The sequence below is a fragment of the Drosophila guanche genome, unplaced genomic scaffold, assembly GCF_900245975.1.
Source record: "Drosophila guanche unplaced genomic scaffold, DGUA_6, whole genome shotgun sequence".
Classification (NCBI taxonomy): Eukaryota; Metazoa; Arthropoda; class Insecta; order Diptera; family Drosophilidae; genus Drosophila; species Drosophila guanche.
The window spans coordinates 1,523,651-1,730,040 of record NW_022995744.1 but is presented as its reverse complement, the minus strand read 5'-3'; the positions used below and the strand labels follow the sequence as shown (position 1 = coordinate 1,730,040).

The 206,390-nt window shown below is 43.2% G+C and overlaps 17 protein-coding genes across 27 annotated transcripts; 9 read left to right on the top strand and 8 right to left on the bottom strand.

The window, feature by feature from the left end:
* Positions 1-5,245: 5,245 nt before the first annotated feature.
* On the bottom strand, positions 5,246-8,059 carry LOC117579850 (phospholipase B1, membrane-associated). The gene is made up of 4 exons (XM_034265948.1): positions 7,830-8,059; positions 6,675-6,875; positions 5,803-6,600; positions 5,246-5,735 (listed from the first exon to the last, which is right to left on the bottom strand). Exons 2-4 carry the CDS (start codon positions 6,861-6,863, stop codon positions 5,460-5,462), a joined length of 1,263 nt encoding a protein of 420 aa, XP_034121839.1. The 5' UTR covers positions 6,864-6,875; positions 7,830-8,059; the 3' UTR covers positions 5,246-5,459.
* Positions 8,060-12,514: 4,455 nt separating this feature from the next.
* On the top strand, positions 12,515-14,953 carry LOC117579572 (ADP-dependent glucokinase). Its single transcript, XM_034265499.1, has 4 exons — positions 12,515-13,117; positions 13,175-13,339; positions 13,394-14,120; positions 14,189-14,953. Exons 1-4 carry the CDS (start codon positions 12,762-12,764, stop codon positions 14,438-14,440), a joined length of 1,500 nt encoding a protein of 499 aa, XP_034121390.1. The 5' UTR covers positions 12,515-12,761; the 3' UTR covers positions 14,441-14,953.
* A 128-nt stretch (positions 14,954-15,081) lies between these two features.
* LOC117579571 (delta-1-pyrroline-5-carboxylate dehydrogenase, mitochondrial) lies at positions 15,082-16,872 on the top strand. The gene is given in 2 exon segments (XM_034265498.1): positions 15,082-15,435; positions 15,437-16,872. Coding segments are annotated over 2 exon segments (1,578 nt in total). The 5' UTR covers positions 15,082-15,223; the 3' UTR covers positions 16,803-16,872.
* A 10,715-nt stretch (positions 16,873-27,587) lies between these two features.
* LOC117579229 (heat shock 70 kDa protein 4) lies at positions 27,588-34,593 on the top strand. Of its 2 annotated transcripts, XM_034265008.1 has the most exons (6): positions 27,588-27,846; positions 28,951-29,902; positions 29,971-30,507; positions 32,650-32,745; positions 33,490-33,690; positions 33,757-34,593. In XM_034265008.1, the coding sequence occupies exons 1-6, from the start codon at positions 27,740-27,742 to the stop codon at positions 34,375-34,377; spliced, it is 2,514 nt and encodes an 837-aa protein (XP_034120899.1). In that variant the 5' UTR covers positions 27,588-27,739; the 3' UTR covers positions 34,378-34,593. The 2 variants fall into 2 exon arrangements, with proteins under 2 accessions (XP_034120899.1, XP_034120900.1); XM_034265009.1 differs by lacking the exon at positions 32,650-32,745.
* A 2,228-nt stretch (positions 34,594-36,821) lies between these two features.
* On the bottom strand, positions 36,822-43,234 carry LOC117579224 (neuralized-like protein 4). Of its 2 annotated transcripts, XM_034264998.1 has the most exons (9): positions 43,031-43,234; positions 42,800-42,974; positions 42,376-42,735; positions 41,348-42,318; positions 41,105-41,281; positions 39,113-41,025; positions 38,727-39,039; positions 38,559-38,669; positions 36,822-38,491 (listed from the first exon to the last, which is right to left on the bottom strand). In XM_034264998.1, exons 2-9 carry the CDS (start codon positions 42,959-42,961, stop codon positions 37,093-37,095), a joined length of 5,406 nt encoding a protein of 1,801 aa, XP_034120889.1. In that variant the 5' UTR covers positions 42,962-42,974; positions 43,031-43,234; the 3' UTR covers positions 36,822-37,092. The 2 variants fall into 2 exon arrangements, with proteins under 2 accessions (XP_034120889.1, XP_034120888.1); XM_034264997.1 differs by having other exon boundaries at positions 42,800-43,234.
* Positions 43,235-45,472: 2,238 nt separating this feature from the next.
* On the top strand, positions 45,473-46,092 carry LOC117579825 (M-phase-specific PLK1-interacting protein). Its single transcript, XM_034265919.1, has one exon. The coding sequence runs from the start codon at positions 45,570-45,572 to the stop codon at positions 46,035-46,037; it is 468 nt and encodes a 155-aa protein (XP_034121810.1). The 5' UTR covers positions 45,473-45,569; the 3' UTR covers positions 46,038-46,092.
* On the bottom strand, positions 46,024-47,078 carry LOC117579824 (RNA exonuclease 4). 2 transcript variants are annotated; one of them, XM_034265917.1, is made up of 2 exons: positions 47,059-47,078; positions 46,024-46,993 (listed from the first exon to the last, which is right to left on the bottom strand). In XM_034265917.1, exon 2 carries the CDS (start codon positions 46,982-46,984, stop codon positions 46,142-46,144), a length of 843 nt encoding a protein of 280 aa, XP_034121808.1. In that variant the 5' UTR covers positions 46,985-46,993; positions 47,059-47,078; the 3' UTR covers positions 46,024-46,141. The 2 variants fall into 2 exon arrangements, with proteins under 2 accessions (XP_034121808.1, XP_034121809.1); XM_034265918.1 differs by having other exon boundaries at positions 46,024-46,849; positions 46,901-47,075.
* Positions 47,079-53,706: 6,628 nt separating this feature from the next.
* On the top strand, positions 53,707-55,116 carry LOC117579975 (guanylate kinase-associated protein mars-like). Of its 2 annotated transcripts, none has more exons than XM_034266154.1 (2): positions 53,707-54,753; positions 54,803-55,116. In XM_034266154.1, exons 1-2 carry the CDS (start codon positions 53,802-53,804, stop codon positions 54,805-54,807), a joined length of 957 nt encoding a protein of 318 aa, XP_034122045.1. In that variant the 5' UTR covers positions 53,707-53,801; the 3' UTR covers positions 54,808-55,116. The 2 variants fall into 2 exon arrangements, with proteins under 2 accessions (XP_034122045.1, XP_034122044.1); XM_034266153.1 differs by having other exon boundaries at positions 53,709-54,753; positions 54,808-55,116.
* Positions 55,117-58,217: 3,101 nt separating this feature from the next.
* On the top strand, positions 58,218-80,193 carry LOC117579970 (formin-like protein). Of its 6 annotated transcripts, none has more exons than XR_004573533.1 (10): positions 58,380-58,771; positions 68,407-68,490; positions 73,365-73,451; positions 73,901-75,556; positions 75,633-75,849; positions 75,914-76,206; positions 76,277-76,831; positions 76,896-77,018; positions 77,139-77,444; positions 79,043-79,176. XR_004573533.1 is itself a non-coding variant. In XM_034266147.1 (9 exons), the coding sequence occupies exons 1-9, from the start codon at positions 58,493-58,495 to the stop codon at positions 79,283-79,285; spliced, it is 3,537 nt and encodes a 1,178-aa protein (XP_034122038.1). In that variant the 5' UTR covers positions 58,218-58,492; the 3' UTR covers positions 79,286-80,193. The 6 variants fall into 6 exon arrangements, 4 of the variants coding, with proteins under 4 accessions (XP_034122038.1, XP_034122037.1, XP_034122035.1 ...); XR_004573532.1 differs by having other exon boundaries at positions 73,874-75,556; XM_034266147.1 differs by lacking the exon at positions 77,139-77,444 and having other exon boundaries at positions 58,218-58,771; positions 79,043-80,193.
* Positions 80,194-81,002: 809 nt separating this feature from the next.
* LOC117579973 (peroxisome biogenesis factor 1) lies at positions 81,003-92,351 on the top strand. The gene is made up of 9 exons (XM_034266151.1): positions 81,003-81,202; positions 81,309-81,435; positions 81,599-81,702; positions 81,966-82,080; positions 82,134-83,726; positions 83,798-83,994; positions 84,054-84,677; positions 91,965-92,068; positions 92,142-92,351. Exons 1-9 carry the CDS (start codon positions 81,110-81,112, stop codon positions 92,209-92,211), a joined length of 3,027 nt encoding a protein of 1,008 aa, XP_034122042.1. The 5' UTR covers positions 81,003-81,109; the 3' UTR covers positions 92,212-92,351.
* LOC117579971 (fibroblast growth factor receptor homolog 2) lies at positions 85,753-92,060 on the top strand. Of its 2 annotated transcripts, XM_034266148.1 has the most exons (3): positions 85,753-85,963; positions 88,511-91,175; positions 91,242-92,060. In XM_034266148.1, exons 2-3 carry the CDS (start codon positions 88,548-88,550, stop codon positions 91,821-91,823), a joined length of 3,210 nt encoding a protein of 1,069 aa, XP_034122039.1. In that variant the 5' UTR covers positions 85,753-85,963; positions 88,511-88,547; the 3' UTR covers positions 91,824-92,060. The 2 variants fall into 2 exon arrangements, with proteins under 2 accessions (XP_034122039.1, XP_034122040.1); XM_034266149.1 differs by lacking the exon at positions 85,753-85,963 and having other exon boundaries at positions 88,439-91,175.
* Positions 92,352-92,555: 204 nt separating the features above from the next.
* Positions 92,556-94,602, top strand: LOC117579974 (fat-body protein 1). Its single transcript, XM_034266152.1, has 2 exons — positions 92,556-92,767; positions 92,826-94,602. The coding sequence occupies exons 1-2, from the start codon at positions 92,717-92,719 to the stop codon at positions 94,518-94,520; spliced, it is 1,746 nt and encodes a 581-aa protein (XP_034122043.1). The 5' UTR covers positions 92,556-92,716; the 3' UTR covers positions 94,521-94,602.
* An 8,445-nt stretch (positions 94,603-103,047) lies between these two features.
* On the bottom strand, positions 103,048-106,455 carry LOC117579972 (fat-body protein 1). Its single transcript, XM_034266150.1, has 2 exons — positions 106,270-106,455; positions 103,048-106,193 (listed from the first exon to the last, which is right to left on the bottom strand). The coding sequence occupies exons 1-2, from the start codon at positions 106,358-106,360 to the stop codon at positions 103,237-103,239; spliced, it is 3,048 nt and encodes a 1,015-aa protein (XP_034122041.1). The 5' UTR covers positions 106,361-106,455; the 3' UTR covers positions 103,048-103,236.
* Positions 106,456-112,068: 5,613 nt separating this feature from the next.
* Positions 112,069-115,942, bottom strand: LOC117579927 (transcription factor SOX-1). The gene is made up of 4 exons (XM_034266072.1): positions 115,777-115,942; positions 115,597-115,707; positions 114,402-114,955; positions 112,069-112,992 (listed from the first exon to the last, which is right to left on the bottom strand). The coding sequence occupies exons 3-4, from the start codon at positions 114,902-114,904 to the stop codon at positions 112,323-112,325; spliced, it is 1,173 nt and encodes a 390-aa protein (XP_034121963.1). The 5' UTR covers positions 114,905-114,955; positions 115,597-115,707; positions 115,777-115,942; the 3' UTR covers positions 112,069-112,322.
* Positions 115,943-126,172: 10,230 nt separating this feature from the next.
* On the bottom strand, positions 126,173-144,952 carry LOC117579565 (transcription factor sem-2). Its single transcript, XM_034265487.1, has 7 exons — positions 144,305-144,952; positions 138,643-139,403; positions 138,392-138,555; positions 131,998-132,064; positions 131,811-131,938; positions 129,658-129,752; positions 126,173-127,165 (listed from the first exon to the last, which is right to left on the bottom strand). Exons 2-7 carry the CDS (start codon positions 139,344-139,346, stop codon positions 126,533-126,535), a joined length of 1,791 nt encoding a protein of 596 aa, XP_034121378.1. The 5' UTR covers positions 139,347-139,403; positions 144,305-144,952; the 3' UTR covers positions 126,173-126,532.
* Positions 144,953-188,686: 43,734 nt separating this feature from the next.
* LOC117579815 (SOX domain-containing protein dichaete) lies at positions 188,687-190,726 on the bottom strand. The gene has a single exon (XM_034265905.1). The coding sequence runs from the start codon at positions 190,490-190,492 to the stop codon at positions 189,305-189,307; it is 1,188 nt and encodes a 395-aa protein (XP_034121796.1). The 5' UTR covers positions 190,493-190,726; the 3' UTR covers positions 188,687-189,304.
* A 9,276-nt stretch (positions 190,727-200,002) lies between these two features.
* Positions 200,003-203,062, bottom strand: LOC117579298 (transient receptor potential cation channel subfamily V member 6). Its single transcript, XM_034265105.1, has 7 exons — positions 202,620-203,062; positions 202,312-202,538; positions 201,452-202,239; positions 201,156-201,382; positions 200,942-201,093; positions 200,335-200,866; positions 200,003-200,275 (listed from the first exon to the last, which is right to left on the bottom strand). Exons 1-7 carry the CDS (start codon positions 203,016-203,018, stop codon positions 200,102-200,104), a joined length of 2,499 nt encoding a protein of 832 aa, XP_034120996.1. The 5' UTR covers positions 203,019-203,062; the 3' UTR covers positions 200,003-200,101.
* Positions 203,063-206,390: the final 3,328 nt, after the last annotated feature.

Here is a 206,390-nt window from a genome sequence, read left to right as displayed (position 1 = left end):
TAACTTGACTAATAATGGGATTAGTTTTTTAACTATTTATAGATAATTAACACAATCCCGGGGCGTTCTATATAGTTATGTATAATAATATTTATATTATTTATGCCTCTAACTGGAACGTACCTTGAGCATATATGCTGTGACCCGAAAGATGGTGAACTATACTTGATCAGGTTGAAGTCAGGGGAAACCCTGATGGAAGACCGAAACAGTTCTGACGTGCAAATCGATTGTCAGAATTGAGTATAGGGGCGAAAGACCAATCGAACCATCTAGTAGCTGGTTCCTTCCGAAGTTTCCCTCAGGATAGCTGGTGCATTTTAATGTTATATAAAATAATCTTATCTGGTAAAGCGAATGATTAGAGGCCTTAGGGTCGAAACGATCTTAACCTATTCTCAAACTTTAAATGGGTAAGAACCTTAACTTTCTTGATATGAAGTTTAAGGTTATGATATAATGTGCCCAGTGGGCCACTTTTGGTAAGCAGAACTGGCGCTGTGGGATGAACCAAACGTAATGTTACGGTGCCCAAATTAACAACTCATGCAGAAACCATGAAAGGCGTTGGTTGCTTAAAACAGCAGGACGGTGATCATGGAAGTCGAAATCCGCTAAGGAGNTAAAATGGATGGCGCTTAAGTTGTATACCTATACATTACCGCTAAAGTAGATGATTTATATTACTTGTGATATAAATTTTGAAACTTTAGTGAGTAGGAAGGTACAATGGTAAGCGTAGAAGTGTTTGGCGTAAGCCTGCATGGAGCTGCCATTGGCACAGATCTTGGTGGTAGTAGCAAATAATCGAATGAGACCTTGAAGGACTGAAGTGGAGAAGGGTTTCGTGTGAACAGTGGTTGATCACGAGTTAGTCGGTCCTAAGTTCAAGGCGAAAGCCGAAAATTTTCAAGTAAAAAATCAATAAGCATATATTGTCAAATCTTTAATGATTTTTTTGAAACACTTGAATAATTTTGAACGAAAGGGAATACGGTTCTAATTCCGTAACCTGTTGAGTATCCGTTTGTTATTAAATATGGGCCTCGTGCTCATCCTGGCAACAGGAACGACCATAAAGAAGCCGTCGAGAGATATCGGAAGAGTTTTCTTTTCTGTTTTATAGCCGTACTACCATGGAAGTCTTTCGCAGAGAGATATGGTAGATGGGCTAGAAGAGCATGACATATACTGTTGTGTNCTAAAGTAGATGATTTATATTACTTGTGATATAAATTTTGAAACTTTAGTGAGTAGGAAGGTACAATGGTAAGCGTAGAAGTGTTTGGCGTAAGCCTGCATGGAGCTGCCATTGGCACAGATCTTGGTGGTAGTAGCAAATAATCGAATGAGACCTTGGAGGACTGAAGTGGAGAAGGGTTTCGTGTGAACAGTGGTTGATCACGAGTTAGTCGGTCCTAAGTTCAAGGCGAAAGCCGAAAATTTTCAAGTAAAAAATCAATAAGCATATATTGTCAAATCTTTAATGATTTTTTTGAAACACTTGAATAATTTTGAACGAAAGGGAATACGGTTCCAATTCCGTAACCTGTTGAGTATCCGTTTGTTATTAAATATGGGCCTCGTGCTCATCCTGGCAACAGGAACGACCATAAAGAATATAATAATATAATCTATATTGAAGCCTAATTGAAGACTGGTTCCTTCGATGGAAAATTAGAATAAACTCCCTGAAATCCGTCCAAATAACGTTTTCATTAAGACCAGGTAACTGCCCAAATGTTACACTTAACGGCTCACCAATTCCACAAAGTACCTGTGTGAAGTATCTCGGCTTGCATCTCGACCGCAGATTAACATGGAAAAACCACATTAAAGCAAAATGTCAACAACTTAGACTTAAAACACTAAAAATGTCCTGGCTGATAAGTCGAAAATCAGAAACCACTTTGGAAAACAAAATTCGCCTCTACAAATCCATACTGAAGCCTGTTTGGACCTACGCTATACAGCTTTGGGGAACTGCTAGCAACTCAAATATTGAAATACTTCAGCGTTACCAATCAAAAACTTTGCGACAAATTGTCAATGCTCCGTTTTACGTATCTAATGCAAACATCCACAAAGATCTGAATATTCCAACCATTAAAGAAGAAATAAAGAAAACTAGTAAGAAATACATCGACAGACTCCACAACCACGAAAATAATTTAGCCTTAAGTCTATTAGACAATAGCCTAACAGTAAGAAGACTGAAAAGATACCACATTCTCGATATCCCTGATAGATAAATTTAACAAACTAAAAAGATGTTATATATAATAGCAGGGCTCATTGGAAAACTGCTATTTCTGTTAATTGAATATTAATTATACAATTTACTTATTGTTTAAAAACAGATTGTAAATATAAAGAGAGAGAAAAAAAAAAAAAAAAAAAAAANCCAGTTACAAACAACTGCACTGTTGCAACATATGCTGATGATACAGCCGTTTTAGCCACAAGCACATCTATAAATGAAGCTTCTGAACTCCTGCAGAGTGAGCTAAGCCTAATTGAAGACTGGTTCCTTCGATGGAAAATTAGAATAAACTCCCTGAAATCCGTCCAAATAACGTTTTCATTAAGACCAGGTAACTGCCCAAATGTTACACTTAACGGCTCACCAATTCCACAAAGTACCTGTGTGAAGTATCTCGGCTTGCATCTCGACCGCAGATTAACATGGAAAAACCACATTAAAGCAAAATGTCAACAACTTAGACTTAAAACACTAAAAATGTCCTGGCTGATAAGTCGAAAATCAGAAACCACTTTGGAAAACAAAATTCGCCTCTACAAATCCATACTGAAGCCTGTTTGGACCTACGCTATACAGCTTTGGGGAACTGCTAGCAACTCAAATATTGAAATACTTCAGCGTTACCAATCAAAAACTTTGCGACAAATTGTCAATGCTCCGTTTTACGTATCTAATGCAAACATCCACAAAGATCTGAATATTCCAACCATTAAAGAAGAAATAAAGAAAACTAGTAAGAAATACATCGACAGACTCCACAACCACGAAAATAATTTAGCCTTAAGTCTATTAGACAATAGCCTAACAGTAAGAAGACTGAAAAGATACCACATTCTCGATATCCCTGATAGATAAATTTAACAAACTAAAAAGATGTTATATATAATAGCAGGGCTCATTGGAAAACTGCTATTTCTGTTAATTGAATATTAATTATACAATTTACTTATTGTTTAAAAACAGATTGTAAATATAAAGAAAGAGAAAAAAAAAAAAAAAAAAAAAATTTTGATATTTTTTCCAAGCAAAATATATCACCGATATGATCTTTTTTATATATTTGTGACTTCGGAACTATTGATAAAATATTTCAACAGACCCTCGGAAATATACAACCCGTTTATTTTCAAAATATACTGTAAATATACCGTAATCTTAAATAATTTTCCTAGACTTTCATCTTCTGTTCAATATTACAAGCTGGTTAAAGCTTTCAGCATAATACTGTAATTTTACCCCTAATTACAATTCAATTTTCCACAAGATTGACCGATTTTCCTGACTTATCTTTATATGATTGATTGCAAAATAACGTTGAAACTAAAAAGATCTTCGTTAAAAATTAGCATTACAAGTTACGCGGGTGGGAACGTTCCTCAAGGAACGAACCCACTTTTTATGAAAGATATGGATGGGGCTTTCGAATGGAACCCATAACCTTGGCTATGAAGTTTTATTACAATTATAGAAGAAGTGCAACATTTAAGAACCACAAGAATAATTGAGAAGCATGAATTGATCTGTAGCGTTACAGATAATCAGGATAGCAGAGTGTCCATGAGTCCATGGATTTCCATTAACGATTTCGGTTAAAGGTTATAGGTTATAGATTAAAAAGCAAAACGTTAAAATTCATTTTCTTAACAATTTCTTTATGTTCATTTTATGTGTATATAATATAGAGATAAATGTTCTTATGATCTTGAACTTGGCGCCTTTTTGGGTTTGGTTTTTTTGTCGAATACCAAATAAAAACGTCATATACCGATATACCGTAGCTATACATTAAACCTTTAACCAAATAGTATATACTATGATTAAACTCATTTTCGCAGTTAAAACATCCCCAAATGTATACAATATACCGTTACTGATCACCCTGCTGATGAAAACTTATAGAGTTTACTCTTCTCCGAAAACTAACGTGTTTCTCGCAGTGAATGACAATATTGTTATCGATACTTACGCATATTGGTTCGGCTCGAGCCCTACAGGTGGAGACACCGTACATTTGGCGCGAAAGAAAATTATTTTGAATAAATTCTCCTTTTCTCTTGGACTCCATCAAATGAAAATACAATTGAATGGATTCGTGCTGCAAATAGATACAATGTCCGGATTCCAACTGAATCATGGCTTGACGGTCGCATTTATTAAACAATTTCACCAGACCTCGCAATTTGAATTAAATCTCATCGAGAACAGCTCCATTTAAATATATGGTGTCAACCGCAGCTATACTGTTTAGTGATTTTATCTAGTACACATACTATACATTGAGATAAATCAAGTAGAATTTAAAAAACTTACCGGCCTCGATGCATCCATTGGCAACAAAGTGCTAAATCTCACGTAGAGCCAAAAATGTGCAATCAGAATGCCATCCAAAACCACAGCACATGCACACACGCCACGCCCACCCCCTGCTCAAGTTCAAGTTCAAAGTCAATGGCAATGCAACAGCCTGACCTTTGCCTCTTCGTCGGCCCTACACTGTCTCTCATTTTCTCTTTCACGCTCCCGCCCTTTTGACAGTGTTAATTGTTATTGCTTTTTTGCACTGCCCAGCGAAACCGTTGAACGGTCCGGTTGGGTTAATAGGGGGCGCTGGGCGATTAGCATGCAAAAACACGTACAGAATTGAGAAATTTCAATGTTTCATAAACAGCAGTCAGCACCGACACCGGCTCACACAAACGAAGCAGCAATTATGAGCGAGCTTTATTGATGTTCCATACGAAATAAATTGTAACAGGTTTCGTGTCGCGCCCCACACTGCGGGGTGGAATGCGCGTGTGTGGTGCGTGTGTGGTGCGTTTGTGGTGAGTGTGTGTCATCCACGTTTGGGGCTGTGACCGCTCGTCACAAGGGGGGTTCGTAATTTCAGACTCACCACCAGAAGGAAGGCTCTCATAATTTCGCTGTCCGCCGCTACTCTTCTACTTTTCTGTATATTCCCATCGCCATTCCGATCATAGATTATTAATATCATTTTGTTTAGTTTATTGATTCTCGAAGAGGTGCAATTTCTCATCGGGTACACGTAGTTACATTTATCAAGGCGCTAATTTGAGCTACAAATAAAAGTATTATACAAGTTTAAGGTATATATGTATGTACATAGAATATACGAATATGGAAAAAAGACTTAGGCAAGATATCACAGGAAATTCACAGAGCTCAAACACACATTAAGTTAGATCACAAAGTCCGGAGAACTGTTCTCCCGGGTTATGAGAAATGGACGCTGCTCGGTGGGACAGTGGAAGGTCTCAAAGAGTTGGGTGGCAAAGCCGCTCTTCTCGCCCGGCAGCTCGAGCATATTGTTCCAAATTGAGTTGGCCGCAGCGGCGTGGCCCCGTTGGCTAAGGTGGAAGCAGTCCTCGGAGAAGAAGCGCGTATCCGTCATGCCGGAGCGAGTGCGGGGAAAGTCCCGAAACTGTGAGAACGGCTGCACGTTGATTGTGAAAGTCTGAAAGGGCAGTGGAACCATTAAAACTAAATGGTGGAGGAAGATGCTCTTTTTCATGCTTTCTCACCTCCGTACTGAACTCCTCTCTGCTGGCAATCTCCGAGTCCTTTGCAATCCAACGCTTCATGATACCCTCCAGGTAGTCCAAGCGTCCCTTGCCCTTTCCCATCAGGCAGGGGCACTCGAAGCGCAGAGTGGTGTAGCAGGCGGATGGGAGGCCCGACAGGTTTGTGAGAAAACGGAGGTTCGGTGCAGGGACCACATTCAGCATGAGGCGGGGCACATTGTCCCGGAGATAACGATAGGTCTTGAGCATGTTCTGTTCATGCCACTTAATCGTCATCTCCGGCTCCGGATAGTAGCAGATGTCGGTGCAGAAGTCGTTGTTCCCAATGAAGAGGGTGACCAGCTTCCAGTCCCTGGTCATGTTCACGTTAGGATCCCGCTGCATTCGTTTCACCAGAACCGTAGCCATATAAGGCATGTCCCTGGACATGGCTGCCAGCTCGGCCACATCGAAGCGAGATGACCGATCGGTGGATATGCCATCCTTGATCGCGTACCCATACAGATTCGGATTGAACTCCTTGAGAATGTTGGGCAACGTCAGATACTTTCGCCAGTTGTGTTGTCCCCCAATCGACCACACCACGCCGCGATTCTCCACGGTCACGTGCAGCAGATTGGTGGCAAATACGCCGTTGCCTGCTGTAAGCGAATCGCCCATGGCGCCGATTACATCGATATCCCCAGGACGCAAACGATGCACACTCGTCGGTCGCTCTTCGCTGCGTTTTCCAGGCCCATGCTCGGCATCACAGAACTGCAGCAAGGCCCGAGTCCGCGGATTCGATTTTTGGGTTTTCTAACATAAAAAGGGAAAAGGAATTTACCTACTTGTAAAGAGTGTGTTGATTCACTCCGGATCTTTGAAGTTACCCCTGCATTTCGCACGCGCTGCACGTTTTGTATATCGTCGCCAGATCTCCCTGTGAAGGCAAGGCCAAGTAGACGCAACGGACGGTAGACATTCCTCAGAGCCACATCCAATGACGTGCGCTGTGACGTCACACAGCCAAGAGAGATCAGGAAGATCAGAGCAAACACTGGCGGCACATGCGATGACATCTTACACGACAGCTACACAAAGAGGGAAGCGAAAGAGTGAGATTTAGATCAGAGTATGTGTAAGTAAATATATGTATGTATGTACATGGTGGCTAATGAGGTCTGTGGGGCTCGTATTATCTCGGTTGAACTCTCGATTTCTTTGGTGACGTCCTCGAGTGTGAACCAGTTCCCCAGCCTAGCCCCGGCATTACACAGAAGTCAGGCATCTTCAGTTTATTCACCTTTCTGATTTGTTTTTTGTTTTGTCTTCTTTAGAATGAATTTGCGTCTCTATAGACAGCTGGACCGACAAATTTGAACATTTTGGACTTAAATATTATTCACTAAATTATGCTAATTTATTGCGTTGGTAAAAACTATCTGAAAACTATATTTGCATAAATAATAATATGAGTAATCCGTTTGGCTGCGAGTCGAATATGTGCGATGTTGTTTTATTCTAAAATAGTTTAGCGATGACAATTAAGATGGGTTAATTTCGCGAATTTGTGCACATCTTCTTCTCCCAGCTAGCTACTCGTATTATCTGGGTTCCTTGTTCACTTTTATCATCTAATTGATATTGATCTTGCGCGCAGAACTATTAAGTCAAAGACTTACCAACAAATTATATAAATTATGTTGGACTGCACGCGGAAGTGTCGATGAATAGGGAAACCGAAACAGAGCTTGCTGTACATATGACAGACGCTTGAAAGCGTGCCAAATCCAGTTGTGATAAAGATTAATTTAAATTTTGATTTCATTTAACTAAGCGAACTGCTTCCTTTCAGCACAAAGCGAGCAGAAAGTCGAAACAAAAGACTTAGGAAACAAACGCAGACAAATAGAACACCACGCAGACACATACTCGTATATTTGTACATTTCTATATCTCAAGTACATATATGTATATGTACAAATGTATATACATATATGTATATATATGTACAAACTATAGTTATCACCACGAGAGAGATTTACCTTATAGATAAAATCGTTGTCTACGATCACTTTTAGTTCACGGATCCCTATACCGATCCGATACCGCGTTTCTGTTTCGGTGTAAATCTTGCAACTGTCACAAGAACACCAATTGCACAATTACACAAGAGAGTTAAAGAGAGAGCGAAAAAGAACAAAATTATCAATATTCCAGGGCAGGCGGAGTGAGCGTCCGGCTCCGTCAATTGCTTAGAATCAACTGCTTGGTAGAATTTCCGATTATGTTGATTTTATATGGATAGTCCCCAGCGGACTGCTGACGGCGGACGGCGGACTACGCATAGAATAAAATAAAATACAACTAAAACAAAACAGCAAAAACAATCGCACACGAAACACGCGAAAAAGAACAAAAGCAAGGTAAGACAAGCAAGAACGCCGTTGAGTATGAGCATTCCGACTGCCGAATACCGCCGATACTGCGAATAAAAACTTTAAAATTCTTTGAGAAGGAATAATGATGAAATTAGGGGCTACCTCGAATAATAGGACATCCCGAATAAACAAGCAGATATAAATATGTACATATGTACATACATAAAAATGTATATTTTAACACAGGTTATTGATGGCGAAAACATTACCATCTAGGTTTTTTTTGCGTTAAATCTGTTACATGGATGCACACGAACAGAAAATACCCTAGTCCCATACAAGCACCAGGTATGTCCGGACAGCAACAACATGTATTGCCGCTGTCTGCGCCACAACACACTCGTACAGAGTGACAGACATACAGACAGACAGACAGACAAGCACACAGGCAGACAGGTAGACGAAAGGACAGAGGGCCAGACAGACAAACCGACCGCCCCAGACCAGCCGGTTAATGCTGAGATGGACTGAGAAGCGTTAAATTTGTGATATTCACTTTCGTTCAGGTGATAAAAATAGTGTCCAGACCAGACAGAGATAGAGCCAGGCAATACACTTATCATGCGTGATGGCCTCTGACCGGTCCCCGTCCCCACCAAGTGATTCCGATTCTAAACTACAAACGACAAGTCATCGTGTGTCTCGTGTCTTCTTCTTCTCCGTGTTACGGGATAAAATCGGACATTCAAGACTTGGAGCTTGAAGCGAAACTGTTATAAATAGAAGCAGGCCGACTTTGGTCCAGGTATCAGAAGTATTTTATAGACACTAATTGGCTCATGCGAATGGGGATGGGATGGGATGTTGATTTTTTTATAAGCTGCAGGGCCATAAAACAGGAATGAATAAATTTTCATTTGCATTAGCGACAAGAGAGTGTAAATCAAAAAGTAATGGGCAATGGAACTAGATAGGATGAAGTCTATTCAAAACTATCTATACAATGTAATTAATTTGCACTTGAAATGTACTTACTATCGATCTAGTACTTAATATCCATTTATCCCCAAACACGCGCAGATAACACTTCCTATACAAGTCACACACCCTCCGGAGTCCGGACACATCTATGCCTGGTGCAATATTGATTAACCTTGTGTCAATCCAACAATAACGGCTAGCAACATTTATAGAGAAACAACGAAAAAGAAGAAGCAGCAGCAACGAGCAACAACTAGTTATGTATAAAAATCGACAGGCCCAAGCAACAAGAAGGAACCGTAAAAATCAGAAGAGAAAGGCCAAACCCTCGAGTGTCGAATCTTTAAATACCCTTTTAATCACAGATAATCGTTCATATATTATTTAGTGGTCCCACCACTTACAAAATTAGATACGATTTGGCTGCAACCGACTCTTTCTATGTCTGACGAATGATTTGAAAGTGTACTCTCGTGGTGGTTCCTTTTTACTTAATTTATTATAAACATCTTCGTTACCCGCTGCCAGGGTATGAAATAGAAATTACTGAAAAGATGCTGCTGTGACGCAGGAAGACTGTTTTTTGATACGTAGTCTCTTCAAAAGGCTTGTTGATACGTAGTCTCTTCAAAAGGTAATGAGATGTTATGGAAGCTCTTCGAGTACCTTAGCGGATTTAAGTCTCATGGCGCATCTTCATTCAGCATGATACTCGGACGTTGCATTTCAATTATGTACAATATATTTATAATATAAATCGGATATACATACATATGTATGTACATATTTGAAGTTGATGAACTTCTGTTTTACACAAATAGTCCCACAGCTCTTCGACTAATAGCACCTTTGAGCTGGGTAGAAGCACTAAGCTGAAACACCAATACCAATACCGTCTATTAGAGCAACACGGGAGAGATTGCCAGCCTGCACTCAATGGAGAATCTCCAAGACCAGTATATCAGTGTTATTCCACGCCTACTTAAGAGTATGGCTGAATACCGCAGGAAAATAAGAAGGAGACAACAGGCCCTTCGTTGGCCGGTAGCAATGATCGGACTCCAAAAGAGTCCTGCTATGTGCAGCACCATCTGAAATAGGATGGGGGTCTGGTATGGATCGCGAGTGGTGTAGGAACATTTTAGTGAACATTTTGCTCATGTACCTCAGTTTAATTTGACCCTATAAAGAATATATATACTTAATGGGGTCGCAAATGTTTCCTTCTGTGTGTTACATGCATCCACTTTTGTGCACAAATATGATATACCCTATTTACTCTTCGAGTACCGGCTATAAAGATAAGGCCTATCCTATCTATCCAAATATTTATAGTTTGTTGTCAAAATATAATTTAGTATTAGCTGGAGAACCTCAAGATGGTACAGGTTAGCAAAATTTGAATTCAATGCAGGACACAATTTTTTTTTCACGGGCAAAATCATTTTGAATAAAGTCTTCATTATACATTCTGGCCAAATCTTCCGAAGCTTTTTTAAGCTCATTATCTGTTGTGGCTGCTATTTTTGAGCCTGATAGAAACTCTAAATCTTCAGAAATTTTATGCAGAGCTTCAAATCTCCATTGTAGGTTCTGAATGATTAGATTGTCTCTTCTTATTTTTCGTTTTCAACTCTCCGACGTACTTTCAATACCCAAAGAATTTGCTATGTTTGTCCTTTCTACAATATGTATAGGGTTACTCTGAAAAAAATAACCTTTTTTGTTTACTTTGTTAGGGAAGCTACGTATCTACATAATTTTTGTATTAAAGCCAATTGGTTCCATTCGTTGTGGTGATCTACAAACTCCGGGCATTGAAGAAGACTTGATTGATCCTAAAGTGATTCGGAACTTATTCGATTGCTTGTTTTTTAACACTGCGAATATGGTCAAATAAGGTCATTCAAATGCTAACTGACTAAAATGAAAGGAAAAGGATGCGGTGAAACCGAGACATTATCATTATTATCCAGAACCATGTTCTGGTTATGTGGGTTCTATATTATAAAAGGTTTAGATATCCTTTCTGATCATAATACAGAACCCACACAGCCAGAACATCGTTGTGAATTCTGGACAAATATGACCATTATGGACAAACATCAAAACTAAAATAGTTGAAAAAAATAAAGCAAGAAATGAATAATGGTATTTTAATATTTTGTCATCACATTAAATCATATTATCAACTGATACTAGTTTAAGCCAACATAGTCAAGAGATTTTACGTAAACTCCACAAAAGAATGCTTAAAACTGTAAAAAAAATAATATTTAAATGTTTGTTATACATATCTATGTTCGGAAAAAACTTAATAATCTTACAAACAACAACTTATATTTTACCGTACGTATTTTTAAGTTTAGCAAATTTACTTAAAACATTTCTGTACATTTGTTCACTTCTCTGACGAGGTCGACACATGCCAAAATTAAATGCCAAAACAAACTCATTTCCAAGTAATTATGCAGCGATATTTCTGTCTAATTAATTGAAAAGTAACTAATCTACATTATATGCATAACATTTCACTTTTACGTTTTTTATACTCGATTATCGTTTTTTCAATTTATAAGGAGATAAAATACATAATTATTGCATTTCTGTCCGCTTCATATCCACTCTGAAATAACACACTCCTCATGATTGTATACAAGATTTTAGGTTTTAACGGGTTTTCTTTTGTAAACAATCACAAAATAGTGTACCCAGAAAGCATGCACTTTGTCCACTTTGGTCATTCTGGGCAGCGCAGGGCGAAATCTGAAAGCATCTGAATACTGGGCCTTATGAAAAGTTGTTCCACAAAATCTTTCTAGAATACTAAACCATATACAAAAAATTCGAAATAAATTATTCAATCTCCGCGAACGTACTTTTATACATTTTGTCCCCGCGATACAGAAATTTTTGGACCAGACTTATCAGAAATTCTCTTATTATATTGCATCTAGTTTCGCTGAAATCTGAGTTTAGGTTTGGTAGCGGCAAAAACCACTGGCTTGGTTTGTCCCTTGCGATTCACATGCTTATTTTTAAAATAGTTATAGAGATGGTCCATGGGTGTATTATAATGTTAAAATATTTTTGAAAATCTGCTTGCAATGCGTACGAACGCCCTGTTCTGCGTCAGTGAATTGCCCATTAACTACTTTCACGTCTTTAAAAACTACGAACACTAACTTGGCGCTTTGAATCCTTCATCCTTGCGTCTTTTAGCAGCAAACTTAGACCACTATTTGGTCTCTGGTGTCATACGACCATAATTTTAAATTTTTTTCACGTATGTATTTCTACGGTATATTTAAAAATGAAAATCTATATTTCGGTATACGTCTGAAGGTCAGGCGGTATTTTTTATTAATAGTTCCGGTCACACACGTTCAACAGACACAAAATAAGATTTTTAAATATTTAATTTAAGCCATTATAGAACAAATAAACATCAGCTAACGGTGTGGAAAACTGCCTCAGCATCCACATACCCTGAATGCACTTGAAGGTCAAAGGGTATACGGAATCTATCAGATCCAAAGAAACGCCACAGGGCGGAAGGGCACAAGCCGGCAAACATTTTCGGTCAAACTTTTAAGAAGTTTTTGTGGCCGAAATATGACTGCGTTGCGGTACATGGGCTGGGTGACGGGCTTCTCGTTGTTTACGGCTCTTGTATCGATTATCTGGCAGGCGTTCCTGACGCTGAAGACTCTAAATAGGACCACAGTGCTGCTTACCGGTCTCCTGGCCATCGAGAGCAGCCTGAAGAGACCAACATACGAGCCTGCCCCAAAGGTAGCCATAGGGTACGGAGCCTGCACAGATTTGCAGATCAACGCCACGGAGTTCCTGAACAGGTTCTACAAGGGGCGGATCCCCAAAGTGACAACATCCGCCAGGGACGTCGTCAAAAACGAAGACGAGCTGCTTCAGTCTTTTGCCTATTACTTTCAAAACGGAGCGGCTGCGGAGTAAGTAGGAAATTTATTCGGATAGGGAGCACTTTACCTAAATCAACTTTCCTGTAGGCGAGTTATGGCCAATGGAACATTGTTTAAACAATTGATTGGATATGCCAAGGTGATGGACAAGGAGCGTATCCACTGGTACATGGGCGGCAATGCTCCGCTGATGGCTGTGCGATTTTTCATGGAGGGAGCCGAAGTCCTACTGGGCGCTCACATGTCCAAGAAGTATTTTTTTTCTCATCTGAAATAATCCTGTAGCTAATGTTTATTATCTCTCAGACTGCGCCCCCTGCTGCCCAAGGAGATTCGGCTGGCGGGCGAGGAGATCCCCGACGATGACATACATATAATACTGGAGTACATGGCGGGCGATACCTGGGGTCTATTGGTGGCACCACGTGCTAACCGCTATATACTGCACAGCGACAAGAACAATCCGCATATCAGGGCGGTGGAACAGATGACGAATGCCTTGAAGCTTTACCAACCCCAGTTGCTAGTGGTTAGTGGCCTGCAGATGATGGACATGTTCAGTTTTAACCCGGGCGAGCGAGAGAAGCGCCTGCAACAAGTGAAAATGCAGCTGACCAGCCAGCCCAGTGACACAAGGAATCATTTTGAGATGGCCTCCTATGTCGAGCTGAAGCTGCTGCAGGAGCTGCGTCACTTTGTCCTTCCGTATGTAGACTCTCTCGGTATGAATGAGCAGGAGCTTTCCAACCTGCAGCAGGTTCTCACCCATGACCGCACCACCCTGGCAACCGACTCCAATCCACGCATTGCCCACACACTCGATCAAATGCGACAAGTTTTCATCAACTTACTGGAGGATTTCAGCGTAGAGAGCCGTAGCGACCCCAAGCGACGCAAGATCTCGCGACTTCATGTGCACACACTAGCCTACCAGGCAATCCTGACCACCGCCGACTCTCAATGGAAAAACACGCGTGCTGCGGCGGCCAAGGCGGCTCTGACCGCTCATCGCTACGTCTGCAAATCACAGTTTGTAAGTTTGTGCCCATTCTGTTTCCCTCTAGATTCTCCTTTGAACTAAAACCTAATTTTCATCTTCAGATAAATCCGGAGTCCGTGCTCCAGGTGCTGGACGACAGTTTCGCCACATCCATGCAGGATAATGCGCCACGTATGCGAATCGGCGCTGCCAGTCCGGTTCCCTGCTGGAAGGAGTACATACAATATGGTCGCGATCTGCAGCGCATCAAGGTTGAGATCTGTGTGGCCCCCGTGCTGGTCTGTCGCGTGGCCAGGAAAACGGCCGGCGCAGGGGATAACATATCTGCCTCGGGCCTGGCAGCGCAGCTGTAATGTATAACCTTAAGCATATAAAAACGAAGACAGTGAAAACGATGGGACCGCAAGACTGCTTAGTATTTACCCAAACACTTAACCCCCAGACCCACGATGCATTCCCCCGTTGGATGGACTTAGATATAGTACTCGGCATATTTAGCACCTTAGTGACCTTAGAAACGCGTTACCTTCAAATCAATTTGACGAAATGCCCAAGAGAAAGGCACGGCACGAAAACAACGACAACCAATTTCGATAACATATCTAAAGTGAGTTCTGCAAAGGAAGGGAATACTTAAGGAGATATCTGTTTAGACTAGACTCGGTAGAGTCGTAAAGTACTTCTACTAATCCTTCTCCAACCCAAACCAACTCCACTCATCATCACCCACGTTAGTGGCATTCCTTATGTATAATGCTCCAATTCGGAGACAAACCCAACCTAGTCCTAAATTTGTGATTCTAAACTATTTGATATTGTGATCCATTCCTTCTTACAATTTGTTTCGCGCACTTGGTTTGAAGCCCTAAAACATGCACGCCATACCCACCCCAGTGCCTGAGCAACGCGCTTTCAGACCATAAGACACTTGTGAAAGGCTTTACTCGTGTTTGAAAATTTAACAGTCAATAGACTGGAGCACACAGTCTCAGTCAGTCTGAACTGCCTTTCCCACAACTGTCTTAAAATTGTGAAACGTACTGTGCACACACTATACACACACACATACGGATCTGGCGAATTTGTATTAAAAATTCCTGTTGAAAGGCATCAAGTTGAAATTGTAAGAGTTTAAAATGCTAAGGTTTGGTTTTTTTAGAGTCAACAGAGCTCCACTACGCCGTCGATTGGGCGCAGACGGGCTAAGTAGCGAAGTGATTAAGACTCTGGAGGAGGATAAAGTGAACGGTAGTCCAGACGCGGTGAACTCAAAGGACGGGGAGGCCAGGATGAACAGGAACCAGCAGTTGTTGATCAACCATGCCGCATTCCAGATAGACCGAAAACCCCTACACTATGGACAACCAGAGGCTATCCTGTCCCCACGAACTGAAGCGGACGGTGGCCCAGATATATTATGCGAACCGGTGCCAAATTGAGAGTGCGATCAGGGCGGCACTAAGGGCTCAGGGAACCTGGAGTCTTGTAACCGCGGCGGACCGTCTAACCATCTGGAGGCATGCTGCAGACATAATCGAGGCGGATGAATTCCGTATGCGGATGTATTTGATGCTGGCTCAGGGAAAGACAAGCGTCGACGCCGGCAAGGATATTTGGCGCCTTGTCACGTCGCTTAGAGCCAATGCCGACTACCTGAAGCGTTTGACGCAGCTGCGCTTAGACATCCAGGGCGAAGAGCGCGTGTTTCCCATGGATGGCTTTGTGGCTGCCATTGCGCCGTTCGAGTCGGTCGCCCTGTCCGCCAGTCTGGCTCTGTGTCCCATGCTCATGGGCAACACAGTTTTGTGGAACCCTACCCTTGAAGTGGCCCCCATAAGCTACCTCGTCTACCTGGCCTTCAAGAAGGCTGGTCTGCCAAAGGGCGTGCTGAACTTTGTGCCATCCAATAGAAGACTTTTCCTAGATACCATCACGGATGCCGAGCACTTTGCCGGAGTCAATTGCCACGGCAGCGCCCAAGACCATCGTTATATCCACAAGCTGGTGAACGATAAGATGCAGCGGTACATCTGCTTCCCTCGCCTGGTGGTCAAATGTGCCAGCCAGAACTTTCACTTTGTTCATAGCAGTGCCAAGATAGAGGACGTCTGCTCGGCCACCGTGGAAGCAGCATTCAACTATGCCGGACAGTACTCCAATTCATTGGCCCGCATGTATGTGCCATCCTCCATGTGGACCGAGCTGCGGGAACAGCTAATCGAAGCAGTGAAACGACTTACAGTCGGTGATCCCACCCAGGAGGAGACCAAGATGGGGCCCGTCATTAACCGGGCAGCCTACGAGCGCTTGAGGAAACTAATGGAGTCCAACAAGGAAGCGGAGTTTTTGTGCGGTGGCACCTGCAACGATAACTTTGGCTATTTTGTCGAGCCGACGATTTTGCGGACCATGAACCCGCTGGATCCCCTACTGAGCGAACCCCTTTCGGGGCCGTTGCTTCCAATATTTGTCTATGCCGATGACTCGTTGGCGGATGCACTCAACCTGGCCACCCACCAGTCCAAGTACGCTCTGTCCGGCTCAGTGTTTGCCGCTCGGGGTGAGGTGATCTCGCTTTGTTTGAACCAACTCCGAATGGCGGCCAGTAATTTGTATGTAAGTGAGAGTTGCACTGGCAGCTCGGTTGGCATAACGCCTCTTGGCGGCAACCGCCTGTCGGGATCGATTGCTAAGTCTGGCTCTGCCAACTTCTAGAGGAGACGGTGGACCATCCCGAGGCGTCATCTACAGGATGGGAAGTTGCATGCATATATAAGCTTTTGATGAAGTTAATCAATTCTCATAAAGCAGCTCTTTTCGTTTTCATATTTCCTTTAAGGAGTTGATTCTTTTTAGAATCTTCAAAACTTCCGAAGAGGGAATATTATTGGCAATTCAAGATAATGTATTTCATTTCATGTACAAAGTGTTTGAAATTTCTATGTAAATTAAATCAATCTATTAAATTAGTTTTTTTATCTCGAACAGTTTTTAATTTGACCGTTTTTCCCTGCCTGGTTTGGCTATCGTTTCATTCTGTTCATTTATATCTATCCTTTTATCGCAGGGCTCGGCACCCATACAATAACCGAGCCGTTTTTGCGTTTGTATGTAAAGACGCACGCAAAACGGAACCCCGAAATATATTGGTATTGGTACGAATCACTTTAACTAGCGTGTACGTGAGCGGCAGCGCCGCGTCAGAGCCGTGTCCTATGCACATTGATAATAGATAAGGCCATGTCGCCCAAAAGCGATTGTGTAAAGAGGTCCACTAGTTTTACTCTATTTACTATGAACAGTGGCTCCATCGCATAATCGGACAGCAGTTTCCTGTGTACGAATGTGCTCAAAATGTATATGGAAATGCGTTAAACAAACCGTTTTTTCACTTTTTATTCAACTTTATAGTATTACCTATCCAAATCCAAATAAACAAAAAGTCATACTTTTTAGTGAGAACAGTTAGTTTTAATCGAAAAACCAAAAACCAAACAGTCATGTCTTAAGACTCAACGCATAATCGGACGGGATAAAAATGCCAAGAAAAATCGCGTTTTTTTTTCTAAAAATCCAAGTGTATTTAAAAAATGAGCCAAAAGGGCATTCGATAATAAAAAAGATTTCTCAAAACAAACAAAACAGTGGTTAGTGATAAGCAATAACAAAGTGTTGTTATCATGAACGACGACGAAGACGACACAACGGTTTAGAACTGGCAGAGAGTAAAACCGAAGCCAAAGGCTTCTCCGATTCTACTAAAGTAAAAATCGCTCTGGACTTAGCACCCAGCACCAGCTCCAATCAATATGCCCTCCTAAGCGACAGCACGCCAAATAACGGAAATGAAGATGAAAACGAAGCACTGGGCATGATAACTGAAGATAACTTAACTGAATCTGCCAAGCCGCCACCTATATTCTTATCTGAAGTCAGTGATATAAAAGGAATGCTAGTTTACCTCGAGACTACAATTAAAAAAGAGCTTTTCTTTTATAAAGTACAACGCGATGATCATGTGAGAGGTATGGTAAAGTCTATTGAAGAATACAGGAAACTTGTTAAAACTCTTACTAAAGATTCTGTCAAATTTTACACATACCAACTTAAACATGAGAGGGCATTCAGAGTTGTTATTAAGAATTTGCACTTCTCAACGGATATCGACTTAATCAAACAAGATGTGGAGTCCAAAGGTCACGCTGTTAGAAACATTAGTAATATTAAAAGTCGTGTAACCAAAGAGCCATTGAATTTGTTCTACTTAGACATTGAGCCCAACAATAAGAACTTAGATATATACAAAGTTAAACTCATTGGTAACGCAGTTGTTAATATAGAACCACCCCGTAAAACTAAAGAAATCGTTCAGTGTTATCGTTGCCAGGAATTTGGACACACAAAGTCATATTGTGCCAAAACTCACAGATGTGTGAAATGCTCTCTTAACCATCCCAGCAACGTTTGCCCAAAAGATAAAGAGCAACCAGCAAAATGTGCCAACTGCAACGAAGATCATGCTGATCATCATCATTTACAAAGGGTGTAAAGTCTATCAGGATCTTATATCAAAAAAAATAGTAAGCGGACGCAACCACCAGAGAAACACCAAAGATGACAATACATACATATCAATCATTTGCTCCGTTTAATAATTCGACCCAACAACCCAAAGATTACCAATCATACGCTCAAGTTGCTGCAGGAAATAGTAACTCGAACAAGTCTCTAGAAAGAATAGAACAGCTTCTAGAAAAACAATCTCAACTTACCAATAATTTACTTAACATGATAATGTTACTTGTAAATAAGCTATGCAAATAAATCTAAACTTAGGAATATGGAATGCCAATGGGCTTTCCAACCATGTAAATGAAATAGCTTTATTTTTAAAAACGAATGCCATTGACGTCATGCTTATTTCAGAAACACACTTCACTAGCAAATCTTTTTTTAAAGTTACTGGATACGACACAGTAAGAGCTGACCATCCATCAGATAGAGCTCATGGAGGTGCTGCAATTCTTGTCAAGCAGGGCCTTAAATTTCAAATCATGGACAGTACTAGGGAAAACGCTATGCAAGCTGCCACAATTCAGATAAAATGTATGCACGCAGATGTATCAATAACAGCGATTTATCTCCCACCAAGATTCACAATAAAAGAACTCGATTTTAAAAACTTTTTCCAAGGACTGGGAACAAAGTTTATCGTGGGAGGCGACTTCAATGCCAAACATCCATGGTGGGGATCCAGATTAACTAACCCGAAGGGATCGGAGTTATACAAATGCATACGAAACAATAACATAACGACTTTGTCAACTGGTGTGCCCACATACTGGCCAACTGATAGTCGAAAAATTCCAGATTTGATTGATTTCATAGTATTCTCTGGAATCCCACAATCACACATGCGAGTAATGGAGAGCTTTGACCTTAACTCAGATCATTCTCCAATAATAGCAACTTACAGCACAATAGCCCATATGTTGGAAAAGCCCTATAAAGTAATAACAGCCTCTACAGACATTAACGCATTTAAAAGCCATTTAGATTCAGCTATAAGCCTGGACATTCCGTTAAAAACAGGAGAGGAGATAGACTATGCTGTGGAGCTTTTCACAAATACAATTCATAATGCGAGCTACAGAAACACGAATCATGCTCTTAATCATCAACAACCAAACCAATTGAACCTTTCAACCGATCTTCGACAAAAAATACAAAATAAAAGGAATCTGCGAAAACGCTGGCAAGAAACTCACTACCCTGCTGACAAAAGATTATACAACAAGGCTGCATCTGAGCTTAGACAACTGCTGTCGAACTTACGNAGAGCTTTGACCTTAACACAGATCATTCTCCAATAATAGCAACTTACAGCACAATAGCCCATATGTTGGAAAAGCCCTATAAAGTAATAACAGCCTCTACAGACATTAACGCATTTAAAAGCCATTTAGATTCAGCTATAAGCCTGGACATTCCGTTAAAAACAGGAGAGGAGATAGACTATGCTGTGGAGCTTTTCACAAATACAATTCATAATGCGAGCTACAGAAACACGAATCATGCTCTTAATCATCAACAACCAAACCAATTGAACCTTTCAACCGATCTTCGACAAAAAATACAAAATAAAAGGAATCTGCGAAAACGCTGGCAAGAAACTCACTACCCTGCTGACAAAAGATTATACAACAAGGCTGCATCTGAGCTTAGACAACTGCTGTCGAACTTACGCAATGAATCTCTAGCTGCGTATCTGAGAAACTTAGACCCTAATTCAAGCAACAATGAATACAACCTATGGAGGGCGACTAAATACCTAAAGAAACCAGCTAAAAGAAACATAAATATTCGCAAAAACAACGGAACTTGGTGTAGGTCTAATAATGAACAAGCGGAAGCATTTGCACAACATCTGCACTCTGTGTTTCAGCCAAACGATATAAATAATTATACAACAGAGACTGAAGTAGAAAAATTCCTTGAGTCACCCTGCCAAATGAGCTTGCCTATTAAAAGCATTAAGTATGAAGAAGTTGTGACAGAAATCAAATGCTTGAACAATAAAAAATCACCAGGCCCTGATAAAATAGACGGTATCACCCTAAAAAGTTTACCACCAAAATGCATTCGGTTTTGTCACTCTTATATATAACGCGATTCTCAGACTAGACCACTTTCCAAGTCAATGGAAATGTGCAGAGATCGTTATGATCCTAAAACCAAACAAAATAGAAACGGAATTGACATCATACCGTCCCATTAGTCTGTTGACAATTTTCTCGAAAGTGTTTGAAAAAATACTATTGAAGAGAATGTTGCCAATTTTGGACGAACTTTCCATCATTCCTGAATACCAATTCGGATTCAGGAGGGGTCATGGGACCCCCGAGCAATGTCACAGGGTTATTAATGATATAGTTTCGGCATTTGAAAACCAAAAATACTGCACTGCTGCATTTCTTGATATTCAACAAGCGTTCGATCGAGTCTGGCACAAAGGTTTGTTGTACAAGATAAAGAAATGGCTACCTGCTCCGTACTATTTATTAATCAAATCATATCTGGCTAGAAGATGCTTTTACGTGCAGCAGAAAACCGATAGTTCATCACTACTTCTCATCAACTCAGGCGTCCCACAAAGAAGCGTATTGGGACCAATTCTCTACACCCTATATGCGGCCGACATGCCAGTTACAAACAACTGCACTGTTGCAACATATGCTGATGATACGGCCGTTTTAGCCACAAGCACATCAATAAATGAAGCTTCCGAACTCCTGAAGAGTGAGCTAAGCCTAATTGAAGACTGGTTCCTTCGATGGAAAATTAGAATAAACTCCCTGAAATCCGTCCAAATAACGTTTTCATTAAGACCAGGTAACTGCCCAAATGTTACACTTAACGGCTCACCAATTGCACAAAGTACCTGTGTGAAGTATCTCGGCTTGCATCTCGACCGCAGATTAACATGGAAAAACCACATTAAAGCAAAATGTCAACAACTTAGACTTAAAACACTAAAAATGTCCTGGCTGATAAGTCGAAAATCAGAAACCACTTTGGAAAACAAAATTCGCCTCTACAAATCCATACTGAAGCCTGTTTGGACCTACGCTATACAGCTTTGGGGAACTGCTAGCAACTCAAATATTGAGATACTTCAGCGTTACCAATCAAAAACTTTGCGACACATTGCAAATGCAAATATTCACAAAGATTTTAATATTCTAACCATTAAAGAAAAAAATAAAAAAACTAGTAAGAAATACATCGACAGACTCCACAACCACGAAAATAATTTAGCCTTAAGTCTATTAGACAATAGCTTAACAGTAAAAAGACTGAAAAGATTCCACATTTTAGATCTCCCCGATAGATAAATCCAACAAACAGAAAAGATGTTATATATAATAGCAGGGATCATTTGGAAAACTGATATTTCTGTTAATTTAATATTAATTATACAATTTACTTATTGTTTAAACAAACAGATTGTAAACATAAAGAGAGAGAGAGAGAGAAAAAAAAATGTATTTAGTAGTATCCTCTGCGTTTAACGCTGGCAAACTCGGCATACTCTCTCTCCCATTCTTCTGTCAGTATTCGGTGTATCTCACGTATTGCATCTTTAAGATTCCATTTAACGACTGTATATTTTCCCAGTCGGTGGGCTTCTTTGGCTGCTGAGTCAGTCTACTGCCGTGTTCTGAAGGATTTTGGCGTGGCCGGGTTTGAAACGGATTTCTACCTTCTTTAGGTATTGGGCTTGACGGATCGTCTCCCTGATTTTATAAGCGTTAAATTATCCTGAATACTCCTTGCCAGTATTATAGCCCCGTTTCTGCTGTCCGTTAGGATGGCGATACGAGAAAACCCGCGCGAAATAGCATGGTCCAAGGCTTTTTCAATTGCAAGCAACTCGGCGGACAGAGATGACAAGGTTTTGTGCGTGTAAAAGCTATCTATGAAACCTGAGCTGTCGTGTAGGAAAGCTGCGCTAGAGTGTCTGTTAGCTACTGATCCATCAGTGTAGGAGGTCTCGAAGCCTTGTCAGGAGTGCCCTTTTTCCTTATGGAGAACTAATATTCCCTTGGCTAACTCATTTGCCGCTAGGAATCTCATTCTGTATTCCGGGGGAAGTTTTCCTGCCATGTCGTAAATAATCGGGATTGGGGTGCAAATGATTAAGCCTAGTGACTTTCTGAGGTGGTGGTTACAATGAGATTTGATTTTGGCTAGAGCGGATTTGGACAAGTTGCTGAAAGACAAGCAAGCGTATTCTAGTCTACTTCTGACAAAGGCCTTGTAAACTATGAGCCCTCTCTTTGGGCTGATACCGTAATGGCACCCACTGAATAGTCTTAGAAACGCACAGGTTCTGTTTGACTCCAAAATGGGCTGCTGGATGTGCACTGCGGCTGAGTTGTTCGCTGAAATTGTTCTGCCTAGATATTTGATCTTGATCTTGATTGATATCTGATCTACTTGCCTAATCTCGACTCCTTGGTGCACAATGTTCAGCTCGGTTCTTCGGATGCTGAAGTGAATCACTTTGGATTTGGCTGGGTTGAAAGCAAGGTTAAGCCTGTTGCATTTTGCCTCAAAGCTGTCTATTTTGCCTACCAGCATACGGTTGTGGAAGCAAAGAATAAAAAATAATAAAGAACTGAAACAGTAAGCAATTGCCATCGTTTATCTCGTGCAGTTCTGCGGTGTACAAATTGAACAGAGTTGGACTGAGACAGCTGCTCTGACTAACTCCCCTGTTCACCTCAACCTCACTCTTGCACTTGATGAGCAGACGCCTGCTCAGGAATCTGTCAATCCAGGCAGTGTGATTCGGGTCGCACTGCATGACATTCATCTTCTGCTCTAGCGTGTCCACTCTTACGCAATCAAAGGCCCTTTGTAGGTCAAGACAGGCCGCCACGACCTGATTCCCTGATCAACGATTAGGTCGTTGATGCAGAGCGTTGGTGTTGCTGTTGCTAATTTTGGATTTAAGGGCTCGCAAGTCAATTCTACCGTTCCTGTGATTGGAAAAGGTGAGGTCAAGAACTGAGAACTGGGAAGGGTTCCTGGATAAAGTTGGAGAGCCGTCGTCAAGACAGATAAAACCCGACTTACGGGTAGCATTCCCTTGCGGTCACTGGAAGAGTTTTCCCCAGATAGAAGACTTGGCGTTGAAATCTCCTCCCACGACTGAAGAGTAGTCTAGGGACTCCGCAAGCTCGAACATCTTTTTAATGCCCGATTTGAATTGGGAAAGTGTCATTGAAGGCGCAGCGTAGGCGCTAAGAATGTTGAGGTTGTGTTTGAGGTTCAAGGTCTTAATACCTACGATCTCTAAATCACTGTCTATTTTCAGAAAGCTAAATTTAATTTTCTTTCTAATATAGATTCGTACTCCGCCGTAGCCATCTTCTCTGGGCTTGCCGATGAAGTTATAATCTAAGATACTGCAGTCCGCATTATTTACAACCCAGATCTCCGAAATAATTGCAATGTCTATTTCTCTGTTCATTAGAAACATATTGAGGAGCTCTTTGTTGTTGCTGTAAGTCAGACTTTGAATGTTTATGTTGTTTCGATATCCCGCTTCCATCCCTTGCACAATTTGCAAACGGTTGAGTTCAGAATTGGAGGTGTTAACAGGAGGTGTTCCATCAGGAACGCTGTAAGCATGGATCCCAGTGCGTTAAGCTTTCCCTGGGCCACAGATGAAACCACGGGCGATGTTCTCACAAATTTCTCACTCAATTGAGGGCTATCTGCGTTGATCGCGTTCCTCCATTCTGCCATGTTGGCAGCTGCCTTAGCCGACTCCAAATTGCGGGCTGCCACTCTTTTGGCTTTGGCCACCTCCGCGCACGAATCAACCGAGTGAATTTCCCTAGCCGCCTCTGTGCTGTTGTTCTGGAGTTCGGGATGGGTGACATTTTTCCAAGTGGGTCGGGGAAGTTCCCCTGGGTCACCAAGGTTGGGAGAAGATCTACCAAAGAGTGTCGGATACCTAGCCTTGACCTCCGCCCGTGATATGTTTTCCAGAGTCATGCTTTTTATACTCGGTACTCGAAGAGTAAATGTATGTAACACACAGAAGGAAACGTTTCCGACCCCATAAAGTACATACATATATTCTTGATCAGCATCAATAGACGAGTCGATAGAGCCATGTCTGTCTGTCCGTCCTGATGAGCGCCTAGTACTCTGAGACTTTAAGAGCTAGAGCCACCAAATTTTGCATCCAGACATCTGTATGTTCACACTGTTACAAGTGTATTTAAAAAATTAGCCACGCCCCTTCCGCCCCCGCAAAAGGGCGAAAACCTCCCAAATCTACAATTTTGAAGATAAAAGAAAACTAGGAACCATTCTCTAGGGAATGACCATATCTATCAGATCACCAAATTGGGATCCGATTGGATCATTATTATAGCCACAATGAAGAAATTAATTAGCAGTGGCTAAACCCACCCTGTCCGGCAGATATTGTTGTTCTTTTCGCATTCTCTCATTCACACTCTGCTTCTGCTTCACTCGGCCCCTGCCCATAAAGAATCTATATAAGGAGGTGTCGTCGGAAAAAATTATGGAAACGTGCGAGTGAAAAGTGCGAGTGAAAGGGCTCTCGCTGTAAGTGTGAGGGCAACGACAATGGAGTGTGCTGATTAATCATTTCAAGGCAATGTGACATAATAATTGTTTCATAATTTAATTTGTAATAGTTTGCTACATAATAGTAGTCTGTGTTTTGTGATATAAACATTTTGAAAAAATTTGAAAACAAATTTTGTCCGCAACCAACCTTTCGCGTTGACAAGCAAACGAGCACTGAGAATTGGAAAAGCAGCGAGTAACTCTGCAACCGACGAGGCCTCCTTATATAGTTGCTTTATGCCCCTGCCTCTGCCGACTTTTAACCCACCCCGTCCCGCAGCTTATATTTGTTTTTTTTGTGTGCGGGCGCTGCCTCTGCCGCGAGTCTTCAGTGTGTGGGTCCAGGGAGGGCTGCGAGCTAACGGAGCGTGTTGGTGTGAGTAGTGTTGTAGATGTATATGACAGATGAAGAAAAAATGTTAAATTTGACAAGACACCGCTAAGGTGCAAAAGTAGTACTGAATGCCTGGTATAAAAGTTGTGACGCATAAGAAGCGTCTCACACGTTCCTTCTCGTTTGAATTGCATTCGCTTTATCTCTAACCTCACATTGCGAAATCGTAGCCGCTTGGTTACCCTTGCAATTAACACAGCTTAACCCCGAGCATAGCGTGTCGCTACTGTGGTCCTGACCACATTTGAAACATCTCGCCCCCCTCTTGCAGTGCTGCGCCATATGGCCGAATCTAAAGCCCCTGAAGCATTGGCTAAACTGAACGAACGGTTTCACTACAACCTTGGAATACAGGAACTTGATTTCCTTGGGCAGCTGCTCCCCTCTAAACCAGAGTTTGACCCTGCCGGTGGGTACCCTTTCCCCCGAGGTTCTGTCTCGCCTAGAAGTATGTATTATTCCCTCTTTGGGGACGTCCGAAATGATCAGCTCCGCGAGCTGCTCCTCCGTGTGGTGGCCAGGGATCCCAAAGATTAGGCCCGCCTTTTGCACAAAGGGCCGCAAAATTCGAGGAGAGTACCCGTGAGCGGCGAAGGCACTGTTTTCAACAACCTTGTTAGCACTGTCAGCCGACCCACAGACAATCTTGCACCTCCCATATCCTATCCTCGCGACCTCCACTATACCGCCACATCCCAATTTGATCAATAGTTCGGATAGCTTGAACTGGTTAATAGCCTTTCTGGAATTATTATCGCTTAAATAGTCTATGTACACGACATAAGGGCCTTTGTGGCCTTCGTAGTATTTGTTTCCATTAGTATTTGCTTTTAATTCGATTGTCGTACTCACTGACGTCTGACAAACCTACCCATGAGACTTCTCTTCCTCACTCGTAGTCGTTTTCGTAGTTTTATTTTTTGATTCTTTCTCCTATGTGACCGTTTTCGTCGTCGTCACTGTAGTTTTTCCCGCCATTTTTACGCATGCCGCAAAAACAGGTCTGGCGTCTCCTTCTCTCTTTTTTGCGGGCTTCCACTAGGATGCTTGATCCTGTGGGGTAACCACAAGTGATCGGATTATTGCTTATTATAAGCTAATTTGGGCTCAATTTCATGAAATAAGCTAATTTTTTACTTCCGCTGTAAAAACTTTTACTAGGCTTTAAGGAGCTCATACCGTTTCCGTTGCTTTTTGAAATAAATATGACCAACTTAAGATATCAAAAATATCACAAAAATATCAATATATTGATATTTTGGCAAACAAAAAATAACGACATATTTTGTTTTGTTTTGTTATTATCGCTACAGCGAAATTGGTTGGTCGCAGACGATGAGTCCGCATTGACTAGGTACTTTATGTTGAATATCAGAAAATATTATAAATTATTATTATTATATTAGAAAAAAAATGTAACTAAAAATTTTTAAGTCAAAAAAGATTCAAACGAACACCAGAAATAGAATGCTCACGATATAAATATATTTTTCTTTTGAAAAAATATCGATATATTGATATATTTTTGACCACCATACCACGGTCACACTAATTCGAAACCCATTTCAGAAAAACGTGTGTTTGTAAAATTTTGGTAAAAGTGTTGACATATAATTAGCAAAAGCGTGCGTACCCCCATAGCCACCAAACACAGTCGATCAGTGTGAAAAAGTATTTGAAAAAAGATAAAACGGGAAACTTTCAATCGCTTAAATATATCTTTTTTAAGAGGTAGAGCAAGGGAGTACCGAAGGCCGGATACTAGAAATTTCGATTAACGAAGGAAAACCAAATCCATAATTGATGTGAAAAGTGTGCATCGAGTCGAACGTTCTGGATTTATTTGTCAACGAAAAAATATAAACTAAAACGACACGTGCTTGTTATATATTTTATCTAATACCTAGTTTTTCTGCGTATCTACTTTGCAGTATTGGCGTTTGCCCGAGCTGGAAAACAAAGAAAAATTAAGAGAGCGATCTGACCCGTACCGTTCAGCAGGAGAAAATCAAAATAAGTGAAAGAAATACGAGTAATATAAATAAATCAATTTAATCAAAAAGGGCCAGACGAAGGATACAAAATGTCTGTGATTGGCATCGATTTTGGCAACGAGAGCTGCTATGTTGCGGCGGCCAGGTCTGGCGGCATTGAAACACTGGCCAACGACTACAGTCTACGCGCAACGCCGTGAGTACCATAAACCAAATCATAATTATTAATGAGTTTACATTAAGTGCCACAATAGCCCAATTTATTGATAAGCTTTCCGTGCATAATCGTTCGACTTTCAGCCTTTGAGGTTAGGTAGCATTTGTAAGTCATGCCTCTCTATCCGAGTGAGTGTGTATGAGTGTTCGTGTGTATGAGCGCGCCTAGAAATTTCCATGGTTGTTATTGGTAACGCTAATACAGAAAACATACTCTTGTATAGGCATATGTACATGTGACACATATATGTGCAAGCACACACATATGTATGTATTTATTTGTGCAATTGTGACAGATTGTGCAGGCCTAAATTTGGCTGGCTGCACTTCCATAAAAAGTTTTGCAAATTGCAATTTTAATGAGGAGCAAGCGCTGTCACAACGGAGAGGCACTCTAATTTATTGCCCTGCCTAAACATGTTTGTATGTCCATATGTAAATGCATGTAGATGCTCTTAGATATGTGTTTTTAATTTAAATGTGATTGCGTGGGCCCAATTTCCACTCTTCTGTACTTATTTGAGTTTGCTTTTTTGGCACACACACAACGCAATGCATGCGTCATGCGGTCAAGAAAGGCAGCATCAAAGGTGTGATTCGCAGAGAACGAGCCCCGCCAGCCAGCAGCAGCTGTTGTGAGAGCTGTGGTACAATAAGAAAAAGAAAAAGAGAGAGAGAGCGAGAGAAAAAACGTGTACAAAGATGTCAAAAATAAACTCAAAGCCGGCAAACACGGACAGCACACTAACGAATTTATACAGTGGAGCCCAAACGTGTATGCACAAGGAACATGTATGTGGTTGGTTGTTTAGGGGAGGGATATAGTTTCTAGAACTTTCACCAGGCTTTTTCCACCGTACAAAAAGGGTGACCATGGCTAACAATTCTCAAGAGAAATGAATACAATATTGATTAATTGAACTTAGAACTTATTAACTTGTTCCGACTGTACTTGTAGTCGCATCTTGGCAAACACACGCACACACAGACTTAAATAAATCGAAAGTTCGTTTTGCTTTGATTTTAACCATATATGACTTGTTGACTTGAACTAATCAGAACCGTTTTACCTCCCATCCGACAGCTCCGTTGTGGCCTTCGATGGAAAGAAGCGAATCATTGGCGTAGCCGCCAAAAATCAACAGGTGACAAATATGAAAAACACAGTCAGCGGCTTCAAGCGTCTACTCGGGCGCAAATTCAACGATCCACATGTACAACACGAACTCACGAGCATTCCAGCGCGCGTGGAGGCGCGCGGCGATGGCAGCATCGGCTTCAAGGTCAACTACTTGGAGGAGGATCAGCACTTCAGTCCCGAGCAGCTGACGGCCATGCTCTTCACCAAGCTGAAGGAGACCTCGGCGGCCGCGATGCAGACACAGGTGAACGACTGTGTCATCGCCTGCCCAATCTTCTTTACTAACGCCGAGCGGCGGGCCTTGCTGGATGCTGCTCAGATTGCTGGACTGAACGTGTTGCGTCTGTTGAATGAGACGACGGCCACCGCTCTAGCCTACGGGTTCTACAAGAACGATCTGTTCGAGGAAAAGCCAAAGAACGTCATATTCATTGACTTTGGGCACTCGGCACTGCAGGTCAGTGCCTGTTCGTTCACCAAGGGCAAGCTAAAGATGCTGGCCAGCACCTGGGACCAGATCGGTGGACGAGACTTCGACCTGGCCGTGGCCGAGTTCTTTGCTAAGGAGTTCCAGGAGCGCTATAAGATTAATGCCAAGACCAATGCCCGAGCGAATCTCCGCCTGCTGACGGAGATCGAGAAGCTGAAGAAGCAGATGTCCGCAAATAGCACTAAATTGCCCTTGAACATTGAATGCTTCTTGGAGGACATCGACGTTTCCTCGTCCATGCAGCGCTCCCAAATGGAGGAGCTCTGCGCTCCCGTTTTGCAGCGTGTCGAACAGACCTTCAAGCGTCTGCTGGCAGAATCGAAGCTGCAGCTCGATGATATTCACTCTGTGGAGATTGTTGGCGGCAGCTCTCGCATTCCATCCGTCAAGCAGCTTATCGAGCAGGTGATTTATTCCTGACCCCCTCCTGAATCTGTATCAGTCTGACCATTGTTTTTGCTTCTTCGTTGCAGGTGTTCAACAAGCCGGCCAGCACCACCTTGAACCAGGACGAGGCCGTGTCGCGTGGAGCCGCTCTCCAGTGCGCCATCATGTCGCCAGCTGTGCGTGTCCGTGAGTTTGGTGTGACCGACATACAGAACTATGCCGTGAAGGTCCTGTGGGACAGCGAGGGCTCGGCCGGACCGGGAGAGATTGAGATCTTTCCACAGTTCCATGCGTCGCCATTCAGCCGCCTGCTGACCATCAACCGCAAGGGACCCTTCAATGTGTCGATTGTTTATGGGCAGCAGGTCCCCTATCCCGATCAGACAATAGGTGTATGGAAGGTCAAAGATGTGAAGCCTAACGAGCGCGGCGAGGGTCAGGAGGTCAAGCTCAAGGTGCGCATCAACAACAACGGCATTGTGCTGATCTCTTCGGCCACTCTGGTGGAGAAGAAAGAAGCGGAAGAGGCTGCCGCCGCAGAGCAGGCTGCCAGCGAAGAGAAATCCAGCGAACAGGCCGGAGGAGCCAGCAACTCGGGCGAGTCCGCAGACGGCCAGCAGGAGGTAAGTCTGCCATCTAACTCCTGAGTTCGCCTGCTCATAGTCATCATTTACTTCTGTTGTGGCTAGGAGTTGTTTTGCGTTTCCGTTTTAGTTTTTCTCCAACCTTCTCTGCATCTTGTCACTCGCCACTCAAACCGCTTCCTTTTGTATTTTTATATTTGTGCCAATAACGGTTGTATGTAATGCACAGAAGGAAACGTTTCCGACCCCATAAAGTACATACATATATTCTCGTTCAGCATCAATAGCCGAGTCGATAGAGCCATGTCTGTCTGTCCGTCCTGATGAGCGCCTAGTACTCTGAGACTTTAAGAGCTAGAGCCACTAAATTTTGCATCCAGACATCTGTATGTTCACACTGTTACAAGTGTATTTAAAAAATTAGCCACGCCCCTTCCGCCCCCGCAAAAGGGCGAAAACCTCCCAAATCTACAATTTTGAAGATAAAAGAAAACTAGGAACCATTCTCTAGGGAATGACCATATATATCAGATCACCAAATTGGGATCCGATTGGATCATTATTATAGCCACAATGAAGAAATGAATTTGCAGTGGCTAAATCCACCCAGTCCCGCAGCTTACATTTATTGTTTGCACATTCTCTCATTCACACTCTGCTTATGCATTATGCGGCGTCTGCCGTCCCTCTGCCTCTGCTGATTTTTAACCCACCCCGTCCCGCAGCTTATATTTGTTTTTTGTGTGTCTACGGAAGGGGGGAGAGCTAACGGAGCGTGTTGGCGTGAGCAGTGTTGTAGATGTAGATGACAGATAAAGAAAAAATTGAAAATTTGACAAAACACCGCTAAGGTGCAGATGTATTACTGAGTGCCGGGTATAAAAGTTGTGACGCGTAAGAAGCGTCTCACACGTCCCTACTCGTTTTGGATCATTTTGTTTGCTGCAAGTTGTAGTTTTAGGGTTCAGTTTCAAAATGATGCAACTCATTTCATCAAATCGACATTTTAATTTTAAAGTTTCCACTCGAATTTTGCCAGCGTCTGCTCCGATTTATTTTTTCAGGCGTTCTTTTCTTTACTTTCTTTCAATTTTCATTTAGGTTTCTTTCATTTGCTCGGTCCTGTAAACCATCTCTATGTAGTTTTTCTTATTTTTATACCCGGTACTCAAAGAGTAAATAGGGCATAGAAAAGTGGATTTATGTAACGCACGGAAGGAAACGTTTGCGACAACATAAGGTATATACATATGTACATATGTATATTCTTGATCAGCATCATTATGAGTCGATATATGAGTCTGTCCGCTAAATCCACCAAATTGTTTGTGAAGACTCATGTGAAATCAAACTGTTACAAGTGTATTTCAAAATTTGGCCCCGCATCCTCCTGTCCCCGTAGCCATAAGGATCAGATTGGATCATTACTAAGTACTAAGCGTCTCACAAATGTCCCGACGTGTTTTTTTTGTTCCTCTCGAGAGCTGCAATAATATCGACGACAACATTGATTTATTTTATGCCGTTTTGAGAATCTTAATTTGATTTCTACATAAATCTTAACAGCAGACGGCTTTCAATTTTATTGCCAAGAATGTTTTAAAAGACTGACTTTGCGTTATTTATGCGTTCCAGCATGCTCCACTGTGTCCGTGCGAATATGAAGAAGGCTTAAAATGTTTATTGAGAACTCGTAGGGGTGGCTAAGCATCGGTCTTTTTTAGCTTTGAAAAAATAAGCGGATAATAGATTTTGCTTGAGCTCTTTAAAAGCTCCATCCCATGAATGCAAATAATGGATGGCTTGATAATGAAATATTTTTGTAGTTATTTTCTTAATCCTATTGATGTTGTTATCAGTGTTAATTGATTATTATTATTATTGTCGGTTTTTCATGGTTCCGTTAAACATATTCGACATTTATGGAATAAACTGAATATTACTTTACAACTGGACATTGAGAAGTCGAACCAATTGGTCTCTCGTTTCGTTAATTTTTTAAAGTTTGTAGACATACAAATTGGAATGAGTATGAGTATCTGATGTATATCAATCACCCATATTATATATACTATATACTATATAGAAGTATCTATCAATCACTCCAATATTTGATTTTGTTTGTTTGTTTTGGATATGTTTGGGAACGCGACCGCGCACGCGTTTTTTGCTCTCTCGTAGGCATATTATGAGAATGAGGATGATAATAATGCATCAACAGCCTCATCACCTGGCGGACAAGGGTGGGCACAGCGGGTCAAGGGCTGGTTTAGTTCGGTACGTTTTCCTAAAATTTACACAAATTTCAATTTAAAAACCCAAAAATAAATATAAAAAAACCACACACAAAACAATGTTACCAAAATAAGAATGTTATTTTCCCATATTTTGTGTGTCAAGAAATTGGAAACAACGAAAGTTACCGAAAACAACAATAGAAAAGAAATCTAAAGACGGCTTAGAGCTAAAGCACAAAAACATTTGAAATATTGATTGACTTGAAATTTTTTGTGTCCTTTATCCTCTGCCGCCGATAATGAAACGAATGAAAAAGACCGCTCATAAGCCGCCTACCCCGTGTGCTCCCAACTGAAAAATAAAAATAAAACTCTTAAATAGCTCTAAACATGCTTACACAATTTATCTGTTGCTTTAACATGCACCGAAGCGATTTACATACATACTCGTACCACTGATTGATTTTATTATTTGTTAATTCACCCAGAAATTCAGTCCAATCGATCCCCGAACCGAGTGTCATTTAAAACAAATATGCCATATAATACACCCCTCCCCATAAATACCCAAAGATTGCTTTGCTGCTCATATTGTAGGCCGTTGCTTGGAGCTGTTTTTTTCCTCTTCGCTTTATTGTTGATGTTTTCTTGTTGCTGCCGCGATTCGATTTCCTCTTTCTATTTGAACTTAAATTGAAAACTTGAACTTTCAACTTTCCGATTATATACAATCTATTGCAACGAATACAATTAGGATTCAATTTTATTTTCCCTTTGGTGTTAGGGGTCCGATAAGAAGAAGAAAGCCGGCAAGGCCACTGAGCTGCCTCTGGAGGTGTCCACACACGGCTTCAGCCCCGTGGATCTGAGCAACTACACACAGCAGGAGGCCAAAATGATTGGCAGCGACCAAAAAGAGACGGAGCGCATCGATGCCAGAAATGCATTGGAGGAGTTTGTCTACGACATGCGCAACAAGCTACAGGTATTTATTTGACTAGACATAGATATCATTATCAGCTCTGGACTAACATTTCGGTTTTGTATTCAGGGTGGATCCTTGGAGCGGTTTGTGCTGGAGTCGGAGCGCGAAGCAATTGTGTCGCAACTGAATGATCTCGAAAACTGGCTCTACGAGGATGGCGAGAACTGCGAACGTGAGACTTACGCCAACCGTTTGGAAGCACTGCATAAGAAAACGGATCCCATTAAGCAGCGGGCCAACGACTACGATCAATGTCCGGCCGTGTTTGAGGAGCTGAAGGGCAGCATTGCCATTGCACGCCTGGCTGTGGCAGAGTTTCGCAAGGGGCTGCCCAAATACGATCACCTGACGGAGACCGAGTTCATCAATGTTTCGGAGGCAGCGGAAAAGGCCCAAAAATGGCTGGATGTTAACCTGGCCAAGTTCACGCAGTCGCCACGCACCACAGACAGTCCAGTTCAGCTGTCGGCCGTTCGCTTTGAGGTGCAGTCTCTGAATGCCTGCGTCAGTTCGGTGGTCAACCGTGCGAAACCGAAGCCTGCTCCAGCCAAGACGGCGACACCGCCCAAGGATGCCGAAGCGAATGCCGAGCAGAACGGAGGCGAGCCCACTGGCAAGGCCGGAGAAAAGATGGACGTGGACAACAATGCACAGAGTGCGGCCGATCCCAACATGGATGTGGAGTGATGCGGGGGCCGCATCCGCCTGTGGTTGTCCGCCAATCAATAACGGTATTGGCTAACAATAATAAGTATAATAATAATACAAAAAAAAATAACTTAACGGTCAACATACGAAACATATATGAAAGAAAATTGTATATGCACGCGCTTCAGGACTAGCATACAAATCGGTAAAATACAAGCCACGAAAAATATACACAATCGAGAAAGCAAACAGAAACGGATAAAACAACCAAACCAACCAATGCAAATATTTAAGAACAATCTGATTGAATGCAGCTGCAGTTGTCATTAGAAGACCTAGAAGGAGCAGAAAGCAAACGGAACTGGACATGCTGCATTCTGTGTGGATATTGCAACACTAAAATTAACATAAAACAATTTCTAATCGACCATTTTTCATATATTTGAATAACAAAATCAACCAAGCGACATTAAATCAATGGAATTTAAATAATCAAATAAAACAATGATGATTCCAAATAAGAAAAATTATTATTCTTCACTTCCAAAGATATTAGTACCTCCTCTGCGGGATTTTGTATGTACGTAAGTATGCTTCCAAGGTGTGCGATAAATAGTCGGCATAGCAATAAGTTAAGTAGGTTATATTGTATTTGTGCTCGCAAGTGGATGTATGTAACTCACAGAAGGAAACGTTTCCGACTCCATAAAGTAGACATATATATTCTTGATCAGCATCAATAGCCGAGTCTATGTCTCAGTTACTATTAGAGCTAGAGCCACTTAATTTAGCCTCGACCCCTTCGGGGGGGCCGAAGAGTCAATAGAATATTTGTGCGAGTAACGGTTGTATGTAATGCACAGAAGGAAACGTTTCCGACCCCATAAAGTACATACATATATTCTTGTTCAGCATCAATAGCCGAGTCGATTGAGACACGTCTGTCTGCCCGTCCGGCTTGTTGAGCGCCTGGATCTCAGAGACTATAAATGCTAGAGCCACCAAATCTTGCATACTGACTTCTGAATTGGGCTCCGATTATTATAACTCATTATTATAGACAGAATGAAGAAATTAATTTGCAGTGGGTAAACCCCGTCCCGCAGCTTATATTTGTTTTTTGCACATGCTTTTATTCACACTAATTCGGGCTGTGGCTGCCTCTGCCGCGTCTCTGTCTCTACCGGGACTCTGCAGTGTGCGGCTCAAGCGAAGGGGGCGCGCAAAGCAGCGTGTTGGCGTGAGAAGTGACAGACGAAGAAAAAATGTAAAATTTGACAAAAATCCGCTAAGGTACAGATGTAGTACTGAGTACCGGGTATAAAAGTTATGACGCGTAAGAAGCGTCTCACACGTCCCTTCTCTTTTTTTTCTATGGCAGCTTTTTTTTTAAGTTTTTTAAAAGCTGAAAAAGTCGGTTAGGTTCGAAGCAGAATTAAAAGTTGGATTTGGTCGAGTAGTGTAATTATCCAATCTGTTCCTAATTGGTGACTCTAGCTCTTATAGTCTCTGTGACAAACAAGACGGACAGGCATATAGTCATGCCTATATCGACTCTGCTATTAATGCGGATCAAGTTTACTAAACTTTTTTTTGAAACCCACATTCAGAACTACATTGAGAACCCACTGTATTTACTCAGTTTTTCTATGGTCAGTTGTGGGTTATTCACGCGGATGTCGTCTTGCATCTCGCGGAAAGCTTTTTCATACCTAAACTATGGCTTAGAGAATATCTTGCCATTTCAATCACCGATCGTAATTTGTTAAATGTCGTCTGGTATAGGACAACAACTGGGCATCCAGAATTTAATCGTTTGTGCTTTTACGGAACGAAATATAGTAAACTCCATTTTCCATTGAGTTTGATAGTGTAGAATTATCATAGTATTTATAAAGTTTGTCCCTGTTTCCAAACATGGAAACCAAAAAACCAAATTCTCTTCAGAATTCATTCAGAATTACCAGTCTTAACGTAACCATCTGAAGCTTTCTCAGAAATCAGATGATAGAAATGTTTTATATTGGTAAGGTTAACACTTTAGCGTTGATTTTATATCCGAGCTTTTGTATTCGATTGTATTGTATTGTATACACACATTCTACATATGTAAATTTTGATCCATTCTACAGATATGAAGATATGTACATTTTTGTTAGCTCAAGATATCCTCGTGAGTAGGGGGGACCTATCGTATGGTGTCAAATTTTGACAACAATCATTCAAACAAAGAATTACCTTGTAAACAAGTAGAAAGGTGCGTATTTTAGGTACTGGTTATCATAGCTATTAAGCCGCGCATACAATAGCCTATTCATTTTCTAAAAGCCCCGACAAAAATTGCACTGCATGTGCGGCATGTTGAACGCCTGAGATAAATCAACATGTCTTTTTTGTATCAGCTGAAAGTGTCAGATATTGTGATTTTCAAGAGTCAACCTTCATAGTCAAGCGTTCTTCTTTCCTTTTTAAACAAAATTAGATTTAGCTAAATTTTGCGATTAACTTTATTGGCGCTTACAAGACCATAAAAACTCGTTTACAAAGAGGAATGCGAATGCGGTTGGGGGTGTGAAGCTAGGCGTTAATACAATGGATAGTATTTAATGAGATTCAGGCAGGTACATATGTATGTACATCAGGGCTCGGCGACACGGCAGATAGATTCTTCTATGCACAATAGATAGGACCGTGCCGAGCCCATACATATGTAAGCCGACCGTGAGCAGTGTATATCGATCGCGTTATCAGTTCTCACTGCTCCTGCTCTTCGATACGGTCCAATTTAATTATCAAGGCGTTTATTATGCAGGCGCCAGCCTCTTTGGTGAACCAGCACAGATCGTTTAGCAAATGCACCGAAGATTCGCTGGGAGCAGGCGGCGAGGCACCGCTGTCGTGTGCTTGGGCCGAACCCGACCCCGAGTCAGAGCCCATGCTGCGCCGCTTGGCTTCGGCGGCCGCCCTCCCGGTGGTTACCCCGGAAATGGACTGGCGACGGACATAGACCTCGAACGAGGTGGAAATTCGATGCAGTCCCTGCTCGGATACATAGTGGTGCTGTGGAAGCACGGGTTCAATAACCGTGGCGTTGGGCGAGTAGTATAGTTCCAGGCGGGTGCCCGGCTCATCTTTGTGCGTGGCCGCAGCTGCGGCTGCGGCCGTCTCATCGTCGGCGTCCGATTCCAACGGAAGCGGTTGACCGCGATCCAATATGGCCCGAATCTTGTCCACCCGCGTCATGTGATAGAACGGCAGCCAGTCCCCGTTGAGATCAAAATGAACCTGGGCAGCCGTCGACGAAGAGCCGCCGCCAGGCGAAGCTGCTGTCACGGAGGTGCTCTGTACATTCACCGTCTGCTGGTTAAGCTTGAAGTAGACCCAGCCCTCCAGTTTGTCGCCGATCCCATTGCTGGGTCCGCTACACTTCAGACAAAAGCAAATCGGGTCCAGGCGGCTGTCGAAGAAGGCCTGCGGCAGAACCAGCGAGGCACAGAAACGCCTCACCTGGCGCAGATACTCGCAATCGTTCTGGTCCATACTGGCTGCGTTTGCGGAGCGCAAGGACTCGGCGCGCAGGTGGACGGAAGAGTTCGTATCCGACTCCAGCGAATTAAGAGACGGCAGATTCAGGTCCAAGTTTAACAGCGATGTCGGATCCGGCATCAGATGGTGGCGCGTGTACTCGTTTTGCTGTAATTGCTGTAGCAACAGCAAATGGTTCATGTAGTCGATCTCATCGTCTTCCAGAACATTATCGATCGAGCCCGCCATCTCCCCTGACAGCTCTCTCAGTTCCCTTTCTTGGGCACCGATCAGCTCCGAAGCCGCGGCATTGTTCTCACTCTGCTCTGTGGCCGACGTCGCTGATGTGTTCACCACCGCCGTGGCCGTCCCCTCGCCAACTGAGCCGGAATTCGTCAAGGCTGGATTCGGCATATCGTCGTACTCCTTGTTGGTGTCGTACACACTCGAGTTGCTCATGTGCTGAGCATTGCCCGCGGAACCACTAGGCCCACCGGCACCACCTCCACTACCTGAAGTTGCTGCTGTCGTGGAGATATTCAGCGAGTTTTGAAAGCGTTGAGTGCTCTGACTGCGTTGTATATTTAAGTTGGTGTTGTGCTGCAGCTGCAAAGACTCGCGCAGGCAGCTGTTGAGAGGAGATGTAACGAATGAGTCATATAATGCCACATCAAAGTACTCCACAGTTATCTCACCAAGTTGATGAGGATCCACCCATTTCGTTTCTCTGCTGCTCCAAAGTTCGATTCTTAATGGAGATGTTCAGCAGTAGATTCTCAGAGACGCTCTCCATCACCGAGCGTGTCCTTCAGGGAAAACAAGTCAAGTCAATATAGAATCTACGTAGATCGCTTAACACTCACATGGCATTCGAAGGAGCAGCCGATGTGGACGGACCATCTCTGGCAGATTCGCTCATCTGCTCCGTATCCTTCTCCTTTTCGTGCATTTCCAAGTGCGCCTTCTCGCACTGCTGCGGCATGCCAGCATTGTCCAGTTCCAGTGCCTCAGGTGCCTCCATTATGGGGGTACCATTGGCGTTGCCATTACGCGCGGCATCGCTGCCAGTGATCAAGGTGATCTTTTCGCATTTTCCATACACATCAAAAACGGGATACACATGATTGGGCAGTCCGCTGGCCAAATCCTCCAGATTCGTTGACCCAACCATAACGACTTAAAGAGACAGATACAGACAAAGATAATCAGATAATCATATTCCAAAATCGATACTAAAGACTTGACTCACTCAGCATTCCCGCATGGGTAAGCGTCAATGTGATGACTGTTCCCACTTGGATTTGGTCCAGAGCCTCGCCGTACTTAGAGGCCAGCACCTGGCCATTGATGTTCACATAGTCGTGGGTGGCCAGCCAGCAGCTGCGCTTGAAGTCCAGCAGGGAGATGGGCAAAATGGGGGGGCAGGCCGAGAGCACGCCCAATCCCAGGGTTCCCTTCCACTTGTTGTTCAGAGCATCCACCTTAATGCTGATGCTCTCGCCCTTGCATAGCGGCTTGTTTAGGCAGACCATCGCCTGATTGTACGACTTTGATCTCGCCGCACTGCGTCGATCCTCGCTGAGACGCGCATTCTTTTGCGTTATGTCCACAAACTCATAGTTCTGGGCCTCGGAGTCGATCGACTCCAACATGGAGCTGTCCTGTTTATTGAGAGGATCGATGCCAAAGTCCATTGAGTCCTGCAGCCGCAGACTGCAGGGCCGCAGAGGTGAGGCCGGCCCCTGGGCGGAGATCACCTGGACACCCATTGTCGATCCGCGCAGCTCGGCAACCACGTAAACATCGTTGGGTATATTCTGGAACTGGATGTTCACGTTCTCCGAGTTGAGAAGCATGTTCATGGCGGAATTCTCCACGCGCTCCAGCGTGATGCGATCGTCCACGCGCAGCCACTCCAGCGAGGCCAACGAACGCTGCAGACAGCTCGAGTTGAAGCTTACTTCGTTCCCAGTTACATACCAAACGTTGGCAGGGATGCGCTTCAAACTAGTGGGCAGCTTCTTGCGTACGCTCTCATCGCTGAGGTTCAGATCCGTGACGCCAATGCTGAGGCAGCCCGCAAATATGGGATTAATGGACGTCAGCTTTATCTCAAAGGGCGAGCCCACGCTCAGCGGGTGCTCGGAGAAGACTAGGCAGTGGGAGAGGGCGGCGGTGGAGCCAGTAAAGCGGGAGGCCTCGGTCCAGTCCTTGGTGAGGCTCACGTTGCCGGAGACACAGGTCCAGCGGTGCTTCGTCTCCATGGCGGGATGCTGTATGACTGAGGTGGCCTGGCAGCTCTGCGAGTTCTCGCTGGTAGCATACGGAGCACGTATGTCCAGCTGGTTCTGCGTCAGACTGACCTGCGCACACTGCCCGTACAGGTCGATGATGGCCCAGATGTTGGGGGCATGACACTCGCAGGCCGGGCCCTGGTCCATGCCATCCACAAAGAAGTGGATAAAGTCTCCGTTGCGCATCACGCCCACCCGAGTGCTGGGGCCCAGGGTATCCAGATCTAGCAGAATATTCGTGCGAATGGTCTTGCGATTGTGAAAGATCATGGGCCCGCACAAGATGATCGTATCATTGGCCTCCAAATCGGTGGCATTTGGCGCCAGCTGGATGTCCTCCGGGCGCGTGCCAGTCACGCCAATCTCTATGTTGCCCGACCAATGCCGCACCATCGTCTCCAGCTCCACCTCGAAGAGCTCCCGTTGCCGCAGCGGACGGTTGCTGAACACAATCGCATCATTGAACTCGGCCAGGGAATTGGGGCGCGAGGCAGTCAGGCCGCTGTTCGATATGCCCGCATTTGCACCATGAATACTGTGGAAGCGCAGAGGCACCTCGCTGTACAGCGTCGTGTTCGAGATGGTCGAGTTGCCCGTGTCCGGGCTTCCGCACTCCGAGGTATCCACAATGCTCGCCTGGGCTGCCTGGCCGTACAGATCGATCACTCCGTAGACACGCTCCGGCACATTGCTGGCGGCTGGCCCCTGATCCACGCCGTTCACCCAAAAGTGCAGGGTGCCGTCGTCCTTGCGCACCACGCCCACGCGGTCGCCCACCTGCAGCCGGTCCAGATTCTGACCATATTGCTCGATTACAGTGACTCCATTCTGCATGACCCCATTGCCCGTCATCATCCAAGTCCCAGATCTACATATTAAAGTTGGATTACATTGGATTGCAATTTTCTACGAGCCCAGACTCTAAAAGAATGAATGAGAAGACTCACCTAACATTGGTCATGGTAAAGGGAAAGTCCAGCTCGTCGGCCGTGTGCGTGGTCACGCCCATTTCCACTGAGCCAGCCCACTTGGTGACCACACGCTCGAGTCGCACCTGAAAGAGTTCGTTCGGCCGCAGTGGACGTCGCGTGAGGACTACGCCATTGTTGAAGTCATCGGCGGCACTGGCACAGTAAAGGTAAAGGAAAAGTTGAGGCGATAGTCAAACTCAATGAAAGTCCTTCACTCACTTAGGGCGCAAAGCTGTGCGGCCGCTCTGCGTGACTGTGGCATGAGTGCCGCATATGTGATGGAATGTCAGGCGGTCATCGTTCCGCGCAATGGCACGTGTGCTCGATATGGTCTCGCTCAGCTCACGAGAGGCTCTAGCCACATTCATTTCACTCTCCGGACTGAGCAGGCTTAGAGTGGGAGTGCCCGACTGCTGCTGGAGTTGTTGCTGCTGAAGAGTGCTGTTGCCAGAGCATGAGCTCATGCCGGCTACGATGTTGTTGCGCCTGGTGACGAGGTTCTGCTGCTCGCGCTCATCGCGGTCCACAATGGTAACTTTGATGGTCATGCCGTACAGATCGATGACGCCCCACAAAGTGGAGGCCACTCGCGTGGCAGCCACGCCCTGATCCTGGCCATTGATGTAGTAGTGCAGATTTCCGTTTGCTTTCCGCATCATCCCCACGCGATCGCCCTCGCGCAGCTCGTCCAGATTGAACTCCCCGTACTGGCGGCGGGTGCCTTTGCCGTTGGTAAGTATGCCGCAGCCGGACATCATGATGGTGCCCGACCGCATGTTCGTCATGGTCGCCGGGAAGTGCAGAACGGTTGGATTGTGGGTGGTCACACCCACCTCAATGGACCCAGACCACTTGTCCACAAGTTTGTCGATGCGTATCTCAAAGAGTTCGTTGTCCCGCAGCGGACGGTGTGTCATCACCACGCCATTGTTGAACTCGTCTAGGGGACGACGTCGCTCAGCGGAGCGAAAGTTAGGCGACAGCTTGACAAGCGATCCACACCGGGTGTGGAAGCGCAGGCGATCGTTGACATCATAGTAATCGGAGCCCGCAGTGGCACCTCCTCCATTCAGATTGAGCATACCCAAGGCCGTTAGATTGGTGCCGTCCACGCTGACGTCTACGTTCATGGCCACGTCCAGATTCTGGACAACCTGCTGCAGCGGCTGCTGCAGTGGCGAGTCCAGTAGCTATGCAATATGTCAACTAATATTAGCGATCAAAAAAATGGCCTGAAACATTCGTACCTCTCCTGCGCCGTGCACGTCGCGGGGACACAATGAAACCTGCACACAGCGACCATAGAGATCGACGAGGGCCCAGAGAGGCTTTGGCATGTTCTTGGCGGCCACCCCCTGAGATTCACCATTTACATAGAAGACGAGATCGTTGCTGGAGGTGCGCATGACACCGACACGGTCGCCCTCGTTGAGCGTTTCCAGGTCCGTGCCATAGAATTCGAACAGGCGACGACCATCCTTGCGGACATCGATTCCCGACATGACCCAGGTGCCGTTCCTCATAGCAGTGGCGCATGCCACCAGTTCTAAATCGTCTGGAGATTCGGCCGTAACTCCAATCTCGATGCTGCCGCCCCAAGATGTGTTCTTCAAGAAATAATATCGAGCTAAAAAAACCTATCCTGATCTGCTAGGTCGCCTTGCCACTCACTTTTTTCTCAATTATCACTTCGAAGAGGACATCGTCTTCCAGCGGCTCGGCACTGAACACCAGGGCATGGCTGAAATCTCGCATCGAGCGCTGCGCCGAACGGTTGCCATTATACAATCTGATGAAGCGGCCGCAGCGCGTGTGAAAGGATTGCATCTGCATTTGGTGGCCGGCCATTGTCATTCAGCTCTGCACTTCTGCTCTTCTGTACATCCGTTCGCAAACCATCAGCCAGTACAAATCAATGTTCAATCGGAATGGGCACTCGCTTGAAAAATGGGCCATGGGCTTCAGATGTTGCACTAGGTCAGGTTGTGGGGTTGTTGAACCACCGCAGAATTTTTGTGTTGCAATGACTTCTTTTCATATTTATCAGTACATATTCTAAAACTGGTACAATAAACAAATAAAGAGTTTCTGTGACCGCCGTCTATCGAATTCAGTAAAAACAAGATAAATCGATATATATCGATATACCCTTTTGGTCATCATATTTGTCATTTTTATATTCTTTTTTGCTTAAAACCTAGTACTCATATTTTTAGTGTTCGTTTGGCTAACTTTTTGAGTTCAACATTTTTAAGTAACATTTGTACCTGTTCAATTCGGACTCATTGCGACCAACTGCGACCAATCAATTTCGCTGTAGCAATTTAATTAAAAAAATATGCCTAGTACTCAGATCGAAAAATAGGGGTCGCGAAAATATAAGGGATTATATTCGTATGGAACCGATAAGAAATTTTTGTGCGCACAAGTTACTTTCTAGCGGCTTTACGCCAGGCAGTACTAATCTAGAAAGTCAGACGATAGTATTTTCTGGAATCGATAGTATTTGTGTGGTACTCATAGTATTTATGTGGTATTCGTTGGTATGTTGCTAGCAGCTCGAAAAATAAAGATGTTTTCATTTCCGAGAGCGTACCTAGCAAACAGAGAGTGTAGTCTCAATCAAATGGAGGCAACAATGCCACTGAAGTTGAAAGATTGGTCATGCTCCTAAACGAGCCTAAGGCCATCAAACGGCAAAAAGGAAACAATTATTTCAGATGAATGAGATTATATTGAATTTATTTGCATTTCTAATATGTTTAACTTATTTGAACGCCAGTAGATTCATTTTGCCAAGACACAGACCCGGCTGGGCTGTTAACAAAATGTGTTAAGTTGTTTTCCTTTTGGGACCAAGTGCTGCTCTACAGGGTCGTGCCAAGGGGCGATGGCGGCGATGGCGGCGATTTGGAATCAAAACTATCCAATTTTGAATAGGTGCTTGGAGGCGCCGTTTTACAACTTTGCAACGTCCGCAAATATTCCTTGGAACGGCCTTGCTGCTCCACCAATCAAAGAAGTCTGCAGATGTTATTCCCAGCCATATGCAAATTCTCTGTCATATTTTCAAACTGCGGAATATGCAAAGGGTATCGTTTCAATGGTTTCCATAAATGTACACATATCTATATGTGTATTTATATGAGTTATAATTTGTCCTCCTCCTCCGTTCATGCAAAAGCCGCCAATCCCANTTCTAGCGGCTTTACGCCAGGCAGTACTAATCTAGAAAGTCAGACGATAGTATTTTCTGGAATCGATAGTATTTGTGTGTTACTCATAGTATTTGTGTGGTATTCGTTGGTATGTTGCTAGCAGCTCGAAAAATAAAGATGTTTTCATTTCCGAGAGCGTACCTAGCAAACAGAGAGTGTAGTCTCAATCAAATGGAGGCAACAATGCCACTGAAGTTGAAAGATTGGTCATGCTCCTAAACGAGCCTAAGGCCATCAAACGGCAAAAAGGAAACAATTATTTCAGATGAATGAGATTATATTGAATTTATTTGCATTTCTAATATGTTTAACTTATTTGAACGCCAGTAGATTCATTTTGCCAAGACACAGACCCGGCTGGGCTGTTAACAAAATGTGTTAAGTTGTTTTCCTTTTGGGACCAAGTGCTGCTCTACAGGGTCGTGCCAAGGGGCGATGGCGGCGATGGCGGCGATTTGGAATCAAAACTATCCAATTTTGAATAGGTGCTTGGAGGCGCCGTTTTACAACTTTGCAACGTCCGCAAATATTCCTTGGAACGGCCTTGCTGCTCCACCAATCAAAGAAGTCTGCAGATGTTATTCCCAGCCATATGCAAATTCTCTGTCATATTTTCAAACTGCGGAATATGCAAAGGGTATCGTTTCAATGGTTTCCATAAATGTACACATATCTATATGTGTATTTATATGAGTTATAATTTGTCCTCCTCCTCCGATCATGCAAAAGCCGCCAATCCCACTAAAAGCAATCTCCTGCATGGATCCATTTTGCATTCATTTTTTTATTAACTTTTTATTCAATTTTCACAAATTCTCAAAAGAGTAAACAAAACAACACAGCTGCCTAAGAAGTGTAACCGTACGGGAAGCGGTTTTCACCTCTGGTCACACTCTGCTGCTAGAAAAATATATTGCATATTTTGCTAGCAAATTTTGTTTCGATCTGATTACTAGGCTTTAAGTGATTATGATTTGTTTTTGATAATTTGAGAAAAAAAAGTTTCTCGACATAAGTATATTTTTATTTTCAAAAAATATCGATATATTAATATATTTTTGACAACCCCAGGCCACTAGCCATGTAGTATAGTATATATAGTATATACTATTTGGTTAGTGGCCAAAGGTTCACTTGAAATACCAAAACAATTCAATATCGATAAAGTGCTGTAGCTAAGAAACATATAATTGCACATTGGTAAACTAGTAAACACTAGCAGAATGGGTACACCTCGCAGGGGATTCAACCATTTCCAGCCATACTCCCAGGAATCCCGACAGTATCCATCCCAGGGCTCTGAATATATGTCGCAGAATGTTGGCGGACAATATACCCAGCAACAAGCGCCAGAGCAACCCAATTTTGGCTTCTACGAGGACAAACAGAGTACCTCTCAGCAAAAGCCAAGCACACCACATTTCTATCAGAATAAGGCGCCCCATGAGCAGATGCACCGATCCCGGCCGCAACAGCAACAGCCATATGGCCAGGGCCGAGCTCGTAACTTTGTCAGAGGAAGAAAGGGCTTCAATCGAGGGTCCAACCACCCCTTTACGGACCAAGGCTCTCAATACTTTCACCCCTCCATGCTGGAGGATCCTTGGCGCGACCTAATGAACCGCCACAATGCAATACACTCAACCAGCGCGGGTGAGACTCAAGCCGGGGTTAATGTAACTAGTTTGTAACATATTATATATTAGGCAACTATTTCCAATAAAAAGAAACTCGTTTGTACAGTAAGTTTTTAAATAATAAAGTCCACATGGGAGGTGTCCCGAGAGCAGTGGCATCAGAAGCGTTGTTGCTGTAGCTGCTTCTTCTCTAGATATTTCTCCCAGTCAGCAGCAATGCGGTTGTAAATGCCCATTGCAGACCGGGCATCCTCTACGGAGTTATGCTCGCCTGTTTGGATTTCCTGGCCGAGCACGGCCATGGTGAGCCGCTTTAGACTTGGAGTATGGCCGTTTGAGACGAGTTTGCAGAGTGGCTTGTAGCGCGAAGTATCGCGAATCTGTTCGAAAGGATGCTTTATGTTCAGGACGGCGAGATCGTTGCGCAGGGCGTGACCGACGAGAATTTTGCCGTGTATCATCTTAACGACCTCGTTCTGGACGGTGGCAAAGTCTTCTGCATTCTCAATATCATGCGGGCGTATGCCCGAGACGCTGGTGCGATAGTCGGTAACCGGATGGCGAGGCTTTACGTGCTTGTCCAGCAGAACATGGCCCGCACTATTCACAATCGACACTCGGGCCAGCATGTCCTCCTGCCCATTGTGGCCCACTCCCACCATTTCGCAGTCCATGGCCAAATAACGATTGCGTTGGGCCATCTTCCTCTGGCGTGTACGTGCAGATTTGGTGCTCGGATGCTCGGAGTCCGGTGCAGTTCCGCCCTCAGCCGCTTTAGCCACCTGCACCTTGTTATCGCTGCCCGAGACAGTGGCAGCCAGCCAATTGGATCCGGCAGCGCGTCTGTACACATTTGGTTGCTGCATCTGCAAGTGTTCCATTGAGATATAAAGCCTACAACTTTTTGGTGAACCCACAGTTTTTTCGCAGCTGTTGCTGCTGGTCCTGCTAGTTTTAGGCTTGCTGCCGAACTGCATCTGATCCTGCTCTGTCGACGACATCGCAATGTGCTGATGCACAAACAAAATATACAGATATATCAATAGACTCTGGATTTATTTTTGCCGAAACACACTTTTTGAGGTCCAGTGTGACCGCGGAGTTATCGAAGAAAATATACCACCAGACCCTCTGAAATGTACCGAAATATACCTTCTCAATATCAAAAACCGTAAAACTTAAATCATTTTCCTCGATGTTGATATTCTGTGTATTCTAGAATTATTCGATGCATCAATAACTTGTCCACAAGATTGGCTATTTTCCATGACTTCCTTTAAGCATTTAAGCCTTGTACTCAGATCGGACAAAAACTTGCTAGCAGCAGAGTGTGACCAGAGGTGAAAACCGCTTCCCGTACGGTTACACTTCTTAGGCAGCTGTGTTGTTTTGTTTACTTTTTTGAAAATTTGTGAAAATTGAATAAAAAGTTAATAAAACAATGAATGCAAAATGGATCCATGCAGGAGATTGCTTTTAGTGGGATTGGCGGCTTTTGCATGAACGGAGGAGGAGGACAAATTATAACTCATATAAATACACATATAGATATGTGTACATTTATGGAAACCATTGAAACGATACCCTTTGCATATTCCGCAGTTTGAAAATATGACAGAGAATTTGCATATGGCTGGGAATAACATCTGCAGACTTCTTTGATTGGTGGAGCAGCAAGGCCGTTCCAAGGAATATTTGCGGACGTTGCAAAGTTGTAAAACGGCGCCTCCAAGCACCTATTCAAAATTGGATAGTTTTGATTCCAAATCGCCGCCATCGCCGCCATCGCCCCTTGGCACGACCCTGTAGAGCAGCACTTGGTCCCAAAAGGAAAACAACTTAACACATTTTGTTAACAGCCCAGCCGGGTCTGTGTCTTGGCAAAATGAATCTACTGGCGTTCAAATAAGTTAAATATATTAGAAATGCAAATAAATTCAATATAATCTCATTCATCTGAAATAATTGTTTCCTTTTTGCCGTTTGATGGCCTTAGGCTCGTTTAGGAGCATGACCAATCTTTCAACTTCAGTGGCATTGTTGCCTCCATTTGATTGAGACTACACTCTCTGTTTGCTAGGTACGCTCTCGGAAATGAAAACATCTTTATTTTTCGAGCTGCTAGCAACATACCAACGAATACCACATAAATACTATGAGTACCACACAAATACTATCGATTCCAGAAAATACTATCGTCTGACTTTCTAGATTNATAAAAAGTTAATAAAACAATGAATGCAAAATGGATCCATGCAGGAGATTGCTTTTAGTGGGATTGGCGGCTTTTGCATGAACGGAGGAGGAGGACAAATTATAACTCATATAAATACACATATAGATATGTGTACATTTATGGAAACCATTGAAACGATACCCTTTGCATATTCCGCAGTTTGAAAATATGACAGAGAATTTGCATATGGCTGGGAATAACATCTGCAGACTTCTTTGATTGGTGGAGCAGCAAGGCCGTTCCAAGGAATATTTGCGGACGTTGCAAAGTTGTAAAACGGCGCCTCCAAGCACCTATTCAAAATTGGATAGTTTTGATTCCAAATCGCCGCCATCGCCGCCATCGCCCCTTGGCACGACCCTGTAGAGCAGCACTTGGTCCCAAAAGGAAAACAACTTAACACATTTTGTTAACAGCCCAGCCGGGTCTGTGTCTTGGCAAAATGAATCTACTGGCGTTCAAATAAGTTAAATATATTAGAAATGCAAATAAATTCAATATAATCTCATTCATCTGAAATAATTGTTTCCTTTTTGCCGTTTGATGGCCTTAGGCTCGTTTAGGAGCATGACCAATCTTTCAACTTCAGTGGCATTGTTGCCTCCATTTGATTGAGACTACACTCTCTGTTTGCTAGGTACGCTCTCGGAAATGAAAACATCTTTATTTTTCGAGCTGCTAGCAACATACCAACGAATACCACACAAATACTATGAGTAACACACAAATACTATCGATTCCAGAAAATACTATCGTCTGACTTTCTAGATTAGTACTGCCTGGCGTAAAGCCGCTAGAAATTAACTTGTGCGCACAAAAATTTCTTTCTTAAGAAGCGTGTGTCTGGGCACACTGCAAGCACGTGGGGAACATAACCTCTACGCCAGGTAAGTATTGGAGCAAACCTGTAACAAGTTACATATTACGACGTGGCGATTTCCCCCTTGAAAGGCGGGTGGCCAAATAATTCCCCTCTACCTAAGGGTAGAGCGGTAACTTAAAACCTCAAAAAAAAAAAAAAAAAAAATTTCTTATCGGTTCCATACATATATGATCCCGGACTTTATTAGCGGCCCCTTTGTTCGATCTGAGTACTAGGCTTTACTTAATACTTATATAGAGCTAAGAACATTTAGAGTATACAGAAAAATAAGAATTAAAGATTTTGTAAACATACAGTTGCGAAAAAATTAAGAGAACCACTACAAAATATTTTATTCTAGGCCAAAAGTAAAAAACGCCTTAAACTATGAAGAAAAGTGTAAAACACGTGGATGAAAACGGTCTATGACCCCTTTTAGTGTCAAAAGGCTGATTTGTGAGAGCAAGAAGGTCCCCTTCAAGCCTGCTATCGAGCTTAAAAAAAAGCTTAAAATGAAAGCGACGGGCTAGAAAGTTTGGATATATCTTAGACAACATAGCCTAAAGGCCTGCTGCCAAAAAAAACTGTAACTTTTAAACGCCAGACATATTACTAAGCACATGATGTTTGCAAGGGAGCATGCCAGTTGGACATCCCTATAATGGAGGAAAATTTTAATTTCAGATGAGTGATCTCGATCATACATATCCGATGAGTAAAAAGTGTTTTATTTACTGAAAAGGGATCTCGATCATACTTAAGACGTCCAAGGAACGCCAGTACACCAAAGAAAACCATTAAAAATAAAACGTTTAATTTAATGCTATGGGCCTGCTTCTCTTACTATGGAGTAGGTTCAATATATTGAATAAAAATCATCAAGGATCAGCACGTGTGCGTGGATATCATGGAGACTGTAATGCTACCGTTTGCAGAATATGAAATGCCTCTAGAATGGGTCTTTCAACCGGTAAATAACCCAAGCATGAAAGCAAAGCAAAGGTTCGGGGCCAACACTGAACGTGTTAGAGTGGCCAGCACAGTCCCCTGACATGAAACCAATGGAAAATTTGTGGTCCGCCATCCAAAAGGCAGTTGCTGCTTCCAAACCAACCAATGTAGGATCACTTTGAGAACAAATTTAAGAGTCCTGGAGCCATTTAGACCCCTTACTTTTGACACTCTTTATTAATGACCTGCCTTCTGTATTAACAAATTCTCGGGTACTTATGTATGCGGATGATGTTAAACTCTGTGTCCAGTATAAGGACATTTCATTTCACTCTCGCTTGTAATCTGATCTCAATAGCTTTCAGTCATGGTGCTGTGCAAATATGTTACAACTTAATGCCCCGAAGTGCAATGTAATGCCTTTTTATCGCTCCAGCCCCTTCCTGGCTCCTTACACCCTCTGCGGTAGTTCTCTTGAGAGAATTACATTGGTTGATGATCTAGGTGTTAAACTAGACCCAAAGTTAAAGTTTTCTGAACACATTTCTACCATGGTAAATAAAGCCATGGGTGTGCTTGGGTTTATAAAGAGGTGGTCAAAGGAATTTGATGACCCCTATATAACGAAGATTCTCTATATCTCGCTTGTTCGTCCGATTTTAGAATACGGCTCATGTGTATGGTGCCCTCAGTACAACATACATCAGGACCGTATTGAATCAGTACAGAAACACTTTTTATTATTTGCCCTACGGGGCCTCAACTGGGATGCAAATGTGAGACTGCCATCCTACCGTAGTAGACTTCTTTTAATAAATCTTCCATCCTTAGTTAGTCGTAGAAAAATGCTTGGTGTAATTTTTATGCACAACTTGATCGAGGGGGATGTAGACAGCCCTTACTTGCTGAGTCGCATAAACTTTACGATTCCCATTAGACCCACTAGAAACTTTATTCCTTTGTTCCTTCCACTATGTAGATCGAATTATGCCTTGCACGAACCCGCTAGGGTCTTATGCTCGGATTATAATTCCCTCTACCACATTATATCCTCGACTAACTCCCTTCCTCTTCTTAAATCTCTTATACTAGCGTACCTCTCCTGTAGCTAGTTTCATTTTAGCTCTGTCTTGTTTCTGACGTTGATAGTTTTGCTTGCTTAGCTACACTTGCCCTAGTTTAGTTGTGTTTAGTTCTAATTTTCCTCGAATATTAGCCTAACATCTATCTTTCCTGGATGCTCGCGACCGGTTCGGTTAACCGCGCGTCAAGCGGCAGCGCCCCTCGGTCGGTTGGGCGTGAGGAGGGCTGCGTTCTGCTGGGTTCCGCGCGTAACAGGATTTGGCTTGGTGTCGCATGGGCCACTTGATGGTGCAGTCATTGCATATCAACGTCCAGACAAAATTATAAATATAGATTAAGAATTAATAGTTCAAAAGTGTTAACTAAGAAATTCGTTACTTGTTGGTAATTTTTTAAATTTTAAATCCTATCAAAATGCTCGCGGCTTACATAGTAAGCTGAGCACTCTTTTTATGGATAGTTTCACATTTTCATCCCATGTTATTGTGTTTACCGAAACCTGGTTAAAGCCGGACATTCTTAGTTCCGAAGTTTTGGCAGATCGGTACACAATTTATAGGAATGATCGTTCGTCTCGACGTGGAGGAGGGGCTCTGATTGCAGTAAATTCTTACTTTACGTCGGAACTTTTTATAGTCCTCTGTGTTAGACTGATTCTTCCCGGCCAGTCTATTTATGTCAGTTGCTCGTATATTCCACCGACTTCGGATGTACTAATATACGAGCAGCATTTGTCTGCTTTAAAAACTGTTTCTTCCTCGCTATCTGATAAAGACCATTTAATGGTTCTTGGGGATTTCAACCTGACAGGTACTGTCTGGTCTTCGGTTAACGAGTCAAACAACCTTGTGCCCATGTCAGGACATGAGTTTATTGATGGCTTATTAGACCTGTCCCTGTCTCAAGTCAACCATGTAAAAAACTCCTTGGGTCGATTGCTTGATCTGTGCTTTGTCTCGGATCCGACCGTAGCGTTGTTAACACAAGCACTCCCGCTCACTACACCTGAAGACTGCTATCATCCTACTTTCCAAGTGTCGATAGATATTGGACTTACTGTATCGGATCGTGCGGGTAGGCTATCTGAACGCGTCCGCTGCTTTCGTAAAGCCGAGTTTACGAAGCTCAATAACTTAATTAGAAATTTTGATTGGTCCGCTCTGTACTCGTGCACTGACGTCATTGAAGGCACAAACATTTTTTACAATGTACTTGACACAATTTTTGACACGTGTGTCCCACTTTCATGTCCGACTAGATCTGCGAAACCTCCTTGGTTCTCCAAAGAGTTATCCAGTCTAAAGAATCTAAAATCAAGACTATTTAAAAAATCTCAATAAGTTGGTTCTAATTCTCTTCTCTTCCTAATTACTTAATAGCTCGGTCAAATTTTACTGTTCTTAATGCTCATTGCTATAGGAACTACCTCCTGGATACATTTTTCACAGGACCCTAAACAGTTTTACAGCTTTGTAAACAGTAAGCGTAGAACGTCCGCACATCCATCCTCGCTATCATTTTTGAATATGTCGGCAAACAATGATCAGGCAATCGCCGATCTTTTTGCACAATTTTTTCAAACCTCCTATTCTCAGGAAAGCTACCCAGGTCATATGTATCCATATAGTTTACCAAGGTCGAATGGCATTTTCTGCCCTTTGTTTAAGCCGGTATTTTCACCGGGCCCTGACGGAGTTCCCGGCTCTGTATTCAGGCACTGTGCCGAGTCTCTGTGCGGACCTTTGCTTAAACTATTCACTCTATCTATCCATTCTTCTAGCTTTCCCCCCATCTGGAAGGAATCCTTTATAATTCCTCTCCATAAGAAAGGTAGCAAGTCTGACGCCAAAAACTATAGAGGTATATCTAAGTTATCCGCTATTCCTAAAATGTTCGAGAAACTTTTAACTCCGCACTTGCAGCATCTCTGCAAATCACTTATATCTCCAGCGACCGGTTCGGTTAATCGCGCCGAGCGTCATGCGGCGCGGTCGGTTGGGTGGGAGGAGGGCTGCGTTCTGCTGGTTCTGCCGCGCGTAACAGGCTTTGGCTTGGTATCAACGTCCAGAAATCCAATTTTCCAAAGTGGTGCTATTATTTTTTTCGGCTAATTTTACCAGTTTCGCTAAAGTTTCTTAAATAACTTAAAATCCTTAGAAAAACAGATGATTTTTTTCTGTTCCCAGATTCGTAAGAGTCTATCCTTTCCAAAAATGTGCTTAAAGTTAAAAATGTGAGTTGGGCCACTATTTGAAAATTGCTTGTGGTGGTGGTGCTCTTATTTTTTTCACAGCTGTATGTAAAGTTTCTGTTTTCTTATTGGGAACTATTTTCATATATCCGCTGCGAGCGAAATTTAATTTCAGGAAATACACACAAAACAAAAACACAAAACATATCAAATATTTCAATATTTTTGCATTGATATATTTTATATTATTTTGATATTCAACAAAAATATATAAATCACAGATATGATATTTTTTAAATATATGCTTATGTCACTAACCAAATAGTATATATACTATATATTGTAATAGTATATTTGGTTAGTGCTTTCGTTCACATTACCATCGATAGTTCTATCGTTTCTTGTTCAGCTCTAGTACAAAGCGGCGCCATCTGTCCAAAACTTTTTTATTATTTTTTATTTTTATAAAAACTAATTTCTGGATTAACTGGAACAATGGAACGCTATTACAAAGAATTACATAAAAAGCAACCTTTTCGAAGTTTCAGGGGTAAAAATATAGATAAGCAGAAGGTGGCGCGTACCATGCAACGCCAAGACAACTTTCAGAGCAACCGCATAAATGGTGTTTGTCCCACTCTCTTCGAGAACGAGACCACTAAACCGAACGTCGTTACTCCGCAGGCGAATAAATCGACACCCAAGGAGCTCTTCTTAAAGCGCTTTTTAAAATTTAGGGCATCCAAAAAGGATCAAACAATAGAAAAACAAACTTCTCGTCGTGGTCATCAGGTGCACTCGGTGCCTTCACAGGTTTCTAAATTTGCTTATAGCAGCGAAATATTCACACCGCCACCGAACATCCAGAAAGAGAATGCTCCGGTCTTCGGGCCTCCAAAAAATCAATCATTCGGGCTTGTCAATAAACCCCAGCCTCAGTCTCAGCCGCAAGCTGTGAAATGTGGAGGAACAACAGGGAAGACTTTCATAAGTAAAGTAACCGAAATATCAAAAACTAAGTTGCAGGCTGCCGCTGTTGAACCCCACGTCACAAGTTCTCAAAAGAGGGCACTAGCCAAACCCATTAGAGGAAATGGAGGAGCTGCGGGCAAGTTAAAGAAAACCCAAGAGCAGACGAAAGGGACTGCTATCAAACACAGGCCTGACACTCCGATTTCAATTAGAATGAAGGCTAAGAACATCATCACCAGGGGAAACCTGCAGAGACACGTGCGCAATCTGCCCAAACTCAGAGTTGAGTTGATTCAGGTGGTGTGCATGGAGCTGTCACCCAATACGCCGTTCAGTGGAACCAGGACAAGGGCCAGGCAGCTAGCTCTGACCACGTCCACTCAAAGGAGATCCAACAAGCCGTCCGAAAATGGTTGGGAAGGCTTTGGAAACATTTCCATCATAAGTCCGGTGCAGCAGACGTCGCACGATAAGAGTAAGTGAAAAAGTAAAAAATATTAGGATCCGTAAAAATATTATTCAAGAATAGATGATAGTGAAGACCTGGAGACCCCGAATAAGGCACTGCAGTCGACTTTGACGCCGGGAACCACTAAACGCCAAAACCGCGGAGTTGGCTTCAGAACCAAGAGCAATATTCGTTGTTTCAAATTCGCATACGAAGAAGGTTATATAAGTGATGATGAGGATGATGAGGATGATGATTGAGGTTTGCAAAGTGATTTGATTCCCAATATATAATTATAGTTAATGTAATGTAATGAAATATTTAAACAATGTCAAACCAAATCTTGAGATAATTTTACAGTTGCAAAGAGTAAACATTAGTATTGCAGTATGTTGTATGTTTATGGGACTACTATCTAGCTACCGGCGGCTTCGCTCGCTGTTTTGTTGGAAAGGAGATTTGTAAGAGTGTGCTGTACTTATCTTTGTAACTCTTTTCCACACCACCATGTATGCAAAGTTAAAGGTTCACTTTTCTTGAACGCCCTATAGTGCTCTATAATGCCCTTATCCGGTAGTCGACTGCAATCTTTTCTAATATCACATCCTTTATTTTACTATACAATTTCTTGCTTTTCTAGTATAACCAATAGAATACAAATTACTTGAAGAGCTCACTATGAAGCACGCGACATAAAACAATGAAAACGAGGAAGAACGTGTGAGACGCTTCCTACGCGTCACAACTTTTATGCCCGGTAGTGAAAGGGCAACTGCAAATTAATTTCTTAATTCTCGCTATAATAATGATCCAATCTGATCCCAATTCGGTGATCTGATAGAAATGGTCATTCCCTACAGAATGGCGTTTTTAGATTTTCAAAATTCAAAATTCATTGCATATATATGCAATATGTATATATTTATGTATTTATAATATAGACCCAAACAATTTGTGGTTTTAGCTTACCGTCTGGAAAATGTTGGGCTTTCAAATGCAAAAATTATGATTTGTAAAAGCTGTGAGGCCTACGAAGCGTCTCACAAACATTCTTACTCGTTACGTTACTTTTCTTTAAACTTAATAATTGTGGATATGGGAGATTTTCCAACTTTGTGGGGGCGGGTCGAAACTTCCAAATACACTTGTCATCAGACACTGCTTTAGGCTTCCGGACCACGGTAGCGTGTTCCAAGCAGGCGTCCTGGTAACACAAGAGGCCATCTCCATGGTCTATTTCCCTAGACAGACACTCAGTGTGTACCTTCTCAGACAGCCAGGCAGCGATCAAAGCACTAGGCTCAACTTCGTCCAATTCAGAGACTGTGTGTAACCGCCGACGAACTAGCCAGGCAAGGCACTTTCCTATCTATCTATATATCACTATCCTATCTCTCCGGGGGGAACAAGTAGCGATACCCTTGGCAGCGTGCAGGCTCCAAGCGCACGAAAAGCAGAGCGTAAAGCAGAGAGGCGTTGGCAGCAAACTTTCGCCTGCAGGATCGCACGATCTATGTATATTGCCATGCCGATCGAAAAAACGCTCGGAAGGGCCGTATAGGCTCAGCAGAGCCATCACGGGACACTGGCAGATCGGTACACCCGCCTCGAGACTGCCAACACCCCATAAAGACTTCTGCAGAAGTTGTCGAGACGAGGAAGAGGAGGAGTCGGTCCACCACTTTGTCCGAGACCAACCGGGGATTTTGTCCAAGTACATCCAAGCCACAGGATAGGACAGCCCTAAATAAACACTTTCTCAGAGTTTTTTCTCTTCCCCAGCTACCGCCTTAACATAAACTAACCTAAACTGTGTTAGTGTGATATCCCAGCTATCTGGATGCTAAATTTGTTGGCTTCAGCTCTTATAGTCTCTGAGTAGAACAGAAAGAGACTCGGCTTTTAATGCTGATCATGAATATATATTCTTTGTGGTGTCGGAAATGTTGCCTGTGCGTTACATATGTAAATATGTATGCATGTATGTACATACATATGTACATCCATTTTCCATTTCAAATACAATTTACCGAATTTACTCTACGATTATCAGGTATAACAAAAGTTTGCACTCTCTTACTTGATTCCATCCCTGCAGACAAACTGCCACAATGGGCTTACGATAAAGATTTCTTTAGTGAGCGTAAAAAAATATATTATTGAAAAGAGAAAAAGCAAAACAAATTCCGCGGACCCCGGAGTCTGAACTCTCGGCTATCCCTTTAGGCGCTGCATATTGTAGGGCCTGGGCCAGTAGGAAAAAAACGTGAATATCATAATTTGACCTAGGTCGCCAGGAGATTCATACATACATACAACGACATGTGTCGTTGCCCCCTTTAGATTTCTGAAAATTGAAAAGCTTTCTCAGCCAAATGCAGACTGTCGTATCGAGAATATGAATATAGAATTATAATTCAATTTATGAATAGGTAAGAAAAATGTCAGTCTGAAAATGTATTAATGCTTAAGTTTCAACGAGTTATAACATAAATTAAAGAAAATATGAAATAAAAAATGTCCATACTTCTCAAATAAGTCGTTGATATGTAGCAAATGTGTAGTTACCGTGTAGTAACCATGTACATCAACTATCATTTTTGATTCGCTTTTTTACTTAAACCATCATTTATAAACTAGGACTGCCAAAATAAACCTTAAATTTAACCAATCTTTTCGAATATTCATTCATAGATCCTTACCAGCTTGCAAATTTAAATCAGATATCAAACTTTGGAAGTATACTTTTCATCGGTATATTTTGGAAGTGAAAAGGTATATTCGGTGTCTTTCTGCGGCTCAGGCGGTATATTTGATCGCCTAGTCCGCGGTCACACTGTATGTCTTGAATTCGAACAACGAACAACAAATTTTTATATTGTCGAACCACACGTATTGCATATTTGTAGTATTATTGGTTAAACAAATTGAAAAGAGTCAAAGTTTAGAGCGAGTGAAAAATTAGTATCACGAATCAAAATAACAGCAGTTGGGAGCCGTGTTGGTTTTTCGTGAGTGTGTGCGTGTTGGTGTCAAATGCAGACGGTCGCGCGTTCAGTCAAAAGTGCTTAAAATTGCAGTGGCATTTAGTTAACACTTTTCGAGAAATTGGAATGCAAGTAATAAGGTTTTTAAGGTTTATAACTCGCGTAGAGACATTCACTTAAAACGAAAGCGAAGCGTGTCGCGAACAAAGCACAAAAGGCGTCGCCGCCTGCTGAAGGAGTCTTCATAAAAATCTGGCTTTGTCTGTATTGTGTGTGTGTGTGGATTTGTCAGCAGCAGCAGCCGCCGACGCCGCTGCAGCAGCAATAAATTGTGGTTTTGCTTAGATTGTCAAAAATAAATTAAATGTAAATATCAAAGCAAGTTTATTATATTAGAAAAATTAAATTAAACTAGTCAACAGTTTTTAAATTTCAATCGTTCGGTTCCCACAAAAAAATAAGTCGCAGGCCCAAACAGCAGCAGCAGCCAGTAGCAACAGGAGGAGGAGGAGCAATCACAAGAACAAAAGGCAGCCACTTTGGATATCTTCAACGAAATCAAAGAGCAACTTTCAAGTTGCCCCGAACGCACCCGCGCACTCTGTCGCACTGTATGGGGGACCCTTTCCCTATCCCTTAGCACAGCGCTCACGGCAGCGAGCATCGAAGCCGGCGACGACGGTGGCGCAGGAGCAGGACCAGGCAGAGGGGCCGGACCAGGCGGAGGTGGCGGCGCAGCGTCAGCAACAGCAGGCGGCAGCAGTCGCTTTGCCACAATAATGGGTGCAGTCAAGTCCCGCAACATCACCACTGCCGATGTGGAAGCAGATGATCAGCAGCACCATCCACAGCACAGCTCCCACTCGATGCTGCGCAATGGACACCACAATCACAACGGTCCTGCATCCGGGGGAGGCACGCTGCAGAAGCAAGACCTGCGCTACGACATCGGCTCCAGCGCCGAGTACCATCACATCCGGCAGCCGAGCGTGCGGAGTCGTAGCCAGCAGCCGATGCCCACCACAGATGAGTTGGATCGGCGGTTCGCCAAAGTTCTGGTGAGTCCGGAGCCCCATTTGTCGCGAAACGGGAGATTTTTAAAGAATTGAATGGACTGAATAGGGCGTATGTTCTTCTCATCAGAGGATTGGCTTACTCAAGCTCCTCTCTCCACACATTCGCTCCTCTGCCCTCCCTCGCAGTTGTTGCATGTGATTGATGACCTCATCGACTGTTCGCTTGAATTTTGTCATACACACTGTTCACGTGCATGTGTGCGTTTGTGTTTTTGTGTGTTCAGTGGCGTACGCTTGAGGAGGGTTTATGTTAATCAGATTCTCCCATCTCTCGAAAAACAAGAACATTTCGTGTTTTTATACCCGGTACTCGAAGAGTAAATAGGGTATATTGTATTTGTGGGGAATAACGGTTGTATGTAACGCACAGAAGGAAACGTTTCCGACCCCATAAAGTATATATATTATTGATCAGCATCAATAGACGAGTCGATAGAGCCTTGCCTGTCTGTCCGTCTGTCCGTCTTGTTTGTCGGCTAGTTCTCAGAGAATATAAGAGCTAGAGCCACCAAATTTTGGCTCTAGACTGCTGTATGCTCACACTGAAACCAGTGTATTTCCAAAATGAGCCACGCCCCCTTCCTCCCCCGAAAAAGGGCGAAAAACTCCCAAATCTACAATTTTGAAGATAAAAGAAAACTAAAAACGCCATTCCGTAGGGAATGGTCATATCTATCAGATCACCAAATTGGGATCCAATCGGATCATTATTATAGCCAGAATGAAGAAATTCATTTGCAGTGGCTAAACCCACCCTGTCCCGCAGCTTTTGTTGTTCTTTCACATTCTCTCATTCACACTCTGCTTCTGCTTCACTCGGCTTCTGCCCCTGCCCCTGCTTGTGCGACTTTTAACCCACCCCGTCCCGCAGCTTATATTTGTTTTTTTTTTTTTTGTGTGCGATCGCTGCCTCTGCCTCTGCCGCGAGTCTGCAGTATGTGGGTCTAGGGAAGGGGGGCGAGCGTGTTGGTGTGAGAAGTGCTGTAGATGTAGATGAAGAAAAAATTTAAAATTTGACAAAACACCGCTGAGGTGCAGATGCACTATTGTCCCAATGACCAGTTTTGGTGGCTGTTTACGCCAAATTAGCGCAAAGGGCTTATGGCCGGGGGCAATTAGTATTTTGTATAAGTATAATTAATTTGTAGCATTAAGATATTGAATTATTGCATTTACGACATACTCACAGAAGTTTGTTGCTTTAGAACATACATGTAATATGTGAATACGATAGAGAAAGAGGAAGAACATGCATTTAATAGGTGAATATCGAAATTAAAAAGAAGAAGAGATTAAATTGATTTGAATTCCGACTCGGTCGAACCAGGAGCACTTGGCTTTTTATTTCGAGATTTTGATTCCGAACTGGTTGCGAGGAGTTGCGGAAACAGTGGCCAAAAGCTAATTTTTAAAAGTTAAAACCAAGACTCGGTTTTTAGCGCTCTGTTTTAGAAAAAGAGTGTCCATCAAAGTTGCGTACCAGAAATTTTCATAGATGGCGCCACTTTCGAAAAATCGAAAAAACAGAATGTGCTGGGAAAAAGTACCAATTTTATTGTTGTTTTAAATATCTCATAAATTGGAAAATATTTTTTATATTATATATATATTAACTGATCCAATTTTTTTGATGCATTTTATTTAGTAGGCTTTTTACTACGTGTTCTGTAATGTGAACGATATCTAGTGGTTGGCGATGTCTTCTACATCTAGATGTAGTCCTGAGTGACGGGTATAAAAGTTGTGACGAGTAAGAAGCGTCTCACACGTCCCTTCTCGTTAGATTTCCAGCGTGTGTGCCCCTTTAGAACCCCCCGAAATTGTGTACCCGCCACTGCGAGAGTGTTCTCCTCTACTTCTGGTGTGTGTTCTGATCTTTCCGAATATCATAATTCTACGATGATTCCTAATATCACTCCATTGTTTCGGAGCCGTGAGCCTAAGCTTGTCATCCTAGCCACTACCAACATTTTGTTGTTGTCTACTTTTCTTGGTCTAGAGAACCAGAGAGAGCGGTTCTCTCTGCGCCTAGGTCTGAACAAGACCACGGAACTAAGATTTTATATTACCAACCAAAATAATTCAACCTCCATAATACGATATCAGTCAGTAAACGAGTAGGAACGTTTCTGAGACGATTCGTACGCGTCACAAATTTTATACACAAATTTCAGTCAGTAAATCTTTTCAAATTTTACTTTTTACATTGTTTATACATATGCATCGCTTTCCCCGCCAAAACGCCATTTTAGCTCGCCACCCTCCCCCAGTGATGCACACGGCATGAGGCAGAGTGTGCTAGCGAGAAAGAAATGTGCAGCAAAAAACGCACAATGGGGTAGCCACTGCAAAGTCATTTCTTCATTCTGGCTATAATTATGATCAAATCTAGTCCAAATTCGGTGATCTAATTGATAAGGTCATTCCCTAGGGAATTTCATTTTTAATTGTCTCTTATCAAAATTGTGAATAAGAGAGATTTTTGTCTTTTGTGGTGGCAGAAGGGGGCAGAGCGACTTTTTGAAACACACTTGTAAATGTGTGTTACCCCAGCCATCTGGATCCAAAATTTGAGGACTCTAGCTTTGATAGTTTTTGTTATCCAGGCAGGCATAGCTATATCGACTCGGCTATTGATGCTGTTCAATAATATATATTCTTTATGTCTTCTTTATAGAAACGTGTCTTTCTGTGAGTTATATTCATTCACTGTCGCCATATATACAATATACCCTATTTATTTACTCTTCGATTACCGGGTATAAAAATGAGAGTGGCCCACAGAAGCAATTTGATTAACTCCCCTCTCTGCGTCTCAGCCGTTCTCTCAGTCCAATTCGGCATGCTAATGGCAATTAAAGCAAATTGATCGATTTTCTCCCTATCTGTCCCTCTTAATGCGGCTGCTATAATATTGATCTGTGCCAATGCTGACTCACTTCTCGCTTTATCCAGCCTTCTCTCCCCCATGTCGCTTTGTGGCCATCGGACCGGCTTGGCTTATCACCCACTGGAATAGAACGGAACAGAAGGGGAGACGAGAAAAGAAAAAAACATCTTTATGTATATTCATATGCATAGCCCTACATCTCGGTTATCGTCAGTCATGTTACTGACTGAGAAATATGCTCCTCAACCGGGTGTTCCGATCGAGATTGTCCTTTATACGTAGTCGACACTATTCCATATTGAGGATCGGATATTCTTTTCTTCATCTCAGGGTTGTAAGTATGGTCCTGAAAATCTTGATTTAGTGATTGATTTGTATGTATGTATATACATAAATAGTAACACTGTACATGCAAATATAAAATGTGGATCAATCTAGTCGATTCATTTGGTGTGTGTTTTATCGTTTCCAATATTCAACTATGCCACTTCAAGGGTACATAACATTGACAGACAATAGATACCACAATTTGTATGCAATCTGCTATTATTTATTCTTCTCTATTGTTTGTCCAAAACTCATATTCGCATTCAAAGTGTGTTTTTCTGTCTTTCGGCTTCTGTTTTGTTTATTCCTTCGTTTCTTGCTCGAAATTTGCCCCCCAACGTATTTGTTTGTTAGTTTGTCATCTCGGTAGCTCCTCCCCCTCCCGCTTCCACTCTTGAATCCAATCCATGTCACTGGAACTGACCTCGCCTATGCTTGCTCAGTCTCCTTGGATCCGTAGATACGGTTTGATACGGGCCGCGGACCCGGACCGGTGCGATCCGGCTCGATTTTTTTTATTGGAATCCATGCAGTCGCCTTCTGACTAAAAGCGATTGTTTGTCTGATTCATTGTTTATAAATAACAACAAATGCGATTTTTTGCCACTTATAATTTGCGCTTTGTGGGATCTAACCGTAGGTAGTCGCTGCAGATGTTTCCGGTTAAATGCCGACTGAATCGCCAGGGTTTACTGAACTTTGCACATGGGAAATTCTCCGACGTCGAATGGGATGTTCGTACGCAAAGAATGCCGTAGAACGGTCCTAAAAGGTCGGATTTTCATTATTATTTTACTATTGTGATACACCTCTGACGACTTTTAAGCTGGAGCTAAAGCTTTTTTTTAAATTCAAATTCAGATTTCAGTGAAAGTTGATGCAATGTATTAATGCTAATTTCTGATAAATGTGGTCCACTGATGTCTCTACAAAGTACTTATAATTTTACCAGCTAATAATTCGTACTATTAAAAAACATTTGATTAGACCCTCTGTCGCACGGGACACGTCACACCGAACCAAAAAATGTCTTGTTTCTTAAGGCCTGTCACCAGCACTGCAAAAAATTACTGTCAGGAATTCGCTATATGTATATTTCGTTTGTGCGTGGAACCGAACCTCAAACATGATTATGAATCCGATATGTTTTGTAAACAGGGCCAGTTGAGAAAGTTCAACTGAAATTAAACATGAAAAAAAGAGCTCTTCGTTGCATCGAGAATGCATTCGGGCATGCCAATAATACATTCTGTGCGCCAAATGTTCTCGTAAGAGAATGGTAGAATCTAATCGGACAAGGGTGAAGTGCAGTATGTCGATGCTGGAAGAAGACAATCCCAGCTGATCAAATAATTGATCAGAGAGAGAGAGAAAGAGCGAAGGATGGACGGAAGTGGAAAATGTATATGGAATATTGATTGCAATGAAATGCATTCCCTTCTATAGTATATTCAGCCAGTCATTGATTCAGCAATTGAAAGTAAAAGCAAATTTATTAAGATCTTTAAAGAGAAATGCATAAAAATTATAATTTCATGGTCAAATCTCTTGTCTCATATTGTGGGTGTCATTAACACAAAACCAAGAAACAATATGCATACACATGAACAAAAATACAGGGACAGAGATTAAACCGCACAAAATCCTCATTCCCAATCCAATTCACTTTCCCAACCCCATTCCCACTTTCACTCGCTTAATTATCATCATCATAATTATGGGGCCTAGAATCTGAAATATATAAGAAATTGCACCGAGGGGCAGCCGCAAATGCCTTCCTAATGGCATTTTCAATACCTCACAAACCACAAAAGCAGCTATTATTGTTAATATTGTTCAATAATCAATTGCTCATTTCGTGGAAAGGTGGTGAAGTTCAGCGCAGATGATACGTATTCAAATGGTGTCTTCCCCGATAGTAGCATTAATAAAGAGCAAAATAAAAATGGGAAACGACTGCACGTTTTGAAAACTCTCCTCGTGGCACTCGCTGGAATAGCTATTCGTTGGAACAAAGTTGATGACTTGATGTGCATCCGCTTGGTCTGTTTGGCTTGCAAATATCTAACGGCTGCTGTAGCGCTGCGAAAAAAGCGATCGCCAGAGTGGCTCCCCTCCGCTGGATCGCTCTTTATCGGAATTGTAGGGCCAAGCATTTGTTTATCTTTGCTGTGCACTTCCTTCGCGGTCTGCAAAAAAGAAAACCACACATAATGATAAAAACATAAAGGCATCTGTTTTTTCCTACAAATGTGCATACATATGTACGTACATACATATAGCAAACATTGACGATAATCGGCAAACGACGTTGGACTTGAAATGGGATGTGTGTTCATATGTATGTATGTAAGATCATACGGTGAATTACAGACAAAATCCCGCAGAAATTTTCACCGCTCCCACAAAGGGCGAAAATACCAATTTCAGTGGTGTGTTAGACGGTTCAGAAGTTACACAACTTTTAAGTTTGAAAAATGTTTTGGTTCATTTAAGGTGGGAGCCACTGTATGCAATTTTGAAGATAAGAGAAAAGAAAAAACGCAATTCCTTAGTGAATGGCCATATCTTTTAGATCACCGAATTGGGATTAGATTGGATTATTATTATATCCAGAATGAAGAAGCGGCTTCCCCCACCTCTTCCAGCAGCTTTGCTTATGCCTTTTTTTGGTTGCTCATTCTTTCTAATGCTCAATTCTCTAAAAATAAAATATAAAGCCCTCAGTCTATCAGAAAAAGTCGGTTTGGTCCGAAGCGGAAATAAAAGTTATGTCGAGTATTGTAATCGAAAACTTCACCAAAAATGAGGTGAAGATGCGAACGTTTACAGTACCCTTTGTCCTTTTGCATTCAATCAATTATTTGTTTGCTTCTAAATTGTAGGTCTTCATAAAAACTGCACCTTCTGTCAAAATTAATTATTCATAAAATATATAAAAAACGTATGGAAATGAAACTACTTTCTTTTGTGTACAAAATCTACCTCTACTTAAGTGCGGCATAGGATTCAGAAGTGACTTAAAGAATGAAAGTGACTTCCAGTCGGTCAATTGTGGAGGATCTATTTTGTTTTTCCGCTATCAGAAGATGACCGTAGACTCTGGGGAAGTGCCACGTCCCAATGCCAATTTAAACGCATATGTATGTACATGTATGTATTTACATATGTAGGTTCCACTCACGTTATTACTTTTCTCGCATGGCCGTAGCCTGGTTCGAGCTGCGTTTGGAGGGGATTGGTTTGGAAAAATTAAAAGGGTGTATCCGGTGTGACGGTCAAATAATTCATTATGTACTAGTGTACACTCACATGGCATGGATTCGGAGTGGACCGATATATTTATGTTCATATGTACATACGTACAGATATATGCATGTGTGTATTATACGATGAAGTCGTGTACAGTTGCGAAAAAAATAATAGCACCACTACAACACATTTTGTTCTTACTATGTTCTTACTTACTTACTATTCTTACTATGGATAAAAACTACCAAGGATCAGCACGTGTGCGTGGATATCATGGAGACTGTAATGCTACCGTTTGCAGTATATGAAATTCCACTAGAATGGGTCTTTCAATTGGTAAATAACCCAAGCATGAAAGCAAAGAAACGGTTCGGGGCCAACCAAAAGGCAGTTTCTGCTTCCAAACCAACCACTGTAGGATCACTTTGAGAACAAATTTAAGAGTCCTGGTCCAAAGCTCCCCAAAAGCTATGTCTGGACTTATTGTCAAAATAGGACACTGAACTAAATACTAAATGATATATATATATATTAAGAATAAATAGTTCAAAAGTGTTAACTAAGAAATTCGTTACTTGTTGGTAATTTTTTAAATTTTAAATCCATTTTTCCAAAGTGGTGCTATTATTTTGTTTGCCTAATTTGACCACTTTTAATAAAGTTCCTTAAATAACTTAAAAGCCTTACTAATGCTTCCCAGATTTGTAGGAGTCTTCCCTTTCTAAAAATGTGCTTTAAGTTTCCTTAAAGTTAAAAATGTGAGTTGGGCAACTTTTTGAAAATTGCTTGTGGTGGTGGTGCTATTATTTTTTTCACAGCTGTATGTGCTGATGTACAGCTGTGTACATCATGTTCAATTTATATACATATGTGTGTGTATAATAAAAGTAACGCGTACTTTTTGCCTGGTCCGACATAAATATAGGGGAGAAGAGAGCTCGTTCCGCCGTCTCTTTGTCACCTTGTTTACTTATTATTCTCTCTCGCTTTTTATTCGCATATTTATTTTTAAACCCGGAACTCGAAGAGTAAATAGGGTATATTGTATTTTTGCGAATAACGGTTGTATGTAACGCACAGAAGGAAACGTTTCCGACCCCATAAAGTATATATATTCTTGATCAGCATCAATAGCCGAGTCGATAGAGCCTTGCCTGTCTGTCTGTCCGTCCGCCCTCGCAAAAGGGCGAAAACCTACAAAAGCTACAATTTTTAAGATAAAAGAAAAACTAAACCATTCCTTAGGGAATGACCATATCTATCAGATCACCAAATTGGGATCCGATTGGATCATTATTATGCCCACAATGAAGAAATTAATTAGCAGTGGCTAAACCCCACCTGTCCCGCAGCTTATATTTGTTTTTTTCACATTCTCTCATTCACACTCTGCTTCGGCCTCTGCCGCGAGTCTGCAGTGTGTGGGTCTAGGGAAGCCCGGCAAGCTAAAGGAGCGTGTTGGTGTGAGAAGTGTTGTAGATGTAGATGACAGATGAAGAAAAAATTTAAAATTTGAAAAAACACCGCTAAGGTGCAGATGTATTACTGAGTGCCGGGTATAAAAGTTGTGACGCGTAAGAAGCGTCTCACACGTCCCTTCTCGTTTTATTTCTATTTTGTTATTACGGGAAGCGCGTTGAGGCAAATCACTCAGCCTCAATGACGATCTCAGAGCGCAACAGGGAGTGGAACAGTGGAGTACGGGAGAGTGGAAAAGGATGGGAATGTTATAGAATAGAGAAAGGGCAGTGGGTTCACCCATAACATCACAATTAATTAAGCAATTTATTTTACAAACATTTTCCCAAAAAGGGTATGGATGGAAATGATTTACACAAAAATGTGTAGTTGTATATGTAAAAATGTACCTAATACATTAACATAAACCTCTATATTTAGAATTCAGCACGCTTTGCAAAAATGTCGAAAAAAGTAAAAAAAACAACCGAACAGAGGAAAGAGATCATTTAATAATTGTTTAGCTTAATTAACACACTGCTAAAGCTGCGAAACTGTAAGTAAATTTCCACTAAATGAATGTGAAAAGAAGGCAATTAGACAAATTATCATATAATTACAAATCTTGAAGAAATACGAAATATTTTACAGAGGAATGTGATGGGAGATGAAGTTAATTGTAAAGCGTCCCTTTTTTAAAAGGGATAGATAAATGGATAGCTTTAACTCTTCGAATAAATTCATCCATCTAAAACTAGATCCCACAGAGCTCTGTAAATTCACTCGTTTGGTGTGTTACACTCCGTGGTAAAAAATTACCCTAACGCCTTGCCAAGCCTTCTCTCTATGCCAAATATTCTGGTCAAAAGGTCAAATATCCTACTCAAATTGATCAACTCCCAAGGAACATGTGCAGGAGTCTCTCAATGTCAAAACCAACACAAATGCAGTCATGGAATAGAAAAATTGCAAGATTGACGGTCCGCAAACAATCTCGCTCTCTCCGAACTGTTATTTCGTATGTTGGTTATTGGTTATTGGCATCATCAGATGTGTCTGTGCCGTTGTATGTGTGTTTGTGCGTATAATTAGAACATGTAACTGCAACTGCAGCTGCACCCAGGAAAACCACAGAAAAATAAAGAGGAACATTAAATTGAAGTCACGTAAGCTTATTTGGCGATTCCATTAGCCTCCAGTTAAATTGTGTATTTAACCATTTTACACAATCGTCCAGGGAAAAATGGGTTATGTTTTGTTTGATTTTCTGCTTGTTGGGGTCCAGTGCGTTCATTAATAGTCAGAGAATGATGCCACCACACAGTGGTCTGACGTGGCTTTCCATGGAGAACATTATCAACGATTCCTGAAAAAAGATGAATCTTAAATTTTTGTTTTGGGAAATGGAGCATATCTTTGTCTCCCTACTCTTTGGATTATTAAACTTAAGTACCTCTTACCAGCAGTTACTGTGATGATTCAATATTTGCATGAACAGGCAAATAGGCCACTTGAAAGATACTCCACTGTTGGATGCCACCACAAAAAGCCTTAACACTTAATTTGTCAAAAAATGTAGCCTTTTGATTACCCCCATATCTGCATACTATATTTATATCTATATATCGCAATATACCATTAATAAATAATAAATAAACCATTAACACTTTTTGTTCTTTCATTTTTCCAGGCCTCCATGGATTTGCCACCGGACAAGGCAAAGCTGCTGCGTAACTACGATGACGAGAAGAAGTGGGACATGATATGCGATCAAGTGAGTGCCAAAACAAAAAGTTTTTTTCATACTATTAAAGCGTGCATAAACCTGATAATATTTCTTTGCTGAAAAAAGGCAACTATCCGCCCCTTGACCCAACCCAGTCAGAACTGGCATTCATACTAATAGCTGTTCTTTTAAACTCTGACCGACTCTCCCTTAGTCGTTTTTCAAAGTGGTTGGAGGTGGGAGTGGCTCTATGGCTCATTGGCTCTTTGGGGGGTTAAGTATTTGGTTGATGTCTCGCCTCCATTTAGGGCGACACCTTGAACGCTGACCTTTAGTCCGCCTAGAAGTGAAGTGGCTGCCGCTCCAATTAAACCCCACAGCAAATGACTGAGCAATATAATTGTTTCACACACACTCACACACACAAGTGTTGCTACGAGGGCCACCAGTTGGAATTTTGAATGCGTTTATACGCTGATGAAATTAACGAAACGAAATTCATTTTCATGTAGCTAATGGACAGGTATGATAGATATGATGGAGAACTTGAAATTAAGCTTAAAAATAAAATTTTTCGCTCATATAAATAAAACTCGAAGTTAAACAATTAAAGATAAGGATTAATTAAGAATTCGCTGGCTGAAATCAAAAATGAAATATTTTGGATATTTGAAATTATTATACGAAGTCTATGCAGCTTTATATACAGATCCATATACTCGCGTCTATGTAAATACATACATATGTTTCCAGATACCTTATAGGGCAAATCTAGATTGCGTGCTTTGGATTATGATCTGGAGGGGGACGGGTACTGGCGGAAGTTATGACGAAACCATTAAAGTCTGCGCCAGAGCGTGCCCCTTTTTCGTTGGATCCGACTCGTATCTATCCATCCATCCGTCTATATGTATATCTCGCTTGTAACTGGGTCACTGAATTTTCAAGAGCTGCACCTAGAAACTGGCAACGGTGGTGCACAACAAAGAGTATATACTGCTGCACGCATAAGTAAATGCGAGCATTTTCGCCATAGGCATATTTTGTAGTGGAGTTGAATACTCGTAGAGCAGGAAGAGGAATGCCCTGCTCGGACTTGGGACTCGCGATACGATAAAATATCATAAACACCCAACATGGGTACACTTTGGTGTTGTTTGTTGTCCACGTCGTCGCCGGTTCTTGATGACCGAACCGCCTGTCTGCCGCCTCCTGCACGCCAGCCACACAGAGACAGAGACCTGTTTTCCATAATTCAGTCGGTACCACTGCACCGTGGGTGAGGCGTCTAAAATGGTGAATTAAAACAATCCATTTGGCAGATACTCGTTTAGTCATGTAATCAATTGCTCTAAGGAATTTTGGAATTGGATCTACTGTTTTATATTATATGTATTTTATAATAATTTTTATTAAAATAGCCCACTGTAAAGCCCGCTCTCTAGCGAAGTCTAGTCATGAAACTGAATGAAAACGCTTCCCACACCACAGACAGACAGCAAGACAGAGAATGGGACATGTCAGCCGACGATGTTGGTGGAGGCGAAACTTGCCACTCGAGGACGACTGAGTCTTAGAGACTGACTCCTCCAAGTGACTCCTCCAGGGAAGCCAATCACACGAAGCTCTATCTCTCTCACTCTCTCTCTCTCTCTCGCTTTCGAGGCTCATAGCGACAAAATGCAAATAATTATTACTGCAATAAATTGCAGTTCTTAATTGTTGGTGCCGCTTCCATACATACATATAAATTTACATATAAATATATATTTTTCCATCTAAAGATACATATGTATGTATTAGTGTGTATTCGTACCTTGTATGCATGTTGATATTTCTTCAGGTCTCTTCGACTAGGAAAAAGAATCAAACTGGTTTTTCTTTGACTGCAGCTCCCCGATTCGAAACACCAACCAAAACCCACACATAGTTTAGGTTGTAGTCATGCGTTTGTTGGATCTCAGGGATCGCATTTGTAGTTTTAGCTGCTGTTGCTATTGCTTTTGCTGTGGTTTGGCTTCGGAGTTTTGGCTGTTTTGTTGGTGCCTTAGTGGTTGGCATAGTTAAATAAAACACAGGCTAACACAGTATACCACGCTTCATGCTTAAAAATGCTTAAAAATGTCCAACGTTAGGCAAGCACACATCGATGCTTATGTGATCACGTTGCCCCAGCCTCAGATCGGCTTGACTGGGAATGGAGATGTAGATGGGGATCGATGTGCGGAGCCGTAGACATAATCGTACTACACAAATATGCGGTTACTGCCGGCTGTAAAAATATAAATAAAAAACGAGAAGGGACGTGTGAGACGCTTTTTACGCGTAACAACTTTTATACCCGGCACTCAGGACTACATCTAGATGTAGAAGACATCGCCAACCACAAGATGTCGTTCACATTACAGAACACGTAGTAAAAGCCTACTAAATAAAATGCATCAAACAAATTGGATCAGTTAATATTTTCCAATTAATGAGATATTTAAAACACCAATAAAATTGGTACATTATTGGACCGATAGGTTTCACAGCAAATTTTTCGAAAGTGGCGCCATCTATGAAAATTTCTTGTACGCAACTTTGATGGTCCAATGGTCTGCACATTCTGTGCAATAATGACCGATAGGTTTCACAGCAAATTTTTCGAAAGTGGCGCCATCTAGCGTTTAAAACCGAGTTTTGGTTAAAAGTCGGAAGAGTCAACGCCAGGTGGAGGACATAGGCAGGGGCCGAGTGAAGCAGAAACAGAGTGTGAATGAGAGAATGTGAAAGGAACAACAAAAGCTGCTGGACAGGGTGGGTTTATCCACTGAAAATTAATTTCTCCATTGTGGCTATAATAATGATCCGATCGGATCCCAATTTGGTGATCTGATAGAAATGGCCATTTCCTACGGAATGGAGTTTTTAGTATCTTTTTCTTGTATCTTCAAAACTGTAGATTTGGGGGGTTTTAGCCCTTTTGCGAGGGCGGAAGGGGGCGTGGCTCATTTTTAAAATAGACTGGTTTCAGTGTGAGCATACAGCAGTCCGGAGCCAAAATTTTGTGGCTCTAGCTCTTATAGTCTCTGAGAACGAGCCGACAAACAAGACGGACAGACAGACATGGCTCTATCGACTCGGCTATTGGTGCTGATCAAGAATATAAATACTTTATGGGGCCGGAAACGCTTCCTTCTGTGCGTTACATACAACCGTTATTCGCACAAATACAATATACCCTATTTACTCTTTGAGTACCGGGTATAACAAAAGTAAAAGCCGCTAAGTCTCCGCCTCGTATTAATGCTTCAGAAGAAATATTTCTCTCTCTCTATCTCTCTCTCTTTCTCTCTTTCTCTCTTTGGTCTCTGGTGCACCATCTCCTATAAAAATGCCAATGCAGAGCCCAGTTCGTTGAACAGAGGGTCTTAGTAACTACACTGCCACTGCCACATCCATTTCCACTAAAGATGATTTCCTAGCATTGCCATTACACGGTTAAATTAAAGCTATTCAGATGAATCTTAATCTTATCTAAATTACTATTTTACTATATATATTCATCAACTTTTTAGAATGGCAAAGTTCACAACCAAATACTTACAAAATACTTAAGTTACGTGAAAAAAAGCGCTACATTTAAAGCGAGAAGGGACGTGTGGGACGCTTCTTACGCGTCACAACTTTTATACCCGGCACTCAGTACTACATCTGCACCTTAGCGGTTATTTGTCAAGTTGTACATTTTTTCTTCATCTGTCATCTACATCAACAACACTACTCACACCAACACGCCTTTTTAGCTCGCCGCCCTTCCCTAGACCCACACACTGTGCGCCCGCACAAAAAAAAAAAATATATATAAGCTGCGGGACGGAGTGGGTTAAAAGTCGGCAGAGGCAGCGGCAGAGGGCCGTTAGAGGCAGAGGCCGTATAATGCAGAAGCAGAGTGTGAATGAGAGAATGTGAAAAAAACAACAAAAGCTGCGGGACAGGGTGGGCCACTGCAAATTAATTTCTTTATTTTATCAATAATAAATAGGATAATAAATCCAATCGGATCCCAATTTGGTGATCTGATAGATAGGCCATTCCCTACGGAATGGCGTTTTAAGTTTTCTTTTATCCTCAAAATTGTAGGTTGCAGTGTAAGCATACAAAAGTATGGATGCAAAATTTGGTGGCTCTAGCTTTTGTGGTCTCTGAGATCCAGGCGCTCAACAAGACGGACGGACGGACGGACGGACGGACTGACGGACGGACGGACGGACGGACGGACAGACAGACATCGCTCAATCGACTCGGCTATTGATGCTGATGAAGAATATATATATACTTTATGGGGTCGGAAACGTTTCCTTCTGTGTGTTATATACTTTGTGCACAAATACAATATGTCCTCCTCTTCGAGTACCGGGTATAAAAAGATTTTAGATTCCCACGTCATCAGGATGGACAGACGGACAGACAGACATGGCTCTATCGACTCGGCTATTAATGCCGAAGAGTTACTCGAAGAGTAACTAGAGAGTCCATAGCCGAGTCAATATAGCCATGTCTGTCTGTGCGTCCGTTTGTCCGTCCGTCTTGTCCAGAGCCTGGATATCAGAGACTATAAAAGCGAGAGCTGCCAATTTTGGGATCCACATGACTGGGATATCCCACTGTTACAAGTGTATGACAATATTTCGTCTCTGAGAACTAGAGGCTCATCGGGACGGACCGAGATACATAGATTTGGATCAATATTCTGATCAAGAATATATGCATACATATGTATGTAGCCTTATGTGTGTGACGCACATCACTTTCGCACCAAAACGAATATAACCCTAACTATTCAAGTACCGGGTATAAAAAACCCTTAAATAGCATTTTAGTATGTGCATATCCTCAACTAATCTCCAAATATCGCATACGTTTAATTTTTTCTGTAGGAAATGGTGCAGGCGAAGGATCCACCCTCACATTACTTGAGCAGATTGCGAACATATTTGGACCCAAAAGCATCGCGCAGTCATCGGGTAAGATATGAGTACAATAGAATACATACCAGTGTAATCCATTCGATTGGTGTTTGATCTCTGTTAGTTTGGTGTCTGGTTTTCTGTTTGTTCCTTAGCCCTTAACCGTTAACCAGCCATTGGGCAAAAGCTCAAATTGTAGACTAAAATTATTACATTTTAAACCGAATTATCTTGTTGTTCCATTAATTAATGTGTAAATTTCTCATTTCTCTACTCACAAAACACTGACAAACACACACACACAAACACACCACTATCCACCACGAAACTCCTATCTCTTTTCGTCCTTTCTTTCTCTATCTATCTATGGTCTCCCGCTGCATCTGCACCACCCGTATCCTGTATCCCTGTATCCTGCTCCCGAATCCTGCATTCTCCTATCCAACCTATACTCTCTCTCTCTCCTTATACACTTACAGCTTTACCTCTTGTACTTTTTTTGCCAGAAACGGAAAATGGTAGGCGAGTCGACGTCCACGCAGGTGCTGCGGGACCTCGAGATCTCGCTGCGAACGAACCACATTGAGTGGGTGAAGGAGTTCCTCGATGACAGCAACCAGGGCCTGGACGCCCTAGTGGACTATCTCAGCTTTCGGCTGCAGATGATGCAGCACGAGCAGCGCCTTCAGGGCGCCCTCTGCGCCTCCGAGGAGCGTCTAAACCTAACCAGCGGCGGGGATGGCGTGGAAATGGTACTCAGCCAAAACAGTTCCCTCAGTCCCCCCCAGAGCCAGCCTCACGCACATACTCACAATGGGGGTCTGGGCAATGGCTCTTTCCTACTGCTGGATAGCTCGAGGCAGCAGCACGTGTCCTATGGCTTCTTGCGTCCTACCATTGCCGATGCCCTGGACAGTCCTAGCCTGAAGCGGCGCTCACGTCACATTGCCAAGCTGAACATGGGAGCGGCCACCGACGACATCCATGTGTCGATCATGTGCCTGCGGGCCATTATGAACAACAAGTACGGCTTCAACATGGTCATCCAGCATCGGGAGGCCATCAACTGTATTGCCCTTAGCCTCATCCACAAGTCGCTGAGGACGAAGGCGCTGGTGCTGGAGCTGCTGGCGGCCATCTGCTTGGTGAAGGGGGGGCACGAGATCATACTGGGCTCCTTCGACAATTTTAAGGACGTGTGCCAGGAGCAGCGTCGATTCCAGACCCTTATGGAGTACTTCATGAACTTCGAGGCCTTCAATATCGACTTCATGGTCGCCTGCATGCAGTTCATGAACATCGTTGTTCACTCCGTGGAGGACATGAACTACCGCGTCCATCTGCAGTACGAGTTCACCGCGCTGGGGCTGGACAAGTACCTCGAACGGATTCGGCTGACCGAGTCCGAGGAGCTAAAGGTTCAGATCTCTGCCTACCTGGACAACGTCTTCGATGTGGCCGCCCTCATGGAAGACTCGGAGACTAAAACCTCGGCTTTAGAGAGGGTCCAGGAGCTGGACGATCAGCTGGAGCGTGAGATCGACCGCAACTCGGAGTTCCTCTATAAATTCGCCGAGCTGGAGACGGAGAACATCAACCTGAAGACGGAGCGCGACCAGCTGACGGTGGCCCGCCAGAATCTGGAGGAGGAGCTTACGGCCCTCCAGCGGATGTTGCAGCAGAACGAACAAGAGCTGCAGAAGCGCGACACGCTGCTGCGCACCAAGAACCAGGAGCTGCAGACCTTGTCCCGCTCCCTTCCCCGTTCCGCCTCCAGCGGCGATGGATGCCTGACGAATGGCGGGCTTCAGGCTGGAGCCACATCAGGCTCTGACTCGCCTCTGCCCCCGCCACTGCCTCTACCGATGACCACTGCAGCAGCAGCTCCGCCACCGCCTCCACCACCAGCACCACCGGCACCACCGCCACCGCCCATGATGCCCGGCATGGGCCTTAGTCCGCTGGGCAGTCCCAACGGCAGCATCGCCTCGACAGCGCCTTCCCCGCCGCTTGCCCAGCCCATGCTAAGCTCGTTCCCGCCACCGCCGCCTCCAGTCGCCGGTTTCATGCCCGCTCCCGACGGCGCCATGACCATCAAGCGAAAGGTGCCCACCAAATACAAGTTGCCTACACTCAACTGGATACCGCTGAAGCCGAATCAGGTGAGTGTCTGTCTGATCCGGGCAGAAAGGCTGTGCCTTGCTCTTCCCATACTCAGTCTCTTTGTTTCTTTTGCAGGTGCGTGGAACCATTTTCAATGAACTGGACGACGAGAAGATCTTTAAGCAGATCGACTTTAACGAGTTCGAGGAGCGCTTCAAGATTGGCAGCATTGGCGGGGCCCTGCTCAACGGCACCACTGGTTCGGAGGTGGATGGATCGCTGCAGTCCAGCAAGCGCTTCAAGAGGCCAGACAATGTCTCGCTGCTGGAGCACACGAGGTTAAGAAACATTGGTAAGTGCGGAAGGGGAGCTTCAATCTAAGCCATTTATTGAATATTGATTGATTATTCTCTTAGCAATCTCCCGTCGTAAGCTGGGCATGCCCATCGACGATGTTGTGGCTGCCATACAGGGTCTGGATCTGAAGAAGCTTTCGCTGGAGAATGTGGAGCTGCTGCAGAAGATGGTGCCCACAGATGTCGAGATCAAGGCCTACAAGGAGTACATAATTGCGCGCAAGGACCCACAGCTGCTTACGGAGGAGGATAGGTTCATGTTGCAGCTGTCGCGTGTCGAGCGAATCTCCTTCAAGCTCTCGATCATGAACTACATGGGCAACTTTATCGATAGCGTCCATCTGATCAGTCCGGTATGGATCAACAGTCTGCGATCTATCAGATCTGATCTTTTAATGTAAATTGTACTATTTCATGTTGTAGCAAGTCCAGTCGATAGCCGGAGCCTCCAACTCTCTGAAGCAGTCGCGCAAGTTCAGGGCGGTTCTGGAGATTGTTCTGGCCTTTGGGAACTATCTGAACAGCAACAAGCGGGGACCGGCATATGGCTTCAAGCTGCAGTCGCTGGACACGCTCATCGACACAAAATCGACAGACAAGCGGTCGTCGCTGCTGCACTACATTGTAGCCACAATACGGGCCAAATTCCCGGAGTTGCTCAACTACGAGACTGAGCTTCAGTGCACGGACAAGGCGGCGTTGGTTGCTCTCGAGAATGTGGTCGCCGATGTCCACGAGCTGGACAAGGGCATGGATCAGGTGCGCAAGGAGGCCGAACTGCGGGTGAAGGGCACGCAGACACACATCCTGCGGGACTTTCTCAACAACACCGAGGACAAGCTGAAGAAGATCAAGAGCGACCTTCGGCACGCCCAAGAGGCGTTCAAGGAGTGTGTCGAGTACTTTGGCGAGTCCTCAAGGACAGCCGATGCGGCGGCCTTCTTTTCGCTGATTGTCCGCTTTACGCGGGCCTTCAAGGTGGGTGCCGGCGGTGCAGTCACTCCGGTTTGAGATTTTCTTACATTGTTTGTCCTTATTGCAGCAACACGACCAGGAGAACGAGCAGCGACGTCGTCTGGAGCAGGCAGCGGCCCTGGCTGCCTCAAAGAAGGAGAACAACGCCCAGGTTCTGATGCGAAACAAGCACAACCAGAAGAAACAGCAGGTGAGTGCTGGCCAGCGGCAGCTCCCCCTCCCCCACTTCAGACTCGGATGTCTTACTCCTGCTCATCTCACCAATGATCTAGTAATCTTATACGCTTTCGTTCTGATCTGACTTACGCAGCAAATACATTGTCTGCTTGACTTTGCCAAGCAGCACATCACTATGGACAATTGCCTCCCATAGCTCCATCCCCAGAAGCAACCAACACCACCTTAACCTTCTCCAACCTCCACCCTAGCACGTCACGTTAGCTACTTGGTCATTTGGTTAAAAGCTCAAAACATTCACACAAAGCTCAGACATTTGGTTTTGGCTGCCTGCTCCTGCTTCCCCTCAAATCCAACCAATATCCAACACCATCCACCAACACCACTAGCATCATCTTCTTGGGGGACGGCATGTGGCGGGATTTGTTTTGTGATTAGTGTAAGTCGCGTGGCTTGTGTCATCTTTTGTCTTACCAAGTAGCTAGTACCAGCCAGTCTCTTGGCCTTCATTCTAATCCCCCACGCTGTGTGGCCTAATACTCGCTTATTCCTTTTCTAATCCACTTTCGACTGTGACCATTGGATACTTGCCAGAAATGTATCACTAAAAACGTTTCTGCTTGGATGATTAATACTTCATTGATGTGTGAAAACTTTCAAACAGTTCCAAACGCTAATACATATTTCATTGCAACACTTAACACCCACTCGCTGAGCAGGAATTCCGTCTAACACGGTTAGGAATTGGAGCCGTAGTGAAGGCATATTGGGAACCGTTTTGGCCTGCGGTTGCAAGGGACCACGGTATATTATTGGCTCAATTGGAATTTGATTTTTATACCCGGTACTCGAAGCGTAAATGGGTATATTCCTATTTGTATTTATATTCCTATTGTATTTGTGGGGCAAGTGGATGCATGTAACGCACAGAAGGAAACGTTTCCGACCCCATAAAGTATATATATTCTTGGTCAGCATCAATAGCCGAGTCGATAAAGCAATGTCTGTCTGTCCGTCTTTCCGTCCGTATTATTGAGCGCCTGGATCTCAGAGAATATGAAAAATAAAAGCCACCAAATTTTGCATCGAGACTTCTTTATGCTCACACTGTTACAAGTCTACTTAAAAAATGAGCCCCGCCCCCGCAAAATGGCGAAAACCTCCCAAAGCTACAATTTTGAAGATAAAAGAAAACTAAAAACGCCATTCCGTAGGGAATCAGGAATATCTATCAGATAACAAAATTCGCAATCCGATCCGATTGGATCAATTTTATAGCCAGAATAAAGAATATAATTTCCAGTGGCTAGGCCCACCCCGTCCCGCAGCTTATATATTTTTTTTGCACATTCTCTCATTCACACTCCACTTCGGGCTGTGTGCGGCCTCTGCTACTGCCGCGTCTCTGCCTTTACAGTGCACTCTGCAGTGTGCGGCTCTAGGGAAGCGGGGCGAGCTAAAGAGGCGTGAGAAGTGTTGTAGATGTAGATGTATAAAAGTTGTGACGCGTAAGAAGCGTCTCACCTTCCCATCTCGTTAAATAATGATCTCGTCATCGAAAAACGTTTGAACAATAAAGAGAGTGGAAAAAATACTTTTACGTTAGGGAATAGTAGATTCCACAAAAAAGGTTTAACGGCCACTCAAAATTTGACTTTTGCTTGCTTCTATTAAAATCTATGAAATTGTATCGCCATATTCAATGCTTCATGGTTATCGGTTAAAAAAGTTTTTCAGGCGGTTGTTAGGCATATACTAAAATTTGGTTTCTTCTTGTTAACGGATTTTTTTTTATTATTATTAGCTGATGGTGTCCTCAGTAAACGTTTAACTAAACATAATATTTATAGATTCTTAAGAGCACCTTAAGTCTCATTAAAAAAAAGCTAACACTAACAGCGACTAATATATAATACCGCTTATAATAAGTGCGTCTCTTTCTGTCGTGGTGGTGATGGTTCTCTATGACTAATGGCTGTCTCTATTCATTTTCTTTAATCCCCTCCAAACTGGCTTGCTCCAAAACACGTTTAACAGCTGGCTACAACCTGCGCGCTCTCCTTGCAGGACGCTGTCATCAACGAGTTAAAGACCAAAGCGCATTCGGTGCGCGAGAAGAAGCTGCTGCAGCAGGACGAGGTCTACAACGGGGCCTTGGAGGACATTCTGCTGGGGCTGAAGAGCGAGCCGTATCGACGGGCAGATGCGGTGAGGCGATCGCAGCGAAGAAGGATCGACAATAATCGCCTGTCGCGCACCCTGGAGGAGATGGATTGCTAGGAGCGACGCCCTAGTACAACATCGAATCGAAAATCAAAATTCAAAAACGAAAGAATATTAAACAATAATGGAGATACTGCAATATGTGATTGGCGATTAAATTGTTTTAGACACATGAAACAGACACACACACACACTCACATTCCCTCCCAGAGGCACGATGTTGCGCCTTAACTCGAATATTTTCAGTATAACCTTAAGATGAATATTGGATCCTCCCCATCTCCCAGACTCCTACTCCTATCCGTGAATCTCGGAACATGTTTTGTGAGAAATGTTTTGTCGCCAAAATGTTTTTACAATTTTATTTGGTTTAATTTTTATTGGCTAGCACTTAAGTTGAATGAATTTATTCAATGGGTGTATTTATCAGATCTTTATTTGTAAAATAATGGGTTTTAAACTGTGTAAATACTATATTTGCGTGTATACATACATCTATCCATGTAATGTATACATGATGTTTAGTGTACCGTTTAGTTGTCGATGCTTAAGTTTTAACCAAATTGGAATTACTACGATTCGCACGAATATGGAAAATCTTCCAACGTACATATAAGAAATAAATTCATGAGAGAGTAAAATGCATTCTACTTTGTATATTTTCCCTATTTAATTTGTTCTTATTTAATGTCTTTCCCCCACTTCACATATAAGCAGCCAGGTCTACAACTTTCATAAGGAGAAGCGCCAAAATATTGCAATTATTGAATTACTTTTTAGTACGTTTTTACAGAACAAGACATTTTATACAATTTTATTGGAATTTTTATACGAACGATATACACACTCGTAGATACTACATATGAATAAGAACTATATTCCATTTATACGCCAATTTACTCTTACAAGCCACAAAAATTGTTGAAGACTGAAAATGGAGCAGTTGACTAAAAAAAAAACGAACACTCGGATATACTTATACACGTAAATAATTACATATTGAAAAGCTTTTGTAACCATTTTTTCGAATAGTGTCTTCTCTCAACCTAGCTATACATACATACATAACATACATTTTTATAAATTGAAATGCAGAAAGCAAAAATGCAGTAACGAATTTAGTTGAACTTTAAGCACAGTTTTACACGTGCCATTGGCAATTTTATGCATATCCTTTGAGTAGAGTAGACCTTTTCTTTATTTTGCCTATGCCAAACAAAATTAGCTAAAGCTGGAAGAAATTTGATCACTCTGCATGCTCGATTAGCACGCGCAGACATGCAGACATACACGTAGATCTTACAAATATTGTGTTATTTAATTTGATAAGAAGCCAGCTAAACACGAATATCGTACAGCTGGATTTTATGTACACTTACACACACTCACACCCACATAAATATATTGAACCCGTAAACTATTTTAAACAAATTATTATTAACCAAATAAACTAGCCAAAAGAAAAATTGTCTGTTTTTGAATTTCAAACACTCTCGCCGCAGGGGTCATCATCTTTGAAAAGTAGGTATGTGCGATAGACTTAGATAGACTTGCATAGTTAATTATTATTCTTCTAATGTAAATATAAGTTCCAACAGGTTTATAAAATTTATCGAAACCTCCAAGCTCTCAAGCAAAAGAAATCAGTGAGCTCTCACTTCAAAATTCTGTTACATCTCTATAAACTATCGATAGTCACGACGCGATAGTCAGCAAATGGAAGAAGAAGAATGACAAATATATCGCCATATTTTGTGGGTCAGGCTACGCGGTCACACTACGCAACGCGCCCAAAGTACCAGCTGATTAGCGAAAACGTTTAAAAATGATTTAAACGATTTAAATTCATGATTTTGCACACGGCGGACTACGGACGCGAGAATGTTCAAACGCACATTTACTGTGGTTTATCGGCCAATTAAGAGCAACTTTGTGCTGCTGCCGGACCAGTACTACGGTGTCGTATCGACCTATGTAAGTGTCCAAAAGTCCAATCGTGCGGGCGGGCGCCCAGATTAGATAAGCCAGTCAATCAGTGTGTGGGATTAGTGAGATTAATCCAATTCGTTCATACTACTAGGACACGGGCTGCCTCAGTTTGCAGTACAATGGACGCGTCCACTACGCCTCTTGGGCACCGCACGCTGGTGGCGGCGGCATCAAAGACAACGAAATTGGGATCAATGCCAGGGCGGCCAAGGAGATCGGTAAGCAGTTACTTAACAGGCGGATGTGATGTGATGTGTGATGTTATACGAGTGCATCGCTTGCCAAAATACCATAAAATTGGATTTCTATTTATCGCTCTCTAATCTTATTTCTATCTATATCTGTGCCTTGCATATTTATGTTGGTCTCTTTTTGTCGTAGGTCTGAATGAGTCAAGTGTGGTCAAGTGTGCGCTCATCGCTGACGTTCTCAATCTGCGCAGTGTCCACGTTACCCCCGTCTCCGCCAAAGACTGGGAGATCATTGTGAGTGATGTGATGTGCTGTGCTGAGGTGCTTCTCTTGTTGGATGCTCTGGGAATGTGTTGGGTCTGCTTAAAAATAGACAGGCAATTTATATCTTAGCATTTGGCGCGGGCGTGTGCTTGCAGTGTACACTTTGCGTGGGCATTGTTTGACAGGCGTTGCCATTGACCCCAGTAGTCTGACCAGAGACGCGTTCTTGGCTCGAGCAATGTAATGTTTCCATGTTTCCGAGTCCTAATCAAGAAATAATTTGCTTGCGACAGGAGCTAAGCAGTGAGAATATCTCAGGAAGCGTCCTTGAGCAGACGCGCATCGTCAACTCGACGCAAATTCTGATTGTTTGGATTAATAAGTCCATGCAGGTGGCGCTGACAGTGGGTAAATATCATCACCGTGGCTCACAACATTTTGCTTAAATATCCACTTTGCAGATCGCCTAAAGCCCCACACTAGCTATGGCAGAATGGACCACAACACTGAGTTGGTGGTGGCCCCCAACCTGTACAAGGGACTGACCAATGGAACCTCCAATGGTGACAGCAAAGATGAGAGCACTAAACTCGCGCGCAGCAAGACGAGTGCCCAGGTCAGGGATGAATCCGTGAATGGCAAGCTGGCGCCCCTCAGCCATTCCGCCACAGCGTACAACGTGAAGAGTACGTTGCAGCGAAACAAGCGGCAGGATCACATGGAGCGTCTTAAGAAGGATCTGCGCAGAGAAAGCTTGCGAAGCTTCGAGTTTCGTGTGATACGAGGTCTGTGGCGCGAGCAGGCCCAGGAGTCGGATGTCTATGTTAATAGCAAGCGCTTGCCCGAGTTCATGGATATGGATCACTTCTATTGCATGCACACGGCTAACGACAAGGACTACTACGTGAGGGTGCGCACGATTGACGAGGAGCTGCACGGAGATCTGCCCGGAACCATTCATCCCTCCATTGAGCTGAACGCTAATTTGATGAAGCTGCTGGGGATCAAGGAGCTGGAGCGGGTTGTGCTGCGGCCGAAGACAATCGTTGTAAACTTTGTGGAGAAGATTGAGCTGTTTGCACACAAGAAGACGCACTACAAGATCATTGAGAATGCATTTAAGCGATTTGTGATCGAGCGCACCCAATCGAAGCCGATGCTCTTCAACCAGGAAGAGGTTGTGCGCCTAGAGGATGATCTGCTAATCACCGTTGGCATACTACCGGAGCATTTCCGCTATTGCGTTGTCGATTCCCAGTTCCTGAAGGAGTCGAAGATCTATGCGGCTGACTTGGTGCGCCCTGTCAACGAGATCATTAAGGAGCAGCCGCCTGTCACCTCGCCGCTAAGTGTCAAGGATCTCATACGCCTACCAGAGTACGACAAGATTGTAAACCAGGTGGTGCGAGAGCTGCGCATGAATTTGTGCCTGAATGCGGAAAATTCCGTGATGCGGCAGTGCAATGTCCTACTGACAGGGGCCGCCGGCACTGGCAAAACGGTTCTAGTCGAGCGGATCTTGGAGCAGTTGTCACGTAAGCCGGACTACTGCTACTTCGACATCTTCTACGGATCGCGCAGCAAGGGCCGCAAGACCGATTCCATACAGAAGGATCTGCGCAACATATTCACCAGTTGTCTGCAGCATGCCCCCGCCATCGTGGTACTCGAGAACCTCGATGTGCTGGCTCATGCCGCGGGCGAGCAGTCCAGCCAGGACGGCGAGTACTACAACCGCATGGCGGACACTGTCCACCAACTGATTGTCCAGTACACCAACAGCAATGCCATTGCCGTCATTGCAACTGTGAGCGAACTCCAGACGCTCAACAAGCGCCTCAGCTCGCCCCGGGGTCGGCATGTGTTCCAAACGGTTGCCCGCTTGCCCAGTCTGGATCGTCCCGATCGCGAGATTATTCTGCGGGAGCTGTGCAGCCACATCGACATATCCCAAGAGCTCGACCTGGCAAAGTTCTCCAATTTGACGGAGGGCTATCGCAAATGTGATTTGGTGCAGTTTGTGGAGCGAGCCATCTTTTACGCCTATCGCATCAGTGAGTGGCTAATCTGTAATCAGTAATATCTAATTGATCCAATTTATGCTCCCTTCCCATCCATCTTTTAGGCAAAGCAAAGCCGCTGCTGACCAACGACCAGCTGATTGAGTCCTTGGAGCACACCAATTCCTACTGCCTGCAGGGCATCCAGAGAAATCAGAAGACTGGAAGCGATGCGGACGCCACTGAGATGCGCATAGAGGAACTGCCGGGCCTGGAGTCGGTTGTGGGGGTACTCGAGGAGGTGCTCATGTGGCCCTCAAGGGTAAAGACTCTGAAAAATGTTATGAACCTGTACAAAATCTTATGATGTACGTATTGCAGTATCCAACCATCTTCAACGCTTCGCCGTTGCGCAATCAGGCCGGTGTCCTGCTGTACGGGCCGCCGGGCACGGGCAAGACCTACCTAGTATCCCAGCTGGCCACCTCTTGGAATCTGCGCATTATATCCGTGAAAGGCCCTGAATTGCTGGCCAAGTATATTGGCCAGAGCGAGGAAAATGTCCGCAATCTGTTCAATCGCGCCCGCAGCGCCCGGCCTTGCGTGCTCTTCTTCGACGAGTTCGACAGCCTGGCCCCCAAGCGTGGTCACGACTCGACGGGGGTGACGGACCGCGTGGTCAACCAGCTGCTAACCGAACTTGACGGCGTGGAGGGTCTCCAGGGGGTCACCGTCATAGCAGCCACCTCCAGACCCGAACTGCTGGACCCGGCCCTGTTGCGGTCGGGTCGCATCGATCGCCTGGTGGAGTGCCCGCTGCCAGATGCCGTGGCCCGGGTGCGCATCTTCGAGGCTCTCAGCTCCACCCTGAGCCTGGATGAGTGCGTGGATTTTGACTGGTTCGCGGGCAGAACTGGTAATTACACTGGCGCCGATATACAGAGCATCCTGACCTCGGCGAACATGGCGGCGGTTAAGGAGGCTCTGGCACAGTTCGGACACGAGGTAAGTGAAGTATTTACACAGAATCCCAGTGGCCGGAAATGGCCCTTCATCCATGGCTAGTTCTTGGTCGACGACTTGTGCTAGGGCTAGGGCTAGGGCTAGGGCTAGAGCTATATCGTGGCCGCCTCCGTGGAGCCCTTCCGTTTCTCGGATTCGTTTAAGTTTGGTTTCGTTTCCCATCGCGCGGCAGCAAGTGCAACGAAATGTGTTCAACTATTTTTGGGTTTCTTACGTGACTGGCATCTGGATCAGAATCTATGCGGGTCCCCCGGCGGGATCGCTAGTCTTCGGATGGGATTTTGGAATATCAGTCACGTAACGGATATTTCCTTATTGATATGCGATTATCGCGCATGCGCACGTACTGCAACAGCAACAGAAACAACAGCAACAGCCACCACAGTGCAGTCCGTAAGACAATGGAAACATTTTTCTTTTGCATAAATTAAGCCGCCAAGCAAACACTCGACCTGCCACCAACCCATACACACACACACACCCACACACACCCACACACACACACACACACACAAAGGAGCCAAAGGCAGAGATAATACAAAATTTAAAAAATACGAATCCACCGCAAACATGCTTAGAATAAGACAACAACAAGAACAAAAAAGAACGACAGAGAGAGAGAGAGAGAGTCCCGAAGGAGCGGGAAACAGCTGTGGTATTACTGGAACAGAATCGGAGTTGCTTTTAATGTTCCTTAGATTTGGTTTCAGTTTTAAACATAGTCTTAGAAGTGAAGTGAATTAATTTTAAAAAGCAGCTTGAATTATCGGAACATTGGTTGCTATTCCTCCAAATGCCAACAACAGTACAAAGGAAAAGGACACATTCTTAAGAATGCAATAAGGCATATACACACAGCACATACATATGTATGTATAAATCTCTTTCAGGAATACCCTTAGCCCAAACCAATATGCGGGAGGAAGGGAGAGCTCGTGCGGTCGCGTCCACCTCGAACAGGTAGCCGAGACCTCTCCCCTCCTGGAAAGGATCCTAGCCGACGTTGCCGTGTTGCGATGCAAGGTGAGGCAGCTATTGCCATTCACGTTCTCTTGCGAGAGCTCGATCGAAAGGCCTCACCTTGCATTAATACACTCTGACTTGGTTCGCCGTCCGGGCAAAAGTTTCTCTTTCTGTGGCGGGCTCCTCCGCTCGATCGTTACTTTCAGTTCTTTGAGCACATTCAAGCAAATCGGTTGACTTCGAGTTTACCTTACTCCCACTCGGGCAACGAAAGACTGACAACGGACAACGAGCCACGGACCACGGTTAGTGCAACGGAAGTGCGGTTTCTCTGTGCCCCTCTGCCTCCCCTCTTGTCCTCTCTGTGCTTAGCGTCCGAGCCGCTCTCGTGGGTTTAGAGGAACATAAAATTGGCAACGAAGCGGAAATACAAGGCGCCTGTTCCTCGCCTCCGCCTCCACCCCCACTCCCTCCAGGCCGGAGATGTTTACCCGCCATTGACAGCCAACTAAAATACAGGAAAATATTGTGACAATATCTTTTCGTCGGGTTAATTTTTTATGTCTCCCCCTCGCTCGCAAATAAAAGACAAAGAACGTGATATTTTGGTGAAAAAAGGAGGAAAAGAATTGTAGGAGCGTATGCCCATTCTTTCTGACATGACAGCACAACCGAAACAGAAATAATAAAATATAAATAACATTTCGAAAGAGATGTTCCTGCAGTGGAATAAACACAATCTTGTCTTGTCAAGTGCACCACAAACAATTAAAGGCAAACATAAGCCAACTCACCCAAAACAAATAAAGCTAAAAACATTAAAGAAAAAAGGGGAACACAAAAAAAGAAAATTGGGTTCTAATACGGAATGAACAATAATAACTTTCCGATCTACATATGTAAAATCAAGTCTATTATCGAAACTCTACGCAGAACTGAGCAATCGAAAATTTGAATTGTGCTAGAATATCATCAACCACAAAGACAAAACACAATTTCTTTCAATTCCAAACTGACACTTTCAAAAATGTGTAAAAAATAAATACTACAACATGCAAAATTTGTCTAGACAATTCAGCCAACCAAGCTAACTAAATATTTTCTTCCCCTGGCCCCAAAGAGAGACCCCATTGAAATGTCAAATCGAGAATGCGAGAGATTCATGCGCTTGATAATATTTCATACGATTAAAAGGTGTTAGCCAAACGTTTTTGGCCATGTGTGTGGCAATCGAACAATACTGAATGATTGACGAATTGAAAAAAAATAACAAAATAAGAGAAATAATCAGATACACTTCAAACACATCGATCGCGTATTTGGCAACAAATGGGAGAAAAAGGAATTGAATAAATTAAAATCTGCGACGCGTGTGCATATCATCATACTCGTACATATGTATGTATGTACGAATATACTCGTACAGCTAAGAAAAGAGCCACATTTACTGGTAGCACTACCAATAATATACAAAAATACATCGACGACAATAGAAATAGCAACAACGCTTGTCGTATGCCTACTAAACAACAGAATACAATTCATTAACAGGACAGTGGTCGAGATTAACTTTGAACATAGTTAATGATAGATCCAAGGGTCGGAAAACATGATCAAATGTGCCAGTCCCACCGACTACCTATAGAGAGCAGATTATATTGGTGGGATATTTGTTTCCTGTCCAGCAGCTCGCCGTTTTTCATTACAATCCATTACAACCCATAGATGGCCATTTTTGATTAAAGATGTTTAATGCGAACATTGTTTCATTATTATCTGGCTAAAAACAATGGACAGTTAATAATTAATTAAATAATATAAGATGCTAAGTGTTGAGGGACACTTCTCCCTTTGCAAACTATTCATTGATTGTCTGACTAAACGAATCGGAATTCCGCCAAAATTCAGCAAACTAAATCTTTAGCAAGTCATTTTGGAATCATTTAGTATGACTTGCATACATATTTGGTTTGTATTTACTTGATTGAAAAATCACTCGATTATTTTTATATTAAATCCCCAGATAAATTTTTGTCAGGAACTGAAATTTTCGAAATGGTACATATTTGCAAGCAAGATCCTTTGATGATATCTGTAATTTGTGGCTTTTAAGATCAAATTCAAATTGCAGTTGAGCAACAGAGCATTCGCCAGTCGCTGCTTCGTTGATTTGATTTAATTCGATGGCATCATTTGGGAATTTCTCAATTAGAGTTTACATATCTTTAGCACCTTTAGTGTTTGATTTGCGAATGCATACACAACAAATAGAAATGGATAGGTATATATATATATATATATATAGAAATAGCTGGAACCACTGTGCTGGGTTCAACAAATTTGTTGGCTTCTTTTCTAACTGTAGGCCTTTTTTGTTGTTGTTGAATGGAAAACAAGAAGCGCACGCCAAAACCATTACATGTACACCACAGCAACGGGGGCCCAGTCGAAGCGCATTTGGCCAATGTCGAATATAGACAAGCAATAATGGGGCTGTCTTTGGGAGTGAGATTGTCAGTGGGACTTGGCAGTGGGAGTGCGAGTGGAGGTGGCAGGGGGAAGGAATGAGCGACTGTGTCCGGCAATTCAGTTGGATACCAAGACCACGTCGTCTTCGAACTCATTACGGAGGCATGGCACATAATCTTCGCTGTTTTTAGCTTCTACTTCTCCCCATTGAATTTTTGCATATTGAGTCTCGAGTGCGCGCCGCGCGGGCTATAACATATTAAACAATAATAATAAATAAATAAAATGACACAGTGAGACAGAGGGGAGAGCGATTTGGCAATAGTCTTCGATTCGATCCACCTAAATATTCCACTTACATACGCTCTCGTACACTCGTTTAGCTGCTGTTGAACTCAAGAGGAGAATCCACTTGAGGCCATGGTAAAAGTGCTGATCACGCTGATGATCATTGGGCTCGGCTGTGCAGCCCCGCCGAATGCCTGCGATCTCAGCCTGCACCGCTGCTTTATCGATGTTACCGCGGAGAAGGGCGGTGCGCGACAACGGCATGTGCCCTCCGATGTGGACATTACACTGCAGTGCTTCCGCCCGCAGGCGAGATGGTTCTTCCAGGACAGGGCCCTTTACAACGGCACCTCTCTGCGACTGGAGCGGGTCCAGTCCAGACAATCGGGGAGCTATGGCTGTGTGGACAGCACGAATCGATGGCTGAATGTCTCTGTGATTGTTGGCGCCCCCAAGGAGCAGGCTGTTAACGACATTGCCAGCTTCGCCAAGGTGGATCCACGTCCCACACCCCAACAAATCCCTAGCGGCAGTTCTGGCACGGATTTCTTTTTCCAACCCCTGAACGTGAGCCAAAAGCTTCCAAAATTGGCTCAGAGATTGCCCGATTCCGTCCAGCGCAAGGCGGGCGGCCTCTTCCAGCTAAGCTGCAGCCCCCTGGAGCCGGACGTCGTGGGACTTAACATATCCTGGCTGCACAACGGCACCCAGGTGCTCGGTGGTCGGGGCCGCATTAAACTCAAGAGATGGTCCCTGACCGTGGGTCTGCTGCAGCCCGAGGATGCCGGCACATATCGCTGCCAGCTGTGCTCTGGCCAGGGCTGTTTCGACAGCAATCCCACACAGCTGGAGGTGACGAGTCGCAGCCACACGGCCCCTGTGCTGCGGCCGGACTATCCTCGGAACGTCAGCACTGCCCTGAATGACTCAGTCAACTTCCAGTGCCCATTGGAGGACTCCCAGCTGCAGCCGCAAATCAAGTGGCTGCACCAGGAGAGCGGTGGCAACATTCAGCTGTTGGTGGAGCGCCTGAGGGAGCAACCGCAGGATCTGCCGGCGGATGTGCAGCAACTGCCCACCATTAAGGATGAACCGGAGGTGCTGCGCCTGGGGCACGTCCAGTTTGAGGATGCCGGCTGGTACATCTGCATCGCCGAGAACCATGTGGGACGCACTGTGGGCGCAGCCTATCTGGAACTGCACACCGCCCTGGAGACCAGCACAGTTCTGGCGGACACTACAGCGAGCACCACCACGACAAAGTCTCTACGCGCCAATGCTCTGGACACAGATGATGAGGCAGACGATGCTGCCGGTGATGCGACAGCCGGGGAGCGTCCGCCGGTGTTCAAGAAGCAGCTGGAGCGCCTGCAGCACTCGGTGGCCGGAAAGACGATCACATTATCCTGTCCAGTGGCCGGAAATGCCAGCATCACCTGGACGCGGGACAGCAAGCCCCTGAAGCGGCGCGAGGGCAGCTATGTTCTGAAGAAGTGGAAGCTGCTAATCGACGATGCCACGTCCGACGATTCGGGGATCTACACTTGCCAGGTTTGCAACGGCCGCGGCTGCATCAAGTTCGATTTCAGTGTGGAGATCAACGATCGCTTCCGCGCCCCACCGATCATCATGGTGCCCCAGAACCAGACGGTGCAGGTGAACGGGAGCGTGACCATGGAGTGCTCGGTGCTTTCCGACCTGAACCCCACCGTTCGCTGGATCCGGGTGGTGCCCAGAAATCGCTCGGAGGCGGAAGCGCATGTTGCAGCTGCAGCGGAAGGTGCGGACGTGGTGCAGATCCCATTGAACACCACACTGGACCAGGAGCACATCCTACAGCTACACAATGTTACCCACGATCAAGAGGGATGGTACACCTGCACCTCCTCCACTACGTTGGGCACCAGCAATTCCAGCGTGTATCTGCGCGTGGTGGACTACTCGCCGCACATGAAGGTGTATGCCCTGCTGCACAGCCATCCCTTGGGCTTTACGGTGGCCGCAGTCACGATCGTGGCCCTCTTCCTGCTGGGCAGCGCCTTCATCGTGTACATGCTGCGGCGCCTTAGACGGGAGAAGCTGCTGAAGCATCGCATCGAGACGGTGCATCAGTGGACCAAGAAGGTTATTATCTACCGCCCAGCCAGCGCGGATGGCAGCTCTTGCTCCGCGGGTGATCTTCAGATGCCGGTGATCAAGATCGAGAAGCAGAGAACAACTTTTTCGACGACTGGTGCGGGCAGTGCCGACTCCTCCCAAGGCTTCAACGAGTACGAGTTCCCGCTAGACTCCAACTGGGAGATTCCAAGGCAACAATTGTCTCTGAGCTCCATACTGGGCGAGGGCGCCTTCGGCCGGGTGGTGATGGCCGAGGCCGAGGGTCTGCCCCGCAGCCCCAACATGGCCGAGACCATTGTGGCCGTCAAGATGGTAAAGGAGGAGCACACGGACGCGGACATGGCCAGCCTGGTGCGCGAAATGGAGGTGATGAAGATGATTGGCAAGCACATCAATATCATTAATCTACTAGGCTGCTGCAGCCAGGGCGGTCCCCTCTGGGTCATCGTCGAGTTCGCGCCCCACGGAAATCTCAAGGACTTCCTCAAGCAGAATCGGCCGGGAGCGCCGCAGCGTCGCAGCGACAGCGATGGATATCTGGACGACAAGCCACTGATGCCACAGCAGCATCTGGGGGAGAAAGAGCTGACCAAGTTCGCCTTTCAAATTGCCCGCGGCATGGAGTATCTGGCCTCTCGACGGGTATGTTGATTGTCTTCGCGCTGCGAGTGTTGAACGTAAATTCCATCTGGAAATCCCTTTTTGTAGTGCATTCATCGCGATCTGGCAGCCCGAAATGTTCTCGTCAGCGATGGCTATGTGATGAAGATAGCCGACTTTGGCCTGGCCAGAGACATTCAGGACACAGACTACTACAGGAAGAATACCAACGGACGACTGCCCATCAAGTGGATGGCACCCGAGTCGCTGCAGGAGAAGAAGTACGACTCGCAGAGCGACGTGTGGAGCTACGGGGTGCTGTTGTGGGAGATCATGACCTACGGAGAGCAGCCATATCCGCAAATAATGTCGGCCGAGGAGCTCTACAGCTATCTGATCACGGGGCAGCGCATGGAGAAGCCTTCCAAGTGCTCGCTTAACATCTACGTGGTGATGCGGCAGTGCTGGCACTTTGAGTCGTGTGCCAGGCCCACGTTCTCGGAGCTGGTGGAGAGCTTCGACGGGATACTGCAGCAGGCAAGCAGCAATCCCAACGATGCCTACCTGGATGTGTCTATGCCCATGCTGGAGACGCCGCCCTCGTCCGGCGACGAGGACGAAAGCTCTGAAACAGAAACATTCCGAGAGACTTTACCGCTTAGATATCAATATACTTATAAGTTTAACTAGTACTAGTCGTAGGCACCCGGCAACCGGCACCCGTCAAAGCCAAGAACTTCCAGCGAGTCAATAAAATCCCATCGAAATTACACACTCCATCGAGTATTTTTGTCCCAGGATTAATCAACTTTCTTTCCCTCCCACCCGTAGAAACTGCCTAAGAAAATATCGCTGAAGCAAAAGCATCTGATCGAGTCCTTCCAAACAACTCGGCCCTCACTAAGCGCCTCCGATGTGGCCAAATATCACAAAACGTGAGTAAAATATTTTCTGATGATTTCGTAAATATAACATTAATTTGTATGTTAATTTCCCCCACGTATGCAGATATGCTCGTTTCACCAATAAAGAGAAAAGCTCGAGGGAGTTTGTGGCTAAGCGCGCTACTTTGGCTTAAAGACAAAGACTAAATTAGCATAGAACTCTGTTTATCCTTAACCGTATTTTGTATATTTGTACATGGAGGAAGGCGAAAGTCTACGTCTTCTTCTCCAACTTCTTCTTGTTGAGGCAATAAACCGAATTTTGTTTAAAGAACGAGTAAGAATCCATCCACGACAGTCTTTATTCCCCAAGTCCGTATAGAGAATTGGAAAATGCCTGCTCGGAAAGGTCAACGAATCTCAATGATAACTTCAGAGCTTTCTTATCTGAGCTTTGCCTATACAGAAAAACATTCTCGTGCATATTGCAAATGATCAGTCGCTGGCAAAATGTTGCGCTTAACACTCGTTTGGCTTTGTTTTCACGACCTCGGGGGTGGTTGGAGCCGGAGCCGGAGCCTGCCATTGTGGAATCGAGAGCCCGAAGATCCCATAGGGAGACCAGCGGAACAGGCAGAGCGTCAACGTTTCCTGCTCGATTTGCTCCTGCAAGTGCACAAGCCTCTGCTGCATCAAGAAATGACAGCCATGGGGAGTCGTCTTAACGAGGAGCCAAGTGATTACCAAGAGGCAAGTGCGAAAGTAAAGAGTAATGTAGGCTAAAGTCGTAATTTAACTTATCTTGCAGGGGGCCATGCGGAGTCTGAGGGAATTTCTGGATAGTGTGCATGAGAATAAAGTTCCCCGGCCCTTTGGAAACTTCAGTCAGCTGGATAAGGCGATGCCCGAGCAGCTGTTGGGCGTGTATCGGTTTCTGGTCCTAGCCAGGGATTGGTACTCGTTCCAGCGAAACGCGTGCTATGCCAGGATACACTTTCACCCCATTCTCTTTGTGAATGCTTTGCAATTGGCGGTGGAAGAGAGAGAGGACACCAAAGACTTGAGACTACCAGCCATGTATGAAGTGCTGCCGCAGCTGTTCTTCGAGGAGGAGGTGATTCTGGCTGCCCAGGAAGTTTCCTGGCAGCAACTAGCTCCCACTAGGGCTGCAAGTCCTAAAAGCAGTTGGCTGGAGGTCCTCCGGGGTTATCTCAGTCCCAGTCGACCGCTGGACAAGGAGGAGCCACTGAATGCGGATGCAGTAGTCATCGATGATGAGAGGAAGGTGGCCCATCTCAGCTTCGATGTGCAGCTGAGTTCCTATTGGAACAATCTGATTAATCGGCTGATTATCTCGATAGAGGCGTGGAAGGAGTCGGAAAGGGATATGCGGATTGTAGACGGGGACCGCCAGATGGCATTTCGGGGACCCACTGATGAACTCAAATTCCAACACCAATCACAGAACAGACTGTATTCCAGGTTTCCTCAGCTATTTTTCGATGGTATCGAACAATTCGTGGCTGCCTTGATGATGGAAGACGTTGCCACAGGCCAAATATCGATGGAGCTGATTAATCCACCGCTGATCACAACCGGGGGTGTTCCCTTTACAGGCACTTCCATGGACACAGAAGCCGTGCGTGGTGTCCTTAGCCAAACGATTGAACATCTGCAAGCACAGATCAACGATGCAGTCAGCAATGTCACCCAGCCTTCTGACATTCCTTTTATTGCACTACATTTAGTGGCCTCGCAGTATCTGAATATCTGCCGGGACCTGAGTCTGGCCATTAATGATCATGGGCCAGGGCGGCCCAGCATGCTGGGCTTGGCCACAGCCAACCTCAGGGATCCAATCTATCGATCATTGCTTTTCCGACTGAACAGGCTGGTGTCCAGCTATGAAGTGGGCGCGCCCCTCGTCAGTCAGTTGCCGAAGGCATCCTTGGAATCGATTTTTGTCAGTCATCTGCGCACGTTTGAACAGATTGTCGACACAGATCTCATCAATGTAATGGACCAACAGCTGCTCCAAACGCACCGTAATAACTTGAGATTGCTACGACGTCGTCTTGTGGCACGTCAACGTCGTCTCAATCATGGCTCCTTTCATATAACCCTTGAACTATCGGCCCCAGCGGAGATCTCAGTGCAGACAGACCTCTATTTGGCTCTTCGGAATCAGTCAAGGCCACGCATGCATTTGGATGGCTTTGTTAGCACTTTGCGAAAAGGCATCAACGTGTTCCAACGACATTTTTCATCATGCACGCTTGGATGCGGCGATGCGACGATGAGCCAGCTCTATGCCACCAATTCCCCAGCGACAGATGGCACCCGCTCGCATGGTCTTCCCCCACACCTTCTGGTGCCACGGGGAGCTGAAGAGGGCCTCAAACTTCAATTGATCATAGAGCTCACAGAACCAGGCCTCGAAAACGAGTGGTCTGGGGCTATCCTGCACAAAGAGACGACGGATGTTTTAATCTTTCATCATTAGCCACTGCCCGATTAAGCTGTAATATATGCTAAGTGCTAAGTGCTAAGTGATTGTTAATTAATTAAACTCCACCTCACACCAACTGCTAGCCTGATAGAACTCAAATTGGGAATGGTACTGCAGCGCATATAGTTTTCAGAGCACGCACACGCTTCGAGTGAAAGTTGGGTGAAGGCAGGATGAACATGAACGAATGTATGTCGCAATAAATAAGTATTCGATACATGAATATTTTACTCGGAGATTTAGGCAATTATGCAGATAAGTTCAGAATGAAAAGCATCCGCTGGTGATTTCCAATTTGTTTGGCTAACAAAACACACACAGAAACAACCGCATTCCTGTTAGTTTGAAAATCAAATAGTATGTCTGTCAAAATGGGGCAAGCAGTGGGGGAAGATGGACTCGGAACTCGAATGAGAACGGTTTATTATACGCGTCGCATGTGAATGCGATGACAACAAAAAGGCATAATAGTAAAATTAAATGTGTCTATTATGCCAGCCAATACAATGCTCACATAAAACCACACTCTGGCAGAGATTCAAACCCACACCCACACCCACACTCCATACCCTCACAGGAGCCACACAATCATTTGGCAGGCAAGAAGCGTTTAAGGAAGGATGTGTTGCTTAGAGGAACCAGGACCGTGTTGGGTTTGGGTCGGGGCTGTTCCTACGGATGGTTTCTCGGTGGCACATAACCGTACCGAACCCGGTACGAATGCGCATAAAAACAAATGCACACAATGCCAGCAACAACAGAGGCAATGATTTCATTCAATTTCCCCAACAAAGAGCAAGGGCAAGCGCAGAGAGACATTCGCATCAACTAGAAGGAAGGCCTTCGGTCTGTGCTTGGTCTGGGTGGTTATGGAAATGCTTGGCCCGGGGAGTCCTGGGCGTGTTTGTTCCTAGATAAGCGCAATAATATGCACGTATTTTACGCCAACTTACACCCCCTCACCCTCACACATGCCATTTCCCTTCCTGTCCAACCCAACAGAGTCCTTGCTTTCATCAACCTCCCCCCTGATTCTAAAAATGCGCAAATTTAAATGCGAATTGTTTTCACTTTGTTGCCTCTGTCGCTTTGCCTAATTGACTTTGTGCCACGTCTTGCCAGCCATTTCCCTCCGAAAATGGTAATAAAGAAAGAATAAACTGAATAGACGACAATCAGCATTTGCTTTTCTTGGGTTATTTTCTCTTCTACTCTAATTTGTTTGCGGTTCATAAAAAAAGGAAGGCTCCTCCCAAATTCCAACAAATGAAAAAAAAGAAAAATGAAAAGTTGGATAACACTGCAGGGCTTATTAATTTTTCAATTGTTACAACCAGAAGTTCGGGGAGTTCGGGGCTTTGGTCTCGGTTTACTTGGAAAACGTTGCCAAATTGCTGACCTGGCAAAGGAGGCAAAGGGACGGAGGAAAGTACTTACTTTACATATTTGAAAAGTCTATAATCTTTGAGTGTATTTTCCATGCTTTGCGTTGCATGCGAGTATCTCCTCCCTTAGATCCTTTTTTCTCTTTCTTCTCTAAAAGCTTTGGAGCCATCGTGAGCATCTCCATGCTCAGCATTCCCCATTCAGAATTCTCTCGTGGCACTCCTCGGGTATTGTTTTTCATTTCCGTTTTCATTATTATTTGTAGCTGTCCAACTTTGACTCCAATTCCGATTCCTGGCCTTGGCTTGTCCTGGTCCTTTCAGCTGCAACACTGCCTCTCTACTTGGTGTCTCCACTGCCCCCTTTCTTTTTATTATCGCTGCTTCTCCGTCTCCGTCTCCGTCCCCGTCTTTTTCCTTGACTTTTTGTGGTGCGAACCGAACGGAGAAGAGAGTCAAGAACAACGTCAACGACGTTGCCAACATCCTGCTATCGTGCTAATTTCCGTTTCTTTATCTTGACACAATGGTGCGCATTAAAACCATGATGGACGGAGGAGGTGGAGTCAGAGCCAGAGTCAGGGGAAACTTCGTAACTAAGGGCTGGTTTTGTGGGTAATAACGGAATGGAGCAGCTGCAGCTGCTGTGACCATTGCGCTTTTATTTCCGCCCCATTCTTGGCCAACCATTCCGCTGTTGGTCCGCTTCCGTGCCTCCTCCAGCCAATATGGCTATTAGACGCCATTTTTGCTTTGTCCACCTAATATTGGAGCCAACGTGAAAGGGACTTTTGGATTGAAGTTCGTATGGCACATAATGGGGTTGCTTTAGGAGTTCCTCCGCTCGGTCCCTGCCTCTCTCACACCTTCACAAAGTCCAAAAGGACCTCCCGCTAGGCTAAAAACCAGATATTTGCATTCAACAACAACATGAAGACAAAATATTGATAAATGCCCGCCATTAAACGCGATTAACAATTTGAATTATGTGGCAAAGCCAAATTTTATTGCCAAAACCCACACACACATATACAGCAGCAGCAGCAGTAGCAGCAGCAACAAAAATTCTATGGCCAAACAAATGGCATCATTATTAAAATATTATATACGAGTGTATTGTGTGTGCATAAACCAGCCATAATTTCCATACATTGTTTGAGCGGGGAGGGGAGGACTAGGAATCGCTAGGAATCACCTCACCTCGTCTCGCCTCGAGTTTAAAGCAACATTTTTGGTTTGGTTTCAATTTTTTTCGGCGGGCACGTTCAGAGATTTTTGAATGCAATTGCGCGAAAGCGAAAATGATTGGCAATTGTTTGTCCCGGCATTCATTCATTCATTCACACTGATCAGATCCAATGCCAATGCCAACGCCAGTTCCAGTTCCAGTTCCATTTCCACTTATCATTCATCCAGCAACAAAAGCATTCAGAGACCTAATGCAATTTTAGTCTAAACAGTTGGTAGCAAAATTTTCAATGAATTGCATCAATTGCCGGTCCATTGTTGGCAGTCCCTCAGTGTCATGCCTCATTTTATTAGACTCCCGTTTTTGTCCACTCGCTCCACTCGTATTTGCAATTGCGTGGGCGTGGCACACTGCACACGACCCAATGGAGGGCAGGCTGCAGTGTACGCCGAGAGGGCAGTGGATTTTGTAATAAAATAATTGCAGCGCACGTGTCAAAAATATTCAAAAAGGCTTAAGAGGGATTGTGCTTGGTTTGCAATGGAAGGGGATGGCAAGGGCTGTGACGAGGGTGCTTCTGTGCTTCAGTGCAGCGTGAAACAGTTACTGGTCTGCGTCCCCTTCTGCGGACACTCTTTTATGTCTACTTTTTTTTTTGTGCTCTAGTTGAGGAATTTTCATATACTCGCAGTTGATGGACCAACGTATGTACCTCTATACGAGTATTAGGGATGTGCTGCCGGGTGTGATGCGGTTATTCTGTGAGACAATTGTTTTACTCGAAATGTACGCAGTGGACATGAGGCTAGATATTTTTCTGATGCTCTACAAATCAGAAACGTCTTCAGTTGTTGCTGCAAGCTAATATATGACGTTAGTATTCTCAGACAAATGGGGCTTAGATCTATAAATGATAATTTTCGTGAAACATCTGAAAATGTATATTATGTATAGTTTCAGGGACAAGGCCAAGAGTATGGAGTCGTCGTGGGAATTTCCTAATCACAGTGCGACACTCTTTTTTGTGTGTCGAGTGTCGACTGCTTGGAATTTGTTTTGATTTGGAACAAATTTGCTAGAGGATTGAGGGGATTGGATTGGATTTCCCTCTTTCGCAGTGTGTGGGTTGAGCGTTTTATTGCTTTTTGCTGTCGCCTGTGGGCTGAGGAAGGAGATGAGGAAGGGGTCCACGCTTTGCCCGGGGTAGGTCTTGGGTCTTGGGCATTGTTTACATTGTTGTGGCGTGAATAGCAAATAAGCCGCAACCAATTCATGGAAAATCACACTTTTATAGCATACTTTGCTGCGTCTCCCAGCTCTGATTCCGATTCCGATTCCAATCCACCAACGCTCCCCCGTCAGCCCATACACACTCGCCCACAAGAGTATTCTAATTGCAATGCATTGAGCGAACGCAGCAGAAATTATACGCATATTCCCACATTTTCACACCTCATTAGTTGACAAAATCGGAGTGCGAGGAAGCTGAAAAAAATAAATAAAAAATTGATGGAAAGCCCCTAATAGAAATGCAGGCTAAAATGCATTTATTGCTGCAATCTGTGGCCACAAAATCAATTTGCGCTTAAAATATATCCCCCCAAAGGGCAGGCTCAGCACCGAGCGGGCTGTTTGTGGGGATATAAATTAAATGGCTTTCGTGTCTGTGGCTGTGGCTGTGGCTCTGGCTGTGGCAAACTGATTGATTTTGCTGTGACAGCAATAGTAATTGAAAATATTCTTCGTAAACTATAAGTTTTCTCGCATATCCTGTCAAGTCGGTGTGGGAGCAGCATCCTCTCCATCTCTCCACCTGTGTCAAGAAATGGTCCTTTCCTGTTTACCGTAATCGCCCACCACGTTTAGAGGAACTGAACCCCTGAAGATGGTAGCAGGATCTGCCAGCTATGACAGGTGCGTGGCATCGACGGTGACCGAGGCTCGACTTTTGGATACCCATAATAACGTGATGGTTTTGGTTATTTCCAATTATTTTGATAAGCATACAAAGTCCTTGATTATTCCATAAAAAAAAAAAACGAAAGAAGTAATCTCTGCCTTTGTGTTAAGAAGTCTCCCCACCTGGAGTTGCACGCTTTATATATATACATAGGTATGAATATTACCTGTTCGCTTTATCAAGTTGTACCCCTGCTCTATGCTCGAGTCTTAGGGTATTTAAATGTATTCCTCTGCTGTATCTGTCGAGATTTTTTAATCCCACTTGAAGCAAAGCCTTCACTAAGTTTTCCTTTCTCTTCTCTGCTTATCAGACGATGCGCCAAGGCGTGTCAGCCGAGCCGTGGGGTGGCGGGGCAGTGAGTCTTCCAATCATACAATAGCTGAAAAAGAGAGGAAAATCCTTTTGACAATGCAACGCATGAATGTATTTTCTTTAGCCAGGTTTTCTTTTTTTCGCCTCCTTTCTAATTCACAACAAATTGAATAGTAGAGAAGGAGAGAGCGACAAGAATACAAGATCTTACCTACATATAAATGGAGATGTTCTGAATACATTTCATAGAAGCAATTGGCAGTACCTCCCTCTCGCTCTCCCCCTACCGTCCCCATTAGCCTTTGTGTGTATTTCGGTTGCCTCGCGTATATCACATTTCCGTTTGTTAGCAATTTTTTGTGTACATCTGCATGAATAGCGAGAAGTTTTCTGCTCAACTTGATAGCCCCATTCCAAAGTTCCTGTCCCAGTCCCAGTCACAGTCCCCGTCCTGTTCATGTACAAATATTTATTGTACAGTTTTGAATGGACGGGTGGGGTAGTAAGCACTCTCCCCGACTTGATTTGGCAAGCAGCTCACGCCTCCTTTCAGCCCAATATTTTCCACACGTCTACCCCTAAGAAAAGGTGGCCAAGGGACAAACCCTTTTGCTTTGATTTGGCCCACATCCACATACACATCCACATGGGGGTTCCGTTCCCGTAGATAGCTTCCTAACTGTTTTGATATGCAACAACGGATTTTGGGCGGCATTTACTTTCATGATTTCATTTTAATTTTCAAAGATTTCTTCGTATTCTTTGACGATTAAACTCTTCAATTCAAACGATGTAGGCAAGGTGTAAATGACCCACAGGCTCGCATAATGTACCCTGTCTTCATCTTCTCCCCCAAAAGTAATTTTGTATGGAACTCCTATGATTTGATAGAATCATTCAATAAACTAATAATTTTGATAAACCTTCTATTAAATTGTACCGTTCTCTAATCATTCTTTCTTATTTCTTTCCAAAAGCATTAAATAACCTTTATTTATTCGTTTTGTTGTTCTCGATTTGTCGCTCTTGTTCGCCTTCGTTGGCGTTACCCAAATTGTCTGCAAATGGCACTAAACACTTTACGCTCCATTCATCCAAACTTTCCGAAAGAGTCCTTCAGTTAATTCCCCTCACCGATCAAGCAAATATTTTCAGTTTCCACTGGAGAGCTCAACTAACTGCGAAATTGTTTGCCAGCCACAAAAAAAGAACTGACAGACAGGGAAAGGAGCATCTGCCACGACAAGAGAGAAAGGAGCCTCGACGAACACCGTAGAGATAAGGCTGCCAACTTGTTTTCTTAATAAATAAACTTTATATTCATAACTGAAAAAGTTTTGCTCCCTGGAATGGATAGAATCCGCCCGACTCCCGACTCCCGACTCCCCACTTACCACAGCGAAACAAACGTGGACGCTAATTTGCGTGCCAAAAACTTTTGCAGCTTCTCCCCGAGATGAATAGTATGCCATGGCGAAATTGTGCCGGAATGGAGAGGGGGTAGAGTACCAGAGTAGGCGCGGCAGAACTACGCGACGGCATTTCCGTTGCCAGAGTGGCAAGGCACAACATAAATTATGGGAGCACTTCCGCCTCAGCTGCTCCTGCTCCTGCTTCTGCTTCTGCTTCTGCTTCAGTTTCAGCTCCTGTTCCTCTGAAGTAGCTATCAGTGCCGTGGCGAGGAGAGCTCGCTAATCACAAAAGTTTTTGGTTTTCAGCTACCTTCAATGCGGTTTCTTTGGAGGTGGGGGAAATCAACTTATGGGTTAAGCACACTTTGGCCCCGCGACCCAGCCTAAGACTGATTAAGAAGACATAATTATTTTCGCATTAAGCGGCTGCCTAATAGCCCGTGCAGTCTCATACTTGTTCTGGCCTCTAATCAGCTCATCAGACACAAAAAAGAGAGGAAATAAAATCAAATTCAAAATTGCAAAAATACAGAGTCCAGAATACCACAAAAAACGAAGCAGCTACAACATAAAGTGAAATAAAACGAACGACGAACCACTCGAAGATAATGAAAGTGCATTGAGGCGACAGGATTGGGGAACAGTGTCAGGTCGAGTGCGAACATTTTTCCATTATGCCTAGTGCCACATTCTGTGCCCTCAAAAGGAACAACAGCAAATGACGGCACGGACTGAACCTGATCGACTGTGGGGTACCTCATTTGCAACGGAATCTACACATCGATGATCCATTGATCCATTGTGCGAGTGCAGAATGGATCAGAGATGCAATGGATCAGAGAAATTTACAGAATTTTCACATTCATTTCTAGACAGGAGTTTACCGAGCTGCGTGTGCAATGTGCCCCAACAGCGCTGGCGCTCACGTTCCATAGGGTATATCCCATCCGTGTCGGACGGGGATGAGTCTGGGAGCTGGAGCGACCACCAGGAAAAATGCAACATTTGACCGCCTCAAGCCAAATGTGTCTGCCGTTCCTTGGTTGGCTAAGCGCTTCGGTCCACATCCGCATCCGCATCCAGAGTCTGCCCTGATGAGAAAAGCGTTTCTATAAGCGTCTGCACTCGTACAAACAGAGGGTTAACCGGCTGTCAGCGCCGTGCAGAGCTCTTGCCAGTCAGTGGCAACGTGAGCTCGACAACGGAAAGTGTGATTATATTTTCATTTTCAATTTTTTACGGCCAATTAATTTGGCAATTGACGCTTCGCTGGGCGTCTGCGCCATGGCAGATATGCACAGGTGGGAGGTGGAAAATGGGATGCAATGGGACAGGATGGGAAGGGATGCGATCTCTGTCGTTGTTGAAAATTGAGTTGTGTGGCAAGAATAAGAAAAGTCTATTATAGTGCCAGGATGGGCTGGCTCTGGCTGCCTTCCAGCCATTTTGTCGTTGCATTGTCTGGCCAGCCCACATCGACACGTTTTGCAGGACGCCATTGTTTGGGGGCGTGGGCTCTGCCTGTAATCCCTACCAGCACCGATGGACAGGCAATTTGCATTGAAATTGTTTTCCAAAATTAGAAAAGCCAGTCAAGTGTACGTTAAAAGAGTACGAGTATGAGGAAGATAAAACGATGAAATAATAACTTTAAGGACCATTAAGGAAACTGACAATTCTAACCAGATACGAAACGAGTCTCTGGTTTCTGGGAGCGATGCAGCTAATACCCTTGCGGACAGAGTCCTGGGCAAGAATATCCAGTGGGGCTTGCATTGTAAAGCTGACTAGTATTAATGGTTGGTGGTGGTTGAGTCTCAAAGTTGAATTTTGGTAATGAGTTGTATTTTTATGCCCGTTACTCGAAGAGTAAAGAGTATGCCCAGGTATTTTTTTGTTTTTGTGGTCGGAGCAATGTTTGTAATGCACAGAAGGAAACGTTTCCAATCTTATAAAGTTTATATATTCTTGATCAGCATTAATAGCAGAGTCGATATGGCCATGTCTGTCCGTCCGTTCGTCAGAGACTTTAAAAGCTACAGCAATCAAATTTTAGATTAGGGATTAGATTGGATCATTATTATAGCCAGAATGACGAGATTCAAGTCCAGTGCCTACCCCCCACCCTATCAGCAGATTTGTTTATTTTAGCTCAGAGAAAAACAGAGAAAGTTCTGGAACCCTACTATAAAAGTTGACTCCTTTGATTCATGGTTTTGCCCCTTTTCCCTTTTTATTGGTTTAATTGGAACACATTAAGTTGTAATGCTTTTTTGCATCGATTGCAAAGATTTTACTCAGAGTTAATATAGTTATGGGATGTACAACGATTACAAGATTATAAAAATGATTAAAGTTCGTTTAAGCTAGGATTCGATTCGTGGGCTTCCGAATGGGGCACGGGGTACAGGGCGGGTGGTCGGTCGATCGGTTGGTAGTCCGTTCAAGCTTAGTTCTCCTGAACAATGACCACATCCTGCAGTTGGACATTAGGCAATTGGAGCAGCTCCTGCTCGTTGGTAATGGGTCGATCCAGGGGGTAGCCGAGCGGACGGATGTCCTGCAGCGAGGCAGAGCCTATGCCCAAGCTTACGCTGGGAATGATACTCCTTTGCTGCTGCTCCAGAACTGGCGAGACAATAACCAGGAGTTGCATGGGCAAGCCCTCAGGACGGCCACGGGGCAAGAGAAGACGCTGCGGGAAACGTCCATTCTCGCCGACCAATTCCTGTGTGTCCAGCTCCTGCTGGCCGTGCAGCTGCATCATCACACGACGATATATCTCGCTGAGGGGCGTCACATCGCGGCTGGTCCATGGAATGTCGATGGAACGCTGCTGGATGCGGTTTATTCCCGACTTCAGCTCCACATTAATGGCGTTCAACAGGAGGAAGTCACGTCGACGCTGGTCCAAGGAGGCATCCCGGCCCTGGGAGTCTAGGCTGGGGCCTAGGAACACACGAATGACGACATCCTGTGCACGCTCCGAGCTGATATCCATATCGATGAGGAAGGGTTTGTTGTTCAGTCGCCGCTGTCGGCCCACAATAGTTCTCTGGATCTCCTGCCGCTGCGTTTGGCGACCCTGCTGTCCAATCAGATTGGTCAGGTCCATGTCGGTCTCCTCAATGCGGGTGCGCAGCTTGTCCACGCGCACATCATTGATGGACACACCCTGCAAGTCCAGTTGCTCCCTCCTGTATCCACCCAAGAGCTGCTCTCGCTGATCATCGACGATGCTGACAATGCGGCGAAGTGTGTACTGGATCAGAGGATCGCTGAGGCGAATACCCAAGCCGGAGCGATCGACTTGCAGGTTGTTCTCTTGGACTAACTCGCGCACGATGCGCAGGATGCCGACTTGACCAAGGCGGCCCAGCAGGACATCAGCAATGAGGGCTTCCACTTGACGCTGCTCCCGGAACTGACCGCGGATCGATTGTATGTTGAGCTGGCCAATGGCCTGCTGCATGCGCTGCTCGATTTGGTTGATCTGATCCAAGAGCTGACGACTACGCAGGGAATCGATGCGGATCTGGTCCAGGCGGAGTGCATAACGTTCGGATTGGGTCTGGCGTGGATTGTTGAGCCACAGGTTCTTCTTCTCGATGGTCTGTCCCTGGGCAATGGTCTCCTGGTTCAGGCGAGCCACCAGCTGGCGCAGATTGTGTAAAAGAATCTCGCTGCGTCGGGAATCCATTTCCGTGTCCAGACCCTGCTGCTGGCGATAGCTGGTGAGGCTTCGGCGGACTCGTTGTCCCTGTCTCTGGTGCTCCAGCTGCTGCTCCTCAGTCCAATCTCCCACCTGCTGTTCATCGGCATCGTCGTCGTTGTTTGTCGGATTTTGTAGACGCTTCTCACGGTTTCGTTTGAGCATGGCCAAGATCTCGTCGTCACTCATGATGGACAGACGGTGATCGCTGCGTATGAGCTTGAGAATATCCTCTTCTCGGATGGGGTGATCCAGCACCTGTCGCACCTCACCAATGGAGGCCACACGACGGGGGAGCATCTTCTGCTGCTGCCCGACGCCAATCTGATTGAGACGACGACGGTTGATGTGCACCAGACGCTCATCGTCGCGGCTGACGCTCTCCAGTTGGTCGGCAAAGCTTTCCACCTGGTTGCCATATCGCTGTTGCACTTGATCCTGTTCGACTACCCGACGTCCTTCGCTGTAGCGGCTACCGCGCATCCATCCCGGAACGCGCTGGCCTCCTCCTGTTTGCTGCAATTGTTCCTGTTCCTGCTGAATGCTGTTCACTCGGCGGCGATTCACGTGCAACAGGCGATCGCTGTCAGCATTCACGGTGGGCAAGTCGATGGCTCCTCCCTGGCGCGATCCCAAGTAAATGTTTCTCTGCCCGATTCCGCGCTGCAGAGGCACGCGAGCCATCCTAATCTCGTCATCATCATCATCATTGTCATCGTCGTTGTTGTTGCTGTTGTCACGACGGAGAACACGCATGAAGCGCTGTCTCTCGTTGCCAGAGATGTTCTCCTGCTGATCCTCCTGCTGCTCCTCCTGCTGCTGCTGTATGCGGCGACGGTTAACATAGAGCAGGCGTCCAGTATTGACGACATCATCTTGATCCTGTTCCATACCCTGAGGAATAGGATGCAGTGGAACCTCTTGCGACTCATCCTCGCCCTCCAAAAGGGCCAATTCCTGAATGAGATTCTGGACAAAGTTGCGCAGGCCAATATCGTCGGTGAGGAGGGAGGTGCCTAAGCCCTGCTCCTGTCCTTGGATGGGGATCACCACGCGGTTCTTTCCAAGCTGCGCCAGACGCGACTTTGGTCCTTGCTGCCTGATCAACGCCATGTGCATGCGCATTTCGCGCCACGGGTTCAAAATGTTCATCATGGGGTTCATGGGTCCCCGATGGCCCAGTCCAACCACATCGATGAGGGAGGGGCGCTGAGTCTGCTCCTCTTGAATGCGCTGAACCTGCTCAACGACCTCATGGTCCAGGTACAGCTCGGGCAGCAGCTCTTGGACAGCGGGAACGATCAGGGACTGGGTGTCCTCGCGATCGCGAATGGCTCGAACCAAAGCGTTTATCAGCAGAACGGGATTGATGTTCCTTCGCAGGTAGACGACGTTGCGCTGCAGAGTCTCGAAGTCCACGGCACGGACCAGCAGGCGGTAGATGCCACGAAGCTGCTGCACGTCCTCCACGCGGACAACCGAGCAGATCTGATGCTCGTCGAGCAGCCGCCGTTGGCGATCCAAGTCAATGACGCGCTGCATTTCTCCATCAATGCCACCGCGGTAGCGCTGAGGCTCCACAATCAAACCCTGATCCAGTCGGATGAGTTCATCATTCTGCAGCGGCTCCTGGATGTTTTGCACAATATCCAGAATAAACCTTTGACGCTGCAGATCCCCAAGGGACATGCGTCCTGCAACGAAAATGAAAATCAAATGAAATTTAAAGGAGAGTCGACTCTGGACCATAGAAGCGGAATCAAATGGTACCTATACCCTGAGCCGTGGCTGGATTCACAGCAATCCGTCCAGCGGCAACCAGAGTGACCGCACAGGCCATCAGTAGCAGGATTTTGTTCATCTTGCAGGCTTCTCAGATTACTCTGGATTATGAGGAGTTCACTTGTGAGGGCTTGGAACGATGCTGAAACACAGACCAGTAGGCTACTGCATATTCCATCGGAATTCGGTGCCTCTTTTATACCCAAGGCTCCTATCTACCGGCAGTGCATTAATAGGCCTATCGCTGGACTTTCGGTTGGGTTGAATGCCTTTCGCGGCGCGAAAATACCTTTATCAGTGCAGTTCAGAAGTGAAGCTGTGAAATCCGCACGTTCATTATGCAATTAAAATGTATTGTTGGTTTTGTAAGGCAAAAGGTCACAACCATCCGCAGATTGTGCTGGAAACTGAGACTCAGACCTACAAAGTCTCGGATTCGATATGGCTGCTGTTTGCGGTGGTGGGCTGTGCTTTGCTGCGGGTCACATGATCGCAGATCTATCTTAATTGGTTTGTTGCCCCGTCCACAAGTCCCCGTATGATCTCTGCCCCCTCTGCACGCTGTCCGTGTTTCTGAAGAACTTGCATTTCAATTTGTATCGACCTCACAACGGGCGAAAAGTAACGCAATAATAAAATAATTTGCCCATAGGTTGATAAGAATTAGTATTTATTTATGTAGAAGGTGATAAGCACAACATGAATCACCCGAACGACCCTCTTGTTCTGGTAATGCCAATCCTAATTAATTTGCTTAATGTTTTTGTTAATTGTATGTTGAGTGAGTTTTGCTTAGAATCACTTGTACAAATACAAGCTGGAAGGAATTATTTGTTTGATCTGGGATTGTGTTAAGTTTCTGCAAAGTTTTACAATTTCTATGTGATCGATGGGGTTAAAGCGCGAGAATGTGGAGAACTTGGTGTGAAATGTTTGTGCATTTTTGTGGAGTAAAGTTTGGTAAGACTCCCTGCTACTGGGTGGCATGTGGCATGTGGCCATTGTTTGTGCAAGTGAGTGATTGGCGATTGTGAAAAGATGCATAAAGGAATGGCAGACCTCTATGGTTGATGGGGCTGCGTCATTGCAATTTTCTATTCACATTTAAATTGGCAATTCGTTTGGCCCCGGCTTTTGTGTGTGGCGAGCATTTTTATGGACAATTTTTTTGTGGGGACTCTGCGCTGCGACAATTTTGCAACGTGCCTGGCATGCAACGGAAGCCGAGCGCACTACGTGGGTGGCCGTGGCTTGTCCTAACTGATGTCATTGTTGCTGCCGCTCATGCTACCGCTCCTGATTCTCCAACTGTTCTGCCTTTTCTAATGTAATTGCAATTGTTTGCCAGCTGTATTCATCTCGGACAGCAAATGGCCGGTAAAAGGCGCCTTCCATTTACCCCAGCTGCACTTTACGCTTTGCACTTTTTTCGAATCGCCACTTTTGTGCATGCCAAGCGCATTTGTGCGGCAGTAATTGCTTCTTTATAACGCGGCCGACTCGGCTGCATGTTCAGCAATTATGCAGCTACAATTTCGCATTAATTGCTCCTTTGTGCTGCCCACTCGTCCGGGGCTCCTGCGTTGCAGCCTCCTATTTTTGTTCGCTTGTGTAAGCTCCGTTAAAAAAACATTCCGTCATTGTTCCGCTCCAGCATTTATGAGACCGGACCGCCCAACTCTCACCGCCCCACGGACACCAGCTGGTGCTCTTTTTAATTGCTCCTGGCCGTGGACACGCTGGTCTGCATGGTAATGCCATTAACTGCGCAACAATTTGCATTATTTCAGTATGCAATTTTATTCTCTTCGGGGATAAAACCCACTATTCTCAATCGCTTTTTGGAGTCTTTTTTGAGTTCCTTCCTGCCGGTCCTTACGGATCAATCGATGGATTATATACATAAACATATGTACATATCCCTACTGCCAGTTCCAATAGAGTATACATATTTAGGTGCACACTTCCACATATTTATGTGTAAGTGAGTTTCAATTTAGCTTGGAAACAAGCGACTTGAGTAATCTTTCAGGTTTCCAAGCTATTCGATTGTGTACAGACTTCTTATCGCATTAGAGTTCACGTTTTAAAACAAAGTGGAACCTGGCTTTGATTCACCACTCTGTTGTGTGCCAGTGAGATAATCTAGAACTTATCAAAAGCTGTTCTTCAAATAACCCAATCCAAAATAACCAAAAAATATCCAATTGGGTGTCTATGTGTATCCACTCCCCATCCGATTGTCTCTTGGATTTAAAGAGAGCTTTCATCAACCCCCAGCCCTGAGCAAGCCCTCCGTGATAAGCTCGACGACATATCCTTGTCTCAAGTGAATTGTGAGCACCCAAGACGTATCAGTTGTCCTTGTACAGCGGCAAAGCAGAACAACGGTAGCCAAAGCCAAAGCCAGAGCCCGATCCGAAGGTGGTGGATTCTGGTTTCTGTCTTCAGTTTCGTTTTCGGATTTTGGCTTTGTCGCTGCTCAGGCGCTTTGACTTAAATGCGATTTAATGCCTTTTTTGTTTGTCTCCCATGAGTCGGATATCCGTGCGACGACGTTCGCACTGTGGGCGTGATAAACCGCAGGCAGGCAGGCAGACTCCTCCTTGGTGAGGGGAGGGCCGCACGCCCATCCCCCATCACTAGGTCGCTAATTTGCCTGACGTGGTTTTTTTTATGTCAACTTGGCCCAGGCGTCTTAATCTTATATCCTTTTTGCTTTTTTCGCTTTTTTTCGACATTAAAAAATATTTTGTCGCCCTTTGTTAGGTTGATAAAACTGCTTACAAATGCTTAAAAAATTAAAATTTATTACACGCGATTATGTTATGGGCCCCTTCCACAGCCTCCAACAGAAGAAAATGCAAATGGAATGTCATCGGTTTGGCGCCTCAACATATTTCCGGGCATATTTATTTTTCTGTGGACATTGCCCAATTGATTCATGGCCCCACAATATCCTTTGCGTAATGGCTCTCGGACACTCAGGGCCACCTTAAACAGCAGTCAGCAGAATGAAGGGAACTAAAACGAAATGAGATGAGATGAGATGTGATGAGAGGAGAGTGGAGTGGAGTGGAGTGGAGAGGGAACATCGCCAAAGAAAGAAAAAGTACAGCAAATAAATATATGTATATATAGTAATAATGAAGAATTGGGGGAAAAAGAAAAGTCGAAAGCCAAAAGAAAATATTTCTTTTTATCAGAGCGGATGTGAGTGTGCCACAAGAGAAATAGCAAAGAGGGCGGAGGGGGGAAGGTTGAAGTGTTCGAGTGCTGGAGTGGGTACGCTGGGCGATAGCCATGGTGGTTGGGCAGGGGCTGCCAGCATCCTTCCAAATAAAACAAAAAATTCCCTGCCTTGTGTAGTGACAGGAAAAGGAAAGGAACGGAATGGTTGGGAAAGGGAAAGGGATGGGGAAGGGGAATACCCGCCTGGCTCATTGCTACTTTTGTTACCGTGCTTCTTTCCATGCTCTTCCCCTTCCCTAATGTCAACACAAAGCAAATCAAACAAACTTTTATTTCACACGTTTCTCGCTCTACTCTCCTTCTCGCCCCCAAATGTTTATATTATACCCTAACATAGGATATTCGCATTTGGTCTTTACATGTGCAGCGTATCCAGCCATGCAATTTATGACTTAATTAGGAGCGAAGCATCTTAAAGGGTGTTTAGAGCTTCGGATACTGAAGCTATCGGCCTGTCTGCAATGTTTGTCTAGAAACAAGTGATTGCTGTGATGGTATGGTACGGCTTGACTGTGGGTGGAATAACGTGGGCGACTGGTGGCACGTGTCTACGCGTGTCTGTTAGTTTTGATAGCTATTGACTTTGCCACGGAGTGCGGTACGCGACAAACCGAGCAGTTGACCCATGAAATTTTGATAATTGCTGCAGAAGACAAAGCTGGGAGAAGGCTTTATAAGAAGAGTCCAAGATAAGTAGTATTGGAGCTAGTTGGAATTGCTCAATTTGATTGAGAAATTAAAAATATTTCAAATATTGAGCTCCAGTTTAAGCTCCCCCTTAAAAAATAAAGTCCCTTAAGACGATGGTAAAGTATAAAGGATACATACAATAAATATAGAACGCTGCCTACTTTTTGGGTTCATCGCTGAAAAAAGTATTTTGTTATTCAATTAGCTTCAATTATCTCAGCATGATCTCGGGGAAACATCTCAATATGCTGGACGTTCCCACAGTTAAACGATTTCATTCATTGCTCTCTTGGGGGTTGCTGCAAGAACTCCCCATATCATTGGGTAAATATTTTATTAGCATTCCATGGTGTTTGCGACAGTGTGGAAGCTGCTCTGCTGCCCGGTTCTTTGTCTGCGGAGGTGAGAGGTCAGAATGCAAACATAAAATGCGTATTCGAATTCTATCAGTGAGTGGGACTAAGGCCAGGACACTATAAAAACGACCTTGCGAGCAACAAAAGGCAGACAGACAGACACAGACAAGGCAGAAAGACAGACACTACCTACCCTCCAGGCTCCCTCTTATTTTCTCGCTCTGTCCCTGCCTTGTGTCTGTGGCAGCAGACAATCATTGCACGACTTTTGCCTGCCAGGGAGAGGTTACGGGATGGGGATGAGGACCTGGCCGAGTTGGGTGTGTGGGTTGGGAGAGGTCGTCTTCTTCTTCTTTGGTCCTCCTTATCAGCAGTTTGGTTGCGTTGCAGCGTGGCATTTCGGTGACTTTTATGTGCGGCTTTTCAGCTGGTTACGATGTTGTCGCAATTCCCTGCCTCCCATCCAGCCCAGCCCATCCCATCCCATCCCATCCAACTAAACTTTCACCCCCGTAGCCACTTCGACCTAGTGGTGGTTGCTTCTTTGTTTTGTTGTGCCACCGAATAAAGTGTCAATTGTTTTTGGGCCTGAGCGCATTTATTGACACGCCTCATCGCCGAGGATTCACAGTTGGTCGCATTAACAAGTGGGCGTACGGGAATCCCATTAACAGACCGTGAACCATCCCGAGCCACTGTCCACACCCACCCGATGTGGCAGACAATCCAATCCATTCCCCGCTGCGAGCTGCGGAAATTTAAACTAATAATCAACGCATCAGCAAACATTTTCGTTATTATTCAGGCGCCTGTGTCTCCCGCGGGCGCTTTTTGCCACTGACTCTTGACAGATTGCATGTTCGTCCTCGCTCAGTTTCGTTCACGCTGAAGAGCTACAGCATACAAGTGTGGAGTCATCAATCAGGGAAGTCCGTGATACAAGTACGAGTATGTATCATGTGTGTAATCCATTCAAAAACCATTTATTTCCTTACAGCTTTGATTTTTAATTAGGGTTTTACTCGTTTTTTTATCACAATAAAATAATGTTGTTGTGTTCTAATACATAAATATGTACGTTTATGTTACACAACATTTGGGCATTCTTTGGGCCTCAACCAAATTAAAGCATTCAAAATTAAAATTCAAACCAAAGCCTTTTCGAAATTTGTAAGAATATTTTGAAAGATCAGAAAGAATTGTAAATGCAAACAAATGCAAACAAATAGGAATATTATGCTAGGGTGGGGTGAGTCACATTTTCATCAGTGGGTAAACTTAGTTTTGCTCTGAATATATTTGTTTTTATGAGCTCCAAATAATGAGTAATTAGATTAATTCGATTTGGACTGGACTGGGTGCATATCTGAGAAGAAATTTAAAATTCTGTAAAAATGAACAGCGCTTAAAATTATTATAAAGTCAACAAAGGAAGTGTTGCATAATTTATGTGGCTACTAAAGAAAGAGTTGAACAAAATAGACCATAATAACAAATAAATTAATTTTATTCAATTTAAAAGATTTAATAGGATTAGTTTCTTGGGGGTCAGTCAAGACGAGGGAAAACTCACAAGGATTCAACTAGCACTAGGATCTAAGAAAACTTTTTCGCTTTGGGTGGTGCAAGGTGACCGACCGTGGGTGAATGTGATGCCAGTATACTCTACCATCAGTGGGATCTCCTCCAGATTTACACCGCGTGCTCAGCGGCAGTGCCGGCGCCAAAGCGCAATGGAGTCGGTCAAATGATGTTCGGCGGTGTGGTCGCCACGCTGGGGGGAACAACTCCTGCGACTGGCGAAGATTTGGCCGACTTTACGCAGCCGTAGGACGAGATGCCAGTGCCACTGCTGCTGGGCGGGGAGGGTGGAGTCTCGGGGCTGATCAATGGCAGGTAGCGCCACGGATGGTAGATGCTGCCGGCGTACATGGCCTGGAGGCGGGCCTGCAGATCGAGAGCCAGGGTCGGGTCCAGTGGGTAGTGGGCGTGTGCGAGGCCAGGGAAGACGTTGGGCAGGCGGGGTAGGGAGAGCTCCAGGGGGGACCCAAAGCCGTACTTGGCGCTCAGGGTGTTGGCTGCTGCGGCGGCCGCCAGCTGGACATGGTGCGGATGGGCGTGCTGGTGGTGCGTGTGGTGCGAGTGCGTGAGGTGGTGGTGATGCAGATGGTGGCCATGTAGATGGGGCAACGTCTGGCCCAGCGGCGAAAGCTGTGGCTGCATGTCCTTGGTCACGGACGATGACGATCCTCCAGAGACGCCTCCAGGAGTTCCGCAGTTGCTGTTATTACCACCAGAACCAACAGAGACCCCCCCACCATTTGCGCCGCCCGGAACTGGGGACTTGTTGAGTGTCTTGGGCTTTCGACGTGGTCGATACTTGTAGTCGGGATGTTCTTTCATGTGCAGGGCGCTGTAAATTGAATAAACGTTGGAGCATTGATCAACAGATCGAACGATTTAAACTTCGATGATATCACTAAGTCAACCAAATGTCTGCCGGAGTTCACTCTCTCATTGGCCATAAACTCCCAAACAAATGGAACCCTTCCATAAAAGTAGAACTACATACGGATGTACACACGTATGTACGACTTTGCTTGTCTGCTTATCTGAATTTAGCGAAGACCCCACGGATTCCCTGTACCTCTACCTTTTCCATTATCATTACCAGTCTCAGTCCCAGCTGCAACAATGCGCAATTGTTGACATTTGTTGGACAATACGATAAAATCCGATAAAAGGTGTGTTCTTTTCATCTTGTTGTACTTTCGATTTCGCTCTCCGTTCCTTTATTTAGTTTTCTTTTCTCGGCCACTTCTCTAATTGGTCAGTTCTCCTTCATTGCGTTATCTTGTTCCCGAAAAAAAAATATTGTTTTCCTTATCAATGAGCATTGGCAAATATTTAAACAACATTATTTGATTCTTTCTTTCAATGTGTTCCCTCGAAAACCCCGAATGGCCATTAGTTTAAGCCCCTTCAAACGAGCTCTCCTCATTTATAACTGTCGCCACAAAATATAAATTTTACATTACCATTTTGGCAGTCTACTCCAATCAATAAAAGGATTATGACAGTACAAACATTGAGGTATGTCAGTGTCACGAACTCAATATCATCGAAAATGCAGAGCATTCGAAAGGTAACTAATGTTTGTTACGAACCAAGAAGCCAACAGTAAAACGAGTAGTTCTATAAAAATTAGATGTTAACAGTCTACATTTTTAATGGATTTTCAGTTTCAACTGAAATATTTTCGGTAATATTTTCTTGGAGAGTAACTCTTTAAGGGCTTTTAGGGAAGATTCTCAGATAACTATCTCATAAACTTACATCGGTCTTACCTTTTTTTCAGTCTGTGAATAAGCCTCTTAAGATTGAATAGTAAACATTTACATTAATATTATTATTTATTTAATATGTGTGCCCCCATAAAGAGTTTACTCTGTGGTGATAGGGTACGCTTTAAGAGAGTGAACAAAAATGTATCAAAAATGCAAAATGATTGAAGCATTTCATGCGCCATGTCTCGCTTTTGTGTGACAATTTCAAATGAAATGTTTGCCCAAGATATGCCCAGTGCCAATGGGATTCTGACTAAGCGGGGCGAGCACAATACGGGGCTCTGGAGCTCCACATTGCAAGGGGTCTCTCACAATAGTGAGGCTTTGTCTTAGCTAATCGATCAAATTTTGTGGCCAGACAGGGAAAAACTGTAACTGAAACCCAGCCAGCAGCTACACTCCACTCCCATTCTCACTCGCACTCCTACTCCCATGCTTACCCCCATGCGACTCTGCCCGAGAGAAATGTACTTACCGCAATCGTTTTGCCTCGTCGATAAATGGACGCTTCTGTCCTTCGGTGAGCAATTTCCATTCGGCACCGAGGCGCTTCGATATTTCGGAATTGTGCATTTTGGGATTGTCCTGGGCCATTTTGCGACGCTGTCCCCGCGACCACACCATGAAAGCGTTCATTGGTCGCTTAATGTGGTCATGACTGCTGTGATGCGATCCAGAATTTGAATGGGAATTCGAGGTGGGGTGGCTATGATGATGTTGCTGATGATGCTGCAGCTTGGCTGTTGGAGAGGGAGCTGGAGTTGCTGGCGGCATGGTGAGGTCAGTTGGCGGTGGTGGTGATGGTGCTGTGGTGGCTCCCATGCCGACTCCCATTCCCATGCCCATGCCCAGGCCCAGGCCCAGGCCCTGGCCGGGCAACTGCGGTGAGAGGCTACTGCTGTGGCTGTGATTGCTGCTCCCGCTGCTCGTGTACCCGTTACTGTGGCTCCTGTGCAGTAGCGTCGAGATGCTCGTCATGATTCGGTGGGGGCGCGTGTGCGTGCAGTTGCTAATTGTCAGGTGGGCGCTCTGCAATGCCAACGGAAATGGTATTCAATAGATATGCCTTGTTAGCTAGGGGGTTGTCTGTTCCTCAACTGTCCTCGCATGAGTAATTTTAACCTCTCAGGGGGGACGCTACTTCTGGGCGTTAATTCTTAAAATACACCAGAATGGAGTTTCTTTCAAAGAAATCAGAAATGTCGGAGGAGGGGTTCGAAGTAATAATTTTCTCAATGAGTAATCCACATAGAACTTTATCACAGTTTTAGTTTATTCAGTATTAGTTTTCGGATTGTTGTTCAAAAACTATAACGGTTATTTAAAGATTTGGTATTGTGTTTGTTCTAATGAGAATCCTTACTTGTAACATTTCAAGGCCAGATCAAGTTTGATCGATTTTAAGTTTGATCGGTTAAATTGATTAAAAACTACATTTAGTCTATCAATTCAAAATGGAATTTACATTCGCTGTAAAATCATTTACGATGAGATGCACTTACATTGAGTGATCTTTAGATCTAGCTATTTCTAGCACAAATAATAATTTTTAGTTAAGTGAGAAAGAAAGAGAGTTTAATATAGCTGGAGGACCTAAAATAGTAAAGCTCAATGTTACTCCATCTGGTATAAAGATTCTGACATTCAAAACATTCTTTAAATCTGCTTACCTCACTGAAATTTAGTTATCTTCTTTATCCCGTTTTGGTGAACGTTAGGTTTTGGATAAGGCTTAGGGTAAGTTCAACGGGTATTCCATTAGATGAATGGTACTCCACTACCTTATTTCAGAGATGATCGTTACCAATAATTATCGTTGTAACATTGCTTTTTGCACAAACACTACTCACAAACAATATAGTACGCAAAAGTAGTATTTTTTGTTGTATGCGAAATTTAAGCCAGATTTAAACCGAGCCGGTGGCCGTGAGAGTGAATAGTTAAGCGTTAGCCGTTAACCGTTAACCGTTTACAGGTTATCGTTTCGAGCGAAGAAGCGCTGCGCGTCCGTGTCGAGTGCGCGACAATTTTGATTTGAAAACACATTCTATGGGCATTCGAAAACTTGCGACAAAAACGGCAAACAAACACAACAAAAAAAGATGGGAAAGAAGAAGCGGAAAAGGCAACGGCGCGGCAGTGGCAGTGGCAGTGCCAGAGGGGTGTGTGTGCTTATGTGTGAGTGTGAGTGCGTTTGTAGTGGTTGCATGTTCGGTTGGCCAAAGACAGGACCGAGTGAGTGGGTGAGAGAAAGAGAACGAACCTGGCTGTGTGGGTGTGTGAGAAAGATGGAGGGAACAAGAGCTAGAAGAGTCGTCGATAGAGAGCTAGACACAGAGAGAGAGAGAGAGAGAGTGCTTTGTAGAGTTTTTACACATTCGTGTGGACGGTCGGACGCCAGCAAAAAGGATGCAGTGTCGACGCGTCAAAGAGGCGGTTAATTGATAAGAATTCCGCTGCTGCCGCGCTTTTTATCGTTGTATCTGCATTTTGTATCTGTGTCTTGGGCTTGCCGCCAATTGTCTTACGATGCCAGGTACTCCGAAAGCTAAGGGGTATACTCGAAATCTACTTCTTAGAGGATTGCTCGCGTAAATTGAGAAAACCATTTCAAACCACTAAATATGGTATCCACCGAGCAATTCGACTTAAACACTTTGAGTGGGAGGTACATATCTTGCAGTCGCCTGTGGTTTAGCACACGATTATCTCTGAGGCTAAAATTGTCTTGGTTCATTATCAATGACGAGCCGTGTTTGCTCCCACAATCGATCGATTGGGTCCCACGTACCCGTATATAGTCGTTTGTGTATTTTTGTTTGCCACAAACCTTCCTGAAGCCGATATTTGAGTAAGGCTGCCCCTCATTGTTGACTGGGGAAGGTTCACGATCACTGCCTTCCCTGTTTGTCACCCAAATTGCACAGGAAATTCTCCATCCAGTTGTTGTTACTGTTCCAATACGCGTTTCTGGATAATTTCAACCTTAAGTTGTAAAATACTATCCAAAAGCCGCAAGAACGGACATGCCGAAGAAACTCCTTATAAATGACCCCCTTTATAATCGGGATTTCGGCAACTCAAATGTTGAATTAAGGGAGCTCCCGTGCCGAGTACTGAGAATTTGTGTGGGCCTACATCTATTTGTGTTGTAATGTTAACTGACTAGAGCGTACTGTGGTACACAAATAGTGATTAATCGGCTTTCAACTGATCGACATTGGCTTTCAGTTTTCAGGCACTTTTCAGAAATAATGCATTTTGAGCCATAACAAAGTTTCCTCTTCATTGAGTTTCTTTGCGCAGGCGTTGCTCTCCAAAAAGTCGTTGCTTTTGGAGAGTTTCGAGTCCTCACACTTTTATCCGAAACCCGCACCCGCACCCGCACCCTCACCCGCCACTCCATTCAACATTCAACAGTACAAATGTTAAATAGGAAACGCATTTGGCGGCTACAACCATTTCTCTTCCCCTCTCGCTCAGCGAAAGTCACACAACAATAAAAATGGCAGCGCTCCAGCGCGGAGTCCCCCACCTGGACCCCGCTCCACCCTTGTGCCTGCGCGCATGTCGATGCCTTTTCTCTGACGCCGCCTTTGGACCAATGGCGGAGACAATGCTTGGTTCCCTTGGACGGGGATGGGTGTGTGTCGTGGACCCCGGGGGGCGGACGGCTGCTTAGAAGCGTTCTCAATGGCGACGCGCTTTTTATCGTTTTGGTTTTGCATGCGAATGGAGTGCATTTTATTGGCCAAAAGCTATCCCAGACAATGCCAAAACAAAGGAGAACAGAAGGAGCATGGAGCTGCAGCGGAGTAGAGTCAGACACAGGAGCAGAGACAAAGAGAGCAACTGGTGTCCGCACGAGAGATACTGCAGTCAACGCTCCTTATCGTCTACTGACAGAAAAGCTCTCACTCGGGTGCGAAGCTGTAGCTGGAGCCGGACATTGTTAATGCACATTATGGCTGGCCCTATTTGGCGCCCATCTCCAGGACAATGAAGAGCTGCAGCAGCAGCAGGCGCCGTACCAAGAGTCTAAGTTGGAAGAGCAGTCACCACCAGGCACTTCCAGCTATCATCCTCTTTCTAACAACATAACTTTGGGTATTTTCGAGGACTCTGGAGCATTGTTTGACTGCGTTTAGTTGCAATAATTTATGGGAGGATTTCAGCGGCAAAGTGGCATAAAATTTTTGCATACTGTGGAGGGTTTGCCGCATTCTCTCTTTCTCCATATGTTGCCTAAATATGGGAAATGAGTCCGTGCTAATCGTGATTTGTGTTTTCAATGAGGCGGCCGAATAAAATTAGATGTATGTGTTAGGTTGTTCGTTAAAGGAAGGGGAAATGTGAAATTTGATGGTCAGAAAAAGGGGAAACTGACCAGAGAATGACAACATAAAAACCACACAAGAAACAAAAATAAAAAAAATTATATATGAATATAATAATAAAATAATATAATAAAAACGAGAAGGGACGTGTCAGACGCTTCTTACGCGTCACAACTTTAATAACCGGCACTCAGGACTACATCTAGATGTAGAGGACATCGCCAACCACTAGATATCGTTCACATTACAGAACACGTAGTAATAAGCCTACTAAATAAAATGCATCAAAAAAATTGGATCAGTTAATCGTATTTTCCAATTTATGAGATATTTAAAACAGAAACAAAATTGGTACTTTTTCACTGCACATTCTGTGCAATAATGACCGCTATGTTTCACATCAGATTTTTCGTCTATGAAAATTTCTTGTACGCAACTTTAATGGTCCAATGGTCTGCACATCAGATTTTTCGAAAGTGGCGCCATCTATCAAAATTTCTTGTACGCAACTTTGATGGTCACTCTTTTTCTAATACAGAGCGTTAAAAACCGAGTCTTGGTTTTACCTTTTAAAAATTAGCTTTTGGTCACCAAAACTGGTCATTGGGACAATAGTGCATCTGCACCTTAGCGGTGTTTAGTCAAATTTTAAATATTTTCTTCATCTGTCATCTACATCTACAACACTTCTCACACCAACACGCTCCGTTAGCTCGCCGCCCTTCCCTAGACCCAAACACTGCAGACTCGAGGCAGAGGCAGCGCCCTCACACAAAAAAAAAAAATATAAGTCGGAAGAGTCCTCGCCAGGGGGAGGGCAGAGGCAGGGGCCGAGTGAAGCAGAAGCAGAGTGTGAATGAGAGAATGAATTTCATTTTTGAAATACACTGGTTTCAGTCCAGTCAGCATACAGCAGTCCGGAGCCAAAATTTGGTGGCTCCAGCTCTTATAGTCTCTGAGAACTAGCCGACAAACAAGACGGACAGACGGACAGACGGACGGACGGACAGACAGACATGGCTGTATCGACTCGGCTATTGATGCTGATCAAGAATATATATACTTTATGGGGTCGGGAACGCTTCCTTCTGTGCGTTACATACAACCGTTATTCGCACAAATACAAATATTTACTCTTTGAGTACCGGGTATAAAAATAAAACAAAAACAGTTTGCCTAGTCATACATTAAATACGTTGATATTTTCAAGCAACTTCAAAGCTTGAACTGAGTCACAATATTTTAGAGGAGGTGAGTTGTTAGTATTAACCGAATTTCAGGTTTCAGATATTTCCGACAGACGACCCACATGAGCGGGACATGCGGTGCTACGTCGAATAGCTTCTCGTCAAAAACTGGGAAGAGAAATAAGTTTAAATGCGAGCCCTTTATAAAAACCAACAGTCAATTTATTTTGAGTATCTCGAGAATCGAATGTTAATACCACAATTACCGAATATTGCAAAATTGAATTTGAAATAGGTGAACCGGGGAGCCTTAGCCGAAAAGAGATTGAAAGAGTCAAATAAATGTGTCCAATAGAGAATCTTACTTTCAAGATAATCGCACTTTTAGCTTTTGGCACCAAAGGTAAAAATATTTTGTTTTTACTTACATACTTAAAAGTTGGAGTAAAAGTTAACTTTGTAACGTTAAATTATATTTTTGATATTGTTTCTTATTTAATTATTAAATACTCAATAAAAAAGAGAAGGGGCGTGTGAGACGCTTCTTAAGCGTCACAACTTTTATACCCGGTACTCAATACTACATACATCTGTACCTTAGCGGTTTTTTGTCAAATTTAACATTTTTTCATTCATTTGAAATCTACATCTACAACACTTCTCACGCCAATTCCCCAATTCTATGGCCATTCCCCTACAGAATGGCGATTTTAGTTTTCTTTTATCTTTATTGTACCTTTGGGAGGTTTTCGCCATTTTGCGGGGGCGGAAGGGCCGTGGCTCATTTTTAAAACACACTTGTATTAGTGTGAGCAAACAGAAGTCTGGATATAAAATTTTGTTGCCCTATCTTTTAAGCTATCTGAGTACTAACCTCATAAGGACGGATAGACGGACAGACAGACATGGCTTAATCGACTCGGCCATTGATGCTGATCAAGAATATATATACTTTATGGGGTCGGAAACGTTTCCTTCTGTGCGTTACGTACAACCGTCCTGCTGAATGCGTCCGATCCATACTTTACCAATTCGTCGTCGTAAATACAAACGGCTCAGAAACACCGTCGCCAGTATAGATTCGCAAACTGCGTTCGAAGTCATATCAAATTGGAACATTTCGTCCATTCTTATGCGTGCTCTTGTCGATAAATCAACTATCGATACGAGCCAAAAGCTATGGATCGGGCACTAGTTCAATGGATCGTCCTTTTTTCACGACCCCTTTCTCAATATCCGCTCCATGAATTCTTGCATCAAAAGCGCTGATCTTGTGCGTTCACCACGACCACGACCACTGCATACATACTGAATTTTTCAGATAGAATAAAAAGTAAACTATGTAACGTATTTATTATGTGTTTGTTGTCTTTTATCTATATTTATTGTTAATAATACTCAATAAACCCTAAGCCGTCGCGCACACAGTTTAAACATAAAACATTTTTTGAAACAGAAGTGTTAAGTTTATAACACCTATGGTAAGTCTTTAGGTGTAGTATACTCCACCCGACACGATTTTTTCCAAGGAACGAAACCCACTTTTTATGAAAGACGTGGGACTTAGAAATAGTCTGAAGACAATTGTTTTTTTCTATAGCAGAACTTTTTTTGAAGAACTTTTAAAATTTGGTATTTTTGTTAAACATTTGTTTGTTTTTTGTTTGCTTTTTCACATAACTTATCTTAGATCTGGTTGTATAGAACTTTATTTATCTGAAAAAAGTGGACCCAAACAAAACCAAAATGTTGATTTTTATGAGGAATTTTTTACGAAATTTTGACTTAATAAACTTGGGAAAAGTAAAAAAAATATATATTTATGGTGTTCTCTATTTTTTTTATTGACAGCAGTATTAGATCCCTACGGCTACAACACGTATGTTGGTCAAGTCAATCCCAGCCGTGGGATCTTGCCAGCCTGCGTTGTTGTGGAGACAGGTCGTTTTACGATCTCCTGGTGGACGAGCTTCGACGGCTTATACGAGCGGCTCTCCGTTTCCGTAGCCACTCTGAATTCCAACGCTGAATGCTTATTGGCTCCCTCTTCCTCAGTGAGAAGGTTTGCCTGATCAACCACGAATCCCTGACATTGCGCAATTTGCACAAGTACATACAAGTGACAGTCTTTTGGAACGCACGCTGCATTATTCAGAACGGCTACCTACAGAATCGAAAATGAGATTAAATGAGAATTTGAAAAAGAAACAACCAAACTTCGACAAGAAACTTATTAAATCACGGGGAGCAAATAATATTTGATGTCTTAAACACTTAAGAAACTATGGAGCAAACTTCCGTATCTACAAAACTTGAATTAAAATCAAACTTAGAATAATAATATTTTAACTCTAATAATAAATTTTAAATGAATAAAATGTGTATAGAATGAAGAAAATTGTCATATCCGTGTTTAAAACTAGATAAGGAAATACTCAATTATAAAATCAATCTTACTTAAATATTAGAGCATTAATTATAAGATGTACAATACAGTACAGTTCGCAGAAATGTATGAACTTGTAAAGAGCAGCATAGACGGTTCATTCTCCACGCATGCTACGGGTCTTGCGGGCTCTGCAGACCGATTTGGGTACAGAATTAGCAGTATTTTGCTGAAATCCATTGTCGTTCGGTCATCGTCCGACGGACAGCCAGTGCCACTGCCACTTTTGCAAAGCCGTGAACCGCAATGTCTGGTCTTCTCCGATCTTTCTTATTGTGACCCGGGTAACATGCCGTCCACGTGGAGACCTCCCGAGGCATCGAAGAGTGAGCGAAGATAGACCTACAGATTTTAAATTCTGCTTTTCGTGATCTGCTCAAGCTCCTGTCCAACAGGCCGACCAGCCGACCGAGCCATATTTGTCTGTGCTCTCTCCTCTCCTGACTTGTAGAAAGATGCGCTCACGTAAGCTACAAATTAATGTCCAATGAACTTTGTAACTGGTTTTTTTTTTGTAATTTTACCCGATGATGCGACTACTTTCGTCGAGCAGTCGAAACACGGCTCATCAATCAAGCCCGCAGAACCCCCTTCCTGCCACCTACAACCACAACTCCAGTGAGGAAAAATGCTGTGCGACAGTGGCAGAAGAACCCGGCATTAACGACCTGTCTGCTCATAGGCAGATATGCCCATGAGAGTATCCTGGACGTACAGACTCGATCAGTTTTCTGCACGGTGGTACGGCAGTTAGTGATGTAATTGAATGTAATCCACACACGATAAGAGTCCGTCCAATTAACATTAAAACAAGAGTGTCAGTTGTTATTTCAGAGACAATAGCCAAAGTTGATGTACATTCTGCCAAAGCTGTGTCTCTAGCTTTCAAAACTGAGCGTTGCATCAAGGATATTGATCGTCGTCGAGTATGAGCACTTAAGAGGCTATTAGTCTTCCGACGCTTCAGACTTTGAAATAAAACACAGTATTTTAAATTTAAATTTTTCTCAGAAAAGATTGATTGCAGCGCATTGAGGTTCACGAGAATCCGCCTCTACACTCGGATGTAACGGATGTAATCGACACAGTAACAGTCCGCCTTCAGAGGCTCTCTGTTAATCGTGGCGAGTATGGGTCGTAGTGTTGCTGGGGCAAAATATCCTGAAAGGGGATTCACGCTGATAACACATCTCGACACGATTTTTCAGCTTTGATCCAAAAAAAATAGTTTGATGATACTTTTTTTTTGTCTATGGCAGAACTTTTTATACCCAGTACTCGAAGAGTAAATAGAAATAAATAGAAAAAGTGGATGTACATATGTTTTTGTATGTATAGCAGAGAGGGAAACGCTTATATTTCTCACACAAGCTTGGAAATGCAAAAATGTTGAATTTTGAAATTGAAGCGGAAGAAATGAAGTTCAATTTGTTCAAGTAGTTTATCTAATGTATGTACAATGTTCCCTCTCAGTCCTCTCCTTGGCCTGCAGTCCACAGGCTACAGATATCCTCCTTTTACTCAAGGTGTTCTAAAAATGCTCCACTCCCATCCAGTCCATAAAAATCCTTCTAGTCCATTAGTATATCTAGAAAACTACAATAAACATGTTTGTTTTGTGTTCTTTATACCCGGTACTCGAAGAGTAAATATGGTATATTGTATTTGTGCACAAAGTGGATGTAAATACATATGTAACGCACAGAAGGTAACATTTCCGACCCCACAAAGTATATAAATATGTATATTCTTGATGACCTGTCCGTCTGCCCGTCTGTCCATCCGTATTGCGGAGCGCTTGGATCTGAGACACTATAAAAGCTAGAGCCACCGAATTTTGCCTACAGACTTCTGTGATACACTGATTCAAGTGTATTTCAAAAATTACCCATGCCCCCTTCTGCCCCCTCAAAGGTCGAAAATCTGCGGTATCCACAATTTTAAAGGTAACTAAAGGTAACTGTTGATAGCGACGAAAGTATACTGGCGGTAAACTCCCTGACCCTTATCGTATGGTGGTTTTGCGTTTTTGTTGCTGTTGCTTGTTTAACTTTAACTTAGCTTTCACTTTAACTTAACGAGGCCTTAACGATGCAATGGTACCTAAAATTAAATTTGTATTAATTTAAATATAAATGTAAATTAGTTTGAAAAGATCGCAGCTCCGTTCCATGGTTGCCAGTGTGAAGACGGATTTATCTATAAAAATATATCGACATACGCTCGGAAAAATACCGAAACATACCCTTTCATTTTCAAAGTATACTGTAAATATACCGTAGTCTTAAATGGTTTTTCTCGATTTTGATGTTCTATTTGATATTACTAGCTATTTAAGAGTCTCCGCACTAAAATTATAATTTTATCAAATTTTTTAAATCAATTCTCCACATATTGGCTAGTTTTCACGACTTCCTATTGTTGGAATGTATACAAATTAAGTTTAAAATTAAACAACGGTACGTGAATGGAAATGGATTGTTACGTATTGACAATTTTTTGCTTGCAAGCCGGACAAATACATAGTATGAGAATTTGTATACCCTAATTCCATAAATTAATATTAAAATATAATTTTCACAATAGCTGTCAAATATTAATAATGACTCTACTTATCTTAGAGTGCCAAGTTTTTAACCTTTCCTAATTTTATCTATGTACAGACATATGTATGTATATCGCTCTATAACTTGAAACATTTCTTTGATATAAATGTGCAACATAAATTGACTTGTTATTGCATTGATTCCAGGATAATCCTTCCCACTAGGGGTACTTAATGTCGCTTATTCGGTGCCAAATGTTGGGGAACAGTGCTGCTCACTTTTCGCAGCATGTATCTAACTTGTTGCATCAAGTGGCCCATACATATTATGTTATTGAATAAAGACTCATTGTTGCGATGAAAATTCCCATGTTGCGAGAGAGAAATATCCCTTCCAAAGAACTCCTCCAGGAACATTTGAGAACATTTGCGTTGGGAGTTTGGAAACCCTATATTATTGAATATACCTAGAAAATGGAATTTGATAGACGGATGAAATTCAGTAACATACCATTATAGTAGTCAAAATATCCTGAAAAATATATAAAATATTTGAAATGGTTTCTCTGCGAAACATCCGCTGGTATTGTTTTGGGATATGTTGGTGTATTTCTATACACATATATCATGACAAAAGCTGACTAGCATGAGTCTCATGTGTGGAGGCTGCCAAAGCGCCACCTATTGCAGAAGAGCAACACTACTTCTCCAGAATCTGTTCTGGCAACGCTATGTCAGCAGCTTAGTTGCCAGACAGACATAAAAATGTCATGAACTGCGCCCTTTTGAACGTTTCCCGCTAACCGTACGCCTTCTCTGGGCATAACTTCCACGGAGTAGGCGTCTCCACTGCGACGACCGCTCACGTAATATGATTTAATTAAATTAATAAAAAAACAAAATATTCGTTCATAAAAGCAATAAATAATGGTTTATTAAATAGAATATAGCATTTAACTAATGCATATATTGTCCAAAAAGTCAAAGTTTTACGTATCCATTCTCCTCTCGCTAATCCCATTGACGATGCCGAGGCGCATAAGAGCGGAAAATTAATTAAGTTCACTTGCATTTTTGCGCACTCATTAATTAGTGGACGGTAATTCCCTTCGTTTTGCCTCTTAAGTCAGCCGCGTTAAGTTGCCGTTAAGTTAATACGGATTCTTGAGCAATCAGAGTACGCATTAGTGGGTTTTGTCAACCTGATTGGCCGGAAGTTGCCCTCGTTAGGAAGCGTTTAGCCCACCCACTCTGCAGCTCCTCACGCCATCCCATCCCCCCTCAAAACACTCTTCAACCAATAACAACCTTTCCGCAATTAACCTGCAGCCGCTCGTCTCCCTGCGAAAGTGGATGGGGCGTGGGGACTGCAATTAATTAAAAATCACATTTCAGGACAAATTAGGATTTTTTTTAATATTACATCGTCTAGTGATGGTTCTAGTGAAGGTTCCAAGAGAAGGATAATTCTTATCAAAACAATACTGAGTAGATGATGCCCACCAATTATAAATTCCATAAGAGAGTACCCCAGAGTAAATGAGTGCATAATTTTGACCATCTTAGATTAAATGCGAACCCCACCCACTAGACCATATAATCATGTAATTTCGCTGCTTATGACAATGCGCCTTTTATTGTTGCATTTTTTGAGAATTTGTTTGTTTTGTTTTGTTTTGCTTTGCTCTTTTTCTGTATTTAATGTAGATTATGTTTTTCTTTGTGTGTGTTGTCGGTTTTTCGCGTGTGTGAGTGTGTGAGTGTGTAGAATTTAAATACATTTATTATTAAGTTTAAATTTATGCTATGCACTTCGATCTGCGTTTAAAACATAAAAAATTGCACCGCTCGTTGTTGGTTTTTGTTTTGTTTTTATTTTCTCCTTCTTGGCTAGCTCCCTCTCTCTTTCTCTCTCTCTCTCTCTCTCTCTTCATCAGCACTTCACTGACTTAACGGTAAATGTTGGCTAGGTTTAACTTTAATCTCTCGTTTTTCGGATCGCAGTTTCCGGGCTTCGAGTTTCGGCACGAATATTTTTCTTCCCTAAGTCATAGACAAGTTCAACTCCTCGCTGCCATTGGAGGATGGTGGTCAGAAGATCACTGTCAGAGGCCGTCGAAAGTCCGCGGCGGCTGCACCTGCACTGCCGCCACCTGCTGCCCCTCCAGACGATGTCGTGACGCCTACTCCACCCACACCGCCAGCTCCCACGGACGCTACGCTGGCCAGCTGCCCGCCGTACTGCTGGGCGTACTGAGCGTAGTCGAGACCCACGTCGCTGGGCGAGTGCAGATGGGGCTTGGCCTCCACTACGATGCTGCCACCGCCACCTTCCAGCTGGGGCGTGGCGTCGCGCTCGTCCAGCCCGCTGCTGCTGTTGTTGTTGTGGGAGCCGGCACTGCCTCCTCCAACTCCACCTCCACCTCCACCGGCACTGCCTGCCATTAGCAGCTGCTGCTGATGCTGCTGTTGCTGCTGCTGCTGCTGCTGGTGATGGGCTGCCGCATGCTGCTGGGCTCCGTAGATCTTGGATATGTCGAAGGCATAATTGGCCGCCCGATCCTGGTACATCTTAGAGTCAAAGTAGGCCTTGGTCAGCACACTGGGGTCCAGGTAGGCGCTGTAGGCGGCAGCACTCGCCTGGCTGCCCGCATTGCTCATTGCGTTGCTCAGATACGAGCTCCTCTCCAGGGCGAACTTGTCCATCTGTCCGGAGAGGGTGGCCTGATAATTTGATAAATGTTAAATACATAAATGACATATTTGGTATTTCTACTGCAAACTAATCACTTATGGTACCCGCCAACTGCCTATATTCAAAGGATCCTATGTCCTTCCCAATAGTAAACTTTTGGGCTGTTTTAATATTGATTCGTTCCAATGAACAACATGAATGCCAGACACCTCCAGACAACATATCTTAATTATTTGTTACATGTTGCGTTCCTATAGTAACCCCATCGAGCATGCTGCAAGTATTCGCCACTTTATCAGAGTAAACCTCAAAGATCTGGATTGGGTTAACCTTCAGATTAGTGCAAATTGCTCAACACTTTTGTGGCTTTATTTGACCAACTAATTGTGGACGACAACAACCCCTGGCTGCCCAGCCCAGCCCTTCTGAACCTCCCCCGCCACACAAACCCCAGGCATACCGAAACCATCTCAATTTAATTTTATTTGATTTGCAATACGTTTTTCATTGCTACACCAGTTGCTAGTTATTCTTCATCGGCTGCTTTTTCCGATGCTGATGCTGATGCTGATGGAAGATTCGGAATGGGAATGTAAACGGCTACTAAGCACATCTGAGGGTTGTTTCGCTTCATTTCCGTTTTGTTTTGAGTGGTTGCTGCCAAGCCATACCATGCCATACCATGCCATACCATGCCATACCATGCCCATGGCGAGGGGTTGTGCTGCGTTGCGCTCCCCTTTCTGCAGAACACTTTGCTCTGGGCTATAATTATGTTGTTAACACATCATCATCACCATCCTCATCGTCCTCGTCGTCCTCAGTGCAGGGTTCCCCAACTCGGTGCTCAAGCTTGTGTGCCGAGAGCGTTTTGGATTACAATTTGATTTGATTTGCACCCAATTGGGAATTAATGCGGATTCGTAAATATTTTGATGCCTTGCTGTTACTGTGGACATTTCGTTTTTCTCGGCTCTGTGGGTTCTGGGTACATATCTGCGCGGCAGGTAATTGATTTAGAGCCCGGTTTTGTCTGAGTGGGTTATGTTGTGTTGTGTTGTGTTGTCGAGCAGGTGTGCCGTGCGATGTCACTCGGTGTTTGGTCAGGGGTTTTGTGTCAGCTGTGTCAATATTGAACTTCAATTGAAGAGTCCTCTTTGCTCTATTTATCTCCCATATAAATATGTATAAGAATATATCTACATATATTTAGTTATCGACAAACGCATAGGAAGTTTTAAGGAATTCCTGCGAAAGTATCTCAGTTAATTGCAGCTAACAACCACACGGGTGAAGTTCCCAAGGTCCACAAAAACCCTCAGGGATAGACCATCCAATGGATATACTATCGTCTCAACAACTATGTCTCTGATGCTTGAGCTTCAGCTTGGAATTCCTGCTGATCGGAAAGCCATGGTCCAAGCTATTTTACTGTCAGAAGCTTACATATTTGTATGCCTCTCTTTTTTGTTGGGCATTTCTTTCATCTCCCACCGCTAGAGCGCCTCTAGTACAGTGAAAGCCTGTGAACAATAGTTGAAGGTATGCTGTCAGCAATTTGCCCTGTCAGGTATTTGGTAACCGCCTACTATAAAGTTTTCCTATACGATATGAGGGCTCCCAGCCATCCTCCCCATCCTCCATCCTCCATCATTCAATCAAGATTTTGTTTGGCTTAAACTTAGTCTATTATTATGGTCGAGGAGCGATGTGCGGTGTGTTATTATTAGTGTTAATGCCAGGCTTTCAACACCCGCATCGAATCGCATCTTCAACGCCACATCAATCACGGAGTCAAATAGGCTTCTGCCTCAGAATTACATACTTGCCCCTGAACAGAGCGGACAATGGCGAGCGAGAGTCATGCATTTTAATGGGTGTTGAGGGGGCTGTATTGCTGACCACCTGGACGTGGAGGGAGCCTCTAAGCTGGAGCCATTCGTAGAGCTATTGGCGAGCCTTAGCAGCTGCCTTAGAGGTCTGACTAAAACAGTTCCACTTTGAGGACATTTCATCTCGATCATAAGTCCTGTCACACCTGTCCTGCTCTGTTTGTTTTTGCTCCTGGTTACTGCCTGCCTGCCCTTGTTTATAACGATAAAGGGGAACCCCGTTTCGCTAAACATGTAATGACAACTGGCTGTGGCCAAATCCTTTGGCATGACATGTCAGAAAACTCAATTGGGCCAGGATGCCTCCGGCTTGCGCTTAGTCACGGCCACCGGACCGCATTTTTTCCACCTTTTAAAGTGGGCGTCAGCCGTAGGAGTTTGTAATTATGTTATTAAGGCGGCCCAGGGCAAACGCTATCACCTCTCCCTCCATCCCATTCATCGATGTACGCTCCACGAGTATTCATACTCATACTCATACTCATACTCATACTCGTATCTTTAATTGGTCTTCGCTACCGTTCAGTATTTTTGATGGACGTGCTGGCACTTGAGAATGTCCCAATGTTCCAGGGACAGGTGTGGCAGGGGGAGGGGGGCGGGTGGCAAAGAGAGAGAGAGAGACTCACCTGTGTCGTGGTCGGCGTCGATGTCTGGCTGAGATGGCTGCCCAGGTGATATGCAGCCGCTGTGGGACCGGGAGCGAAGTAACCGGGCGTAATGCCTGCAAGTGAAGCAAACAACCAGAGATGAGATGAGATGAGATGAGCTCGGCTCGATTCGGATTCGGGTTCGGTTCGGCGAGTGAAAGAAAAAGAGTTTACAACAATTATCACTGTGCGTAGATGCACAGTGGTGCCAAGATCGCAGAAATGTTGGAGAAAATGGGTCTCACTCTAAGAGACTTTAATTCAATGAGAATGTGGTAGAAGGTATAACGTATAAAGTTAATACTAAAATGTAATATCAATTGAAATTTCTATCAAAGTATTTTGTCTCTTGTCCACTGTGCAATGGTTTCTATAGACTCCCCTTGGTGTGTTTAAATTTAAAAATAATTGCCACTCGAAATATTTGCGCCCTTTGTTCGATCAACTCTTTCATTTCTTTTAAAAACAAATTTTTTCTTTAGTGGTCGCCATTTAATTGTACGCTGAATCAGCTATTTTACTGGAAGATGAGAACGGCCACAGAGGGAAAGAGTGAGTGCGTGTATCCACGTATCTGATAGATACTCTCTGAACGGCACTCATTATCAATTGCCCTAAACGGTAGTCGTCCAGCTGCTCTCTTGGCCTTTTATGCACAAGTTGATAATTGCAGGCGCCGCTTATTGAAAAAACAACCAAATTTATTTCATTGATGGCGCTACGGGTTTGATTGAAAGAGTTTTTCGACGGAGTCAAGAAAAGCAATTAAATTCGGTTAGACAACAAAGTTTCACTGTTTCTGAAATAATTATTTTCAACTCATTGAACATTTGAAGTAGCGACGGTTTCGGATGCCACCATCATTGTTATTATTATAATAGCGGATTAGGTAGCTGCTCCATTGTCGTGCATATTTGTTTGTAGCCGAACGGAAGCTCCTATAATATTTTGTGGGATATCTTGGATACTGCTCAAGTCTCCATTTAATTATTGGATATTTTACAAATATGTACGTACATATGTACGTACATTTACGCTAGTCAATGAGAAAACGTGGATTCTATCTGTCTTATAAATATTCATTCAAGGAACAAGGAAAACCCAATTAAATCCAAAACCTCATTCTATTTCAAATTTCCCCTAGTTTTATAGAAATATATATATAACGAAAAACGGATGATATGTATGTACAAATGTTATGTTTGGCTAATTCCATAGTTGGTTGAACTCTCTGGTGTCTAAGTCCATATCCTATTATATCCAATAATGGGGATGGAGTGCATTGATGGGGAAGCGCAAACAGACTAAACGCAAATAGACTAATTCGGTTTATTTATTACGCATTTCCTACCATTTTTATTATCATTTCCGTTGGGCATAAATCATCCTGGCCCAGAAAGGAGCAGAGCAGAAAGGATCAGGCAATGCGCACGCTTAGACCGAGAAACTGGTGCCGAATTGTGAGGCCTAGGACGGTGGCCAGAACAGGGTGAAAGACTAAAAAACGTGACAAATGCTAATTTAAAACCTCCAACCAACAGCATAAACTACAAACACCACCCACTCTCCACACCCACCATTCATGAGGATGGAACCTCATGAATGGAAACTTATGCTCAGCTCTTATGGTTCTTAACTGTTCGGGTCTCCTGCCGCCTCCCAACCCATCACTCGAATGAGTTGTTAAGCCAGGATGATGACTTCACAGTTTGTCAGTCAGGCAGTCAGATGGGTGGTTCCTGGTTCAACGCGGTTCTGGCTGGAGTTGGGGATAGTTTGTCATAGACTGCTGGTTGGTGATGGTTTCTGGTTTCTGGTTGCTCCCCTCGTATCGTGTCACATTTGCATTTGTCTTAAGTCGAGAGCTCATAAAACTCGCTTGCTTATTATTTTCGCTCAGCTTGTGCTTTGCTTGATGAATTTTCAAGGGTCATTGAAGGGGTAATTGTGGGATGGGAATTCTCCCAGCTTTAAAATGAGTTTGTTAAGCATATTGATAGAAAGAATAGGGTTTTTGATTCTAGCTTATCACAGGCAACAGAAATCTGTTTTCGTTTGATCCAGTTTAAGAATTTCTTCAGTTTTGATCAGTTAAATCCGATTCAATTTCAAATTGAATACATTTTACTTACCGGCTCGTAGTGCCTCCACGGGCACCGATGGATATGGCATCGGATATGGATACCCATCGCGTCTTAGGGCCTTGGGCTTGCGTCGCGGTCGGTACTTGTAGTCCGGATGCTCCTTCATGTGCATGGCTCTAAACACCGAATATTCTTTGAAATGACAGATACTCTGTTTCACATGTCCAAAACTTACCTCAAACGTTTGGCCTCATCGATAAACGGACGTTTCTCCTCCTCTGTAAGCAACTTCCACTCTGCCCCTGGAAGGGATTTCGTTCAAAATGGGGCTCGTTAATCCATTAGTAACATTTGGTTTTGGGGGATTGGGGACAGACAACACTCAATTCTCTTGTCAAATGCTGGCAACAATCGAAGTGCACTCACGAGAAGCTGTCGAACATAAACATAGTTCCCTACTTGGGGCTTGGGGCCAAAAACTTGTCTTGTCTGTTGAAGAAGGATAACAACAACCACCAATGTCGTTGTCAGTTCAGTTTTCTCTTGTCTCACCCTTCGCCTATCTCTCTCTAACCCTATCTATCCGTCTCTTTCCCCACCATTCTTGCCCACCCTTGGTTCCATTCGATTCTGACGAGCTTGTGTTGGCCCCAGCAGGTGGTTTTGGGCTGCCTTCATTATTGCGAATATTTCGGATAGGGGTCGGTCGAGCACAGCGCCGATCCTTCTTGAGGGCGTTGGCTGCGACGCTTACACATACAGTGATACACGTGCCACACAATCAAACACACACACACACACACAGATAAGAACATATGTATGTACATATGTATTTATGTATGTAAGTGGCACACAGGGTTAGCTTTTGGAGACCTACGGAGCTTATATCCCAGCTCCGGTTCATGATGTGTGTGTGTGTGTGTGGAAATTGCAAATGTTTTTAAGTTAATGTAAAATATCATAATGACATGTGTCGTACGATGTCTGAAGTGAGGGAGGGAAATATAACGCAATGGGCATGGGGTCATAGTAATAAGAGGCTTTCAGCCAGTTGAGGAGTCTGTTGCTAAGAGATTGGGGCTCGGGATGAGAGCTTTGGCAAAATGATGGTTGATCGTACTAACACATATTCTTATCCCATTTACTGTAGAATATCCCTATCTTTCCGTCTTATTGAGTCGTTATTGGCAAATTGAAAACATATATTTAATGGAAAACTAAGTAAACACACTTATCATCCACTGTAATCTTCTTAAACAATTGTACTTCCCTAATCACAAAGGAAAATCCAAGAAAATTTGGACATATTGTATATAAATTAGTTGATAAATTGCTGGCAAGGGGGACAGGGACAATTCGCTAATTAGTTATAACGTGTAATTTTAGTGGCTTGTCAGGCAGACACAAAGCCAGAATGGTGCCACATATGTATGTATGTACATATGTGAATACAAAGATGCACACATGGGAGATATGTACTCACAACACACATTGTTGTGACAGCACCCCTTACAGCCAAGAAGGAAACGAGTGTCAGACTCAGGCTCTGCCTGTGGCCCACTCAGGCACCCACAGCAAGTCAGATAAGGCAACAAAAACTATAACAAAAGGCCCAATACAAAAGCTCAATTGTACAGCCAGAATCTCCCGACTCCCCCTGGCCAACCACTCATAATGGTAAAATACTAATTTATAGATACATTGATAGCGTCCCAGTCCCCTGTCCCCTGTCCCCTGTCCACTGCCAAGTGCCTTCAGCCCATCAAATGAGCAACTTCTCGGTGCTCTCCTTCTGTGTGCGACACCTTCAAGAGAATGCCAGCCTGGAGAGCGGGTAACAAGAATTGAATGGTGCACTGGACGTTATAATAAACAAGACACAAGCAGAGGGTACGCTACGGCATGGAAAACATCTACAAGTTGAGCAGTTGAATAAACTACGAGTAAGCCCACAAAAGGATGACAATGACAATGTCTATGTTTGTCCAACGTCTATGATGTTGGCGCCCCTTGACCAAATACTGCACAAAGAAAGCTGCGGACGGGGAGGAGTTTCGGTCTCTCCCTATCCCCATCCGTTTGTCTAGTGCGTTGACTGGCGTAATAATTGATAGGAAAAACAAGCCATAAGTAGCAAAATGTTGCAACCTTACTGAGGCTGTTTCTGGTACAATTCTGGTTCAATTAACAAGTTTTTCCGGCCTGGAAAATGCTACACGTTAACATACAGAGCAAATATTTAACCGCCACCGGCTCCAATTGCAATTTACAGTTTATGTTGGGGTCTGCAGCTACACTTTTCACATATGTATATAATTTTGTACGTGTGTTGACCAACTACATGTTCCTGTCCCACATTCACACATTGGGACACAATCGGGCTACTTATGGGACTACTTTGCTTCTGTTCTTTGTTCTGTTCGGGGCCCACTCATAACATGGAGAGAGATTCAATTGTTTGTCCAGCAATTTAATGCTTTGAGAAACTGGGAGTTTTCCTCCTTCTGTTGTTTGACCAGTCGAAATTTGTTTTATTTACTTAGCTTTTGTGTGGCAGAAATGTGAGACGAAAGGTTAAAATCTTGGCTGGACATTTCGATGTGTTGGAAAATGCGTAAACTTATTAGACTAGAAAAAGATGTGAAATATATTCAAATGTATTGAATTGAAAAGAGGATAGAAATGTTTAATAATAACTATTACAATAATTAAAGTGTTCGGCATATTTCTTGTCCTTTGCACATGTATACTAAGCCGATAACATCGACTTACCCTTTTGGACCTCTTGATGCTGGTCGTGACTGGTCCCTTTAAAAAAAATTGCCCCTTATTTGTTCCGCTTGTTTTTGCTCCTGATTGAGCGTACTGTAATTAAGAGGGCACCGTTTGTGTATAGCCCCACAGACACAAATCCACACAACCACACACCTGTCAATTGCAAAGGCAGCAGCGGCGTAACCTTCACGCCCACTCACCCCTCCAGACCTTTTTTCGAAAGCTTTTCCAATTTCAAACTAATCAATTGTTTGCATTTTATTGTGCAACAAAAGGTTCTCGATGGTGTAGTGAAGCAGCGGAGGGGGTTAGGCCGAGAAGCAAAAAGGCTTGAGAGTTCAACCTTTTGTGCTCCAAAGCCAAGTCTCTTCTTCTTCCACGAGTTGGCCATTGTTCCGTTCAGGCAGTCATTTATTCAGTCGTTCAGTCAGTCTAACTGTTCATTCATCTAGCTCTCTTTTTACATTGTTTGGCATTATTTAATATTCCCGCAGGAACAGGCAGAACCGAAAGAAGGATCGGCAGCAGCTTTGATTAAAAATAAAGAACGCTGATTCGACAGGTTTTTCAATTATTGAGGAAATACAAAAAGTCAGTTTGTAAAAGAGGTTTTGTATATGTATGCATGTACATACATATGTACATATGTATGTAGCTAGACTCCCAGGAAGGACCTTTTGATATCTTTGAAAATCGGTCGATTCTATAAAAGGCTTTTAGGGCAATACTTATATCGGTTTTGAGTTCCTGCGTCTTCTACGAGTATATATAATCAAAGGTACATATGTATGTACATTGTACATATCTACATATTAAAGGTACATACATTTTCCGCAAAGATCTGACTGTTGTTATTGCTGTTGTCGCCTTTTGTTTCGGATGCTGCTGTTGTTGTTGGTAATTCAAATTTCCAGACAGTAATTAATGACAGTTACAATTTCAATTAAGCCCGGGCTCAACACAGAATTGTTTTCTATAACATTCACTTCGTTGTTGTTGAAGTTTTTTCCTTCTCGTTCACAATTTTTTTTTTTAATTCTGCCCGTTTTTGTTGCATCTTTTGTTGGGCTTTGTTTTTGTTTCTGTTTTGTATAATAAAATAAATGGCATCGCCGGCGGCAAACGGTGGCGGTGACGGTAACGGCGTCGGAGGCTGCGCCTGAAGAGGCCTCTCCACAGTTGCCAGTCCTTCTCTCTCTGTCTGTCTTTCTCTGTCCCACGCACACCCTCGTCTCACATACACACACATACACATACCATTTCTCTCTGTCCCTTTCTTTCCTGTATGTGTGTTTGGTAAAAAAGTAACTTTCGCGCCGCCATTTTTTGTGGCGCCTTTGTCTAGGGCACCGTTTTTTACTCTTCCTCCTTTTCCGCGCACTTTTGTGCCTTTTTCTGTTTGGCAATTTCTCATAATGAGCACAATTTTTTGTTGCTTTTGTTGCTGCTGAATTATTCATTTAATTGAATGCTGGCCTCAACTCAACTTTTCTCAAGTGCTAAAACTCTGACATTCTGCTCTCCCATTATTCGCTGATTTAATAAATTGTTCTTTCGGTTTTGTGGTGTAATGAAAGTTTTCAAAATTGTCCTCGACATTATTAATGGCTTAGAAGAAGTGCCAAGTTGAGTGAAAGCAAGTGAATGAGGAGAACACAGAAAGGTGGTAAAGGAGCAAGGGCTAGTTTATTCATCGCAATATTTGTGGCCATATTTGTTCTCTTGTTAAAGAAGTAATTCTATGTACATATGTATGTGTTCACGTGTTTTTATAAATGTATCCAACAGTTCCTGTATCTTTTTACCTCTTAGATTTGTTATATTTTATTATTTTATTACGAAACGTAAAATGAATATCACAGTCAATATTGTATGTACATGTGTATGGATGTGTATGTATGTATTTTCATACATTTATGTACCATTTATGTACATTATGTAACGCATAAAAAACAATTTTGGAACACTGTTAGATTTTATTTTTATAAAACCTTGTGGATGCCAATCCAGCTCTCTGTCCCTGATTCACTTTGTCCCACTTCCCACCTTTGCCACAAAAGAATTTTGAGAGCCCTTCTCCCATTCGTTCTCTCTCTCTCTCTAAACAAACTTAACAAAGACTGAAACTGACAGCAAATATTACACAGCAAAGAGGAGGGAGAGAGGGAACTGTCAATTCGCATAATGGATTTGCCAAAAAAGCAGAATAAAAAGAAAAATTTGAAGAGCCAACAAAGCTTTCATCCAAACACAAGGAAAACCGAAAATAATTCGAAATTCAAGTTTGCTTCCTAAATTGTGTTTAAGTTTTCTTCTTCTCGTTGATATGTTTACATAAACCCTAAGATAAGGGAAATTGGAGAGGGTTCCAAGTCTAAAAAGCTATTTCCCTGAAAGGAATAAGGGGAATTCCCACCAGAGCCAACCCCTTTTGTTTGAATGCTTCAAATGCAGCGAACTTCCTGCCGCTGTTGCTCTTTGGTTCGCTCAACTGAATGGCAAGTGAGTCGCATTTAATTTGCCATTGTTTTGGCCCAAACAATGGATAAATAAAAATGCAAGAAAAAATCATTAAACAAGTGCTACAGTGGAAGATTGGAAAAAGGCACCCGCCCTGGAGTTTTTGGATATTTTCTAGAAAAATGATCCAAGATGAAGTCGATGACGCTGAGGATGCGGATGAGTTGGATTCTTTATCCTCTATCGCTGTTATGACAGCATCCACAGAACTGATTAGTGCAGCACAGACCAGGCCAAAACTCAATAGAACAGCTTCGATTCTCATATAATATGCATGAGCTGATCAAAAAGGTAGTCTAGGGCCAGCCATTGTTATGCTAAAGAACTCTCCTGCCTGTCACTTGCCACGTGTCGGATTGAAATTGAATTTACTGCCCGAAAAATGCACGCCCAAAGACCCAAGACACGATAAGGCCTAGACCAGCCCGGGATTAGCTCTCCCCGCTCTCGATCCGAAGAATAAACTACTTAACTTTGCAACTAGTTAAGCGGGGCGAGACAAAGCCCTCAAGAGGCCAGGGCCGTGATTTGGCAAACTTTAGCGGGTGGGTGGCATACTGAACTTGCGGGAATCCCAGTCCCAAACGGAACCCCTTCTTCCAGCCATAATCAACAGCTTCCGCCTCGTGGCTGGTATGCTGCCGCTCTTCCTGCTCCATTGTTTGACAGCCGCTTGTCACTTTTGACAGTTGCGCTGAGTACCGGAGTTGAGGCGGGAGTTTTTGGTTTGTCATTGTCATTGTACAGTACAGTATTACGTTGATTAGTTTAACTTGCATAAGAGGTCGACACATACAGACACACCACACATACACATACAGATGCAGGTACAGATAATGATAAAGAGAAGGAGAAGGAGAGGCAGGAAGATGGAGCGAGAGACACCATACCATGGTGAGTGGGTGCGAGAGATTGGCAGGTCGTGTGCCGCATTTTAATTTCGTTTTGTATTGCCTCATCCTTTGTCTTCAGATTATATCCATTTCGAGGGCAAAATGTTGCCACCAGATAGCCAAGATTCTTGTGGTTTCTGTTACACGCACAACAACAACAGCAACAAAATACAACAATTTAAGTGAGCCGAGCTTAGCATTCTGGAAACAACAGCTTTGAAGGAGGCAATTGAGCCATCGTGGATACACAAAAAACTATCGATTTGCTTGGGGAATGGTACTTGCTCCTCAGGAACGTAAGCGATCAATTTTCAATTATGTCAGATAAAGGACTACAAATACTTCTGACTTGCCCGAGCAACTGGCGATAAAACATAATAAAAAATCGTTTATATTGTCACTGGAACCAATAGAATGAACTCATTTTTGGATCCTACTTACCCAGCCTCTTGGATATCTCTGAGTTATGCATTTTGGGATTATCCTGAGCTATTTTGCGCCGCTGCAGACGCGACCAGACCATAAAAGCATTCATCGGACGTTTGATGTGCTCCTCGTTCTGGCGCTTAGTTGTGTTCTGGATCATCAGGCTGAAGAATACATCGCTGGGGAATTATTAGAATTTAAATTAGTTGTTTGTCTGGCAACCCCGAAAATGTAGTCTGTTTCTCCGTTCCCGGAGTCTTGCTCACCTGGCGCTGCTGCCACTGTTCATGAGTGTGCCCATATTCTGGTGCAAGTTGCTGATAGGGGAGGACTGCGAGTTGTGATGCAAGTGGGCGGCAGCTGCGGCGGCCATCACGCTGCTCGATGCACTGGAAGCGGATCCGTGGTGTGCGGCACTGCTGTGGTGGTTGCTAGCGGATGCAGCCCCACCCGCAGACAAGTGGGAGCTGCCGTTGCTGTGGGGCTGGTGCAACGACTGAGCCTGGCTGTTGCTGTGGCTGTGGCTGTGGTGGGAGGAGGCAGACGACACCGCCGGCTGACCGTGTGAGGACGAAGTTTGCTGCTGTTGTTGCTGCAGCTGTCCTGAATGATGGTGCTGGTGGAGCTGGGAGTGGTGGTGTGCCAGATGCAGGGCCGAGTGGGGATGCAGGCTGCTCAATCCACTCGATCCGTTCGGGGAGCCGTTGCTGCTGTTGCTGCTGCACTGATGGTGCTGCTGCTGCGATTGCTGGTGCTGATGGCCCAGAGCCAACTGCTGACCTGCTGAGTGCAGGTGATGGGCGTGGGTGTGGCTCTGGTCGGACTGCTGGTGGTGCTGCTGAACGGCCGCTGCCAATTGCCCGAGATGATGCGATCCGCTGCTGGAGCTCACCGAGCTCAGGTGACTCTGTAGTGGATGAGCTAGCGATAGGCCGGTGAGCGACAGGTGTGTGGATAGACGTTCCATCATATTGCAGACGGAGCTGTGGCCTCTCTACGGCTGCTATTAGTCTGGTTACTCCCGGCACTGGCAACAGAGAGTCGAGAGATTTATGTGTTGAGCTCAGGTGGTTTGGATTGGTTTGGTTTGGTTAGTATTCCTGCTATGCCGATCTTGTGAATTGTTCCTAGGAAGTATCGGCCCCATGTGGCAACCGTAACAGAGAAAGATAAGCCAGTAAATCCATCCAATCGTAAAATGTAAGAAAATATCGTCCATCGCTCCTAAGACAATGGTTTTTGTGTCCCACAAAATTCATAATCTTTCCCCTTTCTTTTATCCATAATTAGTGTATTCCTGTTTTGTCTGGCAACAATTTTCATTACCAGTTCCCCTGAGATCTTTGTTAATCAATTAACTAATTGATTCGAGCTTTTAAAAGTATGTCGTCTGTGCCCATTCTTTGGAGTCAGCGAAACAATGCGGAATGGCCCGGCAAAGGCAATGGCAATGGACCTGCCCCAGAGCCACTTGCAAGCCGCGCTGGCGGTTACCACCTCAACTCGACTGAAATTGGATGCGAAACCTTTCCACTCGCCCATTGTCCGGGCCAAATGTCAACCCTTAAAGCCGTGTGGGATGCATACGCCAGCAACAACAGCGACGGCGACACCGACAACGGAGACGGAGATGGAGACGACGTCGTCCATCCTTTTCATTATGCGATCGGGCACTTGAAAACCATTTCTTTCCCATTTCCCATTTTACGTTTTGTATTTTATTTTTGCACCCAAGCTGCTTGTTTTGGTGGGTGAGAATTGGGATGGGGAACGTTGATAGGCTTCACTTTTAGGGCTTTTCAATCCCACATGTGCGTGCATTATAAGCGGGTTTTGCGTGGTCCACTTGATGCCCCGCTCCCTCCTTAATGTGTTAAATGTGAGGTGGGAGAGGAAAAGGGTCAAGAAGCCAGCGTCCGGCTAAACGCTTTCAATTTGTTTAATGGTCCCTTTCGGATTCGAATACGGATTCGGAGCATATCTCGAGTACAATCAAGTGCGGGCGTGCCGAGGACAGATGCCATATGCGAGCACTTATTCGATGCCTCTATGCCTCGTATGCCTTGCTCTTTGCATTCTCGCATTATCCTAGGAAAATGTGTCATCTGCAGTGGATATTTGCATAGAAAGGAGAACAGAGAGTGTTCTGAACTGGATCTGGAAGGTTGGCTGTCGATTTTGGCAACGATATTTCCAAACAATTATGTTAGCTAGCAAACCGAGAAAGACTCAAGAGAGTGACAGAGAGTTTGTCTAATAACAAGCAATCTGAAAAAAAAAACGATAAGGGACGTGTGACACGATTTTATGCGTCACAACCTCTATACCCGGTACTCAGTTAGGATCTCTGTATCTTACTGTTATACCAGTTACTCGAAGAGTAACTTTGTATTTGTGGGAAAAAAATGTAACACACAGAAGGAAGCGTTTCCGACCCCAAAACTTATATAAATATGTTCTTGATCAGCATTAATAGCCGAGTCGGTATAGCCATATCTGTCTGTCCGTCTATCTGTCCGTCCTTACGAGCGCCTGGTACTTAGAGACCAGAAGAGATAGGGCAACCAAGTTTTGCATCCAGACTTCTCTATGCTCACACTGTTGCAAGTGTATTTCAAAATTTGGCCCCGCTCCCTTCCGCCCTTCGGTATAAAAACTAAATCTTCTATTATATCTGTATTAAGTAAAAATATTGAGGAATAATTTGATAATACAACTAAATAACCGAGACTTCTCTGATTAATTAGAGCTTACTGATTGTTTTAATTTTCGTTATATTGCGACTTTTATTTTTATTGCTTTTTGGCATTTTTTCGAATGGAACATATTTACACTTCCAAATGTTTGGAAATATTAAATTTTTAAAAATAAATTCAACTGTTTCTGTTGCCATTTTAATTGCCGTTTATTTAGGAAAGACTATCTAAAAACATCTTACATACTTAATTATTAATGAAAATTATTATCTTTTATGTTTCAATATACATACATTCATATCTACGAGTATGTACAGATAAACTTGATCCCCATGTAAATATACTTTATTTTTATTACATAATACGCAGTAAGAAACTAAAAGACCATAACTATATTTGTATGACCTAAAAACAGGAAAAAACGATTAAAAGCATTTACGGATGATTTGCATGGGTTTGCACAGAATAAATCATTGATTCTTGTTTTTAACCAATTCCAGCCATTTGGCATATAAATTTCACCGTCTGCACATTATATGTCTACCACAGAATGTACGACAATTAACTGGTGAGGTGACCATGGACCATTCATCTCTATCTTTTTGGCTCTGTTGTTTTCTCTTGGTGTTCTCCCTCTCCTTCGTTCTTTCTGTCTTTGACTTTTTCTCTGTAGCTCTGTTCATTTGCATTCTTGGCCCATGAACAGGCCCATGGTCAATAACTTCTGTTGCGCTATGCGAGGCGACATCTGTACTGCTTCCGGGCATTACCGCGTGGTGTTAAAGTAAAAATTGCTCAGGCATGCGTATTAAGCATGAAATTTATTTAAAAATGAGAAACAGAAAAAGAGGAGCAGAAGAAGGAGCTGCAGGGGAGGGGAGCGGAGTCTTGGGACACGCATGCTCGTATTTGTAATCCTTATGGAGTGCAAACAAATTTCTGTGTTGTCAAGTTGCCTGCCTTTATTTTCATTTCATTTTGTATCGTTTCTCTTCCCTTTTCACGTCATTTTGTTGCAGTTGCAGTTGCTGTTGGTGGTGCAGTGGTGCACCACAGGCCACCATCTGAGGCGACGGTTGCACCACCAGCTGTGCACAAATTGCACTCCAGATATTTTTATTTGCTGTGAATATGGCAAGCCAAAGAGCTTCTTCTTTTCTTACATACATACATACATATACATAGATATACAAACCTATATAAAGCTGATATTTATTTGTAACGGATGTGTAACCGTTAAGCTGTTATAGCGTGGGCCTGTAGGGCACTGCATACTTTCCTAAGGTGTTAATCTAGCGGCCTTAATAGATAACCCAGCAGATATTTTATGTCTGGCCTTTCAAACGGAGAGCTTCTTTCCTCAGATATTCTTTTTGTATCGCAGTAGGAGTAAAAATTAACCCGATGGCCACTTGGGTTTCGGGGGCTATACCCCATCCCCAATCCCCAATCCAAACCCCTTCCAACAGGCATGCCCTGTTGTAGCTGCTTCTCGTTCATTTGTTCATCCGTTTGTTGGTGTGTCAAACAAGAATTATGATCGGCTTAGCCACATGCTGAGCCGAGCTGGAAGACGAGTTCGCTGCTCTGCCCCAGAGGAGTCGTCGCGGAGTCTCTGCAGTCGGAGAATCTCAATTCAGGTAGAGCTTTAAGTGTCTCCACTTTGTGTTGAAATGTATCGCATCGTAGCCATTCCCATTCGGTACCAATTCCCATTCCCATTCCCAATCCCACAGTCCCTCCATTCAAAAGTGTCTCTTGGCCGCCTGCTGGGCCCCGTCTTCTGCCGGGGCCCTAAGCCGCTGGGCCCCCTAATGTTTGTAATTAAGAACTTTCACACTCGCAACAATCGCCTCGTAAATGTATCACTCCCTACCTCGATTCCTACCATCGTTTCGCTCCTTCTCTTTTGGTTGATTCAGTGCCAAGTTCGTGTCAAGGGCAATGTAGATATTGCTATGGATTCGAGCTTAACCGAATATTTATTAAATTCTGGGCCAGCAGCACCTCTCTCGTCTAATGTATGGTATGTATGTACATTAATGTTATTGAATAAATAGGTTGCCTACACAATTAGGTTCACATAACATCTGTTCCGTTCGCATTTATTTGACGCTATTTGATAAGAGACGCAAAATAATTCCACAAAATTTTATTTACACAATTGTATTTGGCCTTCCCTCGGGTATTACCTAAACTCTCTTTCCCTACCCAGTTTTCTTGTTTGCTCTACAGTTCCAAAGTCGAAGGAAGAGTCAGAAGGGACGTCACACTCAATTCTTCTGGCCAATTATTGTCACAAATTTTGAGCAAATATTAGGACACATATTTTCTTTCTATTATTGGAGCTAATTGCGTCATTCCGTTTCTTTGGTGGTTTTGACGTTTTGACATTCTTCAACATATATTGTTTAGTTTTTGAGTTATACATGGTTGTTTGAAGCTCCTTATCAAAAATTAAGCTAACCAAACAAATTTGAATGATTCAATTCCTTTCAGGGCAGCAACAGAACTTGACTTAATTCAATTGGAAAATCGAAAACAAATGTAAACATCATACGAGAGGGGCCACAAAGAAACCGACCATGATGTGGCACAAAAAGAAGAGAGGAAAATCATGAAATTATCCAAACAAATAAATCTGTTGATCCTGCTTGTATGTATGTTACTCTCTCCATTTTTAATGCTTACCTAATTGATGGTCATATAATGTTTTTAATTTAACAATTAAATCAAACCCTCCCTTTAATTCTACAATCTAAAATTCCACCGGCCAAACTTGTTTGAGCTATGAAAACTGCAACATTTTTCAGATTAGTTAGGCAATGAACAGGCTTCGGGACATAGCTGAATGCTAATTGAGGAAATATTTCGCTTCTCGTGGCTATGAAGAAATCGATCTGGATTTAATTTTTTTAGGTGCGTATAATCGATGTTTAGTATTTAATAAGGAACGGATGGTGTAAAAAATCGGAATATGCACCTAAAATCTATGAAATTTGTTATATCAATAAGTGTATATATGTATATACTGCACTCTGAACTATAAGACCGCCTTTCGGCTTCGATTCTATTCATCATGTGCACCTTAATACGTTAATACGTTAATATGTTCACATTTTAGCATTTTTAATTTAAACTCTGGTTGCTTTATACTCTGGCAGAAATAACGATTAGAATTTGTTAGGTTCGTAGCGTCTCCGGCATTTATATAAATTAAATCGAGTCTTACCTTGGAAAGGTCTGCATTTCCTTTGTATATCCCGAGTTTCCGCCGATTTGAATTAAGCAATCGATAACACAAAGTGCACAGAATATTTGTATGTACACCACCAAATCATCTGATTAATATTTGCTTATGGTTTTTTGTTGTTTTTTTTATAGATTCCACTCTCTCTGAATTGCTATTAAATATTGCAATTTTAGCCTTTTATGATGTTGAGCTGTTTCTGTTGTTTCTTTTTCGTGAACAAATATGTTTGTCAAACACTTTATATTCATATGTATGGGATATCACTAGTTTATGTTGAATTTTATGCTGTTTACCTTTTATTCATTGGATCTTCGTCGTTTGGTTATTGTTATACCGATGGAAACGATTCTTTGAAGAATGAAGTTTGTGTGATTTGAAGTTTAACGAGAGAAATAAGTAGCTTAGGATTTCACGACTTTATGGGTGTTCTGTTTGATTTTTATTTGGGTTTGTTTTGATGAGGAGCACGTTAGTGAGCATAAATATAAAACCTGATATTGTTTGGGATATTTTCTTAAGCATAGACCACTGTTAGGATTTAGTTTAATAACGCACTTTATAAGTTTTGGAAAGTGTGAAAATTTCTTGTACATTCCGAACCTGTTCCCAAAGTTTGCTTTTATTTTTTTGGTACAATAAATATTTTGTTTGTTTGCGAGGGGGCTTTAACCGTCGCTGCTGGCGCTGCTTCTGCTGCTGCTGCCGTTGCTGGTCGATGGCTCTTGGCCAGTTTCTGCATCTAAGCGCGCTTTGGCGGCTATTCAACGGATACGTTCCGACGCGTAACTAAAAACTTGGCGCGCGTTCTCTTAGCCCACACGAGCCAAAAACGAGTCACGTCCCAGACATTGGCCAAGAGGGGATCGGACCGTGGCAGATTGGGGTCGGGCCCTGTTCGGCGACAGCTGCCCCTGCATCGCAGCCTATGTAACATTTTTGCCCCATACATGCACACACAGGCATACACACACACACACACACACACACACACACATCTAGCTCTCTCAGGAAAGAAAAACTAAACTTTGACTCCGCTCAAAGCTTGTGCTCTCTCTCTTTCTCTCTCTCTCTCTCTCTTGCTCCCCTTCGCAGTTCGGAATAACTTTTTTTGCCTGTCAAAGCTTTCTTTCTTATTGGTTTGATACAAACTCTCTATAGAGTAATCTGAATGATAGGAACCACTCTCTAAAGAGAGCAACACTTGCCTGTTGGTATTAGTGAGAGAGCGAGAGAGAGTGTCGGGGAGCCAGGTGACATTTCGGAGAAGAAAAAATAAAAAAATACAAATTTTAAGCGGCTGGAACAGAAGAGGGAAAAAGACCAAACCCAAATGAGAGACAGGGACAAGCAAGCCAGAGAGTCATGGAGAGAGACAGAGAGCGAGCCAGGGCTACGGAGGGAGGGCGATTAGCACGAACAGGTGTTGCGTTGGCGTGCGAGTGGGACCACTCTAGCAGCCCAGCATGGCGACTATTGCCATTGCACTCTGTGAGACAGAAGCAAACTAAATCCGGCCTGGCCTGGGCTGCGGTGGGCGTTTCCATTTCGAATGCTTCTGGTTGGGGAAGGTTTCGGATTACATGGTCTGCACCGAGCGGGCAACAGGCAATGGTTGGTGGGGTGTACGATGGTAAGGTGTTGGGTCTCACCATTGGGAGTGAGCTTTTTGGGTGGTGTTTGTAGTAAATTTACGCTCTCTTAAAAAAAGAAAAGGATGAAAAAAACCAAACTATCGAAATCAAAATCAACTAATCTTAATGGACGTTCATTTCTGAATTGAACAGAACACTGATGCTGACATCTTGCCCCAGCATTAACATTGCCTTTATTCTAACTCTGTTTCATGGCTAATTCGTAGAATTTTAACGCATTTAAACAAGCAGCGCATTGTCGGTATCATAACATGCTGAACGTATGTATGGATGTATTAATGGGATACAATATATGTATGAATGTACATATGTATGTATGTATTACATTTACATTACAGTTTCAGACATAATTGGTATGAAACCTATTTATGAAGTTTTTTTTAGAATATACTTATATTTAAAAATCTATTGAAATAATGTTGTGCCATTAAAAACTCTATACATCAATTAGATTGTCTATAATGTACAGGATCTATGTAAATATTCATGTATGTACATTTCTTCGTACCTCCCACTGTCAGACATTTCATCAGTGCTCGCTTCCATGTTGCATCATGGTATGTACCCAGAATTTACCCCTTATGATGGATCTACTATTGCATTTTCCATGTCTGGAATATTGTTGTGTCAATTTCCTTTGGTGTTGGTGGGTTGCCACGACAACAACCACTCGGGCACTCGACTCCTGCCTGACTCCACCACTGGCATTCGGCCCGCTTTGTTTCACAGCTTTTTGTGTGAGTGACTGGGTCTTGGGAAGGCAGGGGGCAAAGCAGGTGTTGCCATTGTTTTTGGGGCGGTTTTTAGCGCATTTTGATTCCCATTTCTTTTGTCGTCTGGCACTTGGGTTTCATTTTAATTAACAACAAACTAATGACAAACAGGCTAGGTATACGTACCGTATAAAAAGTACCTGCAAACACTCTAATTTAATTTGACTCTAATAACCAAGCTTATCTCATACGAAAATTGGCGATGGACACTCTGCCAGAGAGTGAAACGGAAAGAGAGAATAAGACTTAGTTAGAGAGACTGAGAGAGAGGCTTGCTGCCTTTTCGCCAATTGTCAGTCAACAATTGCGAGTTAAAAACAATGGAACACATTTTTGCAGCCTTCTCCTAACTCGGGACTGACGGATGGACGGATGGATGGATTGATGCAAGGCTGGTTGGGCGGACTGCAACTGTTCTATTTATTTGGACCTGGTTCTTGTCGGTCTCCATCTCCTACTCTATCCTTCTATGATTTTGTACTTGGCTCTGTCCATTGTCTTTGGCAATGTCTCGTTCTCGTTCGCTTTTCTCTGTGTCTGTCTCTCTTTCTCTGGTAGTCACCCATTGTAGTTATACACTGCACTCACCTGAATGCCCAAAATGGCTCTTATGGCCATAGTAAAGGTTTCACCATTTGTTCCACCAAACAAATGTCATGGAACCAAGTGGAACGATATAGGATATCTGCCATTAGGTTTAAAAAGCATTCGGACAAACGAATACATAAAAATATATTTTATATCGTGGACTCATTTGAATTAAAGAGATTGCTAAGAGAATTCCAATTTAATTAATTTTGTCGTTTAATTAGCACATTTCCATGTACCATCATTTCTATACTTGTCACACTAACCTTGGTCCGTAAAGATTTTTATCGCATATTTGCGAATTGGTGACCTCGATAGCTAAGGGAATCTGTTTGTTTGTTTTTTTATCAGAGCATTCAATGTTCTCCATTCCTCTCGCATCTTTCTTTTCTACCAGCCTTCTCTTTTAGCTCCCTTTTCTCTCTGCCCAGTTTTTCGAAATGCATTCTGGCTGTGCCTGTGCCTGTGCCTGTCTCTGTTTTCTGTTTGTCTATCTGGTCATTGTGTGTTTGTCATATTTATCATGGCAGTTGCTTTAGCTTTTGCATTTGCCATTGCATTCTCTGCACTTGCAAATAAATGTTAATGAGTAGTTAGACAAAAAGCGCTGACAATGGCGGACTTTGACTGACAGACTGACTGAGTGACTGAGTGACTGACTGCAACTAAAATACATGATAATGTGATGAACAACCTGATGAGGGATTTACCATCTTGCTGAGCAGCGGCGAAAAAGAAGCAACAATCGCAACGAAAAGAATTTCAATGGAGCTCTAATGCCTAAATCGCTATTGTTGGTTGGGGCTGGAGAGGTTGCCAAGTTGAGCATGGGGGATACATCCATACTCACTCCTGTCACGCTTCTCATTTTGAATAGAACATTTTGTAAAGACTCAAACAACAATTGGGGGCGGGTTGAGGTGAAAAGACTTCGTTGCCATGTAAATTTGTGCACTTTTTGTTGCTCATTAATGTTAATCAAAACGCAGAAAAAGACGAGGAAAATCATTTGAATTTTGGGTCGTGTTTTGCTTGCCGCTTGGGACTGAAGAACTGAAGCCATTCATTCCCATTCCAGTTCTTCATTCCCCTCAGATAGAAATCATATAGAATTTCATAGGCCACAAGACAAACAGTTTCTGCTCAAGCGATCGGAACATCAGCATGAATCCATCGAACAATTGTCGCAAACAAATGAGATTGCCATCATTGGGCTTGAGTGCGTTTAATCCTTGCGAATCCTTCCAGAACACATGACAGGAGATGCAGCTACAGACCCTAACAAAGCCCAGATTTGCTGCAAATAGATAAGCAAAAGGAGAAAAAATGAACCGCATGGAAACTGGCACACCGATTGATACGTCGAAATCAGATAACAATGAAAAAATCATATGATTTTTGCGTTTAATACCACAAAGGAACTTAAACTCTGGTGTATCTATGGAGATAACTTGCAAGAAATGAACAGCTCTCCTGAATGTAGTCAGAGTTTAATGCGTGTCGAAAAAATCGAAATATATAAGGAGAGACATACGACTTATGGCTTTGCAGTTTGCAATGATTGCAGCGGCTCTGGGGTCTGGGGTTCCGATAAAATCTTTCTCTTAATCGTCGGCATTTAAAATTACCGATCGGTTGAGAGACAGCCCAACTGTCTGTCCTCGTCATGGATGTCCCAGACTACTGCCGCTTGTCCATTAGTACAGTCCAGTCCAATTCCCATTTTTATTTTACTTGTCTGGGACACTGACCAACTGTTTTTTAAAGCCTGTGAACAACATGATTAAGCATTTTGATAGGACTGTTTGCGTCTACAATAAACGTCAGGCACAGGGGGAAAGGTAGCTCCTCTAATCAATTGATCAGTGCGACAGGCTGTCTGGGCTACATAGGTCCAGGTTCGTTCAAGTTGTTTATTTAGCGAAAAGTTTAGTAATCAGAGTAGAACCACATACATAAAATCGATTTGACGCCTATTTAAATAAATTTTTTTTTGTATTCAAAGTGCCCTAAGTGTTGGCACTTGACCTTGCCTCAGTTTTTTTAAATTTTGGTTAAGTTTTTTTTGACGTTGCTCTCTTTGTAGACTGCTTCTGGTGCATCTGTTCCTGCTGGTTCCTGGTATGTTCCAATCTTGCTCTCTGTCTATCTTCTTCTTGCTGTCTCTTTACTTCCCTCTTGCGGGGAGGTGAGCATTATCCTGTCGGCCATTCGTAACGCTCCACCCGCTGCGTCTTTGTCCCATAGACATCAACGGGCACCGGGTTAGAGACAATGACGCGCACAAAAACACCTACGTGCCCGGCCTGAATGGCAGGACGCGGGCGGCTGTTGCCAAGACAATGGACATGCAGCAAATTGAAAATTCATTCATGTGAAACGAGGCACGCTGTCGGGGAGTAGACAGCCAGCAAGGTGGAAGTCTGACCACGTCCACGTCCACGTCCAGGGGTCTTGGGCATTAAAACACCTTAAAGCGGATTATGGGAATTTTGACACTTTTTCGGCGTATCCTTAGCCCTGCCGAGAGAGGAGAGCCGAGAGTCGAGTGCCGCAGAGACCATAAGAGAAGACGTTGCGCCATTGAGAGATTCGTTCGGGATGTGATACGACTGCTGTGGTTCCCTTGGTGCTGCCGCCAGGCTGTCTGGGTGCTCAATGAATTGTCGTCCTCCGACTCCGGCTCCTCTCCAGCATGAATGGACTAAAAAAGGAAAAAATTCCCAGCGCAAAAGTCAATTACATGCATTCTCCTGCCATCCTCCATCCCAGCCCCGGTCAGGTAATATATTTTGTTGTATTTCTGTTATTTTGTGTCTTGTTGCGCTTTTCTTTGGATTCTTTGAATTTCTATTCATTCTTTTTTTCTCCTTTGCTTCTATTTTTCTTTCACAAATCTGCCAGTTGAAGGGTTTTCTTATAATATGATTTGTCCGTCACTTTGTTCATTTCTTTTGCCACTGTGGAGGCGTTAACTGATGGGATGAGTTAAATGTTACGTTTGTGTGTGATATTTTATTTTGAATTTGATTGTGTTGAGTTGAGGTGCAACCTGTAAGCAAAGGATATTCGGAATTAGACGGAACTATAATAAAAGGGTTTCAATGCGATCTGAGGCTAACATCTAAGCCGAAAATAGTCCAGAGTCCTGGGCAAAATTATATTTATCCCACTATATTTAATTAGTAGAAAGTTTTTCATTACAACTAGTAATTTAAAGGATAAATATTCTATCTTATTTTGCCAAGAATCTTCACAGCACTATGGGAAACCTCGAATGCGAACATTCCAAAACATTTATCAGTTGAGGGAATGGTAAGCTTTGCATACTGGTAAAATTACATATTTCGCTTTACATTTGTAAGGGTAACCTTTTCTTGGCTCATTTGATTTAGTCCGCTCCAATAAGCTTACACAGTTGCCAATGACTTGTGAGCAATTAGCGAAGTGCATTGTGGCCAGGTCATACTTGGCAGCTGCGACGCCTCACGAAGCACTTGAGGTAATGGCCAGACCACGATCAAGATGGAGGATCTTTTGATCCATTGAAGGATCTTGGGGAGGGGGCAGAGGATGAGGATGAGGCAGAGAAAAAGTAACAGCCAGATCAAGTCAAGTAAATTAGCGCGCCCTCGGCCCTGGTCACGGATCCTTTTGATGATGAATTCCTCTCGAAGAGTTACGCATCGTTTTGTGTCAAGAGTGTGTCGACTTGATTGGATCTGACAGCGCGCGAACCTCTCCGAGAAGGACTCCAGTCGAAGGACAAGATACCGCTAAAGATGAAGCTGACTCACCCTGGCCGAATGTACAGCAGCTGCGAGACGGAAGAATGCGATGATCTCGATTTTGATCTTGATGATGATCTGGCTGATGGTAGTCACAGGTCGCACCGATGATGATGAACTGTTCAAGGCGACATAAGTGTAGCAACTCTTTGTTGATCTCTTTGTTTTGGAGAGGGTCAGCGGATGCATATGCAAATGCAAATCAGAAAGGACTCTCGAAGCTGTTGCTGTAGCTGCTGATGAGCATTTATTGTTCTGCTCCGCATGGCGAAAGTGACCGTGAGGCCCTTGAAGACCCCCTTGATTGAATACAAATTAAAGTTGAATCGGCTTCAGCTTCAGCTTCTCTTTCTGTTTTGTTTCTCTGAAAGCTGGTTCCAAAACCCAGCGAGTTCCATTTCAAGAATAATTTGTGTCCTCTATGATATCTAGATCTGTTCATTGGCTGTAACAAATAAGCTGGCCAACGCAGCGGTTAAGCCTTTGAATCGATTGTAACATGTGATGGTCTATTTATTTTGGACAAGATTTTGCAATTATAATTTAACAAAGAAAAAAACTTTCAAAAGCGACTCTGCGAAGGGAAGGGCGGTCCCGATGCATAGCGAAATTTAATGGCCAAACTTTGTCAAAGAAAGAGCATGCGGTCGAGCAGAAGGAACAACCGAAATGTAACCCTTTACCACCAACCCCGACAACTATAACAATCGAATATCCAACCGTATATACATATGCACATACCTATTCGTATTTATTAATGTGGTACAGCTGAGGAGGCGTTTCCCTGGTGGTCCATTAAAAAATTTGCCAATTTTCAAATTTTACGCAATTTTTTTATCGGCAACGCCTAGCGATTGACAAATGTCAAAAATTGGGAGAAACTATTCTTAATGGCTTCATTAAATGGGCCCAGTGCTCACTCCCCTAACTGTCAGCGTCCCATGTCTCCCCCTTGGTTTTGTGCCAACTTCTGTTCTAACCCCTTCTCATATACGATTTGCATTTAATTTTAACAAACATCGATTAATGGCCGTTACAAATGTTTTCCATTTATCTGCGTGTGTCGCCCTCATTCCCCCTAGTTTGCCAGTTACGAGTTTATACCCTTCTCTGCTGATTTTTTCTCGACTTGTTATTGCAAATTTCTTTATTGCTGGAAAATTTGCGTATCGATTTCGCCAACCCCCGCTATAATTTATGCGAATTTTCGATACGCATCTCCGATAGAACAGAATAGAAAACTTTTCAATGATGGAAAATGAAAGTGAATATAAAATAAATTGAAAAAAGAACATGATGATACGAGAGCAATGTCTTATGGGATATCGCAGGTAAATCGCCATCAAATGTGTTTTTTTAAACTGTAACTAATTGAGAACATATAAACTTGACAGCCTTCCGAAGCTGAAAGAATCTGTTGAATTTATACGAATAGAATTGAAACTGAAAAGTTCAAAAGTTCGAACGATAGAAGACTCTTTTTTTGGTCCTCTCAGTGTTGAGTCGGTTCTTGCCTGATCATACCTGTTCCAGTGCTTATCTGTTGGCAACCCCTGAACGTTACTATGCCATATCTGTTTTCAGATCTGAGGAAAGATGACCAGTTTGTCCCGAACATCCCTCCACACATCCTGCCCGCGGAAGCATCCGTTCGCTTCATTAAGGTTATCTATGAACTTGTTCCAGTTGTCTCTATTTTTTTGTTCAACTTTTGAACCTATGAATTTAATTTAATTTAAATTTTAGCCCCGATTCTGTCAATTGCTTACAAACGGGGGCAACATTTGACCCTTGTAGACTTACCCAAGACTCCCTTTGTCTTATATCTGACCCCGGATTGAGTTTTTGAGCAACCCTTTTGTCACCTAAGCATTTGATGAACTCTTCCGGCAAACCTCTTTTCCTTCCCCCAGCCCCTGCCAGCATCAAGTAATCATAGTAGTAGGCCCAGGTCCATGCCAAGGCGGCATTCACATCACCAGGTTCATCAGAGGGATCATCGGGCTTGATCTCAGGCCCGGTCTGTTGCCTTGTCAGTTTTGATTAGTTGAACCACTTCAAGTCGCCTCCTCTCCCATGTCCTGTCCCGTGTGGGAATGCGCAGAAGCCGAATCCGTACAGACCGAGGCCTCTTACCTGGCTGGGAGTAATTCGAGTGTTGATCGCCCCCCGATAACGCGATCGTTGCAATCTTTTGCAATTTTCGTTGTTCATTGTGCGGAGTCCGAAGTTTGTTTGTTTGGCTGCTTTTTATAATTTTCACATGACCAAAACAGCTTAAGATCAAGTTAGCCATCTAAGCTGACAGCTGGCAGTTCCCTTTTTATGATGGTTTGCAAAGAAATATTCGTAAGTAAGAACGCTAATCCCCATCCTTGGGTAAGCTCTACTGGCTCGAGTGCTATCCATTTCCATTTCAATTTCAATTTCATTTGTTTGTTTCGCCTTTGGCTGGATTGTTGTGTTGGCCCGGAAAGTTTTCCCTAAACATTGGCAAGTTAATCTCGAGAACCTGTTCTCCATGCAAATGAGCGACGATTTGAATTCGAAGACAATTCCAGATCCAGTTCGTCACTCATTCTGTTATTCTACCATTCTAGGCCCTTGGGGTCTCTCCTTCGCGGGACTGATGATCAATAATAATCATAATGACAGTATTAAGTGGGTTAGTATATTTGCATTTCAAATTTCTCCTCCGCCTTTGATGGATAGCTCCGAGTCCTTGCATCATCTTCGTATCCAGGAGCAATCAATCAGCTTAGCTCGGGGCAGATTCAGACTTCAGGCTTCAGCTCCATTACGATTGTGTGTGTGTGCATATTTAAATGGCAATTTTCATGCCAAGATTGTCAAGATGTAATCCCTCCCAAAGTCCCAGACCTCCTTTTGTGCACAATCTCTCTTTTTGTGTGGTCTCTCCCATTCTTATTGTGTGTGGTTCCTTATATTGAATGTCTGCCATTAATTCCTTTATAATTTGCGCCTGACTGACCAACTAAAAGAGCTTCGCCTACTCCCAAACCAACTCGCCCTCTCTCCCTGACTACAAACGAAAAATATGAAAGGAAAAATATCCCACAAAGAAAAACGAAAACTGAAGTGCACATGAGTGTTTGTCCAGCTTTTTTGTGTTTTTTGTCAAAGTAAAAGCCAAGACTTTGCGGGTGTCCAAGTCCAAGTCCGACCATGATGCCTTGGAGTGCTCTTCTCCCCCTGGCCAGGGATGACTCTTTTTTCTTGCCTGCCTCCCACAACGGTCAGCCGCAAATCGGATTATCCTTAAGCTATTTTGGCACTTGTCCTCAATTCAATTAGGTCGCCTGAGAGGGCTTTGGTAGGTGGTTGGGCCTGGCAATTACCTTCTTTTCCTGTCTTTCTCTAGTTTGGGCAAGCGCAATCCCCCTGCCCTGTCATTTGCTGCCACTAATTGGCCACACCTTAAAAGAGGAAAGGCCTGTCCCTTCTTCGTTCTCAGCCTCATAAATTACAAGTTTGCCAATGTTCAAAAAGTCACAGGACATAAAAGAGGAGAGAAAAGAAAATTTAGCGCATCCCATTGCGGTGCCTTCATAAATTTCCTCTTTTTACCCTAATTTAATGATAATGATGATGCCTCCGCTAGCTACCCAAGTCCAAGGCCCATAAAATCTCAACTTACAATCTGAGAAAATGTGTTTCTCCTTCGCCTATCCAGGGGTGTGTTCCCCATACCAGCCCAGATCAGATCAGCCCAGCCCATCCCGGGCAAAGACAATAACCAGACTGACTGACTGACCCAAAGACCCGTTCCGTTGACATCTTCGCTTAAAAAAAGGATAGAAACTGTAGAGGAAATTTGTACAAATTTTATGGATACCCAAATACACGGTGAAGGGAAAGCAGTTCCGCTTGTGGCATATCAAAAAAGATATGTTTCCACTGCTTTTTCCATTCTGTCACGAACAATTTTAGAAATTTGTATCTGCTGCCTTCCTCAAACCCAATTTTAGAAAAACAACTCCTATTTCAACAAAAAAGCACAACAATTAAAAAACAAATGCTAAACCTAACAAATATACAAAAACTACATACATCCATATGTATTTTAAGGTTTTTTTATTTCCATAAGTGTTACTTTGAAATGCAACAGGAATGGAAATGTTTGTAATTAAAAGGAAATTTATTTATACACGATTATTGCATGATATTTGTACTTACCCACTTGGATTATTTATTCTGCAATAAACAACATTTTGCTATTCCAAACTTCTCCCACACTCAATTAAAATAGAAAATACATCTATTACGGATATGAAACTATTTCTGAAAATAACAACCAGTTTTGTCAGATACTAAAGGAGTGGAATGACTATTTCCCCTTATTACCAACTTTTTTAAGTCCGCTATAAGCTGCCGAAATGCACTGTTGACGTATAACAAGGGATTTTGTAGATTATTTTTGTTTCGAGGCTTTCTTCTGTTTCTTTAATATTCTTCCCTTTTTTGTGGACTTAAAGGCGTGAAACACAGCAACAAAAGCGAACATTAACATTTTGTTTGTTTTCTGTTGTATTTCTCATTGTTATGCCTTTTTTCGGTTATATTTTCATATTCTGTTTAAGTAGTGGTGATTGATGCGCCCAAACGTGCTAAAAGATGAGACGCAAAAGTGATTTGTATCTGTAAGATACACTTCCAAGCTCCTGAGTAGGAGATGGGAGCAGCGAAGGGGTGTATGGAGTGCTGCTGTGAATTAGTAATTTCTTTTGAATTTTCTCTCTTAGCAAATCGAGCTGAAGTAGGGTGGAACATTTTAGCGTGGAAGAAAAGTTCACGATATCTAAGCTACATTTAGATTCATAGGACAGTTTCAGTTATTGGGTCTCGAATAGGGAAGTCATAGGAATTATTTGATTTCACTTAATTAGTCTCCGTTTATTCACTTTTTTATTTGATGCAGGCTAAGAAACACTAAATTAAAAACTACGGAGCAACTGAACCCTTATTTCGACATTGTTAATAGGGATTGAACTTAAATCAGAATACCATAACCCATGGATGCCATCAATACTTTTAGATGTTGTGGTCTACTTCCGAACCACTTTTTCTTACATATACATATGTGGTGCTGTCTTAAAAAGATAATTTCCGAAACTATCTGACAAGAGATCTAACTCTCCGCTGAGAACTCTCCGCTGAGAACTTTGCCCATCAGCTGCCTGATATGAGATCGGCCTGATAAGCAAGCTTACAACAATGACAATTGGCTTTTTCATCTAATATAAAGTTTCTTATAATTAAAATTTCGTGGGACAAACAAAGACCAAACAAGTACGACAGCAACAATTGCAGCTGGTGATGGTGGACGGGGGACGGGGGACTGGGGACAAATGGTGAAAGAAACGGACAGAAAGAGTAGCGAAACGAATGTGACAAAGTCCGGGCAGAGAAAGGCAAAAGACAAAACAACGACAGCAAACCAATCGAATGACAAAAGCCCACAAATCGGATTGTGGCTAGGGCAGCCTATTCATGCCGTTCAATATCTAAACAACGTATATTTGTATTTTGGTATTGGTATTGGTATTGGTATTGGTGGCATATTACCAAGAAAAACGAGCGGCCGTCTCTGAGTCCACTATAAACTGGACAAACAAATGAAACGGTTCGATTCGATTCGAATCAGCGGTGTAAAAACTTTTAGTTTCGACTTCTTCCCAAAACGGTTCCGTTCTCTATAGCGGTTCTATGTGAATCTTAGCAATACAGTGCTTCGGTAATTATAATTAGGGTTGAGAGAAAGAGTCTTTCACTTCTGTTCGTCTGTTGTAATTATAGGTGAGATTATTTTGGGGATTTTCTACCGATACTTGCAATTTTTTCAGTGGTATAAAAGAGAGGCACACATCCCCAATCAGTTTAAATATATCTCTTGTATTTTTCATGGATCATCCCCCCGCTATTTCTGAGTTACTGTTCGCATATAAAGTGTATCACAGTAAGCCCTCAACAGCAGTTTCAGTTTTTCTACTATCGCTTTCGTAGCAGTTATTATAAGTATTCGGTTTCCGCTGTTGACTTTATTGAATTGTTTAATTATTAAGCAACATTTGATTGATTGCGAATTTCATTTCATCTGTTGTTATGTTTTCTTAAGCTTTCTCGGGCTGCTGCCCTCCGTTGTTCAGTTTGTTATAAATGCTTTCATGTATCTGTTGAATCTTTTGATCATTTTGTCGCTCACTCTCATTATTGTTATTACTTTTCAATCGTTATTTATATTTTCAGTTACCTATTAATTGTTTCTTTCGCGGCTCACATTATAGAAACAACTTTTTTGACCCAATTTCCTGTCCACTCTTTGCCATTGAATGACAATTTCCAAACACCTCAAATATTGGCCCGAGAAGGAAAGAAATACTCGTACGAGTATGGTGGATGGTGGATGGTGGATGGGAAGAGCAGTAGGCTTCGAGCAAAGGGTCTGTTCTACTTGGACATGGCCCCCACCCACATCAGGTCATAAATATTCAGTCGTGACAATGTTGCTGCGTCCAGGGCCTCAAATGAACTACACTACCGATGGACGCCATATGAACTACAAATTGCCATTAAATGGCATGTGGGGGAAAGCAGAGGCAAACAAGAAGAGAATTTAAAAATCCAAACAAATTTTACACATTTTTCTAGCTTTTTTTCTCATTTTATTTGGTGTTGTATTGGTTTTGCCTTTTTATTTGTCGCAAAGCACTGTGGAGCAAGAGCTGTTAATTGTATGGAAGGAAAGATAATACTCTCTTGTGAAATACACAAAAAAAGAAAACCATTTTAAAAGATGTACTCCATTTTCGTAAGGCTATTTTCAGGTTCTTGATGCAATCGTGCATTAAATGTATTTGAAATGATTCAACTGTTCATGAAGGTACAATTCATATAACAAAATATTCGAATCACTGTGCGACATGTAGCAGTCGTAATTCAGCCATTTCGCTTTCATTAGCTGCTCACTCACAAAGCCCCCCCAGATTTATTTTTGGATTGTTGGTGTTGTTATTGGAGACAGAAATTATCCCTTTGGCGCTGATAGGCGCAACATTTTTGGTTTTTTGCATTGATAAAGTGTGCCATAGCTTGGGGTTAATGTCGTGCCAATGATTTAGCACCTTGTTACAAACCAGGCCCAGCCCAGCCCAACTGAATGCTACAGCCGAACCCGATCCGATCCGATCCGATTCGACTCTTAATTGCACTGATCGTGTGGACAGGACAGGCTTGAGGAGCTGGACTTGGGCCTGAGCCGAACCTGAGCCCACCATGGGCGCGTGTCGAATTGGTTTTGTGTGGGTGTTCGCCCTGATTTGTTGTGATAAATAAGTGGCAGCCCATAGTTCCCCATAGAGAATCAGGAAAGGTGGAAGGATGGCACCTCATCTCCATTCTCTTATGGGTTTTCATTAACATTTTTTAGATTTCTGTGCAGCGGCTCGACCTTTTTAACAAGAACAAACAGGCCGTTAAGTCTGGACAAACGATTGGCGCCCCATGGTGCCCCATATCTGAATTCTTGTGCCTCGCATAATCAACAGAAGAGCCCGCGAAAGACATAAAATTTGATTATTTATGGATGGCATTCGGCCACATATCCTGCGGCCATTCTTTTTCATATTTCTCTCATATATTCATTGGCATTTATGACACGACCGAAATTCCAATTGTTTCTGCCGACCTCCTGTTCGGTCTGGTCTGTCTATCCGTCTGTCTCTCTTTCTCTTTCTCTTTCTGTTTATGTTTCTGTCCTCATGTCCAAGTGTAAGGGATCGCTGGAATGGGCTTTGATTAACCTTAAGCGCATAAATAGTGGATTCAATCAGACACAGCCGGAGCACAGAATACGTTTAGGAGTACAATGGGATACGGTCATAATAATTGCAGTCAGAAATCTGAGAGCAGAATCTGAATAAAAGCAATACATAATTTTAAAAGCTCTCATTCTTGATGGGAAATATGCTGCTGGTTTAGTAATATCTCTATGCACTATAAACCAATCAGCAAGTGGAAGGAGAGAGCTTCAAAAATAGCACTTAAGCCCTTAGACTGCTAAACAAGAGAAAATAAAACATAAAATAAAATTGAATAATAAATAAGTATATTTTCCTGATGTATTAAGGTTTGCTTTTAAGACACTTTTGTTTTCCCTCAGCTGCTTTGAAATGTTCCACAGTGACCCTGCTAACCGGTCCAAGCCGCGGCGAGCCGATCGGTCTCCGACGTTCTGCTCTCCAACTCATTAGGCTCGATTCATCTTCTGGGGCCTTCACAAGAAAAAACTTTTTGCGGCAGCGTCATTGTTATTGTTAGACCCGGGAAGGAGTGACTTTTGTTGTGCCATGCTGTTGTTAGTATTGTTTGCTTGCACCGATACAGTAACAACTGTGGATGTGCTTTTGTCATTTGTGTAGATGCAGATATCGAATGGAAAATGGAAATGTTACTCTATTGATTATTGGATATTGATTGCCGTGTGCTCTGTGCTGTCTTTTAGTGCAAGGCAAGCAGCAACAAGAAACGAGAAAAGAAATCATTTCTCTCCTCCCTAGACATTCCAAGAGTTGGGAGACAAGTGGATGGGATGGGGGAATGGATATAGATGGGCTTGGGTATGGCCGCCACCTGGTCTGGCTAAGGCCAGACAGACTGGAACCACCAGCTGCGAGAGTGTGTGTGAAGACTGTGGAGACCTGCCCTGCCACTCTGCTCCGCTCCGAGTCACTCCACTTAACTCCAATCGAAATGCATTTCATACAAAGTCATCGTGGCCGTTGTGGAAGTGACAGTCGCCACTTTATGTGGGGCTGATCAATGGCTGGATCGCTTTGGCCTGGCTCTTGGCTCTTGGCTCTTGTCTTTGAGAAATGCATTTCCATATTGTTTTGATCTCAAAATTCATTCGAATTTCCGATTCCCAGAATTTTGGCAGTTGCGTATGGAATTTTCATGAAATTCTCCGCAAAGATAAAGTTAATTGAGTTGTTTTAGCCCTGGCAGCTGATTAGTGAGACTGTTACTAATACCATGCCTGGACTGAAAATGCTACGGTACGGTATGGCATGCCTAAGTGGAAAATTGTTGTTAAAGTTGCCCCATTAGCCTGCTCCATGGCATTGTGCCGCAAGAGCCCACGCACCCACACAAAAAGAAGCTCAGCCACAAGAAATTTCATGCAAATTTATTCCACTTCTAAGATACCCTTGGAAATCTTATAACAAACATTATGAGAAACTGGAAAGTGTCTCCAAAAATGTATCTTTATAATTAACTTATACTTATAAGAGGCAATGGACATGATATGTGGCTCAGAGCTACACTGAAAAGTCAATGGTTTTTTATTGGTTTGGATGGTAGTCCCTTAAAACAGCAGAGCAGGTATCGTTAAGAGTATTCAAAGCTTCGGACAGGGTATTAACATTTCCGAATTTTGTTGCAAAGGCGTACGCACAGAGTTTCCCAGCGATCTTTAAGTCAGGATAAAAGATTCAATTACAGAGATCCGTGTGACTTTGCACCGAGGAGGCACAGCGCTGTAAATAAACAACAACAGCCCACATGGAGGGGGGAGATAAGTTACGCAAAATGCAAAAAACCCATCAAAATGATGGATGACACTTTGATGGTGTGCTGCACTTCAGGAAACCGCAATTGGCAAGCCAGCTGCCAGAGTCGCCTCAAGATCTCTAGGCGAAAGAAAATCAAGAAAATAAATTATAAATCAACAAACAGTAGCCAAGGTGATGTCAATGAATTTGAGATGCATGCAAATGCCAGCGGGCTAATTCCAATGCCAAATGTCTTGTGTCTTGGATTGGCAAAAAGGGCATCTTCGCTACGCAACGAGTACAAATGTCACACAATCGATTCACGATTGAAAACGTATGACGGGTGGTAGTTTCTCTTCATTTTCGCCACGGTTGCAATTCTCTATTGTTGTGCAATGAAATTGAATCTTTATGCATACATCTTTTTGATATTTGCATATACGTATGTATGTATATCGCTTTGGCCAGATCGCTGGCACACACACTTCATTGGTTTTGAATGTGCTCTGGAATCAATGCATTTGATTTGCAAATTCCGCCTGAGTGCGGTTCTGGGATGGAGATAAGGATGGGACAGGGGGTAAAGTGATACTTTATTGAATTGTTAGTTAGCTTTGCTCTTTTTTCTTCCGTCTGCCACGTTGTGATCTTTTGGTGAAGATGTGATCTACCCGAGGGGCGGGCCATTGATCATTTCTTGGGGGGAAACCACTAAACGAAATTTTAGTGATCGCAAATACGTTCGCACAGATCTTTATGGTCAATTCATCAAGGGTTATTTGACGGACAAATCCGCAGATATCTTTCAAAAGATTTGGAAGAAGTTGGAATGATCATACAGATCGGGTTTCACATGCAGTATTCAATGTAACGGACATTCATTGAGAATTGAGAAGAGAACCATAGAAGTATAGGGTCGGTCAATGATCGTGCACACTATCTAATATATAATTGTGGATCTACGTAAATGAAAGATGAATAATATTCAAAATTTAAAGAAAATAATTGAAAGGATTCCAGGAAAAGTTCTGCAAGCACAAATTGGCATGCCGACCCTTTTCAGACTTAATATAAATCAATCAATGCGTTGGATTTCATTTATGCAGCAAGAAGCTGACAACTTATTTTCATTCTTTTATTTGCATTAATTTGTATGTAACCTTTACCAGATCCGTCAGCGAAATCCTATCCAATCCAATCATAATTGCAACTCCTTGTAAGTCTACACATGCATCCTTCCCGAATATTCAAACACTTCTTTTGGCGCCCTTTCGGGGACGAAATTTCTCCTTTTTCTGTTTCGCTTTGCATGTTATTGCAATCAGGATCGCATTGTTCGATCGCGAATGCAAAAATAACCTTTGCCAAGTCCCACACTGATCTGCTCTACTTTTCCTGCTCTGATGCCAATAAATACACAACAAAGGAGTTAAGTTCAATTTCAACTCTTCCTTTCCTGGCGCGACCCTTTCCCAAAAAATGGATAGGAGAGGGAGAGGAGAAGGAAAAACTTCTTTTTGCTGCCGCCCTTGGCGCGTTTGTCAATACCTGACAATTACATACTTGCAAATTTTTTGTTCACAACCTTTCGAACTCAATTATTTTGCACCTTTTGAACCGATCGAAGTTCACAGATCGCAGATCAGAGTTCCCTCACATTGAACGCAAAAACTCAATCAAGTCGAAAACCCTAGAATCTTTTTATTCCTTCCTTTTTTGCAAATGTAAAAAGGTGCGTGACCCTTTTTTTCATTTCAAAAACATGTCCTTTTCTCAACTGCTTTACTTTTTTTTGTCAACTACGCAGGTGAGATCCCCTTTTTTCCATGATTTTACGAAGGGGTGCTCAAGTCGAGGCCGATATCCTGATTTGATTTCTTGACGGCGAAAACAAAAATACTAAAAGGAAGAAGGGTTCGCGACCCGCGACCTTTCCATGACAATCGATTGCCTAACGAAGGCGAATCTGGCAATTTTCTTTAATTTCATTTGACATTTTTTCTGTGATTTTCTGGGTTATTGTGTCGGTTCTGGAAATGGTTTTGAATTCGATCTGGATCTCATAAATCATTTTTAAACTTTAACCCTTGACTATCATTGACTTTTGCTTGGGTCTCAAATTGTACTTATATGTATGTATAGAGCCCTACATGAAGGAGCATCGGATTCGATCTGGTTCGTTACAATCAGTGTTTCATAATATACCCGATACTCAAAGAGCTAAAAATCTCAATTCGGTGATAGATATGCTCATTCCCTACGGAATTGAGGTTTTATCTGCAAAATTGTGAATACAGTAAATTTTCGTTTTTGCGGGGGCGGAAGAGGGCGTGGGAAATGTTTAAATACTCTTGTAGCAGTGCGATGCAAACTTTGGTGGCTCTAGCTTTTTTAGTCTCTGAGATCCAGGTACTCAACAAGACGGACGGACACACGGACGGACAGATCGACTCGGCTATTGATGCTGATCAAGAATATATACATATATATACTTTGTGGGGTCGGAAACGCGTTCTTCTGTGTGTTACATTTTTTTCCGCACAAATACAGCATGCCCTATTTACTCTTCGAGTATCGAGTATAAAAATCAGCCAAATGCTAAGAATCTTTGGTATCAAACGAATGCCCCTGCCTGCCACTGTCGATGGAAAAGAGCTGCAGTGATCTTAGCATGACAGAAATTCCCACAATTTGCATGCGGCTTCTAATTATACAAATCGCTGCTGAGCTGCGGTTATTTAAATCTGGCCAAGACCAGCCAACCGTTATGTTCGGTTCGCTCGAGATTTGTCGTATGAGATGTATCCTATGGACTGATAAGTAAAAGCCGGCTTAGAGAGCGGCTTACTTCCTGCGTTGATGTTTCTGCGGCTGCCCAGCTGGGCCTGGGAAAATCCACTGTGTGCTTCAGGTGCTTCTCTCAATGTCATCCTACGACCCTACCCCGACGACTGACTGTGGAGGACCACCTGTTTTAAGTGCGTGTGTGTGTTGGCATTGTCTTGGCTTTAACTACCTTTTATTTGGGAATTTCCCAAAACAAATGAAAATAAAGTGCATGGCACAACAAAAGTCAAATGGCCCCGGGGCACGGGCTCGCTTAAGGAACGGCAAGAGAGACAGCCATACTAACCAGGGAGGGAGACCAGAGCGACCGATCGAGATCAGTTACCACGACTGAGTAGGAGGCCATTGTTTCCTGCTCCCTTGCATCTCCTCTCTTTCTGTCCCGTCCCTCACAGTTCGTAAGTGATCCTCTTGTCTTCTTTCTTCTCTTCTTCAATTATATTTTTGTCTCGCTCTCATTGTGCGTGTTGTTGTCTCTTGTCTGCTACTTTTTGGTTCTTCCCTTTTGTTGCTGCTGCTGCTCTGCTTCTTCTCCACACATACTCGTTCATGTATTTTTTTTTTGGCGACATGCTGTCTAGAGCGTCGGGGACAGGGTTGCACCTTATGTATCGTATTATTTGTGTGGGTCGCTGACTTCACATAGAGTTTCCATAAGGAAATGTGAATAGTTCTCCCTATCTTTCTCTCTCTCTCTCTATTCTTGATCTGGAATCATTAATATTATAGGATTATTGCTTCGGACATGAGTGCACTCATATGATTCGATGAGGGTTGTATTATGCTCTACTCTCTTGATCTGATCTGAGCTGAGTGGGATTTAGTTTATTGTAATATGATTGTTAAATGATTCGGTACATTTCTCCAAGCTATGACAAACATACATACAATATGTACCACACAATATGTACTCACAATACATATGTAAATATGTACAAACATTATAGGAAGACAAATTATGCAAAGAAAGTCGTTTCCAGACTTATTTTATAGTTTCCAAGTGATTCTATGATCTATTCAATATACATATGTAGATATTTCAACCATGAGGTGCTCTGAACAAGAGATTTCTTACTTTATTAGGTACCCCGAGTTCGTGGATTTACTTGATACATTTTTGGTTAATAATTGTAAATCTTCGGACAACCGATTTCAACAAGCTCTTTGCGTTCACTAATCACACTTTATGTTTTGCTGTCCGCGCATAGTTAGTCCGAGATGAAGTTTAAACGGTTCAGTATAGTCCGACGACCCTTTCTATATACATACATATATGTATATGTAAATCTGTACATATTTCATATACATACATACATATATATTACGTACATAGATACATATGTACTTATGTAGTGTACATATATACATATGTAGAATTTATCGTTAATTTAAAATCATTGAGAATTAGGGCTGTATTGGGCTCACAAAATTATGATAATCATTAAAATGATAAATGAGTCCATTTTCGGAAACAAAAATTGCTTAAGTAGATACGTTTCGTGTAGATATGGAAGAAAATAGTTCACTATACATGTTCCTTATCATACGACACCCCAGTCAAAATGATAGGATAAACTATCAGCCACGAATTGTTACGGTTTCCTTTTAAGATCAACAGAATATCCATTCACACTTTTTTACGAGCCTAAGGGAAGAACAAAAGGAAACTAAAGTTCTGCCCTAACAACTCGGCTGTGGATCGGAGCCATTCTTTGAGGCTATCAAACCAAATGACACTCCAATTTGGAGAGGCATTTCCACATTAATAAGCAGCAACACATTGGGAATAAAAGCATCGAAATAAATGGATGATAATGGAAACTAGACTGAATTGAGAACCGTATTTTGTATGGGGCGCAGTCAACGGAGAAGTCGTTGTCCCGGTCCCTCTGTGTCCCAGTGTCTCCCTTCTGTTCCACCGGTTGTCACATACTGTTCTACGAAAAGCGTGTGGCCAACAAAGAGATCTGATCCTAAGCAGACGCATAAACTATGGTCAATGGACAATGGCCAGGGCAACGGGGACTTCCTCTCCTGGAGAAAAACCTACCTGCTGCCACTGTCCGACGACTGAATGTCTGGCCGAGCAAGCCGATGGTTTATTGTTTTCGATCGCAGTCGCCAGTATGTCTAGCAAGATCGGCAGTTTTTGGAAACAATGGAACGTCGCCCTCATGGACGGTAGATTAGTAAAGAATTGCTGAGATCATTCTGAAATTTCATTTCGTTTCATTCATGGCATAATCTATTTTCTTTCAAATGTTTTATACACTCTCTCTGTCTGTCTCTGTTTGAATGGGCATTGGAGTGGCGACAAACTGTCTGGCAGGATCACATTCGGGAACACCGGGAACCCAACTTGTCTTGTCTAGCTTGGTCTAGGTTAAATGTTTTATAGCTCTGAGCTGGGTCTGAGAATCATGACAATTCACTAAATAGTTTTCCTTTTCGAGGCTGCTCATTTGTAGGAAATGAAAAGTAATGCTGGAAAGACAGGGGAGTGGTGTCGTCTCACAGGCAAGTGTCGTCTATAGACGCTGAGCTTACATTTCCTTTTGACAGTTGCAGTTTGACACATCATCCCCCACCCTCTAAAATAAGACTCGAACGGAGGCATTGCCATCCTCCTGGCCACCCTCCTATAAGCAATTGACCAAAAGCGACCCTAAAACTCCGTACTCCTCTCGAAACAATCAACAATCCACCCCTCTCCAATTGCCAGACAATGGGAAATTTTAAATCCCGAAGCTTAGTACAATAAAAATTCAAACGAGCGTAAAACGCTAATCTCTGCCACAGAGCAGAGGATGTCTCTGTGTACGTGTATCTATGTATCTATGTTATGCATCCACGCCGTGCCATGCCTTGCCATGTCATGCATCCGTAAGTACGTGTATCTATTCCATGTGCAAATTTGTTTATTGGAAAATCTGTGCAGCGATGCATTGATTGTCTACCGAATGTCAGATTAGATCAGCATGGGATATGCTTCAGAGAGTCTGCCCTTCAACGAAAGGACGATGAGGCAGTTAGTGTGCGTACAGCAAGTACAGTCTTGCCTGCTCAGCGGTAGCTGACCGAAATGATACATTTTATTCACTTATGTACATTTGTTCGCACATAAATTCATACATAAGTAGTTATCTATTCAGAGGTGAACAACAAACCATTTCTCTCAGTGCATTTATTTGAGGAGCACACAGTACAGGCGAAGGAGCAGGGGTAGCTGCTCAATTAACCCATGGCCAATGCTGTCACAATCCGCACTAAGTTGCTACTCCATATGTACAAAGTCATACCTCCATTTCCTATTCAATCAATAGAAAATATCAGGCTTAATAAAACGGAATTCCAAAAAATACAAAACCGCCAACACTGCAAATAATATTATCTCTCTGTCTCTTTTTTTTTCTTTCTGTCTCCCTCTCAAAGCCGCTGAAAAACACCCAACAATGAAGGCGGCAACAATAACGAGAGAACAACAAAAAAACTGAATAATAGGAGGAATACATATAAATATTACGCAGGATATACATATGTATGCTTAAGGACACTGCCGAGTGGCAATGGGGTGAGGGATTGGAGTAGGGAGAAGTTGGACTGGGGTGGGGGATTTATGTTTCAACAACTTCAATTGTTTCCTAATGTTTTTGAATTGCGTTTTTACCTTTTGTATCCGGAATTGTCTGATATTTACGTGCATAAATATGTACATATGTATGTATATGTCTGGGTATCACTCATGTTCTGTAGATGGGGGAGGGGTTGAACGATAGTAGAAGCAGAGTTCAAAGATTACGCAATCGAGTATTGCATTTCCAGTGCTTAACGTCGATAAGGTTAAGGCTTAGGAGTCTATAGGGCAGCCTTCATCCCCGCCCTCGCAGGAATGTGTGAAATTTCCATGGAATTTTCACAGAGACCCCGACCCGAATGAGAAATCAGCGCGGGCAAGCGTTAATCGTCCGCCTTCTCCGAAGCTGGGACTGGGTTAATATCGGAGTTTCCTGTCTTCGATAAAAACGCACACACTAATAAGGCCAAACAGGCCCGATTCAGGACCAGCCCATAACTCAATCCAATCCAAACCCAGGAGCATTAGCATTAGTGGAAATAATAGATTTGCCAGGCAGTCAGCTTTTGTCCCTGGACACGCGTCCTTTTCACGGGTTTCAACGGGAATACCCACAACTACTCACGTCTGTTTCTACTTAGGATTACGCTGATCATTGATCGCCCATCGTCCTTCGCGGGTCGCTGAGCAAGGTAAGGGCCGTCATAAAGGTCACAGTTTGCCTAATAGCTTTAGGTCAGAGAGAACGCCTCGCAATCACTCCCACACGAAGCACTGACTGCTGATCGATCAAGGCAAGGACACTGACACACACAGGGGTATTGTCGGCAGGGGTATCTATGATTTTATGAGGACCTTTGAAAAATGGGTGGGTTGTATGAAGATCGCATCATGTTTTCTTGAGTGGCAGAACTAATTAATATGACTGACTGCTTTCAGTAGAGTAATAAGTAATAATACTCCTACCTATGTACATTCAAATGGATTGGATTTGATTAAACCATGCAGCACCAATTTAGTAAACAATTTTCTTTTGCATTTACACATAAAGCAACTGCAAAGGTAAATCCATTTCAGCTCCCGTTCAAGGTATACTCCTACATCGGCAGAAAACGAACTTCCTTCTTTATCGCGTAAGGCAATAATATCTAAACAGAAACATAAGACATACCAAATTTATATGTATTCCTTCCTTTTATGGCCCCATTCTGTTGGGGGCCTTTTGCGTTGAAGGAAGGTGCCAAACTGCGCAGAGAAACAATGAAAAATGGTTTATAGCCCTGCCAGGAGAGCACGTGCAGCCTCTAAAGCGAACAGCAACGAAATGGTGACCCCGATGGCTAAGAGATCATTGGGAATCGGTGCATCGGGGGGATGACATAGAATAAGAAGAGAAGAGAAGAGAAGCTACAAAAGCTGCTCGAGGAGATGCTTTTGGTGGCATTTTTGCCGTCTTGCTAACAATATGAAAATTTATACGACAAGTCTGTCATATTTTTACAAACGTTATAAATCACACCTCACAACAGTTACACATGGATGCGTGATGGTGTGATGGCGACGGTGATGGTCAGGGTGAGGACGAGGACAAGGTAATGCAAATATTGCTGCAAGGCACGCGATGCAACCGCTCTCCGTTCGGTGGTTCGCTTTTATTGCCCTGAGTCTCGTCTCGTTGCGAGAGTTTTATGGGCCTCATTTTTGCCTTGCGGTGGGTCTCAGTCTCAGTCTCTGTCGAAGTCGCAGTTCCACACTTCTTACGGAACTACTTCTAAGGAAACAACTGAGGCGCAGTGCAGAAAGAAAACTTGAACGAAAAATGCTAATTTGGTTACAGGCCTAGGCAAGAGCGAACCCTGAAGGGGACTTCAGGACAATTGTCATTGTCAATTGTTTGGTGGTTCTGTGTCGCGCGGTTCGCTTCAAAAGACCCTGCAGAGAAAGACACCACGGACAGTAGTAGGATAGTACAACGGCATACAGGACAATCACACAAAAAGGACAATTGCGTATTTAAAATTTTAATTTGGGTTAAAGAATTGTCTTTTTGTCTAGCGACAAGCAACGAGAGAAAGAGACCACATAAAGTCATATTGGGAGGTCCTGGGTCGCAAAGACAAAGACAGCGTTTAGTGGTGGTGTCCATCAAAATACAGAAGGGAGAAGATTTCTCTACTCTATATCCGTCTAAGCCACTGAGTTTCATTTAAAGAGATTAATTTTTAACAGAGAAAACTTCCACATATAACATCACATCTCCATATATACAGTTCTTCCATCTGGCAAATATTCACTTAGTCTAGCGAGTGACGCGTAAAAAAACTCGTGGATTTTGTGGATATCGTGGAAACCCGAGGATGAGTAGGAGCTGGCCTCTTCAGAGTACATTGCGCGCTTGGCGGGGTCCTTAGTTTGATGGGGCTCGGCTCTTAATTACGTTGGATTTATACGCTTCTGCATGGGGAACAAGCTCTGGCAAATGTTTCCACATGCTTTGGCATTTCCGTTTTCACTTGGCGCCAACACCATATTCCATCCGCCCAATACCGTAGTCGTCGCTTCATTGTCCGTCTGTTGGCAGCTGCCGAATCGTTTTCAAAAGTCAAGTGGCGTAAATTAATTACAGCACCCATGGATTTCCTGAACATGTTAAGCTTCGCTTAGCTGAGAGAGCTTCCTGATATACGTGTATCTACTTGTTTGGCTTTCTTTTATTCTTGCCCAACAACATGCTGCATCCAAGGCCTTCTAATTGCGGGTTAGGGTTTTGGCTTTAGATCTGGGTTTGGAATTGGGCTTGGGTCTCGATTCGCTTAGGTGCCTGGCCTGCCATTGTTTATATTTTTGTTAAGGAATAACGAATGTTTTTCAGTGAAATCATGGCGAAATTTTTTAATTGCGTATCGTTATTAGTGCATTGAAAACAGCGAGTGCAATTAAAAGGAGCAAATATTTACAGTAAACTGAGTTACTGGGAGTAAAAACCATAGGAGGATCATCTCATAAAATAACATACATTTTTGAAGGTAGGAATAATATTAGATTCAAAATGGAAATCCTCACATTGCGCATTGCAAAACCAGATTAATTGTTTTTAGCAGTCCCCTCCCGCTCTTCCCACAGGCCCATCTACCAGTTTCACCCCATAAACATAATAGAACAGTAATTAACACAAAAATCCCAAATTATAAAAGTCTCCGAGACAACCCTCAACCAGCATAAAAACAGAATAAAAACTTTGCCACTTTTTTTGACGTTTTTTTGGTCCTTCTGAATGACCATTTATCATAGGCAGGAGCCGGGTCGAGTAGACCCATTGACGGCCCATTTGCTACAGGAAGCGCGTTTTCCAGACAACACAATGGACAAAGTGGCCATCTGATGTCAGCCTGTTTGGTCAGAATAGTATCTTGTAGATCTGTTTAATGTCATCGTGCTTGGACTCGGCTTTTCTCTAACTCTGAGACCGAAGGAGTCTATGTGCAACAATTTGACCGCAGTTGCGGCATATTTGAACCCAAATTACTTGAGATAAATGCGTACTTAATTTGCAAGACTTTTGAGTGGTGGTATCAAAATAATAATCAATGTTCCATTATCCCCTCAGCTCAAGCTCAGTTCTCTCGGGGACTGCGTGAAGATTATGAGCGACACGTCCCTTGGGTTCCCCCTTTTTGCTTTGTGCTTGCAAATTCCAGTCGAACCCGTTCCGGGCTCGGTTTCTGTTGCGAGGGAAACCAACCAACTATCCTCCGCCTTGGGCACCGTCTCTTCTCTGGCTGTGCGAAAAGTTTTGTCGGTGCGAAAATTTGGACATGTTATGTGTTTGCCGAAGTTAAATAGCTGCCGGCTCGGGGTCAAAGGTTTACCAAGGATTTGCCGTGTTTTCGTTGTCCCTTTCCCAGTCCTTCAAACCATCGCTAAGGAAGTCTTCAACAAGGCTCTGATTGGAAAATACAGTGAAGTTCTTGTTCGTGGTCTCAGGCTATGGATAACCATGGAAAATTTCAGATCTTGCCACTATAAACCAAATCAAGTGTCTTTATTATTTAGCTGTTATGGGAATAAACGTTTTTAAAGACATTTTCTGATTTTGATTTTGGAGCCTCGTCTTACCCAATCTAGTCTAATCGTCTGCGCATTAGCACGGGAGGTTTTGAATGCTTTATGCAAATCCAATTTGAGTTGACTACGATCAAGACAGGTAGGCGTGTTAGGCCTTATAGCATGGTAGCCCCATATTGGTACGTACAGAAATCAAGTTGGATCCAAGTGAACAAAAGGTGCCCGAAACATTAAAACAAAAGTAAATCAGAGCTTAGTGTCAAAGATGTTAATTTTATGACTGCCTCTCGCTACCTTTTTTGGTTCGCATTTTGTTCGGTATTTTTAGGTTCACCCAAAAATGTATGCAGTCGAAAGGGGCGCGGCAGCAGGCACATAAAAATTCATTTCGAAGTTCACAAACCTATTGATTTGGTTTTCATTTTTTTGTTTACCGATCTGAGATCTCTGAAATAAACGGTCAGTGTTTGTTGTTCCCCTACCCTCTTGCGCGCTCCCGCATCTACAATTTTGTCATCTAAAAGAAGGAAATCAAATCAAATTCAATGGCGAAAACAGTCATCGTCATTAGCATGGTTTCAATCAGTTTATTGATGGTCTGACTACCAGCATTTAAGTGGATGGTCACCAGGATTGGATCATGGAGAAATGGATTGTGGAAAAATCTATTCTTTCTACCACTCACATGAGCGGGTCAGTTATGTTCGTACTCTAATGATTTTAGCTAATTAATGCTAATGATTTCTACTGCAATACTCGAATATTATTGTGGAAGAAGTGAATGCTGTGACATGCAAAGAAGAGGTAGTTCATGCGGATCATGGAGTTCCTGCCAATCCACCTAATCTCTTGCACGTCCAGGGCCCCTGTCAAGGCCCCAACTTGAGAGGCCCAATCAATCTCTGGCCATTCAAATGCATTGTCACAGTTTGTTATGTGCTATGAGCATATATTATAAGACAAATTTCAAAAGAAACCTTTCTCTAAACAAACGCGAGCAAACGGTTTCACCGCTTACCAAAGCACGTGCCACTTGAAGATACAACAAGCTCATAAAAGATTTTCGTAGCTCCAGCTCCAACAGTCGAAAAGTCCAACAGTCCACAGCCCCTACCTGGCTGACTTTATAATTTGACGCAATTGTTATGGGATCGATTTGAAATGATTTTTGAGTTGTCAAGGGCTAAGGAACTTGAACAGTTAACGTCAAACATATTCATATATATGTATGTATGTATATGTACGTATATTGAGGCTTTAAAGCGCTTTCAAATGTCACTGAAAATGTCATAAAACAAAATCGTGAAATCAAAATGGCTGCAGCCACAAAAAAAAGATACAAATCTATCTTACGGGTTGCTACTGCTAAGACAGCTACCGCGCTGATCTCCAGTTGCGATCACAGCAGGCGGCTCGAGCTTTAGATGTCTGCAATGGATTTGGGTTAAAGGCTTTTATTTTGGCACTGCCGTAATCGCAATCCTTGAGTCATCAAGTGAGAGAGCTTTGCGATTAAACTGTTTGGGTAGTCTGACTTTGAGATGAGCTTGGCTTGTTGTTGCGTAAAATTAATCGAAGTTCTAAGAAATGAATAAAATAATGGACAATTTCAAGCCCTACCTGCTGTTATTAGAGTATACCCAACTCGGCGTGTGGAAGCGAAAAGTTTTCTCATTCAGCCTTAGCTTAACTCAAGTTTTTAATTGGCTTTTGTTGTGTTCACATTGTTGTTGCCGTGGCATTGGGCTGGGAGTCTGTTCTGTCTCTCCTTTGATTTCGATGAGAACAGAAAGCAATTCATCATAATTCATTATAGATATTTTTGACATTTTCCCGGGGCTCGGCGAAGCAGTGTTGTGGAAACTAATAAAGATGTCATTGGTCGCAGAAGACAATCGCGATACGGTGCGATACGGTGCGATACAGCCCTAGACGGGTAGATCCATGATCGAGAACGCATTTGTCTGCTGCAGTGGGCCATAAAAATGGTTTATATCCATGGCTATCCTGAAAGCAATTCATAATTTTCATAATTTACGTTTTGTTTGCCAAAACATTTGGCGCCTCCAAGGAGCATTTTCCAACAAATGGTAAAGGAAAATGGGTTCGTAATAGGGTGTGTTCTGTTGTTTTGCTCTCCGAGAACCGCAGAGGTTTCCTCTTCAATAAGTCAATTTTATGAATCCTCTACCTACTCCGTAAATCATAGAAATGTCCTGGTCCAAGTGCAGCAGAATTTCAGAAATTCATAATTAATTTTTAATGCTTGACTGCTTGCAGTACTCGCTCCCGTCTCTTACTCTTTTTATTTTTTTCTCTGATTTTTGATTTATAATTCTTTCGTTTTCTCCTTTTTTACTTTCAACAATTCACTTGAATGTTTTCGAGTGCATTTTGGCTCCGAGTTGAAGCCGTTTAATGCCCGCGCAATATTATATTGTAATTGCAAAGTGAAATGTCATTATGTATTGCATTTTGTAGCCATTGAAGCAGCGTCAAGTGGTCGGGCCTGTTCCGGAACCGCAATGATGCACTGAGAGAAATTACATATGTACCCACATATGAACATATGTGTTCATATAAGATTGAAATGCAATAACAATGTAATTTAGTTAAATATAAATTTATAGGTGGTTACACTTAACCCTGATTTATTCAATGTTTGTATTTTGTACATCAAATAAACATATGTATGTATAGTCAAACTTGAATTATTCCATGTTCGTTGTCTGTATTCGTATTTCATTTAAATTTCATTTTTGAACCCAATATTTCTCCCAGTCCACCATGAAGGCTGGAGCATAACCCGACAGCTGTTGTTGGCCGCCTGCCAACTCGAGTGTGCGGAAAAAGGCAAACTCGACTCCAACAGCTCAAAAGACTTTTCGATTTCAGATTTCAAATTTGCCGTCGGCATAACTCGACGGCGGAGACGAGTCGCGTCGCACATGTGTATATACGTATGTACATATGTATGTATGTACAAGTATATGTTTGTATGTATGTATGCATGTATGACAGCTCCGACTTCCCCTCCTACACTCCTTTGTTGATCCTTTCTTTGGCTAACTGTCAGCTGTGGCTAATTAAATGAAAGCCCGACAAGTGCTGGAACTCTCGCTAGTTGGATGCTGTTGCCGTTGCTGTTGCTCCTTAGCTTGGGTCTTAGCTGAGTTCGCTCTCCTCTCCTCTGATGTTGGGAGGCGTTTTTCTGCTTCCAGAAGCGCATAATTCTCAAAGGTTACATAACCCTTTGGCTGGCATGAGTGTGATATATGTACATATGTACATGTGTGTTGGTGTCCAACACCTAGGAATAATATATTTACATTGTGTGTGGTCTGCGGTGGGGTAGGTCTGATTAGGTTTTGTTTACTCTTAACCACAAAATAATAAATATGCTAGCAGAACTTAAACGCCTAAAAAGTCAAGTTATTGGGTACCAATTAATTGGGTTCCACTGTGGAAACCATGTCAGATGACAAAGGAACGGTTATATTTGCAACTCAGGAGAAGAACTGTTAATCAGCTTAAACGCTTCTGTTAATTAACATTAATCCATCATGGCATTGTCGCTGATTTGAATATGAAAATTCAATAACAGACTAACACGTTAATTAACATCTATCTACTTACGAGTAATATTGTTCGTGTGGATCTACTCAATCCAATAACCTTGCATTTGATTCCTATTTAGCAACAATAAGTATTCCGCACTCAATTGTAAAACGCTACACATATTTAACCCTTAAATTTTGTTTTTTACTCTTCTGGCCCAGCAGTTCTCAGCAAACCTAATTGTCTGTCTAATTGTGCGAACCACAGCTGGCCTCCTTCAAGATATCAAGGACTTTTCGGCAAAAAATAAAAAAAATACCACAGAACATTTTTACCGAAGCTCACATCCTGCACTTCCCCCGCTGGCCTAGCCCAGCTGCAGTAGCGAAACGCGAAAAATATGCTAGTTCTTTATGTGAGTGAGAGAGAGTACGAGTGAGTAAGCACTCAGCCTCTCAATTATCGTTTCGGGAAATCTGACCCCGGCTCGGATTTTACTTTTTTATGCGAACCGAAAAAAGCGGAGTTTCTTTTTTGATAATTGTTATTTTTCGCGCACTCTTGAGTCTAATGAATAAATAACATTAAACATGCTCTAATGGGCGCGCGGTGACGCAGCGGCGGCGGTGGAAATGGAGGGGTGGAAAATCTGAAAGGGAGAAAAACATTTGCTTTGTGCGCATTCGACTGAAGTAGGCTGGGAGCCGGAGCCCGGAACACTTGAGTCCAGTTTCAAAAAGAAGCCGTAGAGAATATTATCCCGAATTGCCATCAAATGTGGCTAACTGGAGAGCACCGACAGGAAAAGTTCGGACAGAAACTGTTACAACAGGTGCTAAACAATCGATTGATGTCGATACAGTTGCACCAAAAAAGTTTGTAATAAACAATTATCGATCTCGTATTTTTCTATCACCGACAAAAGGCAATTGCCACCATCGAATGGAAATCAAGCCACATATTGGGTCCACAAAGGCCTCGCTAATTGGCAACGCAAATTGCGATCGTCATAGCCAAAATCGCACACAACGATCGACAATGGAACGCCAGTACAATATGAAAAATTGTAAATGCATCAATCGATATTACCAATAACGTATCGACGAGATCGAAGACGTGGTCGAAGAATCGACCACTCTACCACGTGGTTATACATAGACATTTACATGCATGAACATGTACATGTACATATATACATATATACATATATATGTATGTATGTATGTATATATGCATATATTTACATATAAATATATATGTATGTATGTACATACATTCATATTATATGTATGTACAGTGCTCAATGGAATATAAGTCTAGTAGTCTAACTCATCACTTTCAAACCTTTTTTTTAGAACCGTCCTGTCTTTCCAATTAAGCAAGTGATACATTTTTAAATAGACTGGAATGTAAGCTATAGAAGCCCAAAGAAATCCCTATATATTTGTATTCAATCTTCTTGATTTTTATGACTTTGGTAAAAAAAGTGGAAACCTGCTGTTCAATGAAAATAAGTGCAAGTACGATAAAAAAAAATTAAATTAAATTAAAAAAGTCAAGATTAATATTTTGTTGAAAGGAACATTTGAACATATCGGTACTTCTCTTTTTTGAGCGTAGAAGAAATCAGTGCCCGTTCCACAAAAGAAGACCTAAAATTTAGACTAAAAACTAAACCCCTTAATATCTTATTTAACTATTTAAACTAGAAGAAGAACCCTGAAAATAAACATTAAATGCTAATAACTTGTCATTTAGAATATGGTCTAAGATGGTCAAGGTCTAAGAACAATTTGAAATAGCTGTGAAAGTGTTTCGACAGTTCGTAGACAGCTGATTACGCAATTTTAATTACAAGAAGTTCCAGAAAGCTACGCGTTTCAGAATTATAGCACATGGGTACACGATTCATTTTCGGAAAAACGCACGGGACTACCTGTGTCACAAGGACGAGAAACTACTTTTGTCTGATGAATGTAAGGCTGTATTATATGGTAAGGTATCTGATTACTGCCCAAATTCTTGAAAAAACGGCATTGGGCATGTCCTTGCAGCGCACTTTTTAATACAATATAGTTATATTAATATTGAAAAATTCACCTCAAAAGCATCTTTCAACAAGATATTAATCTTTAACACGCAAGAAAGTTCGCTAGGAATTGAATTTCATTCGAAAATTTGACACTTTTCAATATTTCATCTCATGGCTCAGTCCAAAATCCCATCGAAATCTTATGGTGAATGTTAAAGGAGTTATTGCCACTTCTAGCTAATAGGCTATATAGGCCACTGGCTAGCTAATAGGGCGTGTTAGCGTGAGAAGTGATCTAGATGTAGATGACATATGAAGAAAATATGAAAAATTTGAAAAAACCACCAAAAACCACTCTCCTACTGAGGACCGGGTATAAAAGTAGTTTTGACACGTAAGAAGCGTCTTACACGTCCCTTCTCTTTTTATTTTATATTAATCCATGTATGAACATGTAGCTACACATACATATGTAGGTACATATTTATACATATTTAAAGATTATGTGTATGGATGATGCAAATCATCACTCCAGAAACCACACTCCACAACAAAGACTATCAAATTATAGAAAATAAATGCAAATCCTGAAATAGCCACTCAAATATGCGAGATGGCCAATGAAACGAAGCCACGCAATGGGACCTATCATTTTGTGGTTCCATTGAGGAAACGAAATCAACGATCGCATAAACAAGCCAAATTAATTGATAACCAGCCAGGGCAAGCGATAAAAGTGTGTGAAAAGAAATTTACAAATTAGTCCGGAGTGTGGCTAGAACACCGCAAAAGCTAAAACCCGCACACGCCCTAAGGCCAGTGGATAATTTCGATAGGACCGCGAGATAAACATTGGGAATTAGCTGGAGAGGCAGAGGCAACGAGAGCGACTGAGAATGAGGCCAAACAACCGATGGTTATAATCAGATATTTTCAAGTAAGTGCAGCTGAGGCGCTCGAGCTCAGAGTCCTCTGAAGTGGGCAGGCAGGCAGCAATTAGGGGTTGTACGGGTAGGACTCAAACAAACGACTCGCGCCCCAAATCAAAAAAAGGAAAAAACGCAACAAAGTGTAAATAAATGTATTAAAGCAATAGCAAGTAGGGGTTAAAAAAATGTAACAAAGAAAAACATAAAATAGAAAGCGCAGCAGTTTTCGCGCCATTTGAGCCATTTACGGATACTACAAATAAAACGAACATAAATGTAACAAAAACAAATAGAGATCATTGAGCAAACAATGCCAATTTTCTCTTTAATCGCAATTGTTTTATATTTCAGTATTTTGTATCTCTATGCGTAACAGTAGCAACGGGCAGGGTGAAAAAAAACACGTCCATAGGCGATGCGTAGGTACAGACACTGGTACACCTGTGCAATCGCCATTTGCTGCTCCATTCCATTCCCATCGAAACCGAGTGACGCAGTTACAGTTACCCAGTTTTTTCACCCAATTAACCCGCTTCATTGCGTACCAAGAGTCTGAACAGAATTCGCCCAAAAACCCAGCTTTCAAGCTATTCTCCCGAAAAGCCAACTTAATTATGGTTTTCCTTAAATATGTTTTTGCATGCTACGGACGTTTTTACTTAAACAGAGGATGAAATAAAAAAGGTTGTGTTCCCGTCAGGATTTCCCAATGAATGGATCCAATATTCCAATCCAAACATCTGGTGTTATTTACTCTTCTCCCTGTAAGCAGTTTATTAGTTTGGTTTATAATAAAGATTCGTCTACATCTGTTTTCATAACTTCAAATCGTAGGATTAATAAAAAAGATTCTTTGAGCAACAAGATACAATGTATCTTCGATACATTAAACACGTTCCTACAATGCAATTTTATGGATAAAATATTGACAACAATTATTGTCACATCTTTATATTTTTAACACGAATTTGAATTTTTTGAAAATACCCAACTCAATTTGATTTCTCCATGTGTGAAACATAATTTTTGTTGTATAACCTTTTGCCATAGAAACAATTTTGTTCAGGCGCTAATTGGTTTTACACGCCTCGATTGGCAGCAATCCTTTATGTCAGTGCACGCTCTCCACCACTTCTTCCATACATACATACATATGTATATGTTTGTAAATATGTAGGTATTTATGTGTCCCGCCGATACCATACGAGTACTTCGAGTACACAGCTCCCTCGCGCCACGCTTTGCTGTGTTTTGTACATGAATTCAGCGAAAAATGTCTCGTCAAAAGTTTGCATTCCGCTCTGCATATTTTTTATCCTACTCGATTGTGAGGCCATCGATGCCTTTCTCTAGGCATACAGACTGCTCCCTTTGCCAGGCTGCTCCTTTTTGTGACAGTTTCGAGTCCTTTTGTATGCGCAGAGATGAGTAAAAGTTTGGTCGGGTCGGCCATCAACAGTCGGCGAATGTGCACTTTAGTTTTAGTGGGCAGAAGAGTCGCAGATTGCACATCTGTGTACAACTAGTATTTCTGGTAATCCGATACCGGACAGACTCCGAATGTTTTGTATAATAAATTCCGAAACACTACACTTCCGTCACATCATAAATCAAGCAAAAAATGTATGGAGAGGGAGCGGTCTCAACCCGATATCGCATGCCCTGCGCTACCCTCATATCGATGTACATTCATATGTACATATGACGAGCGGCACAAAGAATTAACGTAATTATGTTCGCAACAAAATCTCGGCACGAATGGAGCGAAATTTGCAATGGTATCGAGCGTAAACGAAAACAAAGATCAAACAATGCCCAGACGAAATCAAACGAAACAGAAAACACCTTTTTTCTGGACATCTAATATAATGAACCTTAATGATATCCGAACAGGGGCAAGCAGCTGTGGAGTGTGGGGTGGGGATCGCATCGGATCGGATCGGATCGGATCGCTCTATGATCGAACACTCGTGCTAAACAACAAAACCAATCGAGTGTTAAGCGGGCCAGCGGAGAGCAATCGAACCCTATGAATTACCTAGCCAAATACACAAAAGTCAAGCTACAAATGGCCCAAAACAAATAGTTTGAAAACCGCTCTTGTTGTTCCTCTTCATTTGCATAGCTGAGGGAGAGCTAGACAGGGGGTACACTTGTAAAATGTTACCTATGTATAACTAACCTAAATATAAAACCAGGCATTCAAAAAAGCAATTCGTTTTCCCAAGTAAATTATATAAATTTACACTTATTTCCATCAGGAACTTTGGGTTCTTTGGCTCAGTGTAGGGCAGCAGGGACTGCAGCTGCAAGATCCAGTTGACACTACCACAGCTGGTTGGTAGCAAATCGAGCCTGTTGCTCCTTTATTTGCTATCGTTTAGTGGCCAGCAGTCAAACCAAACAGGCCTCCAGAGCCCCGACTTTAACAGTAGTTGAGCCTTGTCGGGAGCTGACTCATAGCAAACGATTGTTAATTGACTTGTACACATTCGGCGGCCGCGTTGTTCTCTTCTTGACCTTTAACTGGAATTTCTCGCTTCGTGTTTTGTCAGTCTGAAAAGGCTGCAGCATAGAGGCTGAGGCTATAGAAAGATTTTCTGTAATTAACATAGCCCAGGCTCAAGGCTCGCCAGGATTCTTTCATATTGATTTTGTCGCAACTTTGTTTGAGCTCCGGGGAGCCAGCGCCCAGATTCCATTCCATTTCCTGGTAATAACAGACCTCGGTGACAGGAGTACAAATAAAATGGACAATACTAACGTACATTCGATTAGTTTGAATAAATATCAGAATTCGTGTACAGTTTTTGATTGGAACTCCTGCAACAGAGCAGGTTTTAAACAACAGTCTTATTTGAGACAGAAACCCCCTCAACTAACTAAGTTCTATCCCATCCATACCATTTCGTTTTAAATGTACTACAAAACTTGCAGCCATAGATATAACTTGTTCAACATAAATGCTCAATCATTTAGGTCAGGCACTGGCCAAACCTTTCATTTGGCTCTTTACATAATTATTGGAACGTAACATTTGTCACACAAATTGCCAGAGAGTGGAGTCGAGCCGAAAGTGTTTGGCCTGGCCCAACCCAGAGCCGGACCCACCCGAACCAGAGCCCAACCCAGTGGCAGTCTCAGTCCGAACGTCCAACACAAGTAAAATTGCGTGCCAAACTGCAACTAGTAGAAATTATCTCACTATTTGGATTGGCTTTTATAGTACTCCTATTTTGTTATGACAAAATGCAATTAATTGCTGGGATTGTTTTTAGAGATGAGCGCTAGAAGATTAAAGATAATTATGGGTTCTGTTTCCCGATCTGGATTCCTATCAGGGCCTCTTTAATGAATGAACCGCGTATTGTATAGTGGAATGCCCCAAAGGCAAAACGATGACTCGCCATCGCCATCGCCATCATCATCGCCTTTGCTCTTTATTACTTCATTAAAACCGCATTAATACCGCTCTTCACTTGCTGTTCGATTTGTTTAAATCAATAATGAGAACAAACACAATGAGATTTTCGGTCAAGAAAAAAGAGTCCAAATCAAAGTGCCACAACGAACAAGCCAAGTTGAAGGAACCAATCCCATTCCATCCCATCCCAAACCAACCGAGCCGTGAGGCTTCGTTGGACAATGCCGATAAATTAGAAAATAATGCGCAACCATTGTCCGTTGGCTTTGTTTCATTTAAGCGCTTTTGTTGTTTGCGTTTTGTTATTATTGAGGGGGCCCCCAGACGAGGTCCAATACCCCATCTCTGGCTCCTACTCTGGTGTGAATCGGTGGGAAAGACTGCACGTACAAATGTACATACATACGTACATCTCTTGATGTACTCTTGGAAGTGGGGAAGTGTCCAGACTGTACATCAGTCGAATTTGGGCAAATCAAATTCTTGACATGGTTTATTTTGATTAAAATCGCAGAATTATAGAAATAGTTCATATTTAAGCAAATAAACCCCATTTGCTTTTTATAGAGTATCAAATCCTACCTAATAAATTTTATTTTATACTTTTCATAATTCCGTTCGTTATTCAGTCTTCAGTCTTGTAGGCCCTCTTCTATGTCTACCTGTGTTTATGCTCCACGTTTCTCAGCTCTTTCAATTTTTGTTGAATGCGGCTGATTACTCAAATTTGGTTTTGTCTACGATTCGTCAGGGTGATGAGTTCGATGAGTTGAGGCCAAAAACAGAAAACGAGTTGTATGTGATTAGTGTCTGGCAAAAAAAGAGAGCACATTCTGGTGTCCCAACTGTTCTCTGGCCCTCAGGGGGCTACAGTTATAATCCTAAGCTATTGGCAGTTACGAGTGCCAGACAACCATCTGGTGGCGTTTAACCCATTGAGGCGATCAGAGACTGACAAAGGGGGAAAATTCAGTTATCGACAACAACTATGTATTTGTCTATTTATGTTTCCATTGCTGTTTCTTTCGGCCGTGTTTTGCTTTCTTTTTGGGATCTCTTTCTGTTTCTGTTTCTGGCTCGGCTTTCTTTTGGTTTTGTGTCGCATCGGGCATCGGGCATCGGGCACCAGACGTCATCAGGCACAGCTGTCGCTTGGTGCGGACCTTGCGGATCTGGCCATTGTTGGGGGACCTTTTGTCCCGACTCCTGTCTAGTCCCCCCCATTCCTACATCTGTCCCTGGATCTGGTTCTGCCGCTCGCCGAGTACGGGTTATTTGTTTGTCCGCAGCGCTGTTAAGAGCCTGCACTTCCGTTTGGTGTTTGCCAAAAATGTAAACATTTTGCGTTTTGTGCGTAATCGGCAACGTAATCCCTCCTACTCCTGCCCTCTATTTAGCGTTATGTAATCGCTTGTCGGCCCAAACGAGGAGTTAATTATGTCATAATAGACGCTGGTCCCTATTCAGGACGGAACTCAACTCGTTCAGCCCGCCATAGTCTGTTGTGCTCCCTCCATCCGATCTGTTTGCCTTGTGGCAGTTACTTTGGGTTCGTCTGACTGCCGCACACTTCTCTGCTCTGCATTGGAGCCCTGTAACTCCCTTTGTCCGATTTCTGACATCCGGACTGATGGCTTGGGACACGGGACAAGTCAATCCCCTAACCCAGCAACAATTAAGCCAAATCCCTTCCCTATGTTTAGTCGGAATGAGACAGAATGCAATGTTGCAGGATTCTTTGATTGTAGGCTTATGTTTAAGGTCCAGGAAATAGATTAGTGAAAGGTGTTTCTCAGTTCCTGAACTATTTCATTCCTTAAATGATACACTCTCTAACGCTGTTCCCATATCTTATTTCAGGTGGTGCTTAAATTAACATTTGACATTTACAAAAACATTCAAACATTTTAATATTCCCTTCAGAACCTAGACCCACCTTGGCTGAAACCTCAGTACCTTCCCATGAAAGTTTCCAGTCAACTGATCTCTTTCATCATCAGAGACCATATATCATCATCAGTGGCCATTGAGACTCACAAAGCGAAGGTGACAAATTTTTAACAAATTAATAAAAATGGAAAAAATAACATAAAAAAGAAGCCAAATGAGAAAAACACCCGCAACCAGCCACAAATCAAAGGCAGTTCAAGGGGGGTGGATTCGAGATGAGAGTGCCTCGGAACATGCTAATAAAACACAAATTGACGATAAAATTATTACAAATTTATGCAAATATTTGCAGCAGAGTGAGAGGAGGGAGAGGGTCGCAAAGTAGCTGCCACCCCGGGTGCTGGCCTAAGCAAATTAATGGGCAAACACTTGAGTTTGAATCAGGGGGCGATGCAGTGAAGATGGGTCACATGGCCATGGATCTGAGCCGGTCTGGTTTGGACTATCTGGTGGTGGTTTCGGCGCTCGGTACTCCGGACTCGATGTTTGCTGAGCCCATGATTCGGGCAATAATTTATACGCCAATGCGCACGCGGCTGGCTGGATGAATGTGAAATGTCCTGCTGCGCGTAAACAGGAAACAAATTACGCTCGAGAGCAGTTATGAAATGCCATAAAGACTCGAGCGTCTCCTGGCTGTTGTCCTCGTCTCACTGGACAGGAACAATAATGCATTAGGCGGCCGCAACCATGGCCTGGATCGCATCGCATCGGGTCGACTCCAGATAGTTGCACACCCGGAACAGACAATGTGGCAACGAGCCAGGACTTAGCGGCAGGCGGGCCCACCTTCCGTTCCTATCTCCATACTAATGCCACGTGGTGAGGAGCGACCAAGAGTGGAACGGAAGCATCCACTCGCTTGTGCCATAAAAATCCTTTCAGTTTTCTAAACCATTGTCATACCAACGATGGACGCCCGCCAAGAGCTTAAAAAATGAATGGAAACGGTTATGAAAGGTACTCCTGAAGATCGATAGTATAGATTTGACCAAAAGATATACATAAATATATTGTTAGTAAATATTCATTTATTGTGTTCTCCTTTCAAAAAGCTTTAAATCGGGGTAAAGTGTGTGCTCTCCAATTGAAGCTCTGAGTTAATCCAGTGTCGAATTTAACGGATGGTTTCCAAGGATTTAAGTCTACGATGGCGGTCCTAGCATTCTTAGACATGTTATTGAATTAATAGAAATGATCATCCAAACTTTACTTCCTAAGCAAAAACCTTAGCAACTCGCCCTGTTCTGAGAACTATGGGGACTGTTCTTCTAAGCAATTCAAGCTAATTTGCATGCTAATGACGATGATCGTTTTGCTGCCTTTCACCCTTTTTTCTATCTGGCTGCAAAGTTTCTGTGTGATTTTTCAATTCCCAGACGACAGTGATCATCAGCCAAAAATTCAGGGCGTAAGTGTTTTGGCACTCGACGCGTTGACGTCTCGAGCGTCCAGCTCATCAATCCCTGTCGCCGTCGTGGAGGGTTGGGCCCAGGGCAAACCACATCAAACCACAGACAGAATTTGTCTCCCCTGGTCGGGGCATATTCTGCTTTGACAAATGTCTCGCACCTAATCAAATTTGATACAATTGAATGAGCCTCGGCCCCGCAGCAGTTTCCGTTTATGCAAATGCTTTTGCATGTTCCCGGTAGGTCCTGTTCCTGGTTCTGCTCAGTCTCCTGCTCCTGCTACTGCTGATGCTGCTGCTCCTTCCTCTCATGTTCCTGCGCTCAGCAATCAGTTGTCAAGTCGAGGTTTGTTGCAAATTTATCATCATTTAATTTCCATTTGGCGTTCGTTCGTGCCAAATGTTAATGACGCTGTTGACAACGACTCGAGTACTCCGGGAGAGGCAAATCAACGTTATCCTTCTGGATGCCTCCTTGCTGCACTTGCCAATGCAGTCTCCGTGCTGCTTTGACGCGCTCCATCCACCCATGTACCCATCCACGAGCGACTCGTCCTCACTGACAAATTATGTCCCCATTGACATCGCTCATACGCCTCGTGGGTCTGTCGCCAGCGCTGCTCATTTGCCTAAGTGCGCCCGTTCTGTGGTGGAGGCTTTTAATTAATTGTTAGCCTGCGACTTATTGACGGTCTGGTTGGTTGGTTAGCGCTGGCTTCGTTGCCCGCAGTCGTAACCGTAACAGCCAGCAACCAGCCGCTGGGCGAGGCGGAATAGCCGAAGCTGAGGGCAACAAAAAATGTCAAACTAGCACTTAAAAAGCCGCCACGCTTTGCTACTTGTCAACCGCGCGCCACCGTCGTCGTCGCTGGGGCAGGGGCAGAGGCAGGGGCAGGGACAGTGGCAACCACAGTCAACGCCACCACCCTCAACCATATGCTTCACGTCCAGACGACGAATTGGGGTTGGGTGTTACTTGCTGACTGAAATATGAGGCATGACACTGAAAAACAAAATATTGGGTAGAAAAAAACATTTTACATTCACTTCTTTGAGTTCTAGCCACTCTGATGTTCTCGTTAACCAAAACGATCCAATCCAGGCACGTGCTATTCAGAAAAACATATCACATTCCATCGAGCAGATCCCTTTTTGAAAGTTGCATTAACCTGCAGCATAGTGTAACTTCCCAGCAACCCTGCCAAGCAATTGCAATGTGAAACATTTTGACAAAAGCAACCACCCACAAATTAGGCTGCAGGACTAGTGAAAAAGGCCTGGAGAGGAAGAAGAAACAGAGAGAGAAAGAGACAGAGTCTGGGATGGGGGCATGACAGACGATAGAAAACGTCGCCATGTTTAGTCCAAGTCACGGCGGGGAAGTGGAAATGTGCCGGCCAGAGCAAGTGTAGACATAGGGAGGAAGAATGGAAACATCAGGGAGATGCGACTGCAACAGCCTGACCCCTTTGCAAGCTGTCAAACCTTCAAACAGGCTCGGTTTATGGCACCCACGACGCAACCCGTCCCAACACAACCCAGCGCAACGAAGGGAAGCGGACCTTCCATGTAAAAACAATGCGAAAATTGCCACGAAATACTTGAAAATCAAATGTCGACGAGGTCGTTGCAATCATTTGGCCAGCAAATTGTATCACCGTTATGCTAATCCGACTGGCCCTAATCCGGCGGATTAGCGAGCTCGTCTTTCGCCTAAAAAAGTGCACAAAAATAAAGACAGTTTTTGGGAAAACTTGAAGGAAATCAAGAGTCTGTTGTCTTTATGAGGTTAATCCGGGTCTGGCCGTCCCAGGTAGAGATACGCAAGGAAACATAAAAGGATCTAAAATGGCAACAGCCAAAACAGACATAGCTACAATCACAGATACAGATAGATATACATATGTATGCCCAACAATCTTGTGACATTTTGCACACTCCTTTCTGGAGGACGCTAATCCCGGTCATAAAGTCGTAAAAAAAACAATATTACGATGTGAGCATGAAATTATATTTGTACACATCCTAAAACGGGCTAAGGCGTTGTCCGAGTTGTCCGAGTTGTCCGAGTAGGTTTTGTGGGCGTTTGGCCATAAAATCTTCAGACAATCCTTAAAAACTGCTCACGTTCCCGATGAGTTGGATTGGAATTTCAATTAGTTGGTTTGCACGTATTAGCTCCTTTCAGAGGAGTACACGGGTGAATAAATATTAGGGCATTGGCTCCAATCTGCGATTTCAGCTTGGCTTGTCCCCTTGTTTGGGTGCTTGGATTATATATTTGATCTAAAGTTGAGCACTTCTACAAAGGTCAATAGCTGAATCTTAGTAAATGAGAAGTAAATGAGCGAAACCAAACAGTTATATGTAGATGGGATGTTAGAAAATACAACCTTAACCTCATTTTTTTTAACCATATGTATACTGTGTGGGACATACATCCTTACACAAGAGAAATAAGTCCATTTTGTAACTTTTTGATATATAGTTTTTTATAGATCCGATCCACAAACGGTTAATCACTTACGAGTATCTACTTTAATGTTTTATATTATATTCAAACCCCTACTCCATATAGACTGTACAATGATCTAAGCACCATTTCTCGTCTAGAAACAGTATAAAAAGGGCCCTAAGCCTGAAAAATAGAATTTTTATATAATTATTCAATATCACGTCAATGCTGGGTAAATATTTGTGAAACTTATATATCGAATGGAGAATGGAATGGAGAAACACGACAAAACAACAATACGCATAATAACAACAATAATCAATATTTGATATTTTAACACATTTGACATACACAGAGAGAAGGAATGGGCAGACTGCTGAAGTGGAGATGGAGGTGGAAAAAGATTGAATATAAACCAAATAGTAGAAAACGGCAATCGAAATGTGAGGGAACAGATCAGAGGAGAAGACAATGCAAGTGGATTTATTAATGACCGATATTATTCTTATTATTATTACAAGAAGAAGTCAGAGATCAAAACGCGTAAAAAACAACAACTCGTTGATTTCTTTCGGCAGGGGATTCTGTTTCACTCGGAGTGTGAGCAGCGGGCGGCCCCCCGTTGCTCTCAAAAAAAAAAAAAAACAAAAAAAAGACGGTGACCCCCAGTCAAAAGATCGATACACAGGCGACCTTTTGTCCACACTATCGGATTCTGTCTTGGAGGCGCAAAATAAACAGCGCATTAATCAATAGAAATTAATACACAACGGCAAATAGTTGTATAATGCCAAATCAAATTTCAGCTTTTTCTTCCCTTCGCAGCGGGTGTAAAAACCCAACCTTAAAAAATGAGCAAAATGATAGTAAATATACATATGTGTGTACATATATACATTCATCCTGTACATTCACACACGCTCTCGCTCTTTGATCGAACGTACATACATATGTACATACGTATGTACATATGTATAGACTTGGTACGATTGAGCTTGATGAAGATGCAAATGTAACCAAAAGACCCACTCATTGGAACTGATAATATTATGGTAATTCTCATGAATATTCGAATCGAATATGATTTTTGATGATTCTGATGTCAGTAGAAAACATCAACTAATTATTATATATTATTGGGTCTGGTGGCGATTGAAAAATGAGGAACATGTGATGATCAAACTGTAAAAATCCAATTAATTGAATTTGCATATTAATTTGGGAAACTAAAAGTTTATAAAATTGATCTTTGTCTATAAACCGAAATTATGTACAATTGAAAGTGTGAGCTGAACTGATTTATAAAACCATTATAAACGTATTTTTATGAAATAGAATTTGTAGGCATTTATCGATATCCAAAAATGATAGAATACTAAATGGAAGGTTCATTATAAATTCGATATTTTAAAGGTAGTTGTGACCATTACTAGGATAGAATCGAGCTATGGGTATCACCAGGACATTATTTATGTTTCCTGTGCTACCACAAAATCTGTCTGCAATAGTTATATGTACATACATATATTGGACATTTGAAGAGCCATATGTAACTACATATGTATGGATGTACATATATATATATATATGTATGTAAATATGCACATATGTATGTACTTCTATTCATTTAAGCTATGGTTTCAATTGGGAAGGTCTGAAAAATTTCTTGATGAAATAGTTTTCTGTAAATAGTTTTAAAAAAATAGACTTGATTTTATTTTTGGGTTTTTTGCAATATTTTTGTTTTATTCATTTTGAAATGTCTTTGTTTTGTGTGAGCTTTTACGTTTACTCCGCTTAGATTATAACGTTTTTTTTAGTACATTAATAATATAATAATACACTGATGTATTTATATACGACTTCTGGGGACTCTCACTCTGTAACGAAATACGAGTGGACTGGGATATTTACAATTTGAGTTCGTTAGACACTAAAGACTACAACTTAGGTTAGGGCTGGTGCTGGGGTGCTGACACAAAAAACAACAAGGAGGATGATCTCTCAATGCTTAAAACTAAATAAAATTAATTTAAAATTAGGATTTTCCATAAATATATATCTTTTCTTTTGATACTTTTCTTGGTTTCCTTAATTGGTTAGTGCCAGAAATAAATTATAGTTTAGCGTAGATTATAGATGGTGTTTTGTGTGTATTGGCTAGGAGTGTGGTTTCTTGTGTGTGATTTTTCTTAAATCTGTTTAGAGATTTCACTAGAAGTAAGCGGGAGAATTGATAGGGAGGAGAGGGCTGATAGAGGTTGGCTTACTTAGAGCTTTTGAAGATTTAAAACCAGTGGATCACTTTGGGAATGCTTCAACAATTGTACTCTACTCTGTACTCTACGCTGGGACGGGACTCTAATAGAGGACCGGCACCGGTCGCCTTAGGGCGCTGTCCATTGAGCCGTCCATTCCGTTGGGTGTAATGGTTCCCGGCGAGGATCCTGGCGAGGAGGTGGACGATGAGGTGTACAGGCCAGCGGCTGCGGCATTGGCGGAGTGGGCGGCGTACAGGGAGGGCGCCGACATGCCCGAGTAGATGCCGGAGTAGAAGCTGCTCAGGGATGTCGGAGGAAGCTGGGGCGGTGCTTGCTGGGAGTCCAGCCCCTTGTGGCCCTGGTTATTGACCGCCGCCGCGGCTGCGGCCTGCGACTGATGCAGTTTTGAAAGGGCCAGAGGATCAAATCCCCCGAAGTACGGCACCGGGTACGGCTGATCGAGATGGTGCGAGGGGGCAAAGTACGGAGGCAGTTGGTGGAAAGGATTGTAACCCCCGGCACCGGCTCCTGGACCACCGCCCAACTTCTGTTGTCCCATTCCGTTGGCCTGCATCTGGAGTCCGCCCTGGGGGCCTGCGGTCATGGGATTCTTGGGCTTGCGGCGCGGGCGGTACTTGTAGTCTGGGTGCTCCTTCATGTGGAGGGCACGAAGGCGCTTGGCCTCGTCGATGAACGGCCGCTTCTCGGACTCGGCCAGCAGCTTCCACTCGGCGCCCAGGCGCTTGGAGATCTCGGAATTGTGCATCTTGGGGTTGTCCTTGGCGATCTGACGGCGCTGGAGCCGCGACCATACCATGAAGGCGTTCATGGGGCGCTTGATGTGTCCCTCTTGACCAGGCGATGTGGCCAGGCTGTGCATCCCCGAGGACTGGTGGTTGGAGTGCCCCGAAGAGCCGATGCTGCCACCGTTGCCCATGCCACTGCTGCCCAAGCTGCTCTGGCTTCCCAGACTCCCGGCGGAGCCGATGGAGCTGTTCGGCGACAGAGTCTGCTGGGCGGACACGGCGCTATGCATGTGATGGGGCGTCATATGATGGTGGTGGCCCATACCGGCGCTGCTGGGAATCCCATTGCCGTTCGGTGAGCCGCCCATGGCAGCTAGACTCTGGGAGTAGTGCAGCACCCGCTTGATATCCATGTCCATGCCGGGGCTCAGCTGCAGCTGCCCCTGGTGGGCGTAGTCGCTTGGCGAGGGGAGCTCCAGGCCCTGGCCGCCGCCGGCGCCCAAGTGGAAGCCGTAGTTCGGGTGCGACGATAAGGTAGCCATTCTAACTGTTTGTCACTCGACAAATATTTTTCTTCAATTAACAAATGTTTTTTCTGTCTGTGTTCTTCTTTGTTCTTTGTTCTGTTTTTTGTTTTTTATTGGAGGAATGTATTCACTTCACTGTTTCTCACAAATGTCTCTATTCTGTTATTTTTTACTGGTTTACTGACTGGTTTCTAGAGCTGCTCGATGCTTGTGTTTGGGCCAACAGCTATTCTCTGACTGATTTGTCTGCGCAATTATTGGGACCGACACGACTGTAGTCAAATCCAGTTTTTCTCTCAGTCCGGTCGCTGGGAGAGCGGAGCAGCGGAGCAGCCACCCTGGCACAGGTAAGTGGCGGGAGTGCGACTGTGATGGCATGAGAGGACGGCAGGCTACCTGAATGCTTGCCGTCGCTCTTCCTCGCTTTGGCTGCGTTATTGTTGGCTTTGTTCCATTGGCTCTTTTATATCGGTTATAGTTGTTCGCCCATTGAGGGGTGTGTTCAATAGACGAGTGAATAGAACCAAAAGCTAACAGCAGCAGCAGCAACAACAACAGCAACAACAACACCGACAGTTTCTGTGTTCGGCTCTGCTTCGTGTTTCTTATCGTTTGCTGTTGCGACCTCATTTGGGTGTTCACAGAGAAAGAGAGTGAGTGAGAGAGAGAGTGAGAGACAGCGTGGGTGTGAGCGAGAGAGAGGAGCAGGGGAGAATCTTCTCTCTTAGGGTCGGAGAACATTGATTTTTGCACAGATTTCCGTAATTGTTCTGCAGCGACGTTGCACTTCCGTGGACGGGCTGCATTGAGGGAGACATGGGAAGAACAAGCAACTCGCTCTCCCTCTTTTCATCTCTCTTCTGTATGAAATTCTCTCTTTCTCTTTCTCAGACTCTCTCATTCTGGTTTTCCCTATGAGCATGAGCATGAGTGTGTGTGTGTGTGTGTATGTGTGTGTGTGTTGGGCCAATCACAATGGCTCTTTGGTGTGAATTTTAGTCCATTGTGGGTGGCTGTGTGCGGCTATGTACAGGCTCTATATGGCCGGGGGGAGCTGTAATTGTGTGTGTGCATGTGAAAAGGACTTTTTAGTTTGTGAAAAGGACATGGAAACACGCTTTCCATTCTCTCGCTCTCCGCTCTCTGTGGCCATTCTTTCATTTCGTCTTCCTTTCTTCCCCATTCTTTTCCCTTCCCTTGTTTTGTTGTGCTACTTCTTCCCGTCCGCCCGAAAAGGATATTACTGCAATTATTTACTTATTTGGCCAAAGAAAAGTGAGTCCGGGATAAAAGAGCGCACAAAGAAATGAGTGGAAATGAGGCGAAGCTCAGCCAAAATGCATGTAAAGTGTTCCTATATGCTATCCCCTGGCTGTACGTGGAGTAGTCGTGGGCCGTTATAGGGTGGTATGAGGGCCGTGCGGGTGGCCACCTAGTTGCCTGTGATTACACAATGCCCGACAAAAGAATATGTTGAAAAATGTATAACGACAAAAAGCATATATTTTGATACTTTTCGTTGAGTGGAATTTGTTGTACTCTTACCCTGCAGAAGGTACTGTGGAATTGAATATTTGGATACTTTGCATACATATGTATGTACATATGTACTATGTACATATAATCGTTTTTGTTTCTCTGCGAAGATTTTCAATAGTGTAATGTAATAATTTACCGAAATATTTGTATTTATTAATTTTTTGTATTTATCCGAAGCTTTTAATTGCGCGTGGATACCATATGCAGCATTAAGCTGGTGTAATTGTGTCTCCGAAGCATCCCATGGAAGTTTTATACTCGAATCTGACACTTTCTCAAACGCACACACAGCAACAGGGCCGTTTGCAATTGCATTCAAAATGCTCTTATACCTGACTGAGGGCATAGAGCATAGAAAGCTTTCAGCGTTCTTAACGTTTCCTTTGTGTCTCTGCGTTCGACAAAAAAAGGAATAAAACAACAAAAAACTCAAATAATAAATAAAGAAGAAAAAAAAACTGTTGATTTGTTGTGTAATGGAAAAAGTTTTGTTCGTGCAACGTTTCCTTTCTATCCATTCAGTTTTTTCCTTAGAAAAAGGCGGCAGGGGGATCAAGACGGAAGCACACATAAGATGTAAGGCGGCTGTATTGAGTAAGAGAGACAGATAGAGGTTTTGCTTTTTAAGGAGCTGTCCTTAGTCCTTACGTGTAAGAGTACTTCTGCTTAACTGCGATAAAAACGTTAAATGTATTTCAAATTTGCTATAAGTTGTATTGTCTTCTTTAAATGTACATATGTATGTATGTATTTATGTATGTACATGTTAACCTATTAACCATTATCCTTCCACCTTTCTCTGTGTTCTGTTTTATTGCAGCCCAACTCCTTCTCAGTGCTATGATTCACATTCTTTTCAGATATTGCATTCTATGCCTCTCAATATTGGGGATTGTAAATGGTTGATTGTTGTTTAAGTCATTCAATTGTCATTACGGGAACTGGTTCTATATATGTATACTCTTTTCATTATTTAAAAAAAATTAAATTCAAAAACCATTGAAAAATTTTAATTCAACAATTATCGCAATGCATGCATAATAATGAAAAAAATGAAACGAAAATAAAAGCCAAACGAGGTTACATTCAGCCTTTTAATCGAAATGATTGAATTGTTCAATTATTGATGGATGTACACATATGTACATATGTATATATTCTGTATTTTTGCAATCTGAATTTCATGTATCCTTACATAATTCTGTATGCACGACACCTGGCATTCGATGAGGAAATATAAAACATTTTAGCTGGATTTTCTCACGTATTTAGTTCCGCCTTTGTTAATTTTGCATTCAAATCGAATTTCCCCATCAAACACTCTGCCACCCACTGGATTTCTCTTTGGTTTCTCCTCGTTGTGCGGACGTGTCCATTTGATTGCTTCACAGATTTCAGCGCTTTTCACATGTCATTCTAGTTAAGAGGATTTTTGGCATTCTCACGAATTTTACTTCATTTCACCCGCTATTCCACTCTTCAGATGGTCTCTTCGTGCTCTTTTTGAGTTGAAAAATGAAAAATTATGGCATATTTATCAGGCAATGGGGTCGAGAGAAAGAGTCGTCTGGGCTGGCAGATCCTGGTTGGTCTAATGAAAACATTTGGGTGGACAATTAACGATAAATAAGATGACGCTGAAATATGTATTAAAAATGTGGTGAGAGTTGTGTATCCATTTCTAATATTTAAATTGTTTATTTATAATCCTAAAGCACGTAAAACACGTTTACGTATCTTCCTTAAATATACCCGGTACTCGAAGAGTAAATAGGGTATATTGTATTTGGGTATACACACAGAAGGATCAGCATCAATGCCGAGTCGTTATTGCCATGTCTGTCTGTCCGTCTGTTTTGTAGCGCGCCTGGATCTTAAAACCTATAAAAGCCTCAAGTATGCCTAAAGCCTAAAGAATGCTCACACTGCTACAAGTGTAGTTACAAATTTCCCACGCCGCAGTTTTGAAGATAAAAGATAAATAAATGAGCATATCTATCACCGAATTTGGATCAGATTGGATAATTACTATAGCCAGAATGAAGAAATTCTTTTTGAGTGGCTGAACCCACCCCGTCCAGCAGCGTTTTTTTTTTGCACATTCTCTCATTCCACACTCTGCTTCGAGCAGTGTGCTGCTCTAGGGGAGGGGCGAGAGCTTAAAGAGCGTGTTGGCGTGAGAAGTGATGTAGATGTATATGTAGATGACATATGTAGAAAAAGTGTAAAATGTAAGATTCGAAAAATCGAATTGAATATGTACATATGTAACCTTAGTGTGAATGAATATGCAGGTATACAAGTTGTGACGCGTAAAAAGCGTCTCACACGTCCCTTCTCGTTTTTTTCTTGTTCATTAATTTATACATCCATCTAAATCTATACTCAATTACTTATCTAAACTTACACCACATCTCCTTGGCGGATTTATTTGATAAAATACAAAATTCTCGCCAAATATACCAAAACTATGCTTGTGAAACATGGGACCACAAATCCGAGCTACCTGTTAAGAACCAGGCGTGATTTGCGACAAGAAATGGCCAAATTGTCTCCAAAATGTTGCTCTTCAGCTTACCAGAGGCTCAGACCATTAGGAGAACAAAACGAGATAATATTCAATGGAAACTGTCCCTATAGATAGGAAAAGGACGCCCACATGTGTCTCCGACTTCCGTTACGGCTTCACCTGATGTTGCGGGTCGGTTCTGTCATGGATATTGCACAATCTCGTCCCGAGCAGGAACAACTTTTGTATTCGTTTTCCCCCATTGTTACCCTCTCTATGTAGTTCAAGGGAACTCTAATAATGCATTTTGTTGTTTTGTTTACTATTTCTATACACAATGCTTTGCAGTGGACTATTTCCGGGGTCAGTTATTGTTATTGATAATAATATTTTTTCCAATATCATCCTGGACAAAGCAATTCATCCGTTTTCCAAACAATTTGCGGTATTTGCTAAAGGGATAATTGGTTGAGAAAACACGTGTAAGCCCGCATGACTTGGTCGCTCTGGTCGCGAAGGAATGTGGGAAAATCGAATGCAAATCAAATTGTCGGAGCTGTCAGAGCGTAGGCCATCGATGGCCACTCATAATCCATGCTCGATTTGAGCTCATTACGGTTCCAGGTCCTAGATGTCATAACAGATTAACCAGGAAACCCTCTGATTCTGATTCTGATTCTGATTCCGCTTCCGATTTCGCCTCCTTCACTTGCTCCATGGTTCAGAAAAGTTCCTCCATCAGCCACTTCGACTAAACGATGTTAATTTCTTGAACGGGTATGAAGTGGATAGGGTTAGAGGTAGGGCTTCCAGGTTGTGTTCTGCCTTTTCGTACCTTTCCCTGGCTAGGGTCTCATCTTGAGGCTTTTTTTTCTTCCCATTTGTAATCGAAACGAGCCACTTAAAGAGCTGCGCGATCCTTGAGTCAAATTTCTTTATACTTGGTTTTCATATTTCATTTCTTCTCATGTCTGCATATTTAGGGGTTGACTCCGAGGGGGTGTGCCGGGTAGCATTGTGGTGGCGGGGCAGCTATTAAAGTGCTTTGGTAGGTCTAATTTTTGTTTTCGCTCGTCTCGGGGCAAATCGTCGCCGTCAAAGTGCCCACTCGATGCGACTTCCACTCAAGTGCGGGCCCGGCCATGGAGTGGCCTACAAAGCGGAGGAGAGCTGAGTTCCGTTCCTGATCGGCGTGCCGAATCCCACGGTGTGTGTTTACGACCAACAAGCACAGTTGGAATGAGTCCAGAACGGGCTGTGTGTGACTCGGGGACGGTGTCGGGGTCGGTGTCTGGCCGGCCCTGGCTCTGGTTATAAGTTTGGAAGTACAGCCTCCGTGCAGTGCAAGAGGAATTAGCTACCCAAATTGTGTCAAAATCTTGTGGTTAGCCCGAGGGCCAAACATCGGCTTTTCATGGAAGGGGGTGGTCGTGGGGCGTTTCCCCGGAAAAGCCTCAGCCAAATGAGGTCCACTCACCTGATGGGTGAGCGAAAGCCTGTCAAAAGCAGTTTGTCGTTGGCGTTGACGATGACGTTTTCAACCCCTGACGACTGGAATCGATTTGACAACCTGCAATTATCTTTGGTGCTGTTGGACGCCCACTTGTGAGAGGGTTTTAAAACTTGATTAGAAGTTGCATATAGGAGTAACTCCAATTTTTCCTTTATAATATCTGCAGAGAGATTCCCGATCCCTTAAGAGCGAGCGATAGTTTCAACATACCGACAGATTAAGTAAATTGAATCTTTATATCAAATGGTCGTATTTATTTCTAAAAAATATCTGACTCCCCTTTTTTAGCTACCTGTCCTTTTGCTGTGTTTCTCTTTTATTTAATCGTATCCCCTCCGCACCAGATAGCATCCCGTCAGCCAAACTCAATTTCAATTACACTTGGCTGTTTTTCCTCGTTTTGCTTTGCACTTTTTTAGGTGCGGCTTCTTAGCGTAATTAATTTCAGTCATTTGGCAAATGGTTTCCCACAAAGTCAAAGGGTTTTATTGAGCGCACTTAATGTTGGCAGAGATCAAAGCGGTCTTTAAGCAATTGAAAGACACCTTGACACAGGAAAAGGAAACACCCTCCTCTGGCCCCTTTGCCTCCCTTGTTTGTTTGTGTTTTCTATTTTCTATTTATTTTCCTTGTTGGAATGCAACATTTTCACTCAAGTGATTTGATTTGGCGAATTGAATTTTCATTCTAAGTATGTATGCATATCAAGACCAACGCTTGGAATATCAGAGGTCCCCCACCTATCCGCCATTCAATATCCCCGTCAATCAGTCAATCTGTCATTCAGTCACTCAGTCAGTCAGACTTGGCGGCGTCGCCGTCGTCGTTGTCGTAGTTGATGTTGATGTTGTGCTGTTTGTTTGCTTAGCGTCCTCCCGCGAGACTCAAGTGGCAAAACATTATTTTGTTCAGGAAATTCAATTAAAACTTTGCGGTTTTTGTAGATTTTGTTTTTTTTTTCGCTGTGGCTGCTGCTGCTTCTCTGCTGCTTTCAATATTCAAGTGGTTTTCAATCAAAACGAGGCGTATTATTGAACCTATGTATGGGGTCTCGGAGGGAGCACTGAAACCTTCCTTGGGCAGGAGTCAACTCGATATATTGAAGGTAAGAGTGAGGTGATTTGATTTTTCTAGGTGATTTGTGCCTACAAACACTCTCAGTGGAGCAAAAGTTGATGGAACTAAAAGCAGTAACCGATTAGGGCTTTAACTTAGACATGTTGAGAATTTGAGTAATTGGCAAATTGTACATTGATCCCCAATCCAACCATTCCCGACAACATAATTCTTTTTTGTCTGCCCATTTATCATCATATTTTTAGGGAGCTTGAACGTCCCTTCAATGCAATCCGAACTATTATCAATTCCACATAATCGTTGACTGACTGGCTGTTAGGGAGGAGAAATCGGAGCCACAAGTGTCGAAGCATGCAAATGACAGGCCTCTTGGCAGCCCTGCCCCAAACACACACAAATATCAAATTCAAATTCACTCAAAACAGCGTGTAATAAAATCAATGTGCTTAAAAAGTTTACCCCCAAAAAAGGAGAACACAATCGTGGAAAATCATCAATATCACGTTTTGGGTGCTAGATAAATTTACATTTCCATATGGGTGAGTGAAGCAACTGGAGTGGCAGCAGCACCCCAATACTCACCCTCCATGCACTGCCCAGTCGCCAGTGTTAAATCAAAGAGCAAAGCTCAAATGCAAACAAAGTTAACAAAGGTCAAACCCTTTACCCTTGCACAGCCCTCTCCCAAACCAAAAAAAAAACGTTTGCCGAAAAAGAAAAATAAATTGCAAACTTTTTTCTTTTGAACATTGCTTTGCATAAATAATTTACTTTAAACAAACTCTTGAGTATCCAGAGAAAAGAACGCAACGAAATCTGAGCAGTCAAAGCCAAAGGTAAATCGAATTTCTTTGGGTTCTAGTGGTTCAGTTCACCTGGGAAAAGTCCATAATTCTTCCTTGAATGCTTTTTTAACAATCTACCATTGCCCGAGCCCGAGCCCGAGCCCAAGCCCAAGCCAACTCCCAAAGGCTTCAACATTGTGCTTGAGCTCAGCAACATTATTCAGCTTGTTTTTCGTCTCGCTGTGTGCTGTAAAAGAACAGACCCAGAACACAGAAAAACAATTACGATAGTTAAGGCCGAATCACAGACGGCATTTAAAAGTCATTTGGCAAACGCCCCTCGCCGAAACTGCGCTATAAACGGTGTTGCTCAAGGATCATAAAGCGGGTTCTCGGCCAATATTTTTCTGGGAAAAATGAGAATGTGAAAAACTGTTTGCATTAGCATTTCACATATTTTCCCTTCGCACATTATTTACTCGTACGAACCTTCCAGCGCTCAGCTCGTTTTTATTGTTATTGTTTTACAATGTTTGTGTGGGCCGAGCAGGGGCGTAATTAAACAGCTCTCCCAACCTTTTTTATTGCTGGAAATTCTCACAAGTCGACTGAGGAAACAGCAATACTCCTTACCAACTCCTTTCTCTACAAACCTTTGCCGAAATTATAATTTTGAAATCATAATATATTCATAAATAAAAATAAGAGAAAGATAAACACATTTTTGACAATGATACAAAGTTAAGTGTTCATTTAGATTCCTTATTTCCATACAATACATGGAGCTTAGTGATGTAGAAGCGTTCCTTCCACTCTGAGAAATAAAAAAATAATACAACACTGCCGAGAAGTTCAGGGAAATATTTTATGCTGAACAAAATAATAGAGGAAGTGGGCGTTCATCTGGGCCTGGAGGTGGGCGTGCCACACCATTCACAGCTGCCACCGAAGCCGAAGCCAAAACATATGATTATCCGTCGAACTCGACACCTCAGACTGAGTGTGTAATTATTACATGTGGACTCACCCGGCACACAAAGCCAATGCAAAGCCAAGGCCTACGCCAATCGCTAAGCTAAAGCTGGGAACATATTTTCTGGCCACACTGTGACATATTCAAATGGTTATTGTAGGAACGAGTCCCTTTTGTTGTGATCGCCAAGGGTTGGACACCATATCATTAGCGCCACACCCGAGCGGAAAGTGTTTAGAAGGGGTTTGTGCTGGGAACTTTGGCTTGGATCGAACGAGATCGCAAAATCAGAACTTAGACTTTGCCATGACCATAGCACCGAACGCAGCGGGAACTAAATTGCTCTATTCAAACTCAATTAGAGTCAAGCTGCGGCAAGCTGGGCCTCTGAGCGCTCAGATAGTGAGTAGTGACTGATCCTTGCTCTTTAACACTTTTGTACAAAACTCTAGGGCTCTGGCTACCCTCTTTCGTTGTTTCACTTCTTTGTGTTCGCTTGAACGCGAACAAAGGCGCTTGCTAAACGCTTCCGGCAGCGAGGGAACTAGAGGGAGAGCCTTGAGGATAGAGGATCAGATACCAGCGATGCCGATGCCGATGCCGATGCCGGTGCCGATCCCACGCATAATCCGACAACGCTCCCATTGATGTCAATCATCGATATCCCTCGCGATAGGGACACAACAATGCAAGGTGTCAGGCCTTTGTTTGCGAATATTTTTCACCCAACCTTCAATCTCCGGCCTTCATCTTCTATCCATTATTTGCCTTCTCTTTGCTGCTGCTGTTGCTGATACAATTTTTAATTACGTAATCGTTATCATCATGTGCAAATCGATAAGCGGATGTTGTCGACGCCGCCTCCCGTCCTCCGTGGACTCCATCTTTATTGGCCCAGACCCATAAAAGTTGTTGGCTTAATTCAAATGGCCGCCACTTGCCGCGACTTTGCTCTGTTTGCCAACTCATAAAGCGGAACATTTATGTTGTGTCTTGTGAGTATGAGTATGAGATGAGGGTGGATAGGACGGATTGGGCAGTAAGGTTCATTACTAAATGGCACTTGTATACAGAACTCTATATTCATCTATCCGAAGGAGAAGTGAACTGTTGCTGTGGAACTGACTGTATTTCGACTCAATTTATTGCACAAATCGAACAGATTTCAACAAGGCTCAATAAAACTTGAACTAATTAAGTGCTTCGGGTTTCGTCGGGGGGTCGAGCCTCAGAAGTTGTTGTTGTCAGAACTCTCCGACTTGCGGGCGGTGCCAAAGAACTTCTCGTACTCCTGCTGGCGGCGACGCGCTCGTGCCTCCCGCTCCATTTGCCGCTTATTGGAGAAACGATGATGAATGCGCTTCATTTCCTGGACCTCCTTCATCTCCTCCTTCTCCTCGTCCTACAAAAGAGAGCTTATGCATCACATCATTGCTTAGAAAAGGAAAACCCTGGACCTACGGTCATATTGAGGCGCAGGACCAGGGCTCTTCGGCCATCCGACATGGGCTGACTGTAGTGCATAAAGTTCTTGAGACGCTCCGCTGGCGGGACGCTCCGCTCCACCACAAGGACAATCCGGGCCCACTGCCGCTGCCACTCGTTGCGAATCTCAGCTATTTTCTGGTAGGTATTGCCCATCATAGCGATCAACATGTTCACCAGCAGCACACTCACAATCACCATGAACAGGAAGAATAAAATCTTCGCCTCGTACTCGTGCTGTGTGGACACCATAGCCCCATAGTAGTCCCCGAAGTTGGTCAGCGACATCAGGAACATGGCCACAATGGACTCCATCGGCGAGGGCATGGGATTGGACTCTGCATCCTGGTCTTCTGGCGTCGAGGGATTATCAAAGGTGAGGAAGATTATGTAAAAGGCCTGGGAGAAGCCCAGCACAAAGACCAAATAGATTGAGACAAAGCGGAGCAGATCGCCCATCACCATGCGATATATCATCACCACGAAAGGACCAACGGTCTTGAAGCCACTGCGAATGATCAGACGAAAGTGTCAGAAGAGGTTTGAAAAATTGCTACTCTATATAATAACAGGAGCTATTTACCGACAGAAAAACAGAAAGTACGGAGCTGTGGTCAACATTATAAAAACCGTGACGTGGTCGTCGATCTCGGTAAGGCAGGAGACCCTCAGCCAGGGTATGGTCATCATCAAGGCACAAGAGAACAAGAACATGACTCTCGAGGGAGCCGTCATCTATGGGAAAGATTAACACCCAAGGTAAGAGTTACGCATTGAGGAACACCCGCGGAACTTACCAAGTTTTCAATAAACATTTTATAGCCTAGAAATCTAGCCTCCCTGAGAGCCACGAGCAGATACAGTATGGCACCCACAAAGTTGAGCATCTCGGCCATGATGCGTAGCTTGGCCAGATCAGACTCGAGATTCATAAGCGGACACTGGGTATAGCTCTCCCACCAGGCGGGCAAGACTTCCACCTCATTGGGGTCGTAATACTCCGTGAAGTTCAACCAGAAGGTTTCTGAAAGGAAACGGAAATATTAAAGACTTTCAGCGGGCACGATAGCCCCGCTTCGGAGCAGTACTCAACTGTATTCGGTGCTCGGGGAAGAGCCCCTCTTGCTCTCTTGATGATGAATATCAGAGCTTTCGTTTCTGTAGAGATCTAAAGTGCTGTTTGAATTTTCTTCATCCTCGCTCTTGGCATCCGGGCCTGGCCGCAGTATAAAGCTGAAAAGCGAGATCAGAAAGTAGAACGCGAACATGTAGAACTGCTTATAGAATCGGGACTTGCAGAATGTGTCCCATTTGGTCTTCAGGAGGTCTATGACCACTCCATCCAACAGCTCCAGATGCTCCAACTTATCCCCAAATACGACGAAATTCAGCACGCTGTCTTTATTGATGTTCCCAGTCTGCTCGTTGATCGTGTCGATCATGAGCAGGGGGTACGCGGCACAGGTGATGCTGCCCAGCTGCCAGTATATCTCCCTCTCGATGCTCATAACATGGAAGAACATCTCCACGCGTCCCAGCTTGGCGGCCAGCGTAAGTGGGGTTAGGTTCTGAATGTTTTTCACGTGGATATTGGAGCCCACCTCGTAGCCCACATCGAACATTTCCATTTTCTCATAGATGACCAGCATGTGGAGCACGGTATTGCCATTGGTGTCCTGGAAGTCGGGGTCCGCTCCTCGGGCCAATACCAGACGGAAGCACTCCTCCTGCGACAGGCAAGCTGCAAAGCTCAAAGGATACTCGCCCCAGTAGACATAGCCGTCGTAATTGGTGATGGGGCACAGAGCCACGAACTCGTGATCTGGCGAATCCGTGCGCGAGAACTTTGTGTCTTCCGCCGACATGAAGGCCCCGCAGCAACTAATTTCAATAGAACCGAGAGGTCAAAGCGTTGTCGTTGGCGTTGCCCTTTGGAGCTCGATGGGTACTCACCGCTCCTGGACATCGGCATTGGCGTCCAGCAGATACTTTACCATTGCCGGATCTTCGTTCACTATGGCTATGTGCAGGACGCTCTCTCCGTAGTACTCGTCGCTCATGTAGATGTCCAGGATCAGCTTTGGGTAGAACTTGAGCAGCCGCTTGGCCAGGTCCGCGTGCAGCGAGGAGGCGTTGAGCAGGCACAAATGGAGGATGGTCTCGCCCACGGCTCCACGCTCCTGCAATGCATTGCATGCGATGTACAAAGGGAATAAATGAAGAGCGCTTCTTGACCCTAGCAATCGGACAACTCCACTCACATTCAGATCCCAGCATACGAATCGGTAGGCACTCGGGTTGGAGATGTACTCGGCTTCCGATACCTCGGGACAGTAGTCGTGGATGTTGAAGTCGTCGTCGGGGTTCTCCAGGGCGCGGATTTCGGGCAACTGGCGCGTCCTTGGGCGGTCTCGATTTCGCAGCAGCACCAGTTTCGAAATGGGGAAGTACCGTCCTGCACCCTTGTTGTAGAGAAAGGGTTCGACCTTGGTCTTGATGGCGTGGTCGATTTCGGCAAACTGTTTTGTCTGGCAGGCGCGCTTCATCATGTCCACGAGAAGGCCTCCGCCCTTGAGATTTACAAATTTGTATAGGGCTTGCGTGGAGACTCCCGCTTGCTTCTTGACGCCGCTGGTCACGTTGCTCTCTGTATTCCCCATGACCACAGAATACCTCTAACCTTCTGCCTCGCTCTGAGTTGGGTCTTTTTTTTTTAATAGTTTTTGTTTTTATAGCGCGACATTGCCGTATTGAATTTAATCTATCTGTTCAGGGAATTCACTCTGTTATGGCAATTTGGTGTGGTCCTTGTCCGTTTTGGCTATCGACAAAACATTCAATCGAACTCCTCGTTTCCAATGCAACAGCTGAACTTGAGCTCTATTTTTCTGTTTACCTCGCGTTGCCAGGACATCTCGTACCTGTTGCACTCGTCCGCTCAACAAGTTCAGGTTTGTAGCATTGTTTTGCGTGTTCCGTTCGTATTTACTATTGGTTACGGAAACTTGTAGAATGCGGGTTCATGAATTCATTTATTTAATTCGTCCGGAAGATATTTATTTAATTATTCCAACTGTCTGTCGCCGGCTGCGGTCCCATTCCTGACTTCATTAAAAATATCCTCGATTTTGCTTTTTGGCTCAGGACTACTAATTATTTAATGTGCAATTTACTAAATTTAAACATACCAGGGCTGGAAAATACGCAACAGTAAATATATTATCGTATGTATTACTCGTATAAAAGTACACTTCATGTTGTAGTACATGTGCAGGTTACAGGTAAAATACATGTAAGAGACAAGTTTTCTGCTTAGTGGCGCCCACTTTAGTCAAAAAAAGGAACCAACATCAGCGTTTTGGATCATATTAATAGATAATCGCAAAAATAATATATCAAGCTCCGATGCAGACATAACCGCCACACTGAAAGTCGAACAAACTGACGGTATTTATTTTGAAAGCTTGCAAGTTGACCGGAAACTACAAATTTATAAAAGTCACTACGTTCTCATCAACATGTATTAAACCTGTATAAGACTTAACAATAGACACATCATTATTCTGCAACATTCAAATCGAAAATTAGTACGAAAATTCTCAAATTGCAACATTGGTTTGTTCCCCAACATTTCCTACAATAAACGCATGTTGCAAAGAGAACGCCACTTTAGTTGTAACTTGAAATCAGTGGCGCCACTAGGTTTTTTGACAATTTTAGGAACTTTGACGGTTATTTAAGGAACTTTGGCGCTAGAGAAGTGATGTAAGTGTAGATGATAGATGTAGGAAACAATTTTAAAATTCAAGAAAAACCATAATTTTACATACATTTATTCATACATCGGAATGAACCTATTCCAGGCTGAGGTATCACTCAGTTCATTGCAGCGGCAACTCTTTGGAATTTTGAGGGTTGGCTCTTGATTTGGCTTGATTTAGTCTCGAACAGACTCGAACAGTAAACACGGTATATTGTATTTGTGCACAAAGTATGTAACACACAAAAGGAAACGTTTCCGACCCCATAAAGTATATTATATTCTTGATCAGCATCAATAGCCTAGTCGATTGAGCCATGTCGATTGAGCCACCAAATTTTGCATCCAGACTTCTGTATGCTCACACTGTTGTGTGTGTGTGAAATACACAAGTGTATTTCAAAATGAGCCCCGCCCCCCGCAAAAGGGCGAAAACCTCCCAAATCTACAATTTTGAAGATAAAAGAAAACTAAAAACGACATTCCGTATGGAATGACCATATCTATCAGGTCACCAAATTGGGATCCGATTTGATCATTATTATAGCCACAATGAAGAAATTAATTTGCATTGGCTAAACCCACCCCGTCCCGCAGCTTATATTTGTTTTTTTTTTCACATTCTCTCATGCCCACTCTGCTTCTTCTGCGTGCGGCCACTGCATCTGCAGTGTGTGGGTCTAGGGAAGGGGAGCGAGCTAAAGGAGCGAGTTGGTGTGAGAAGTGCTGTAGATGTAGATGACAGATGAGGAAAAAATTGTAAATTTGACAAATCACCGCTAAGGTGCAGATGTAGTACTGAGTGCCGGGTATAAAAGTTGTGACGCGTAAGAAGCGTCTCACACGTCCCTTCTCGTTAACTTTCAATATATCTTTGGTTGTCTTATTTCGATAGAGGGCAAGTGCAATATGTAGCTGTGCTAGCTTAGGTAGCATTGCGGTAGTGGGTAAGTTGTTTCTGTAGGTAGAAGTACGAACGAGATAAAGCTAAGACCTGGAGTTAACAAATTGTATGGCTAGTTTTAACAGGATATTCCCACGAAACGTAACGGTAAATTGATAAAGAAGTGGATTTAAGACCAAATTTTGCCGTAAATATGAGTCTCGTGGACAATTTAAATATTTTTACTCATTACATAATTGCAGCAAAAACGCCAGAAGCTAACACTAGTTAAACTTTTTGAAGTCCGTTTTAGTTTAATGTCCTAAAGTACTTTACCACGCAATTTTTTAAAAAATTGTACGCATACATTTCTTGTAAAAATATTAAATACATTTTAAAAGACTTTGCTATTGATTTGGAAGTCTAACTTGTCTTTAAGTCTTTAAAAATAAAAAATATACATATATATTTTCCATACTTACTCGTAGCTAGATTTTTATAATGAGTTTTCATATGAAAAATTCCTGTGTCTTGAGGATTTTAGTTTGAAATTAAAAAATGATCTCCGCACGATCTCGTACAATCTCGTCCGACTTAGACGTTGATATTTAGTCAAACAGTATAACAGTAAATACTTATGTATAATTTATTTCATTAATCCAGACATACAATCCATTCTAATTTCTGAAATGTTCTTATTAAATAAATAATAATTCAATTAATGTTAACGTTTTTAACTCATTTTTTTATTAATTTCAGTTTGACCTTCAGTCATCTGTTAACACAAATTTGACCCAGATATCAAATTTCACATGAAAAAAAACCGAATTATAAAACCAGGAATAAATCGAGGACTCCCAGTTTAATTTTTACTTCAACTGGAACGGCAACGCTGTTTAATACATATATGTAATTTCAGACCCGCCAATTCTTTAAAATGCCTGGTTATAATATCTAATATATAGTAAATACAGCTAAAAAACATGTAAGTCTAAGTAAAGTATATAATAAATAATATTATATAGTAAATTAAGAAAAGCAAACTACCGGTTGACGAGGAACAAGACATTTACAACATTTAAATGACGTTACATTTCAGGCTCACTTACGTTGTTACACAATATGTAGTTAAAATATAGCAAATGTATAGTTACCGTGTGGTGTGTTTTGTTAATTTCTGAGCAATTACAATGTATAAACCGGGGTCTAGTCCCAATTATGTTGTAAGGATAGATAGGCTGCCCCCCAAACCACTCCAAGCTTATTATAATATTTCCTTATGTTCCCTTAACCTTTCAGGAAAACAATAGAATTTCTTTTTCTCTTTTGTTTTGAGCTCAATTTTTCATATTATTCAATGTTATCAGTTAACATGGCTCTGTTAATGGT

Coding starts and splice junctions, on each gene's coding strand:
- LOC117579850 (XM_034265948.1), bottom strand. CDS start 6,863: ATGTCATCGCATGTGCCGCCAGTGTTTGCTCTGATCTTCCTGATCTCT. Junction 6,601..6,674: donor AGCGCGTGCGAAATGCAGGG/GTAACTTCAAAG, acceptor TTTTTATGTTAG/AAAACCCAAAAATCGAATCC. Junction 5,736..5,802: donor GAGAGGAGTTCAGTACGGAG/GTGAGAAAGCAT, acceptor CTGCCCTTTCAG/ACTTTCACAATCAACGTGCA.
- LOC117579572 (XM_034265499.1), top strand. CDS start 12,762: ATGACTGCGTTGCGGTACATGGGCTGGGTGACGGGCTTCTCGTTGTTT. Junction 13,118..13,174: donor CAAAACGGAGCGGCTGCGGA/GTAAGTAGGAAA, acceptor ACTTTCCTGTAG/GCGAGTTATGGCCAATGGAA. Junction 13,340..13,393: donor GGCGCTCACATGTCCAAGAA/GTATTTTTTTTC, acceptor ATTATCTCTCAG/ACTGCGCCCCCTGCTGCCCA.
- LOC117579229 (XM_034265008.1), top strand. CDS start 27,740: ATGTCTGTGATTGGCATCGATTTTGGCAACGAGAGCTGCTATGTTGCG. Junction 29,903..29,970: donor TCAAGCAGCTTATCGAGCAG/GTGATTTATTCC, acceptor TCTTCGTTGCAG/GTGTTCAACAAGCCGGCCAG. Junction 32,746..33,489: donor TCAAGGGCTGGTTTAGTTCG/GTACGTTTTCCT, acceptor CTTTGGTGTTAG/GGGTCCGATAAGAAGAAGAA.
- LOC117579224 (XM_034264997.1), bottom strand. CDS start 42,982: ATGACAATGGCCGGCCACCAAATGCAGATGCAATCCTTTCACACGCGC. Junction 41,282..41,347: donor CGCACAGCTTTGCGCCCTAA/GTGAGTGAAGGA, acceptor TTACTGTGCCAG/TGCCGCCGATGACTTCAACA. Junction 41,026..41,104: donor TTTACCATGACCAATGTTAG/GTGAGTCTTCTC, acceptor TTTAATATGTAG/ATCTGGGACTTGGATGATGA.
- LOC117579825 (XM_034265919.1), top strand. CDS start 45,570: ATGGGTACACCTCGCAGGGGATTCAACCATTTCCAGCCATACTCCCAG.
- LOC117579824 (XM_034265917.1), bottom strand. CDS start 46,984: ATGTCGTCGACAGAGCAGGATCAGATGCAGTTCGGCAGCAAGCCTAAA.
- LOC117579975 (XM_034266153.1), top strand. CDS start 53,802: ATGGAACGCTATTACAAAGAATTACATAAAAAGCAACCTTTTCGAAGT. Junction 54,754..54,807: donor GCAGACGTCGCACGATAAGA/GTAAGTGAAAAA, acceptor ATTCAAGAATAG/ATGATAGTGAAGACCTGGAG.
- LOC117579970 (XM_034266146.1), top strand. CDS start 58,493: ATGGGTGCAGTCAAGTCCCGCAACATCACCACTGCCGATGTGGAAGCA. Junction 73,452..73,873: donor AAGCATCGCGCAGTCATCGG/GTAAGATATGAG, acceptor ATACACTTACAG/CTTTACCTCTTGTACTTTTT. Junction 76,207..76,276: donor GCGTCCATCTGATCAGTCCG/GTATGGATCAAC, acceptor TTCATGTTGTAG/CAAGTCCAGTCGATAGCCGG.
- LOC117579973 (XM_034266151.1), top strand. CDS start 81,110: ATGTTCAAACGCACATTTACTGTGGTTTATCGGCCAATTAAGAGCAAC. Junction 83,995..84,053: donor TGCTCATGTGGCCCTCAAGG/GTAAAGACTCTG, acceptor TACGTATTGCAG/TATCCAACCATCTTCAACGC. Junction 84,678..91,964: donor TGGCACAGTTCGGACACGAG/GTAAGTGAAGTA, acceptor TCCCACCCGTAG/AAACTGCCTAAGAAAATATC.
- LOC117579971 (XM_034266148.1), top strand. CDS start 88,548: ATGGTAAAAGTGCTGATCACGCTGATGATCATTGGGCTCGGCTGTGCA. Junction 91,176..91,241: donor AGTATCTGGCCTCTCGACGG/GTATGTTGATTG, acceptor CCCTTTTTGTAG/TGCATTCATCGCGATCTGGC.
- LOC117579974 (XM_034266152.1), top strand. CDS start 92,717: ATGACAGCCATGGGGAGTCGTCTTAACGAGGAGCCAAGTGATTACCAA. Junction 92,768..92,825: donor AGCCAAGTGATTACCAAGAG/GCAAGTGCGAAA, acceptor CTTATCTTGCAG/GGGGCCATGCGGAGTCTGAG.
- LOC117579972 (XM_034266150.1), bottom strand. CDS start 106,360: ATGAACAAAATCCTGCTACTGATGGCCTGTGCGGTCACTCTGGTTGCC. Junction 106,194..106,269: donor AGCCACGGCTCAGGGTATAG/GTACCATTTGAT, acceptor TTTTCGTTGCAG/GACGCATGTCCCTTGGGGAT.
- LOC117579927 (XM_034266072.1), bottom strand. CDS start 114,904: ATGACGAGCATCTCGACGCTACTGCACAGGAGCCACAGTAACGGGTAC. Junction 112,993..114,401: donor GACGAGGCAAAACGATTGCG/GTAAGTACATTT, acceptor TTCAATTTACAG/CGCCCTGCACATGAAAGAAC.
- LOC117579565 (XM_034265487.1), bottom strand. CDS start 139,346: ATGATGGAACGTCTATCCACACACCTGTCGCTCACCGGCCTATCGCTA. Junction 132,065..138,391: donor AGAGATATCCAAGAGGCTGG/GTAAGTAGGATC, acceptor AATCCCTTCCAG/GGGCAGAGTGGAAGTTGCTT. Junction 127,166..129,657: donor CGACGCCGACCACGACACAG/GTGAGTCTCTCT, acceptor TCAAATTATCAG/GCCACCCTCTCCGGACAGAT.
- LOC117579815 (XM_034265905.1), bottom strand. CDS start 190,492: ATGGCTACCTTATCGTCGCACCCGAACTACGGCTTCCACTTGGGCGCC.
- LOC117579298 (XM_034265105.1), bottom strand. CDS start 203,018: ATGGGGAATACAGAGAGCAACGTGACCAGCGGCGTCAAGAAGCAAGCG. Junction 202,539..202,619: donor TCGTATGCTGGGATCTGAAT/GTGAGTGGAGTT, acceptor AATGCATTGCAG/GAGCGTGGAGCCGTGGGCGA. Junction 201,383..201,451: donor TTCCCCGAGCACCGAATACA/GTTGAGTACTGC, acceptor GTTTCCTTTCAG/AAACCTTCTGGTTGAACTTC.